Here is a 230,298-nt window from a genome sequence, read left to right as displayed (position 1 = left end):
TACATTTTGTGTGTGGTGTGTTTGTGTGCATGTGCATGTGTGTGTATGTGTGTGTGTGTGTGTGTGTGTGTGTGTGTGTGTGTGTGTGTGAGAGAGAGATTGAGAGAGAGAGAGAGAGAGGGAGAGAGAGAGAGAGACAGAGAGAGACAGAACGCGAGAAAAGATTGTGGGGGTGTTAAAGCCTCTCCCTCAGAATAAAGAGATGTTTGTCAGAGCCTAATCCTGTAAAGAGAGGCATTTCGGGAAGGATAGTGGGGGCTTTTATTCATTGAAGCAAGTCAACAGACATGGAGACTACAGACTGCAGGCTTTCAGAATCACCAATATCCCAAGTGTGACCTCTTGACCCTGAAGCAAGGAGGCTCAAACACAGCTGTCACCACAGTACACCTTGGCCTGAACAAGAAGGATGAGCCACTGTTGTCAAAATGGTTTGCTTTGATGGCGTAATCCTGTGTCATTCCACACTCTACACAGTTCTTTTTCTCTTAATAAACATTGAAATGTGTTGAGCCACTTTATCATTCATGTGAAAAGAGTTAGTGACAACAAAACATGTAAAGACAAAGGAAAAGAGAAAGTTACTTGGAGAACTGAAATTTTATTCAGGATAATCCTAAAAAGCCAATAGCCACAAACATGACCAGCAAGAGAAGATTTTTGACCAACAAAACCACTGGCATTTGGAGATTGAACACTTGTATTTTGTGTTTCGTGCTCCAATCTATTTTGAGACACAACATTCACCGTGGACTGCTTTAGAAAGGCTCATTAATTAGGACTTAATACACACAGTGAAAAATGTATCCTCTATCATTTCCACTATCAAACCTCCGTAGAACTGACCCATTCATTGTGTCATGAACAGAATAAACATAATGAGCAGTCGCCAATTGTACAGAGATCTTCCTCCATGTTGTCTTTTTTATCTCCAACCTATTTTCAGTTTGTTACCTTCCCTCATACCTAAACTTGACAGCTTGGGAACATAACAAATTGGGGGCTCGGCCAGGATCCGAAAGAGATCTGAAAGAGAGGACGTATTGGATACTGCCGGCCATCATCAATCACAATGAAAGCTTATGAAAGGACAGAGTTCGTTGTTGCTACATTACATTTATTATGACTTGTAAAATGAACAATCAACAACCATTGTCCTCAACAGCAATATAAGATTTTTAAACAACTTTTTACACCAAGGTTCCTTAACCATTTTGAAAAATGTGGACATTTGAAGAATGTGGTGCATCGATCTATTTCCAACAATATATCCATCCTGAAACACGAAATCTATTTGGACTTTGAACCCGAAGGTTACGTTCTTCCATAGGCCATCAGGATAACTATTTAACCTATTCCCTGAAGAATAACACTTGACTAAAGGATATCCAAATCACTTGCAGCAAGATTATTTAGAAAGAAGAAGAAGAAACATTTTATTTCGATCCCAGAAGGAAAATCCGTTCCATGAGAAGCAACTGCTATTTCATCATATTTTACAACCCACTGTTGGCCAATCACCTTTCAGTCTTGCGCAAAGGAGGTTAAATATAAGCAGCAGTGTATTGTGCAGTGCATTTTCCCGTTGCTGAGAGAGGTGTATAATGTAGCTGGAGAGAAGCTGCACCAGACAAATCAACCATATTTTACAGAGAGGATCTTTGAGACTTTTACATACTGCAGGTACAGTAGTTTGCTCTTTGCTCTTTGCTCTTTCATTTTTCTTTTATTAATTGGTGGGAGCTGAATATTATTTGCACAAGTCATGCTTATTGTTGTTATTGTATGAATTGTGGCGGAGCAAAATGAGCTTTCATGTTCTGGGAGTAACTCGTAGACTTCTAAATATTAGATTAGATTAGATTAGATTAGATTAGATTAGATTAGATTAGATTAGATTAGATTCAACTTTATTGTCAGTGAGCAAGTACAGGTACAAGCCAATGAAATGCAATAATATATATAATAATAAATATATATTATTGTTAGGAAAAACATTCTGAAAGTAGAGGGATGTAAATTCACTCATTTCTTTTGTTTTATTTTACTTTAGGACACACACAACCATGAGGGTTCTCTATGTGCTACAGCTGGTCTTCTTGGCTAGTTGCAGTGCATCCAGGGCACGAGAGTGGGCTCATCACGGTGCTCCCATGTTTGCTGACCTCACAGTCCGTGAGTTGAAAGCTGTCAGAGCTTACCTTCATGGTATACCGGAGCTGGGGCTCACTAGTGCAGAAAGCAAGATTCTAAAGAAGAATAGTATTCTGCTGATAGAACTCCATCTGCCAAGCAAAAATGAAGCCCTGAGGGCTCTGGACCGTGGTCACGCCAAACCCCCTCGTCGCGCACGTGTGGTGGTCCAGTTTGGGAACCAAACCCAACCCACCATTACTGAGTACATTGTCAGTCCTCTGCCATCCCCCACGACCCACATAATCAAGACCTTCAAAGGGAATAAACCTATCCAGTTTGAGTCAAGGCCTATTTCTCATGCAGAGTATGCCCATGTTATTGCAATCCTTGAGAAGATCACCACTAAGGCTTACAAGATCTTGTTTGAGACAACAGGCGGTTTTTCATTTACCAACTGCTCAGACCGCTGCCTGACTTTCTCAGATATAGCCCCCCGAGGGCTGGGTCCAGGTGAGAGGAGATCCTGGGTGATGTTGCAGAAATTTGTTGAGGGCTACTTCATACATCCAGTGGGATTTGAGGTACTGATCAACCACATGGACTTGGATCCAGAAAAGTGGACAGTTGAGAAGGTCTGGTACAACAGCCAATACTTTGACAGTGTGGAGGAGCTGGTTGAAAAATACAATGCAGGAGTTGTGGAGAAAGTCACTTTACCTGAGCATGATGACAGTGACCTTTTCTCTACCTACATTCCCCGGGGTCACAGCAACACTCCCTCAGATATCCATGGGCCAAAGCTCGTGGAGCCTCAGGGACCTCGCTATAACATTGACCGCAACTTTGTTGAATATTCTGGATGGTCTTTTGCATACCGTGTGCGTTCATCAGCTGGGCTTCAGATCTTCGACCTTCGTTTTAATGGAGAAAGAATTGCATACGAGGTCAGTCTCCAAGAGGCAATTGCCTTCTATGCTGGTGATACACCTGCTGCCATGCAAACCAAGTACATAGATGCTGGCTGGGCAATGGGCACCTCAACCTTCGAGCTAGCGTCTGGGATAGACTGTCCAGAAATTGCCACTTTTGTTGACCTTTACCACTATTATGACACAGACAAACCTGTGCATTTCAAAAATGCACTATGTATTTTTGAGATGACCACTGGGATGCCTCTCAGAAGGCATTTTAATTCAGACTTCAAAGGGGGATACAACTTTTTTGGAGGGCTGGACAACACTGTGCTGGTGCTGCGTACGACCTCAACTGTTTACAACTATGACTACATCTGGGACTTCCAATTCTACCAGAATGGGGTGATGGAGGTGAAAGTCAGTGCCACTGGATACATACACGCTACTTTCTTTACACCTAATGGACTTCACTATGGCACTAAGGTGTATAACTATGTGCTGGGAAACCTTCACACACACCTCATCCATTATAAAGTGGACCTGGATATTGCTGGTGAGTACGTCATATTGTATACCCAATACAATATTATTTGATTTGAAATATTAAATATTATTTCCAATTAAAGTGTGTTTTTCTGAAAGTATCTGAATAAAACCCTTTAGAAACCCTAACCCTAACCCTAAGTGGAAAAAACAAACACAAAGGACACATTAAGCAAAGTTGTGTCTGTCTTTTATCAGTGTCAGTGCAGATAAGATTGCTCTGTGCACTTTGCCCCACTATAACTGAGAGACCTCATCAAGCCATTAAGAGTGTTAAACTGAAATGTGTGTTCAAGGCAGTTGAACGTTATCATGCCTACCATGCATTTCAGACAGTCAGTCTTGAAAATCTCTCTGTCATTCTTGAGAAATGGCCTCCAGTGACACAATAAAGTGGATACCATTCAATTATTGAATTTTTCTTCTCAGTATTTTTTATTTCTCTTCTTCTGTATTTCTCCTCTGCATTTGTAAATGTTCAATATCTCATCAACCTTGCTTGTGCTATGTCATGTACTATAACTTCTCCTGAAAACTGTTTCTGTCATCCAGGTCGAGAGAACAGCTTTGAGTCCATAGATCTGAAATATGTCAACTTCACTAATCCTTGGAGCCCAAAGAATAACATCCTCCAGTCCAAACTCCACAGGACACAGCACAAGACGGAGCGTTCCGCTGCCTTTCGCTTTGGGAAAAAGTTCCCCCGCTATGTGCACTTCTACAACCCCAATGAGAAAAATAAGTGGGGGCATGAACGGGGTTACCGTATTCAGATGAACTCCCATGGCCACAGTGTGCTTCCAAGAGGCTTCATGGAGGAAAATGGCATCAGTTGGTCAAGGTAGTAAACCAATGTATCTCTTATTGCTGGACAAAACAAGTCACGTACATTGCTATGTGGAGTTACCAGTAACTGGTGGCTTGTTTTTCTGCAGGTACCCTCTCGCTGTGACCCTTCATAAAGAAAAGGAGGCCACCAGCAGCAGCCTTTACACCCAGAATAATCCCTGGGATCCTGTGGTGTCCTTTGAAGATTACATCCGCGACAATGAAGACATTGTCAACCAGGTACAGTACAGCAAAACCATTGCAGCAAACAAAAACTGAGGCATTAGTATTAATGCAGTGGTTCCCAAACTTTTTCTTTCGCGCCCCCCTTTTATAGATCAGAACTTTTTTGCTTACCTCTTCTACTCTTTGTTTTTTTAGTAGATCAAACCACTGCCTCCGTATCCAAATAAATAAAATCACTAATGGCATGTTTGCTTTTGTTTGTGCAGGACCTGGTTGCCTGGGTGACTGTGGGCTTTCTGCATGTGCCTCATTCAGAGGACATCCCAAACACTGCAACACCCGGCAATGCAGTGGGCTTCTTCCTTCGACCATTCAATTTCTTTGACGAAGATCCTTCACTGTCATCCAAAAGCACTGTCATCGTTCGACCAGGCCAGGACGGCAAGCCCCAGATTCAGAGATGGACCCCTGAAGTCGTAGGTCACTGTGTGACGGACAAGCCTTTCTTTTACAATGGCACTTATGCTGGGGTCTAGCATTGATCAGAGCTGGACTCCCCAAAAATCTGTAAAAATAAATCTCACCTTCTATTCATTTAAATAAAATGCAAAATGAGGATGTTTATGATGTATTCTGCCAAATTAAATTAAATTAAAGAATAGTTTGTGTTTGGTTTATTGAGTAAATTGTGTTTGCACAGCTCCAGTTACTATTCTTCTATGTTTGTTGTACGCGCGACTGATTAGTTTGAGACCAAATGCTAATTTGGGTTCAAATGCTAAATTGTGCTTGGTAATTGGGATTACCAGTTTTAAGAATTGGAAATTACACTGGAACAGCCAAGGAATGTACAAGTCAGAACCTCAGGAATCTTGATGCTTCCTGAATTTATAGCATCCATACCAATAAATGGTGTTACCATCTGTGTGTCTTTCTTAGATAAAGTCTTTAGTTGTCTTTACAGTAGAGTAATTTCTGAATTTCTGAATAATAAAAGCAGCACCACTGTACCTCCATGTTTGAGTTGTAGTCATTTCTTCCGAGAAGCATTAAAATAGTGGGTATATAATACATTCTGGTGAGCACCTGAACGCAGCCTTACTTAACTGCAGATGTGATATTTCAGAAGAAAATACTGGAGACGTGAGTGCGATTTAAATTTTCTTTGTACTGGTCATCAAAAGTATCGATCAAGATTTCAGTAACAGTAAAGGAAGAAGCCTTCATAAGAGATGAAACTTATCCCTAATCGCTTATGAGTGCCTCTTCCTTAACTGTTTCTTTTTAAGCATCTGGCCTTAATACATACTCAATACGTGTATCAGGTTTCTGTTTGTATTAAACAAAACATCTTTCCAAACTAATATAAGGGGGAATGGAGGGGTGTGGGACTCAAACATCACCAGTGTGTTGTAGTGGGAGCAGAGCTCTCATAATCCCCTGTAGAGTTACCATGGATAAGGTCTAACTGCTACAAGCATCCAGGATGCAGGATGCGCTGTATCCTCCCTGCGCGTGGTGAACTCCTGGCCCTCAGCACGCTATGCATGCTCTCTTATGTTTTTTGTTGCAAAAAACAACAGGCCTTACTAAGCAAACAGCCTGATCCCGGATTTTTCCCTGCAATCCAGGATACCACCTGCCTGTACCATCACCCATGGAAACCTAACTCTACATAACAAGGTGATGTGTAGAATGTACAGAATGTCATCAGGCCATGTAACTGCAATGCATTTAGGAATAATTACATAGTTGGTTTAATAGATTAAGTGCTTAATGCAACTTTTATGAACCATTAGTGCTGAATAAACACAGGTAGTGTGAAGCAGACTATGCAGACTGGGTATTTCTTGTGTGGAGTACAAATAATGAGTGTTATTTGAAGTGACCAAAAGGAATCTGCCCAACAACTGTTGTCAAGATCTTTCACAATCTGAAAGCTTTTTTAAAAGTGTGTGTCAAAGTTTTACAGTGTGAATGGTGAAAGAGCTGTAGTATGAGAGCTATACACGCAGCAGAGAATGGGCTGTGTGTGTTAGACCAGGGTAAAAACAATGTGAGTTCACTCTTAAGGGGTAACAAGAATTCCTATTGCTATTGCCATAGCAATGATGGTCTTGAGGTCACAACAGACTAGCCTCAACCAAAAAACATCCATGTAACAGTGTGAAGTGTGTATTACCTAACCATAATCTTACCATAAGGTTTCATGATGCAGCATTTGACATTGGCACCGGTACACAAGCACATGCACAATAGAGCTCTCGTGACCTTAGTCAATATCAATTATATATATATATGTGTGCACTTAGCAACCACATATAATTCTTTGGGCTTTAAGGTTTATTCTTGCAGCAGCTGGTGTCTGATATAGGGTCTAAATTTGCTACCATTGTTAAGATGCCGGTGAAAGAGAAATCCTTCAGCTGATAGAGGCAAAGTGGCAAAACTTCAACAACATATATTCAAATTCGTTGGGGGAAATGTGTAACATGTCAGGAGTGTGTTAAAGAAAAGCATGGGAGTTTAGAATGGCTAGATGTTGCCATCTAGTGGTAGCTTGAACATTTCTGCGCTTCAGTCAATGTGAACCACACAAGTGTAGGTTAGAATGCCACAACCCTCTTAACTTTGGGGTCTGGGTGCAAAACAGACAAGACATTATTAGAAAATTACTTCTGAGTTGTTTTCCTAATGCTTTTTTTCATTAGGATTATATGAAAAACTTTAATTTTGACTTTTTGTGTAGTTTTTTAATCTTTTTGCTTCTAAATACGTATGTGGGGAGCATTGCTCACTATGGAGGCACAACACTCTAAATTGATTAATTTTCTAAATGAACATTAATAGATTTTAAATAATAATAATAAATAAAAAAATAAAAAAATATTTAAAAAATAAACAAATGATAATAAGCACACTCAAAAGGAATTAGATGTATGTTATATCTGAAGATGATTTAATATGCATTTTCATTTTGGGCGCTCCTGCTTGGGCACCAATGTAGATGTCAACCTTGCCATGAAGTCAGTTGTTAAATTCCAACTCACATCATTGTTCCAACAGGAACTCTGAGGAATATCAAAACACTCATTCGCTCAGCAACACTCACTCTGGCAAAAAGGCAGTGTAGAGTGTGCATGTAAGTGTGCATAGGGACTGTGTTGATTACGACTTGTGAGTTTTACAGTCTAGAGAGCATTTTGTTGATACAGCATGAGACAGGAAAAGAGCACAATAACAGCTGTCATTTAAACGAGCCATTCCTTTCCAACAACCTGACACACAGCCTGACTTCTAATAGGATCATTCCTTTCTAGCATCCTTCCGTCCTTCCTGTCTTTATTCATCTTTCCTCTGCTATTTCCAGTTCTGTGACTGTGTTCTCATCACTCATCTGCTTTCGTCAATACAGCCCACCCTTCATTTAAGCCTTTGTGTGAATCCTGCAGGGTGACTTGTGAATGGAAGTGTCACATACATTTGAATGATCTGATATCTCAATACTAATAGTGCATCCTGTTTGAGATCCTATTTGAGCTGCTTTAAGCACTGTATATTAATGAGTCAGAGAAACAGCAACAGTATCTCTGCTGTTGTGTAATAAGCAGATGTGTCAGTAAACATTTGCGCTGAGGGAATTTATTATTGGATCAGATGAGCAGCAGCTGAGGCAAGCTTGAGCCTTTATTTCTTGGTTTCTGTACTGTGTTCTCATTTCCATTTATTACATTACAAAAGCAAATCAACTGTTCAGTGAAGTTTGACAGGAAGAGTATAAGTTTAGCATTCATGTGAATTTTGGATAAATGTGAAAAGCGCCATGGTACCAATGAGTACCACAGTGTAAAGTTACTGGATAGTTTCCTGTGGAAGAAAGCATATAAACATCCAACACCAGCACTAAACTACTAAGTCTGAGGCAACAAAGTCATCCAGCAGAGAGTGGCTAAGTGCTCAGCTGAGGGGCATCAAGGTTAAGCATCAAAACATAATGGAAACTATAGATGCACTTAGAGAGACGCTAAGCCACTCCTTTGATTGGAGAATTACTAATTACTAAAAACTAAATTACAAATTTGTTTGGTGATTTCCCTCATCATCACCTACAGATTCATTTGATACAGTATGTCAATGGTCAAATACATATGTCAAATATAATGTATACAAAAAGCTGAATTGTTACTTTAGTCCCTCTCTTAAAAGGTCTCTTGATTCTTAAAAAAAATCTCTGTCCCTCTTTCTATACCTCCTCCATGCTCGGCCTTTTGCCACCTACAGTATGTCCCGTAAGCTTCTTGGCACTTACTCTTGTTGTTCTCTCCAGACTGGATCTTTGCTTGTGCTGTATTCCAATCTCATATGTATGTTGCTTTTGAAAAAACGGCTAAATGTCAATGTATAGTTTTCCCCTCTTCTGGAATAAAAGTTGAAAGTTGAATGAGTCTCAAATGGCAAACTTTCTCAGGATTTCATACCCCATCGATCACAAACATATTAGAATAGGCAATAGACAAATTCACGTCATTCACGGTCCCTTCACTTTACTGTACTCGTATATCAAACAGGAGCAGGATAGGTTCCATCATAAAGTGGTTCATGAGACTGCTACTCATGCAAAAAGAATGCATGAAAGTGCGTGTCAGTGTGTCTGCATGAGCGTGTCTGGGTGGGTGTACGGTAGTGTGTGTCTTTGATGGTATGCCAACCATCCCACTCGTCTTTGTCAACTGCTCAAAATAACCCCCCAAACCGACAGCAGCTGAGACAAAGCTTCAGACGGCCAGATACCAACAGAGAGTTGACTGTGGCTGTGTTGACTGGGCCTGAAGGTCCGAGGGAAACACACAGTGAGTGACAGTTTGCTTCACTACACAGAAGTGTATTGGCCTAGCCGTCACATCAAAATTCATATCGAGTAGAGAATGGTCGAGCCAATCACTTCAGTCAGTTTCCACTCATTTCAGAGAAAATTGAGGGGTTTGTTTTTATTTTAAGGGCACCAACACTTAGCCATGTCTGAAGTATGTCATTATGATGACAGAAGGAGATACTCCCTACATGACCAAAACTCTCACCCACTCCCTCCCTAGTGTAACAGTCCACCTCTCAAGCACTTCACACAGGCCACTGACAGCAAATCATTACCAGTTTGTCTCGGTTTAGTTGGAGTAAGAATGCACTGTCACTGCCTAACCCTAACCCTTAGAATCTGGCAGTATATTGAATTTCTTCTTGTCAGAGTCATCAATCATTCTGCCAGTCAAAGCATGTATCCAGTCATTCCAGACTGGTGGATGATGATAGATAGCGGCAAAGGGTGGGGGCACAAGGCAATGCAAGAGGGCACGATGGGGTCAGGCACAGGATGAATTTGGAAGCACAGAGAGGGTTTGAGCTCTGTTGTGTAATTCAAAACCTCAAGCACCCCCATCACAGCTCTTTGGATGCATTTTTAGATTCAACTGCTCAGTATATGTCAGACTTTAAACTCAACACGTGTGAAAATAACACGCTCCAAAACTAAATAAAATATTATTAGAGGAAACTAAAATCAGTTCTTTCTATTTTTGAATATTCTTATTTTTAGAATATACTTTTTCTAACATAGCTGTCCATTATCCATATAAGACTACATCCACCAGCTGCCCTTTGTCTCTAAATAGGTTAATCGATGGAAAATTGTGACAAATGATACAAAGGGTCAACGGGGGGCCAGAGACAGAACTCAAGCTGCTCGGGCAGAAAACAGGTCATTTGGATTTGCTTTTCAATTTTCATGTCTCCTGCTCTGTGTGTGTGTGTCATGAAAAGTGAAATGGTTCTACATTTGGCTGAGGGCTACACAACTGACCTCCCGTGAAATTAAAGGTTTCACCAAAGTTTAGGAAAGTTGATTACATTTCTTCTGACTGAAACCTTAGAGAAATAGGAAGAACAAGACACTTTAGTCTGATTTCCCTTTAATTTATTTGTTTTGTACAGTTTAGCAAAAGAGAATATGTTTATTTGGGAAAAGGAAAACAACAAAGAGAAATTCAATATGAATAACAAGGTACAATGATAAGATGAATATTTTATGGCTGTATGTTTTCTGACATTTGAGTGCTTCCGCCTTTCTTTCTTCTCTTAAATGCTCAAATTAAAATGAAATAAGATGAATAAAATAGAATGAAACTAAAACTATAACTTCTCAGAAAACTAAAATGACCTTGGTTGTGACTAGGTAACAACAAAAACAAAGAGCCCTCCTGGACATGCACAAGGCTCAGCAGTACACCTTTAATTAATTCGAATGACTGAAGAAATCAAATCAAACAGTCTTTTAATGGTCTTGGTGTTTTTGACCACCTTTCCTTACCAAACTGTGACAGATGTGAACAAACACTTCTCACACACTTTGACGGAAGTAAGTCCAGATGTAAAGCATATTCCGTCCTCTACACACACACACACAGAAAGAGAGAGGGAGAGAGAGAGAGAGAGAGAGAGAGACAGAGAGAGAGAGAGAGAGAGAGAGCGACCTCCCCCTTATGAATAGTGCAGCCCAGGGGATCTCCTTACACTGTGCCATGAAAAACAAGTCTTGTTCATGTCCCCTGACTCCTCCTTTATAATTACCTCAGTCCATCTGCTACCCTCTATTGTCTGCTTTGAGTAGATTTCATCCACAAAACAACGATGATAAATTGCATCAAATGATAAAAAATTTACTTTATGTTTATTGTCTTCTTGTCCAAGTGTTTTGCAGTTTTGTGCAGGTCAAGTGAAAATTATTTTTTGGAATTTCAGCTCTTTCAGTGGTTCAAATGCAGGGCTGTGGTAGCTGACCCTCCTGTGCATTCTTCCATCCTGTTCATGTCTGAGATTTGTTCAGACTACCCAGTCAGGATGTGCCAGTGATGACCTAACACCAGTCTGTTGTGACAGTGAGAGCACAAGGACACCGCAGTGGGGGACCCGTTTCAGAATAAAAGCTGCTTTCATGCTATAGCGCTGGCCTATATACACACTGCATGCATGCATCGTTGGCTCTCGTTATTTCACCAATTGGCTGAGGCAGACCAGTCTGTTCTGCTTTTCACCATAGAGGCTTTACACCAATTGCCATCATAGAGAAAACTCTGATTTGTATGAGTAACTGCCTGAAGCCTGAGCCTCACAGGAAAAGGTTTACAGGAAGGAAGGAATCTCTATTTCTCCTTTGTCATTAACAAACAGAAAGCTAGGCCAATATGACTTTGACATGAGCACTCTGCCATCACCTCCCTTTTGGGAACCAGTTTGCTAAATACCTCTCAAAGGAGAATCCCTATGACAACACCATGTGAGTCAAGGAAGAGGATGAGGGATGAGAAGAAAGTGACTAAACCGCTGGCTCCCACAATATAAAGTCAACTACATGGTCGCTGAAATAATATTCAAATACTAGTTCAGGAAGCACAGCAAATCTAATTCTTTAACATTGTTGCAGCCAAACTTATTCAACCTGTTTAATTAGAATAGCACTAAACTGAACTGAACTACGTGTGTGAACCTGACCTAACCCTAACCCTAACCCCTCACTCCATCCCCACCCCTTGGTCGTTCCACTGGCTGTCTACTTCAGATATCCACATAACACTCTTCAAGCAATTAATGTCTGAGTGGTTTCCTGGAATTCATCCATAATATTTTTTCCTAAAGAGATTGGGGTGCTGGAAAAGTAAATAGAGTATTTGACATTGCTCCTGTACAATCAGAGATACGCCAAAAGTAATGGCTACCATAAAAGTCTAAAAGGCCACATATCCACATATAATTGCATGAGGAGGGTAGTGTCCCCTTGACAATAAACGTAGTGGACTATTGTTGAAGTGCCAGCAGCGTCAGTATATACAACTAAACATGTCTGTGAAGGTTTCTTCATGTGCCACACTATTTGACCAATGCAGCATTTTAAACACAAGGAATCTCACATAATTGTCCCATATGTAGTCTTTTTTCTCATACTCCGTTCTCAACTCTGTTCTCTCTAGCTCACAATGTTTGCTCTGCAGTCAGGAAGAAACATGTCACTATAGACTTCATGTGCTAAAAACAGAGTGGAAACATGAGAGGCAATTCTGTCCTGAGTGATTCACAACTGTGTGCTGTACAGTCAGCCGTAACATACTAAAGTTATTGTGATAAGGAGTTGTAAATTAGAAAGATATCACCGATTTTTGAAATTGCAGTGATTTATTCTGGTGCTGTGACTATTGATGGTGGAGGAAGTGCAGAGTGAGTGTAAATTACTGAATCATTTCAATATAATAATTTAGTAATGGCTACAGTGTGAGACATTTTTGCCTGATGGGCCAAGCGCTGTTACTCAATCATAGACATTGAAAGATTATTGATTTAATACGTATTTTCAGTGATTATTCAGTTTGACTGTGGTGTCTTACAAAAATAACAATTAAAAAACATTTCAGAGGAGGTGTAAACAACTGAACAAAGGCTGTTTTTGGGACTGTTTGAAGTCAGAGAAGGACTTATGACATAAGGTGTAGTGATGCAATTGTGTCCATTGTGAAAAGTGTGAAACTAAAGTACTGAAAGCCAATGAAACCACCTGAACAACCTGACAGGAATGAGAACAAAGAACGCTCTAGAGTTACTTCAGCGTTGTCATATTCAGCGCCAACTCTGTTGTCATAAGGGTCAGTTGCCCATGGGTGCAGGCCCAGTCACCAGGCGCTCGCCAGCAAGCTCCCCTCCCAGTCCTGGCTCCAGGAGGAGGCCCCTGTTTCCTTCCATTCGAGCAAAAGTACCTCTGTGCTGTTGATTCTGATTCATAAGCGCATACAAGTTCATTTAAGTACAGCTCCCAGGATCGTGCAGGTACGCAAACCCCTCCGCCATGTTAAGGTGACGACACATGATGTAATTTGAATAAGGTGAATTTACATACGACTCTATAATTTCTAGACTAAAGGGCTCCTCATAACCAATGACTTTAATCTTAGGTGTTTAATCATTGCAATGGAGTTTGGAGATATTCCAAGAAACATACAAAAGTAGAAATTGGATTTGCAAAGGTAGATGATATCAATTGAAAATACAGACTCACCCTATTGTTTCAATTTAGATTGCCTATTTTGCTTCAGGGTCTTAGTTCTCCTCTCTCTCTCACTCCATGGCTCTCTACATTGCTTCAAATAAATTAAAACAACAATAATAATAATAATAAACACACAACCTTCTTTCTTTTCTCTGCCTGTCTCCCTTTCTCCCCTTTTTCTGTGTCAAAGATGGTCTCTAATTATTAGAACAGGACATATTTTATCATGGCTCTTCTGTTTTATTGAGTAATATTTTTTAAAAACATTTGCAAACATATTCATAATACTAACACTGTATGGGACAGTTTTGGTAAATCATGAAATATACTGTATTTCTAGCCCTTAAGAGAAAACTAAAAGACAGTAATGGACGCAAGGTTATGTTATGTTAGCTTTATTGATGGTGACATTCTTCTGCAGTAGACTTCAAATGTATTTTAGTTTGAGTAGCTAAAGCAGGCTGGATCTATTTTATGGTACTATGATTCATAGCATCATAAGTTCCTGTAAATTCTGGAACCATCCCCAACAATTAATTTTAACTATCCTGATTTGCTGATTGACAGCGGTCCTTAATCCAGTCATCCAATCAGCGGAGTCGGAGGGCGGGCACGTGTGTGCTGTAATCAAGCCTTGGATCAGCGCGTGTGAGGCTGAGTGAGTGAGTGAGTGAGTGAGTCTCTTTATGTTGTCATGACTGCCCTGGCGGAGCTTACCGATTGAAAGCCGCGGCGTTAAACCGGACACAGTGTTTCTTTCATAAAAAGTTCTATAAGAGGGACGAATTTGGTGGGATATGGTTGAAAGATTTGTGGTTGTCCCGGTTGACGGAGGAGGAGTGGTCGGAGGGCAGGGGGAGCATTCGGAGGCGGTTGTCCATGACCCTGCAGCGGACAGCTGTCTCGAGGAGGAAGGGGAAGGGGCGGGAGACGAGTCGGTGAGCGAGCCCCAGAACGCTAACGCTGTCGTACCTATCCTGGTGTACAGCCGGGAGCCTAATAAGTACGGTAAGGCTTCTATCCGACTCACCCAGTGTCCCAATTCTTATCATCACCTATTTACCTACCAGGAGGATTAGCTGCTGTGTTTCACTTGGATTGTTTGTTGTCACGCAATTATGTTATGCAGCCAGAGCGTCAGTTCCCCAAAAACTTAAAAAAGAAACCACGAATGACGACTCAGTTTTGCCCAATATAGTGTTGTGTAAATGCACACATGACTTAGATACACATCCCCTTATTAGACATAATGAAATGCCACAAAGTATTTAATAGAAGCTAATTTGTATTGTTCTTTGTTGAGCACTGTGGAGACCCTGAAGGCACCACCGCGTTTTGTTTTTATTACTGAAGTGCAAAAAGCACAACATAATAACAAAATATGAAAGAACATGCAGTATATATACATACACATATCATTATTAAATTTAATAACAATTACATTCTGAAATTGTTGATTATTATGATCGTATTTTGCAGTAAATGTTCATCACCTCAACACACATTGCAGGTTCTTCATGTGTCATACTGAATGTGGCTTTGATAACACATCCTAATATCCCACGCTATTCTTATACTTATGTGTTCAGGTAGAGTGCTGGAGGTGGTAGAATAATAACCCTGCACAAGCAAACATACCAAATGACAGTGTACTGCCTATTGTGTACTGATTGCAGTTAGCTGCAGAAATGACTGAAATGAATCATTGGTTGACAGATCTCATGGGACCACATTTTTTGAGAACACCTGTTTTGGCTCTGGGTGGAGAGTGTTATTTTGATTCACAATTCCATATAATGGGAAAATTGATCGCAGAAAAAAGATTGGAAAACAGTTGAAATGAATGATTATGTAGTTTATTTATGTTTTTTATGATGTCACAACAGTGCTGTAACCACATTGTGTGTCTATGTTACTTGGTGAGCATGGACCAATCATAGCTGCTGCTGATAAACATGTAGAGTACTCAAATATATCATCAGATATGGAATGTCATCTGATATGGAATATCAGTCTATATTAGTCTACATTAGTCCATTAGAGTAGACTGAGAACATTAGATCAAATGCATTACACAATATAGTCATTTAAAGTGGAGAATAGTTGTTGCTGTGATTTATGACCTGCATGGCTTCTCATTGTGGATTTTAATACTAAGGAAATGCTACTTTATATGCACCATTTCAACTTCCCCTTTTACATAATTTCGAGTAAAAAGAATGGAATGTGGATGCCAATATTATTAGATAGTAGCATATATCATATTACAAGGATGTAATTAATGCTTAGATTGAATTATATTCTATTGTAAATCAGATAAAATCACTAAGAGCTAGATGATTGTGGTTGAGAGTGCACATAATGCACTTGGTATACCTTTGTCTCACCTAGCTACATGATACAGCTTATATTCTATAATTCCCTATCTCAGTCTTTGTTATGTCTGTAAGGCACTCTGTAAGTGAGCGCCCTAACAGACCAAGCCTTTTCTTATTACTTCAGCCATCTTTTAAAACTAGTTATTAGTGGACTTTACAGACTAATGTGATTGTTGCTATTCTAATCCATGAACAACCCCCAACCCTCAAGGCACAGGGTGATTTCCCCATAGGAAAGGGAACAAAAACCACATGATTATGCGTACATCCAGGTTGTTTGAGATAAAGACCATGGCCAGGCTGTCCACTGCGTTATGCTGTAGCCCTGAGCATGTCACCGCTACCTGTCCTTGGTTTGTTGGTTGAAGCATTTTGTAAGTCAACATGGCATTATTTCAGATTTAGGTTTTGGGGTGTGGGGGAAAGAATTCATTCTCATTCTTGTCTTTGGAAGGTTCAGAATTGATCCACAATTTCATATATCACTTCTTCAGTCTATTATTACTTTTTTTTCATAAACAACACTGGCCATTATGGAAATATGAGGGTACGAGCCAGGACAACACAGTGCCTTGTGAAAGATGGACCTTCCATGAACAGTGTGTATTTGCTAATGCTGCTCCGCTGGGCTGGCCTGAAGCTAGAGAGTGAGAGGGAGCTGGCATGTGGGTCACTATGGGCGCCAGGGAAAGAGAGCGTACTTAATTCTGCACCTTCCTCTCATTAAAACCCAAGGTGTTTGGGAACAGAGTCTGCATCCTGGACTTATTCGTTTTTTTTTTAAAATAACGATGTAAATATGATCAGTTTAAATGTAATATTGCGAGGTCTCAATTGGGGGTGTGGTTGTTGAAACCATTTTGAGAGATGTTACCTCCTGGTCATGTTTTTACCAGCATCTGTTTGTACTGTTTAGGCATATTTTCATTGAATGTATAGATTTGTACACAGAGGATGTCCTCCTCCCTTTGTCCGGATCTGTCTGTCTGTTGTGGGCCTAGTTACTATTGATACTTTAAAGTAGGTACAGTATGTTGTGTTACCATTTTTCTGCACTCACTCATGTCAGTGTTCATGTGTGTGCATTCACGCTCACAAAGGCATGCACCTTGGGTATCATGTGCTGCTTTATTTGGAGCTCCACCAGTCAGCACATGAACACCAACTGTGCCCCTGGCTTCCACTATATATGCTCTTGCTCCTCTGTGGCCTCCCAATCCACCGCCTCTCTTGCCAATCCCGCGTTGGGATGTTTGTCCCAGTTGCTCCCTGTTTACACGCAGCACTCACGAGAGGGGAGCGTCCCTCACCGCTTTAACAGAAGGTGAAGAAGGAGCTCTTGTCCTTTTTTTGGAACACAATTTAGCCCAGTCCTAAAATTGTCCCTCCATAAAGGTGTTTATTTCTTAATGGTAGGTTTGTGTTAAAATGTCTGCTCTGGTATATTTAACTACATTCAGGGCAGGTGGTAGGGAGGAGTCAGATTTAACATTAAACATGTCATGGTCATTTGTTAATAAACTTGGATAAGAGAGAGTGGGAGGCCTCAAGAAAAGCCTTTGACTATTTAGCTTACTTGCAATGTGATAGTCTCTATAGCACAACTTTCCCTGCCCTCCACACATCTGGTTCACATTAAGAGATTGTTGAAGATTTATAGAGTATTTCATCCTTCTCCTGTGCTCAGAACATTCCTACACTCAACATTGAAATGGTCCTACCATTGTTACTGTCTTGTTCTGTGTTATATACTGTAGATTCCTCCTTGTTCTAGCAGTAAAAACAGTAGTATGAGTAGTAATGCAGGCATATGATGCAAAATATATTGGAGCGATAACAGTAACAATTTGTCATCAGATCAGACTGCTGCAGCTAACTTCATGTTAAATGGATGTGGGTGGGGGGGTGGGAATGGGGGAGACGACGACGGCGGCAGATGTGGGGTTTTCCAGCCCTTGGTCAGCAGAATAAAGGCTAAGTGTGAGTCATTTTGGCCTTATTGCCTTAGTCATTACAGAAAATCCTGTTGTTGGAGTAAATGACGCCTAATCAGCCTTGTAGTTGAGAGTTAAATCCACTTTACATCATCAACTGACATCAATAAGGAGATTTGCAATAATGTGAATACCTGTGTAATCACACAAACACAACAACCCGGCAATAATCCCTATTTTTAAAATACTATGAAATCTTTTTGAGACTAAGTTGCGGTGTTACTGTAACACAAATGTTGCGTCCCAACCAAATGGGTTCCTTTTGCAGTGGCATCTGTGGCTATCGGATGTCAGAAATGCAGAGAAACATGGTGTGAGTATCATGTTCTGCTTGTCTCTGAATGAGGAGCCTAAGGATCACCTCCTTACCCCCGCGACCATCACTGCAAGCCTGAATAGATTAGCACCAAAATTTCAAGCCAGTAGAGGAGATTAATTTATTCGACTAATTTAAGATCCTAGTTTTACACTGAACCATCATCCGGAAAGGAAACGGAGCTGAGACACCTCAAGTCAACTTCTGTTTTTACAGAAGCCAGTGTTTTCAACCTAAAACTTAAACTACTTCTTCTTTCTTCGCGATCTTAGCTGTGTTAAGCAATTGTGAGAAATGGATATGTAAAAAGAATTCGATTGGTATTCAGCCCGGGTGTAAGTTGTACTTGGTAGCCAGCTGTACGATTGTCTTAATACATGTTGAACATACTGAACAACTCAGAAGAGAGATGATCTCCTCATGGTACCTTACAGTGTAACTTATGGGGACAGTAATTGTTTTGTTGTAGCGTATAATCAGCTACTCTTAAGTTGTCTGGGGAGGTTGTGCAGTAACCAAACCCCAATATTTGCCTTTTATTATGGGAAATACTTAATCAAAACATGTATTGGATGCAGTTTCATTCAAAAGTGAAGAAAGTGTCACCCGAGCCTCTTAAATGGGCGTCTGTCACCTGAGATGTTTCAGGTGTGGCTGTGCATGTATGCAGTAATACAGTCAGCACAGGCATCATGTTGGTAAGATGATGTTGTTTTCTAGCCGGATTTTTGGGGCTAGAGCTCTGTGATTGTTCCAGGAAACTGTAAGTTGTGGTTTCAATCAACAGATGAGTTGAGTACAGTTGTTTATGCTTTGGTATGAACCTGTGGTCTTAACTTTAGACAATACATTTTCCATTATCCTTATGGTTACTGTATTTTCTTATGATCGACGGCTGTTCATTACATAGATCTGATTTATACTGTATGTATTTTAGTTTTTGTATTTTTAACAATGTGTTGTGTTTAAAGGATTCTTGTTGCAGACCAATAAACAAATGTCATGGAAATGTGTCATAGGAAGCAGAAATGTTCAGCCAGCACTTCACAGTTAGGCTGTAGGAAAATCTTACATGGTGGCTGCTTCAAATGTTTTTTTCACAAGTTTCCCCTGAGTCGTGTTAATGATGCCTCTGTGTGTTAGTTTCTGCCTGATTGCAAGTGAGTGGTTGCTACTTGACTTTGTTTTTTTGCTTGTTTGAACCCTTTATTTTAATCTCCAAATCCAGAAATGTGAACATGAACTCAAATCCTGCGCTGGAGCTCCCATCTAGATTTCATTGATGTGCATTATGCTACCTGTCCAGCGTAAATGGTGTAGTAGTGTGACTTGAACAAAGGTAGTGTGTATTGATCCTTACAGAAGAACTGTCATTGCTCCTGCCTCCTCTAGAGGTCAGTGTCAGACAGTAGCTGTATCCTCTTTTCTCTCATGTTTATTCCATATCAACCCGGTGTGTAAACCCTGTAAGGAAATAAGCAATGAATAAAATTAATATAAACAAAATAAACAACTTTATTTGTTTAGCACATTCCATGCAAAGATGCAGCCCAAAGTGCATGACCAAAACAACATCAGATGAAAATAATAATCAACATTATTGATAAGAAGAAGAATGCAGCACACACTATAGGAAATTCTATAAGAAAAGCAGTTGAAGATCTCTGAGTTCTTGTTGGGAACTAGACTGAAAGGTATTCGCTGATATATGAAGGTGCTAGATTGTGTAAGACTGTTAGATTCCTTTTTTTTGGTGTTGGTCAAAATCCTCTCTGCAGGATTTTGTCTCCTGTCCTAAGTAAAGCAAACAAGCAAAGTGAGCCACATAAGTGAACACTATTGTGAATATCAGGCATTTACATTGCAAATGTTAGCTGTGCTTTATGTAATTATTTAATATCATTTGATTGTATTTTGAATTTCTTTTGCTATTGGTTATTTTGGTGGTCTGTCAGGAATGTGTGTAATGATTTGGGCAGGTGAAAGTTCTTAAAGGGGGCAGGGGCAAGAGAAGCTGTGTATGCACATAACTGAACGATCCCATCCAGTGAGTCCAGAGAGCAACTGAGTTACAAAGGTCAAATGATGAGTATAAGAGGTGATGGAAAGTCCTATTCACAAGTCATAAACATAGAATTCGGGATGCTGCATGAGGTTACCAGTTGGACCTTTCATCATTTTGGCTGGGATTAAATGGCGTCCACACAGTTAAATGGTAAATACACCTAGATCGGAAACCAACTTGTTTAATTTCTGTTCTCAGAAGAGACGATGCCTGAAATAGCTGTGTGTATTTATATACATTGTACTTGTGTGTCTTGATTGTTTTTTCCGAGAAGCACTCAAACGCACAGCAGCCATTTGCATCACATTACCATCTGTCTGTCTTGATTCCAGACAGTGCTTGTCTTTGTATGATGAGACCCAATGTACTGTTACTGCTGTTATCTTGCTAACATGCTTGCCAACAAGAAGCCACTTTGTTTTTGTTGTGTTGATCGCCATGAAACCGATTTGTCTTTAGTTCAGCAACATTTCCTGTATTGTCTTTGAGAAGGCCAGATGGTTTGAATTGATTTGGGTGCTAACCTTGTTACCTTGAGGCTTTGTGGCACCGTGGAGCCCAAAATGGAGTGGACTTGGCTCAGGAGCAACCTTTTCAACCCCTAAAATTACAAATGGATCTAAATTACATTAACCTTAATAATTGGACACCACGTCCTTTTAAAAGGATTTTTTAGGATTTTGTTTAAACCATCTCTATATCTAATAGTGATACGGGAGAACTGTACTCTTTTCTGTACCCTGCCTGTCGTCCTTGAGCTGTTTTTGGTGTATCTGTTACAAATTCGCACATCTCCCATCTTCCCCTGTGAGATCGATCAATAAGCCTATTCAGGGACTGGAAACCTGAGCCTATGGTAAAAACATCAGCTCAGCTCAGCTCAAGTCTTTTTCTACGAAGACAGATCTATCATGATCTCTTCTGTTTGTTAGAAAAGAAGGCGTCTGCATTTCTTTTAGACGTCCCAAAACAGTGTGGTGTTAAAAAAAAGTGTGCCATATCAGAGTGAATATATATTTTCAACCATAAGTTAAGTGGTCACATGATATGCGTGTCATTATGTTGATCCAATTGTAATCACAGTAGTTTCCAAAATAACCTCAGTAAAGTTTGTTTGTTTTTTAAATCAGGCAGCCCTACATTATACAGTTCCAAATGTATCTTAGGCAACTGAGAATTTAGCGTGTGTGTCAGTAGACAGGGGGACAGAAATGAAATCTTAGTCAGTATACTAAGACTACTAGTGCCATTAAGAGAGCACATGCCATTCAAAATGTTTCTGTAATTGCCAATGACATCTTGATAATGTGTAACCTTCAGGAACTCATTTAACCGTGGCAATGTCCTGGATGGACAATTTCTGATTTTCAGGAAACTAGCTCTATGTAATTTCCAGAAAGTATTACAGTTTTTCTGTAAACTGGTCACTCTTCCTTTCACTTCTGCGTGTTTGCTCTCCTGTCATGTTTGCTCTCCCTCCTCCCTTCCTCATTTCCTGCTTTCCCCCACCCTTGCGTTAACTGTATTGATCTCGTATGCATATGTCGTCATGCTGAGGAACTGAAGGGGGGAGTGGGTAACTTGCTGGGTGGGGCTCAGATGTTCAGTAGGCTGGGGCTGCAGCATTATGAAGGCACTGGCTGTTTGCCTCCATTGTTGCTTATGATGACACTGTAACTTTTCCATCAAGTAGAGTTTCTGTTAGTTTTCTCCATTACAAGAGGCTATTAGTTATTTGGCCTTAAACCTACAGTACAGTATTATTTGCACTTCATTCTTTGCCTTAAGGAAATGACTTAAGCTAAGAGTTTAGCCGATAAATCTGAGCACTGCAACATTATAATAAATTCAAACTTCCTCTTATAGTTACTTGAATGAATAGACCCCTCTGCACACCCTTGAGTCATGGGTGCTCCTCTTAGCATGAAGTAATCGAATTCTTTGAGCCTCTTAAAGAGCTGACAACAGTCGTATCATTCTTCGGCACAACATGGTGTCTGTGGTCAACAGTGCGCCTCATATTTTCTAGATTGTTTCTCGAGAGATCAGACCATGAAGTTAACATTTCTATTGATTACTTCCGCTGTCTACACTCCTTCTCAGTTTCCCTCTAGTACATTGTCTGAAATGGGGCTGTAGTGGGGGGTAAATGATGTGCTTTGTCGAGCATTTCCCCTCAGTCACATAAGGAACACGAATACACGCAGAACACGCATATATACATGTCATATTTTCTGCAAGTGGGTGTTCTTCCCCTTTAGGCGGAGCCCTCTTGCTTGTCCTTATTTGGAAGGGAGGGTGGGTGTCACATGGGTCTCCTAGCAGGAGGGACAAAAAAACTTAGAAATAAGACCAAACATCTGCATAGGAGCAGAAGTAAAGCAGGACAATAAGTCGGAACAAAACAAACTGGAAACGAGAGGAAAAAAAAGAAAAGGAAAGAGGGAGTACTCGTCGGTAGAGGAAGAGAGAGAGAGAGAGGCAAAGAGCGTGAGAGAGAGAGGGAGAGGGAGAGGGAGCGAGAGGAGCAGCAAAAGCAAGAGAGGGAGAAGAGATAAGAGCGTGACACACACACACGCACACACACACAAACACACGTACACACACAGGAGAGACACTGAGAGGAACCACATGGTGGTAAAATGCCTACCAACTTTACGGTGGTCCCCGTGAAGGACGGCACAAGAAAGCCCAGACAAGAAGGGAACGAGGAACAGGATGATGTGAATGATAACAGTGTGCTGAGAGAGGAAGAGGACGAGACAACAGGTAAAATGAGACATTGTTTTTCCTGGAAATTAGAAATGTGTTGCCCCTTGGGTGTTTTTATATTCTTAAGTGCTTTTAAGTTCGTCTGAGACTTGACCAAAGAAGTTATGCATCTTTACTTCTTTGTCAAGGTGGCAATTACAGAAGCAGTTGTATAAAGTTCTATACCTTTGCCTTCAAGCAGACAATTCTATACTGTCTTGCCATGGGCAGAGGTTGTGTGTTGGAAGATAATGTGTAGACTGAGAAGCTTCTTAATTGTCCATCATACATTAAGTACGCTCAGGGTTATCTCATGTACCTCTCTAGAGTCCCGTGGTGGATTAGTTCAGTCTATTACAACATCTCCCTTTCGGCCTTTGCATTTTTTCTATTTCTTCTGATTCTCCATTGCTCAGAAAGATTGAGGCGTCACCAAAACAATTGTTGCAGGATACAAACATCTAAGCAACACACTTGCTGTTGTTGGGAAAGCTGTGCCTTTAGAGCGTGTGTGTGTGTGTGTGTGTGTGTGTGTGTGTGTGTGTGTGTGTGTGTGTGTGTGTGTGTGTGTGTGTGTGTGTGTGTGTGTGTGTGTGTGTGTGTGTGTGTGTGTGTGTGTGTGTGTGTGTGTGTGTGTGTGTGTGTGTGTGTGTGTGTGTGTGTGTGTGTGTGAGAGAGAGAGACGTGCGCGTCCTTGTGGAAAGACTTGAGCCTGTGTAAAGACACACAGCCGGGATGACAACATTCATTTTATCTATTTAATTCAGGATATCGACATCTAGTTCATCATGACCTCTCCAACAGTCCACATCTTTCTAGACTGTTGTTAGTAGTTGCTGTTTTTACAACATTTCACATGGCAGCGAGCGAATCAGATCGCAGCATTTAATTTCTGCTGTGGAGCTGCAATTACAGCTACATGCTGTGTAAGACTTTACAGACTGAGCGAGAGAATGGCCTCTTGCTATTATGGGTATGTAAGAAATCACTAGGCAACTTGTTTTGGTTTACCTCTGTGCGGTTGTGCGACTCCTACCATTTTTCACTCACAACTCGGAGAGAGTATTATAAAGGTCCTTCATTCCATCTCCGGGGTCAGCAGGTCAGAGTTTTGGTTTGAATATGGCTGTGTGGCTTTTGTGTTCTTCCAGTGTCTGTGTGAGTTTCCTGTGAGTGCTGTAGTTTCCTCCCACAGTCCAATGACACGCTAGGTTCTGTGAAATGGTAATAACGCTAAAATACTTGCAGGTGTGAATGTGTCTGAATCCGTGTTCAGACCAGAGCGTGCTTATGTGGACCGGCTGGTCAGAGAGCCAGAAGGAGGTGGAAACCCCCTTTCCACTGGTCATTTCAGGGGAATCTGAGTCAAACAACATGTATCGTTCTCCGACTCCACCACCAGCCACATCCATTTTACTCAGGGACTGGCCTGCCATGTGTTAACACCCCTCCCCCCTTAGTAAAGTGGACGTTTGTGCTGTTTGTAATCATTGACGCGATTAATGATATAACGACATAAATACACACACACACACACATCACTCCCTCCCTTCTCCATAACAGAGCGTTATTTATCTTCCAGTGTGGGCATTTGGAAACATGTGTAGGTACAGGCCTGTCCCAAGCCTAGTGATGGACTGGTGACCTGTTCAGGGAATACTCTTGCTGTTGCAGGTTGGTTTCAGCAGCCGTAGATTGAGTTTTGGAACACACAAAACAAAATGCAACTAAATGCGTTGTTTGTACTTAGAAAGTAGTTTTTGTTCTGATAATCTCTCAGTTCCTAGAAAATCTGCAGAATAGTGGTAACTAATCAAAATATTATCGTAGTTAAGGTAAGGTAAGAGGAGATGGGCTGAGGTGATCTGGCTGTGTGATGGACTAACCAGCAGGAATATTGTTGGCTCATGAGAGTTAGTCTAATAGCAGTGACTGTTATTGATTATCTTGCTGGCTTGCTTCCTGTCGACAGAGTGGGAGGAGATGAGACCCATCCCCCAATGTTGTGTGTCAGTTGGCTGGACGCCAGTCCATAAGTCCCTGTTTCCTTCCCTCTTTGGCCTCATCTCTCTCTCTTTCTCTCTCTCTCTCTCTCTCTTTTTCTCTTGGTTCTGTCTTTATTACCATTGCTATGCCACTTCTGGCTTGTTACCTTATTTTATTGTTTGTGATTCTGCTGTGGTAAATCATTGTAAGAACTGTGAGAACTCTCTTTGCAACATTGGGCCTTATTTTAAGCTTTTAAATGCCCTAAACTAAGCAGGTGATAGTATTGAATGTATGAGGTGCCTTTCTTTCTTTCATTTTTTCCTTCTGCCCATATCAAGTGTTTCTTCTCTAGAGCCCAGGCAGGTCTGTTCTAGGTCTGTCTGTTCTGAAAGGATGTTTGCCTGTTTCGGTCTGTTTTTAGTTTTCTTCCTCTTTCCCTTTGTTTTTTAACCCTTTGAAGTGCTATTGGTTGTGCATGTTGCTGTGTTTACCTGCTGTACACTACATGAACAAGATGATATGTGTGAAGAGTGTATGGGAGGCCATATGAGACATCATTCATACCTGCTCACACACGCACCATCAAGCTCACACACATATACCTTCAAGGTCACACACTCGCACTCTCAAGATCACACAAGCTGTCTCATAAGCTGCTCTTTAAAATCTGACAAAACGGAGAAGCACTGTTGCTGGGTGACTCATTTGATCTTTTGTAGATTTGCAAACTTTTCTGTTGGTTTGATTAATTCTAGTTTTCTTGAATGAAACTCTGTGTTAGCAGTTTTAGACTGCACATTTTCCAACCTGGCCCAGTAATGTTGCTCAGTTCTTTGCAGTGTCTTTGTTTTGGCCACACTGATTAGCACCACATGTTTCAGTTCATCTGCAACACACACATACACACCATTCCATCTTGTTTCTATAGGCAGACACGCCTTCTTTTATATGGGGGGGCGCACGTCTCGAAATTAAGAAGGCCGGCATTAACAAATCCTGTTGATTAGTGGCTTTGTGATACTGACTAAGCCTAATTGTGGGGTTTCGATTTTGTCGAGCCAGCTTACGCTAACAAGGCCCGAGTCTGTTGAGCTTCCTTCGTAGTGCAGTCCCCCAGGTCGGCTGGAGGTTGGGCTGCTAGTGTTTATAATGGATCCTCCAAATTCAATTTATGTACTCCCACCAACAGATGGATAGACAAGCTAACAATTTACTCCCTTGTGCGTTTGTGCTGTTCTAGTGTTAGTGGTGTGAGGAAGAATGAAGATTTACGATAGACATCAACCAAAAGCAAAAACGAATCTAAATGTGCAGAAATGTAAGAGCAGTCGTTCACTTCTGAGAGGAGTGCGATTCTACCTGGTATCTTCCATTCAACACGGTGTGTATCACAGTTTCATTCTATATACTCTATTCTGAGGTTCATTCCATATTCAGTGGCTTTAGAAAGTATTTCAACCCCTTCACTTTTTCTACACTTTGTCTTGTAGATTTTAATATAAATGGATGAAAAAAATTTGCCCATCCAGCTACATTCTTGATTCTTGACTCTTTCTGAAGCCAATGTACATCAGTATTCCATATATTCAGAGTTGCCATCTATACTGTATATATTAATTTAGTGCATAGTTTCATTTAACAACGTAAGAGCGCAATTTTTGTATTAAATTACACTTTCGTACTTGCTTGTATCTCAACAATGATTATGGCCCCCAAGTGATCACAGGGTGCTTTGTCAACAAAGTCATCGTCCTCTCACCATAGACGTATGGACATTGGCCCTGTCTCTCCCGAACGACAAACAGCCAGCATTGCTCCCCCTGGTGAAGGACTTTCACCTCGCTGAGGTAGCCAGTGGCCAGCAGACTCCACCAGAGGTTAAGCTGTAGTTGCTACTCAATGCTGGAACCTAGATGTGGCTTCTGTGTTTTATAAAAAGGGCAGGATTAGCCTAATCTGGTTTAGTGATTACTGCCCACTTCAGATGCTCTTAGACTGACAGATTAATGGGCAGCCAAGACTTAGGTAGCATTGGACAGCACAGTATTACGTTCACTAAAGCTTCAGAGTAATGGCTGGGGCAGTGGCTTCATCTGTCCGTCTGTATTCCATTTGTGGGGCTGTGGCTACAGCTGGACCAGTTGTGACTATTGGTGTGTGTATTGATGTGATGATTTGAATCGCCACAGCCCTGCTAAAACTGGACCAATAGAAATTCCCTTTCAATCATTTTTCACTTGGACAATATATAGTGGACATTCTATTATACTGAAATTCACAGTATGATACTGTTGGAAATGATGACAGAATGATGGACGTTGGATTGGTCAAACATAATGATGTAGAGTTGGCTGCATTCCATTTTGCACGCTGGCTCCTTGACATGGCTTTCTGGCACACCAATGGAATGCTATCATCACACATCATTAAAGTTATTACTTAAACTCGTACTACCGTTTTAGAAACACATGGAGCGATGCAGTGAGGCCACAAATTGCACTGAAGCTCAAACGTTGACCTCTGTCTGCGCTGTGCTGATCTATTGACCATCTTCACCTATGGCAGCCAGGAGTTTAGTCTCACAAGGTCGGAGAGAAAATGAAACTGCCCACTCAGGCTAAACCTCCAGCTCTGTGTAGACAGTAAATGAATATTGAGTCAATGATATACTGTGCAGCTTTGAGGTTGCATGCATTGCACTGCATTTGCTCAGTAGACTGATATTCTTAAAGCAATAGCCAGCTGATGATGAAGGACCATAAGCTCCTGACTTTGTCTCTCAAAATGTATACACATTCTTCAGATCCATCTCTCTCTTTACCTTCCTCCCCTACAGCTGTTCATCTCGATTCTATAAATGCTCTCTGGTTTGCTCCTCCCCTTTTTGTGTGTGTGTTTGCATGTTCACTAAGGCACGTGGGTTTATGTGTGTAGCAGGGATCAGAAGCTCAGGGAGGCTGAAGGGAGTCGTGTGCGTGTGCGTGTGCGCGTGCGTGTGCGTGTGCGTGCTCTTGCCAGCACAGGTTTGTCGATGGGAGCGCGAGGGTGCTTTGCGATGCATGGCCGGTGACGCTGACATCATCATCACTGCACACTTTTTGTGCACTCATACTGTACACACTCACACACACACACATAAACACAAACATGCGCGCTGTCACAGGAATAGCTGATCTTCACTTTTAGCCGTGCAGTACAGGCAGCATTCCTGACTCCTGCACCTCACAGGCGGTATCTTTTATACTTTGGACCCCCTTAACTGGAGTTCTCTAGTGACCATTCCTCGGACCCCCTCCCGTCCACCCTCCTCAGGATGGAGCAAAGGGGAGGCTCTCGACGGAAGGGTATGTTGGTAATTTCTTAACTTGCATACTCCTTTAGTTTCCCTTTACAAGCGCAAGTGATGTTTATGTAAACTGTGAAGAAGTTGGGGAATTGGGTCAAGTATATATTTGTTGTATTTTCCGTGGTTCCTTCTTTCTTGAACTGGTTTGTGACCTGAAATTGAGATGGTCGTCTTAGTATTGTCCTCAAGAGTAATCTGAAATCTGGCTTTAACAGAGGAAGTGGCCTGTGCCTATGCCTGTGTGTCTATAAGGTTTATGTGAGTTGTGTAAGCACAGCAGTTGACAAAAGGACTCCAGTGATTCAGTTTTTGGGGAAATTGCCCCATCATAAATGAAGATATTAGTTTAAACATGGTAAATACTTGAAGTGAAACCAATCCAAGACACTTTAGACATTTAATGCATAACTAACCCCTAAAAATAATTTGACAGGACTTTTTTTCATTCTACTACTAATTCGTCTTAGGGATACAAATTGTGTCGTTATTGACAGAAATGTTTGACTTGTAACCGTCTTCGTGGTTTAGTGATAAGTGCACTAACTCTAGCAGTGTTAGGCAGCTTACAGCATAGTTACAGTGTGGAGCTTAGGGGTTATAAATAGGATACATTGTCATTTATTACCACAGAGACCAGAGAGGCTGAGTGTAACCATTAGCACGTCCTCACTGTATCTGCACCAGGTGCTAAATGAAGCCCCCAACCTTATGCAGTGTCGATGAATTATGGTTTTCCTACTTAAACATAAACAGGATCATGAACACAGTAACTGGTATGAAGGAATACATGGGAACTGTAGACGTTTGATACAGTCTCATCCCATTAGGTGTAGCTACCTTGATGTTTTGTTTGCACCTTGAATTGAAGGCCTGGGTACCACATATGGTATCTGTCCCCGAAAAGCTTTGTGGTCACAGCAACAGATATCAATTCCCAGGATTGGTTCCAAATCCCGTTTTGACCTTTCTTTGTGGAGATTGCAGGTTTGTGTCCGTGCCTCTCCGGTTTCATTCCACCTCCAAAGACATGCAGCTTTTTATATCTACAATATATTTCCCCGCCTCCAGCTGTGAGAGGGAATAGGACTGAGTTGACTGTGTGTTTGTGTGTTAGCTCCTGCGATAGACTAGCAACCTTTATAGCGTGCACCCTACCTCTTACCCCAACGACCTCTGGGATAGGCTCCAATGACCCTACTACTCTGAATAGGATAAGCAGGTATAGGGAATGGATGGATGCATCATGTGGCTATAATATTTATGCATGTTTTATGTTGGGACTGACCATTTTTCCGGACATTGCCTTTGTTTTAGGGGTTGTTGTTGTTTAGTTTTAAAATTTCAGTTAAATGACTCACTGACAAGTATGTAGCCAATCGAACACGTCATGTCTAGACACCACAAAATACAATTCATGTGATAATGAGACCTTCATTAACAGAGATAAGAGCTCAACACTGTCAGAAACACATTATGGTTACTTCCTGTTGAGTGGTAATTGTGTTTATACAGGATGTTGTGCGACTGTGAGGGCATTTGGATATCATTTTTAAATGGACAATATTGTTTACGGTAACTCCAACAATGGATTTCCTTAAAATAGTGGCCATAATTTCATTACATAATTAACATTCATTTGATTTCATAAGACATTGCCGAAGTACTTGATATTTAAATGGGATACAATTGTATGGAAGAGGTTTGCAAAGTGATTTGAACCTCTCTTGGCTGCATAATGTACATTGCATCCTTACCATCTTGTTCATCAGAAACAAAGTGATTGCAAAAGCATTCATTAGTAGCCATGGGATTAACATGAAACGAGTAAGAGTATTTTTATGCTTGTAAGGGCAGATCTGCCAAAATGGCCATTGTTATCTGCACCTCCAGCAATGTCACATTTTTTAGGGGTCACCTAACGCGCTGTAACCCAGGGAGACTCTCCTCTCCACCTGCAGAAGTGCAGCAAACACACACACACACACACACACACACACATACATATACGCTCTCACACGCTGTTTTCCCTCAGTTACACAAAAGGTTTTACTCTTCTCCTCTCCTTAATGTTTACTAGTGGGTGGCATTGAATGAGGTGCAAACCATTAGATTACATAACTGTCATAGTTGCATAGTTTAAATCGAAGCAATGGGTAACAGCTTCACTCCCAATGAAGTGCACTCTCTGCTTTAGAGTGCACTCCTCATCACGGGTGAGGGTATAAATACAAAACAAACTGTGGGGACGCCCTTGCAACTGTTCACCAGACGTACAAGGACCAGTTCCCATGGCTACAGACATGCATAGCTATGTAATTGGGCAGAGTCAGGGCATCCAGAAGAGGCAAGCGTATCCTAAACCTTGCAACATTTACTTGAGTAAGCAGAACCTTGACTTTTATGTTGTTTCTTCCATGCTGGAGCACTTGCTGCACATCACGGATTGGGATGGCACTTAATACGGTAGACCCTCCGTGAATATAAAAGGTAGTTGGGAGGGGAAGAGAGGAGGGCTTGGAATTAGAAAGCATGTCCCTCAACACCAGTGACCAGTAACTTCCAGAGAGCAAAGCGAATAACAGATTCTCTTTCTTACATTATTTACTACGGCCTTCACCTTCACCTTATTCTGGAGACCATAACATGCTTTAAGCTAGAAGACCATTTACAAACTCGGGTACTGGGTAAATGAATTTAACAGATCAATGCCTGGATGTGCCAGAATTTTTCTTCAATCAGACAAAGTCAAAACTGAGGCGGTTGTTTTTGGAGCCAGGGAGGAGCGATTTAAAGTGAGCACTCGGCTTCAATCAGCAGTGTTAAAAACCACAGACCAAGCCAGAAATCTTGGTGTAGTCATGGCCTTTTGACTCTAGACTTTTTGTGTGCAAAGATCAGAGGTACTGGATCTCAACATCAGATGAAGATCCCTTTCATGGAGACGCATGCTTGTGCACACACACACACTCACTTACATACACGCACAGACACAAACCAGGTGCAGATAGGCCATGATTTGCTCCACACCAGTTGGTTCTGTGTAGTGCACCTTCAGCATTCCTTAACTGATACGGGAACAGCTGATGTTAGGACTTTATGCAATGCAGAATGGGTAATGTTGACAAGAGCAGACTGCCATCTTTGCAGTATATACAGAGTCGTTCATCAAAACTTAGCTGGTTTTTCAGAGGTTCTCAAAGCTGGATCTGTTCTGTAAACAGTGATTAGACTTCAGTGTTTAAGGACAATCTTCAGGCTATTATTTAGCGATATTCTAGTAAATTCAGTATTAATTTCTCAAAGCTTCTTGTATGTTGTGTCTTGAGACATTTCAGGACAGGACCAAGTTTGCTACCCAGTGGTTTTAAACCCAGTTTAGTTTAAAGTTAGCCTTGCTGTTCCTTCCTGTTCCCCAGTTATGGTGATGAATCAACATATTGTTTTGTATCCCTGATGTCTTTTGAGCTCTGAGTAGTGAAACTATCAAAGAATGAGATTACACATACAAGCAGCAGAAATACATTTTCCCCTGCAGGATGTCTAGGCTCACCCTTAGAGATGAGGAGGTCAAAGATTAGAAGGAAGCTTGGAGTACAACCACTGCTCCAGCATATTGAGAGGAGCCATCTGAAGTAATCTGGATGTGTCCTAGACACCCCCCTGGGAGAGATCATACTAAGGGGAGAACAGGAAAGACCCCGAACACACTGGAAGGGTTGTATATCCCATTTGGCCCTGGGATGTTTTGGGATCCCTTGAGAAAAACTTGAGGAGAACTGTAAATTATTGGATATTTAGTGTGAAACCGCCGGTCCAAAGCGAGGTTCAGGTTTGGAATGTAATGGAAATAGAGTCCTGCATTAATGCAAGGTCAATGACAAAAACAAAAACATGAGCACAGAGGCTATTAGTCTGTTAAATAGGCCAGTGTCTTGTTACTGCTACGGAACATGAATCTAGACCACGTCCACTGAGACTGTGCTGTTTGCATGCACGATGGAAGCAAATGTTTGGAGACACGCATGCACGCCCGCTCACACAGACACACACACACACACACACACACACACACACACACACTTTAATTTTAGATAAAGGTGGATGACTCTTTGTCATCTCTTAATCACCCTTCCATGAGTTCATTGTTCTTGTGACCATTTCCTACCCAATTCGATTATCTCATGGGAATCAGACTGGAATTTGAACAAAGACTAAATGTCTAGTAAGAACTTCCTTTTGTAAAGGGTTTTTACGTTTTATACAATAGGTATTAACTCAAGATAACTTCTTCATTGATGCCTTAACTGTAATTCACGTGGAGCTGGAAGTGTAGAAGCAGAGACTTTGCCTGATCTGGAAACGGCACTGCCAGTTTTAGCCTGCTGCCGGGCCTCAAAGAGGATTTGAACGTGTGGATTTGGCAAGCGTCATTTAAGGCAGTGATTGTGTTTCATTCCGCTAAGCTAAGCTAAGCTACAGTATGAGAGCTTGATTTACCTCAATCCTCACAGCACAGTGCAGACAAGTCATCATTTTAACCTCATCCTCCATTATCCCAGCATATTGAAATGGTGCTATCTCACTCCAACGGCATTTTAAAAGTGCAGTACAAGGACAAAGTGACTTTCCCTGTGATTACCATAGGGCTAAGCCATGCTGCAAGCCTCTTACTCCACCCGCAGCTGGATCAAGCAGTAAAAGTTGACTCTCCAGTTGGGGATTTCATGGACAGAGTTCACCCTCGGCCAAACTGAACAAGCAGGGCAGAGGGAACTATTTGTTCCATAAAATGGAAGGGGCCTGTGGTTGTTTAGGTTTAATCAAAACAGCTGAAATCAAGGTTTGGAAACAAACTAAAATAAAATGTCTCTTGAGTGTGCTTCAGGAATTTCTAGCCTGTAATTGTAGGAAATAGGAGGATTAAATAGATGACCAAATGTGTTTCTATGAAACACAAGTGATATAATGTTTTTGCTTGGTTGTCAATGTTGACTATGAACATGATGACAGCATCCGAGGATGTGTTTAGATAAAATTAAGATCCCGTTTTGATGGAAAACAACATTGATCAAATGCGTGGATGCTGGATCAAGCTTGTAGCATGCTAACTGGCACTAGCACAGACCAGATGCCGCCATAGCGAATCAGTCTGGGGTTTCTGTTTGACCCTGACCCAGTTAATTGTTCCATTTACTGTCTGTGTAGGGCAATGATGGATACAGAAGTCAAACCTAGAGAGACATTTTCCTTACTTGCTTTAACTATTTTTGATAGTTTGATAGATCTAATCAGTGAATATCAGAGACTGAGATATTTACTTCAGTCAATTTCTATCTGCTGATTTTCTGGGCTGTGTGTGCTGATGTGGTTTTGATATACTGTAAGTAGGTGTTATGTTTGCTCTTCAGTTTCATTCTGTGTGATCATTCTAAGCATTTGCTCTGCACAGTGCTATGTAGAAGGCTTAACGACAAAGAACTCACATGTTTCACAATGTGGTGCTAGAATGTCTCTCTGCTTGTACATGGTGTAGCTGTGACCGGCTGTGCTGTGGTTGTGATAGTTGATGTACAATCTTTGGATGGATTTTTGGAGCTGGTAATGTGGGTGGTTATGTAGATTTCTCCTATGGACTTCAGAGGAACTCTCCTCTCTCATCTGTTCAACTGTACTCCACTATGCTGTTTGATGTGCGTGGCATAGGGTATATGTGGTCATGTGACCCTTTCATTTCTACTGTAAATACCCTATTTCCAGACAAAAAAGTGTTTCCATCACAGTGTTCATGACATTTGGAAGGAAAAACCCTATTCAGTTAGTAGATTGGTCGAACGGTGAACTCAGTCACTCAGCTCTGAGGGCAGTGACCTGTGCCTCAGGATTGTTTAACTCTCCAGCGTTTCTCTCTCATAGCCGTTGTGTTTATTCAGTGAATACATACGTCTATGTTCTCTTATTATGTATAAAATTGCTGAAATATATTGTTTTATCATTCATGGGTGGTTATTTTAGATACGTATTGAAATGTATTGATTAGTAGTTGGTATGCCTAGGAGGTGGGGGGGTTTTCAGCAAACAATACAGCCTCACTCCCAAACTAGAGACAATGGTGCGAAGGGTGTTTTGGGAAAATATCTGCACTCAGTTCTTATCCTTATTCATCATAAAATTGCTTACCAATATTGGATTTGTTCTGCTGGCAGACCTCAACTCTGCTGCAGATTGATGATGCATACACATAATACATTTGTCTATACGTCCCATCAACCTGTACTCGTCCTCGACCCATCCTGTGGCAATGCTCGTCACAGTGTTTCTGCACCTTTTAAGCAAGTAGGCACATCACTCTCCGTGCCCAGAACTTTATGGGGAGCATGGGGGCTTGGCAATGGCATGTAAACACAAGGAAGCAAATGCATGGAAGGAGGATGGAGGCACAACTGCCAAAGTATTTTCAAGTCAGACAATGGTTGGATCTGTTTCTCCTCCACATCAGTTTTTAGCCGACTTCTTACTCCTTTTGTACCCGATTATAATTATTCATTCACTCTTTTTGATGACACCCCTGGTCCCTATGCTCAAACCCAAATCTACACCGCTGTAATCTCCCCCTTTTGGTTTAGTAACTTAACATACAATAATCATGCCTTTGTTGTGTTTCCACAGGTGACGGTGCCCCAAAGGAAAACAGTCCCTTTATCAACAACATAGAGAATGACAAGGGCAACAACTACGATGGCAGGAACATGGCCCTATTTGAGGTAAATATCCTCCGTATAGAAAGCCATGATCTCACTTGAAGCTCACTTGAACCGCTGACTTAAGCTATTAAGTCAGAGGTGTGTGTCACTATGTGTTATTTAGAAGAACCTCAAGCTTTATCAAAACAACACCAGCTTTAGTCTCATACAGAGGCTACAATGTGGGCCATTGCAGACAAAACCCTTCAGCAATGGTGAGAGAATCAGGATGTGTTTGTTTTACCCATCCCACTCGTCTACATGCAGTGCTTATATAAGAAGGCTTCTGTGTTACACATAGTGGGGGGGTCAAACTAGTGATCTTGCCATAGTTCAACTGTGATCTAATCAAAGAACAGCTGGTTGGCTTTCCCTTGTGCCTTGCTGATCTTCAGTCACAGGCCCGGTCTCCAGTCATTAGAACAGTCAGTTCTGCTCTACCAAAAGGCAAAATTATAGCACAACCATATACAGTGTACCAATCATTTTGTTTAAACCATATCCTTGATTTCACGTTATGTTATTTAGTGGAACATACAGCTTAACATGAATGAGAGCTGATTCTGCTTTTGCACATCATATTGAAATCGATTTTCCTGTTGTGTTGCAGGAGGAAATGGACAGCAACCCCATGGTGTCATCTCTCCTCAACAAGGTGGCAAACTACACCAATCTCACACAGGGAGCCCAGGAGCATGAGGAGGCTGATGAGGATGAGGGGTCCAAGAAGAAAGCAGTTAAGGTACATCACATGGTGTTTTCATATCGAATGTCTACTAGTTTTTCAGTACAGCAGGTTTAAATTATAAAACTTGTAATACTTACTTTAAACCACGTGAACTATCATTTCATAACAGGGTCTTTGACCACTGAAGCCCCACCCATTTATTTGCATTCCCAAATAAGGAAGCTTACTGTGAGGTCATAAATCAAAGGTTTCTCTCTTAGTAAAAACCTGATGACTGTTGTGTGGCCCAGAGCAGAGGGGCAATGTCAGATTTATGAACATAAGCCTATTTTCCACTTTTTGCCTTTTTGCTGCTGTACTAGGTTTTTTAGGAAAGAAAAACTGAAAGTGCCCACAGTGCCACCATGCTGCAGAGACATGTTTGTGTAACCACAGTTATCACATTAGCAGCATAGTCAGTTCATCCATCCTTGTCCTTCGACAGCTCTCGTTTTTGTTAAAGGTACAGAAAAATAAATGTAGTTTGTTTATACTGTCTGATTCCCTCTTCACCTTGTCACCTCTCCATAGAGCCCTCAGATGGGGACTTTCATGGGCGTCTACCTCCCTTGCCTCCAGAACATTCTCGGTGTCATCCTCTTCCTCCGCCTTACCTGGATTGTTGGCACTGCTGGCATCCTGGAGTCCCTGGCTATCGTAGGCCTGTGCTGTTCCTGTGTGAGTCCCCAACTCCAAACTTAGATAAAGAAATTCAAAATAAATATTGAATTGTAGCTTCTGGAGACGACCTAATTGGGCGCCCCTCTCATTGGGAAATGATGTAACAGTCCTAACTGAAAGCATTTGGCTTTCATGTTCATTATATCAGACCTGTCAAGTGTTTTATTTATCGGTTTATGGAGGGATTTAGCTTATACATTCAGTTTCAGTGTGAGTGCATTATTATATAAGCAAGGATTTAATGTAGATATCCAGCTTGTAAATGCTTTATGCCTACATTGGTATGAATATGTGTGTGCATATGTTCTTGAGTGGTATCGGTAAGATTGAAGGTGGTACTGCTGCCTCATGAATTATGGGGAGGCTGATGAAAGCGGTAGATTGAAAGCAGTACTGAGTGACGGGCAAGTTGACTCAGTGGCCACTGATCCCTCCTATATTTAGCCGCTGTGACTGTCTGTCTCATACAGACGCAGATCCTAATGGTACCTGGCAGCTTGCTGGATAATCCTTCCATCTGCAAAGTGTCAAAAACACAGTGACATGCACATCCATGCCACAGCTATACAGTGTTTACCAGTCCCTCATCAGACAATGGATTATGGCACATTAATTTGGGAAAGTACAAACACCTACTCAGTACAAACACCTAGAGTACAATCTGAAGTACGCTTTATCTGCTTGATAATGGAGGAACTACATCATCCTGTGCCAACCACAATACATTGCATTGATAATGGCTAACAGAGGTTAACAGAGGTTAATGTACAAAAGGAAGCTTTTTCACAAGAGTTAATATTTACCATACATTTCTTTAAATAACTTAATAGGTGTACACATTCACAGACAAGCCAAACATAAAAAAACACATCCCTCACTGTAACTGTTAAATCTGAGACTTGGTCACAAAATGTAAGCAATTGGCCCAAATAGTTTATTGTTGTGAATGAAGGTGAATTTTCATATCAGGAAGAACTAAGTTAATTTATCACAGTATAATCTAGCTAAAGTATGGTGAAGAGGGTGAACTGCTTCTCGTCTGTTACACAATGAGGATAACTGAGTTTAGGCAAACTGATTAATGTGCATTTTCACTGCTTAGATCAATTCTACCGATCAATTCTACTGATACTGATATCAGCCATATCAGTCAGTCACGCATAGATTGTGTCTTATACGATTGCTATAGTACTTTCACCCCTTGACAGAGATTTCGCCCAATTATGTTGTTTACCTTTCAGTTCAATCCAACATATTTGACCTCTCCTCACCTAAGCCAAGGATCAGCAACCTTTACTATCAAAAGAGCCATTTTCAAGCATTTGGCCAAAACACATCTGTCTGGAGTCGCAAAAACTAATTGAGCTTGATGATGAAGGAAACGCAGCCTAAATCACAGTCTAAATTAGTCTTAACCTATTTAAATGGACATTCAATACAATGTTTTATCACCTGTGATGACTCTGCAGTGGGCTACATTTGATTATGTGGTACTTTAACTTTGCAATTCCATTACAATTGCATTTATGAAATTCTAGAACTACAGAGTTCATAAACCTGCACAGCACCTCTGTCTGCTTATTTGGATTGGATGATTGTCGGAGGTTAGCAGGGTACTGTAATTGCCTTTTCACTATTATTCACAAAGTTGTGTGTTGTATTTGTTGCAACCCAAAAACTTGTAGTTGGAAACAACGAGTCTCACTGAGCTGAAATGGCACTCATGAGATTAGGTCTCATGCTAACAAATTAAACACGATTCAGTGACTTCTTCCCTGTGACTCGCCTTCCTGCCATTAGTCCTGCACTGTTTATCACTAAGCAACACAGTAGATGTTTTTTGTTAAGAGGTCAACAAGATATTTGCTGCCTTTCTGAAACATTTAAATACATTACAACAGGAATAAGGAACAGGAAAACAAAACTATAATGTTTTGCGACTCATTCCAGTGGGTGTTATTTGTGCTAATGTGTACATAACACAACATACTACTCGGCTGTCATATCTACCATTCTGATTACGTATTTACAGAAATATCACCACCCTCACAAAGCATTAATGAAGCATTAGAGTCCTGAAGCAGAAAGAGCTTAATGGTCTAAGTGCACACCAGATATTATATTGTGTGCATCGGATGCTATTTGGTCAACATGCCCCTACGTTAAGCAATGAAAATCAAACGATAAAGGACAGAGCAGAGAGAGCAGATAGAGGTAGGAGAGATGAGGTTTACAAAGAGAAAAAGATATAAAAAGAAAGGGGTAACAGGGAGAGAGTAAGGTGAGAAATAGGTGGTGGAAGATGACGCATAACACTTGCCACAATGCCAGATACACATGAAAAGTTGCTAACCTATCAATCTTATTTAACACATCTTCAGGATCTGATCAATATGAGCTCCATTCTCAATATTTGGATCAAATGATGACCATGTTTAGTTGTACAGATAACATAGAACTTATTATCTTTGGCTTCATACAGACCAAACCAAATTTTGTCTTGTGACGCCCAGTAGTTTTCCTTGCAGCAGCTCCTTCTGTTCATTTGCCTTCAGGACCAGGCTACTGTATAGCTGCTTAGGAAGCGGAAGTGGGAGGTCAGCTAATTGGCTTTCCTCCAGCTTATCCGTCTGCCACTTTAAACCGGACAACCGGGAAAGGGCAGGTTTATCCTGGTCAGAACTTCTCAAGGTGCTCTTCCTCCCATCTCATCTTATTCATCTCCTCTTTCTCCCCTCCGTGTTTTGACTATACGCTTTATACGTCAAGTTAATGATTCAGTCTTTTTTCTGTTTGCGCCCGTTATCTTTTCTCCCTTTCTACCGATCTCTCCCCTCTCTCTGCTCTCTTAATGCTATCTGAAAGCACCGTTAGGTAACAGGGCTGATACAAATACCCTCAGCAACAACGTGTGATTTCAAGAAAACGCTTGTATCCATTTCCAATCCAAAGGATTTAGGGCTTAGGACTCCAAGAAGTCATTTTACAGACTAAAGGGGTGATTTAACCCTCCAATGCTACTACTGGTATAGAAAAACAGGAGTTCAAGCACCGAAACAATCCTTGAGTTATCACTGTTGAAGTACTATGTTATATTCAAAAGGGCTTGACATGTGGGGTCATCTTAAAGAATTTTGGGCATTTCAGGCATTGTGTGTTTCTATGTTTTTAGACATTATTACATTATCTTTGAGTCTATTTAGTCAAATGTTTTACTTGTAAGGTGTTTCAAATGGTATAACCTTGTGTAGATTGTACAGTACCTTTTAAACAAACATCACCAAAGCACATTTGGTAGAAGCTCATGATAGTAATTCTGTGTTAGTTAAACTCTGACATGTGTGTTTCGTTATGGCCTCTCTCAACAGACCATGCTGACGGCAATATCAATGAGTGCAATTGCTACCAACGGCGTTGTGCCAGGTAGGACAGCTGTGATCCTCATACATTACTGTCACAAAGTGAACCAAATATTAAACTGACTTAACATGTTTGAAGTTTAATTTAACTTATTCTTGCTATTTGTTTTGTTCTGCAGCTGGTGGTTCTTACTATATGATTTCCAGATCATTGGGTCCAGAGTTTGGTGGAGCTGTCGGTCTTTGTTTCTACCTGGGAACAACCTTTGCTGGCTCTATGTACATCTTGGGTACTATAGAGATTCTACTGGTGAGGGGTGGCTCTATTGTGGCTAACCTGTTCTGTTAGCTGTGCCTACCTATGTTGAACGCACTTATTGGAAGTCACTTTGGATAAAAGCGTCTGCTAAATGACCGTAATGTAATGTAATGTTAGCTTGTTCTTACTTGTAAAATGATTAGCTAAATGAAAGGATATGGAGTTGTTTATTTTTTTCCTTGTCTTTCCCCTCCCCCCGCCTATTCAGACATACATCGTGCCTAAGGCGGCTATCTTTGTGGCGGAAAGAAAGGAAGACGAGGCCGATGCTCTGCTGAATAACATGCGAGTGTACGGCACGTGCTGCCTTGCCCTGATGTCTGTGGTGGTGTTTGTAGGGGTGAAGTATGTCAACAAGTTAGCGCTGGTCTTCCTGGCCTGTGTCATTCTCTCCATCCTTGCCATCTACGCCGGGGTCATCAAGACCGCTTTTGATCCACCGGACTTCCCGTGAGTTCCTTTTCAGTACCAACTAGTTCCCTCCGCTGTATTTATTAAACCTTACTAAGCAGACTTGGTGGTTATGAAGATGGCTCATTCAGTATTGCATAGTAATTAGTGCGATAAATTTAATGTCTAATTACTAGACCGACAAAGTAAGAAAATATAAGCTGTCCTTAGCAGTATATCGCATTTCTGTTCACACTGTTATATGTGATCTAGCTTTGTGGGGAAGAACATGTCTAATTCATATTTTCTCCCTCTCTGCATTGTTTGCAGTGTTTGCCTGCTTGGCAATCGTACTCTGCAGAACAGAAACTTTGACAAATGTCTGAAGACGGAGGTTATAAACAATGAGACCGTCACTACCAAGCTGTGGATGTTGTTCTGCAACGGACCAGAACTCAATGCTACTTGCAACGAATATTTTGAGAACAACAACGTGACTCAGATCCAGGGCATCCCTGGACTGACCAGTGGAGTCATTTCAGGTCAGGCCCAGTTTGTTTACTACTCTTGATTGCAGTTTGCAGATATGGGGTGATTCAGTTCAGGAATTCGAAGTTTGCTTCCCAGTATTGGTACATTCAGTCAAACAAAAGAGTGACTGAATGACGACTGAGGATATGGAGGGGATAGCATGGATCCTTTTGAACCTTTCGTCCTTACTGGGGACCTTGGCAGGTGGCGGCATCCTCTGGACCTCTGGATAGACAGTGGGGGCCAAGCAACGACAAGAAAGACAGGAACATGGGGAATTAGGGGAGAGGAAAGACGGGAGGGAATGTGGCAAAAACAAAAACTGTCCGGTGGCCAAACCTGCGGCAATTACTTACCAACTGCTATAATTACTCACTCAACTGTTCTGTCTGTCTCCTTATAGAAAATATGTGGTCAGAATACGGTCCTAAGGGTGTGCTGGTGGAAAAGAAGAACCTGCTATCTGACGAGGGAAGTGACCCCTCTCAGGATATCAACTTGCCCTACGTAGTTAACGACATCGCCACTTTCTTCACACTCTTGGTCGGCATTTACTTCCCCTCTGTCACTGGTAAGACTTAAATACAAAGACACACCCTGTGAGGTCTTCTTTGTACATCCAACGTAGACATCAGCGGACATAGCTCTACATTCTATCTTCAGCTATTTGCACACATTCTGTAGAGACACTGCCATACTACGCAGGGGTCGCAATTTCCAATCTTCATAGGGTGATAACAAACCAATATTAACACACAGCAGTTTACTTCTAACAAAGTCATTTTTAAATTAGATATATCTGGCTTATCCACTGCCTCATTCATACATGCTATTAGGAGTGTATGGGTGACACCAGGACACCCACCGCCCCAACAGCACAGGTTCACACCCAGATGGCAGTCACTCTGGCTTGGTAATGTGTTTGCAGACGACGGAGGGACCTTGTCCTTGTTGTTTGGGTCTTGGGTCTTCTTGTTTAGTTTTTACACTGAACATATTTTGACATTTAACACATTGAAAAAGTATAACGATAAGTAAGTGGATTGCCATACAGATCTTTGCCTCAGAACATTTGTTTGATGTGATGGACCTCTGTGAATACTACAACATGATTGTATCTCTGTTATTGTTTCCTTTGCCATTTTCCACCAGAATTCATTTCTGTATTGTCTTGTGACTCCTTCCAGGTATCATGGCTGGGTCAAACCGGTCAGGTGACTTGCGGGATGCCCAGAAGTCGATCCCCATTGGGACCATCCTGGCCATCGCTACAACCTCCTTCATCTGTATCCTAAAACATTTCACTCTGCCACAACTATTGAATATTGAAATATTTATTGCAGCTAAATCACCAAGGCTTTACTTTCATTCTGTCTTCAAAAGGTCTTTGTAACTTTGAGGTATTACTAGAAAAAGTATTGGATTCACTATAACTTTCCTTCATGAGTGACTCTCAGACGTCACCTCTGTGGTGCTGTTCGGTGCCTGTATTGAGGGTGTGTTGCTGCGAGACAAGTAAGCTACTTCACACAGCGCACAATGCCTACGCATATATGTATCACATAGACAATTAAAAACAGAACCGGAAGAAAAGCAATTATGTTTTTTAGGTGTGGCTGTTTCTTTCTTCATTTTACATTTTTACATCTTATATTTTTGTTATTTTTTACATTCCAGATTTGGTGACTCGGTGAAAGGGAACCTTGTCATCGGCACACTCTCCTGGCCATCGCCGTGGGTGATTGTAATCGGGTCGTTCTTCTCCTGCTGTGGGGCCGGGCTGCAGAGTTTGACCGGAGCCCCACGCCTCTTGCAGGCCATTGCACGAGATGGCATTGTGCCTTTTTTACAGGTTAGGTCGAATTCTGATCTCACTCGTTTGGGGAACTTGCACTTGGGTCCACACAGAATCAACACTTCTGAGACCGCCGTCTAGAGAGGCTGGTCTGTATACAACATGTTCTTATGCTCACACACATGCCACTACTTGTGCATAGGTGTTTGGTCATGGAAAAGCTAATGGAGAACCTACGTGGGCTCTGCTGCTGACTGCAGCGATCTGCGAGATTGGCATCCTCATCGCCTCCCTGGACGCTGTGGCTCCTATTCTCTCCATGTCAGTATTTGTCTGTGGATATTCCATACTCATGAAATTGGATAGCCATATGAATTCTATGAAGAGATAATTTATCATATTTGCATAATGTCCAAGTTTTGTGGGGGTTTTGTAATTTGCCTTTCCCCTTCCAGGTTTTTCCTCATGTGCTACCTGTTTGTCAATGCGGCCTGTGCGCTTCAGACCCTCCTGCGCACACCCAACTGGAGACCACGCTTCAAATACTACCACTGGTGAGTGTAGATGTTCTCGTCCGTTTAATTTATATACATATATATAGTCGTATGTGACAGCTACTCCCTGTCAGTGTGCTTTGATTTGTGGTGTTTAAATACGTTTGCTTTCTCCTGCAGGACTCTGTCTTTTCTGGGAATGAGTTTATGTCTCTCGCTCATGTTTATCTGCTCCTGGTACTATGCGTTAGTGGCCATGGTCATCGCTGGCTGCATCTACAAATACATTGAATACAGAGGGTGAGAATGGCATTTTGTCTTATTATGCAGGTCCTCAGTGTGTTGCCATTAGGTTTTGAATTCATTGTCGTTTCCTTCATTTGTTTTCTCAGGGCAGAAAAGGAGTGGGGTGATGGCATCCGAGGCCTGTCTCTGAATGCTGCCCGCTATGCCCTAATTCGCCTAGAGGAGGCTCCCCCACACACCAAGAACTGGAGGTTGTGTGACAGAATTAAACAACGATATATATGGAATGATTTAATTGACTTGATATTCTAGTATCAAATCTGAATGGGACTTCTTCTTTCTCCTCAGGCCTCAGTTGTTGGTGCTGCTAAACCTGGACTCAGATCAAGCAGTCAAACACCCTCGCCTGCTGTCCTTCACCACTCAGCTGAAGGCCGGGAAAGGCTTGACTATAGTGGGAAATGTCATAGAAGGAACTTATCTCACTAAGGACACAGAGGCTAAGATTGCTGAGCAGGTATGCTGGGAATGTGAACCTATGAAACACAGGCACGTGCATGTTAATAGATGTAACATGAGAAACACATGATTATGTCATTAATATGGCCATACCAAGGCCATACCAAGGCCAAATTCTTGAATGTTGGGATTGCCATAAGCCACACACACATAATGTAGAGTGACACTGCCACCTACTGGCAAAATGAAACAAGCTTTACTGGTTACCTTTTCTTTTCACAATGCTTTTGCTATTGAGCATTTCTGAACACTGATTTGATTTGTTAGTGCTCAACCAACAAACAGCACTATCATAATTAAACATAGTGTTTATGTAAGTGAGCACCTGTGGTATTTTCTCCACGAAACTCAAATCAGGGCCAAGATTCTTCGTAAATTTCTTCTCTACTCATTTTTATTCCACCTGCTGCAATTTCTCTTGTTTCTCCATCCAGAACATCAAGTCATCCATGTCAGCAGAGCGCACCAAAGGCTTCTGCCATGTTGTGGTGTCTTCCAACCTCAGAGACGGTGTGTCTCATCTTATCCAGTCCGCGGGGCTCGGAGGCATGAAGCACAACACGGTTCTCATGGCCTGGCCCGGAACATGGAAGCAGTCCAGCGAGCCACAATCATGGAGGAACTTCACAGGTACAGAGGGGAAACACGGCCTCAGAATGAAAAGCAATACAGGAGAAAAATACACTCTCTTATTGTGGGCATGTGGAACATTTTACACATAATCCTTAACAGTTACATCTTGTCATTCCTCTCTATCCAGAGACAGTGCGGGAGAGCACAGCTGCCCATCAGGCGTTGCTTGTGGCTAAGAATGTGGACAGCTTCCCCACTAACCAGGACCGACTGGGAGAGGGCACTATTGACGTGTGGTGGGTGGTTCATGATGGAGGGATGCTGATGCTACTACCCTTCCTGCTGCGTCAGCACAAGGTTAGTCAAAGTGTGTGTCGGTGTGACACACATATACAGTATATCAACGTCCTACTTACTAATCCATTAACCCCCTGTTGCTGTCACTCCCTGACAGATGTACTGTTTTCTTGTCTACCCCAGGTGTGGAGGAAGTGCAAGATGCGCATCTTCACCGTGGCACAGCTGGATGACAACAGCATCCAAATGAAGAAGGATCTCCAGATGTTTCTTTACCACCTGCGGCTGAATGCAGAGGTGGAGGTGGTGGAGATGGTGAGACTTTTAGAAGAAGGCTGTAATTAAATCAATCAAGTTCCTTGTTGGTTGAACATTGGTTTGACATGTCTCCTTTGCAGCATGATAATGACATCTCAGCCTTCACCTATGAGAAGACGCTGGTGATGGAGCAGAGGTCTCAGATGCTGAAACAGATGCAGCTATCCAGGACCGAGAGGGAGAGAGAGGTATTTACAGCTCATTCATTTCAATACATCTGTTACATTTCAACATAACACTGCAACATATTTATTCTTTCATTAGTGATCTATACTTATTTATTAAGCAAATAGGTTTGAGTAATTGTCAAGTCACCAAATAATGGTAAATGCCCCATACTGTGTCACCGCAGTCCAACCTGTCATATTCATAATAGCTGAGTACAGTCAGAACCCTGCAAAAACAACTTACGATTGTTAATATTGCAGTTTTCTGTCAAGCTAATCAGTGAATTAATTGTTTTAGTGTGGATTTTGACACATGTAGAGGTGATTTTACATTTATAAATTCAGTCATACTAAACTGAATGGTTGTTGTTTACATTCTATGTGTGATTATATCATGATGAATCACTTGTATATCCTACTTGTGACGTCATACTATCACCGATTAATGAAGTAAAACTCGTTAGGTTCATTCCATAGATTGCTGTTTTCATACGTAGCTCAATGACAACATTGTCTTGGTAATGTCTGGCCTACCGTTGCATTCTGTGACGATTGGCTCCTTTCCATGCCCATCTGCCAATGCCATCTGCCGTGCCACTGTGCTCAGATTCAGAGTATCACTGACGAATCACGTAGCTCAATCCGGAGGAAGAACCAGTGCGGTGCTCAGGGCACGAATCTCACCCGGCAGTCCTCACCGACGGAGGACACACAGGAGGATGAGGTAGCCAAGTCATCGAGCCTCGTGCCCCATGTCCCTTACAAAACTGACAGGTCTGTCTTCACAAAGCGGGATCTTTGCCTACATCTAAGATATCTGACATTTAGAGAAATCAGTCAAAGTCCAGACCGGGTGCTACTTCCTGTGCAGTCCTATGGAGCTGCTTTGTGAACACAGCCGGTCAGATCCTAGCACTGAAGCTGTACCTCCTATTACCATCACCTCCACCTCCTCCATGCTCCCCAACAAACTCCTCAAAAGGAAAAGTGGACAGTATTGTCACCAAAAATACTTGAACTACCATATAATTCATACACAATGGCTACACCACTGTCCTGATGCTATCAAACGCACCTGCTCAGCAAAGAGTTTGGCCCCTTACCTGGCAAAATGGATGCCATTCAGACCTGAAAAAAGCAGCTGGTCTTGCAAGAAGGTATCAGTGATGTCCAGGGATGACAGGTCCACAGGAGAGAAACAAATATGATCCTCCATTGTTTCATTGTTGTTTTAGTTGTTGTTATCAGACATTTTTTGGAGATTGTTCCATCCAGGTTTCTAATACATTTTATGCTTTACCTTTATCATTTGCTAACATATTTACATCTTTCATAGGGCAGTATTATGTTGTCTCACACCTCTTTAGCTGTTTGTCCTCTCCAGTTTTGTGAATTCCTGTACTTCCTTGGTTCCTGTCATCCATTGTTGCATGATAGTAACATCACGTCTCTTCCTCATCCTCTCCGCTCTGCCGTTCTCCATTGAATTTCCCCACCTTTTGTTTCGCCTCGTCATTTCTTTCGTCTCACCTTTCTCTCTATTCTCTCCAGGCTCAGCTCATCCATGACAGGAATACGGCATCTCATGCCACAATAAACGACAAGGCCGACACTGGGCCAGAGCGGGTCCACATGACGTGGACCAAGGACAAGCTTTTCTCCGAGCGCTTCCGTAACCGCGACTGCAACGCCAGCGTGGCCGTACGTGACCTGTTTAACATGAAACCGTAAGTTCACGTTTCCTTCACTCTGAACACCAAACCAACAGAGCTGTTTCTTGTAAATGTTGTGTTTCCTTCAGGAGGCAAAGGCCGAAATGAACATGTTTCTTTTGGCTCAATGTCACTTCTATTGAAGGCCATAATAGAAAGAACATGAGTGTTGCATGTGCCTTGTGAGAGTGATTTGCATCCCGAGTGGATTTTCAGAAGTAGATTTAAGAACCAGAACGTCTCAAACCAGAGCACATGGTTCAGGGTGGTGCTAAGGTGTGGTGGAGGGTGGCAGTGTGGGTGGATAGCATGTGTATTTCTTGTTATTGTAGTAATTTGGACACCCAGAGGCTGACCAGCTGAAACGGGCCAAACGCCTGCATGGTGTGTGCATTCAGGCTCTATTTGCTGTGTGCGCATGTGTGTGCACTTTCAGCCATCTCAGTCTTAGTGCATGGTTGTATCACGCAGACTACGCTGTATAGACTAACAACCTCTCATCCCATACTGTCCATACTGAAAGTGTGTTCCACCAGCTTCAGATGGTTCAATTATGTTCCAGTTCACTTATATTGGCTCATAGAGGTAACGTCTGTAATTCAAATCATTAACATAATAGAAACAACACTGCTGTCCTGCAGTGCAGTAAAAAAAACAAAGGCCATTTTGTCATGAATCTCATCAACCAGCTTTGTGTCAAATGGCCATTGCTCCCTGAATTCGACTTTGATCACACTCTGGGTGTCCTCATGAGCCGTTTGGGACAGTTGGGAGCTTGAAGTGTGGTGTAGAGAGCTGGAGCTGAAGTAGAAGCATCTAAGCCTGTTTCTGTTGTTCTGTCCCATTTTTCTCCTTCTAGAGAGTGGGAGAGTCTGTAAGTCACTTTCTCTTTGCTAATGCATTGTGTGTGTGTGTGTGTGTGTGTGTGTGTGTGTGTGTGTGTGTATGTCTTTGCATCTTGTTTGTGTGCGTTTAAGTGCATGCCTGTCCTGTTTTTGCCACCATGTGTCACAATTATTAACAAATTAATTATGAGTAGAAAGCAGAATTTTTTATCTTAGTGTAATTCGCTGCCTTCTGTCATTTCCTGTTTCCTTACCAACCACTTGATAAAGAACATATCCTCTTCATCCTAAAATGCGGCCTCTTTATTTGGAATGTATCCGCAAATCTGCCTTTGTTCTCATCTCCTTAACGTTTTCCTTACTTACTTCCATATAATTGATGGCAGTGTTTGTATTTTATTTCTGTGGTGAAGTGCCTGAGGGCTGGCTCCTACTGTTTGAGTATTCACATATTCAGAGCAGTAGTAGTATCATACTGTATTGGAAGAAGAAAGTACCCAAGTAGATCTGAGAAGAATTGAGATCCTACAATGGGAAATCCAAAACTGCTGACTAATGTTATTGCAAACCATTTTGACAGCTGAATATTTGAATACTAGTTCAGAAAAAATCGATGAAATCCTTAAACCACGGGGGCCAGCCATAGTAACTAGTATATAAATAAAGCAAGTAGGAAAAAGCTCACTGTAAGCTTTGTATCCAACAGTAACCAGTCCAATGTCCGCCGGATGCACACAGCGGTAAAGCTCAATGAGATGGTGGTCAACAAGTCGCAGGGAGCTCACCTGGTTCTCCTCAACATGCCGGGACCACCAAAGAACAGAGGAGGAGATGAAAACTGTATCCATATCAAATTATGAAATGCCTCTCACATGTTTATTTTGATGACTTATCTCTGTGTATTACTCTGTTAATGACCCTGTGAACCCATTTAAGATTTAATGTCAGAAACTTTAAAGCTAAAAAATTACCACAGTTCAATATAAAGTATCAATTGAACAACCCAGTACAACACAGATTATCAATCAAGTCAATCAGATGTTGAGTTGTCCCTAGAACAACATTCGTATCATTCACTTTGGTTGTTGCTCCCTCACCTGTGCTGTTTGCCAATGGTGTGGTTTATGCTTTGACTGCTGTCCCTCTCAGATATGGAATTCCTGGAGGTCCTCCTGGAAGGTCTGAACCGGGTCCTCCTGGTCCGAGGTGGAGGCCGCGAGGTCATCACCATCTACTCTTAAAAAACATTCATGCCCCACCCTGCACACATGGGCTAATGCCATGAAGCCGGTCACTGGGCATTTTTGGGAAAGAAGCCTAATTTGGGTTTTTAAGGAAGGCGGGGGTTGTTGGATTGGCAGATGGTCTGCAGGACATTAGAAAGGAGGAGTAAGTGTCTCAGCATGGTGTATCCAAGCTAAAGCCACAGGACCCCTGCAGATGGAAGACAGAACATACAGACACTTTATATTTTTAATTTACCTTTCAAACTATTGTTTTGTTACATGTTCACATCTTTCCCTTTTGTGTTGATGTTGTCAGTCATTGGCGCTCATTGTGTACAAGCAAAGACGTGAATGTGTGTGCTGTTGATGATGTTGATGTCATCTGGTCTATCCTGCTCAGAGGGGTTGTACCTGAGAAGAATCTGCACTTGCGTTCAGTTGGCATTTTTTTGATTTGAACTCTGCTGAGGGGTTAAGTACGAAAATATACTTGAAAGATCGATCATACTGAATTTTCAAATAGTTTGGTGACATCAATGGTCTACATCACCATCTCTTTGAAACCACTTAGATCTTTCCAAGGTCCGACTGAACTGTAGAGCCACATAGCTACAGAACAGATGCAATCAAGCAGAGTTGGGGTTCAAGTTGAAAGGTATACAGATAGAGATGAAAGTCCTAGTTGATGTCTCTGTTCTGTAGTTATTTGCCTCGTGACTGATTGAATGACGGACTGGCCAAGGGGCTTTTGAATGTGCAATACCAGCTGTTCCTGCACTGGCAGAGACACAAAGATGAAGGATGGTGTTAGGCAGGTGCAGGCTTGTCAAGTAAGTTCTGTTAATCTTTGGTCAATGTTTCCTACCCCCAAGGGATGCTGTTACATTAGGGAAGACAGCCATGGTGGATATTGTAGGACATGTCCTTCATGAGGTCTTCAATATGATATTTAATCACTTATAGAAATGTAAAAACACAACAACAGTTCTGAACAAATGGAACCCAGTTTGGTTTGATATGGTTCGGTCCTGTGTTGGTGTGTTTCAGCACTGTCCGTCTACTCGCCCGTCGTTCGACCACATACTTCTGTCAGTACATTTACATGCATGTTAAAACGCCATAATCAGATTGAAATTGACATCAAATGCTGTTAGTGTACTCAGACCTTTACTGTTGATGCATTATTATCTCTTATCAGTGCGCTACCTGTATCCATATATCCAGTTTACTCTGTATTTTTGCCTTAATCTCAGTTCAGACAAAAATCTGAGTATAATGTGCATGTAAACCTACTGACCGATGCCGTTCCCTTTGTATTCTATGTTCTTATATAAGTGGAGCACACTATTGGTGCATCAGCCCGTCTCTGGGCTCTCAAGATAGACAGATGTAGAAAACAGAAGACAGACAGCAATCCAGTCCACACAATTGAACGTGTTTCAATATTGTTTTTTAATAATATTTTACCACATGTTATTCTTTGTTTTGAGTCACGGACTCAGTAGGCGAGTTGTTATGATCATGTTAAGGAGAAAAAAAAGTGCCAAACAGATGACAAAAGAAACTCTGCAGGTAGGCAGGTATCTCCATTTCTTCACATTTACTCCATTGAATCACTGCACAACAGAAGAAAGACAGTGGTGAGCACAAATCTAGAGATAGATTGTATCAAGATACAAATCTATGATACAAATCTTAGATCCTTACAAAAAAGAAATGTTATCCATGGACCATTTTATTTTCAAGGGATTTCAAAGATCTAATGTGGACTGTTTAGCAAAGTGGATTGAACGCTGATCCGTCTTACATCCAGTTTCTTTTGGCCCTTAGCTGTGCAGTATTTTGTAAAAGCAGAATATTTCCCACAGTTGTGTGTGGGGAACAGAGAACTGTTTCAGTCTGTTATGCAGCATTTGTGCTTCTTGTGTTTTATTCTCGTGGATGTATGCCTGTTAACTGTAGTTCTGGTCTTTGTGGTGTTGTTACATTGTTTGATTGTCTGTCTGTTACTTTATTGCTAATTTTCAGTGTGATTTTTATGGAAGGAGGGAGAGAGGCCGAATGTATGAAGAGGGCAGCAGTTGTCAACATGTTGGGAAATAGGTTTTATTTTTTTCCAACTCACCAGAAACATGACAAATGACGCACATCACACGCAATTGACCATCCTTCATAATACATAGACACCCTAGACTGAAAGTTAAGAACTTCCAGGCTACCATTGAATGGCTCATGTTACTCACTATCATGTATGAAGTCTCAGAAAAGTTTTCCCTGTTTCTTGTTCTATGTTGTATTTTAGGCACCAAAAATCTTTTAATCTTTATAGAGTGAAACATAAAATTCTATTTAGTTTTAAGAAGCTGTTACAATAATGATCTTTTTTCAGCTGAATAGGTCTAGCTATGCATAAAGACAATGTGAAATGCACAAAAAATGAAACAAAAGTTGTTCAAATTAATATAACAACATTTCTGAAAAAAAGCAAATAGCATAGTCGGTAATGTGTGTTACACGCTTTAAAGTTTGAAGTGACGGGACAATGTAATCTACCTCAACATGTCACTGAGGCTGTGCAGGAGGAAAAAAGACTCATCACTCTGGAAAAAAGTGTGTGTGTGTGTGTGTGTGTGTCTGTGTGTGTGTGTGTGTGTGTACCAAAATGAAGCCATTTGTGTTTCTGCTGGTGTCCTCGAGCTGGAGCAGAGAGTCACTTGTGGGCACACGTGTAGATGTGAAGGTAGCCCTGTAAATGATATTTGTGCCTCTGAGTAATTAATAAAAATGCTAAATAAATAAACTGCCTCCTGATTCAATGAATAACAAGTGATAATATTGTTGGTTGATGTGTGTAAATTCTGTTGTATTCAGTCTAACTGGGTCAGGTCAGGTTGGGCTAAGTCAGTGTTTCCCAAAGTGGGGGGTATTGCAGGGGGGCGCGACAAGAGAGATTTTCTTATCTACAAAAGGGGGGCCATGCAGAAAAAGTTTGGGAACTACTTGGCTAACTATTGTTTAGGATCTCAGCTCTATGTCAACATAGCAGTTTGTTTATATTCAGGTAAAACTGAGCATTAACTGAAGTCCAGGAGAAAAGGAAACAATTGCTAAATATTTTCTAAACTTTTAAAATAAGATGTTTTAATTTTAACATCTAGCAAATTTCCTGAAATTTTATTATACCACAAGTAATTTAGACAACATAGAAAAACCCCAACTGTAGTTAATGAACTTCCCCTATTGTCATTTTTAAAAATGTGTGTCAATATCTTAATGCAAAAATGTCCCTTCTGTCATTTCTCATTAATACTAAAAATCTTAATGTAATTTCATGGATGGATTTGTTTTCATTCACAGTTCAGATGGAAGCACACTATTCTTCCTCTAGGGGGCTCTATCGTATTGAAATCCTGGGTTGATGACTGATCCATGACTGACTCTGATAATTCATCAGTTATTCATTAAATCATCAGTCACTTGGTGTTCATATGTTTGATTTTAATAAAAAAAAAATGTTTTTTAATATTTTTAAAAGCATGTGCTACTTGAAATATGCTTCAATTCAATCCACTGAGCCTAAGCAGGACCAGGCCCGATGAAGATTTTTAGATTTTTGAGGCTTCTAAATTTAGGAACACGGACTGAGAAGGTCCTAGGAGACCTAAACAGCAGCTTGTTCATCATTCTTCACCCTTTTGTCTCACCTCATCTGTGGACTAACTGGACAATTAGCCATCAGACAGGCTTGACCCACTGCAGGTCATATGATCCCTGCCTGACACACACACAAACACACCAGCGCCACAGTCAGTTGGAGCGTGACCATGACACAGAGGGAAGGAAATACCACAGACTAAGATGTTTATCAAATCAATACTTCACAGCATACACAAGTCAACACGGAGGTTCTTCAGCACCACTATGAACATTTACATCCTATTTCTTAGCTACACACGATCAGTTTGCCAGTTTGCCTGTACTTCTCTAACATGGACGCCCTTGAGCTTTGGTCATGAGTGACCTTTGATCCCTTATGGCCTCAGTCTGTCTGTACTGTCCCAACTATCATTTACTCAATAAGACAAAGTTCATACAGACAAAGATACAGAGTCACTGCTGATGTTTACTTCAGTTATATGTTAAGTGTGTTTAGTCTGAACTCAGTCTCTCTGTTGCTCTCTCTCACGCGTTCTCTCTGTCTCTCTCTCTCTGTCTCTCTCTCTTTCTCCTTTTCTCTTTCTCTGTCTCTGTCTCTCTCTCCATTTGCTCTGTACATGTTGACCAAATCGATAGCAGAGGCATCATGTTTAGAGTGCAGTTGTGTTGAAATAGCTGTGTGTGTGTGTGTGTGTGTAAAGCTGTGACGTTCGTCTTTCTCTGTCCATTGAAATGTTGTTTACACTCTGAAAGCACCGTTAATAAAGGAAGTAACAGGAACATCTTGAAAGTGTGACCCAGTGTGAAGCATCATGTCATTTAGGTATGTGTGTGTGTGTGTGTGTGTGTGTGTGTGTGTGTGTGTGTGTGTGGTTCTATTGCTCTGGTTTGCCCACTTGTGGTCATTTCATGCTCCTGCCATTGGCACTGACCAAGGTGCTAGTGACTGACAAGTGCTTCCATCCCAAGGGTGTGTGTGCACCGTGTGGAATAACTGAGCTGCTTCCACTAGAAGGACAGAATGAGAGTTACAGAGCATTTTCCAAAATGAAAAGAAAATACAAAGTCATTTCCTAACCCTGTTTATGCTCAAACAGTGTGTGTGTGTGTGTGATGCAACTAGTTTCCCCCCCAGCCGTTTACAACTGTTTAAATAGGAAGTGAGCAAACACATATGAATGACTGAAACCCAGAAACAGATGACTATTCCCATCGGAAAAAACACACAATTACGTCAAAGAAAGCATCTGACACAGCTGACGCACAGCTGGGGTTCAAAATGTCACATTCTAACATCAAGAATAGGTGGATAACAATGAAATATAGGGTTGAAAGAACACAGTCATGCAGAGTCATGCACGAGGAGATGACTCTGCTATGACAAAACACACAACGGTTGTTGGTTGGTGGTTGGTTATCGTTTCGTTGACAAGCTTCAAATTCAGCTCCAGCAGTTCCTATGTCTGCTGTCTGAGTTGAGTTGGTTTCCCAGTGGGGTTGGTTATGTTTATTGGACTTATTGGAGTGGATTCTGACAGTTAGTTTGTGCAATGCAAACACCGTATGAATGTATGAGGCTATTCCTCCTTTTGTTTTTAAAGATATTGAATAAGCAAATCTATTTATATATATATATATTTCAATGATAGAAAACACAAAGAAGAAACACAAATTCTCCATCAATATTTGTTTTAGTGTCACAGTGACAGAGTGATCAGTAGGTCACTATAAACTCACCACCAACAGTGCTGCACACACTGAGTTCTGGGTGAATGTGACAGCTGACACTTCCAGCTGAGTGCTGAACCTTCATCCTGCTCATAGCTGCTCCATCCTGCCTAGCAAGGGTTAAACTGCAAAATCGAGGAAAGCTGTCAAGTTGACAAAGAGGCAGACAGAAGAAGACGAAAACGTAGATGAAAATAAATTGTATTTAATATAATCAAATGATCAATATCATATCAAATAATATATAAAAATAAAAGTGGTATTTAATTACGGTATGTATTTATTTATTTTCCTATTTTGTTTGAACATCCTGGGTGGACATCAACAGATAAAAATAAAGGAATGATCATATATAGCATAATACTCAAAAACAAACAAACGAATAAATAAATGTCCTACACCTGATTTTCTCTATATTGTTATAATGAAATAAAATGTATGTATGTGTTTGTTTGTCTTAACAAATTACTTAGGGAGCTGGGTTACGTATTCACGTTCACTGTCATGAATTTGATTTTGAAAACTGATACCGGAAGCGCTACTTGTCATCGTGTGTAGCTTGACTCTGTCCTGGCTGCTGGGGGAATGAGCCGCAACATCAACCCCAGCCGGAGAATAATAACAGCCCGTCTGTCTGCTGGTTTGGGATCCTGGAGAAGCGACCGGTTACCTGTCAGCCCTCAACTCCAGCACATCTCTGCCTTTATTCCGATCGGCTTCATCTAAAGGAGGAGCGCTCAGAGACGGTTTGGAAGGAGGTGACATGCCCTTCATTGCTCGACGCGGTCGGTGCGCTGCTCGCTGTCAGACGTGGCCGAGGTGCAGAGCGGTTATGGTGCGTTCACGTTTCTCCTTTGCACACTAGGAGGACTGGTTCTGTTCTCCGCACTGGTTTAAGAATCGAGGAATCGAAGAAAAGGATCAGGATTCTATGCGGAACGGCGGGAAAATGCAGCACCGCGTATATTTGTGTGCAGGTGGATGGTTAACCTGACGGTCACCGCCGCCGCCGCTTCCCTCTCGTTCAGCCGCTGCAGTAGGTTTCCCTACAGCCGGAGCTCGGAAGACTAACGAGGAAAAATAAACAAAACGACCAAAGAGGAGCCCGACCAGAATCAAGCCGAGCTATGCTTCCCGGGGTCGGTGTGTTCGGCACCAGCCTGACCGCGAGGGTGATCATCCCGCTGCTGAAGCATGAAGGCTTCGCCGTCAAAGCCCTGTGGGGCCGGACCCAGGAGGAGGCGGAGGAGCTGGCCAAGGAGATGGACGTCCCGTTCTACACCAACCGGATCGACGACGTGCTGCTGCATCAGGACGTGGACTTGGTCTGCATCAACCTGCCTCCGCCTCTGACGCGGCAGATCGCAGTGAAGACCCTGGGTGAGTGGGGGGGCCGGATGGAGGCTGCATGTGGCCTGGGAGGGTGTGTTGGTCATCCCTACTGCCGCGGGGAGATAAGGACCTGTGTGTGTGTGCGTGTGTGTGTGAGAGAGAGAGAGGGAGCGAGCGAGAGAGAGTGTAGCCCCATAGCTGTGGCTGAGGATTAAGCCCTCTGTTTTGGGTGATCAAGGTGGAATCAGGCACAGCCGAAGTGCTCTTGAGCAAGGTGCTGATCTCTGTTACAAAGTTCCTCATGTAAATAAGATCAGGGCTAATAAAATAGCTGTTATTGGGGATGAAGGTCTTGTTTATGGATGAGAGAAGAGAGTTTTAAACTGAAGTGAGCATATCAATCATAATCATTGCCTACCTGTGTGATGTCAGTTGATGAGGTGCTTTAGTTAATGCCTGTTAAATAACCTCAATGGAGGGAGCGGAGACTAGTGGCAACAGCCTGAGCTCCATTCCAAAGGTTTCATTTACCCCCACACACCGGCAGAGACTCTCAGCTCAGAGGAAACATGAATAAGTTAGACTGTGACCAAACAACTGCTGCAACATCTGAGATGAAAATAGAATAGCTGGCAATAATTAGATTTTAATAAGACTTTGGTTGTGTCAGTGCTGCTTTGGGTCTGTATGATGTCTGTGCTTGGTAGAGATGAGCACAGTCACACCCACACACAGCTCAATGACTTGTGTGTGTGTTAATGAGTGAGTGCTGCCGTGCCGATATGCTGCCTCAGCTGCCAATCAAGTCAGAGTCACTGGTCACATGTCAGCCAACACAGCCTGACAGCTACAACATGAGCATCAGCCAGACTTGTGTGTGTGTGTGTGACGGGGAAGGGGCTGTGTGAGTGTGACAGAGAGATGTGGAGATGTTGTGACTTTACAGACATGTTTCTCAGCAGCTTGCAACCCTTTTTTGTTTATGTGTATTTAATTGTAAACACAGAAAGAAATGGTGTTAATAAAAATGAGTTTCTGTCTCTCTAGGCCAGTTTTCCTATAAGATCAAGACACATGTTGTCCCAGGCTTGATGGGCCTTTATGGAGGTATGAGCTGTAATGACTGTGGTCCCTGGTGTCGGTTCTGTATTGAAGGCCTTCCCAGTGACATCGCCTGTGACCGCCAGTGTGAAGTTTGTGCTGTAACATCCTCCAGGGGAGATGAGTTCACCGCGTGTTCCCTCAGGCTCACACCGCCGCCGTTGTTTGCTTCTTGTCAATTTCAATGGGGGTGTGATTGAACAAAAGAGAGATCAAAAGAGAGATCAATGAGTTACCTGTTTGCTTTGTTGATGACGCGCTCGCACAACGGAAAGGTATGTGTCATGAATCCTTTTCCTCTGACGCGTGTGTCAGTGCGACGGCTACACAAACCTGCCGAGCCCGGGAACACAATCAGCAGTCACGTCCCGCTGAACTTGACTCACCTCTCTCCAGCTAGCTTGTCTGCGCCTGGCTCCTTCTCCGCCCTCAGCCCGTTTCCTCATAGCTCCATTGTTTCCAGCGCTGCCTGTTCCTTTCCACCCTTCTCTCTTCCTCCGCCCTCCATCACTTCCCTGCCCCAGTCTGTCCTCGATCACATTTGCATCTTGTTGGGTAACGAGAGAGAAAAGACTTCTGACTTCCTGCTCATGAATGCAATCCTAACATATTCAGAGTGACACAGTAGGTGCGATGTTAATAAGGGTATGAATCACATACTGGTATAATAATTATACACTGGCAAACATTGTATTGTCATGTGTGTGTCACCTCCAAGAAGGTAAAGGAACTCAAAAGACTGGCTGTGTGTGTGTGTGTGTGTCTCACTCTCTCTCTCTTTCTCTGTCTCTGTCTCTCTCTGTCTATCCCTCTCTCTGTCTTTCTCTCACACTCTCTCTCTCTCTCTCTCTCTCTCTCTCACTCTCTCTGTACATGTTGACCAAATCGATAGCATCGTGTGTGTGTGTATAGCTTTAAAAAACTCAGAATGGGCTTTAGATTCATTAGCGATGAAGTCAATGAATCTGTATGATTTGGCTTGAGTCTACACAGCAGGATCAGGAATGTAAAGTGGTTGATCAGGACTGGATACTAACCTGTGATGGTAAAGGATTCCAACTGGCCCACCTGCTGATCAGGTTTGACACGTGTGTGTGCTGGAGGTTTATTTCCTCAATCCAGCGAAGGAGGTGTCATTACAACAAACCGGTTCTTCCTGTAGAGCCTCATCTCTTCCTCCAGAGGGATTCAGTTGTTCTCTTTTCTTACTACGACATTCCTGAGGCGTCTCATGTCACATCACATGGCTGTGTGTGTGTGTGTGTGTGTGTGTGTGTGTGTGTGTGTGTGTGTGTGTGTGTGTGTGTGTGTGTGTGTGTGTGTGTTCTGGCAAGACTTAGGTAACCTCACACTGTCTGCTCCACACACACACACACACACGCACAGATACACATACCATGCTTCAGATGAGTATGAAGCATTGCTTGGCATCACCGTCTTAATCCAGAGACATTGGAATTCAAATTTGGAACTTGGAATCATGATGACTCCATTTCAGACTTCTCTGAATCAATAGCTCTCATATCTGCAGTATGATTGCTTTGTTTGCTCTGCGTCTCTGATTGAACTGTGCCTGTCTCAGTTCCCATGAAGGAGCGGGAGGCATGCTGTCAGCACTCACACACACACACACACACACACACACACAGGTGACATGAGACACGGCAGAAGTTTTCCGAACATTTATAGCTCACCAAAACGTCCATATGGAAATATGTCAGGCAGCAATGAAGTAAACAGGAAGCAGAGGAACTCTCTCTATTAATCCATTTCACTTGTTTATTATTATCATATCCCTGTTGTATCGTGTCAGTTTAAGTGCATTGGATTGTTGATAATACAGGAGTTTCAGATCATATTGACACACACACACACACACACACACACACCTGATGCCAAAACTTCAGCATTTCACTTTGAGGAATTCAGACTGTCTGCTATTTGATATGCTGAGTTATAAAAAAAAAAAGCTGCCAGTTTGTTTCTCAGTCATAAAGTGCTGCTGTTGCATCGCTATCAATTAAGAGTTTACCCATAATAGCTGAATCACCTGAAGCCAAGGCCTGACAGAGCGGCTGCTTCCTTTCAGATTACAATCACAGCTGAGACAGTGTGCTGATCTGCCGAATGAGTAAATGTACTATAAAATAACTTCATAAACCCTGATATGAGCATCTCTTGGGTCATAGCTTGTGTTGTGTGTTGCAGTGTGTGTGTGGGCCAGATAAGAAGGAATTGAGAGCTCGACTGAAATGAAACACGAGCGAGAGTTTCACATGCTCTTCTGTCTCGGCCATGGGGAGAGGAAGTGTATCAGAGAAGACGTTCAACACACCCACACACACACACACCCCACTCCCCACTTCATCTTCTGACCTCAGTGTGAAATCCCCTTTATCACTTAGTTCCATATTTCATTTGATGCTGAAATAAGAAAATTATTTGTGCTGACATACATGAGAGAGAGAATGAAATCAGAGTGTGAGCCAAACAGCAGATAATGACTCATGGAGTTGATGGTGAGGACTCTACCCACTGTCTGACTACTAATAAGCAGCCAGTTTCCTCACCATTCAGTCGGGGTCCAGTCATAAATCAAACAGAGAGAGAGAGTTGCTGACAGGATTCCTCACAGTGAATCTCAAATGAATCTTCTCTCTCTGTCATGTTACAGTGAGGAGCGATCAGGTATCAGGTCAGCCGACCGGTTCCTCCAGGCAGTCGTGGTCTAAGAATAGCATTCATCACACTCATTTTATTTAGAAACAAAGTGGAGGAGCAAGCCAGCGGCTTCACACTGCACAACTGTGGCTTGTACACACACACACACACACACACACACACACACATGCTGAGATTTGTTTTCAACACTGAACCTGACCTTTTGTCCAGATGGAGAAATAAACTAAATGTTATTTTATCCAAGTTACTTGTCAGTCCCCTGGTCAGTCATGTTCATTTCCTGTTTAATTTTGTAAATCATTACTGTGTTTCCTTTTACTTTACTTCCTGCCCTTGTGTCCCTTAATTGTTTCTCATTGGTTTCACCTGTGTGTGTTTAGTTTCCCTTTGATCCACGTTCCCCTCACCTGATCCTCGTTTCCTCGTTAGTGTATTGACACTTGGCACTTTGTCCCTTCCACAGCAGTTTATAGTCATTTTTGTTGCCGTTCACCTTAATGTACCTTGTGTAAAGTGAAAGTAAAGTGACACCATACACTTTGTAACACCCTGCAGCGAAGATAAGATAATTCCATGTGTCTCATCATCAACTTGACAGGTTAACTGTGGTGATGTAAACAGCAAATAACATTTTTATGACTTTTTTGTTGGCATGCATTATGTTTGTCGGCAGCTAGACTGTTGCTCACCTCGTGGCAAAGTTCAAGAAAGGTCTTGCGCAACTGTGGCAACCAGTACGGATATATATAAAGTATACGGATACACAAATGTACGTATTTATAACGTGTCAATAAGCAAAACGTGTTAGTAGAATCGGATATTCTTAGAAAAGCTCACTGAGGTCCTCCTACTTAATGTTTTGTAAGAGCTATGGGTAAAAGTTCACTCTTTGCCACATCATAAAATTGTGAGATTTTGTTCCTAAATGTGTGAGACTGTCTGCGTTGGCTCAATGCTAATGGGATCTGATTATCAAGTCAAATAGACATCAACTGGGCTCACTATACTATTATTACAGAGCTTCATGTACTTATTAAGACTTTTGTGGGTCTGATGGATTCAAGCTTTTGGGATTTTCATATTTTGAATTCCACAGATTCCCAGACTTCTTTCTCTTGTGTTAATGCCGGTCCCAGTAGTTGTCCTTCATCTTCTGCTTTGACATCCTATTGACATGCTAATGGAAGACTGGGCCTCTGTGTGTGTGTGTGTGTGGGTGGGAGGGGGGGGCAGAACTATAGTGGGATCCATATTAACGGGTGGGGGAAAGGTTTGTGGAAGAGGGGAGAGCTGAGCTGAGCTGTGGGGAGGAAGAATAGGGGAGAAAAAGCTTGTCTGCCTGTGAAATTGCCTTTGTGTGTCAGATGAATGGCTCCAGCTCTTTGGAGCTCGACACTGGAAGGAGAAGATTTCCTTACTCCCGCCTTTCCTCTATGTGGATGGATGAGGAAGTGTTTGCATGGAACTGAACTTGGAGGTGGAGTCAGTGGGAGGCTTCTGTTGATGAAATGTAAATGAAGCGGGAAACACAACACTGCAGCCTAAAGTTCTGTTGTCGTAGTGTGTGTGTGTGTGTGTGTTGGTCAGCTTGGTTCATCAGTAGTTCATCAAGAAGGTTTCTAAGCTTACGTGGACATGGAAAAGATGTGTAGCTGCACAATCTCTTGGGATATTTGGAAACCATTTATGACGAATCATCTCTCATGAAGACAATGGATACTATGAAGCTCATACTTGCTACTCTTTGAAACTGAGTCAAAACCTCAAACTTAAGAGATCCATCCATCCACCGTTTCCAAGCAGAGGACCAGACCTGCTGAACACCAATCCAGTGCTGCTTCATGGAGGCCAACAGTCTGAGAGGAGTCCATGTCCTGTCCGCGTGTTCTTTCTTTTTCTGCTGGTGATCTGACCTGCATCTCACTCACACAGTGTGACGTCACTTATTATGTGTATTCCCAAGGTGAGGCTGGTTCATAATGGACTTGCTTCACGTGCCAGCGTTCAGGAATATGCCTGTCTTTGTTTCTTAATTGGCCATTAGGGATGGAGGACGAGAGGCAGCTGCAGACATGAGAGCATGGAGGAGACCCTGTCACTCAGGGCTCCTCTGGGACGCTGGTCTTTACTGGAATACATTTTTAGTATACGACTGTATGTGCACAAGAGGAGGCTGTCAGAGAGAAGTCAGAGCTGCAACAGGAAGTGGTATTTGACTATACCGCCGTGAAGTGTGTCTTGCTTCCTGTTGTGTGTGTATGGCAGGTGGAAATGGTGTGTGTGTGTGTGTATAATCAATCATATTACTCTTATAATCTCATCTTGCATCTGTGCTGTCTGCAAATACAGACAGCAAGCAGACCACGTCAAGCAAAATGACTGAATTAAATATATAATACGATGTATATGTGTGAGGAGTGTTCACTGGAGTAGTTGTGGTTATCCTAGAGCCCCTTGTTTGGGTCTCCACTCGCCGTGTTTGGGGGTTGGTGAAGCACCTAGCGATGTAGTAATGTAGTTCTGTACGCTGACATGTCAGGCTGTATTTCGTTACGTTTGTTTGTGTTTCACAAAGTGCAGCAGCTGTGTCACAAAGGGACCGAGTGCTCTTGGGGAATGACCTGTGCAGATGCGTAAGGCAAACGTGACTTTGTTTTATTGTGGAGGGGGTAGTCACACACACACACACACACACACACACACACACACACAGAACCACAGAGAGCTGAGGTCCTCTGTCACAGTAATGATGATGAGGTAAGATCAGTAGGAACATGCAAACAGCTGCTAGGTTTATCTGTTGAGTTATTCAAATCCACACGGGCCATAAATGTAAATGAGAAATGTCTAGTTCGCCCTGCAAACAGTGTTTCATGTGTTCACATTTCTATGATTACTTGGCACATGAACAACAACATCATCATCATCAAGATTGACCTCATCTTAAATCAATGTACTCTTATTTCCTACTAACAACATAGATCATGCATCTTAATGTAATAATTGCAGTGAACCACCTCCATTTCCTCCTCCTGGTGACTGCTCTTCAAACTCGGCTCAAGGAACGCATTGTGACTGTCACATGCTAATCATTCCATTCCATATATATATACGTCTTTACTCACCTTACTTCCCCTAAGCGTAGTATAGGCAAAAGTTGAAATGTTCATGTAAAAACATTGAGGACAACGGATTCATCTCAAAGATTGAACTTCTCTAATAGAGACTAAAACAAATTGAAGAATCATCAGTGCTTATTAGTGTCGGCTCACTCTCTTTTGTCTAGCTCTTTAGGATGTTCCTTAAAAAAGGCGGAGAAAAATGCTTCTCCAGCCTGCGTTATGGTTTTGGATGTAATAATCTTTGGAATCAACTGAACAATTATCTGTGGCGAGTCATGCGCCCCTTTCTCATCAGTGTGTCTGTGGGTGGGGTGAAAAGATGGATAAGTGAGTTAACAAATAGGAAGCGGCTTAGTAATCAGTTTAGATTGAGTGGAAACGGTTGGCTCTCTGTTGTACATTCAGCATTCATAAACAGAGCTTCTTCCAGTCTCAAAGTAAAATGCTAGGGGAAACGCTGTATGTAAATCCGCTTACAGTCTTCTAATCTGTAATGTTGCTAGTTCCAGGAACTGTCACAGAGAATCATTTGCTCAATATAGTGGGTGACAGCTGGAGGCCTCATTCAGTATTTTTCAGTTTGACTTTCCTCAGACTTTACTAAGCATTGTTATGACATTAAAAACAGCTTATTCTGCAACACTGATTAATGAATATTGGCAATTGCACAAAATGTATCTTTTCTTCTTGACCCACAGTAAAGCTGTATAGTATCACAAGTGATCTTCTGACAGTAGAATGCTAATGAGTACAAAACACGAGATGACTTCTTTGTATCGTGGCAGGCAGCCCTTTGTTTGGCAATAGTGTGCGTGTGTGTGTGTCTGTGTCACAGTGATAAGAAAGGAGGGGGTGGTGATTCAGCTCAGCACTTAATTGGACCCTGGAGGACCATTGGGGGGAGGCGGCAGGTGGAGGCCTGGTCTCACACACAAATTCAGTGGCCTTTGCATACACTGTGTATGTAAACCACAGGATGGCAAAGCTGATAGGCCACAGCATCTCATCAATCCACTATTCAGCATGACCCCAAAGCTACATGTGCTGCTCAGTGTCCCAGAATAGCAGAGCAGGTGTTGGGTCATGCTGCTCCAGTAAACCTTTCACAATCATTTTGTTTCTCCATGGACAAAAAAAAGGGGGTTGTTGTTGTCCTGGGGGAGATCACGTCTGACCAATCAGTATTGATCATTTTGCAAGCTTCACCCAGCAGTCCCTAAACAACCAGAGAGTAGCATCCCAATTTTATTTCTAAAGCCCAATATCACATTAAATGTCTCAAAGGGCTTTACAGGCCCACAACACCAGGAAAAGGGGGGTAAGCAGATGGCAGAGGGATCCACAGAGCCCTGTAAGTGGACACACCTTTGGGCGAAAAGCCGTCAACGGTTGAGACAGGTCAGGAGCCACCGAGCTGGAAAATAGCTGACCTGTGGACCCATAGACCAGAGAAGTGTTCAGTTGAGTCACAGGGTGTTACATTAAGCAGTTACCGAAGGAGAGAGAGAGAAATAGCTGATGTGCCCCATCCTCTCTCTGCACTCACACTATCACTGATTATTATAGTTAATAATAAACACAGTTTATAGTTGTATTATTATATTATTTATTATAGGTTCTTTCTCTTTTGGCACTTCTTATCATTTGATAAGAAATGGTTAAGTATGATGACGGGATTTGTGTTGTTACCACCATTTATGAGGTCATGTGAATTGTTTCACTGTTGCCACAACACTTGTTGGGCACATTGACAGTACATCATTTCAATTCTGTAGAGACAAAGTGTACAATAAAAACAATGAGCCCCCTATTCTGACCTGCCTGCATATTGTAACATTCTGCCTACCCTAACCCTCAGCATTGCAGCTCCTTTTCTCAATGACTGAAGAGCTGAAGGCTTAACATATGATGCATATGTAAGTGTGCATCTCGGTCAACACACCCACTTACAAACCTTAGCTTTGTCCATTCATGGCCCTGCATAGGCTTCAGTGAATATTGCTTGTTCAGTAGAATATAGTGGAGCAACGCAGCCCCGTTAAGGTGATAGCTGGAATGGAGAGAGTTTGCTTTCAGTGAGACTCATGCAGCTACTCTCACTTGGTCTTGTCACAGTTCCTCTTCATTTCTGCCTGGCTCAGTTTTCTTATAAATTAGCCTTTCTGCTCTCATGTTAGGCAGAAAATCCACTGCATCCGCTCATCTGACTAGTGTCATATCTAACTTCCAACAGCATGTATCAAGCACACCATTAGCTCTCACACAACAACCTGAAACTAGGTGTACACAATATGTAAAACAACATCAGGCAAAGCAAATGTGAACATGTCAAAGTAGATAAGCATAGCATTACCTCAGAAACCAGAACCAAATACATGGTGGCATACTGTGGGGGATTTGGTTGATTGGTCCTTTATTCCATATGGTAGTGTTGCAATCAGCGTGCAGCATTACCAGCTTAAACACCCTGTCAGACACACAGCACACCAAGTACCAGACTTAAACTTGTGTGGTACATTCCTATAGGGATCTTGAATCTATGCAAGCTGCTTTACCGCTGCATCTATAGTGTGAACCTGATGTTATCATTGTATGGCATCACTGTAATATTCCCTGAGCAAGTTCTAGTTCGGCTGTGATATACTGTAGTATCCATCTAAAATATCTGCTGGGGTTCTCTTTTTCCTTTCTGCCTCTCTTTGAAGTGTCTTGGTTAGGTCTGTATGAATTATTGATGCAGAGGGATTGAGCTGTAGTGCTGAACGCTTTTTCTGCTCCATTACTACTCTCCCACTGGGCAGGAAACATTACCTGTGAACTGTGCACCACTTCACTCCAAACTGTCCCAGAGTTACTTCAACACCAGCTGTAAGAATCAGAGCAATGTGAAATTGTGAAAAATCTGGAATTTAATTGGTTTTCTAATTCACAAGCACCTTTTATAAGATGGGGGAAATGTTGCTCCATTTAAATTCCGCAACACAAATGTTATGCCAAACTGTGAATCCAGGGCATCATAAATTCCACTGCTAAACCACTCAAATTAGTCAACAATCCTTTCTCTAATATGTCTTGATGGTGAACTAAGTGCTGTCAGCTTGCACATATTACAAGATATCTGACCTGGGAGGGTTAATTTTGCCTAACCAGCATCTGAAGTTGATAACTCTACCACTATAAAATGTCTTTAGAATATTAGTAGCCAGCCAACCTATTGCTCTCTATTGGTTTTCTTCGTCTGCAGGGTTTGGGCGATGGGCGGAGGGGTGTCCCATGTCACCCTTTAGAACTGGGTCAGAGGGATTCATTTCTTGGTCTGGTCTGGCCAAGCCACCCGATGCTATGTCAGAGTACCTTTTTGCTGTTTTCAATAATTGTTTGTACTTTTCCATGCTGATTGTGCATGACAATAGTAAATAGTGATCTTTGTGAGGTTACAGGTCTAAACTGTCCAGACCAGTGTCATTTTCAGGGTGTGTGTTTGTGTTTGTGTTTGTGTGTTTGGATAGGTGGATAGGGGGTAATTTTCTGTTATTTCATGTAAATTTATTGTTAACTTGAGTATAGCCCTGTGTAGTCTTTGTCTTCATCCCAACAACATCTGGATGTCATAATAAATACTTTTGATGTAGTGATAGCAGGACACAGCCCGGTTAGTTACTTGTTTTCTTCTTTTCAAATTACAATCCAGTAAAATGACATAGGTGACTTGTGACCTGGGCAGAGTGTCGGCTGCCTTTTTTCCAGTGAATGTTCGGATACGTAGGTCATCCCATGACCCTGCATGGAACTAGATTGTAAAGAGAGTGGATGGATGATGGATGGATTTCCTCAATTAGGATAATGGCTGTATGTTGCTTTCTAATCCTGATGTAAGGCGTAAATTGGGCCTTAGATTCTTACCCAAATCTTAACCCCAGCAAACCATTAAGTATGCCTAACCATCTCTACACTTACTGGACTAGACTAGACAGAGTCAATTAAAACTGTTTAAAACTAATTAATTTCAAGATTTCAACACCGCCAATACAAAACCTTTTTTGGGGACAGCCCTGAAGCAGTAATTAGGTTGTAAACACTGCTGTCCGTGTCCTTGTTTAGAATGGTGTCATGGCCTATTAGTAACTCTGGGACAGTCTCATGACATAGTCAGGAGTGACTCTCTGTTTTCATTCTCGACTGCGATCAGCAGCAGTGGCCCTTCTGATGTGTTTGAAATGAATGAAGTGTTTTTAGTTAGGATTCATGTTGTACCTGTAGACTCTGTCCTCTACTTTGTATTGCATCTAAATATACAGTACATCACATATATTTATACTCGCTCTGCTTTAAAATAGGTCATAGCTCATATGGTCTCTATATTACAGTAAGACAAACCCTCCCAAAACAGCTTGAGGCCATTCTTTTTTCCTGTGTGTTTGTGCAGAATGCCCTATGGATGAATATCTGTCTGTTTTACTCTTGTTTTGATCACGTGTGAGTCTCATCAAATCAATGAAGCTTACCTGACTCCTCAACTCTCCTCTTTCTTCAATAGGTATTGGCAAGAATGTCATCTGTGACCGGACCGCCACTCCCCTGGATGCCTTCCGAATGATGTCAGCAGCCCAGTACTACCCCAAGTTACTGAGTATTATGGGTAATGTGCTGCGTTTCTTGCCAGCCTTTGTCCGGATGAAGGAGCTGTTAGAGGAAGGCTACATTGGGGAGCTTCTGGTCTGTGAGGCCCAGGTATACTAGAAATAAGGAATGCTTTTAAATTGGTTCTAAGCTACTGATACTTTGAGGACTGTATGTTTTTCACAGTTTCCCTTTCTCTTTCTTATAGGTACACAGTGGGAGTCTGCTGGGAAAGAAATACAACTGGAGCTGTGACGACCTGATGGGAGGAGGTGGCTTGCACTCTGTGGGCAGTTATATCATCGACCTGCTAACATTTTTGACAGGCCAGCGCGCGGCCAAAGTCCATGGCTTCCTAAAAACCTTTGTCAAACAGACAGATCACATTCAGGGCATCCGTCAGATTACCAGCGATGACTTTTGCACGTTTCAAATGGTCTTGGAAGGAGGGGCCTGCTGCACTGTTACGCTCAACTTCAATGTACCAGGAGAGTTTCGGCAGGAGGTGATTGTTGTGGGGACAGTTGGGAGGTTAACTGTGACGGGTACAGACCTTTATGGACAGAAAAACAGTGGTGGTGGAGGAAGTGGCGGCGGTCCTGAGCTCTTGCTCAAGGACACCACGCCTCTTGAGAAGGCTTCTTTACCAGAGAAGGCCTTCAGTGACATTCCCTCTCCGTACCTTACTGGGACAATCCGCATGATTCAGGCTGTGCGACTAGCCTTTCAGGACCAAGAGGACAGGCGAACATGGGATGGAAGGCCTTTGACAATGGCTGCTACTTTTGAGGACTGTCTTTATGCTCTTTGTGTGGTGGATACCATCAAGAAATCAAACCAGTGTGGCGAGTGGCAGAACATTGTGGTGATGACAGAAGAACCAGAGGTCAGCCCAGCTTACCTGATCAGCGAGGCCATGCGGCGGAGTAGGATGTCACTTTACTGTTAGCATTCAACTCAACCACCAACTTCACCAAGATGGATAAACCCGTGTGTGTTACCATAACGATGGGGCATTGCAAGTTACTGGCTCCAGTGCTTAAATGTAGGACTGTAGATTCATTCTTCTACCATCCTTAATTTCTGTATTGTCACTGTTACAGACAGAGGTTATTGCACTATGATGCACAGCGTTAGACTTTCCTAATGCCCTGTCTTAACAGCTGAGAAAAAGCAATGTGAATAACAATCAAATCTTTATTTATGGAAAGCCTTTGCTCATTGGATTCAGCCCTTCCTAGGGAGATCTTGTATATTAACTATTTCATGCATCAGAAAATGGCGATTGTCGTAGGCATGGAGAGCATCCCTTTATTCCTGGTTGCCTCAATTGAAATCGTTAATGAGTTTGTATGAACAATGCTGACATTTGCTCCCTCAGAATTTGCCTCTGGGTCTGCTTTGGTCACTTAACACTGTGGGTTTAATTGAAGACAGCCAAGGACGAACAATATTCTTCAATTATAACCATGCCACAATGTTCTCACTATAACCTGGACTACTTGCTGTTTTACCAATTGAATGTTGAAGATCTGTGTACTCGATCACTTCAGTGTCCATTCAGTATGCTCCTGTATGTGTGAAACAAGAGAAAGAAATCTATAGTTTTGCTGGGAATTTTCCAGATGAGTTTACACTCTAGTATGCAATGGATCCAGGTAGGAAAGGCTTTTATCATCCAGCCTGGGGTACGTTGGGCAGTTTCTTGCTCATCGTGGAATGCCTTTATGCAATATCTGGAGGTTATGCAACAGTTCCGAGTCCTGCGGTATGACGTAACACTGTAGACCAGTGGTTCCCAGTCCTAGTCCTTGTGTATCTTGATTGGCTAAACACAGCGCAGTTGCTTCAGGTAGAGAGAGAGATGAAGAATACACAGTAGGAGGGTACCTTTGGACAGGGAATTGGCAAGCACCGCTGTCCAATTTGAGTAGCCAGTGCTAGTATATTCAAGCTGACTTATGTTGTGTGCTTGTATATATTGTTTAGCCTTAAGTGTGGATATGACGATTTGCACCATGTTGTGAGTAAATGCTTAACCATGTGAGGTTTTTATCCTCGTATTTATATGTGATGGGTCATTCCCTCCAACAAGCTGATATCATTTTGTAATTGGAGGACTTTAGATATCCTCTGGAGAACACACTGGAAGAGACCTGATACTGGAAACCAATGGCATATAATGATAGTGAATTAACTATGTAGCACAGCGGGATATAGAAGATCATGAAAAAGATTGTATTTCCATTTCTTATGTTTCTGTCAAAGAGTTAGCAAGGCAATAGAAACAATTTGCTTCACAGCTTCAGCTGCATTTTATTCCAACAGGATGGGATCATAACAGTGTATTTGTCAGGAAAAACATTTTTACGTTTTAACAGTCAAAAGGGAAAAAGATAAACATAGACAGTGAAAACCTGATATAAAGATATTTTCTTCATTTCATGAAAACATTAGTACCTGCGTTTTATGGAGCAGAAAAAAAGCAATGCGCTAAAAATGATAAATGCGATAAATCTAGCTCATCAAATCACTGAAATAAAAGCAAACACCAATGTCAAAGTGCAATCTGCACCCAGAACACAGAATCAGGGGGCAGTCATCTGTTAATGTGTCTTTGATCGCACTAACCAATCTTCACATAAACTCCACCTGGAATAATCCTCTTCACAGTGGTGTGTAGAAGTAGATTATCCGCAAACTGTGTTTTAATCCAAAGGTCTGGCTGATGAATTGAAATGCCGGACATATGTAGGGCTTTGCTATCCTGCTTAACCAAAGATGAGTCATGAAAACACAGAATCATCATTTTGTCTTTTCTTGTCATAGAACATTCCCTCTTGTTTTTAAATGGCCACATCTTCACGACATGCTTTGCACTGTACTGAGATTTGCAAATTCCCCCCCCCCCCCCCCACACACACACACACATTTTAAGCTGAAGTAGTGTCACATGATAGATGTGCTGCCCCATTTAGCAATCAAATCTGCTTCCCCAGACTGGTCAAGCTTGCACATATCAGCACAGTGTTTGCAGCTACGCTACTGATTCTTTTCCAAGCTGCTAACAGTGAGGAGAGAAAATATGCTTCTGCTCAACCGTTTAACTTCAGAGACGTTATTGCAGTTGTGGCAATACTTTTATTCTCTAAATTATGATATAGCAATGAACGTTCAATACATTTTTTCAGCAACAGCAGCCACCGCATTGTACTATGGAGCAAACTTCAACTATCCAGCAAAATCAAAGGACATCCGAATAATGTGATATCAGTGCAGGTCTGATATCCGTTGAGGTGATAGAAGGAAACACTCTCACACTGACCTACAAGCCAAAACATTGAGGGTTTTTTGTTACTTGAATGCATCGCTATTCTTCTGTGCTATCTGATGTTCTAAAATTGTGCTGACAAACTATCTATGTAATAACTACTGAATATGTACATATGGAAATATGAAGCAAGAAATGTGTTTGTCTAAAGAAATAAACAAGTACTGTATGTATTTTATTTGTAAAACAAACAAACAAGGAAGTGGACCGTATTTAGATGAAGACACTGTTGCAAGTTGCTGTATTTATTTGTTTTATTGCTGGTGCTGTTTTGTGAACTGACTGTACTGTATCTGGGGATGAGATAGACTTGGGCCTTTGAGTATTTAGCCTTTAAGTGTATCTTACTCATTTTAACAACATTGATATGAAAAACCTTGTCAAATCTCTCTGAGAAAATTACCATGCACACACATTAAAGAAAAGCTATTACTCTTTTTGTGATGTCAGTCAAAACATAAATCTAAAAATCTACATGTTCACTATGGTTTTAAGATACCAGTTCATTATCAGTTGTACTCGTTCACAGCTCATATATCTCAGTCATTTATATAACCCTCTCATTTCTTTGTTGTTTAAACGTGGTAGATCATGCTTCAAAGAGAGATCAATATTTGTTTCCTGTTACACTTTGCCCCCTTTTTACACTTTGCAGTAAAATGTGATCTCATTACCAAGCTACATAATCTGCATAATGGCCGCTGATGACGGGACAGTATTTACAATTTGCCTCAACATGGGTCCTTGTGATCTGGATGCTCAACAGGTGGGCTGTAACATGATAAGATCCCAGTCTTACTCCTGTCTCAATGGGTGACCTTGATCCATTTATAAAATAATGGGCTGTCGCTTTTGTGATGAGTCTCAACTCCCATTCAAAACAACTTTAATATTGTGAGTGAGCAGAGTTGGGGTGATGTTTTCAACTCATGGTCCAATTTTTTTTTTCATGAATGTGTTCTCACCATTGCATTTACACCAGGATAACTGTTATAAAGATAGTATATAAGTAGTAGTAGTAGTAATATAAGTTGGCAGTTATTGCTTGGTGACCTTTTAGCCTGGACTGTGACAACAGTGTGACCACGTCCGTATTGGATAGACTTCCAGTTACAGTCCTTTCTGTGAATGTGAATTCTAGTGACAGTAGAAACTACACCCTTGCTAAGCAGGCTGTGAGAGAAAACACTCCAACTCTGATAAGCTATCATCAGTTACAAATGATAACTGAAGTAGTGTCTGTTGTGAAAGTACCTTATCAAATCAGCATATAGACTTTGCCCTTTTTGTTTGATAAGAATTCGTAAGCCCTGTTGCAACCACAAAAAATGTGTTCCAGAATTCCTATTTCTGGGTTGACTTCAGGGATGTCTTCATTAATCAGTGCACTTGGCTGTGAGTGTTCCTGTGGAAGCTGTGGAAGTCTGGGCCTGTTCAGTAACGGGTGTTTAGCCTCTAATGTTCCAGATAGGGTGGCCAGACGTCCGGCTTTAGGCCGGACAGTCCGGCTGTTCAATGCCCTGTCCGGCGTCCGGCGCAGCATCAAGCCGGACGCGTATTCGTCCTCCTTTTTTAGGCACTACCCACACAGCAAAAAGACTCCACGGATTCGCCGCGGAGGTATCGCTGGCTGATTGGCTAAGAGCGGTGTCAGATAAATATCCGCTATATCATTGGTTAAAAACGTAAACAAGGCTCCGCAAGTGTGTGTCATTTTCACTTATTACTGCACAGAGGTGTACAAGAAGTTCATTGAAAACAAAAAAAACTCTTGGATGCAGCCAGGAAAGAACAGAAGTATTGCAGATAGACAATCAACTATTTTGGTAAGTACACTAGTCTTATGATTTCACTGAGGGGCTACATGGAATATTCATATTTATTGGGTTGAAAACAATACAGATTTTTGAAGGTTGATAACAGTATTCTTGCTATGTTGTTATTTGTACCAGTCCCTGCAGGATATAAACAGGCCGAGGGGCAGTGAGGGCTTGGATGCCATGATGACAGAGGTGCTGTTGTCTCCTGAGCTGCTACATGTGAAGAGACCCAAATACTGACACACACACACACACACACACACACACACACACACAGATGAAGACACTGAAGACAAGTCCCCAAATGACTGAAGCACTTTAGAAATGCTATACTTTTTGTGCAGTTGAATGTAAATGTGGTTTTCTTTACAATCTCCTTTGTTGTTAACATAAAAGGTTATTTATGCTTTTAAAAAAAGCATTTTTTTACATTTGAGTCCACACATGTTATGCTTTGTGGCACAAAAGATTCATCTCAGTGCTCAGTTTTTGAACACCACAATGTATTGAATAAATTCAAATACTGTGAACAAACACTTTTTGATTTTTCATAATATTTTTTCCTACTCAACTACACAAACATCTTCAAACCACACAAAATTGTATTGTAAATGAGAGTATACCAGAGTCCTATGTACACTATGGTAATTTATTGATATGCCGCATAATGTCCTCCTTTTTGGTGTTATGGAAATGGTCACCACTTCCAGAACACACTACAGCTCTTTATCTGCTCCCACACACTGACACCTGTCTGTGTAGCATGTTAGCTACTTAGCAACTATGTTAATTATGTTCTCTTGCACAAACTGCTGGTGATTCTTGAGGCCCAGCTGGCTGAAACTCAATGAACACAACAGACACGTCACAACTAAAGGCAAATCTACTCAAAAAGGCTTTAACCATGAGGAACAACCCTGTAACCTGAAGCTAGCTTGTTACAGGTCTACCTTCATTGTTCAACCCTATCTCATTAAAACTTGTTAGTATTCCATCTCAGCAGTGTGTTCAGCCCCGGAGCTAAACTGATACAGAAACCACACAGGAGCATTGGCTAAATATGAGCTAACTGCTCAGTGTCCCAGGGGTGAAACCATGTTTAAGCAGCCACACTGACAAATAATAGAGCTGTTTTATTTTAGTTCTGCCATAATGGGTTCAGCCATTTGCACAGAGAACCATTTACCCCCACAGAGATGCATTGAAACCAGCTGACAGCATTTGATTATGGGCCCTTCATACTATTTATTTTATTATTATTGACAAATTGGTACATGTGATAGATAAACAATGTCTGGAATGAATGTTTTGAGCTTAGTGCTTAGTTTGCTGCGTGTGTCTGCCTTGCAGTCCCTGCAATTCAGAGCATATCAGCAGGTGCTTCAGTTTCACTGTCTGTCTGCAGCTCCATGCTTTGTCTGCTGGTGATCTGCCTCTCTCTTTGCCAACATTTTCAAACTATTGAGGAAAGGCCTTTGCTTAGTAAGGCAGGGAGAATGGAGGGAAGGTGGAGGTGGGATCGGGGGGGGGTGACCTCAAAGAGGCACTTCTTCTGTGCTCGGAGACCGTAACTTAGCAACCAGGAGCCACATTGCCAAAACTAGGTCCTGTGTTTCATTTTCCCTCACACAGTAACACACTACCCTCACTCTCTACACGTCGGCACATTTTCTCTCTCTCTCTCTCTCTCTCTCTCTCTCTCTCTCTCTCTCTCTCTCTCTCTCTCTCTCTCTCTCTCTCTCTCTCTCTCTCGCTCTCTGTCTGTCTGACATTCACACTGTGTCTCTATTTCTCGTCTTTAACGGACCAGTAAAAGGATGAAGTCAAACCACGGGTGTTGTTGGAATCCACTCACAAATGTGCAGACTTGAGACTTGAATGGAAGACTTACAATTCTTTTTTGAATTCTCCCTTGCTAACACTGAACAGAATCCAAAGTATCGGATAATAAGGAATTCTTGTTCTGTTAACGTATCCAATGAGGCCTCATTAGGATTTAGAGAATTTAGAGCTTGCAGTAGTTCCTCAGCAAGCTGACTAATCATGCTAGGGATTTATACTAGGGCTGAGAAAACATTCCACTAGCTTTTGTTGCAAATCTGTGCATCGACGGGAAAGATGTTGAGGGACTGATCTGATAACTTAGGCAGAATATTTTCACACTGGTCACGCCTAGACAAAGTTCACAGCTAGCCAGTCAATTCAGTGCACAATCCATGTTTTTTGATAGCAAGTAGACTGAGGAAGCATTAGGGTGGAGGCCATCATTCTTCAGCAGGCCAGGTTTGCCCCAGATGGGGGACCAATTGTCTATGAAAACAAAGTTCTTCGCCTTGTAGACCTTTGCCAGCCACCTGTTCAAAAACATCAGCAATGTGTCTCTCTCCACCTGATCTCTCTATTACTTCCATGTGACTTTCTCATCAATGACTAGTTCCTTTAGCCTGCCACACACACACTCACACAGATAGAGGATGGTTCTGCTGACCTCTGCTGGCTTTGTAGCGCAGTTGATTATTTAGTTTTAACAACAACTAATTTCAAACATTTCTTCCATCCTCCTAGAAAATCTGTAGAATTCCCATTAAAAGTTTTGTGCGAACCGTAACCCAGCAGCAATGGTAAGTGGAAAAAGAAGACTATGAAGAGTAGACAATGAATAGTAGATTCTTGAGATACATATGATGAATATTCAGTCAGGTTACAGTGACATAATGCTATGCTGACACCCTTAAAGATTGCATAAGAACCTGGTGACGGCTCAGTGTTACATGGTTAGGAGATACAGATATCAAATGCTCAGAAAACAGTCACAGCAAAGTCAGATGCCTTGCATTTTCAGCAAATGCAAATTCAGGAAAACTGATCCTTGTGACATCACTTCCTATTGGTACAAGTTTGAAAGGTAAAACCACTCCTAGATGTTGGAGAGTTGAATTTGCATAAAGGTTTGAGGCGTGGCTTAGGTTGTGGCTTTTTTGTACTTTAGTTTTGCATTCAAAACAAGACACAATAACCCCTGTGGTGTCACATGGAAGGTGTGTTGTTGAGTTTGAATCTGACTGGAGCCTTCCCCTTCATGTTCTTCCTGTGCCTGGGTTGGTTTCCTCCCGTCTCCTAAGACATACAGGTTAGAAAACTCTTAATTTCCCAGTAGCCGTGTATGACATTATCCACCTGCGTGTTTTGTTGCTATGACTCTGCCTCTCACACAGTGACTGCTGCCATAGGTTCCATAGGAACATGTGGTTGATGACTCAACTTTGACTATGTAATGTTTTAATGACTCCCAGAGTCCTGAAGTGGCCGGTTAGCTCAGTTGGTTAGAGCGTGGTGCTAATAACGCCAAGGTCACGGATTCAACCCCCGTACGGGCCATCTACTGTTTTGGACAGTGGCCCAAAACCGGCTACTGGTGGCTAGCCGGTTCGAGTCCCGTGTGGAGTCCTTAGGAGACTCAACTTGGGAACCAGAGGGTAGCCAGTCGGAGTCTTAGTTTGTGTGTTTTTTCCTGGCTGGGCGTGGCTACCTGATCCCTCTTCCCGCCAACTGATTCCACATCACCATTTCAGTGCTCATCAGTGGTAGTATTTAGGTTTCAGGTCAGCCATCCATGCGTTTTCGGAGAGTACTCTCTAAACTACTTACATACTATGCAGTACTTCAGTCTAGTTATCTGCTTTCATGCTTCATGGGACTTTTAGTTGGACTTTGTATCTGCGCTGTTTTTTGTTTAAGTGAGTAACTTTACACCACTAGATGTGTGTGTATCTGGACCTGACCACCGGCTCAGAGAGGCGATATGATTTGTTTTTATTGGAGTAACATTAACTGGAGTCTAAAGTCACTTTGCTATTTCATCTTTCATCGAATTTGTCTTTTATTTGCCACCAATAGGCTGCACTGGACTTTTCTTACAATCTATTGTAAGGTCAACAGTTTTGTCACATGGCATTATGCATCTGGTGTGTGACACTGATGAAGTGGCATAATGCAGACAGTGGTGGAGAGGGTGACTTTAGAAGATTGAGGATGAGCCTTTCCTATATCTTTTCCTATAATGTGCTCACTATGTGCTCTATGTGCAACACACCCAGTAGAATGTACTAGAAAAGCAGCTGGAGTGTATCATTGGATTTTAAACAGCTCTCAGCTCTTCAGAACTATGTTATACTGGAACACACACACACACACACGGATCATGAGATATTACACACATCTCCACCACCTCCGGGCTTATTGGGTGGACTGTTCTGGAACTGACTCTGACACCCTGGATGACAAACTCAACAATAAACTTCACATTATTCATGCTCGGAGTCTCACGTGACGGTTTGAAACGTGCGTCTGTTTGTGACGAATGACAGTCATACAGTATTCCCAAGTTGTCTCAGCAGCTGATGAGCAGCGGTGATGAAGTCCCCACAGCTGGAGCAATATATGTTCGTTTCAAAGAATTCAGTATTGTGCATATAACTTCCTGTGAAGTTCAAAATAAACGGTATAGGCTACTTTCAGAAGCAATGAACTATGCGTTAATGTACAGTTCGTGTGTTCACAAAGACATATTTGGGATACAAACTAATCATTATAGTGTTCGTGTGAATATAAATGTAGATATTATGGCGCGACTACTTCAGATTATTGTACAGGCCAAGGTATGTTTACTTTGTTTTGAAGGCTGAGTCGCTTTATGTTCTTTTTAATGCTGCGTAACTTTACGCAGCTGGTCCCTTGGATTTCGGCTGAGCTGAAACCTGAACTTCAGCCTTAGTCGGTGTAGCAGCTCCATCGGATCTGACAGATGGGAGAAATGATTAATTATTCCACCAATTCAAAGTCTTTATAGGATTATTCCCAACAACACTTTCCTAAATCAGATGAACCATCAGCCGTGGACCCACTCCCTCCCCTCTGCTTCACTCTCTCCCATCCTTGTTGATTGAGTTGTTGGGTATCAGGGTCTGTTCGGGCAGACGCGCTCCTCTCTCCACAGAGCGGTGAAGATGGCGGACCCTGCTCAGTGCTGCATCAAAGTGACCTGCCGTTTCAGGCCGCTGAACAGCTCGGAAGTGGCACGGGGAGACAAGTACATCCCCAAGTTTCAAGGAGACGACTGTGTGCATATGGCGGTGAGTTTTTTGCAGAGATTTGACAGACGGTTGCGCCATTTTCAGACCCTTGATCTTCTCCTGGAATAGGTCAGACGAGAGTAGTCCATCTCAAACCTTAACTACATCATTTAAACAAAAAAGATTGCATTGATTTTGTCGCCGGGGCTAATAAAGTCGTGCGTAACGACGCGCGTATGGATACGTTTTGTGCTTTTACGCACAGAAAAATCATTCTAAACTGAGTCTGAAAGTTGGTAGAATCAAATCAGAGTCACCAGATTGAAAGAAAGGAAGAAAGGAAATAGTTGTATTTAGTCTCTACTGTGTACATATTGATGTGTGGCTGCAGAGTTGGGCTGCTAGTTTATTGAGTTTATTTCTAAACCCGGGACTGGTGCTTCCTGATCAGTTCAGCTCTGTTTGGTAATGCAACCCATCTAAACAGATTATTTATTAATACTTGGTCGTAGATTCATAAGATGATCACACATTGTTTGTAATGCCACAAAATATTGGCCCCATGTCAATCTGTAAAGCTCAAAAGTATCAATGAGTTTGTTCTCTGACTGAAATACAAGCATCCACTGATAACAGCTTCAATTCAAATGGGGGAATGTAGCTGTGGCTTTGTTCAATTAGGCGTGAGACTTCATGTGCTGTTTTTAATCAACTTAACACAGTAGGAAATTGATGATTGGTGTATCGTGTTGTAGTTGTTCCTGAATGCAGAGTCTCTAAGAAATGTTAAATGCTGTTTAAAGGATACCAGGATATTATTGGGACAAAGATATTTGAAATTTCTAATACTGTACAAAACTGTAAAAAGCTTTGTGGGGAAGGAAAAGTAGCTGGTGCAGCATTGCATTGGCACCAACTACATATAGTTGGGCCCTCTACGCATAGCAATGGTTCTGGAACCAAACTCTTGGAGAAGGGATGGACTCTTTTCCTGAGTTTCCCATGGTTAGAGGCTCCGAGCAGGTGTGGGAATACGGACAGTGCTGCTGTGCTGGGGTGCTCTAAGTGCGAGTTACCTATGTGCGTCTTCAAGTCGCTGGGGGGAAGGCTCTGACTTATTGGAGTCCCTGGGTGACATCCTGGATAGTGTTCCATTTCTACTGGGAGACAAAACTGAAAGTGGGTGATTGGGAGGAACGTCCTCTTTGTTACAATGCCCCTTTAAACTCAAACTCTTTAAATTCATGTTGGTGTTTGTTGCAACATCTCCCCCCTGTCGCAGGGTAAACCCTACCACTTTGACCGTGTGTTCCAGTCCAACACCACACAGGTGGAGTTCTACAATGCTGTTGCACAGAAGATTGTCAGAGGTAAACTGTGGATTACAGACATGCTCCTACAAACAGGACACATAATATTTCGAACTCAACCTTGTGGCCTGTGGAACTCATACTGGCCTCTGGTGAACCATGTCTAATCTGCCTTCTTCTGGATCCAGATGTTCTCGACGGCTATAATGGGACAATATTTGCGTATGGGCAGACATCATCTGGTAAAACACACACAATGGAGGTGAAGGACAAAGTTATAATTTGCACTGTACAAACTAAATGGTGAATGAAAAACTATTGTAAAATCTTTTTTTGAATCACTTTCGTAAAGGGGAAACTCCACGACCCAGACATGATGGGAATCATTCCGAGAATCGTTCATGACATCTTCAACTATATCTATTCCATGGATGAGAACCTGGAGTTTCATATCAAAGTATGTTTGTATGTTTCAGACGCAATTAACTGTCAGTAACTATGGTGGTAATGTGGGTCTAATTCGAGGGCTTCTGCTTTGCAGGTTTCATATTATGAAATCTATTTGGACAAAATCAAGGACCTATTAGATGGTACGTGTTGGTTTTTGTTGTGGCATTGTTTTCGTTTTCCTATTATGAATACAAATGTCTCTGTTGTTGGTTTAAAGAGAATGAATGATTCTGAAAACCTTCCTATAGATCTTGTGTGTGGATGTTATCTGCGTTTTCTCTTTTTCTCCAAAGTATCAAAGGTCAACCTCTCTGTACATGAAGACAAAAACAGGGTGCCCTATGTGAAGGTAAGGCAGAGGGGGAATTAAGCCTCACACAGTCACATGTTTGTGATGAAACATTTCCAAATGCCATCAGAGAATATAGGCTGAGCAAATCACACAATCTGTTTGTAAAATTGTGGAATGTGCTCCTGTTCTGTGTCATGATTTCATATTGGAATTTCTTTCTATAGTTAAAGAGGAAAAAGATGAAAACATATCACGCCTTTCATAGCTTGGTTTCTTATCATTAGAAATAAATGTCCCTCTGTAAAGCCAGGCTAAAGCCGAGCTGTTCCAACACTGCTTCTTTGTGGTGTGTGTGCGTGTGTGTGTCCTCAGGGGTGTTCTGAGCGTTTCGTGTGCAGTCCTGAGGAGGTCATGGACACCATCGATGAAGGGAAAAACAACAGACATGTGGCTGTCACAAGTGAGTTCATACACTGATCCCTATTAAGGGCAAAACCTCAGTGAGTCTCCTGACTGCTCCAGACTTGCTTACAGCAAAGCAGAACATTCTCTGCGTCTGAAAGATGAAGTGAAAACACACTTTATTCTCCATACTTGCTGTTACATAGGCTGCAAAATTGACTGAGATTGTTTATTATTCCTGAAAATTTAGCGAAAATTGGCAATGTCATTGTTTTTGTTGGCACTCTAGTTTGTGGCAGACTAGGGTTAACATAAGATAAGATAGATAAGATACTTTTATTTGTTAATTCCATGCAGTCCCATACAATCACACAGATTTGAAATGCATCTTGCATATATAACACAACACACACATGCATTTATACAGCGTTACAGGGACCTGTAGGCAGCTGGCAATTCTCCAGCTGCCAGTTCACTTTGTTGGGACTCGAACCGGCGACCCTATGGTTACCGAGCTCACCTATGGACTGAGCCTCCAAAAGACTACTGGTTCCACTGGGGCTTGCTCACTGAATCCAGGAGCTCTATCACAGAGCAATCAAGTCAATATGAATTCCTTAACCATTTACAGTGCCAATAGGGTTTAAGGCAGTAAGCGTGTCACAATGGACTCGTACTGGTTTTAGCTGTGGTGTCAGACAAAGATGCAGAGCACCAAGTGCTTGTCTATGTATGTGTTTGTTTCTGTGTGTGTGTGTGTGTGTGTGTCTGCGCGTGTGCTTGACCTCACCCTAGACATGAACGAACACAGCTCGAGAAGTCACAGCATCTTCCTCATCAACATCAAGCAGGAAAACAGTCAGACTGAACAGAAGCTCACCGGCAAGCTCTACCTTGTCGATCTGGCCGGGAGTGAAAAGGTGTGCAACCCCCCTTCACTCTCTCTCCATCCCTCTGTCTCCCTTCCTTTCGTTTCTTGTCGTTTTTTAGTTTCTCAATGAAACAAAGCTCTCAGTACAGTTCTTCTTTCCTTGGTTGAACATGTTCATCCAATCTGCATTCACAAGTTTCCTCTTATATTGAAGCAGTGCTATTGAAATAAATATAGATTGAGGTTACAGTAGGGGTGGGAAGAAGACATTAAAATAACTTTTAAATCTTTGATTGGTTGATTGATTGATTGATGTTGGCATTTATTCATTATTCGCTGCTTCTGCTGCAGGCTAAGTAAGTAACTTGTGTGCTTTGGTGCTTGTTGTTATGTTGAAAGGTGGGCAAAACTGGAGCTGAGGGCACTGTGCTAGACGAAGCCAAAATGATCAACAAGTCCCTGTCGTCACTGGGAAATGTCATTTCAGCTCTGGCAGAAGGCTCGGTGAGATACAAGACAAGACAAAGTACAGATTGATGTCTGTACATTGTCTCACTAGAAGAACACTAGTATCCATATGGGCAGGTATTATATTGAGCATTAATGCCTGTTAATGAAGTGTCACATCATAATTATTGGCCCTGTTGATTCTAATGGTCTTTTCCTCCATCAGACCTACGTCCCGTACAGAGACAGCAAGATGACCAGGATCCTACAGGACTCGCTGGGCGGGAACTGTCGGACCACCATGGTCATCTGCTGCTCACCTTCCTCTTACAATGACTCTGAGACCAGGTCCACACTCCTATTTGGACAGAGGTACACACACACACGGCATGCACACAATCAAAGACATGACAGAATCCCATAACAATAATGAAAAAAATTGTTGGTAGTGGTTACATTCTGTGCCTCAGCCTGGCATCCCTCCATAACCTTATTTAGTATAACATTTGTTCTTAGTATAACATTAAAAAGTTCTTAATACTCGTTTGATTTATCTGTTGGTCAATTTTTTTTCTGGATAGGGCAAAGACCATCAAGAACACAGTGACTCTGAATGTGGAGCTCACAGCAGAGCAGTGGAAGACCAAGTGGGAGAAAGAGAAAGAGAAGAACAAGACCCTGAAGACCTCCGTCACCTGGCTGGAGAACGAACTGACCCGCTGGAGGAAGGGTGAGGTTCAACATCTGACACTCACTCTGTCCTCATTTACAGAAGAGATCGACTAACCATCAACGAAAATAGAAAGGAAGAATTTGGCAAGCGGGTCTAGCATTTTGCACTATCGTCCTCTTGTTCTATTATTTATTATTCATTAATTTCTCCAGCTTTTTAACCTGAATGTGTCATTTTTCACCGGTTCACTGAAATCCTTTCATGCTAATTCTTTGACGGAACATTTCAAATGTGTGTGTGTGTGTGTGTGTGTTTCTGTGCATTCGTTCCAGTTGTTCCTTCATGCAGTCATGAGCTCATATTTCCAGAGGGCACTTAATGTCTCCCTCATTCCCACTCTTCATGGTTTGCTAGACTGCTGTATAGTTCCCTCCCTCCAATACTCATAATCCATAGAGTATTTAATTTGATTGGTCCAGGCATCAAATTAGTCCAAATCATGGACTGTGTTCTCAACTGCAGTGAACTGAACCAGGGATACAAACCAAATTACTGAAAAAGTTAGAGTAGACAACAACAAGGTAGAGTTGAAAGCGTTTGGACTGTCCTTCCTGCTGAGATCAAATTCACAAGATTCACTTCCAGTCCCTTTGTCTCTGCCGCCCCCTACAGGAGAGAGCGTGCCAACGAACGAACAGTTTGACAAAGAAAAGGCCAAAGCAGAGGTCCAGGCCCTGGACAGTGCACTCAACAACGGCAAGATGGCCCCTTCACCTGCCCTGGGTGCACTGCCAGGGGCTAAACTCAAAGATGCTGAGAGAGCGAAGTATGAGGCAGAACTGGCAAAGCTCTACAAACAGTTGGATGACAAGGTAAAAAGGATTCACTGTTACACAATACCGGTCTTTGCAGCCTTTTAGATGGCATGCAGAACAAGTATGGTAGGAGCAGAGCCATGTGACTTCCTGTATGTTCTGTTGTATTTCTTTTTATTGAAACAAACGTTTGACATGACAGTGCGCAAACAGTTATAGGACATTTTGGAGATAATTTTCTATACAGAAGAGGGGGAAAAGGAGAGAGAGAAAGAGAGAAAGAAAGAGGGTTGTAATTATTATTGTGTAGCTGTGGTAAAGAGAAGAAGAGAAGAGAAAAACCAAAAACAAAGTATGTCTGAGTTACTTGCAGTGTGTCTCGTGTCCAGCAGATGTCATGGTTGGACATGGACATAGTTGTGATTCAATAGTACCTCTGTGCTCGGTGCTCTGTTCTTTCTTCTCTATGACTCTCTGATCTCTGCCTCTCCCCTATCAAACTCTTCTCCTCCAGGATGATGAGATCAACCAGCAGTCTCAGTTGGTGGAGGAACTGAAGCAGCAGATGTTGGACCAGGAGGAGGTGAGCACCCATTCTCAGCCATTTAGAAGAATCACATAAAATGCCTCTTTGCCATACATGGAGGGTGGAACAGTTCAGATTATCCTGAGAGGACCTGAAGGGCTTTGGTACCTTGAGGGCATTTCTGCTGAAACAAGGACATTCAGTCCTTTAAAAAGCAGAATTATAACTAAGAAGTAAATGTGGTAAGGACTTAAAGATAGACTTCTTGTAATATTCATGAATGGGAGTTGTGTCATCAGTAGACACAGTTACAAAGAGCTGAAACCTTTCACTTCCATGGAGTTACATAAGCGATGGTGCAAACTGCTTTGTTGCCTCAAACTAGTTGTGATATGGTTTAACTGACCACCACTTTCTCTCCTTGGTCTTAGCTCTTAGCCTCTTCACGCTGCGACCACGACAACCTGCAGACGGAGCTAAGCCGGCTGCTGGGAGAGAATGAAGCCTCAAAGGATGAGGTAAAGGAGGTGCTGCAGGCCTTGGAGGAGCTGGCTATGAACTATGACCAGAAAAGCCAAGAAGTTGAGGACAAAGCGAAAGAGTTTGAGGCCCTCAGTGAGGAGCTTAATCAGAAATCAGTAAGATGCTTTATTCTTCCAGTAGGTGTGAATTCCCTGGAAAGTCATGAAACAGGTGTCCATGGTAACTGTGAGTTATGCACTCTGTGCTGTGCTCCCAACAGAGTTCCTTGGCTTCCATTGACTCTGAACTCCAGAAGCTGAAGGAGATGACAAACCATCAGAAGAAGCGTGTCACTGAGATGATGTCATCGCTGCTCAAAGACCTGGCTGAGATAGGCATCGCTGTTGGCAGCAATGACATTAAGGTTAGAACACTCTTCTGTGCCATATTGTGAGGGTACGAGCTGAATGGTGAGGTTGAAATTTTGTTTCCTTTTTTTTCCGTTTCCTTTGTATGCTTTCAACATTTAAGTCAGATATAAAATACCTTTAAAATATAAAATAAAGGTCAAATATTATATATAGCCTAACTTAAAAAAAATGTCTTACTTGTCAGCAACAAGAAAGCAGCGGCCTCATTGATGAAGAGTTCACAGTGGCTCGCCTTTACATCAGCAAGATGAAGTCAGAGGTGAAGTGCATGGTGAAGCGCAGCAAACAGCTGGAGAGTGCACACACAGAGAGCAACCAGAAGATGGAGGAGAATGAGAAGGAGCTGGCTGGCTGCCAGCTGACCATCTCCCAGGTAACGTCTCTTTGCGGACAGTAGTGACAAATGTGGAGGTAAATTAAAATGCCAGCTCATATTGGTATTTGTCACTAGGCAGCTTTATCATCTGTTGTTTCTCTGTCGGGTTGAAGTTTGTTCTTAAATGTATAACTCTATTTCCCTTTCCTGTCTTTCTTTTCCTTGTTGGCATACAGCATGGGGCTAAGATCAAGTCCTTGACAGAATATCTCCAAAATGTAGAACAGAAGAAAAGACAGTTGGAAGAAAATATTGACTCGCTGAATGAGGAGATGGTCAGAATCAGGGCACAAGGTGAACAAAACTAATTTTCAGCTTTGACTACAGGTCCTTGTAACAAGAAAAGCATTCACACAAGTAAAGTTTGTCTCCTTCCAGGGAAGGTTAATGCCATGGAGAAGGACAATGAAGTTCAGTCTGCCAATGAAGTCAAGGTATCATAAAGCTCTCTCTATTACATCTCTTCAATTCCAATACATACCACAAAACCAATTCTAGTCAGTCCTGGGTACTAACTTGACATTGTGGTACCTTGAATGCTTGTGTTTCTTCAGGAAGCTGTGGAGAAGCAGATCCAGTCTCACAGAGAGACCCATCAGAGGCAGCTCGGCAGCCTGAGAGATGAACTAGACAACAAGGAAAAAGTCATCACAGAAGTGCAGGAGTAAGATCCCAAACACTTGTTTCTTTAGATGTGACCAATGGCCCAGTATTAAGTTGGACCAATATCTGTTTAGCCTGAACCAGAAGATCAGCCTGGAGCAAGAGAGGTTGAGAGTGGAGCACGAGAAGCTCAAGACCGCAGACCAGGAGAAGAGCCGCAAGCTGCAAGAGCTCACGTATGTTTCACTGCAACCTAACATTAGCTACAGCTGATACCACAGTCAACATATACGCTTATGGGAATCAATAGGAAAATGCTCTTGGAAACCACACACGTTTTCCCATTTCACGTTTTGCACTCTGCAGGGTGATGCAGGACAGACGAGAGCAGGCCAAACAGGACCTGAAGGGACTGGAAGAGACTGTGGTCAGTTACTGGATTGTAGCATTTTCATCTGTAATAGGTTCAATCTTAAATCTGTATTAGGTGTGTGTGTGTGTGTGTGTGTGTGTGTGTGTGTGTGTGTGTGTGTGCTGTAAAGGTTTCTCTTGAATTTCTCTGGATCTCGTTGTATTCATACAGACCAGGGAGCTACAGACGCTGCACAACCTGAGGAGACTTTTTGTGCAAGACTTGAGTACAAGAGTCAAAAAGGTAAAATGTACTGTGGTGTACCCTTCACATATATACAGTGTGGACATTATCTACTGTTGTCTGCTAATGGTATATTGCCATTGGAAACTCTGTCCGTACAGTATTTGTGCGATGATGTTTGATTTGTATACATGTTGTGACCAAGCAGAAGGCTGAGATGGACTCAGACAACACACAAAGTACTGCCCAGAAACAGAAGATCCGCTTCCTGGAAAACAACCTTGAGCAACTTACCCAAGTTCACAAACAGGTAAAGACATGTGCAAATCAATAATCATCTGTATAAAATCATTTAAAATGCGGGCCCAGTGGCTTGCACTCTCGCTTCACAGCAAGAGGGTCCTTTTTGTGTGGAGTTCGCATGTTCTCCTCCTGTTAACATGGGTTTCCTCCGGGCGCTCTGGTTTTCTCCCACCTCTGAAGAGATGCAGTTTAGGTGACACAGAAAATGCCCTTATGTGAGTGGGAGCGTGACTGAGTTGTCTCTGTGTGTGTCACCTTGCGATAGGCTGGAGATCTATCCACCAAGAGGATAAACGGCTTTGGAGAATGAACGAGTGAATGATTGAGTGAATTTAGAATGCACATGCATACTTTCCTACATATGAGACGTTTAGGAGCTACATTCTTTTTTTCTCCCCCATAGTCTCTACTTTCTGTTTCCCTTCAGCTGGTGCGGGACAACGCTGACCTTCGCTGTGAGATTCCTAAATTAGAGAAGCGCCTGCGGGCCACAGCAGAGCGGGTCAAACCCCTGGAGGCTGCCCTGAAGGAGGCCAGAGAGAATGCAGCTCGCGACCATAAGCGCTACCAGGAGGAGGTGGACCGCATCATGGCTGTTAAAGCCAAGAACATGGGCAGGAGGGGATCTTCAGCTCAGATAGGTCAGTGCCCACGCATATAGCACATGTTTATGCATTAGTAACCCTTTGTGAGGGTGGTCTTAATAAGAAACAGAGGATAGATGTGTGAGCTGGAGCCACATGACTTGGACTCGAGCAACTTGGACTCAACAAAATCAGAGCAGAGATTGACTTTGACTTTGACACCAATCACTCATGACTTCATTTTGACTTGAAATGACCTGTTCTCCTCCACATGCCCAAAGATAAATATATGTAATTGTGTGCGTTACAAAGTGTGCAATGATTCAACTACCAACAGCAGTCAACCATGTGGCACTAGCAGAGCAGATGCTTGAGACTGTAACCCACAGTTACAGTCTACAGACTCCACTGTGCTCAACAAAACACCAATCGAAACATGTGGGTCAAAGGTCACACAGGGATATGAAACAACTTCCACCCTCTCTCACCTTAACAGGCTGCATGGACAACAACAGGTCCATAGTGATATTAGCTGGCCAAATAGCGAAAGCTTGCTAACTAGTTTAGCTAGCACTGAGACAAACTCCACACTAAATGTGTCAAGTGCTCATTAAAACTAATAAACTGAGTAGAGCCATAGTTAGCCATATGACAGTGATGGATGGCAAGCAGTAATATTAAATTAGCCTAAATGTTGGTGTCTGTTAAATGTGGATATCTGTTTTGTGCAAGTAGGGACACTTCTAATTCAATTCAATAGCGCCAAATCACAACAAACACTTCACATACACAGCACATTAACTTCACCAGCAGATGTCACCCACAATTGCTGTGAATGAAGCACTTGTTAGTGAACCTCTTTTCAATACAGTGCTGCAATAAAGGTACAAAGCTTCAGAAAAAGACTGAAAATGTTATTGTGTATTCAAAGAGCTGACTGACGTGTCAACCTTCTCTCTGTGTTTGACCCAGCCAAGCCCATCAGACCAGGCCAGCAGCCTGCCACCTCCGCCATGCACCCCAGCAACAACAAGGCCAACCTGAGCCAGAATAACCAGCCTGCTGCCATCAGGGGAGGCAGCAACAAGCCAGAGAAGACTTTGTACTCATGACAGTCTGTGTCATGTAGCTGAGGAGCTACACCTCAATTCTCAGCTCTGATTGTACAAGGAGGAAATTGTTGTTTGGTGGTTTTGTGTGACTTCTTGTTTATTTCTTTAGTCACCCTGTTACCATGACTGCCTCGCTTTGTACATTAATGACCCGGCCCTCCAGGATTTCACATATTTTTGTGTTTTGTTTTGTGTTAGATATTTTCGCATAGATCACAACTTTGACACTTCTGTGTGCACCCATGTTGCCTTAGGAGACGAGTGCGCACCCTTTATATACCCAGCTGCTCTGCCCCCTCATGCTCCCAGTATCCATCCATCCATTATCTATCCCCGCTTATCCACCAGTGGGTCACAGGGTTGCTGGAGCCAATGCCATGTGAAAATAAAGAAACATCTTTGAACTTAATGTTAACATCCGTTTTCATTGTGTCTACAAATACTTTTACATGATGTGGAATGAAACACACACACACACACACCTACACAAACTGTCTGTTTCAGTGGTCTCCAAGTTAGGTTTGCAAGTCTTTTTGTCTGTGTCTTCACTCTTCTCTCCTATTATCAGTCTCATCTCAGATCAGCAAAAGTATGACTTGAGGTCAAGTCTTAGTCATGTGACTTGAGTTCACACGATAGCTTAAACCCTTTGGTGAACCCAAGTGAACCCATTGCTTTTCAAATACCTGCTGTGCTTTTAACTCATGGACACGTCACTGCTCATTTACACGTGCTCTTTAGCTCCACTTCTTGTGTTTTTAGCACAGTTATAATATATCCTACAAATTGAACAAAAAAAAAGCGATAGCAGGCGATAACGGAACTGTTTAGTGTTCAGGTCTTCAGCAAAATCAAGCTAGATGCCTCACAAATGTTCAAATAGAACACACAGTAAGAGGCATCAACAACATGTAATATAGACGGTTTCCTGGAGAAGGTAAAGTCTACTTTTCAGCTGACTCAGTTCTGGAAGACAATCACAAAGGATGAATGAAGGAGTTGGACACTGAGTTGGCGTCTTCCTTCCTCAGGTTGCGTTGGCTCGTGGCAGCTCTGCACAGCCTTCTGCAGGGGGAAAGCTTTCATTGAAGGTGATTGGAGGGCATAACAAACAACATGTTGATAAGGAGCTGCTAAGATTCTGTTTGTATGTGTGTAAAGAGGGAAGGCTCCAAGGTTTCCTGACCTGTATTTTCTATTTTGTTCTATTCAAAATGTAACCTTATACAAATTTATATTATTTTAAGATATTCGTATTTTCACAGAAGTCTATAAGACCATTTTTCATGTTCACAGTTGAGTCCTTGATTTTCTCCAAACAAGACTCACACAGACACTACATCCTCTCTCTTCCCCCTTTTTACACCAACTGAAAATATGCAAACAAACACACACAATGACTTAATCAAAAGAATATGTACAAGTTCACATTTTTACTGAACTACAATACCGCCTGAGCCCCGTCCGTCGCTTATGATCTACATCACGGCCTGCATCTTACTCAGTGGAGCACAGGCTCCTCTATCGTCTGAGCACTAAATCATTCATGACCCGGTCTGCATGGCTAGACCCCCTATTGGGAATAGAGTAAAAACATCCTAACATGTTTTCCCTCCCGCATCTGGTCCAGTTTATTGTCTGAAGAATATCTTTTTAAAAAATTGAGCCAAAAATCAAACACAAAAAATGAGAATTTAGAATTAGGATAAAATATGTGACTGAAAAAGTAGTTTACTCTTGCAGGTACTTTAAATGGAATTAACATGATGGGAAATTTAACAAAACTAATTGGACGTTTTCAATATTTCTTGAAGCCAGAATTTACAGACGGGTGGGTTGAGCGACAGACCAAAGCTGTCAGGTTCAAGAGAAACATACTGGCTAGTAGCGGATGCTGGTCATTTTTGCCTTCACAAAAAAACACCTTTCGATAAGAAGATACGCAGAAAAATAGCAGCGCAAATATCCATAAGACCTATATATGGTGAAAATATGTTCAAAACAGCCGAAAATTTCAATGAGCCTTAGAAATATCCAACGTAAAACTAAATCTATCTATCATATTTAGCATATCTAGCATATACTGCATATACATGTGCGCGTGCCTGCGCCTCTTACACTGAAAGGTATGATCGGAAATTACGCCTGTTATCATTTCTACTCTTGACGATACGCAGACGAGGCGGGGGATTGAACACACAGTGGGTCTGGAGCTTTGATGCAGACTGCAGCAGACACTCTAATCGGTAGCCGAGGCTGGTCTTCAGTGCAGCACCTCACCGAACGAGCCGGAACACTACCAGGCACCTTTTAGAGGCGTTAAAGGTCAGTATAGATCATCGTACGTACGGCTTTTCTCCTGTCTGGTCACCAGGAGGGTATTGGTTTGTTTCGGAGTTACTTTGTTGCTATGCACGCTGTTGCAGATCGGAGGCTTGTTGTATCCGAGTGAACCTGCAGTGCTTTTTGTCCACGCGTGAAGCCCTCAGGAATATGAGACAGAAATGTCCACAATTACCACCAAAACATTCGGGATTGAAATATTTTCCCACGCGTTAGTCTATGTGGAAATAACGTGTTGGTCTTATTTTCCCTGTGCTGTGCGCGTCAGTGTGTCCCCGTGTTTAGGAGGCTGTTTTCCCCCGCAGGCACGTCTCTGCCCTCGCGTCGCTCCCGGGGATTCCTCGACGTCTCCCAGCTCTTTGTCAAAACCGGATTAAACTCTTTTGTGTTGTTTTCGTGCGGTCTGCTAAGGGGTGGTAGCCGAGGGTCCCTGCCCCCACCTATGCTCCCCACCTCCACCCACCACCCCAGGCATGCTCTGGCCGCTCAGCCCCCGCGATCTATGGAAGCAGCAGCCTGTCTGTGGGTAGAGCCTTTACTGTGTACGGTTTAGAAGAATGGAAAGAGCGGGTCTCCTTATATGCACATCTGCAGCATATAACCTGCAGAGATGGATCGTAATGCAGCAGCAGCAGCACACGTTGGAGTCGATGCTGCTCGGCCACATCTGTTTTGAATGAAGCCCAGGGACAAAGGCAGTCCGTCTCTCAGTGCTCTGCTGCTGGTCTGCAGATGTATGCAGACAAAGGCACAGGTCAAGCTCCCTTGATGCCAGCTAGACCCCACAGTGAGGATTGTTTTTGAGTGTTATGTTTGAAGATGATCCATAATGCCTCCATTCACTGCAGTGTACTTGAAGGACTTGGGGTTGTGTCACATACCGGTGTAGGTATACTGCAGAAGCCATCAAACATGGACTTCATAGCTGTCAACTAAGGGAATGACATCAAATTCTCTTTACAATCATGGTTGAAAACAGTGAAGGTCCATTGTGAAGAAGTAGAATTTATGTCGGAACAAGTGACATAGACAGCTGCTTAACAAACAAATACACTTACATTTGATGACCCCTCCTTGTCTTGGGGTGTCATGCCATTGACTAATGTCGCCAACAAAGAAATACCACATTCTCCTACCCACAATACTGAAGTTTAACTTATGTTGCCCAGCAAGGCACGTTTTGTCGTATCAGCTTATTTCTGGGAATACTTTCTAATACTGCTTCTGTTTGTATACATTTAGCAAACTACAGTGTGTGTATTTTAGAAATCACAGAGTTTCAGCAGTCCCTGTATCATTCAAAGTAGCTTCTCTTGCACTGTAGCTAAAGGAAGGAAAGGACTTTTGGTCTGGAAGCTTCTCAATTTCTGAAAAGGTTCCTCCAAAAGTCACTATTCAGACTGAGGGACTTCACTTTAGTACAGAAGAACAACATAGTCTGGGTTCTAAGGAGTAGTCCAGGTAGTAGTTTGGTTGCTGCCATGTCAGCCTGTTTCAACACAGCTTCTTAGATTCTCCACAAAGCTACAAATCACTCTCCTCAAAGAATTCACTCTATTCTGAATTCTCCATGTAGTGACAGACACTCTCTTGGTCTTGGGGCCCAATTACAAAACAAGAAACAGTAGACAGATGTAGGAAAAATACGAAAAAGAGATCCTCAGGGGAGTTGTAAGTCTTGGCTTATTGTATTCGAGCATTCATTGTTAATTTATGGTTAACAGTAGTTTTTGTTACAGAGGCTTGACTCAGTTTTGGACCCCTGCCAAGCTGTGTGATGTCATGCTGGATCTGAAGCCACATTGCCACTGCTGTATAGAAAACATGTTATTGCAATTCAGTCCACTGCAAAACAGAGAATGGCAGAAGAACATTCATTTCACTTGTTGATCAAAATAAGAATGTGAATCAATTCTGTCATTAATAGTGTGTACTTTTCACACCGCTGTATTCAGACCTGGTTTGTTTGGAGCCATTATTCCAAAACCTGGAGCGATTACTCACCTTAATCGTTTTGTTTGGGCATCTTTAAACACCACAATCACACTCAGGTCCTGACCAAATCAACTGGCCCAAGGCCGCATAGAGAGTGTGTTTTCATCACGCTTGCTTTCTGTGAGAGTGCAGCTGACTCAAAAACAGATGTAACTCACTTGCGGTACTGTATACGCTATGAATACCAGTTTGTTGATAAGCTTATGATTATTATAAATGTCTAACCAGGCTTCTAGTGGTCTCAGTCCTGTTGTTAACATGATAAAAACGTTTTAGCCCACCCAAATGAGTGGCAATGCCTATGATGTCATCAGTTAGCCAAGTGTCAGAAAGGTGCTTGTGTCACGATAGCCCGTTCTCCTTATTGTCCAAGGAGCACATGTTGAGAGCAGGATGTTGTTGGTCTGTGGGGGTCTTTGGCCTAACCTAAGGTCATAGTCACAACGCCCAGCAGGCTATGTGCACAAAACTGGGGCTCTATTCTTCTATTGTTGTGTTGTTGATAAGAGTCTAGACCTGTAGTAGTGGCATGCAACTGACAAACCCCTTACACATGGATATAGCTTTATATTTGTGACTCTTTTTATTACTTCCTGCTTGTTTTGCTGTGTTTTATGGTTGTTTCCATTTAAAATGAATATCCAGAGGCATCTCTTATGATGGTTCCCTGTCGTAAAGTTGTATAGCTGAAAAACTGTGTGTGTCTGTGTGTGAGAGAGGAAGTTGTTGCTATTATCCTCCTCATTATGCAGTTTGCTGTGGTCTAAAACTGACAACCATTCATAAAAATGTGTGTGTTGACCTCATGACGTAGACAGTAGTCTGCTCCAGGCTACTGTCAGACACACACGCTAGAGGCAAGTTACCCAACACAGTGTTTGCACTTGGTCGTTTGTGAGCAGATACAACTATTTAGCTTTATGAATAAACTGCTACTACTCTCCTGGACTTTGTCTCTCTCTCTCTCTGGCCCAGATGGCTCTCACGACCATAAATGTATTCTTGGTGCATTGCTGTCAGTCTGCCTGTGAGGTGAAGAGTATGTGCTCATACTGTATAGCTTTACATTAGGACAGGGCCTCCTATAGATGCAGCCTCATGGTTTCACGCATCAACTAAAAGCGCCTGCTCTTACCACCCGTACTTCAATTCATGCCGGCTGCTATTTTAGGGAGGAAGAGGTAGAATTTGATACGTGCAAGTCAAGTGTGGCAGCTCCTCTTTAGAGGAAGAGTCCCAGACCTGGGCGGAATCATTATTTTTAGGTTCAGACATACATAGATCATACAGATCAATGACTGTCCATCTCCGAGTTGGAATATAAATCCAGTAGGAATCGTGAGAGCCCAGCTGTCTTCTGACTCATACACTGATGTTACTCACTGCATTTATCATGAACATAACTTCTATCCAAAGCGCTTCCTTTTTAAAGGTTTATCACTTTGTCTTAATGTGTCACAATACCAACATGCACTGCAGGGCTGAAAGGAAGTTAACACTATTTTTGGATAGAGTCACTCCAGCATTTTAAGTGACAGGGAATCCACGGTCTTTGTTGGTGTCACTGGATAGCATGAAGGATCAGAGTGGGGTCATGTTGTCATCACCTTTGGTGAGCAAGGGGTGGTTCAGGTAACCAAGCTGGATATTGCATCTGATTGAATTGGTTACCACAGCAATCTGTGTTGGCTGTCTGTTGTGGTTCTTGATGTTGTGGTTTTTGAGTGGGGAGGTGGCCTGTGGCGTTTCTCTCTCAACTTATCAGTGGAGTCTGTCAGGAAGTAAATCATGTCATGTTGTGTGTGTGGTAGTGATGGTTAGGTGAGTAATACGATGCCATTTGAAAAGCCTACATGCTTGTACCACAGAATAGGAGTGTGTTTGTGTGGTTTTGTATGCGTCTGAGGTCACTAAAGTTCATGTTCCTTGAAAGTATAGCGTGTCACAGCTGTCTAAACCAACTCACAATGTGTCTCATTTCCTGCAGGTGGGCAGTTAACCAATCAGAAATGAAGATCCCTCCAGGTTGGGGTTGCTGAGCAGCTGAGGTCGGAGTTCGAACACTTGTTTTGGCAGCCATGGCTGACAGAGAGGGGCTACCCATCGCCCCCGGCCAGGTCTACATTGAGGTGGAGTATGACTATGAGTACAAGGCCAAAGACAAGATGGTGACCATCCGCCAGGGAGAGAACTACATGCTTGTGAAGAAAACGAATGAGGATTGGTGGCAGGTGAGGAAGGAGGAGGGCACCAAGGCTTTTTATGTACCTGCCCAGTATGTCAGGGAGGTGCGTCGGGCTCTAATGCCCCCCCAGAAGCCGTCCTTGAGGGCTAAGCCCACTGTGCTGGATATCTGCCGGGTATCCGATGAGAACCTCAACAGGCCGCACCCGGAAATGTCCAGCTTTGGACGTCCGTCACCTTCCTCCACCCCATCGCCGTCGTCGGACCATGTCACACCGCCGGTTTTGCTGAAGGACGCTAACCAGAATTTAGGGAGTCCCCTTCACTGTAAGGTTGTCGCCGAGCTGGTGCTCCTCCATAACAATAACAATCATCACCTCACCAACAATTCCACACTGCCACGGACAAGGCCAGAGTCGCCGCCCCCAAAAGTGGTAGAAGACCATAACAAAAGTCCAGACAATGACAAGAGCGCCCAACCAAGCGACTTGCCAGGAGACGGACCAAACAAGCTTCGTAGTGACTCGGACTCAGGGGACGACTTGAGCAGTAGCTCGACAGAACACATGCAGGTAGGACAGGAACCATTTTATTCCTTTGTGAACACTCTTTCGCCAGTCTGTTGACCTCATTTGTCACATTCACATTTCAAATTCTACTCCGACCTCTCTAAAAACTCAGTCAGTGCTTTGTACAAAACAGCAAAAGTGGGTGACAGTTGACGCTTGTTCCAGGTTATAAGCCCGTTAATACTCATCCCCACTGCTGTCACCCCGTCATGTTAGCGAGCATGACGATAGAGAAATGCCTGTAATGTAATCTGTCTTTATCAGTCCCATCCCACGTCCTCTCTAAATGTCTGCGTTTGTGCGCACTCCGATGAGAGGTTGTGTCCTGCCAAGTAGAGAAAAACAGCCAATCCTAACTGCTGCTGCCAACCAGATGACTATTGAGCAAGTTTTAAACTTCAACACAACTTTGAACCGGTGAACGCATCACAAATCACAAACATCACAACTTTTAGTGCCAAGGATTTGTGTCAGTATTCCATCGTTTAAAACTAGAACTTTGTTGCTATTGATGCACGCTGTGTGGAGCTGAGATCTACCATCTGATCCCCACACTCTACAACCAAACCTTCTGGACTAAATCAGACGCTGTTCCCTGTTCTGTGGACGCTATAACTCTGCACTAGCCACCTTGGACCATTTGTGATTGGTTAGCGTGACATGAACATGAGGGGCATTGCAAGTGTGACTATGACAAGAGGAGCAGCATTGATTTGGAAACTAATAAGACGCAGCAGTTCAAAGCCTGGCTCAGAGACGCTGCATGGTGTGTATGGTAAATCACAGCCTTTGTGACCGGCCAATAACACTGTTTCAGATCATGATTTTGGATTGTTCAGCCCTAATATTGCGTAATATAAAATACATAGGTCATTTGTGATGGGTTACCAATCTGTAGCTATAGCAGTTCAATCTGCTTTCTTGTGAAAATAACGTCGATGGTGAAAATATTGCTTTAACCAGGTCAGAAGAGATGAAACGAAAACAATCCAATAGTGATTAAAAAGATCTGATGACAGTCTAGTGAAAAAAATTGGGATTTTGTTTTAATATTTTATGTGCAACCCTAATCTTTGTGTGTTGGGATTTATTATTTTAAACATTGTTGCAAACCAAAGCTTTCAGACTGATCACTGCTTGTTGTTGCTGTGTTTTTGTGTAGACTGCCTAAGCCCTGTGTAGTTCACGATTCTAGCATCCCACCACAAAAGGTCTGACGCAAATGAAAGCTCTCCCTCCCTCTGTCCCTCCCTCTGTCCCTCCAGTGCACGCTGACAAACTCCACAATGAATCACTTATTACCCTGAACTAGGAGAATAGACGGACTGATCCTGGGACTGTTGCTTATCCACCCATGTCTGCAGTGGAGGTGGATCAAAGTAGAAAATGGGGCGAAATAGATGAAGACAGCGGGGGAGCAAGCAGCAGTCCTTCCTGAGCCATTTTTGGTGGCTGTTTCCAGGCAGGGTCAGCTTGTTTGAAGGCTCCAAAATACTGCTTGTGTCCTTTGTTGCACGGCAGCCGCCTCCTCCACCATGGAGTCCAACAAAGAGAGACCAACTTGAATAGAAAGTAGGTCATATCTGCAATGGATCAGTCTGTAACACCCCCCCACCCCCAGTTGCCCCGCCGTGGCGACCACTGTGCGAGTGTGAAAGCAGTGTGAATTGAAAGAAAGTGAGAATGGAAGCACGCTCACGCACTAGCTCATTTCAGATCCCCTTTATTTGTAAGACAGTAGCTAATTGGTGTGTGGGTTGGAATTGAAATATTTCTTTATCGAGGGGAGAAAAAAAATTGCTCTTTGGCGCTCTTTTCTCTCTGCCTGCATTCAAATCTGTCAGATCACATGAGCCGGAATAAACAGGTTTCACAGACATTCACATTTACATGGGTTTTTGTCAGCCAAAAGTGTTTTGGCAGATTCAGAGCAGAGGGTCAAACACAGGGGCAGGTGGAGCTCACTCCCTCTCTCTCTCTCTCTCTCTCGCTCTCTCTCTCCCTCTCTCTGTCTTTGTGGTCATGTGTTAGTTTTTCCTGTTTGGCCCGTTGCCAGGCACATGAATGACCCTGCAGAAAGCCCGATTCTTTGAACTGGAATGCTTCCACTCCTTCCTGTCATTGCTTGGGTGCAGACAAATTGTGTTTGAAAGTCAGGGACAGACTCGGACGGAGATAGAGGATCGGCTCTACTTTTTGGTAGAAATGGGTTTTGAAAAGCTGTTAAGGCAGCACACTTGCCTCTTTCGTTTTTATTTCTCCTCCCAGAAAGTCTCAATGTTTCTCCTCCTCTTCAAAGGGAAGGATGGATGATGGCTGGACCGACCGCTCAGGGGGGTCGCAGGTCGCAGCTTGTGTACCAGCTGGTCGCATCTAATTGATTTGATTACTGGGTGACATTTAACACCTCTCTGTTCAAGATGTCATTTGCTGATCTCTCTGGGTCTCTGAGGCTTATGATCCCCCACCTGCCTCTTCAACACCACAACAGGTTGCTGGTTTTGTGGATCCCTGTTTCTCTAAAAAGCCACATTCTTCATCACTCAAGAAACGGGCTAAATAAACCTTTTACCTTATTTTGCCAGAGCCGAGCATGAGTTTGTTTTTGAAGAACATGGCAGACAGATCGCAGATCTGAACAATTTATCCCAGATTCAGATTATCTCTAAAACAGTGGAGATTGTGGTATCATTTGCTCATATCATCATACATCATAAATTATAATCCCTTAGTTCTTCCTTTCTGGTTCAGGCATTCTGCTGCTGTTTCCCATCTAAATTGACGCTAATTTCTTGACTGACTTTGGGAGTGTTTGAGGGGCCAGGTTATTGTTTTCGCTGTAAGATGTGTGATGTAGGGGAAGATGCAGTGGCCATGGATCTGTTTCTGTCAGCCAGCAGGCTACCCTGCCTGATTCTGACTCCATGTACACTTCGACACAGTCACATCTGAAGAGGAAGAAGAAGTAAATCTGTGTCCGCTCAGTGTTTTTGGAAAGTATACATGATTTTAACTGCTACCTACACCTTCAACTTCCAATTCTCTTTGTGGAGTGCAGACTGGTAGCGGTGGAAAGAACTTGAGAGAGAAATATGGCTCTAATTTTCTCCCCTCACCACATGATGCCGTTGACTGTGCGAAGTGGGCACCTTCATGTAGGAGTGAGTCAAATGCAGTGCCCAGCATTGAGGGGGTCTCCACTAGATTTCAGCCCTCAGACAGGCATATGGGATGAAGCATACTGTGGCCTTTAGCTGGCTAACAATAAAAGCAGCTGGGCCCTCTTTCTTTTTTGCTGCTTCCTGACTGCTTATAGTCTAATAAAACTACTAAGTCACTGAGATCTCAAGCTGAATCAGTCAGTGGTATCACATGTCTTGTCTGACAGAGATACCTGGTTTCCAGAGATGCTTGTAGCTGCAGTGAATGTGATCTGGAGTGATCAGCAAGCAGGAAAAAGCAAGCAGCTGAGTTGATCCCACAGCTTGTTTCTCTGTTTCTGGGAGCCTCTTCTGTGTGGTCTCTCTATCTTAGCAGCACCAAGAGGAGGGAGTGGTGCCTGGGTGCAGTGAGACAGGGGGCACCGATGGGCCCCCTGAAGCTGCTGCTCCAGGGGGCATTAAAACTGAATGTCATGAATTTCTGAGCATCTGTTGTTGCACCGTCACATGCGTTCTAACAGGATTCACTGTATTTATAGACCCAGATGACAAAAATGCTTAGAACCTAGTTTTTGTAATTAGCTCTGCTATAAGTCAAGCCTGTCACCAACAGTATGAGTTTGAATAAAAGGCAGAAGTATTGAGAGGAGCCTCCTCAATGGAGAAGCTCGGGGAGTCTACAAGACTCCTGGGAGAATCAATGTGCTCAACACAAAGTTAAAGCTGGAAATAGCAGGAAGCCAGTCACACCACCATGTTGGATACCCACAACTAACCCAGCAAACCACTGAGATCTTTGCTTTTCCTTTTTTCTTGGAGCTATTTTGAGTCTGGGTTACCTTTCTGCTCTTTGTGTTGGACTCTTTTCTGTGGATTTTATGTTTCCCCTTTTTTGAGGAGATTTTTGTTGGATTGTTTTCTGAGTTTGGAGTAACGGCGCTTCTATGCATGCAAATGACTTGCAAACGCGAGTAGAGTCTGGCCTGTAATCCACAGCTGTGTCTGCTGGGATATGAACTCTGAACTGTGGGTGGGGACTTGTGTGTGTGTGTTTGTGTATATTCTGCAAATACACTTTACAACGTTATCCTTTTTTGTTTGTGCTTGTGTTGTTTCTTATTTCCCAAGGCTGAATTTAATACAATTAGGTGAAATGGGATTATCATTGATTTGTTCTGTTTTTATTTTAGAAATTGTAATATTGCATACATACAACATCGCTGATTGTTACACACTGTTGTTTCTGCTATAAAAAGGGCACATGCCTGAGCTTGGTTCTGTCAGCTGGCTTGGAGCCAAAGCTGTGAGTGTGTGGCATGGAGTGTTGTGTATTAAAATGCAATGTACTGAAAATGCATTCGCTCCGAGAAACTTTGGGGCAATTTTCCTGGTTTAGTACCTGATGCTTTGGTGCAGTGAATTGAAGGATCAATGGGGAATAATGAGAGTTGTTCTCCCACACCAAGCACAATGTGTGTATTGTTCATTTGAAGCACAGTGTTATAGAGACCTCGTGGCTGGTGAGAGAGACTTTCTGTTTTACCAAGTTGCTTGTGGGTCGTGGGAAGCATTTCAGTTTACTGTACAATAAACCGACCTGTTCCCAAACTTCACAACACTACAATAACCTGCTAATTACATGTGCAATGGATTCTAAAATCTAAAAAGCAAGCAGCACAGCAATCTTTACAACAGCCAGGTTACAAATGAGATGAAATCTTTGAAGTAGGCTATGCAAATCTGTGTGCTAGCGGTGCTAAAGTAAAGTGCAACCGTGTCCCCGTGTCTGCTGTGCCCTGTAATCTGGAGCTGTGCCGAGTCTTTACTCCCAGACCAGCTGAAAAGGAGGCCCCTGCTTGTTTTCCAGTGCATATTTGACATTCTTGCCTTAGTGCCCACACGCACACATACACGCACGCGCAGAGCGAGTGAGGCAAATGCTAAGCTAAGTCAATGAGGGTTTGCGCTCACATCAAAAATCACGCAAGGGACCATAGTTATCTAATATAAAACTAGAATAAGAAGCTCAGTACATATGATGCTTTCATGTGAGTTTCTGCCTGTGTTTCTGTCTGGGCTTTTCTTTTACTGAGCTCTTCCTTTCCTCACTCACTCTCTCTCTGTTGCCTCTTCTTCTATCAGCCTTATATTGCCTTCTGCCAACCTCCCTCTCTCCTCACCCATCCAGTTGAACGATGGTGTGAGAAAAGGCCCCATTCACATCATGCATGAAGACGCATTATTGTCATCTAGATACATTATACTGATAAGCATCTTAATGCAGGGCGTACGTATTCACAGAGTGTGTTAAAAAGCTATCTGTGAGAGTCTGCTCTTGTAAGGTTGGCAGGTGTGATGTCCCTGTGCCAAGTTGAAGCTTCATCGTTGGGTGAGTAATGAGCCTATTTGCTTCCCAATGGGGAGATTTTGGTGCGGAAACTAAACGGAGCTGGCAACACGGCTCCTTAGCTCAGTATGTTAATACAGAGCAGTCCACCTGTGCACGGCAGAGTTAAACTGGAGTGTTTCTTCATTACGCAAAAAAGTGGCAAATCAGTGGCAAAATCACGGTGATGCCAGATCTGAAGAAATTTAAAGAACTGAGCAAAATGCAACCAAAGAATCATAAAGAAGATAATCTGAGCATATGATCAAGTTTAGGGTCTGGCAACGTGCACTTTTCTATCTGAGGCAGAGATGGAAGATCCAGAATGGATTTATACAAGTGGCCCTTCTAACTGTCATGTCATGTCACCTGAACTGAAGGGAGAGATAAGCTTCCCGGTAAAACGTCATTCCAAAATAAGAGCACATTATATATCCGACAAAGTGAGAGGGGACACAGATAAGATTCAGTGATGTGATGAAGTGTGTAGACGTGGTAATGTCAGTGACAGCTTGTTTATGTGGATGTGTCCTCTCCTCCAAGTTTGATGTTGTTAGCAGGACACATTAGGAGGTATATCTGATCTATGGAGAGATCTTTGGCCTATTGTGGTAAAACATATTCCTGCCCGTGTCGTGCCAGCGTAGCTTCCTTTGAACAAATGGTGTGGAACACTTATCTAGACCCTTTCTGCCCGCCGTCCCGTTTACATACAAGTGATGCTGTTCAGGGCATTGAGCTCTGCGTTACATAAGCGATTCTGTTTGTCCTGAACTATTTCAACAGCTGCTATTCATTTCCCCCCCAGTGGCCTCCTGCTTTGGATGAGTGGACAGGTCGGCTCATGCCTACAGTCAAGCCTATGAAGACGGCTATCGGACTGTACTACTCTCTCCTCCAGTGTCTCTTAACAAAGACTGTTGGTGTTTTGACTGAGAATATCTTTAGATATCATGTTCGGGCCATAACAGTGTTTTTGGTCCCATCTTTGTTAAGTTTTTCTCCTCAGTTTCCAATGTCTCTCTTGCGGGGCATAGAGACGACTCATGCTTGATAACTACATATGAAGCAAGATTGAGTGGTAAAGATGTGTCTTAAATGGTCTTCTCTATTGTTCTTGTCATGTCATGAAGTAACGTTTAACTTTGGACACTGGGTGAAGGAGAAGCCGGCGCTTTCAGACCAAGGTCCGGACAGCCCAGGGCCTAGATATACCTGACTGTCGCCCGGTTGCTCGCATGGTTGAAGATTGTTTTCCCTCTTCAAAGTATCTGGAATAGGAGTAGATGTGGAAGGTTATGATCTCACAAGACTATACAGAGTGACTCTGAGATCTCTGGCAATACAGTAATGAGTTGAGAATAGCTGAGAAGAAGGTAAAGACGAGGAAGGCAAGTAATCAAGCTTGCACGCTCTTCTTTCATCCTAAGTTTTTGCGTCTTAGTTCTACAGTACTTTGTGGATTAACACGTGTGGCTCATTTAAGCAGAGGAATACAGCCACATACCTGCGTAGATCAAAGGAAATGTTTCATGCGGCATTTCTCTGCTTATCTCATTGCTTTCCTGTGGAGAATTACATCTATTATTGTGTGGGAGGATTGGTGAATGCTTAGGTGTCTCGCAGCATGGAGGGGTGTATATTGTCTTTGTCATATGTGATTGCTGGTGTTAATTAGTAGTCTGGCTACCAAAGAGACAAATTGTTCTGTTTGCTGCTGCTTTGAGGTCTTTTACTGTAAAAAGTTTCTACTACCGTCTATCACACTGGAATAGCTGAATAGAATAGAAGTTAGTGAAGAACAGGCTTGTGTGTTTAACCTTTAATTGTCTTTTCTGTCAGGACTGATGGACTTTTGCTTTACCAACGGATGTGTCAAGATGTTGAATCATGAGCAACAGATCACCAATTAATAGTACCATCAGAACAGCCTTTTGATGGCCCCATTGTTTTGTTTTTTTACAGCTGAACTGGCCTTCCAGAGACTCTGTGCTTTTGTCCTGAGAGCGCTCCACCGCTCATTGTCACTGAAGAGAGATGCTACTATGACAAACAAGGATGAATACAGATAGAGGGAGTGGTGCAAACAGTGACTGGTCTGGAGCCTTCAGCCCAGCTTTACAGTTCTCTATACCCAAACAGCAAACCACAGCAATCCAGACCTAACCCTAACCCTAACCCTAGCACCAAAACACACCACAGGGGGACTTTCAGACGCATTTCCCTCAAGCAAGTGTAGAGATCGCCCGTGTATGAACTCCAGACTCGAGTAAGCAAAAGGAGATGTGTCCTATCTAGCTCACTGGTTCGAAGGAAGAGGTTGCCATGGCTAGAAGAAAAGCACAAAGCTTCAGTGGCCCAGCAACATAATTGGCTGCTTTGATCATCTCCCTGTGTGGCTGATTGCGGAGCTTGTTGATTATTCTGCCAGGAAGCATTTCAGTCCACGTGTCATTCACATGGAGATATTTGCAAATCACAGCCAGCGATGTGTCATTTTGTATCGCAGCATCGGTTCAATACAGTGCGGCTGTACTGTAGATGAGCTCAGCTGCAGTTCAATTCATTTAGATGAATTGTTACTATCAAGATCAGCATTTCCGTCACTATATTTTACTCGGCTGTGCTCTTACTTTTCTGTGTGAATCTTGGTCAGGTCAGTTTAACCTAATGGAAGCAGAAGTAGAAGCAAAACAAAAATGTTTGTGTCGGGTTTTCCATCTTTCCCTCAAGCTGCTTGTGTGTGTTACTGCTACTGCAACAACAAACTAGTTTTACTATAGGTGTACTATTGGAAAAGACTGAAAATGATGGAGGAATTTGACATCCCAGACCTTTTGTAACCACAATCCCAGGAAGAAAAAGACTACTTTAGGAGTCCATTCTTGCAGTCAGCTGTTTATATAATACATCCCATGTTTCAGGTGAACCACAGTAATGATTCTGGAACAGATAAAGTGTAGATAGATAGTGATTTAGCACACCTAAGTTGTAGAATGGCCAAACCCTGTGTGTGTTTTCTTGGTAAAGGTACTTCTTGCTTTGCATAGACTGAAACTACTTGGGTGAAGGCCGATAATCATCTAAAAAATGTTTATGGGCTTTTCTGGTTAAGCTTCACCAGCAGCTGTGTTGAAGAGGAGTTTACAGGTCAGATCAGCCCAAGCCTCACACACACACACATACAATCTTCTTACTATTTGGATTAAGGGGTTGTGAACAGTACATTCCTAGGTTAACCCCCCACCTCGCCTCCAAACAACAAATATTGTATAGCAGTGTGGCGATCTGTTTCAGTCTAAATTGTTTCAGAATTCACAAATTCATCCTTGTTACTTTTATCTCATCCATGATACTTTGGTTAAAGGCAGGTTATCTTAGCATCTGAGGGAGTTTGGCTGAGGCCAGGAACCCCTGCTGGTGGCCAATAGTGAGAGATACTCAACCTGCCAGCCAATCCCAATGCATTGGAGTCTCCCTTGATTTGCAGTGTGAGAGTGGGTGTTTGAAACCATGGTGACAAAATCAGACAGCAGCCTTTCCAGTGCCTGCCGGGTTGCCTGGTTGTGATGCTTTGGATATGGTTACTATGTATGTAGCAATTATGCACAGAGAGAAAAAAACACAAAAAAGCCTCATTATTTAAAGCGGGGGCGGGGTAAACTATGCATTACCACATTTGTGAAATAACACGACTTTGATTAAACCCACTGTCTGTTCTTTAGCAACAGGTTTGTAATTGATCTGACTTTATTAATTCATTCCAGTTTCACAAAGTAAGGATTTGGACACCAGGAGCTGAAAACCTGGCTGTATCTCCCGATCAGGAAATGGAAATAAGTCTTATCCCAGCTCCTCTGAATCATTCTGTCCCCGTTTTGGCCCGCACGTACTGTGTCCCTTTGTTCCTCCAAACAAACCCGTCGACCTTGTTCGCCACCCTTGTCTAACACAGTGGCACCAATGCTCCAGATCTCTGTCAACACCAGACAGGAGAGGACCACTGTGTGCTTCAAGGTTCCGAGGCCATCCTGATTCCTTTCCGGCTTGGTACGGATTCCATCAATCGACTGTGGGCACTTCGACAGACGCGGTTTTCTTTACAGGACAAAACAATAGCACCATTGTCACTGATGTGCCATTAGAAAGTGAATCGCTTTGTACAGAGGCAGCTCTGTGGTGAACCATTACCCATTCACGAGGCTTTATGGACCACATAGAGGATGAAAGAGGAAGAAGTCTTTCTGCTTTGAGATATTGGAGTCGGGTAAAGAGTGACCGTGTGCCGTAGTCAATACGTCCACATGTCCTTTGAAACCTTCATTATGATGCGATTAAGGCAATTAAATCCTTAGTTTATCCTTGAAAACGAAATATTTATGTCGATGACCTTGTCAGTGCCATCAGAGTGACAACTCCCTGTGTCATTGATTACAGATAAGATAGTTTAAATGCTGAGCCATGTTGTCAATAGACAGTCTACTCTTTCTGGTGTAAACTATGGCTAAAGATTTGATGGCAATGATTGAAAGAGATTGGGCAGCGTTCACATTTACAAATTCAGTAAAAGTAAAGATTGATTAAGAGGCTGGATGATGTGGAGGTTGAACAAGAAGAGAATTTCGGACTGAATACTGAAGTTCTTGTTCTGTGGTGATACTGTGATACTTTTTTTAAAACCTACATTCTCGATACATTTTGTGCAACTGAGCAAATCCTCGATCAATATGTGATCAATGTGTTGAATGCGAGCAGATCCTCTATAATGTCTTGCCATAAAACAGCAGGTGGGAGGCAGTAACTGTAAAAGTATGCGCTCATGTTTTCAGTTGCCAGCTGATGATGTGGTTTGATTTTTCTAAAGGAGCCTGTCATGTGACTGTGCAGTGTCGATGACAAGGCAGGCCCTCTCTCTGACTGGGACTGTATATAACAATGGCCTCACAGTGGCTCGCCTGGTACTGAAACGTTTCTGTGGGTAGAGAAAGAGAGAGAGAGAGAGAGACAGAAAGGGGGGAGGGGAGTTAAAGGGAGGCTAGGCTAGCTTGGCAGTCTCTGGGTAGTGGGCCGATTGACCCCTGACCTTCATGAATGGGACACAATGCATCTTTCTGTCACGGCACCTTCACCCCCCAAAAGTCCTGCCACACACACACGCACACGCATGCATGCATCCTGAGTCATCGTATGTGGGCCAGTGATAGATTGGATAGGAATTCAAAAATGCCTTTATAATTATTTGCAGCATATTCCCTGGCACCGTTACCACCATGTCACATTCTGAGTTACTGACAGTGTGATTATACTCTGACAAATTAAAACATAATGGAATTATAATTGAACAAACATTATAAACAAACCCTGTACACATTTTATTACGAAGTATTTCTTTGATTGTATTTTTGCCTGTAAACAAAGGGTGTGTGTGTGTGTGTGTGTGTGTGTGTGTGTGTGTGTGTGTGTGTGTGTGTGTGTGTGTGTGTGTGTGTGTGTGTGTGTGTGTGTGTGTGTGTGTGTGTGTGTGTGTGTGTGTGTGTGTGTGTGTGTGTGTGTGTGTGTGTGTGTGTGTGTGTGTGTGTGTGTGTGTGTGTGTCAATCAGGAGAGTGTAATACTGACTGATGGTCTGAATAATTTAGCGTGTTGGTCACATGTTCACACTGTGCACACTCACACAGCTACAGTGAGGGATGGTATTGCACTCCGCAGCAGGTTAAAGGCCTCAGCTGGAGTGTGCCAGCAGAGGATAGATGTGTGGAATTCTGCTATTTGAAGCTTTTGGGCTGCAGGCTGCTGCTGATCTGGGTCACATTCTGGAGAGCAGATCATTCAGTTTTGGGTTTTAGAATGTAGTGTGTGATGCTTGCAAGCATGCACACACAGGCGCACACACACATGCACACAAACGCATACATACCAGTGCCAAGGTTGTAAGCACAGGAACTTTAAAACATTACCATACTGTGATATTGTGCTGTGTGTGATTGTGTATCTTTGCTACATTTATAAAGAAATGCTTTCATTCATCTATACATACTGATAACGTTGTAACTATCAGATATTGCTTTTGGTTTGATTCCCAAATAGGACAAAACTATTTTGTAATAATTACAACGACTTAAATAAGCATGTTTAACTTGTTGCTTTCATTAATCTCTCATTCCTTATCTACTGATGGAGAACTAAAACAGACTGCAAAAATCAAACAATTCAGGATGCACATTTCATCAATCCACATTAGATGTTAAACTCATCAGAAGGAATGCTTTGTGTTCTTCTGATTATATATTTTTGGCTGCATGGCCTGCTTTAATTCCATTCCGTTCCAATTCCTGATAAACTAGAAAAAATAAAATAACTTGTGTGGAACACTGATATGTAATGTCATAGTTTTTGTTGTCAAAGATATCAATTTGGAACAACACTATCTAGATTATGGATGACAGGACACACTGACGCTTGCCTGTGTCGCAATAAATCAATCTGAAATGGCTTTTATGAGATAAAAGCGCTCCTTACTGTGTGTGATTTTTAATTAACCTTACTCACTGCGGTTGACACCCTCATGTGCTGTAAACTGCAGCTCCAGGCCGCTCCCCTCTCTGTTCTTACCATTAATGAGTCATAGTCTGTGCTGCAGACACGCTCGTCTGTGTCTCTGCCACAGAAACTCGCCCAGACCCAGCTCTTCCTGATGCCTTCCAGCTTAAACTAAGTGTAACTTTGTTGTGAGTGTTGTTGTTGTGGTACTGAGAGAAACCTGGACCTGGACTACCATGTGGCTTGAGGCTGTCTTGAAAAAGATTCACAGCTTAAGGGCTGAGAAACAACCATGAAGTCAGATCCATCAAGAGTGTGATGAGTGTGACTGCTCTTTGAATGGCAGAAACTACACTCAGGTCATTGCAGTATGGATCTTTCTTTGAAACCATGCACATTGTAAGCAGATGGTGTGTGTGTCTGCGTGTGTGTGTGCTTCAACATGTTCTCGTCCTCAGCGTAGGGGTCCAAGTATCCGGTTTCTTACCTCTTCGGAATTTTTGCCACATTATATGACATGTACACACACATTCTCTCCCCCATCTGTCGCACGGCTCATCACTGCAGAGTAACAACAAAGGTGTGTTCACGTCCCCTAACTCCACTTCAATCTGCTACACAACCAGCAAGGACGTTTATTCTAACATCATCGTCTCTTTGTGCTGACTCACTGGGAAGAATCAGCTTTTATCCGTTATCTAAATTCCTGAATCTAATCTAGCTCATCTTCTAGAGCTGGAAATAAAACATATTTTGTACATGCAGTGTTTGCTGATTGCTCCTTGTGAGATGTTGTGCGATGTGTGAGCGTTTGTGTTTTGTACGACACTGTGTTGTTGACTACAGATTTCTGTGTAACTGGAGCGTGTGAACCAGCGGCTTTATGACCGCAGGGATCGTAAACTCTGACCTTTTCACAGGCTGGAAGGTGAACTTTGTGCATGGCCACCCGTTTGGCAATCCGTTCTGCTTCTCGCCTTTGCTCCCCTTCATCTGGCCATGTATTCTCTTCCCCCCCTTCATCTCTCCGTCTGTCTCTCCCTCTGACTCTCTCTCTCTCTCTCTATCTTTGAGAGGCTCAGGTCATCCAGCTAATGAGCACTCCTATTTAAGACTAGTGCTAGGACCCTAAATAGATCTCATAAGATGCTTTAATCAGCTGCTGAGGCCTCCTCTGCTCTTCGGGTCGGTACAGGCTGTAAGCAGGCGAGGCTGAACATAAACTTTCGCCACCACCTGCTACGTTCGCATCCCTGTTTGGGATCCCGTACCCCGACCGGACCTGGACCTTTTGGTACCATGTTTTCCTACATGAGGACGCCTGCCTACGTTGTAAGTAGCTTTCTGTCGTCTGTTGTGTAGCTGTGTGAAGGCTGAGGCTGCTTGGCTGGGGAGAGAATTAGAGCAGGGGTTAGTGGGTCTTGGTCCTGTTTACCGTGATCACAGAGCCATATTAACCATACACTCCTTTTATTGTAATGGTTTGATTGAGTGAATTATGATAGTGTGTTTACTATGTTCAATCTGCTTATTGACAATGAACAGTGCTTGACATGTTAGCTAAAGGCTTGTAAACACAGCTTACATAACACTCTCTTACCTGTAATGAGAGTGACATTAAGAGAGATCACCTTTAATACTTATTATTGTTGCGGTGTGCAGTGTTTCCTTATCAAAAAACACCTGTGTTGCCAAGTTGTCACTCATTTCCTTGATCTAAAAGTAGTAGGGTTTAGCAGCTTTATAAATATATTATGAAGAGTTATTACATAAGACACTGGAAAAAAAACTCATAAAGCAAATCAAATACTGGAGAACAGTGAGAGAAATACTAAAAATACGTGGAGAAACATCAGGTGTCCTTACGTAACACTGCAGAGACATGCATGTTAAAGTTCTGATTGTATTCCTGTTTATTTGTTTTGGTGAAAGCTCTTGTAAACACAATAGAATCAGTGTGGAATCAACACAAATGTTCTGATTTTGACAGTGTAAGTTGCTTCCTGCAGGCATGTAAACACTCCACTTGTTGGCAGTCGGTGTGAACATTCTGCACATGCATTCCCCTCACCTACTTCATACTTCATCTCAGAAGCCGATTAAGCAACGGGTACTAGTCGGTACTCAATGAAATCCTATTAATTGCATCTATGGAACCTGCATACTCCGCATTTTTGCCTAAGTTGCAACACCCATAAAAACTGTCGCAGTGTAGTAGAAGAGAGAGAGTTGGTGTGATGTTATGCAGAAAACGGCTCACTAAGCTCTTTGGTCACTGATTCTGGTCGATAGTTTTGTCCCAGGTGTGTGTGGCTGTGTTTTTGGGTGCTGTGCTTCTCATCAGCATCGATATAGAGTCAACTGAGAGCTCACAGGGAGGGCGAAGAAAAGGGGGAGATATGACAGCATGACCTGCAACTGAAGGTCGCCCTCAATAGTCTGCTGATGAGGATATGATGTGTGTCAGTGAACAGAGCTGATATGGTGGAGACGTGACGATAAGCTGAGGTTGTGTGTGTGTGTGTTTACTGGTGTCTGTGCATCCAGCGCTCATTTGTTCATTTATGCCTGTTTGATTAAAGCTTTTGTTTAACACAGAATAGGTTTAAGATTGTCTGTTCGTAGGTAGGAGAGAAAGAGAGAGGCGTGAACATGGCAGTGTCGTTGTTCACGTAGCGATTGCATCCTGTTGCCGTAACCCCGTCCACCCCCGTCTCCTCACCACAGCTGTCAAATCTACCTACTGTGGCTTCATTATTCTCTATTGTTCCTTTCTGTCTTTTTTTCTGTGTCAGTCTTTGTGCCTGTGTCCCTCCCTCCAGGAGGAGGCAGAAGACCACGTGACACTTCACACCTCTTTGAGCTCCCCCTCATCCTATCTTTCTTTCTGTTCTCCCCCCCCCACCTCTACTCTCCTCCTGTCATTGTCAGCTGCTCAGCTGTCGTGACTGAAAGGCTTGACTGGCCATTGTTTTCTTCTGTACCAAGAACCCTTGTGTCCCTACGCCGTCTCTGCACTTCATGTGGCACAGCATCATCACGCCTCAGACCCACCGCCACCAGCCCCTCTTCGACTGCCTCGTCACCCCCATCTGTCCCACCAACCACTTCCCCCATGCCCAGTCCAAGGAGAACTAGTTTTTCAAGTCAATTAGGTGTGCAGACTAGACAATGTAAAGAAATGTCATTTGGAGATTCACCAACTAATCAATACAAACGTTTATTGTGGTAATGCGTTTTTTAGGTACGCAGCAATTCTGTAGTCTGGCTTTTGAAGTTTTGAGCAACGGCCACACTGCAAATCAAACGCCCTGTCTGTACATATCATTTTGATAAATACAAGCCCCACAGATGAATGCAAATAGGCAACAACACACACATATAATTCAGGGTCACGGGTCACTGTGGAACTCGTACTCTGGCGGTTGGTTGAGCCGCTTCTAAACAAAACATGCTTATCTCGCTCTCCGTCTCAATGTATAGATTGAAGCCTGGCTGTTATGGAGAATTATCTTCAAACTCTATGTGTCATAAGAGCCATATGACACAAAGAAGCATTTTCAGGCCTTTTAAACATCCTGAGGTCTCCGTTATAGCCATGCTTCGAGTCGGAGGACAAAGCTGTCACGCCAGCAACAATCCACTCTGCCACTGTGTCCTTGATGTAAACAGTGGCTCTTGAGCAGCCCCGGGGCAGCTGCACTGTAGCTCCAGCCTGACCTCTGTGGTCCTTATGCTGCGTGGAGCCGTTCTTCTCCTCTGCCTCCAGACATTTTATATATCTGTGCTGTTCTGTGACAGGAATATGCTGCTAAATTCCTCAAATGTGGTGAATTGGTGTGATAAACTGGGGCGTTCCTGTTATCTAACATGTTAGTTCAGCTCCAGAAGAGTGGAGTTGATATGATTGGTGCCTCTGTGGAGATTAACTGGATTATATTTGCATCATAGGTCACAGCTCATTGTGGTGATTTGTATTTGTTGGAAGAGAGGGAGGGCATACACACACAAATTGTTTGGGCTTGATTCAGAGTTGCTTAAGTCAAAAGGTCAGTGGGGAAAGTTCATGGTGTTCAGAGTTGAGATGTGCGGCCCCTTCACTCCTTTTCTCGGCAGCCTCGTCTTCAGTGTTGAGTGGCAAATTGTTGGGGCGTTAATCTACAACCAGCATGGGCCTCTGCTTCTTTCCTGACTTGTGTGTGATGAGCTTACTCCACATAAACCACTGACCAGTCATGCAAACTGATGTCTTCAAACCTTCCACTTCTAATGAGTGTTAATTATTAATTAGTTCAGATCCATCAGGAATAGGTGGGGTTTTAAATATTAAAAGCTATTTACAGACTCTGTGGGGCTAAAAGGCACAAGAAGCCTAATTCTCCTTGACTATAATTCACTGCATGTTTACAATTGGGTGGGCAAACTCATTAAAATACAGAATAATTCAGATCTAGAATGTGCCAGATTTGATTCTATTTGACCTATAAGTAATACTAGATTATTTTCAAGTCGAATATTTCAGATTGATGTGGTTGTATTGCCATGATACACTGATGTAGAACAAAGGATCTCCTTTTAATGAAATGCTGAATTATTATGTAGATTAGTCTGGTGAACACTGCTTGTCCTGACGCTGGTTCACTCCCGCCTCGCCACGGCTTTTCCTTCTCGTCAGCCGTTCATTGGCAGAGGGGAGGGAACTACTGTAATTAGCTAGAACCAATCATGTCGGCGGTATTAGGGCAGGATTAGTCATTAACTGAAGGCTTAACAGTCAGCTGGCAGTGATGGAGAAACACGTCTAAGTCTGTGCTTCAGCCTTTAGCTTCCCGCTACCCAACCAATAGAGAAAGAGACTCTGAGGTGGAGGAAGTTTGTTCTTAAAATACTCGGGCATCATCTGGCACTCTGTTCTGTTAATAGGAGTGGGGCATACATACATACACACACACACACACACCATCTATAAATACTGTATCTGTCGCCTATGCAACCTTTGTGTCGGGCTTATTGTGGGGTTGTTGCTATTGCCATCAGCTGGTCTTGCATAATGTGTATAGGTCATTTATAAATGTACTGGACTGAAATAGAATCTCGATGGTAGCGATAAACAAACTTTAGTGGATCTTATATGCCCAGTTGGCACCGTCTCAACTGCCAGTATGTAAGGTGGAATGGTAATGTGGATCAGAGCAGACTGGCCTGGCTGTGAGAGAAAGGCTGGCGGCAGTGAGATTGAACACACAGATGTTGTAGAGAGATCACTCAGTAGCACTGCTGGTTCCATTAAAGAAATTGAATTTTCCTTCACGGCTAAATGGAACAAACGACCGCTATCAGTGTGTCGGCAGTTCAGAATTCATTTATTGGAGCCATTCATGTTGTGTCTGCTCGCTCTGGCGCGGCGTCACTTCCTGTTCTTCCATTTTTATTGAATGGTAACAGATTGCTGTTTGCTATTCTGTCATCATGCCCATAAGTCTGCCTGTCTCTCTGCCAGCCCATAAACCTTCTCACAGTGCACTCTAAAACCAGCTTTACTGCAATTACAACTTTGGTTTTTAAAGCAGCATGCACAAATCTTAATGTGATTGAAACAGGTACAAGTTAAAGTATGCTTATTTTAAATAATGGATCTAGATTATGAGGTCGTAAATTGATTCTTTCAGCCCTGTAAATGTCTTAATCTCAGGATTTGTCCTTGTCCAGCGCTGTGAACAGATCTGATCCGTCATCGAGAGAGAGTTCTCTTGGAAGCATGGATCTCCTCACACACCAGCAGCTGCATGCTCCTCTGCTGCACACAACATTAGGACTTACACACACACATTCTTAAACAGTGCGGGAATGTCTCCATATGTTTTAAAGAGAAGAACGGGACTAACATGTCTTGTCAGTGTTTACTTTAATGTTCACACCGGAGTGTAGGCCCAAACAGAACGCTACCATTTAGTGTCTATAAAATAAACACCCTTAATTAATTATACAGCTTTATTGGACAATTGGGCAATCCTGTAGTCTGTTATTAAGTTAATAATGAGCCCTGAGCTTGATTACAGCCTGTGTGCTGCTTCACTCTTCTGCGGCGCTCACCAAAAAGGTTCATCTTTCACTCCCGAGCCCTGGTGATCGTTGGCTGGTGTGTGTGTGTGTGTGTGTGTGTGTGTGTGTGTGTGTGTGTGTGTGTGTGTGTGTGTGTGTGTGTGTGTGTGTGTGTGTGTGTGTGTGTGTGTGTGTGTGTGTGTGTGTGTGTGTGTGTGTGTGTGTGTGTGTGTGTGTGTGTGTGTGTGTGTGTGTGTGTGTGTGTGTGTGTGTGTGTGTGTGTGTGTGAGTATGGGGGGAAGGTTGACATGTGAAATGCCACAGATGTGATTATGGGGGAGTGGGCAGACGTGGGGCTGACTGGCGCCCATCCAAGTGGAAATGTAGGTTAATCTGGTCATATGGGCACAACCATCTTCATCTTCATCATCACCGTGAGTGACAGGCGGGCAGTGGAGCATTGGCTTACTCGCAGTGCATGATTATTAGAAGGTGCGGCGTCTGTGTGTGTGTGTGGCTACAGGCCCGGCTGCGGTGTTCACTTCCCTACCTTCCAATCCATCTTCAAACTCTGCTACGTGATTGGCTCAGTGTCACAGCGGAGATTGATGCGGCTCCCTCATCAACAATCGCTTGCTACCCTGTCACCCTTCCTTTTAACCGTGTTCCAGCTAATTTAATTACACAATCACATTATGTAACACGGTTATAGGGAAACACACACGCGCACACACGCACACGCACACACACACACACACACACACACAAGTAGCCGTGAGTGACTGCACATAGATTGGAATTAGAACACATGTGAGTAGGTTGCAGTCACAGCAGGTTCTGCATGTGAGGAATGATGCATGTGTGTGTCGGTGTGAATGTTAGGGCAAGGTGATCTCAAGACCAGGGAAACATGAGGAGGTGTGCAGGTATTTTGTTTGAGCCTTACTGTATAAATGGCTTCATTGAAACCAGTACTAGAAGTGTACATAAGTGGTACAGAAATCATTTTGCCATCTGTACACAGAGGAAAACATCCTTTGGCTTCTTCTTCCATGACCTAATATCATTGAGCGAGGTCCCGCCCCCCTCACCAGCACCCATGACCCCATCTGTCTTCCCAATACAAGGGAGACACCTACGGACCTAAAGCGCACCTACACTCTCCCACGCACCTCATGCCCTCAACCTGACCTGCACTGCTTGACACATTATTTATCGTTTCATTTACAGTGCACCCTTGACCAGAGGCATGTAGGAGAAAAGGACAGAGAAAGACAGAGGAGGGGCAAAGAGTCCTTAAATACGTATGATGGTGATATATACATTGACTGCAGTAAAAGGTGCTCCAAGCAGAAGTGCACCTCATTGGGTTCCTTTCCTCATTGGGCAAGACAATACCCAATAAGCTCTTGCTTTTAGCTCTGCTTTACCTTCACTCCTGTACCACTTTGCCTTGGTATACTACATTAGACCTCTCTGAGCTGAATGAATCACTCTCACCAGGTATGCCTACACACTCTCCAGGCTTGCTGGATGCATTGTAATGCTGCTCAGAGGATGCTATACTGTACTGACCTGCTGTCTGGCAACACATTTATCAAGCTGGGACAGACAAACTGCTGCTCTTTCTGTGACGACTGTTCTGCATGCAACAGCAAATCTCTCTCTCTCTCTCTGCCCTGGCTCCTCATTCTTTCTTTCTAATGCTCAATCACTCTTTCCACTGCTTATTTACACCCCCCCACCCCCCCAGCTATGAGTTGCACCCCAGCCCCTCAGGTCCTTTCTATTGTTAATTACCCATCAAGAGCCCCTGTTCTCAATCTGGTGCTTCCTAGGCCCCTGCCACAAATCATTCACTTCAAACTAGCCAGGAGTCTTGGCTATGAAAGGAGACATTAAATAGACCATGGAGACTATAGACACCGATGGAATTCCAGGGGCATTCTGAAGTCAATTCTGAATGGTGCAAAACCCTGATATACAGGCTTTCGTCCACAGTAGGGATGTAAATAAACCTCTACTGGACCAGATGTACAGACATGAAATATGCCATGTCATTGTATGTTTTGCAAAAGCCTGAAATGACTACTTTACTACGGTTGCAGCTAATTATGCAAACGGATAACGTGGGCTGGCCTATGAAGAGCATTAACGTGTGGATGAGAGTTGAACAGGTGCAGTTGAATGGTGGAATCTGTCCATCATGGGAACCCTCAACAAACTTAGAAAATAAATAACAATCTAAATTCAGCCATAATGGAATCAAAATATGCATCAATGACGTAACAAAATATCAAAAATATTCTGATCTTATAAAGGAGGGCCCTGCAGAAAAAGTTTGGGAACCATTGCAGTAGATGTTGCTGCTCCTGAAGATGAAGATGTCGTGACTGAGCCGGAACCCTTTGCCACAACATTTTTTTATTCTGTGCATTGCATCACATACTACTTGCATAAATGTGTGTCAACGGAAGGGAGGACAAGCGAGGACATGTATGTTACCTCTATGGCAGTGGTTCCCAAACTTTTTCTTTCGCGCCCCCCTTTTTATAGATCAGAAGTTTTTCACACACCTGCTGGTAAAATAGTCAGTTTGCCTGTCAACATTTCAGTCAGTTGCCAGTCTGCCAGAAACATGAGGAAGCTTCTCAATGCCGTTTCCTGTTGTGCCAGATGACTTTGTGTATTTTGCGTGTGTAAGTGTGTGGTACAAAGATGCTGTTCCCCTTTTTTCTGTCACATTTGTTCCTCTCTTCAACTGGAGCGTTATAGTGACCGAGGCTCAAAGCAGGAGAGTGCGCGTGTGTGTGTGCATAGTGTGTGTTGGAGGTAGCTGGACGCCGTTAAGGACGTGAAGGCTCAGGGGCGGTGAGGCCATTGTAACTCGCTATGCGTCGTCTATTTAGTCCAATCAGAGGTTACAGGAGATCCGAGGAGGATGATGATGAAGTGTTTGTGTGCAGCCCGGGATACAAGGTGACACTCAGCATGACCCAGAGAGACATTTGTGAAATTTGGCGGGCTTTAACATGCAGTCATGGTTCAGTTTCTCCATTCTAAAGAATGATTTCTATCCAGCTGTCAACCATGAGCACCCTCAGATTTGCATGAATTGATTGTTTTGTTTGCAGCTAAAAAAACTGAAATGAGTGTCTTATCTTTAGAGTTTGTAAGGACCCCTGTAATATTCTAGTTTGTAATATACTCAGAATATCCTGTCCAGTAAATTAAACTGTTCATCAAGGCTCAGAGAAGCTTAAGTGGAGTCTTCACAGTTTGGTCTAAAATCAAAAGGAAAGAGGCCGTTTTGTGATCCTCAACCGCCTCCATTGAACTCTTTCTCTCTTCCTGGAACACTTCCTCCTTAATCTATTTCATTTGCTCGATTGGAAGATTAGATCTATTTGGTCTAATTTGTCTTTGCACCAGTTAAACATGTCCTCATCGTTATCCTCTACATTTTGGCTAAATCTTCTCCAAGCTCCTTCCTGTCATGCAGAGTGTCAGACTGTCTGGTTGACCTCCATCCTCTTTCTCTGTTCCTGTGCTGTACTTAGGTGTGAGATTTTGCAGCTCTGTGTATTAGTTTGTCTCGTTAGCTGTAAGTAAATGCTGCCAGTCTCAACACTGCACAACAACCCACTCATCATAATCACATCCCACTATCCGGTCCCCAGTGTAGCACCAACTGTGCTAGGCTTGAAATTTCTTATCCTTCTCTTCCAGACCACATCACCCACTGGTCAGGGGCGCTCCGACTCCCCAGTCTACACCAACCTCCAGGAGCTGAAGATCTCCCAGTCCAGCCTGCCACCCGTTCCCTCCAGCTCCCCCCTCCACATCCTTGGAGACTGGGAGACCCACAAAGACCTGAGCGGCAGGCATTTCTACTACAACCGGGCCACTGGAGAGCGAACCTGGAAGCCACCCCGTACCAGGGACACCCTCAGCAGCACCAGCAGCAGCCGGGGAGACACCCAAGGGAGCACCGAGTCTGGGGTAAGGGGAAGTAGGGAAACTGAGAAACTGGGGTGGATATGACTGATTTGAGGATGTAGTCTAGCCAAAACAAAGCATGGATGTCGTCTTCAAGTGTCCTTTGCTGCTCTCAAGTGGTGGACAGAAGGAACAATCATCCTATAATCATTTTCCAATCCAATTGAAGACAAATTTAGCAACATTGCCCGAGGATCTCCTGCACATCCACGTCTTTCCCTTCTCCGGTTTGTCCTTTTAGCCGCTGTCCTCAGAGGAGAACTGCCACAGTACCCACTCCAGCCAGTCTGACAGTCAGTACGGGTCGCCCCCTAGAGGCTGGTCTGAGGAACTGGACGAACATGGCCACACCCTCTACGTCTCTGAATACACACAAGAGAAGGTGGAATGAGTCATTTGAAGGATTTGGAAGTCTAAATTAAATATATACAATTTGTGAGACTATCAGATGTTGAGTAATGTTTATGTTTGTAGTGGATAAAACATGTGGATGAGCAAGGGCGGCCCTACTACTACAGTGCAGATGGATCCAGGTCAGAATGGGAGTTGCCCAAGGTGAGGATGACTAATGAGCTTTCTACATTCTGCGTAGCTGATGTGGTACATTTGTCTCAAGCCCTTAGGCATTCAATGATCTGAATAGATTCAAGTGCCTTTGTCTCTGCTCCTGTTTGTCTCCAGTACACCATCTCTCCTCAGCCCGGGGAGGTTCCAAAGAGCCGCAGTCTGGAGAGGAAGCATCATGAGCCCATCGTCCTCACCAAGTGGAGACACAGCACTTATGTCTTAGACCTTAACGACAAGGTAGTCCACCTCTTTTAAAAAAAAAAAAAAAAAAAAAAAAAAAAAAAAGGTTTTCCCATTTCCAGGTCATACCATCTCTTTGTCAGACACAGAGAGAGTGAGAGATCTGATGTGATATGTGCTTTCTTGATAAGTGGCAAAACAAATACATAAAGCCCTTTCCTAATGTTTTCTAAACTCTTCTGCATAAATAAGGTCCCTAAGTTCTTACTATGACATCACTTTAATAATTGGCTTGCTGTTAGCTAGTTGGGTTTTGGGCTGTGAGCCAAATCAAAGCAGGCTTAATCATTATTTATAAGGGTGTAGTGCGTGTTGCCCTGTCAGCATATTTCCAGCTGACATTCACAGGGAGACCTATACAGTTATTCCCATTGGATAAAAGTGTTGGAGGCTAATGCTGTGGTGATTCCGTTGCAGCTCTCGTTCAAACTCCGGCGGTTTGCTCCTGACCCTCACAAGAGGAGATTTTGTCTCTCGCTGTACCGTGATAAAGTTGGTACCACTCGTAGCGTCCGTCTCCTCTGGTCTCTGCTCCTCCAATCCAGCATCAAAATGATCTATTACGATGCTGTGTCTCTGATTATGTCCAATACTAGCTCCTTTGCTGGGTTATAAATATAGGAAAGGCTTTAAACAAACCGGTGATATCTGCATTTTCCCTTTTAACATTATTGTTTGTACTTGTTTGGTGCTGAAAGAGGATGATACCTCACCTTGGAATCAAAATCTCTGCCTGCATTAACACTCTTTGTCCAGAGAAACAAACCCAAACTCCTTTCTTTCTCTTAACCCTTCTCCTTTGAATTAACTGCATTGACATTCACCACAATCTACTGATTCCACACCATCATGATTAATCTTCTTCTTCTTACTAACCACAGACTGGCTTGTCAAGTGTGCCGTTGTGTAGTTGGCCATCATCATGTTGACCTTGTTCCTCTTGTTGGTAGGAGTGTGCTCCAGTACCTAACCAGAGCTCTCCAGACTCTGACTCCTGCCCTTCATCTCCTAAGCACCCTTCAACCGTTAGTATTCCATCATGTACCGCAACACATCCATTCATTTCCTCCTGTCTGTCTGTTCAGCTCACCCCTTTAGACTCTTTGCACGCTGCATCTGCATGTCTACAGTTTGTCATGTTCCGTATTTAACACAGGTGTCATTCTTAACATGGTTATGCAAAATCCTTCAGCTATTCCTGTTCATGTTGCAACTTTCACACACTGCAGCTGTGCTATGATGGCCTCTACTTGAAGAGGACCATTAGCCAAGATTAGCCACCAAGTGTCTCCAGTGAGAGGTATTCACAGGTCCAACAGTTTCTGGAGCTTCTAACCCCAAACAAAGTAGTGGAGAACCTGCAGATCAGCATTATCTGTGATCCAAATGGAGAGAGCAGCTTCAGCTTTCTGGGATATCAGACAATTTAGAAGTTAGTCTAGTAGAAAGTTACATAATTGGAGTAACTGGATGCGTTTGGTCCCGACCCACTTAGACTGAATGTTATTTGGACCCTGGACTGTGCTGGGCCTCAGTTCCAAGCAGGTGATTGGAGCTGTGAAGACCTCTATCTCCAACATGATTCCATTTGCTTCTTCAGCTTTAAGCTCCTGTGTGGATGTGTGTGCTTCCATTTCCATGCATGTCTTCTAACAGGTTCTCCTTCTCTGGTCTTCCTCCTCAGCCTTCAGAGAAGTGTGGAGTCCTCAATGTCACCAAAATTACAGAGAATGGAAAAAAAGTCAGGTAAGCCAATCATCATCATTAATATTGATTCTATAACCCTGAAAGTGTTTCTTTGACTTTGCTTTGCCTTGACTTTTTATTGTAATAACGTGTTGTTTTAGGTATTTATTAACAGATCTTTTGGGTTCATTTTATCCGCAATGTGTTTGAGTCAATGGATCAATATTATGCACTTTACAGGAAGAATTGGGCGTCGTCGTGGACGGTGCTGCAGGGTTACTCTCTACTCTTTGCAAAGAGTCAGGGCAGCAGCACCAGCTGGGTACGTATCCCATCAGCCCCGAGAGGCTCAGGCCTGCTTTTCACCATTCACCATTCATCTGTGTGTCAATTCTCTGGTCCTTACTTCTGAGCAGTTATGCGTCTTCATCACTATCTCTTGTTCCTGATTTATTTTGAATTGGTCATTCTTTCTTTATCCTCCCTCCTCTCCTCTCCTCTCCTCTCCTCTCCACACTGAAGTCTTACTACCGTAGCGGCTCCATCCCAGAGCTGCTGCTCACGCTACTTAGCAACTGGAAACGCTCAGTCAAGCCCCGTCCTGCTGTCTCCTATGTCAGCTCTAGGCCTGTGCAGGCTGCCACTGTATGTCCTCTCTCTCTGCATGTGTTTGTTCGCCCCAACTATCTTTAATGCACTACTGCCCCCTGACTGTGTGTGTGTGTGTGTTTGTGTGTATTCACCTATTCAGCTCCAGTTCAGTACAAAGAGAAACATGTACAAGGACTTTGCTTCACATGGGCCGTGAAGGACTGCGCATGTGTTTGAATTAGTGTTATGTCCCCAGAGCTTTAAGGGTTTCTACCGTCACACAAATCCAGGACAAATCCAAGTCATGAGAATGTGTTTGCATGTCCAGATGAAATACCACGAAAGATTTGGAAAAGTCATGCAACATTTTTGGTAATGATTTGAAGTCCAGCAAGAACCTGGGAAGGGAAAAGAAGTGAACATGTTTTTTTTTTAATCACCATTGTTAATGGTAGCATTTTGGTATTTAGCCATGGAAAAATAATGCAAAAGTTTGGGAAATGAATTGGCAGTAATACAATGGCAAACAAATGAATTTTTACAGTTTGTAGGTGGAATTCTGAGGACGTTTTTTTCTAAACACATGTCATTGAACGCCTCCTCCAGACTCTTGAGGTTTGGCTGTGGCAGATGAGAACTAATTATTGTTAGAGAATCACGATGACACAGATTCACCACAAAGAAGTCACACAGTGTGACATTATATCACTTTGACAGTTTGCAGGAGGCATGAAAACCCTCTTCTTCTTTATAAAGCAAATTTCCAAACCTGATATCCAAGCGAGTGAGAAACAAGCAGATTGTCTTGTTACACATCTGAACATTACATAAATAACAATAAGAACTAACTGTTTTAATTTCTAATAACACAATTACTAAATGTGCGTGATTATTAAGAATTTTAAAATGAAACTAATCATATCTGAGTTTGAACCCTGCTTCAGCATTTTATATCATTTTGCATTGAATAGAACTGAAGTTGTAGGTTTATTTACTGAATGTAGAAGAAGTAACAACACATTTTATAGAACAGTCATAGAACAATGAATAACGCATTACGAATAGAAACAATTTTCATGGCTGCAACTGACGATGTCTACACACACGTCCCTGCATTAATGCATTTGCACTGCCAATGAAGTGACACATATATTTGAGACAATCTACATATGAGCCATCTTTATCTTTATGATGAATATGTCACCACTCCTCTTTTGATTTCAGAAGTTTGGCAGCAATCAGTCCAAACCTGAGTTCACTATTGATCTGCGGGGGGGCTCGGTGGAATGGGCCTCCAAGGACAAGTCCAGCAAGAAACACGTCATAGAGGTACAAAACACACTCTGAACCTACACAAATGACACAGGACATGCTTCTGGTCAGGGCATTTCATGTCACCCTGACCGTTGACCTCTTCCTCTCCCAGCTAAAGACCCGTCAAGGGATAGAGCTGTTGATCCAGTCAGAGATTGACAGTGTCATCAATGACTGGTACCGGGCCCTCACAGAGACCATCAACACACACGTGAGTGAAACACTGGGCTGTTCTGTTCTAGTCATGTCATGTCCAACCTTCACCTCCAAGGGGAGGAAGTGGGACGAAACCCACACAGACACTGGGAGAACGTGAGAACTCCCGACAGAAAGGACCCAGTTGGCCCCATTTTAGATTTGTACTTGAGGCCTTCTTGCTACGACTTAGCCCTCCTCTCTTAACCTATGAATGAACACACCAGCACCCCCGTTGCTTTATTAAATCCTGCTCGAGCAAACCAAATTAAACAACCCCAGTCTTACTAAATCACCCTCAAACATGCTTAGCGTGTTGTCCAAGCTAAACGATTCCTCCAATCTCTTTCTCCCATCAAGGCCTGGGAATCAGATGAGGCCATTGAGGAGGACATGCCCGAGTCTCCTGGAGCTGAGAAACAAGACAAGGAGAAGGACCACCGAGACTCCAAGAAGAGCAGAAGTAATACAGGATTGCACATACGACACACCTATAAGACTTACTGTTTTCATTTCATCCTAAAGGTTTAATGCATAATACCCTGTTATTTTAAAAGGAGCCAATCAGGAGTAATGCTGCTGAATTCAGCCATAGATTCAAACAAGAAAAATGAACAAATCACTTTTTTACATTCCAAGGCAGTGAAAGGCACAAGGAGGTTCATTGTATTCTTCTTTTTTCTCATACTCAAACTGTTAAAGAGATATGGTATGATCAGCACAGCTTGTAAACAGGAACTGACGAGGACACACAAGGGTTAAATCAAATCACTCACATCTGCTTCTTTTCCTCAGTGATGAAGACCTCTGTAAGTATGGACACATCAGACCAGAAGAAAACCAGGTTGAAGCTGAAGAAGTTCCTCACGCGTCGACCCACATATCAGGCGGTCCGAGACAAAGGCTACATCAAAGGTATTTAGCCGAGGCCGCCTTGATTACGATGCGTGTAACATCCCACAAATGAGGAATGGAATCCAAAATGTCGTGTCAATATTTGTGGAGAGGAGGAAGATGTTCCACTTAAAAGTCCTGAACTTGTCCCTTAGCAAAGCAAACAGGCTGTGTGCTTTGGTCTCCTATGAGGTCAATCATGCTTAGTCAACAATGTATTTTGCCACATTTCAGATCAGGTTCTTGGCTGCAGTCTGTCCAGTCTGTGCCAGCGAGAGAACACATCGGTACCCAACTTCGTCAAAATGTGTATTGACCATGTAGAGAACACAGGTACAGCACAGCACCATGTGAACCTTTCACAGCTCCGTCTCAATTGTCCTGTTTACATACAGTACCTGAGCATGTATCCCAGCATTCCTGTTACCAACCTCTCTGCTCTCCTACAGTGAAACTTTGACACATTTGAAATAATCAAGCCCATTGAATTGACAAAAAGGTGTAAACACAGTTCCCTCTCTCCTGTAGGCCTCAGTGTTGATGGTTTATACAGAGTGAGTGGGAACCTGGCCGTGATACAGAAGCTTCGCTTTGCTGTCAATCACGGTATGGCTCCACCCCTTTTTGATACCATCGACTGCACTCTGAACGCTTACACGTCTGTACACAGAGAAACAACCATGTTGCTTCATAGTCCTGTCATTGTAAACACTTGTAACATCTCTTCTCCTCCCTCTGTTCTGCTCTTTTACCTGCTTCTCTCTTCCAACTCCTCCCTCTGTCAGATGAGAAGGTGGATCTGAGTGACAGTAAATGGGAGGACATTCACGTCACCACAGGAGCACTCAAAATGTTCTTCAGGGAGCTTCCTGAGCCTCTGTTCACCTACACTTACTTCAATGACTTCGTTAATGCTATTAGTGAGTATCTCGACGTGTGGTGAAAGGATTAGCAGATTGAGTCTTTAACAATAAGGAATTTAGTCAAAGACTGTTTTTATAATCAGATAATTGTTTCAATTATTGTTCAATTTAATATTTATGGGGGTTTTCACTGTTGTTCCGACAAAATAAGCAATTCTGTGATGCAAGGCTCATGTACATTTGCATGTTAGTAATATTTTTACATTTTTAATTTTTTCTTTTTTAGATTAAAGCAGTATTTCAAACAATCCAAAGATTAATTAATTCTTGATTGAAAATTCTTCTCATATTAATATAATTATTACTTTCAGCCCCCAAAGTGTGTCAAGTATAATCAAATGAAAATTCATTCTCTCATTGCTTAAGTGTCTCTGGATAGTTTTGTCATTAGAGCAATTGGCCACAAGATGGCGATCCTTGCATTTCGTTGATCAGCTTTGCGTTCCTCTGCCTCAGAATGCTCCGATTACAAGCAGCGGGTGAATTCTATCAAAGACCATATCAAGAAGTTGCCGAAACCAAACCACGACACAATGCAAGTCCTCTTCAAACACCTGCGCAGGTAAGAACACAGCGCAGGTTCAATGTCAATATTATTTACATATTTCATTTGAAGTCTGTCACCTCCTTCACTTAGACCCCATTAGATCCAACCCAACACACCCAAACACGGTGGGAATTTTTCCTTGGTTCTGGTTTTGGTTCCTAGGAACTAAGTTGACCCGGGTAGACCACCACAATGAGACCCTCCTGCATGCAAAGTGTGGACAAAACATTAGAGCTTAGTCCTTTCCTCTGTAAAACTGAACAAATAGCACTCTATAAAAGCAGCATTTATTCTATATAATTCTTTATTTATTGTAATACATTAGATTATATAGATGTACCTATGTAAATGCTAAGTCAGTATGTGTTGGATAATGACTTTACATTTATGAGGCCCCTTTGTCGTGTCATAAATATACTGGGACACAAAAATGCAGCTAAACCCTGGATGTTTGGGCAGTGTGTTATTTACACTCAGTCCAATCTTATACACTACAAACCGTGCTTTAATCATGTTTGTGTACTGTTTCAATAGATGAGCAGTATCTTTCTTGTTTAAACAAAAGCGCTCGTCTTCTTGTAATATTTGCTTTTCTTCCGACTGATCCGCTCTGTGGTAAATGGAAGCTGCAGCCAGGTTTAAGGTGTATTCTCAGCTGACTGGAGCCAGAGGCAATATCATAAGTTCACAATGACATTTGCCTAGGTTTTCCAATTTGCATTTATATGGCATTGTGTTTGCTGTAATTCAATACCTTTTGAAGCGGTGTTTCTTAAGGAAATTTATAGTGTGACATTCAGTGTATGGAGGTCTTCATATATCAGCGGGCGGAATATGTTTTTGTTTTGTGCATCTGTATGCAAGGATGTAGATTCTATTTAAAAATACTATTACACTTTAGCCTGGGGCATTGAGTCGTGTTGCAGTTTGTACGCTGTGAGGTGTTTCTCAGTTTTCCGCCTTGAACCCTCAAGATGTGTGTTGAGACTGTAGGAATCTTAATGAATGTTATTCTAGATGAAAGCCTGAAGCTTTATGGAACACAAACAAAGCCACTCAAAGCTGTTTATGATGCTTTATATCTTTACATCTGCTGATCCACTACTGCTTCCTCCTCCTCCTCCTCCTCCTCCTCCCTCCAGGGTGATTGACCACGGGGAGGCCAACCGTATGACCACCCAGAGTGTGGCCATTGTATTCGGGCCCACTTTGCTCCGGCCAGAGACCGAGACGGGCAACATTGCCATCCATATGGTCTACCAGAACCAGATTGTGGAGCTCATACTGCTGGAGTATGAAAGCATATTTGGCAGGTAGAGACGCCTGCTGAGAAGAGGACAGCCATCTTTGCATACAGACTGCTTTGCCCTTTTCTGTGACTGGCCTGAACGTTGCTGTGGACCAAGCAGTTGAGAGAAAAACATTTAGTTGACAAGGAGATCAAATTTACAAAAAAAAACTATGAAGCTACTAAACTTTGCACTTAGAAGATTGTGGAGTTGAATTCTCCATCCACATTCTCTGCTGTGAAAAAGCAGGCTTGGCATTTCACTTTGTGAGCTTGATGTTTGAGTTTGCAAAACTAGAAGACGGACAGTGTTCAGGGTGCTCCGAGTGGTTGCCGTGACAATGTGTTGAAAACCATACGTATTCAGGTGTTTTTGCATACAATGGATCCCTGTGGCCAGTATATTTAAGCTTCAAAGGACAACTAGTGCCCCCTTGTGGAAAGAGGAGTCAGGCGGGACATTAGCAGGTCATAGCGGTGTGCTGCTTCTATGGTGTTAGAGGCCAAAGCGGCCAATGATGAAATGAAAATATATGTTTACCGCGTTGTGAAGCTTTGTCTGTGGCGTTGAAGACCCTCTGTGGCTCGAGTCGAGTGGGGGGAAATGAATCAGTGTTAACAAGTCGCCGCTCATTCTATGAATAAAGAGCAAAGAGGTACTTGGATAAACTGGAGAGCATACCTGTAGTTTGTGTCCCGACATCTCAAAAACCATCGGCCAGTACGTTTACATGCACCTTCAAACCTCAGTTCTGATCTGATTCAAGCAATATTTGTTTAAAACATTGTGTAAACACATAATCAGACTTGACTTTGACACTATACTGATACTGTAACAAACCTAGATTATGTTGCTATAAATTGATCTAGTAAAAAGAAGTAAGAACAGGCTGTTGTTTTTGCGTGTGAGCTTTCTGCACATGCATTTCTATACCTACTTACTTGTTTTCCTAGCCTGATTAACAAGAAAGTCCTGTATATTCAGCAAAACAATGAACAGTCCTATTCATTCACTCCATATAAAAGCTTACTTAGATTGTTGATCATTTGCTAATTGCCATACGGACAAGAATCTGAGTGTTTTATGCGTGTAAATGTACTAACGGTCTCCCTTCCTTCTGCACCAAAACAAAACATTCAGCCCCTGCTTCCCCCTCCCCCCACCTACCTTTCAAACAGTGTGAACCATTAACTCTGTCCCATGACCTGACTTATGGAGGACAAATCTGTGTTTGTTTAAGCGAATGAACCCTCACTGGATTAAAAAGACGAGCATACAAAAGGTTTGTCTGGCCGCTGTGTTGTGTGGTTAAACGTGCTCCGGTTAAACCGGGGGTCAGTGTGGGATGAAGTGTCACCCAGCTCTTTGTGTTACATCACAGCAAGAAATTGAGAGAAAGTGGAGTCTAACATTTCACATGAATCGTTGATGACCATTTAACCCTAATATTAAAGTATTGACAGAAGGGGAAATGGTACTGAGCAACCTTTATCATTTCATAGATGATGTTGACGTGTTGATGTGTGGGTGTGTGTACTGTAGAATGCTAAGAAGAGCCTTTGAACACTTTCAGAGCATCACTATGTACAGACAAAGAAAACAGGTGTTCAGGTGTGTAAAGGTGACTGAGGTATGAATGCTGTGTTGGTGAGTCTGTAAAAAGATGACTGATGATTTTGTAAATCTGAATTCTCTGAAAATGACAATACACTTTGTGGAAAAAGACATGATGAACTGTTGGTTTTGTCTGAAGGTGGATCTGTAGTTTTCCTGCATGGTCAGCTGCACATTTTGAATGTAATTTTCAGAATAACTGCTGTTTGTGAAATTGATATGTCTAATAAAAAAGACAAACTAAATGTGCAAACTTTGTATCGGGTTTATTTTCTGTCACGTAAACCTGATTTCACAGGAAGTAGGGCTGCGAGAAAGGCTGCAACGCTCCTGCTGAATCGACATTTACCCCTGTAACACTGTCGGACATCGACTCCATCTACAAGCAACAGTACGTGCTCAATGACAATCCAGTATTTTTCCTTCCAGCAGTAAGTGGTGAAGATGAGTTTGTAAAGATCTGAGCTTGTTCATTTCTGAGCTCCACACTGATCCGACCCATCTTTTCCACGATTATCATATCTGCTGACTGCTTAAGTTTCAGAGCTGCAGGCTTAAACATTTATTGGTGGTTGGTTCATGGTTCATGTGAAGCCTCGAAATCATAAATCGATCCTGTGAAACTCTCATACCTCTCTGTACTTTGAACCAGAACCTGGGACACATTGCAGGGGGGGTTAGGTATTGGAAGGTTCCTGGTTCGATTCTGGGTTATAGAGAGCTTGTCAAAGTTTTGAGCAAGACACTGAATCCCTAACTGCTCCTAATGCGTGTTTGTCTGTTTTTACCGCACCTCGTCGGCCTGGTTGTTTTTTCCAAATCAGAGTCTTTATCAGTAATATTAGTTGTGTGTAAGTGTAGTCATGGTGACGTCCCTGCAGGGCCAGCTCAGCTTTCTTAGATTTGTCTGAAATGTGCAGTTAAATGTGGATGGGAGGTTATGCAGGTCTGCAGTTTAACCTTCAGTCAGCTTTAAAGCTTCACCTCTCCCTCAGCTTTAATCACATAATTGAATTAATCTACTAAACACTGATATCCCTCTCATTGAATAAAGTGATTAAGTTTTGGTGTCTTTAATCAATTATATTCCCAGCTTGTTAATTATGAAATGAATTGCGGTATATTTCCTCAGATTTCTTGAGCACAGCCTCTGCTGCTTTGCTTCCATTAATCAGATTTCTTTGTTCTTGTAAAGCTTTTTGTCATTGCTCCTCAGGTCGAGTGGGGCTTCAGACCTGAAGGCTGTGGATTAATTGATGTCTAATTAGGTAATTGCCCTGGTTGCCAGTTTCGATGAAGAAGCTTGAGGGGCTGGTGAATGCTGAGCGGAACTGTTTACACTCAGCGTGTGAGCCCAATGGCCACAGGGCTCGAGGCCGCCCCCCCTCCAGGTACAGGTCATGTGGTGTACTGCACATGGGGGTCACATGTATGCATTTTGGGCAGAAGTAAATGGTGTTATGTATTATCAGTCACAATTAGTCAGTTATCACAATGCTAATTAAGAAGTTAATGGTGTTGTCTTGTATTATCAGTCACAATAAGTCAGTTATCACAATGCTAATTAGTCTGTAAATAAGTAATGTGCATTTGCTGATTTGGCTAACTAGCTTAGCCACTATGCTAACTCAGTCTCCTGGCCTGTGCTGAGTCTGAGCATCAGTACGAAATACTTTTTGATACTCCAGTAAAATTGACAACAGCAGCTAAATGACTTTTATTATATTCACACATTTATCCACTACTGCCCATGACCTTTCACCTAAACAAACTGACTCCTTAGCGTTGTTTGCCTTTTGTTACATTTTAAATTATTGAGGGTTTTTGTAAGTTATGGCATTCTGGAAATATACAGTGTTAGCATAGCAGGTGTGTTGATCTTTGAATGGATCCATATGAAGCCCTGTGCTGTTTCAAAGTCTAACTGACCAGCTGAATGAACGCCAACATCCTAGCCACCTGGTTCAGACCTAAAAGAACTGAAACTGGTGATTTGTTTTAAATCAAAGGACTTGAGTACTTCTCCCTCCACACGTGTGACTGTGTGTGGTGGATCGGATTTGTCCTCTTTTGTTCCAGCATTTAGTTTGATGTGATTCCCTCTCCTAAGTGTCCCGCCTACGTGTTAATGCACTGTTCTAGCTCACCTCAGGCTCTGTTTTGACAGGATGGACCACCTCGGATTATTTCAGAATGTGTCGGTAGGTAGGCAGAGCTGAATCATGTGTCCCGCTGGAAACTGCAGGCTGTCAAAAGCTGAGGTGCAGAGAGAGCAGAGAATTTTCCAAATGAGAAAACAATTAGATCATTTCTATAATTCATGGGTGTGACCACAAGCTCAGGTCCAGGGGAGGCTGTGAGTGTTTGAAGTGCTCCATATGCTTGGCTGTGGTTTCCAGGCTGATCTGCTGAGTCCTGGCGTGGTCTTGCTCCATGGAGGCTGAGGTGTGGGCAGGTAATGTGAACAAGCCATTATGGTGCATGAAAGATTTACAGATTTACCCCCCTCCCCCCTCCCCACCTCCCCTTCATTTGCAGGTGGGCTGTCAGCAGAAAGGAGTTGGGAAACAAAACACGGCTCTGTGGTAAAAACCTACGTGCTTAACCCACCCTGTTTTACTCAGAGAACAAATGGCTGAGTGCCCAGAGCATGAAGAAGGATCTGACTGACAAAAACATATCAACAACCAAAATGGAAAAATACTCCATAAAAGTCCTGCAACTAAAACAAGCAATAGCAGCTCAAGTATTAAGAGTATGAGAGTAAAGAAGAGATAAATGCTTTTATGCCGTCAGTTATAAACCATCATCCTCTAGTCATGGAGATTTTCAGGTTTTCTAGAAAAATAATTCAAAATCAAGGTGAAGGAAGGAATTTTACAAAGAAATGAAAGAAGTAAAGAAATATGGAAGGTAAGATTTTTGATTTGGGCTGACTTTTAGTTTTCGAAACCAACAATATGTTCAGATAGGAAAAGGCTGAGAGGAGAATCCAGGACCACTGCAGCTCACTGAGTGACGACACTGCTGATTGAACACACTGATACCCTGCACCCCCCGTTTCTCTCACCCCCTCTTCTCTTTTTCAGAGGGTGATAAAACTATTTGTATATGTGTGAGGCTGCATGGGATGTTTCATGTGACCTGTTAACTGTTTTTACTACATAATAAATAAGCCTGTGGTCATATATCTGCCCCCCCCCCCCCCCCCCCCGCCTGCCGGCATGTTACTCACCTCCTGTTGGTCTCTCATGGTATCACACCTTGGGCCCCACTGCTGGCCCTCACTCACTTAAGAGAGCCAGACTAATGTGCTATCAACTTACAGGCAACAGATGCAGGGGCCACTTTAACAAAGGGCCACATGGCATCGTGACCCCTTTTATGATCCAGTTATCCATGTGCTGCTCAGCAAAGTCCATCAGATCATCCCTCCTCTACACACACTTATCATATGAAGGGATACAGGGGGGCTAAAGCCACTGGGTGAGAGAAGAAGAGGCAGGTACACTCCTCCCTGAACCGTCAGTTCATTGGTTCAAATGAAAGGTGAACTAACGGTAAACCTGGACCAACTCCTGGTCTGGACCAACTCCAGGTCTACAGCCGAGTGCGTTGGTCAAGGGTAATGGCAGGAGCATTATAAACATTATCCAACGAATCGGAACAAAGCAAACGGACCACAGGTCTGAGTTACAACCTAAAACATGCAAAATCGCTGGTGTGGTGATTTAGTAACGGTGAAATTGTTCACTTCCACATGAAGCCTCACACTCCCCTGCACTTGTCTATGTGCATGAGGCGGCGCACTTACAAACTTAATGTCTTGTGCAGCAGAAGAAGCAGTTCCTGCTCCAGTAATAACTCATTTGCTGGTGTGTTGAATTCAAAGCCATCCTTTTTGTAAATGTGCTGTCACAGTTGCACTGCATGGCAAACTAGGATGTGTTCTTGCATGCATGGCAATGCTAAGTAAGCGTGTAAGTATTCAAAATGTCAGACGGCTTGTCGTTTTTATTAATGAGCTTCAGGCAGCAGGAGTGGATCATTTTCCATGGAAATTCAATGCATTTTAAATAGCAGTGGATCAACATTCCAGGCCAGGATTTACATAAGGTAATTGCAGGATGCTGAAAGTACCCCAAGCTGGCAATGGATTTTTTTCCCCGTCTTACCTTCAGTAATACAATCAAGTCCATTAAGAAGGCAATAAATAAAAGGTAAGACTGTATCAGTGTGCCCTGACAGATAATGGCCTCTCTCCAGAATATCTATTTATTTACCCTTGGACAGTTACAGCTGCTGTTGTAGCAGAGCTCAGAGGCAAACACACACACACAACAGTACATCTCTGTAGGCCGTCGGAGCTTCCTTTATCTCATCACCAGCTACTATTAAAGGGGGATGTGGAGCAATAGTCTAGTCTCACGTTGTCATTTTGCATCCTCCCAGTAGTGGAAATGAGTTGTGGAAGATGTTAGGAAATGAAGGAAGTAGGACTGATTGAGATGAGGTCTTCCTGGAAGCCATCAAGTGTCCCAACCCCCACCCCCATTACACATCTCCAGGGTCTACCTGCAGCCTCCGCTATGGGGGTCTGGGGAAATTAGCTGCAAAGGAAGCGTGAGAGCACAAAGTCAGCAGTGCTTCTCTGTGAGCATGCAGAGGTGGAGGGAGATTCCAATGCAATCAACTGCCTGAATAAAAGAAACGTTTGTTTCTCTTTGTCAACTTGTAGGAACAGCATCTTCTTCGTGGCTCAGACTGGATACACACCTTACCTGGTACCTCACACACACACTCGTCATCTGTGTTGTACGTTTCTATGCCTTATTGAGTGAAGTAAAGCCTTTAGGTGGCAGATAGCCTCTGCAGCTCCGTGACACCAGCTATTCAGCAGCTCATTAGAGAAATGGGCTGAGCTGGCGGACTGCCCCCTTCCCTTCTTTACACACTCTAATACACAACAACCACACATACACACACACACACGCACACGCACACACACACACTTCCCCCAGAGACGCTGTGATTATGTGTTAGTAGAGTGTATGGGTTTTGGGGCCGTTAAGTGATGATTACGTTCAGAACAGGCTGTGTGTGTTTCTTTTAATTAAGATTGACACAGAAACAAGGTGAAGTTGTGTGTTGAGCCTGTAGCAGTGTGCGTCTCCTCCAGCCTGGATGGAGATGTGAAGCTGAGGTCGGTTGGCAGCGTATTGAGCCTTGATAGATGGAGCCATGATAGAGACAGAAAGAACTGGGTGCTCTGATTAATCTGAAGTGGGGAAGCTTCTTTCTCTCTGTCTCATTAACACTGGCTCCAGAATCTGTTAGCTAACAGCACATTTATTCCCTGGTGGAGCCTTACAGCAGAGGCTGTAATTAGGACATCTCATCCAGCGGCTTTTCAACACAGCTGTCTGATTGGAGGAAAGGCCCTGTGTAATTACAGAGGCCCTGGGCCCTGACGCTGCCAGGGGGACCCTAAACAAATCATAAACAAGGTTTTAATTAAAGGATCAAAGGCCTCACATGTGGTCATTTACATTCGGTGCTTGATTTAAATTGGGATTGTGTTTATTGAGATCTTGCATCATGGATTTTCTTGGATCTGCTTCTGAAATCAAGCACATAGTGATTTCAAATCCAGCATGAGTGCAGGTCTAAGTTTTCTCTCTGTCTCAGCACAGGTTCAACTGCCTGAGCCAACTCATAAGCTCATTGCATCTGCCCCTGTGCCAGAGTCTCACTTAATTAGCCTGTACATTTTTACGGGCATAAATCGCTTTTACATCACTGCCAGCGGAGTGCACCGCAAAGTGGGTCGATCATATATTATGTTGATCTTCCTTGGCACAGTTAAAACTGTACATTACATTTGAATTTGTTGAAGAGCCGAGGGCCTCGTGGCATCATTCTTCTTTGTTGTGCTGTCAGCACTAATCTCTCCCCCGGGGGGTATCGGCTCTCTCTCTCTCTCTCTCTCTCTCTCTCTCTCTCTCTCTCTCTCTCGCTCTCTCACCGCTGCCCCCAGATCGAATGAGTAAAAGTGATGCAGGGATTCAGACAGCAGAGCCAGGAGGGCACCCACACACACACACACACACACACAGCCTGCCGCCCACCTTCCCCACGCTCCATCATCCAGCTGAAGGCCTCAACTTGGACTGTTTTCAAATGTAAAATGATTTCTGAGCACTGCCACAATTCAAATCTGTTAATTTATAACCTTCTACCCCATTGATTCACTCGTTCCCTTCAATATCACTCACATAGGATTGAAAATGTTGAGTGAACATGCGCTACAAACTGTTACTACTGCTGCTCGCATAAAAACAAAATCTCCAAATGATTTAAGCTGGAGTTGCTGATTGTACATGAAATCTGCTCCGTCAAAGAGAAGATTTATTGAGTTGATGGCACCAAACTGCTTCATCATCAGTATTTCTGCTGGCAGGATGAGAGACTTTGGCTCAAGTTGTATTTGTATAAATCTTTGACTGGATCCTTTTTTAGATGAAGCTCCTGGTCTTCCCACTGGCCGCACATTAAGAAGATGACACACTCTGGTTTGCCAAACAGCCTGGTCCATGCTCCTAACCTCCCTCCTGCACTGTCTTCCCTCTCCCACTAGGGGGTAGTGAAGAACATTTATTGTGCTCTTGTCCTGGAGCAACATGTTCAGTGTGTGTTGTACCTGCTCCAGTTGTAAACCCCCCACCTCACAAACTGTCCTCCTTCCTCCTCTGCCACCTCCACAGAGAGGGAAGAGGCTCTTGTGGCAAATCTGCTCCGACTGAGCTCGTTAACACACATTCACAGAATCAGCCTTCCTGTCTTCGTCGTCCTCCATTTGCATGGAAGTCGTCCATATTGATGCTTGATCAGAATCATGTCTTGCCAAGCGCTTTTGTTTCTTTTTGTCTCCTCGTTGCACTCTTCACCCCAGCAAAGCGTTTTGGGATCAGGCAGTGATTAAAGGCACGGGGAGAGGGACGGACCGATGGCCAGCCGAGGACCCCGGGGTGTTGGTGTGTGTGTGTATGTGTGGGTGTGTGTGTGGGTGTGGGGGCCCCCTTAGGGTCACCCTAATTGATTTGTCAACATCGAGCCATCTGGCATCAGGGGAGAGATGGAGAGAGAGGCGGGCACGCACACACACACACACACACACACACACACACACACACGCACAGATGCACAGACAGGCGGACAGACAGACAGGCAGACAGACAGACACACAGACACACAGACACACAGACACACAGACAGACACACAGACCCTCCATCCACCCTGTTAATGATTCCACACACAGACAGTGTGACGGGCCGGCGGGCTGGAGAAGGATCAGAAGGTCAGAGGTGCTGATGGCCTCTGGTGTCTTAATGAAAAGAGCTTGTGAGGAAATGGGGACAGACAGAGACAGACGGGGAGAGGAGATGCTGCCTGGGCCCATTTTGACCCCGCCCCCTTTTTCCTGTATGGCTCTTACTCGATGTGTTCGAAAGTATTGTGTGTGTGTGTGTGTGTATTATGTGTGTGTGTGTGTGTGTGTGTGTGTGTGTGTCTGTGTGTCTGCTATCAGCCAAGGGGAGGATGATCGAAACTGTTAGTAATCGCGAAATGAAAACAACATGTTCCTTTTAAGTATCTTGGTCTCCTTACCTGTAAATGAAGCGGAAACACGTCTCTTGCATGTGTGTGTGTGTGTGTGTGCGTGTGTGTGTGTGTGTGTGTGTGTGTGTGTGTGTGTGTGTGTGTGTGTGTGTCAGGCAAAGACATAAGGAAAGACACAAGTGGTTAAAAAATGAGGGAGTGGTGTGTAATGAATGACGCATAGAGGCTTTGGCGTTCATAGACTACACTCACACACATACTGTAACACTGACATCTCCCAATGGGCTTTGACAACACAACAAGGTTAAAGGTCACCTCTACAGCACATCTGGGGGAGATTCTTTCACTTTGGACCCTTGATTGCTCTTGTTCTGATAAGTGCAGTGCAATAAGTCCACTGTATCCACACACACACACACACACACACACACACACACACACACACACACACACACACACACACACACACACACACAAAGAACCAAAACGGACTTCGAGAGGGAACACAATTGGCGAACACAAGGGCGCCCTCTACTGACAGTGGTAACATTTCAAGTTGAACTGTTTTTGCTCATTGATAAATATTAATCGCACAAACAATTAGTTAGAGCACAGAGGGCATTTGGGTCTCTTGCTTCAAGTGAAATCAATAGGTGGGAATGAGACACAGTGCTTCTACCACACAGGTCTATAAGGACAAAAAGGACAAATTATACTGTATAAACCAGTGTAAAGAGACGTCACACCGCTTTGTGGGCTTATCCACCGACCTCCAGCGTCCAATAAGGGCAAAGCTTTTGGCGACAACACTCAAAGGTCCAGACGAGGATGAGACAATGAGATTAGGACAGGATACAGTCGAAAACAAGCCAAGGAAAGGTCTGTGTGTGTGTGTGTGCTTTAAATGGTTATTACACTGTATGTATGGGGGGACCAACGCATGCAAGAGTGGATAGCTGGGTGGAGGTGTGTTACAGTATCGTGTGTGTGTGTGTGTGTGTGTGTGTGTGTGTGTGTGTGTGTGTGTGTGTGTGTGTGTGTAGAGGCAGGTGGGTGGTAGCTTTTTCAAAGAGCAAACCATTTAATTGAATTGTGTGCAGCTCCTTGTTATTCTAGTCATGACTGAGAGCAGCTCAGTGTTCTCCCAACAGTGTGGGACGGCCGGCCATACCTGGAACCACCAACCGGGCAGAACTCTGTGTGTGAGCTGTGTGTGTGCGTGCGTGCGTGCGCGTGTGTGTGTGTGTGTGTGTGTGTGTGTATGTGCAGTGGTTCCAAGGTGATTGTGGTTGCGCTGGTGTTTTTCTTGTGCAACTCTAGTCTCTACGCGGTTTACAGGCAGGAAGTGGTGAAAGTTGCCTGAAAACTCAAGAGCAAAAAGAAAGCATGAGACTGCCATTACTTTAGTGGTGTGTGTATATATAGTGTTATAGTGTGTGTGTGTGTGTGTGTTTGTGTGTGTGTCCAAAAATCAAACTATTCTTTTTGAAATGTTTAATTATTAATCCATGCACTCTGCCCCAAAATCAAAATGTGGCATAATGACAACAACCTTTGAAGTTGTAGAGGAATGTGTGTGTCCTTCAGCTTTTTGGAGGCTTTTTTCCCCCCTCTTTCAACCACTTCTGAGCAAACCAAAAATATCTCAGTACCTCCTCACCGCTTTCAGGGCGTAGCTCAGGGCCTGGACTCTTCATTTACTCTCTGGTCTGCTAATGAAATTGTTCCAGCGTTGCATTTGCACCTCTGCTTCTTTCACACGGAGAAACCAAACACACAAGCAAACCAAGATCTTGTGTATGAAAGGAAAACGCTGAACTCTGCTAATGGATTTTGTAATGTCTGCAGGCTCGAGGGGCCAAAATCCAAACAGGAAGAAGTTAACTACAATTACACAATACGGAACAAACACAGAACGGTCGCTCTTTCCCTTGTGGTCATCATGATTCAGAAGCACACGCACACACACACACACACACACACACACACACACACACACACACACACACACACGCTGCTTTTCCTGATAAGAACTAGACCTGCTGACTTCATGAGGCTGAAAAGCAGAAGGTAGGCTGTAATTAGCTCATCCATATACTGTATCTAACCTTAAATATGTTCATGTGAGCCACCAGGGGCTCATTACGGCACCGGGAGGGGTGCGGTGACATCACAGGTGGTTGCCTCTTCCATACTGACTTAACTTCAAAGAGAGGAAAACCACTGGAACAGGAATGGAGCCTGAAGCGACTCTAAAGAGAGCAATGAAACAGCAGTGTGACAGCCTTTTGCTTCCCTCTGCTCATCCAGTGGAGTAAGAAGAGACCTGTGCACCTCACACACCAGCTGGGCCTTTTACACTCAAGAATGCTTTTAAAGATATGTTGATATGAGGGGATTTCCTCTTATCATTCTGCATAACAAAGCTTAGAAATCCAGTTTGATCACACACAGATCATGTTTGAAAGACATTCAGATCGGGTTCTTAGGTTCGATCCTGGGCTCCTCCTAGAGAGCCTGTCCAAGTGCTGTTGAGCAAGGCACTGAACCCCTAACTGCTCGTGTTGTGCTCTCTAATTTGTTTAGGAATGGAAAACTTGTCTTGATTTGCACGTTTAAGTATTAGACTCTGTCCCACCCTTGTCCCACCTAAGGAAGACTCTGGACTGTACGTGAGTGTGTGTGTGTGAGAGAGAAAGTGAGTAAAGGAGGGAGAGAAGCATTTTGAGACTGACTGCATGTAAAGTTGAACAAATAAATCCAAAACGCTAAAACAGGAGAGATAACAGAGAGCGAATTGCTGTCTAATAAATTGAATAGAGTCTGAGAGCAATTACAAGCTTAAACGATGATGCATAAATGTAATTTATAGATAGATTTCACCCGGGCTTATCTCTCTGAAACACTGTAATAGGATTCAAGCACATGGCAGGAAAATAAAACGTGCGGACAGCTGTGTGTGTGTGAGAGAGAGAGAGAGAGAGAGAGAGAGAGAGAGAGAGAGAAAAAGAGAGAGACAAAGAGAGAGAGGCAAAGAGACAGAGAGGCCGAAAGACAGTGAGAGAGACGCGCACACACACACACACACACACACAGGCATGACCTCCTGCCTCCTCTGACATCTGTACATGGATAAACCTGATCACATGCTCTGTAGTGTGTGTGTTCTGTCGTGTTTCTTGGACATTAAATCTTAAATGTAGGATCACAGACATTTCTGGTTGTTTTATGACCTGCAGACTCTTTTGTTTTTTTTCTTTCTCCTCTCTCTATACGTTTGGGTCAGCCTGCATCTCCCTGTTTAGGCCATTTGGCTCCTCGAGACTTTTAATGGTAAAAACATCAAAAAGACACGTTTGTTTTGTTGACTTAAATATGCCATTGGTTGGTTGATAGTCACAAGGATGTCTGCTGGCCTATTAAGATCAGCCATATTTTGTTTTGAACGCTCTATGTCCCCACAGATTATATAAACAGATACATAGATTTTTAGTTTAGTTTTGCATGAGCTTTTGCTGAATGGGTGTGTTAAAAAAAAATGGAGCTCTGAGACTGCAATTTGTCACATGAAGTGGCATATTAATCTGCCCCTTCACACACACACACACACACACACACACACACACACACACACACACACAGACCACACACACACACACACACACACCACACAGACCAGACACACACACACACACACACACGCACACGGGTCTTTGTGTACCTTCTGGACCGGTATTTATTGGTTGAGTAAATGAACATGATATTTAAGTGACTGTTATTTCCTGAGTGCAAGCTTTTCTCCCTCCTCCTCCTCCTGGCTTTTCTCTAAATTTCCCCAGGGACTTTGGCCCCTGGGTTTGGCTCACAGCGCCACAGCCTCGGCAGCCATGATACTTCATCAGACTTTTGCACCATTATTGGCAAGAGCACTCCATATCGTCTTCGCAGTTATAGCTTTTCAATTTTCCTTTGAAATGCTGAGCCCAGCAGAACATAGAGTGATATCTGGGCTGTAAAGGCCCGGGTTGAACTGAAAACCTGTACAATGGCACTTTAAACATGCAGTCAGGCTACAGTCAGAGACGCTCAAAGCACTCTGTCTACTGGTGTGAATGGCAATGAAACTGTTACAACAGGAACAATTACTAGGTACTATGGGACGTGGGTTAGTGTGAGCTGTGATGTAAAGGGTTACCCTACACCCCACACACACAGGGTCCCATGGGAACAGAGGGGCAGAATCAACAGCTCAAACCTGTGACGGATGATTCTCTCTCTCTCTCTCTCTGTCTCCCTCCCACTCTGCCTGACACACACAAACGCACACACACACACACACACACACTCTCTGTGCACAAAAAACTGATTCATTCCCTCTTCCACTCTATCCCGTCCAGGGTGATGGGGGAACTTAAGCATATCCCAGCATCAACTCAGGTCAGAATCAGGGCACACAGTGGAATTAGGCCACATCAGGGATAGGCCACTTGTCTAAGGCTAACAAACAAACCCACACACACAATGACACACAATCAATGTAATATCTTAATGCTTTAATTTGAATGTAATCAAAGTTTTAGGCACATGGAAATGAGAGCTAATCACTAATCCACTGCATCCTCAAGGACTTTCCTAAGAATGCTCCAGAAGCATTTATCAGAAGCAGAGAGAGTCACTGCTGTGCTGCTCAAAGCCCTCGGGAGGATACAGACGCAGAAAGAAGGAGGGGACTATCAAATATGTTCACCAGCTATTGTATCATTTTCAACTTCTCAACAGACTATGGATTTTTGGTCCATTCCATTATTAATTCATGGTAGTGGAAGGAGCAGCGGGGGTGGGGTGTGTGTGGAGGTGGGCCCTGTTGGAAACCTAATCTGGATCAATAGGGTTGACCTTGAGCTGGGCTGCTACCAGGCAGTCTGGGCTGACAAGAGGGAGTCCGTACTCAGATCACTGAGGCATGCAGGTATGTCCTTCATTCACATTTACAAAATCTGTTTTTGAACTATTTTGGTTCCCAATTTCAAATTCAATGGAATCCAAAGCAAAACAGAAAAATGATTGAGAGTTTGCTAAATGACATGCAGAAGCTGGTGAGAGAGGAAGAGCAGTGCACAGAGCTGGAAGTGTGTTCGACTCTGGATGACACTGGCAGGAAGAACCATAACTTCACCTAAACAGGTTGGGTTTGAACATAAAAGCACAGAACGCCTAACACAAAACTGGGTACGGTTTTGTGGTGACAGATTTAAAGTGCCTCATATTGAGTGTGAATACATATGATTTTTTAAACGTTTTATTGCGGTCTTCTTCTTTGTGAATGTTTCAGATTTAACACAGACTCAGCTCCGTACAAAAACAACAACAAAAAAATGGGGGCAATGTAAATGTCGTATCATTCTGGGTTCAAATGGTTAAACTGACATATTAATTAGGAATTTTGGGCATAATTGTGTATCCAGTGGCAGATCTGAATGGACAGTTTAAATGAAAGCTGTGTGTTGGTATTTGTTTCTTGTTTTGTTTGAACCCTTGAAGACAAGATCAACACAAATCCAGCAGCTCATAACTGATGCATTTTATTGTGAGATGGGAAGTCGTAAAAATAAAACACAACAAAAAGAAAACAAACCAAAAACAATCACTATAAAAAAAAAGAGCAATGAGGTGTTTTCGGGGGGGGGGGGGGGGGGGGGGGGGGGGGGCATATAAAAGAGGGCGTAGTCTTGACACTGACATATAAAGTAACAAATTGGCACAAATAAAAACATAGGAACATATGTTAATATTATTTTGGCTTGGCAAAAAGGACAGGTTTTCATGGTTAAGGATCATCCTTCAATACAACTCATGCTATTAGACATACAATTAGTTTTCAAAAGTTCAGTAGCTTCTTATAAGAGAGGGTAACGCAAACTAAAATGAGAATGGATGCAGAAAGGTCACATGTTTGAATTTTTAGGCTTGTAGGATGCATTTTCATTTTTCCCAAACAAAAACATCATTTCATTTGTTTTGAAACACAGACTATAGTAAGCCAGAGTCTCATTTTTCCAGGCGGGTCGTCATTTGAATTTGACATGAATCTTTTTTTCCCATACTAAAATATATTATTGTATTAATACAAACTACAGTATTGTACACTACATAGTGTAATAAATAAGCATAAAGAAATATAAAAAATAAGACACATAAATATAAAAGTTCTCTATAACTACATAGACATACCCAAATCAGGGGGGGGGGGGGGGTAATACTGCCATTGCTGAAAACATACAGTACACACAATAAAACACAACATAACACCAAATAATACTGACAGATGCATGACAAAGCATTTGTTTGAATGAAACTCCTGGGATTCATATTGGCCTGCGCTTGTTACCTGAAGAGATATCTGAGCATTTCACAAAGGCCTTTTTAACAAGTGCAGGGTTAGACAGGGAACATGGTGTAAAGGCAACACACACATAACACTTACACGTCGTACTTCCTCTCCATTTGAAAACATGTGCATGGTAAGGATTTGAGTCACAGACTGCCTGAATTAGAAACATTCAACAGAAAAGCATTTTCTCTCAAAACCTATGATACATGATTATGTGGTAGGCTAAACTCTACTACTCTACTAGGCCTGGAGCTTAGCCTAAATCAACAGTATACCGGCTTTAGAGTTGAAAAGTTGAGCTGCGATCAAATGTTGGACCTGGCAAAGCTGACGGCAGCAGCTAAGATTCAATGGCACTTTTGATATGCATGTTTGTCTTGTATTTGTTGTGTATTTTTGCATAAGGCTCAGAGGGCACAGAGGGTCAAAGTGTTACCTCACCTTTCTGATTGCTCTGAAAATTTCAAACACTGATTTGTAAATCAACTTCATGTCGAGAACAAAGAGGGTAATTAGTAAAATACAGAGCCAGACGCTGTTCAAGAGGACAGACGGGCATCATGCAACCACCTTCTGACATCCATAAACCAACACACACACATGGGGGGACATGGGGTCTAACCCAGGAACGTCCTCCATCTTGAGGCGGTCGTGCTAATTGCTGCTCTACCACCACCTTACAACAGTGCATCAGTAATGGCAATGCTAATGCAGCGTGTACGTATACTTTGATGAATGACCCTGACTGAGTCGAAAAGGAATAACTGAGGAAAGACCCGTCCGCTTTCCTTTTGTTTTTTTCTTCTTAAGGCTCACAATCCAATCCAATCCAAACAAAACAAAATGTGATGCTAACATGTGCTAGCATGATGGCGTGGTTAGTGCGGTAATACTGAAGGGCAGACGATCAACTCAAAGGTAAACCAAGCCACTGGTAGTGCACAGGATTCTTCTTATTTTCCTTCCAACTTAATAAAATACTGACTTTTGTTCATTGGCAATAAAAAGGTATAGAAATATCTCCCAACTGTACAACTTTTTAAAGGTTAAAATATGAGTGATAAAATTAGTAACACTGATAAAAAGAAATGACCCAATGTGTTTTAGTAATAAAACATGTCGGCTCTAGCTTCCAAAAAGTCTGTATAATGCATTTCCTTCGTTGTTAAAATTCATGTTCGTCTTCGTCTTTTCTTTACAAATGGATTCTTCTAATAGAAAGACATTGTTCTCCGGTGGAAAAGTCATTAGTATTTTTCAGGCACACCTGGATTTCTACACAGTAGTGAACTGAAAGAAACTGTCAGAGGAACCAAACGTCGTCTCTCCTCCTCAGCGCCTCCCAAAGGCAGAAGAAAGATCTGATTGCATCACATGGAAGAGAGGGTGGAGACTAAGAGATCTGGCTCCTCCTTTACTCAGTATCCCTGCTCTCCTGCAGCTCCTGCTCATCCTCTTCAGGGGCTGTGTTCCCATTTGTTTCCTCTTTGACCACTGCTTCCTCGCTCGCGCTCTCATCTTCTTGCCTCTCTGTCGGAGCAGGTGGCACCCCATCTTCTGTATCCATCTCATCCTCTGCCTCCGCCTTGCCTTGCTCCTCTCCTGCTTCCTCCTCTCCTTGCCTCGTGTCAGCCTCCTCCCTTTGCTCCTCCGTCTCTTGCTTTATCTCTATCCCTCTATTCTCCTCCATTCCTTCCCCTTCCAGTACTTCTGTGTCCACCTCTTTCTCTTTCTCTTCATTCCTTTCACCGTCCTCTTCATCCTCCTCCTCTTCTCCTCCTTCATCCCCTATCTGTACTACTTGGATGTCATCCATGTCAATTGCAGCGTCCACTTCCTCATCTTCTTCCTCATCTTCCTCACTCTCATCTTCCCTTGTGCTGCTCCCTCGCTCGTCTGAGTCAAGCTGGGAGGGAGGCAGGTGCCGCCTCTGTGCCCGACTGAGGGCGGCGATCTCGGGCTGGGCCTCTCCATCTTCCTCGGGGCTCTCTCTCCCTCCTCCTTGGCTCTGCGCCTCCTTCTTGCAATAGGAGTAGCGGTGGTTCATGTGTTGCGAGTAGGAGCCCGAGTGGGAGAAGCGCTTGCCACACTTGTCACACTGGTACGGCTTCTCCCCTGAATGGAGCCGCATGTGTTCAATCAAGTGGTGTTTGTGTTTAAAGGCCTTGGCGCAGATGCCACACTCATGAGGTCGCTTCCCTGCAGGGAAACACAGAATAAAATAAATATGCAGGGGAGGAAAACAATAAACACTCACAGTGGAATCACAGTGAATCCCCAACATTGTTTGGAAGGTGCCAAAGGTTGAGAAGCCTGTGGTAATATTTATCATAAATGTATCCAAGGAGAATATATTGAAACAATACAACATAACCAAAACAATTGTCTCAAAACCTTCAAGGAAACTTTATCCAGGCAGGGGGAAAGCTAGTTTCACCTTGGATGAGGTCACTTGGAGCTGAAAACTATGGTTTCTCGCCAGGTATCACAGTAATAAAGAAAAAAAGCTCAAATGCCTCAGAGAGTATTGACCCATGTTTGACCACTGCAATCGTCTCAGTACAGAAACCCAAATCACTGCCAGAGCTCGCCTGTTGCAACACACAGTGCGTCACATAGGAAGGTAAAGTAGCTGGCAGTGCAGAGGAGGGGAGTTAGCAGGAATCCTCGGACCTCTTCTGTGGATGTTGAGTAATACCTGCTGGAATTGAGGTGTCCACCCTGTATGCACCACTGAATGCTTCAATGCTCAAAATCCCCCTTCACTTGCACTCTGACTCATATTTCCCAGGCCCCAAGAAGGAATGATGGTAAGAGAAGGTCTGCTTATGTGTACATCTGTGATTGTTGGCTGTGTCTGTGTGTGTGTAGGTCTGGGAAACACATGAGAATGCGGTTTGCCTTTACCTGTGTGTTCATATTTGTGTCTCAGCAGCGAGCTGCTCTTTTGGAAGATCTTGTCACACAGGTCGCAGGCATACATGCCACTATCGGTCTTCTTCATCTTTTTCCGTGGAGGTCCTGAGTCTGAGTCATTCTGGTCTTCAATGGCAGACACACCCTCTGAGCCAGTGTCCTGCTTCTCCTCCTGGACAATATGACAAATCAGGGATACATTCATACATGGGAAGGAATTCAGAACTATTTAGCAAAAAGCCTCAAAGCATGACTAAGATAATTAGAACACCAGTGAATAGTGTGCATGTGTGTGTGCATAGCAGGAAATGACACCGTGCAATAGTCTACTCATAGTTCTTCCTGACACGTGAACTTGAAATCACTCAGAATTCAGTTTCAAAATCCTTCCCACTGCCTGAACGATATTGAAATGATTCATCACCAAGCAAAGCACTTAGCACACTCATACTCTCCACCTCTGAACATGCCTACACTTTTCTGATTTCACTGGTAGAAACTGTGTGTGAAAAAGGAATGTGATGTAATTATATACACAGAACTTTACAAAGCAAGTCTATGGCAATCCACTTAACTCAAAATCATAATACAACAACAATAAATCAATCAGACAGGCAAAGATGGAGCATTTAAAGAGAATCCAGTGGATCGATAAGGGCTGTGCAGTAAAGTGCAGCCTCATGTCCTCTGGGTGACAGCTGGGGAAGATCACTTACACACACATAGATCCACATCCATCATTACGGCCCCATTAGGTGTCGGCACAATGAAGAACTATTAAGGACTATCATTTTTACAAGGAGCTTCATTCTGACATTTTTATATTTGACTTATTGATTAGATTTTGGATGATTTCATGAGATCTATTATGTGGTTGTAAGTTTGAACAGTGAAACGTGATGCTGATTCCTTTCTCATCTTTAAATTATTTGATTTATTTAAAAAGCAACTGAGCTTTATTCATGCACACACTCAATAGATTTCCACTATTCTCCAAGAGTACATGACGTGTTGCGTAATCTCAGTGTGAGGCGAGTCTATGTGAGTCTGTGTGAGGCCGTTTAAGGTAACGAATGAAATGTTAAAGTCAATGTAAATGTGAGTGTGAATGAACAAAGACTTGTAATCTAAACTGTTGCTAAATGAAGACAAAACAACTCCACACCTTGATTCCATTGAGGTGGATGGTCTTTTCCTGTGTTTCAGTACCAGCGGGGCTGCTTGCTGTAGTGGTGTAGGTGTAGGCCAGCTGGGGGATCAGGATAGTCTGTTTGTTGGCGGTGGTTATTGCCCTCAGGCATGGCATGCGGCTCTGCTCAGTGATTGCCACCAGAGTGGGGAGCTGAGTGGTCATAATGTTGATCAAGTTGGCACTTGGCTGGCTTGCATACAGTGCTCCTGGGCTGGTGTGGCCTCCACCTAGAGCACGGAGTGGTGATGCCTCTTTCTTTGTGCAAGTCAAGTTCAGAGGTTCATCCTGATTGGAAGAACCAGAGGAAGGGGAGAAGCAAATCCAGGCTTTGGCCGTCTCCGCTTCATCTCTGGTGGACTTTGGCAGTGACAGGTCTAGGGGTCCCTCAGTGCTCTGGGGGGGCTGGGCTTGGACAGGACCCCCAGCTGCCAGGTTTAGTGGTGAGGGGGAGGCCGGTGAGCTGTGAGAGCCCTGGACCTCTGCAGGGGTGGCTTCTGTAGGGCTGCCCTGGGTCACAGAAGGGTTTATAGTGGCAATGTCCTCCCCTGCTACAAGAGAGACCACACCGTTAGCTTCACACATATCCTCTTCCTTGGAAGTAGGTGTTGGGGCACACAGGGATATTTGCCCTTCCTGCATTTTGTCAAACCACTTCTTCACCACATGGGTTGGTAAGCTGACTGAGTCAGAGATCTTAGCGAGCTCATCTTTTGTGGGCTCTGCATTTAAGGCAAAGTAGGCCTTGAGCAGAGATAAGAGATTTTTAGGATGGTTACAAAGCCCTCCCTCTGAAAGCAGGGCAGCAACAGCACACTCAGACTTATCAAGGCCTGCTCCATTCAACCTGAGACCATCCTTATTGCAGTGCTTGAGGGCATGGAGTGCTTCTATCCCCCCAGGACAGTTATCACACAGGAGACATGTTTTAGTGGTCTTTCCCTTGTCTGCAACCTCTTTAGCATCATTGCCCTTGGTGCTAAGATCTTCTGGGAGCTTCTGGGACTTGAAAGTCTCAGTTGGAGTCTGAGCTGCTGTGATTGGGTCACGCTCTCTCTTCAGGCTCTGGGCTGTGAGCTGGGCTTGTGCCTGGTTGGGGTCCAGACTGTAGTTGATAATGATCTTTGCATTGCCATCCTGGCCTACAATAGGCAAACTGATGGCTGAGATGAGTTGCTGCTGTGGGTGGTGGAGTGTTCCAGTGGTTAAACCTGAGTTCACCTGCCCCTGGCCTTTGGCATTGTTTTCCAACACCTGGCGAATTACGTTACCATCCACAGCCACTTTGAGAGCATTCTGCAGGTCTGCCAGGTTGATGCTTATTGGGGACACAAGCCCTACAGTGGGAAGGACCACCGCCTGCAATGTGCCCTGCATGGGAGCAACAACACCCCCATTGAAAACTCCACCGTTCATGCCAGTTGACGACGTCATGACTGTGGGCTTGTACTCGTAGTCCACAGGTTCGCTCTTGATGTGGTTGAGGGGAAGCTGCTCCTGCAGGGGTTTGCCGTGCTCCAGCTTGTCTCTGATCTGGGTGTGGAGAGCAGAGGGTGACGAGGGAAGGACCGATGATGGGCACTGGGTCTGTGTTTTGGTGTTTCCAAAGCGTGGTCTGTTGTTGACTGATATGACGCTGATGCACTTTTTACTGCTGATGTGGGAGCTGTAGGAACCCGAGTGGGAGAAACGCTTTTTGCAGTTTGAGCACTCATAGGGTTTCTCCCCTGTAAGAAAACCACAGAGTGTATGACAGAGAGAGAGAGAGAAAGAAAGAGGTGGACATAGAAAGAGAGGGGGGGGGGGAGGAGGGGGAGAGAGAGAGAGAGACATTTCCATTAGTGACTGAAGCTAAATGATGGGGCTAGGCTACGAGCTATAAGGCAGGAAGAAGCTCTAATGCATTTCAATGATGCTTAAATGCTGATGTAATGGGGCCACTGGGAAATGCCCCCTGTAATTGCTGTCCCATGATGCCACAAGAAACACAATTATTGCACATTAAGGAAGAGCACACAATGGAACCAAAATATAATCAAGGATATCTAAATACAAGGAATTGGCTAAAAACATAAATAAAACATAAATATATGTTCAGTGGAGATTGAAACATCTCTGGCTCACGATAAGGATTTACTAGCATGTACACAATCGCATGCACACAACCATGTACACACGCACACACAATGGAATTGCTGCCATGGTGACAGGACTTGTCCACTCACCACTGTGGATGCGGAGGTGCTCCTTCAGATGGTGCTTGTATTTAAATGCTTTGCCACATTCAGTGCACTTGAATTTACGGTTGCCTCCCGACTGTGTGATGTGTCTCTGTCAGATTATAGCAGAAGGGGTCATTCAGTGAGATACACAATGAAAACATAACCTTTGAACCGCTGCTAATTCATGTCACAGTGTCATTAATCAATCAAGGGCAAGGGTTGATGTTTATTTATCATGTGTGGAAGCTTCCATGCAGCAAGCTTCCATGTGGCGTCGGGGATTTAAAATCCCTTTGTCGGTACATAATTATCCCTGTAATCCAGATGTATTCCATTTCTACAATACTAGGTCAGCTGTAGGATTTAAATGATCAACATAAATCCAGCCACATTAAGTATTAAGTCTAACAGTCTAAAAATGAATTTCCATAAACTGGAATTAGAACATTAGCAGTCAAGAATCCTTTGGGGTTTTTTTGCTTAAAGAAATCAACCTCTCTGCTATGTTGGGTCATGATTAGTGTCTAAGCTGCTCTGTACCTGGTCACGGCCGGCCTTGTGGGCTGTCATATGTCTCTCCAGTTGAGTCCGGTACGCAAAGGTGTAGCTGCACTGCGAGCAACTGAAGTTGTCTTCGCTCTTCTCGTGCCTGTACTTTATGTGCTCCTTCAGGGAACTGTAACGCTTGTAGCCGCGGGAGCAATACGGGCAGGTGAGCAGCTGAGAGAAGGCATCAGGGGTTCCTGGGTGAGGACACACGGGGGGGAGAGAGTTGTAATGACATATGTATGAGTGGTGGGGGAAAGAAGAAAAGGGGGTTAAAGCACTGACTCAGTGGGGGGGGATCTTTGATGTTACACATGACCGGCCAAGCTGATAGGTGAGAAAGCCACTCTGCTATTTCACCTATGAGTGAGACATCCTCCCCCACAGGTCAACAAAAAAGGATAAAAGCTAATTAATGAACCATAGTAACACCGACATGTCATTACAAAATAACACTTTAGAGATGTCAGTACAATCAAGCACAACCACTTCAATTTACATGTTTTGATTTTGTACACAAACCACATTAACAACAGCTTTCAAACATCTGACAATTCATCATTGCCTTACCTGTTATGAGCTAAAAGTGTAACAAAAACAACGCCCACATGTCTACAGAAAAAGAAGCCTGCCGTGTCCAAACTGCTGCACAGCTGAGGCTCAGCTCCCACACAGGTAAAGCATTACTTTGTTAACAGGTGATGTATTAAGTTCCCCTGTGGCCAGGTGAGGGCCTCTGGATGGGAATGCACACACATTATCACCCGAGCAGCCGTGAGTCAGTGCTCGCACAGACGTGACAAATTTATTCAGGTGTTGCTATTTCTCTCCCGCCCCCCCACGTCTCAAATCCAAAAGCCTGGGAGCCATAAAGGTCGCGGTGTGTTACATTTAACAAATAGCTGTGTGTGTAATGATGTTACATGAACAGCGTTGATGGGGTGGAGTTAACACCTGAGATGAGAGAGGGAGCAGGTAGAGCCATCACCGGGGGGCAAGTAATTACTGGGTGGGTGCAGTAATGGTGTGGGAGCTCGGTGACTGAGAGCTCTCAGGTGTAAATGATGGACTGGTTTTAGTGCTGCCGTGCTGAAGTGAGACAACTGCAGCATGCTTGTGCACACAGACATTTAAGCAGTAACTGCACCTTGTGGTATTTCTGCAAGGGGATTTACACACAAAGCCATTTTCATAAGCATGTTTGTATTGTCTGTCTGTGTATCTATTATACTAGGGCTGCGACTGCTGATTCCTAATAACAGCAGCTGATGGCAGGCTCATAAATTGATGGTTTTGTTTTTGTTTGACGTGAGATTCATTTCTTGTGATGGACATATTTCAAGACTACAATGTACCATTCTCATCCTGACATGTGGCGTCAGGAGTCCCGTGTCGTTGCGACTCGTCCTCGGGAGCTTCGGGGTAGATGACGGCCGTGTCTCCTTGCTGGAGCATCTCCTCTACCAGAGCATCTGTGCTGACGTCATCCTCACCATCTGACATACACGCCTCCCTCCCTGGGATGGAGCACAAACACACAAACATGCACACAAAAAGAGAATACATTGAGTCATTTGAGTTACATTATTATGACAAAACCATAGAATTTGGGACAATAATGGCACAATCAGTGTAATAATAGATTCACCAGAACTGACTGCCATGTTTACCAGCATGGACAGCACCCTAGAGTGTACAGTGCCAAGGAAAGACAAACATCCTGAATGCTGAGCTTCACAATAGGATAAGAAAACTAATTAGCTTCATAGGCCACAGGTTAGTTAGGCTGCTGTATGAGCATCGAGCTCTTTGTAACAACTGAATGGCAAGAGTGCTATTCACAGTGTTAGGGTTTAGGAGACTGGGACTGATAAAAGGGATAACTCTTGTCATCTCACTCACACACACAAACACACATACACACACACACACACACACAAAACAAAACTTCTCTCAGGAGAGGTGGGGAGGCCTTCAAGCTGTGTTTAATATCGCAGAAACCTGCATCAGTGAGCCAAGTGTGTGTTTGCTCCACATCACATGAGCCCAGTGAGCTAGTCTAACAAGCACTAATTACCAAGCTCATAGGAAATGTAACCTAAGGATGCGCAAAAGCTTCCTTCCCTCTTTCCCTGTCTGCTTCCTGAAGTGGATACCGGAAGGAGTATAACGTGTCAGCGATTAAACTAAAGATTATTCCTCGATGGATATGGTATTGTGCCGATGTGTATCATTACAGACAATAATTACAAGAGGGAAGGAGGGGGGGAGTGTTAGGCTAAAAGCAAAGCTGGGCTGCTGAGGATACTGGGGGTTTGTGTTTATTGGGCAGATGTTTTAAGGATGTGTTTTAGCACTCCCAGCTGTGCGAAGAGTGGAGAATTGTGGTTTGAGGATTGTGTGTGTGTTGAAAGATTAGGGCTGTGTTCTCCCTCAGAGATGGGAACAGGTGTAGTACTTCATGACTCACTCACAGTGATTTTACATGCAGCAGCCCAACCCTGGCTTCCTCTGGTGCACCTCAACAAAACCATGAAACAATGTGAGCACACAGTCATTTGTTGCTATGGTTAAACCTCTCCCACACAGAGGTTGTCTATTAGTGAATCCGTCTCTCTCTCTCTCCCTCTCTCCGCCTCCTCCCTCCCTCCCTCTCTCTCTCGCTCTCTCTCTTTCTCGCTCTCTCTCTCTGTGTGCGTGTAATGCAGCAGGTGTTGAGAATGTTGGACTATGAAAGTTATTCCACAGCACAGAGTTCACAGTTCTATTGGTCATTGACAACAGGCGTGTTGTTGCATGTGCAGGACAGCAGTTATCTGAGATTCATTGTGTTATCATGCACACTTTTGTCTGTACTGCCATTAAGAGAAAATTTGTAATAGCACACGTGTTTTTATGGAAGACAAACAACATTTAGATTAGATTGTATAACTGTTTATTCATTGGGAAAAAAAGAATACAGTACTGCGACACTGTCAACTCTATTTTACAGTAAAAACAAAAAAAACAATAAAAGCAAAAACAATTACAGTAACATAAACTTTACAGTAAAAACAGAACTACATTTTAGTGCTTGGGCAGCGTCTTTCTACTTTTCTGCTACATTTGGCCGCAGAATTTCGTCAATATCCTATCTAATGTCTTTGTTGGCAAGACGGCGCTGATAAAACCTTTTAGAGTGCCTCGTCCACCGTGACACTGCTGGGCCGTAATGTAATTGCAAGAGAAAATGGAGCTCTTTCAGCTGTGAAGTAACGAAAGTAATATATTTGCTGTTGTAAATATTATGTATGTATAAGTATATGGTTATTTAGATATTCTTATAATCCAGTGGTTCCCAAACTTTTTCTGCAGGGCCCCTCTTTTGTAGATAAGAAAATCTACGCGCGCACACACACACACACACACACACACACACACACCTTTAGCTTCCAATCTCCTCTGGATTTTATTTTAAACATTGCAATTCATAAAACTGCAACTTATTATTTAACAAAACAAAATAAATAATAAAGTGACAAATCACCTTTACAGTGGAATTATTAAAAGTCTAACGGTGTAATACTGTGTAACTTTTACTATGTTCTCTCTTGTCGCGCCCTCCCACTGCAATACCTCTGCGCCCCTAATCTCTCTTACAGTTAAAATGCTTATTCTGGATGACACAGTTGACCTTTAAAGGTTAGGCTGAACAGCTCCTCCATCTTGAGCGAGTGTTAGACCTTTGCTCTTCTGTCTCTGTCCACGACCCCGTCCTTTGTTACCAATCACAACCTCTCAGGCCGGCTACATGTTGTCAGAAGCTGCCATTCAAGGTTTCTACGCTGCTTTATATGTAGTGGTAAGGAGATTATCATTTGTGTTGCAGTGCTACTCGCTACTGAGGCTACTACAGAGACCTGCTGAATTGATTGATTGATCTGCATTTGTTGTAATAAGCAGTGTTGTGTAATCAAAGAATAGGGAATGTTTGCTGCTTCGTCTGGGTAAATATACCTGGGTAAATCAATTCACAATCACGTTACGAGGTGTAAGCGTATGCCGATTTGAATGTTTATGTAAATGTCCCGAGTGTCTCACCCCTCTCGCCTCAAAGGCATCCAAACAAACAGACACACCTCTAGGCTACTAAATGTCGAGCATGTGTGCAAAGTACTTTCCCAGATGGGGGTCTGTGGTGCAAAGGTATGACAAATTGTTGTTTTCTCTTCCTTTGTGTGTGTGTGAGAGTGTATGTATGTGTGCACACCCGCGTGTGTGTGTGTGTGTGTGTGTTTGTCTCTCTCAGCTCTTTGTTAAATACAGACTGAGGCCAGAAGGGTTCAAGACCTAGCTGAGGTGGCTCCGTGTTATCAGGCTGCTCCCCTGAGGCGAAACATCACACAGGCCATTTATGTGACACGGGGATGTGAATGCAGCACTGCTCAAAGGCGTGGCTGTCATGGGACTTTGGATTTCAGTTTTACAATTTAATAGAGTCCTATTATGGTATTGTTTGAAAAAGAAAATCAGCAAACCCCTATTTCTCTTTCCCTCCACTCCCTCCATCGTCTGGTTTGGATGACTTTGGCCCCCATAATTTTAGCCGGTCTAAATGTAATTTCCATCTCTAGAATCATTTGTTTGTCCTTGGATTGATGTGTGTATTCACTGAACTAAAGTAAGTATGATTGTATGAGATACAATTTTATTGAGAGAACAAGATCCAATAAATAAACCAGCCAGTTCCTACTTACTGCACCAACTCTGAGCTGCTCCCGTACTACATAATCAAAGGAGTAAATGAGTAATGACAGCAAGCAGGGGGCCATGATACCATATAATCAAGTGGAATGGCTGAGAACAAGAGAAACAGAGTCTCAGGCACTTCAAAAAGGGAAAGGAACGGAGTAGAAACGAGATAGCAAAGTGCTGCAAAACCACCTTTTGGATTTGGAGAGAAGCAGGCGCAGGAGGTGGGGTGCTGAGGCTTTAATTTGAAGCACTGAGTAGAAGATTAGTGGGTGGTGGTTGCTTTTCAAGGCTACACTAGACTTCTCTGTTCCAGGGAGTTAACCAAGCAACAGAGAGGGGGATGTAGGGAGAGAGTGCTAAAGAGAGAGGGAAGAGGGGATGAGAGATAAGAGAAGTGTGCTTGTTTAGAGAGAGGCAGGACTGCAGCTTGGTCCGTGTTTCACCAGTCCTGTCTGGTGCCTGAGAGTGACAGAAGAGGTGGTGCCTGATATATGAGATGGTGTGTGTCTGTGTGTACATGTGTGTGCATGAGCATGAGTGAAAGCTAAAGAGAGCCCTCTGAGCTGTTTCAGTATAACTCATGCTTTTGAAGTGTTTAATGCGCTCGAGCTCTGGCCCAAACCAATGACATTATTCTTCCTCCAACCTTCCCTTTCTGTGAGGCGGTGCACATGGAGAGAGCAACAGGGTGGGATAATGGTGGAAATGACAGCACAGCCTAGGGGAATAGGTGGTGAATCTGTGTGTAGGTCTCTTTCTGTGTGTACTGTATGTCTGTTAGTTCAACTCTGAAAGTGTCCAAACTGAAACTGAGTCATCTCACCCAAGAGGAATTTCTAAAATACCCACACTGTACCGAAAGTGATGGCTGCTGCACATTTTCACATTGTATTAACTTGGCCTCTTGCTTAATCAAAGCACCCTCCCTCCCCCACAGTCTTCCACGTCTCCAACCGATGAAGACATTAAGCCAAAATCTACTAGCAGTGACATTACAAAACAAACAAAGTTGCGGCTAAAGTCTCAAGTCAAAGCATCAGGTTACATTACATGTGGGCCTGTCCCACTTTATTCCACATACTGTACTTGGACCTACAACAACACACATAAACCCACACACAACTTAACGATATATACACAGGCACACGAGGCCTTGGCCCCAGGTTGAAACACCGACATCTTTCAACACCCCCAATTGTTGTGTTTGGGAGCAGTGCGGGGACAACTCCCCCTTCCTGTGTGGGGGGAGTTGTCTCTGATGTCACTTCCATGGGGCTTGGGGTAAAAAGAAGTTCACAGCAGCCCCACCAATGCCCACCAGTGCCATAAAGCTCACAGTGGGCTCTTTGGTCAAAGGGCTATTTTCTCTACTTGAAGGTCTCTCTGTGTTGTCATTGTCTTTGTTTAATATCACGTTTCCTGCCTTAGTTAAAAACCCACTGTGTGTAGTACCTGTTTCCTTACACTCTGCGTTTCACAATGAGACAAAGCCTGGTGCTTAACTGCATACAGATGTCAGTGAAACATTTCTTAACTTAGCCCACGTCACATCAGCTGAGGTCAAAATGAGACGACTCCACAGCAGCGGCCAAACAATTGACGTCGCAAAAACAAAGAAACACGTTAGTTACCATTAGAAACAGCCTAACAATGGCACATCTAACGGTGAGAGTAGACACACACTGCAAACATATACCCATCATAACTGTTGTATTGTAAAAATTGAGTCTACAAATCTCTTAATTCTTGAAATAAGTGGAAAATCTGCCATTAGGGGTGAATTTCCCCAGTTCCATTTGTTTATGTAGCAGATGATACTGCTGTATTCATGTGATTCAGTACGGATATGATATAATACACAATGTTCCCTGTGTACTTGATCTCACCTTCGTCCCAACAAGGTTCCTCGGGGTGCTTGTCCTCTAGCAGGGTGCTGTTGCAGTCGGCCCCCTGAGCCAGGGTGCCTTCCTCCTCCACGATGTGCAGCTTGTCCTCATCATCTGAGTCTGATCCGGCCTCCACCACATTACTGTAGTTGGTCACTACACAAGGACAAGAGGGGGGGGGAAAGGTTCAAATGTAAACGCAGACTAAATTATGAGAGCAGCATTTTCTTCTCTATGTAGACAGTAGGTCGTGGGCTGCACTGCTGAAACTCCCTCACCTCACACCACCTGCATACACACGCTGAAAATGCATTGCTAGCACCAAAATGTATTTCCTCTATTTACGCGCAGCCATCTTTGTGGCTGCAAAAGTGTTTTGGAGAGAGACGCCGTAGCTGTGAGAATCCTGGCCATTAATTTCAATCAATGAGAATTGTTTTGGTGAGGAACTTTTCATTCTGTCTTCATTGTGCAGGCCGATACATCTGGTTGGTATTTATACTGAACATGCAGGGTTCAGGTGACAGTGGGAGGACAAGCAGGAGGATGAAGGGTGTGGAGGTTGAGAGAGAAGCAGTGTTGAGTTGTTCATAGGGTCAACACTGTCATGCCACAGCTGGAAAACCCTTCCAGGGTTTATCAAAGAGGGTTTTTCAAGCTCATTCAGTTTATCCCATTCTTTTGTGTTACTAATACGTGCCACCACGTTCTGGTTTTCGAGAGATACATTCAGCTCAGCCAGCCATGAAACTAATATTCTGTGCCTGTGAACTGTGAAGAAAACCAATCTAGTCAAAGAAATTAAATGTGTATTTTTTTCAAAGAAAACATTTGTACAATATTGAAAATTAAAGCCTATTTTTGGTTCATACTAATCATTAACTTCCAAGCTTAGTTAGTAGTTAAAAACTACTGAAACAGGGCTGTGTTCCTTTTCCTATCTTCATTCTCCCTGTCCTGTCTTACACCACCTCTCTCCCCTTTCCTGCCCCTCTTTTATGTCAAAGCTTCTCTGCCTTGTGATGTATTGTGTTTTCTCCAGCCTAAGATGAGTGCGTCACTTCACTGTGAAACAGGAGGTACTCTGGGATGAGTCTGAGAGGCTGTTTAGAGCTACAGTCACTCAGGTGGGGAGCTGAGGTCAGCCATTACAAAGGTACAGGCTCCGTGGGGAGGGCCCCGAGAAAATTATCCACTATAAAGGTGTAGAGTGAAAATCAATGCACTGGTGTGCAAAGAGGTGGCAACTGCAAGCAGGACAATAAAAAAGGGAGATGTAGAGACAACGGAGTACGGAGGTGAGACAATGGGTAAATGACAAGAAGTAAACGACGGGTGAGGAGAATATTTCTTCCTGTGCCAAATGGGTGTCTGTTGAAAAAGTGTGTGTTCCAACAGGAGATGTAACACCTTGCATCAAGAAAGTGGAGCCTTCTGGCTGACCGACTGAGCGTTTGGGCAGCTGGCCTCATTAGCACTAGCATGCTAGTATATAACAGGAGGACAACTCCTACGCCTCTGACGGGGCATTGGCTGGTTGGAGGACGTAAAGAGCTCACTTGTGAAAGCTTTCTTTTCAGCACAGGATGCAGTGTGTTGGGCACCTTTGACATTATACCATGTAAACATGGCTTTTGGCACAGCATGAACCTTTACAATACCCTCCCAAATGCAAACATTCCATGGAAATGTGTAATAGAAGACAATGTAAGTTAGAAATAGCATTCATTACAGCTATTACAGCTATTACGAAGGCTATTTCCCACTCCTTTGCCTTTAACATGTCTCATATTTATTGTTTCTACAAATACTACCAACTTTTAAATTAAGTGAATGTTAACAACATCACAATTTCTTCACTTCTGTTTTCCATTGCAATTGACAATATCCTGATAGTCCACGAACTTTTGATCCTGAGTGTATGCTGAGTGCTCAGTATAACAACATTTATACAGGTTGAGTCCAAGCATGGCAGACTATAACAGGTGAACGCATTCTGCTTCCAAGTGACCTATTCTTGACAAAATAATCAATGCATAAATACTTGGGTTAGATGAAGCCTATTTATATGTTATTTACTCTTCACCTACAAGTCTGTACAACATTCAACTTGATCCCTCCGAGGTGACCGGGGTTCCAAAATAAACCCTTGGTAAGCACCTTGGAACGTACTAGGATTTCTCCACCCTTCACCCACTGTTACCCTCTTTATACCTTCAAAATTCCCAAATTATATTGAAAGACAGGCAGTAGCAAGCAGCCCATGTCAGTCACATCAATATATATATATTTTATATTTTGTAATTTTACTGAATGCATGGTCTTTATTGGTTGTGCTTGTTGTTCTTGTTTTAACTTGCACTGTTGTCAGTAGCAGCACTTCTAATCTCGTAATACTTGTACAATGACAATAAAGGTTTTCTATTGTATTCTACTCTACCTAAACATGGCTGTTATTGGAGAGGACTGTGTTGTTATGACACCTGTCAGGCTGCATGAGTAACTGGCAGAGGAATGGGAAACTGGGTGGGACACTCGGGGGATCAGTTCATTCTTACACCCCAAACTGGGGCCCTAGAAGGATCACTTCGGTGTCTTCACTGATCCGAGAGTTACAACATGAGGAATCTCATTTCTTGCAGTACAGTTTCTGTCTTGACAATGCAGTTGAATGTAGACAACAACATAACAAGTACAACATGAGATCAGATCCCTTGTCAATAATAGAAAGGTAAACAAAATTAACTAGTTTTCTTTTATTGTCTAAACTCACAGGCACATATATCTAAATCAAAAGTTGACTGATGAAAAAGAGATACTTCAGTGGTTTAATGTCAGGAGTGTTTTTGTAACAGCAGATTGCTTGATTTGTGCGCTCATACAACGAGGCATGCCAGATAGGATAACAGTATCACAACCTCTGTGGGAGGAAGCTATCTTTGTGCTGTGAGGCCCTAAAGGTGTCACTGACTGGCTTAATAACTCAGCTTTAGAAAGAGGACACAGAGAAACATATAGAGCCTGTGAACAAACATATTACAGTCTGAAGTGAGCTTTTATCTTGATTTATTACCTATAAGAACATCTGTTTGGAACCCCAACCCTATACATCTTAGGTGCCGGCCGACAGCACCATACTAGAAAGTGTAGGAGGTATGTCTGGAATGTCCAACCCAAACACTTTCTCTGAGTTTGGGATTTAAAGAAACAGATCAAAGAGTGCTCTCTCTCTCTGTTGCTAATTTCAGTTAAGTGACATACATTCAGGGGCCTTCAGTTGTTCTGTTTGTCATTAGATAGAAGTCTGACTCAACATGAGCAGCAACAACTATTTGTTTGCCGTTCTCCCTGTCTTCTATCTCTATATTTAGCCTTGGTATGGACTCCCTCATTGAGGTACACCACTTATCTCATTCAGAGCTCAGGGCAGGGCAAGTAGTGGTAAAAATACCACAGGAATCCTCAAAGAGTACAGACCCTGCCCTCAAACAGTCTACCACTGCGTCTCTACGTTGCCATTTTCTCAGGGAAGCCAACCACTATGAAAATCCCCAAAGTGAATCAAAGCTGTCCCTTTCCAAAACCTAAAGTATGCCGTTTCAAGGTGAGGTACTTCATTCAGTGCTGAGGTAAACGCTGCTGATTTGTTTAAAACAACAGCCTTCCCAACACAGGAAGGTCAGGAAGGTTAACTCACATGCTGATAAGAAAACAAAAGAATGGGGGATTTTTATATTTAACTCGTACACAGGTTGTCTGAAACATGCTCGGCCATTTAAGTCAGGCTGCTTGGTTGTAGTACTTGAGAGACATAAATGCAACTCAGTGGCCGGTACATACAGACCAATCAGCTAGCTGTAGAGTTAGCTGTAGGGTACTAGGGGGTCCCAGGAGACTTTACGAGTGAGCTTATCTCAGTGCCAAGACTCTCCACAAGTCTCTGCCAACCATACCAGAGAAGGCCAGTCACAGCTAGGATCAGTTATATCCTGGACAACTTTTTTCACAGCTACATAGCACAGCACTCAGTTCTATGTCTATTAAAACATCATATTTGTCTTACTCATTGTTCTAATTTAGGCTGGAAAGACAATCAACTAGCATTGACATCAAGTAAAAGTAGCACCCAGCACCGTGTTGTAGTAACCTGTGCCTCAATGTTCAGTTATTTACATTATGATTGATTGTCTAGGCAGTTCATTCAATCAGTAGCAATAGCAATTCAATACTAACAAAGACAATTGGTTAAGATTATTCCGTCAAAATCATGACCTTCAACAACCTGTGGAACAGAGCTTTTCATAGGTATCATTTGGAGGGGAGCTCAAAGACAAAGGGCTCTTGTCTTCCTAATGACGCAGATCGAGGTTTTACCACTAGAGCTAATGGGCCTCTGTGGGTCACTCATGTCCCATCTGATGAGCACTTTCTATGATAACACTAAGGCTAATGGGGGATATTGTTCTCTTAATCTGCATGATGGTACTTCATAGTGTAAAAGAAGTCAGTGGGTGTTAATGAGTCTTAGGAAAAAAACGTAAAACTTAACTGCGCCTCGGAGTGTGGATGTTTTTTCAAAAATAAAGGAGAAAAGAAATTAGTTAGTCTGTATAGAGGCTATGACCTCATTTGCTTATTAGGCTGTGCACTTTCAATTCTCTGGGTTAGACCTAATGCCACTCCTATGCCTTATTGATACGCAAATAATGCTGTGCAATTTTTACTGAGGGAAAGTCTCTCATACAAAGTGTAGTGGCAGCAGTGGATGGGATTTCTCTCCAGGCCTAATGAGCATGCTGATGAGCCACACGCATTCTGTTAAAACTGGCTGTCCTCAGAGACTTACTGCTCCTGGCTCCTCTCAGCTCTTCTAAATAAGGCCAGGTGGGCTGGTATGGATTGAACGTGTGATCACAGCACACACACACACAAACACACACACACACACACACACACACACACACACACACACACACACACACACACACACACACACACACACACACACATACTGTACGTTCCAACAGCAATGCCCTGGTTGAGTTTACACTAGGCTCCAAAGCCCTGTTTATGTTGGAGGTGAGACAGCCCCATCCAAGGTAATAACAACGGTACACCTAAGTGAGAATGAAAATTGCGTGCATGTTAGTGTGCATTGTATATTAAGCCGTTAAAAGATATGCCTGGGATGTAAAAAGCTTTCCTTCATTATTAGTTGTCACATGGCATTGCCTTGTCTTTCTGTTCAATTCCAATTCAAGTCAGTTCAAATTTATTTATACTGTGCCAAATCACAACAAAGTGATAATTTCAAAGCCCAACATTCCCCCATGAGAAGCACTTGACCAGAGCGGCAAGGAAAAATTCCCCTTACACTGGAAGAAACCTCAGGCAGAACCGGGCCCTGGGTGGGCGTTCATCTGCCTTGACCAGTTGGGTTTAAGAGAAACAGAGAGGAGAGAGAAAGATAGAGAAACCCGCCATAACTCGGCGGGTATGTGGTGCGAGAATGCCTACCCAGCCCACCTCACTGGCTATATACCGTACAGACAGGTGTCAGTAACGTGAGAGGTAGGCTCAAAGGAGAAGAAAAAAGACTTTAGAAGAGGAAACATCTGCTGCCAATTTTGGTAATCCCAGAAAACCTGCAGCCATGCTTCTGGAAACCACTTCCCCTTCTGTTCCCAGTAATACAGTTGATCTGTCACATATTCTACACCTCAGTCAAAAGGATTATTACTTTGCTTTTAAAATGGCCCAACAGAGCTTTTAAGTTGCTAAATGTCAACTGGGGCCTCTTGGTAAGTAAGTCGAGGCAAAGTTGATTGAGTCTCCTCTGACAGGCCCAGCTGATCTGATTCATTTAATCTAACAATGCTATAATAAAAATCCATACACTGATTTTGGTTCATTCAGTCACTGAACTGCTGAATTTTGCATTATTAGCCAAATAACTGGGATTTACATATGAATGATTATTATTGGTGTACCAGCCACAGTAACAATAAAGATTACCCTTGATATTGTTTAATATTATTCAGTCAGTGACATACAAGTGATGACTCCAATGGAAATGACCTCAAAAACAGAAACACAACCAAAAATCCAGGCAAACATCAGCACACACCTGGGTAAACAGATATTTCCCTTCTGTGAGCACAGTATGTGAAAGCTTGCAACCATGTAGATGCTCTGTTTGACCAAAAATTAAATTTGCCCCAAACTTACAGAAAATGATCCTTGTGTCATGTAGATGCTGTTTTTGAAATTTTGGAACTCTAGCTATTAATTTCACCAAGATATAAGCCAACCTGCTTGTGTTGAACAGGTCTATATTAGGTTAGTATAGCAGAGGGCTGTTGCATTCTAGGAGCAGGTGACTGGACATTCCTGTCTGCATTAGGCTTGACAGTTTACTGAGCAGGGAGAAATACTCTATCCCAGGAGGAGGCAGGGCCACTTACTGCTCTGGAAAATCTCACTAAATCTTGCTTACCTTTGGGTCCACCTTAATGCACAGGTCTGTGGCTGCGCAAGGGATTCAACACTGTAGTTCATGAAAGAGTCTGAACAACATCACTGTCACATACAATTCATCACCCCACAGTAATCAAGGGCCGTGATGTATGTAGAATATACACTACTTTCTAATGTAGATGAATACAAAGCTTAACAGGATACAGCCCAAGATGTGCGCACACAAACACATAAAGGGATCGGAAAAGGTAAAACAGAGGGGAACGGTAGTAAGGTGGGAGGAGAGAACTGCTAAATGGCTTCAAAAGATGAAGCTGGCCTGTCACATGCAATGATCATCTGAGCTGAAAACTCGCCCCAGGGAGGGAGTGTCACAAACTGTCAGAGAGACTGAGAGTCACAGAGACGGAAAGGAGAGATAAAAGATTGACAGAGGGGAAGTTAGTGCTTTTGAAAGACAAAAATGAAGTGAATAACAATAAAACAGCAGGGAAGGAGGGAAGGTAAAAAGGTTTAAAAGAAAGACAACAATGATGTGACAGATAAGGAGAATAAGAAAGGGAGAGAATGAGAGCAGAGTGAAGGAGTGGAGAGAGAGAGAAAGGAAGCAATAAACAGAAACAGACAGAGCACATGAGTGGAGATGATGGACAATAATAACACTGAGGCTACATGGTGTGTGTGTGAGTGGAAGGGGAGGGGGGGGGGGCAATCTCTGGTTGCTGGCTCCTCAGTAAAGGTCAGGTGTTGACATTGTGGCCTGACAGATGAATCACTGAGGGTAGAAGGCCGTAGGGCGACAAGCAGCACCCTAATACACACACACACACACACACACACACACACACACACATATTCAGTTGGTTGGACAGGTGGAAGTGCAAAAATAACCCAGAAGTGAGTTTTTGTTTGTTGGCTGGATCTAATTTTACAACCATTGCAAGTTTGCCATTTATAGCAATCAGCAGGTCAGCACACCTCAATGAAGCTCTGGCCAAGGATCCACCTTGACAGCCCACTGCAGCTTCACTCAATCTGACACTAACATGCTGAGGTGCAGAGAGAGCTGTTTCTTTAGAGTGAAAATCGTGTGCTTTGTGGCATTTTGACAACAACTGACAAATCCCTCATTTCTCCAGAATGTCAGCTCTGTCACAAGACTCCTGAGGCCAAACACACTGGACAAGCCCTGACACACATACACACACTCAGCACAAACAAATTACACACACACACACACACCCACACACACACACACACACACACACGCTCAAACACTTCCTCTGGAGTAGAGAAAGAGGTTAATGCCGTAAACTTTCATCTACAAAAGCTGTTTTGTCACCTCAGTCCTTCAACAACAGCCGTCCTTAGCCCCCTCCTGAGGCAGAGCCAGTAGCCTTTCACCCTGTGATCAAGCATGGTCACCCCCCAACCCCCTGCCTTATGACACCAGTCTCCAGGGTGAATACAGCTTAGGGGCATTCAACCAGTTTAGCTCACACCATTCCCACTCTGCTATATGTAGCTAAACGACACATGGCCTGTTGGATGGACAGGTGAGAAGCATACATGTTGCACCAAGAGACGAAAAGAAAATGATGGGTCTGTGTGTGTATGAGTGTGTTCATCTGGTCTATCATCCCTCTTTCTTTGACCACAACAGTCAGCGAACAGCTCTACACTTGGCTGTGGCTTACACACAAACTATGATTTGTGGAACAGGGGGCGGACAGATGAAGAATCACAGAGTGAGTGAGCGGCGCCGTAGTTGCAGTGCTGATGGGCATGCAGCGAAAATGGCTGAGGCAGCAGGTAAATGCACGTCGCTGCATATTGATGTATTGATGCTTCTCTTTTGTCCATTACACCCAGAGCTGCTAGGATGGTGCGTGGGTGTGTGTCTGGTTGCCACCGGTCTCCGCGAGACCATTAGTTCACTGTGTCAGAAATCGAAGACTGGTATCGACAATCCAGCTGAGGTCGTCAATAGGCACAGATCTCTCACTCCCCTCCACCATCAATGGTAATGGCTCGACAGTGAATCAAACATTGCTGCTGTGGGGACTTTACTCTGTGATGAAGTTAACCTCCTCTTTCTGTTTTAGTGTCATTTCATATCATAAACACAGAGAAAATTGGTTTTGACTTCAAATGAGCAAGAAATCTCCACAGATTGATTGTTAAATTGATTATAGATACAAATCTGATACTGATGTCCGTTTCTGACTGAACGCTATACTATTTGTCTGTATACACTGATGGGATTAATAGGATTCGCTTCCAAAAGGAATATTGTAGGAGCACAGGGCGTTCCAATGACATAACCTATGTCTGTTACTGAAACTAGAGTTTTAGCTGTAACTGCAAAGACATGCTGTTCTTCACTAAACTTGCATTGGGTAAGACGTCAGTTTTGTCCTCCGTGAGGCTCAAAGACGGCCCAGCTACAGACCAGCTGGGCCTGTGTCTCTACATTACAACAAACAGGGCGGGGGGACAACCATTAGCCAAGCAATCATTGGACTGGACTCCTGGGACTATCCCATGTGACATCACCCAGAATGTGAAGTCATTCAGCAAGGAACAGACAGATGTTTTCGGTATAGATACGCCCTTCTTCTTCTTTCTTAAGACCCCCAAGTAGAAACACTTCAAACCCTCATCTGGCCATCCTAATAACTCTGAAAAGATTCAGACAAGCTCTGCTAGTTCGTTTGCCCTAGTACGCAAATAGCAAATCCATCCAATCCAATCTATAAGTAAACTCTAAGGTTATATGAGATACTGGCAGAAAGTTAGGGGTGAAGATCCTGGTTTGGTTTTGATCACATTTACTAGTGAATGCCTATATCAGATATATTGATATAGGCATTCACTAACTTCCCATAATGCTATGCCAGTGTTACGTCGCATTGAAAAGACAGATTTACTTTTCTTGTTTGATTCACGGACGTAATGGCTGTATCCAAATGTGCTGACTCCAAACTTGGGCAAGCTGGGGGAGCACATTATGGACTCTGACTTATCACAGCCACACCCCATTCATGCACTCTCCCTATAAAGTTAGTCAGCGAGTCAGCACATTGGGATACGGCTAATACAGTCCCAATCAAATCTTTAGGAGAGTAACCAATTGTGTCCTCACATTACTACTGTTTTCAGTTCTACATATTTTGTGACCTAGGGTTCAAAAATCAAGTCACGTATGGTTTGGTTGTGCTTTTTAGGGGGAGCCAGTCTGGATGGAAGGGAGGGTTTCTCTTGTCTTCTCTTCTGTCTTGTGTGACAGTAAGGTGGCTGAAGTGGGGCGAGCGGCGCTGTGTTTTGGCTGTGTGAGCTCCCTGTGGTTCAGGGGGAATTCCACTGGGCAATGCGTGACCCTGAACATTGGCCTTTCCTGTTTGGCAATGGTGATGGGCTATGGAGCTAAGAGGAAGAGGAAAGAAAGAGTCTGTTCAAGGACTGGTGCCTCTTGTTACACCATCCACACATGAGTGTGCAGCAAACAAGTACGCTTCTTCTGACAAAGCACATCAGGTGAAGCACACCTTCACACCTGATGGTGAGCAAAAAGCATTCTCTCAATGTGAGGTTTGTGGGTCTTTGTCTCAATTTGATTAATCATTTCAACGTGCAAAAAGACAGAGGAGGGGTTGTGTGTTTGTTTGGTTTACTCAAACATTCTGAGCTTGGGATTGATGGGAGATTAAGTACAGTTAACACACACACACACACACACACACAATCACAGAGAGAAGAACAGCAAAGCAATATATTCAGTTTGGGCGACTTCTCGTGATCTTATACTTATGTCAGAGTAGAGGGAGCGACCTTATCTCCAGAGTATCAACATAGATCTCTAAGCAGTAGAGTTGAAAATAACCTAACTCAAAGTGAAGTCAGTAGCTATTCTTAAGCAAGCCACAATCCACTTTTTGAGCCGATATAGTTCGCCTAATACAATGGACTTCATACACTTTAAAGAGACTTGAGTAACATACTGACATGCTGTACCTTTCAGTGCTTTAGGGGGAACAAAGATTTGAAAGGATTGCTTTTTCTCCTGCTGTACCGTTGAAGGCAAGAGGAAGTTTTATCTCAGCAGTAGGAGGAAGTTGAGAGGGCTATCAGAGAGCTGACACCACACTTCCACTACCTGTGAGAGGAGACAGGATGGTGACTATGTTCAGAGAGAAGTCAGTGTGACTGTGAATCTTGCCAGACAGCTTGTGACTTGCATAAAAACAACTGATGAGCAACAGGAAAGGCTGGCCAAGAGTTCCTTAAAGTGACACTCCGGCTTTTTCTTTACAAAATGTAGCTTGATGGTTTTCTGAACTGAGCTGAATTACAATGAAAGAGGGAATATGAGTTGAGCTATTATTTCACAAGTCCTATGTAATTATATGCTTTGTGGTAATGCTGTGAATGTGTGTGTCGTAGGTTACTAATAGTATTAACTAAATACTTCCTTACTGCTTCCCAAACTGGCAGATGAACTGATGAGGCCTGACTTCTGAACGGCTGCATTAATGTCCACTGAAGCGGGTTAACCAGACGGGACTCTCCAGCATTAAGACCTGCGCCATAGCAGACGACCAGCGTCACAGCCAGCATGTCATATCATGAGGTCTGCTTCTCCATCCAGCTGTATAATTCAATTTTCACCGGTGGCTGTATGACACTCACAAGTTGCATGAGAACTGGGATACTGGGAATATTACAAAATTAACAGCGGATGGCTCTGTTTGACATAAATAAATAAATGCAAATAGATGATTAGTTTGCTTCAAAACAATGAGAGATTTCGGATGGACAAACTCGTGTATAAACACACTAAGTAGGTGTGTTTGTGTAAAAACTATGGTGGGTAATGGACAAATAGATATTACATGTTTGATAGTACTTCATCTATGAGGTCTGATGTTTTCAGATCTTCACCACGAGGAGCAAACATACACAATCATCTTGGGTGCAGTCCAGAATGCCTTTGCTGGGTTTTTAGAGCAAAACCATCCTCTGTGAAGCAATAACAGAGGCACAGACCATGCAAGTCATGTTCAAATAAAACCCCCTCCGTATGGAAGGTTATGGGCGCGTCACAGTAAGTCATCCATGGCCAGCCTCCCATTATTGTCCCATAAAAAGCCAGTGGCGCCCTGTAAGCCATACATGTCACCACCAACAGCTCCACTGTCTGCTGCGTTTCCAGTCGGCACCCAGTAACATGATGGAGACAACAGGAAATATAAATTCATGAAACCACAAATACAAGACTGAGATTGAGCACAGACTATCAAGAAAGAGAAAGAGACGTGGCGAATGGAAATAAACATAAGGGTGAAGGATTGACATTTATAAAGTATAGCAGTGTAACAAATGATGTTAGCAATTATGAAAGCAATTAATACTGCATGAGATAAATGAGCCAAACCAGATTGTGGCAAAATATGAATTCCACTCTACAATATACATATATTCAAAGCAAATAATCTTCTACTTTCTACTCTTGTTAGAGTATCCAAAAGATGTCTATCATGATGTTGGTGCAATGATCATAATCCTGATTTTCAGCCTCAACACCAGACTAAATATTGCCACACCACATTCACCTGCCATCTAAATATGCACATGCACTCATACACACTGACATGCCTGTGGACAGACACGTGTCCTATACAAGCATCAACCTTAAAAGCAGGCGAGATGATAAAAGAGCAGCATTGATTAACTACCAAAGGTTAATCATGCAATGTTGTCATTCTGTTTAGACCGACGCTCTGAGGCCTGGCCAAACAGACCTGGCTGATAAGCATGGCAGGGGACTCAAAGCCTTTACACGTTACAGATTACCATCACATCAGCCCATGTACCGCTGTGATGCAAAGGCGCCTGACAACCTTACTGTAGTGCCCAGTATCCATGGGGCTGGGAGCAGGAGGAGGAGGAGGAGCAGGAGAAGGAGGGTGTCTGATCTAAAACTCCATTTACAAAGCTGTGCGGCTTCTCAGCCTCTTATGCTTGTACATTTAACCAATCTCCATTTTAACATCCAGCACATTACGACATATCCACCTATTCTGTTACATGGTTCAGCTTTTCAAAAGAACAACAAAACCCATCACACTGCTCTCTGTTTAATAAAGGAGAGAGGGGAATTGATTGACAGTGAATCAATCTATTTATTTAATAAATCAACAATGCAAATAATTGTAGTTGCTGCCCCACATCTGCTCATGTGTGTGCCTCCCCTAAACACACTGTCAAGCACAGTTTGTTGCCTCCGTGCACGATCACACGTACACACACACACACAGATACACACAGCAGTTAGTTATCAATATGCACACACACGTACCCCACCCTAACACAAACATGTGCGCACGGATAAAGGTACAAAGATGCACAAAATGTATACACAGACGACACACACGAGGATCTCTCCAGGTCGCTGTAATATCCCTGATCTTTGTTCCCACAGGGCTCCAAAGCATTTTTATCATTTCAACTAATTGATTGAGATGCAGCCTGTACAGTCCAGCGACTGTTAAGAGAGAGAAAGAAGGAGACAGACTGAGGGTGATGGTCCACAGGATATGCTGATTCAATTTACCTGCCGTTCTTCACTCCCCTCCCCCCCTCCTCGCCCAATCCCACTGAATTCCACCAGCAGGGCAGAAATGCTCACTCCTGACCGTTTCGCAGCCATAGTCGCTGGCTTAGCACTTTTCTCCATTTTCATTGCCATTCTTCACCTTTATCTGGCGTCCCTCCTCCCATCGTCTGCTGTCCTCCACTCTTTATCTGCTCTTTTTTTTCAGACAGGCTCCACACAGGGAAACAACGTTGTAAAGGTGGGAGAGGCAGATATTGTTTGGCCTATGTGTGTGTGTGTACTGTACATGTAGAGAGAGAGGCACTAATATGCTAAGGGAGATTTGGAACACGGCCAGATGCTGGGGGCATGTGTGTGTGTGTGTTTCTTCATTTTACAGAATAAGTATTTTAAGATGTCTCAAGGTTTCTGCATTTCCTCTGCTGAATATTATTGTAATAGGAGGACAACTTGGCCTTGGTGGAGGTATGCACTCACTCAATGCCTTCTAGTTATGAGTTATGAATTATGAAGTTAGTAAGGTTGATTTATCAAATAATAAATAATCAGCAACAGTTCTATTATTCTTATTATAACAATGCCACACTGCCTGTGTAAGTGTGTGTCTTGGTTCAGCATAATGCAGCAAATGGTTTCCTCTCATTAGGCCTTACAAGCCATTTCTCCGCCCTTGTGTCAACAGTGAGACTAGGTGAAACCATATGGTCTGTCTTGTCAAAAGCTGGATTGGAGGAATTGGGAGAGAACCAGCATGCATATTTCATTCACAGCCCGCCATTAGTTATGTAGGGTACACTAGGTAAGTAGGCTCACACGGTGGCCGTTTGTCTTTCTAATGGAGAGGGAAACTCCCATGCTCCTTTAATGGGAATGAATAAAGGATGAGTCCAGGCTCAGACACCAGGTTAAGACGCTGTTTAGCACCTCTGGCCCAGTGCCCAGTGTTAGAAGAAGGGAGAAGAGAGATTGAGTTTACAAGCTAGAGGGACAGAATGAGGGATCAGAGGACATCAGAACAAGCTGATGTAACATCGGGATGCATTTTTAAACTGGAATAAAGAACCAATATAGTTTTAAAATGCAAGAAAGGAGAAAATCATGAAGACATGTACACGTTTTCATTGAACTCCTATTTATTCTGCTAATTGCTTTTCCACGGCAAACCCTAACATAGCACAAAGCTATGGTTCTGGTCTTTGTTGTCTCAAGTCTGGTCCTATATACCACAGCAGACCCTTTGATCCACCTAAGCAGAAAATTAAACGGTAGAAACGAGAAAAACAAAACATAGAGGAACAGAAACCAGAGAGAGTAACTAAAGCAGTGTTTTACTGCAAAAGTCCTGGTGATTTTGCAGAGAAGGCACAGTTGGAGCTACAGCAGCTCAGCTTAGTCAGCAGAGTCAGCTATGTCAACAGTGGTCTATTGGGTAGCGACTGTGGACTGAGACAGTACAATAGGCTGTGGCATGCTGATTATTAAACTTGCCTGTCTGCTACCTCAGAGAGAGCCATAATGGCTGCCATCTGCCCGGGGTTATGGTAACTAGAAAGACCTCATGGCAACAGCCACCAGCACCTGTGCTCAACAGTCGGAACACCACATGAAAACAAGCCCACAGGATTAGCCTACTACTGGGGAGGAGTCAAAGGGTGCCTGAAAAGCCTCAGACAGAAAGAGGCTGGACATATCCAGCGGGACACTTCTGTCCTTGATCTGGCGGCCAGCGGAAAGCAGACGTTGTGTACTGTACATGAGCAATATGTCAGTTAGTATGCAAATGCTGCAAGCTGGATCTGTAGTCCTGATCATGATGGCAGCAAGAAATCTAATAGGTTTCATACACAATCAGAAGACAGACATGTAATACAAGATACATACAAAATCATAATGACTGACTACTTTTAATGACTGAGGTGTCAAATGAACTTCCATGCTTTCGGAACACGGAAGAACAAAGCAGCAACTCCAGCCGAGCAGCATGCATTGTGCTCTGAGAGTCCAGAGAGTATTTGATGAGCTGTGGCTGATTGCTGGTGCAATGTGACATGGTGTGAGTGCATCTTATTTTAGAGTGAGAGGTTGAGATAAGGTGTTAAAAAGAGGTGAGGGGAAAGGAATGCTGAGGTGTCCTTGTGAGGCTCGATATTTTGGCAAACACATACACACACACACACACACACACACACACACACACACACACACACTGGATTTCATCCTCCCTCACAGGCAAGTTATAAAATTACAACCAGAAGTGGTCAAACCATTTTTATTGCAATTGGCAAAATCCGGACCACTGACTTGGGGGTCTAGTCCTATTAAAACTTGAATTATTATACATTGGCTTTCCCTTTAGAACAGTCTGTACATTTGTATGCTCTGAATCCTGCTTCTTTCCAAAATTGCAGCTGTGTTGAGGGACGGAATCAACAGGATAACACCATTGTCCTAATGTACATAATGTGTTGTGTAATGGCAGTAGTTGTGAGTCCTCCCTCTGAGGGAATTCACCCAGAGGCACCACACTTAAATTCTGATTACATGCCGTGATAGGTTTGAATCAAATACTTAGAGAAAAAGGAATATTCATCTCTGTTAAGGCGTGTACATGGCGTGACACACATGACTCACACACACTAGCTCTCTCACTTCCCCTCTGTTATCCTCCCTCCCTCTCTCTCTCTCTCTCTCTCTCTCTCTCTCTCTCGCTCTCTCTCTCTCTCTCTCGCTCTATGACAGTAATGTATTTAGCTGCCGTGTTTATGTTTCTGCTGGGTCAGCCTCTTGTAAGGGAGGATGACTGGATGTGAGCACTCAGTCCCAGTCAGCTACATGGTGGTTACAACAGATACACAAGCAGACGCTCAGATCTAACAGTACAAAGTCATGGCTGAGACTGTGAAATGCATGTAAGAAGAGGAATGCACACGTACACACTCCAACATTCATGCTGCAGAATCCAGCACATTTTTATGAAGAGGGTTAGAGTAGCTGTGTGTAATATATAAGAATGCCATCTCTCTCTGATACAGCAAAGACAAGCTTTCTGGGGAAACAGGTGTCCATCACTTGCCCCAAACTGCTTGGTCCAACAAACAGTGACTATGGGCTTGCCTGTGGCAGGCTAATTGGAAGCAGCTATAGGACATCCTGAGCGCTCAGGTCTCCTGCACTTGACTGGCCTCACCATTAGACTGACTGGCTCCTGTAGCCTCGGGCAGAGTGCTGTCTGCACACCCTAATGACCACTGACTCACTCAGCACGCAGCACTGCCACCACATTAGTCCAGCCCGGAATAGCCCCAAATCAAGAGAGATGAGAAGGGAGTTAGGCAGATAGGCGCCCCTACAGTCATAGAAGATGCTGCTGAAGGCCACATTTAGCTATGTTGTCTTGTATATCAGCTCTACTGTATTCTAAAGTATTTAATCAGACTCTGAATGAATCGCATCAGATTTTTTATACAGAAAACACAACATCCCATAAATAGTCAAATCAATAACCACACGAGTACATTTCTGTTGAGCACTTGTTGAGATTCACTATTGGGTGGTTTAAACGTGTATTTCTTGCTTTGCTCCCAAAGAAATGTCAAGCACTGTCAGTCCAAATGTAGCAGCATGAATCAGTGTTAATGTTTCAGAGACAATTATTCAGAGTTAAGGTATTGATCTCCTCACAGAGGAGCCGTCTCAGAGGGTTTTTGCATATCTCATGGGGCAGCATGGCTCAGCAAGGTAGAGCAATTGTCTAGGGATTGGAAGGTTCCTGGTTCCGGCTCCGCTTTGCGAACATGTTGAAGTGTTCCTGAGGGAGACACTGAAAACCCTGAACTTGCAACTACAGGTTTGCACAGCCAAACATCTCATGATAGAGCAAAACTGAAACAATAAGCTGGCTTAAAAGGCTGTGGAAAACAGAGAGCGATGGGTTAACCGGGCTGTGAAGTCCACATGATGGCAGGACAGAGGAGTGCTCTGTGCTCAGCTGACCATGGGGGGTAGGAGGGAGTGAGAGAGTGAGAGAAAGGGAGGGTGTGATAGAGACAGGGAGAGTACTGTGATCGTCCTAAAGGAAAGGAACAAATGTCTTCTGGCAGCACAGCATAGGACAATACAAGGAGAAATACTGTTTTAATTTTTCAAAATGCTCACTTGTGTGTGTGGTTGAGTTCACATTCTTTGAGGAGAGTGTAAATGAAAGTAAAGCGGGGAAGTGAGTGTGAAACAGACATGGCCTGTCTAAAATACACCAAGTGCTATGTCAGCCAAAAACACACCTCCGAAAAAGTCAATACTGGGTATTGATTACTTCTATGCAGGTCTTATGCAACATCACTGCCTCAGTGTACAATCATGGTGAGAGCACTGTGTGCAAGCAGGAGTCTGGAGAGCCCATGAGAGACCGAAAAGTAAATTCTTCATGTGTACAACAGTGGGGTTCTTAAAACAAACCACACAATGTGAAGTAAAGCCTGGAAACACTGGGAGAATGATGTTGGAATACATACTTTACAAAGAGACAAACACAGAGAGGGAACCTACAAAGGAAGCAGGAGGGGATGATGGGACAGATGTGTCATTTAAACATCCCTATGTATACTACACTTTGATGTCTGCTTGTTTACTATACTTGCTAAGTACAGTCTAAGGTTTGATTGCCCTGGACAGACATCAGCAGATTAGGAAAGATACGTCACACAGACCCTAGCAGACATTGGCTGTCAAGCGGAAATGGAAAGTAAAGTCTGCCCTAAAGGCTGAGCTTTCACAGCCATGTAGGTGAGACTTCACCAACCCTCCTCTCCTCACCTGCTACTTCCTTTTCCTCATGCTCTTTGTCCATCAACCCCTCCCTTCCATCGTCCTACTCTTCCCTCTTCTCCTCACCTGAAAACCTCCAAATCAGCAGCAGTCCCATCAGGGCCCTGACGTGAGCATGGAGATGGCCACGCTTAATCAATCGCGCCAGGTTGCCAAGACAACCTTGATTTCCTGTCGGCCGTTTTGCAGACCACTGGTGATTGCGCCGGGTGTCCATTGCACCTGCAGCCCTTTTCTCCTCCTCCCCCTCTTCCCTGTCTCATTAAGCACTCCTTATCCCTCATCTCCCTCCATCTCCCCTCACGCTGTACAGCCACCATGGACAAAAGAGGGACACAGAAATATTTTCAAAGGTAAAAGAGATTACACTCTAGAGCGATAGAGAGACTTGGTTTTGCACAATCAAAACAGTGCGGATGCACACTGACACACGCACACAAACACACTTAAAACCAAACATACACAACCTTTCATTCCCAACAAAAGCAACAATGACACCTATCACATCTCCCTCAGACGGTGATGTCATTGCACCTGGGGAGCGTTTACACTCATTCCACCTCTCACACACACACATCCTTCCCCCTACAGTCTCTCTCTCTCTTCCTGGAAGGAATGGCACCTCCTGTTTTTTTCATTAATGGAGAGCTCATTAATCGTGGCTGATAACGAGGACGTGGGACAGGGACATGATTAAGGGGCTCTCTCTCCTTTAGCTGGGCGCCCTTGGGGATAAACAGCCAGGATGTGTGTGTGTGTGTGTGTGTGTGTGTGTGTGTGTGTGTGTGTGTGTACGCATGTTAAAACCAGTTAAGGACACACAAACTGTGCTTTATCTAGGACATCGCTTGGACAGGGTACTACAGGTTTTTTGGTAGAATGATATACAGCAGCATTTATGGGTATGATTACTGCTATAATCACTAAGTGGCTCTTATTCCTGCCTTAGCTTTTCCCTGTGCCTTATATGAACCTACCCACTTTAACTGTCCCGTCCCCGGCACTTGGACTTCAGCGAATCTGTGGCGCTTTCTCTGCTTTTGTACGATGTGGCTGTGACTCCTGAGCCTCTCCCACAGCTGAGGAGAAACTCTCATGAGAGAAATGCTTACTTCCACATGAGTCAAAATACACCCAATAACTGTGATTACTGCTTGTTATGAATTTCTCAGCTTTCGGCTGAACTAATTTTGAATAATTTGTCAATTCAGTAGTGTGTCATAATGGAATGGAGTCGCATTAGTCGCTAGAGGGAAAACTATGTATGCCACAGTGGGCCTAATTTCTCAGTGTCAAGCAGGCTGTAGACTATGAAATTGTTGACTGGAAGTTAAGATGATTTCCTGTCTGATGACCTACAGACAGTAGAAGTCTCTGCTTTGTGTTTGTGTGTACGTTCAGCTAAAAATTTATTTTTGTTATATAACAAATGATTGTGACACCATAATAATTTCTCACATATTATTTCTCTCTTATACTCTCACTATTTATTACTTTAAAAAATTAAATAAATGAAATAAATAGAATAAATAAAATATGAATTAATGAATTACATAGAATTAAAAAATAAAATAAAATAAATAAAGTATGTGCAGTTTCAATTAGGAAATATTCTATTAAAAATAAAAATGGAGGTCATGATAACAGCCACAAACACAATGGTTAAGATGTGTGAGCCAGAGAGCAGAGATCAGTGTGTACATACATAAGACCTTTGCTTTACAGCAATCATTTAGACTTCCACACGTTAAATCCAATCTGTCTGGACAAGGACCCTAATCCCCTCTCCATGGCCACAGACAAGCAGACAGTAATCCTCCATATTTGTATATTAATAGCCAGGGTCTCGGGGGTGGGGTGAACTTTCTATATTGTGTTGTGTTCTTTATTGGTTGGTTAATCTGCTTGTAGATCAGAGGAGCCAGTACATTTAAACCTGGGTTTTAATCAGAACATATAGCCCGCTCTCCCTGGAGGATAAGCTCCCCACGACCAAGGGAAGAGCCTGGCTGGGCTCAATAGACTCATCAACAATGAAAAGCTTGACATCAATGTTATCTGTCATGAGGCAATACAATATTTAAGTGGAATTCGGATCCAGGCTGCTCTTCCCTTTTCTAAAATGAGGGGCATATAAAGCCTTATTCAAACACTGGTCGGCTACCTTTGCAGCATAATGCAAGCTTCAGTCTGCTCTAATATGCTGACAGGGGAGTTCTGAATCAATGGATAGACACATATGTCCCATTAAGGAGTAACAATCAGCCACTCCAACAGATTCAGTTAAAATGCTGTTCCACACCAGCAGGTATAACAAGTAAAGTGAAGAGGTGAAGAGAGGTGAGATTCCTTTAGATCTGAATCACGTAGCAGTTTCTGCCCTACTCTCAACCCGTCTAGACGTTGTGTCACTGCCACACCCCACCGGACATCCATCCTGATTCAATAGATTTATCAGACAGCCATTCGATTAGAAGGGCACTGCTTTAAATTAGCTGGTGAGTCAGGGAATGATGTAGGTTGGCTGAACAGGAGGGCCATTACTGTCTTAGGGGACATTGTCCTCGTTACCAATGGTCTTATATTACTAGCGATCACTGTAAACGTAAGGCAATGAGATAGGATAACTGCTGATGTTATCGATTTGGCCAATTTGTACACAAGCCTTAGACAAAATTATTCAGACATCGGTGCAAGGGGTTGCAGTACATATGGGGTTAAGAGAGAGTAACGAGGGGGGGAGAGGGGGGCACCCAGAGGAGATGTGTGGCTCTCCCTTGTGATTTGCTGGGAGAAGGGATGGAGGGAAAAGGGGAAAACCAAATGAAACAGGCCCCTTGGGAAGTGACATAGAAGTTCACACCAAGGTAAAGTCAGGTGGAGGCCAGGAATGCATTCATTCAACCACTGCTAACCTGCTCTACATACACACACACACACACACACACAAATAAACCAAAACTACACAGCTTTCTGATGCAGCACTGAAAGACCACGTAACTCTCATGGGGAAAATCTCATGGGAGCAACCCCCACCCCTGATTGCCCTGATGGACTATAACAACAGGAAGCCAGCTTGGTTTGCAACACACCACACCTACAGATAACTGTGCCCTCCTCCCCTCCCTCCCCTCCCTCACTCAGGCATGCATGTATAAACACAGAGAAACATTCACACCCACACAGAGAGACACACATGTACACGTAGCCCTTCCTCGCTTCAGTCCGGCCTATTCCTCATTATTCATGCATTACATCAGTGGCTGTCATTTATAAGTCATCACAGTGCGTCTAAGTTAATCCCTCTAAACATGTGCAGTGTGGGGCAGAAGAATCGATGGCACAATGCCTACTGCTGCTGGCATGGGTGGCGAGTGAGACGTGCTGCAGCCTGGCACTACAACAACGAGAGGCTGAAGCTGGCAGGGGGTGGGTTTTTCAGTTGCTGAATAGACCTTGTTTATCTAGGTCCCTCTGGGAAGTCAGAACACTGCTGTGAATAGAAGCCAGTTAGCACCGATGGCATAATAAGACCAGGGGGAGGATGGGGTCATTGAAATTCATGGCAGGCTACTGTCAAGACAAAACACACTTGCCATCTGTGGCAGCAACTCAAAGGAACAAGGAAGTATTTTCTAAGGCTGGGGATTTGGGTTAACAACACAGCATTAGATAACCAGCAAGTTTTGATCAACTGTTGCTTACTCATTAGAAAATACCGCAATGGGAAGAGGAAACGGGCATCAGCTTTTGTAAAGGAGAATAACAACTTTTCTCTAAAGCTGAACAACTCGGGCTAAGTTGTGAATTCCCTTAGATGACTGACACTAACCTATAACAAGCAAAAAAGGAAACAGGCAATTTTCTCTGAGCCTTCTGTGTCATACTGTGTCTGAACACTCTTTTTCACTTAACCACTCAAAGGTGAATGGAAGCACTAGGAGTCAAGGCAGACACAGTCACGGTGCTCTTCAGCCCTGTCTCAGCTGGAAAGCAAGGTGCTCTGCACAAGAGAAAAAAAAGACCTTTCTTTCCTGAGCTCCCCCTTCAATTTATACAGCCAAATCTTTTTAGCACATCTGAAAAGAGACACTATTTTTTTCCCTCTCAATGCAGTGTGAAACAGCCAGGCCTACATCTCAGCAATAGCTTGAACGCTTTCTTCCAAGCTTTCATGTTTTCTGCCCAGTTTGTGGTCTCCACAGCCCCCGACGAGGAACCTTAAATAGGCTGCCACAGGTGCTGGGGGCAGGAGGGGAGGTGAAGGAGGGCGGGCTGGATGGGAGCAGGGCCGCAGGAAGCCTCTTGTTTTCACAGAGATGAAGGGCTTTCAGGTTGCATCCTGGGCCGCAATCTCTCACACACTTCCTGGTTTTGTTCACACTGAGGTAAGAGAAAATGACAGCCTAACCTTCGCCCCGAGGAGCTGATCGATAGCTTCTGATGAGACAGGATGTGTGTCTGCTGTTTGCGGAGTTGAATGGCCTAAAATGAGAATGAACCATTCTGGATTTGATTTTAAACCATGTTCATTAATGGTCCTCAATCAGGGCTGATTTAAGGGTTCATTTATTCGGAGTGCTGGTTCATTACTGATGATTATAAAAGTTTGCATATAATTTCTGTCCTGACCTCTTCATTTGCTTTTAGAGCACAATTAACATTGTTCCAAGCTCTTACATCCTAATTACTGAAAAGATAACGCTGCCTTCCTTCAAATTTAAGTTCCTCCTTAACCAGTCACTTAGTTCTGTCCTTGTATTTAAAAAGATCTATTTAGCAGACATTTGCATAAAAGGGCTGGCAGAGAGGTTGGCGGTGAGGAGGGGTGCAGATGAACAGACATTTCATACATGCACTCAGTGAGAAGCTTCCCCCTTTTCTCTGTTGCACTCTCATATTCTCTTTCTGTTCTGAATGTGTCCTTCTTGAGAAGGCCAGCATTTGACTGTGAGCCACACCCTGTTCTCTTGCCAAAGGAAACTTTCAATCTCTGCCTCCCTCTCTCACTCCAGCTCTCGCTCTCTCATACTTTTGTCAGGTGTTATTTATGAGCACTGTATAGCCGAGTTGCTGCGTGCCTACAGCACCTGCTGGTGTTGGAGACTAAGAGCCAAGGCAGCTGCCAGGGAGGGAGGGTGGGTGAGAGAAAAGAGGGAGAATAAAAAACAATATGTAGAAAAAGAGTGATACAATTCGAGAGGAATATAGAAATAGGGTCATTACAGTTTTGCTGATGTTTTGAGCAGCGTGGCATGCAGCTAACCAGTTGTTAACTCATGATGAGGCAATGATACTGCACAGTACACACCCGCAGTATTGGTGACAATAATAGGAGGCCGAATTAGGAGGCCAAAGTAAGCACACAAGTAATGAGCAGGCACTAATTAATAATGTTGTACAACTGCGAACATGATCAATTTAAGGCTATGCTTCATTGACTTACAGGCAAAAGCAGCGGCGTCAGTGTAACAAGAGAGGGGAGGCTGCTGTCAGTGCGAGTAGGAAGACAGATGTAAGATGGCCAGGACATGTGGATCGGAGGGTATCTACTCTCTTCCCCTTCATTACCCACTACACACACATCACACCCACACACGTATTTAAGGAACGTGCTTATGAGGCCACAGTGTGTATTGTCTGCAAACATCTGAATGATGGCAGCCGTAAGCCAAGCCAGGACAGGTGGGCTGAGAGAGGTCAAAGGGCATTTGAATTCCAGCACCCAGAGTTAAGGGGACATAAAAAAAATACTCAGTGCTTTGCTGTAGGAGGCCATCATTACCATTTCCACTTGTGCTTTGCTTGGTAACATATATTTATGGACTGGTCAGCAAGAGGGGCATCGACTTTATATTTCCACTCCATTCCAATACTTCATCATAATCATTCCTTCCCAAAGGAATGCTCCAAAAGTGAATCTAATTACAACTGGTAAATATAGGATTTATTAAGTGCTTAGGAAATATGACCAAAAGCATCTCAACAAGAAAAACAACGACACTGAGGGAAGTTTCCTTTGAAACCTCTGGGTTGGGTCAGGAACCGTGCGCTGTTGTGGGGCTGCACAAATAAATATGAACTGATTTGATTTGCTTTAGTACAGTAATATAGTAAAATCTAATAAATACCGATAGATGATTGTCTTCTTTATGTAATATGACCTGCATTATTACCTATAAGACAAACTGTAGTTTGTCTCTGCATCAGTGTGACCAGGATTGGCTGCCTCCTTGAGTCCCACAGACCTCATGGGGAGCTAAACAAAACCCTCATACGTTAAATGGGGCAATGTGGATGCTCCATGCCTCCTGCTGTTCTCTCTCCCTGCTTCCCTCCCTCTGTTCTCAGGCTAGCTATTCTCCTCTCATTAATCCTGTGTGGATGTTTATGCATGTTGACATTTGGTGTAGTAGCCAGCGTTCTCTCTGACTAACAAACAGGATGACTAAGGTCTTTTGCCTGAGCTGCCTAACCTGGGCTAGCTCAGTGCGAGGGCTTTAGGGACAGAGAATCACTCCATTTGTTAGTCACTATGGTCCTCGGGACATCACAGCCAGGCTGTGCTATTAGAATGAGTGTGTGAATATGAATGCATGCCCCCTCAGGAGGGCCATTATCAGTTCTGTGTGCTATGGAGAGGAAAATCAATATGGTCATCATAACAGGCTGGCAAAAAGCCAACCTCTACACTGTGTTCAAAGCACAACGTGTGGAGGCGTATTACTCCTTATCTAATGTCATCTAATTTTATCCATGCAGACAGAAACACTGTGGGACTATAATAAGGTCAAGTACATTTAAAGAGATGAGACATCCAACACAAACACCTCTGAAAAATGCATCTACACCCAGCGGCCACTTTATTTCATATACCTGGACAGTCCAGTGTAACAGTGTTTTAACTACAAGCTTCACCAGTGACAATACTTGCTATCCAATATTGGATTGGATTGTACAGGTGTATCTAATAAAGGGACCACTGAGTGTACTTTATTTGAAGGTGTCAAAACACATCAAACAGTCATATAAAATGGCCACTGAGGTTTGGCCTGATGAGTGTTTTGTCACAATCCCCTGCTGGGTCCCGTCTTCTGCCTGTTGTGTTGGTCCAGTGTTTTTCATTTACTGCTCAACCAAGGATCACGGGAGGAGGGGTTGAGAAAGAGGGAGGTGGCAGAAGGTAAGGATAGATGTAAAGGGATACACTGTGGGTCTGACAAGCGAAAACACACATCAAGGGGCAGCACTGGGCCCACTGTACACTGTATTTAACTCCACAAGGATGCCAATTTAGAGGTAATCTATCCCTCTAGTATACACACTACTAGAGAATATGACATCTCTCCCCCCACACCTGGGCCCCGGGGCCACGGAGGAGCCAAGAAATAATGGAAAAAATCTGTTAAAATATGTGTAATATCTATTTGTTGCCTGTTTGTACACCTGCCTGTCTGTTTGAGGATTCATGAGGTTGAAGTCAGCTTGTGAGCACACCTGTCTGACCATGGCTCAGTGTCAAGAGTCAGGAGAGGAGGGCAAAGGAGCATATCTGCTCAGTTAGCTTACACGATACACTCAAGTGACCTCGCCGCCTTAAACTGCAAAGCAAAAACTACCGAACCATATCCTTTTCTGTCTCTGCATCAGTGCATAGATCAAGGCTTTGTAAGCTGTTGCAGACACACAACACTTACTTAACAAACATGTAGCATGTTAGTATGGATCGTAATCCTCATGTCATGTCACTCCACTACTTAAATGATCTTCCACAATGGTGAACAGCAGTCAAGGCAACCGTTGTATTTTGTTCAGTTCAGTGAACTGACACATTATAACATGATCCCGCCGCCTCACCCGTCCACATTATCCCCCCACCCCCCACTCAGAAACTCCAGGACATGTCTGTCCTTTCAGACACATGTTAGTGTACACTGGATGGTTGCGTCATCACCATTTATGGAATCACACAGTCCCCCATCACATGAGCCCTTATTGACCATGCAGGGAATTTGGCAGAAACTCCTATTGTGTCAAAAACTGCACATTATAGAACACATTTTTTGTTCGAAAAATGCCATGGGAATGTGTCAACCCTTAAAATATAAGCAGCAAAAGTGATGCAGATGCAAGCTACATTTCCGAGACAAAAATGTCAACCTGAGTGCCACAACACAGGCCCTTGAAGGCCTGAGGACTGCAAGATGGAAGGATTTGATGAATTCTGTGAGCGTTCCACAGATTCCTCCCTCGCAGGGACCTTTGGGAAGAGAATGGGTCATATGCAAATGGCATGCACAGTATGGAGGAGAAGTTTCCCACAAGCCGAGTGTGAAAAGGGCTCTCCCTCCCCATGCCGGGCCCACTGAATGGGCCTTTTCTTCTGCCACTGAAAGTGTATGAGGTAGAGCAGGCAAACTGCAAAGGTAACTAGGCTCTTTCTCCTCAGGCTGTCTCACCATAGCCTGAACACACAATGGTTCATTTAAGCATTCAGCCACACAAACCCTAATAAAGCACATCCAAGCACAGTTAAGGGGGTTGCTGAAACTGACTCGGGGTTTAAAACTCCTTCTTTATGGAGGAAGAGCACCTTTTTATAGGGTAATGCTCTCTGCCTCCTTGGGAGCAGCTAATCATTAAGCTGTGCTAACAGAGGTGGGAGTGTGGTTGGTACATCACATAATTTTCATTCGACTGAGTGGTCGGATGAGGACAGACACTGATGAACATCCTGAAGGAGAAGAATACACTTGAAAGAAACTATTTTCGGCAAAAGGTTTAATACAAATGTAAAATGAATCCTAAAAGGCAAACTATAGTGACAGAGTTCTAGAAAAGTACACTAATTAAAACAAATGAAGGGCTGAACTGAAAGAGGTTGTTTTCTAGCCCAACTTTGACCTGGTTTGGGAGGACTGCTGCCACACATCATGCTTTATATCTGTCAGCACTGCTCCTTCAGTTGTCACCTGCTGCAGAATCCATTGCACACCTCAGCCGCTTCTCACCAAATCTCTCCATCCCCCTTCCCATTCTACGGGGGAACATGGGGTTCACGGTTTAAGAGTTTAAGGGGACATGGAGGAATTGACAGCAGGAGGAGAGCAGAGGGAGGGAGGGAGGGGCAACAAAACTGCGGCCCAAACTCCACCCTCTATTGAACAGACTTATGCACAAACACAATTGGACATGCTGGAGGCCTCACAATGGCACATGGGGGGGGAGTAAAGTCATACTCTAGGCACGCATGGGTGCCTAGGTCAGGGGGCAATCAACAGCACCCCTGGTTACTGTGTCTTAACCCCCAAATAAAAAAGGAGCTCTGGAGGGAGGACTTAGAGGGAAACGGGGAGGGGAGAGAGAGAGAGAGCGAGAGAGAGGAGTGGAAGTGGGGAGATTTTATTCTTACTTGGCACTTTCAAATGAAGCTACTGAGGAAGTTGGTGTAAAGCAGGCAGATAAATGAAAAATTTCCTCCTTTGTCAACTCCTCGCACAAAAGGCCGGACCTTTTAAATGTAAACACGTGTCTTTTTAAAACACTGGAGTGACATGTGGAGTTACAGATTGGCCCCCACCTCCTCCTCCCGAGCGTTTACTCTGGCTCAACCCAAACATTGGATGTTCTACCAAACTGCAGCTGTTGCCAAACCACATTGTTTGTTCTCAAAAGAAATGTGACAGTGTACGGATGATTTAAACTTTTAAAATAGTGTTTTACCAGGCCAATATCCATGATCTTCAAACCTACAACCTCATATTTGATGGATGATTCATCAAGGTGAAAGTGTGGTGTGAAGAGAAGAGAAGAGGAAAGGATGAGACAAACAAGCCTTACGATAATGTCCAATATAACAGATTCCTGTCCTGCTATAGGCACACACTCCTGATTCCCTTAGAACAACTCTCTCTTATGGGAGATATATATTTCTTTGCCCCGTAAAGCTTTATTTATTTGACTGGGTGGAATTCCTCTATTCCCAAATCACTGAGTTAAGTTATTTTAGTGGGGATTCCTCTATTCCTGAGGGGAGCTGAGTGGGGAGAAAAGACAGAGGAAGCTGTAGTATCCCACAGATTGCAAACACCTGTCGTCCTGCAGGCTGTTAACACCTCCTGTTTTTCGGTAGGGACTGGAGCTCACCTTGATCTCAGCTCCCTGTGCTAGTTAGGGGATCTGGCACAGACACTGATTTAGTTCATAATAAGTGGACACCACTTGAGGTCTCACTTGATAATAAAAAACCCTATATGTTTCCCAGGAGATGGCTACTGAAGGCTTATTCTCACAGCCTGGAGATGATGGGAGGAACCTCAGGCTGGAATATGTTTCTACAAAGGAAGGTTATCCACATCAAAGCGGTTCTATGAAAACTGGAAGTAAAACTGAAGAAAAAAAAGTGATGTGCTGACAACCATTCTCATTTGACTTCCAGCGGAGGAATTCCATCAAACAGCAGAGATCTTGATTTACATGACAGAGCACCAGCTTTGTTAAAAAGGGGGTGGGAAGTGGATTCAACGGTAGAACTCTTTGATGCAAATGAGACGACACATTTCCCCTCATCAGAGACGCAACAAATGACACGCACATATTGAAATCTCTCCAGAACAAAATCTCATAGATGCCCTGTGAAATACCTAGGAATGACAGGCTCCAGAAAACACAATTCACCAACGGGTTAAACGCAACATAAACCAACCGAGATGACAAGGACAGTTAAAGCCGAGGACATCTAAAGCGTCCAACATGAAATAAACCGCATCACAACCCGCATGTCCAAAGAAAATTCACACGACCAAACAAAAACAGGAAAGCTCACTCAGTTTACAGAGTTGATCGCTTTTTACAAATCAAAATCCCCTGATTTCCTGCATGATAACCACGCTCTCTGCTCCTATTAGCTACACTGGGTGCCTCAACTCGTGGCTGACAGACAACACACTGCATGTCCCGAGACAGCCGCTTTACCTCTGACTCAATACTTAAATAGTAACAATCCTAAGTACCACTCCAATACACACCACATAGCCAACAGACGAAAACCAGGTAGGTTCAGTGCCGATGTGATCTTAAAGCACTGCGAAAAGATCCGTAAAGTTTACTTCAAATTTAGCAAAGTGATCGTTTACTATCATCTCCCTGACAAACAGGACAGAAAATCTACAACAAAGACAACAAAGTCTCGGACACTGACCATATAGCTTACTTCATAGCCATAACCTAAGTTAAGTGACACCATAACGTAAGTGAAAAGCGGTTAAACCTGCAATATACCTAAACGGAAAAAAGTGGCGATAGTGTGATCTCTAACTGGACTATTGATATTAATGTCGAAAATAAGAAATGATGGAATAACGGGAGAAGGCTCAGCAGGCTCGCGCGCACCGTCCTGTAGGGAGAAGAAGAGAATAAGAGCAGGATTCCCAGCGCGCGCCTGGCTGGAGAGGATCCGCTGTCCTTATATGGGCTGTACGGGCTCACGCGCTCTGCTCACACAAACAGCGCGTGAGAGATCCCCGATCTATCACCGAGCTCACTCACATCCATGTTACAGCACATTTACTCCACTAAACACCAAGCGAAAACACCAAACACTGCTCATGTACGCAGCTCCCGCACTACCAAAGCAGATATAAAGTGGAGGATTAAGAATAAAGAATGTTCACAGCGACATACAACTCAACAACACGCGCTCCTCCGCGATTCCACACCAACGTAACGAAATAGTATTTCCGTTACAAAACAATAAAGCAAGCCATGTGTAATTTAAAAACAGCAACGATCAGGATGAAATCATGCAAACATGTATTTGAACAGCGCCTGTAGTGCAGCAACAGTGTCCGACCTGCTACGAGTGCGTCAAAGAAAGAGAACACAACAAACAGTTGTGTCTCGACCATTACAGAGCTGCTGACCATTACGTTTACGGCAGAAAGAAAGATGTTTTGTAAAATTAACAAAGACAATCCATCTGTCGAAGACCGTAATAACAATCAGGTTGTCTTTTTCCCACTGAAACAGGTCTGACTTTAGCGGTGGGGCTAAAAACAGGACAGAGTATAAATAAATCAATGAATGTTGGATCTATAATGACAGACAAAGTACACCAAATTTTACCTGAAAGATGGATAAAGTGGAGACAAAAGCTGTAAAGTCATAAACGGGTTGAGGCGCTTCTAACGGTCTCCGGTGCAGCGGACCGCTAGGCGGAGGGAGAGACGCAGCCCAGGTATAACGGTACACCACATAGGGCTTGAATACTGCGCTCATTGCTACTTTACAACACTTTCTGCTGTTAACAACCGGACTTCCAGGCTGTCAAAGTTTTCATCGAAATTGCCGGTACCCCGAACAGCTTCACCACTCTCCACTCAGACGGAAAGATCAGCGTAAGGAGTAGTTTTACTCACCGTTGTTCCTCCTCGGGTTCGCCTGCTTTCTGCGCTTACACCTGGGGCCATCCGCCATGATCCTTTCGTTGTGTCTAAATGCTGCCGGAGAGTCACCTCCTCTCTCACCCCCTCTACCCCTCCTCCTCCCTCCCTCTCCTTCACCTCCCCTTCTCCGCACCTGGTTTTACGACACTAAAGCTTTACGACATCACCTTCCCGCAACTCCTCGGCCCACGCTGCCAGGACAACAGCAAAAGTACTGAGAGTGGGAACCATGACTCTATCATCGCCACCTGTTCACAAATGTGCTGTATATTATGTTACTGTAATAAATAACAGGTGACATTGGGCAGGGCTTACTGTTGTTATTATTGTTATTAATGTTATTATTATTATTATTATTACTATTATTATTACTATTATTATTATTATTATTATTATTATTATTATATTACTGTTATTGTTGTTATTGTTATTGTTATTATTGTTATTATTGTTGTTATTGTTGTTGTTATTATGATGATGATGATGATGACTACTGCTACTAATAATCATCATCATCATCATCATCATCATAATCGTTTATCCGGGTGCAATGCTGAATGTACCTGTTCATTTTGTCAGAAAAATATAATAATACTAATTGATAATACCATAAAATATTATATAAAAAACCTGCACACCTATATCATGTAATTGTCATCGTAAGCATCATCATAATAATAACCTGAATAATTTCTACCTGTCAGTAGAAACTGTGACCTTTTTACGTATATAAGTGTGTGTGTGTGTGTGTGTGTGTGTGTGTGTGTGTGTGTGTGTGTGTGTGTGTGTGTGTTTGTGTGTGAGTGTGTGTGTGTGTGTGTGTGTGTGTGTGTGTGTGTGTGTGTGTGTGTGCGCGCATGTATACACAGAGGAAGAGGTCATGAGACTGTCATCACCGATTCAATCCTCCACCTAAAGAAAGACCCTGCTGTTCTCTTGAGGAGAGTTTACCGCCTCAGTGAGGACGCAGGCATGCCAGCACAATCAGCAAGTTCAGACTGTGTCCAATCAGATCCCACCTTACACACACACACACACACACACACACACACACACACACACACACACACTGCTTATTACACTGGCCCTGTATTAAGCAGGGAAAAAGCTACCATCACATGTTTTGAGGGAAATTCTTCTGGAAATATGTAGAGACAGGAAAGATGAAGTTTACAAACATTTCAGAATGAAATGATGCTTGTGGTCCCATGGTATGCAATTAGAGGTCACAGGAGCAGCAGTTGCTGCGAGTCATGTGGCTATTCTTGATGCAGATGACTATAAGGTTTCTGGTGGCTGGACCTTTGGTATGTGAGATGTCATCATTCAGTCTATTGTGGCAGCAGGACTGCATAACCCACTTTTCTCCATGTTGGTTGTCCTACAGCTTAAACTCACCTTTTTTTTCAGAGGGACAATGGCATCTTTAAGGTGATCTATAGCATTACATTACATTACGATCATTTGGCAGACGCTTTTATCCAAAGCGACTTACATTACATTATATTACCACCCTTCGCAGAGGGGGGAGCAATTGAGGGTTCGGTGCCTTGCACAGGGGCACCTCGGCAGGGACTCGAATCGGCAACCCTCCGGTTCTTAAGCGGAAGCTCTACCCACTCGACTACTGCCTCCCTAGCACAAGCTCTTTTTCATATTTTGTCCTACTTCAAATAACTAAGGTACCTGCAGTTTATAGTTGGATACCACTTCCAAGGTTACAAAACATAACCAGCTAAGCTATGTTTGAAATATTATATAAGTTTTAGTATAAGTATATAGTATACTATATGAAGTATTTCATACAGTAACTTTTGCCGCTAGCCTTGAACAGTGTACTGGTTGAAATGTACTAAAAGGTAATTCCTTAAAATGAAAGTGAGACAAAGATACACTGATGTGTATATGTACAGTATTTACTTTCTCTTTACCTGTCAATGTGGTGCTGAAGCTGAACACAGCAATCGAAGGGCAAAGAAGGTCATTGGTACAGATCAAGCTGGGCCCAACCTTTGTTGTGTGGGAATGTACTATAGGTTGATTGATTCTGTGTTAATTTCCTGTTTTATTTTGTAATTGTCTCCTGTTATGTTTTCTGTTACTTAACTTCCTGCTTGTCTGTCTTGATTATTGGTTTATTGGCTTCACCTGTTCATGTTTCCCTCACTTCCTGTCACATATCGCTTGTCTTCCAATCACGTGTCTCTTCTCCCAGCCCCCACACTCCTGATCCTAATTCCCTCGTTTGTCCAGATATATATACTATATCTATTTAGTTTTATGTCCAACGTCATGGTGCACCATCACGTTTCATGGTCACGTCGCCAGGTCCCTCGTGGGCCAGTGGGTTTATTTCCTGTGTGGATTACCTGTTTTTTTATTCCTCATGTGAAGGTCTTGAACTGATGCTCCTTTTCCTTTGTGAGTTTATTCCTGTTTTCTGCCATGTATTTTTGTTCTTTTTTTGATTATTATTTGCTTGGTCAATTTTAAGTTCTTTTAAACTTCTTGCAGTTTGATTTAGTATTGTTTAGCGTTCTTAGTGTTCTTAGTTTTACCACTTTTTTTGGTGGACCATTGGCTTTATTAAAGGACAGCTCTCTTTAGTTCATGTGTGTTTGTTCTGTGTTTGAGTCCTCACCCCTGCTCTCCTACTGATTCCTGACATAGGTGTGAATGGGGAGTAGGACCAAGTAGTCTGTGTCTTAGACCTGCAATAGACATGTGAGCTATCCAGGGTGAATCTTTCTTGTCACTCAATGACAGTTATCTATAGAGAAAGTACGTAAACAATATACTTGCCACATTTCAACCATTATATTTCAGTGGGTAACATTTCACTTTTAAAAATGCAGAATGGGGCAGCACAGGGGCTTGGTGGTTCGGACTTTAGCCTCATAGTGAGAAGGTCCAGTGTATAGAGACTGGCTCAAAGCACATCACTGTCTTCTCTCTCTCTCTCTCTCTCTCCCCCCTCCCCTCAACTGGTCAAGGCAGATGGGCGCCCACCTAGAGCCCGGTTCTGCCTGAGGTTTCCTTCCCATGAAAGGGGAGTTTTTCCTTGTTGCTGTTGCCAAGTGCTTGCTCATGGGGGAATGTTGGGCTTCTTTAAATGCTCTGTGTGTAAAGAGCCTCGAGATTAACTTTGTTGTGATTTGGTACTATATAAATAAAGTTGAATTGAACTTTTACTTTTTACCTTTCAGCAATGACATCTATTTTTTAAATGAACCATCTTTTCTTCTGAAATATCTTCTCTTCCTCCCTTTTCTTTCAGCCTGACCAATTAGTCCATATCACGGTACTGTTGAAATGTTAAACATGGCTTTTACCACAATACCTTTCAGATATTTACTGACACAAGATGACAAGCTCTCTATTACAGTGATAGACAGTCAGCTCTGTATTCTGGTCTATATGACAGTGTATACATAGCCAGGTCTCTGTCTTTAATAATTCAGTAGCAGTAGAGCAGTCCTGAGCTCAGCTCTGGCTGCCCAGACAAAGAGTAATAGCTTTAGCATAAACAACACCTCCAAACTTGCTTACCCTGTCCCACCACCTGAGATGAGCATGGTGAGGAGGGAGGCGAAGGTTGAGGAGAAGAGGATGTTATGACCCCCCCCCCCCACCCCCCTTCTTCCCTGACAAAGAATACCCCAGAAACAGTCTGCATCAGCAAAGATCAAGGATGAGATGCTCAACTAACTGCTGTCATAGCAGTGTTCCTTGCACAAAGTGCCTGGAAAAATAGGATGTCTGTTATCCAATTGGAAAGTCCAATCTTTCCCATTTTCCTTAGCATTGTCATTTTTCAAAGTCTGTTGAAAACAAGGAATAATTATACAGCCTCTACTAATACAAAAGACACATAGCTGCTCATAATAAGATACATGCAAGCTTCAAGATGACCCCTTGAAGAATTTGTAAGACAGAAGGTCAATTGCAACATATTGATCTAATTTCAGAAAAATTACCACTTCACACTCAAATTAATACTTCTGTTAATAAAGGCTCAGACAGTGTTTGATCACAGGGGTCCTTAGAATTCCCCAAATAGCACATGTAGGTGCTATTCACCTGAAAAATGATATCAGCAATAAAGTATATACTGTAAGATATTGTCTTAACTAAAGTGGGCCATGAAATGAAATGAAATCAAAGGCTGACTCTTGCTCTTCTTGTAGGGAGATGAAATTGAAGAGAGGCGGGCGAGCAAGGGAATAGGGATAAGCAGCCATCCTCCACTACATTAAGGGATCATGCTGCACCCTGAAAATGAGTATTGATCCTCTTAGGTCTAGGATCGTTTAGGAGATTAATGTGAGTAGTGGTTGAGCTCCGCGGCGCTCCATGCAGGGGATGCAGGGAACTATGGGGATGAGCTCAGTGGGACGGCAAGCCAAGACTGAGTACTCTGAAGGGAGAGGGGCCGATGTGGGGTTGCACTTAAAGAGGTAGGCTACTGTTCTGTCTCTTGATGGTGTGCCATCTGGACTGGCGGCTTAGGGCATCACCTGGATCAAGAGGTTGGGAGTTGAGAGCGGAGTGAGGCAAAAATAGGAAAGGGCAGAGGCTGTAAAACAAAAATAACTTAGATAGAGGCAACTAAAAGAGTTGAGTGTTTCAGAGAGAAGCAGGATAGAGGGAACAAAGGAACAAGAGGAAATGAGCGTAAAAGAGAAGAACCGAAAGTACAGAATGAGGAGGATAGGAAGGGTGCACCCTGCCCTGCTCCAGATAGAGAGGAGATGCAGGAGGTAGCAGGAGTGAGAGAGATTGTGAGACACAGCTATGACCAAATGGCTTAATCTGTCCCAAGAGACAGCAGCTAAATGCCTCCTTCTTTTTCCTATCCACATACTGCCAACCCCCACAACACTGTTTGGAATCATATTCGTTCCTTCCATTTATATGACTTAATCGCAAATAATCATAGTATTGAGTGCATGTAAACGTAGTGAGTGCTTGGAGGAAAAGTCCTTTTTTCATTTATACTTTCTCCTCCTTCACTTCACTTCGCTTCTGTCAAATAAATAATAAATGCATTTTATTGCAGTCAAATCGTGTTTGTGTGTTTTTCAGGTCTCTCTGCTGAGGTGGAGTCGGCCTTTGGGACATTTCTAAGAAAAATATTGGCTGAAGTAGTGAATGCTGCTTTCACATGCGTTCAACCCAGCAATACACTGTTGTCAGGACTAGATTTTAATCTCACAGTTTTTTTTTCTGGACAGGAAGAGGCGGACAGAGCTGTCAGAGGTAGCCGCACCCCAAATATCTCAGTTTGGGGTCAAAGGTGAGCTGGGCAGTATTGAGTATTTTAAGCTCTTCTTTTTAATTTGGCACTGTAACTGACAATGCACTGTCGAATATTTTACAGCTTAACAATAAACTGTTAATACAATGCTTTGCACTCCCAAATGATGGTGTAAATCATCTTCCATCTTAACTCAGTTTGTATTTTAAACAGAAAAGAGCTGCAAAGGATCTGGATGAAAATTATTTATTACTTATTACATTATTTACAACTGCAGACATGATGATGGATTATTCCAGTGGAAGAACCCTGTATTAATGATAGTTATAACTGCAGACCTGATGGCTTATCATTTAGTGAGGAATCAATTATCCTTTATTACTACCATTTGGCTTAGTTTGCAAACACTGTGTAAATGTTTGAGTCATTAATAATGGGTATTTCATAATAAGACATCAGGTCAATAATCCATCATGTTAATACATTTTCATCAAATGGATTCTGGTTTGGATGCTCTGTGGCCTTTTTCCAGGAGGGAAGTGGTTGAACTGTCCATTAGAGATGCTTCCTGATGAATGAATGTGCTAAAGAGGCTACACAGAGGCTGAGGGCTACCCAGAAGTTATTATTCATGGATTATGTGTGATCTGTAATTAATGACATTATTAATGGTATATTAACCTCTAATAAAGCTAATCAATGAAATATATAAACCATTTGTAAAGTATGTTTTATTAGAAAGTTAAAATGTGTATTATACTGTTAGAACTACTCTATAAACATACTTGCAGGATGTGCAATAGCTACACTTTCCATTTCATTTCCGTTCTCCCTTCCATTTATGAGACAGACTTTGCACAACGCTGTTGATAGTTAGAAAGGACAGGTGCTCTGCATTGTTTTCTTGAAGCTGCTTCTTAAACTTAAACAAAACCCCCAACTCTCATGATTCCACAGGGGTTGGTGGTCACAGGCCTGAGAGCCCCTGACCTGTGGGTGATCGTAATGATGCCTGTCTACACGGCAGGCCAAGACATATACTTGTTTTGGCAAGCCAGACACACACAGCCTCAGACAGGCTTGCCCCTCTTGTGACTGTTTCAGGAGACAGCAATCCTGTGGAAACCACAGAGTATAAATTTGTACTGTATTTATTGGAGAGCTTGTTGCATTTTACTGTTCATTTGTCGCTGTGGCTGGAACAATGTCTCTGCTTTGAGAAAACATCAAACTCACTCCAGTTGGTTTCTTGTCTCACAGTTGAAAATACTGTGTGGTGAATATAATACCAATGAAATGTACTAATGTACTGTAGTGATGAAATGATGTTATTCATCTGCACAGTTTTTCTGATTCTTGGTGGCTTCTTCAATATCTGGTGGCAGTTGAAGAGTTAATTTGCTAAATCAGATGATTTTTTTCTGTGCATTCCTAGTGACACCAAACAAGCATTGACATTGACACTGACAATGGGATATTGAAAAAAATCTGTGGGGTGCACAAACAAAATATGACATTTAAAACAAATTGTTTAAATGTTTTTTGCAAATGAACTCTTCAGTTGCAGCATTCCACCTCCTCTCTTAAAAGGCAGAGCCTGAAAAGAGACCTTCACACCAGAGGAAGCAGTTTAAAGTGTGCCTATTAAATATGTAGCAGCATTTATGACAGTAATGGACAGGAGTGCATTAATTAATAAGCGGAGATTTATGAATGAAATCCAGTTATTGCAGTACTTTGTAGTAATCTTAATTTTTGGATGATTTTATTGTGTATTACCCCATTTGTTTTTCAGCTCATAACTCTCACACTAAAGGGTGCATGTCATTTCCCCCCATTTTCATTTTCATTCTTCATTCAGGTTCCAGACTTGTTTAAGATAATAAAAAAATAGACAGATAGAAACCTGGAGACTGCAGTTACCTACACGGAACTGCAATTGAAAAAAAAAACGGACAAAAAAAAACAATTGTTCTTTTTGTCAATGTAGAGTTGTTGTTTGTATTAGGCCTTTTCTACTCCTCTTTATCTCACATTTACTCACATGTGTATGACTTGATTGATGCATGATTTATGGCCTGTAATTCATATTACATATGAGTGTTACAGTTACAAGGACAAGGACATTAAATTAACATAGGGATTATCCGATGCGTGTTCAAGTAAATGGTGGTGAGGTTCTAGAGTTCAATGTGTGGGTGTTATATGTTTGTGTGTCTGTGTGTGTGTGTGTGTGTGTGTGTGCATGCTTCCATCTGTGATAGGCTAATATTGTTTTTACTGAACTAAAATACCCACACTTTCCTACACACTCATTCGTACATATTTCTTTGCAGATAAAAAGTGGTAGTGCTCTACAATTGATCATACTAAATACTAGCCAATTACTATGCTGTCCTTTAACTCAACCTCTCCATATAAAGCCTGGTTGTTAAACAGATTGTCTCCGGTAACAATTTTCATCAAGGGAGGATTGCCATGGGCTTAAGAGTAGCGTCTTAATGTAATTTCACAGCTCAGTGTCCGTGTGGCCACTTTAGGTTTCAACCAAAGCTACCCAAACCTTTGCAATTTTTAATTATCCTGCTGTTGTAGGCTCCCTTCAAGATGACTGTGTCTCTACATCACGGTTTGGAAGAGAGGATTCTCATGCTTTCAGATCAGATCAAGAAAAAGACTGCAAGAAGGAAAGAAACTGAAGGACGGAAAGGAAGTGTGGAAGGAAGGGTAGAAAGACAGAGGGGAAAAAAGAAAAGAACATCAAATTTAAAATAAACTGTTCCAGAGAGTCAAAAATCTTCACATGTACAGTTCTTACGTGAATGTTTCTACTTTCCACCAGTGGTAGACAGAAAAAACTAAATCTTATAGGAAAGTTGTGTGTAGTTTGCAGATTATCATGCGCTCTCTCTCCCTCTCTCTCTTTCTCTCTCTCTCTCTCTCTCTCTCTCTCTCTCTCTCTCTCTCTCTCTCTCTCTCTCTCTCTCTCTCCCTCCCTCTCAGCCCCCCCCTCTCCATCTCTCTCCCTGCTGTGTGCTTTAACACATGTGCCATGATGTTATGAGCGAATGTGCTTACGAGTCTATAGTTACAATAAAAGAAAAGAGTCCAGGTATAATCTGGCTTCATATGACAGTAACAAAATCTAGAATATTGGATAACACAGTAAATGAACCTACTGGGTCAAATAAAAGTAAAATCAGACCCAACCTTCACATTATGAGTCATGAAGAAGAGATGCTCATGCTTATTCAATGTGCCCACTGAGGTGTGCAGCCTCTTCATTTAATATTTCCATATGGTTGCATATGAGTGTGTATTAGACATCACTGTAATAAGAAAGTAATGTATTCCACGCCGATGGCAAAAAGTTAAGCATGAAACATCGCTCATAGAACTGGGAGGTTTCAACTTGACAGTGGACACAAACATAATTAAGCCAATGAAATGTGAACATCTCATCTCAAAGCATTTCCTCTCCAAACATCAAAACACCTCAGTGTCTTTTATTTACGGAGGGAACTAGCAACTCTAACACATAGTACCTTACTTATAACATCCAATATAGTAAAGAATAGAGCATAAGGGTAAGAGTGGGTGGTTATTTCTTCCTTATCATAATCGTAACTGCGTGTTTTGTTATATTATGGTGTCAGTCTTAATGCATTGTAGGCAGATCTGACTTTAACTCATACTGATCGGTAATTCATGACATGTCATCCATGAGTCGCCTGAAGACAGATATGATTTGCAGTTATGTAGGTACGTGTCAGGGGATAAGATAAATTATTTCATGGTTTCAGGTTTTCTAGTGTGGTCACTGTAAGAGGAGCTCTGCCAAAGTTCTCCATTTCTGTGAGGATGAGTAGCTTTCCAAAGAATGCCCCACCTACTGAGATTTGACCACAATGCAAGGACAAGTCAGATAGCGAGAACCATTTTTAATGCAAGGTATTATTTCAAGTCACAACATTGGATATCATTATCCCAACAATTGGAATAATGAATTAGGGAAATTTGAGATTTCTAATGAAATCTCATAGATAGGTGAATTGCATTTCTCAATTCAATTCAGATTTACATTGATAGGGCCAAATAAATCACAACAAATTGTATATTGAGGCACTTCACATACAGTATTTAAAGAAGCCACACATTCCCCCATGAGCAAGCACTTGGCATCGGCAGCGGCAAGGAAAAACTCCCCTCTAACAGGAAAAAACCTCCAGGCTCTAGAGAGAGAGAGAGAGAGAGAGAGAGAGAGAGAGAGAGAGAGAGAGGAACAGCAACAATGATAATAGCAATGTAAATGATAATAATAAGAGTAGATGTATACGTCTCTCTCTTCAGAAGCAGAAATACAAAATAAATAAGCACAAGAAACAATAAACACACAAGAAACAATTAACACAATTACACCATATACACAATAAACACAGTATGTTGTTAGCCGAAAGATAAATGGTCTGAATAGTTTTGAATTGATCTTGTATTTCTGTAATATGTGTTGTACATGGTTTGCAAACTGTAACCGTGTGAGCCTGTTGTTCTGCTTTAATAAGATGTTACTGTAGTGTAGAGGAATTAATCCTGTGTCCTTACTGAACTAGAAATGAGGTGTCGAGGTGTTGAAGTATGGCAGGGCAACCACTTTTTTTCTTTTTATCTATACCTTCATTTGCAAGCTTCATTTTCCCATAATACCATGCAAAGATGTTTATATATAAGGTTTATACAAAAGTATCAACCCAGCCTTCTGAAAATGACTTGAACGATCAGACTTGTCTCAAATTCAGTATACTGACTCCCTGTATACCTTTAAAGAGGGGAATTAACCTGCCACAGCTTGAAACGCTTTAACGATTACTGGTCGATACTGTCATTATCTTAAAGCAATTCTTAATTCTATTTGGCCCTGAGCTAAAGATCCTAGTATTGATCTCAAAGCAGGGATGCCACAACTACTTGTTTCTATAAATATGACCTGAATGGATTGTTAAAAAAAACAATCTCCACTTGGACTATACTATCAGGGGGCAGACATTGGAATCATACAACATTTACTAAAGGCATAGTATTTAATTGCAAATGGTTTGACATACATGTGCTTCAGGAAGAAGTACCTGAGATTTGCATCAAGTTTCAGTCACAAGATACCAAACACTGGTGCTGGTACTGCAATATTTCATTAAGGCTGAAAGAAACAGCCAGCTTTCTTCATATCCTGTTTTGGTTGATGAAAGATTGTGATATTACTTCCCTATCGCAACATGAAAAAGAACCTTTGAGCAAATCAGTTGTCAGTTGTAACACCTGTACTGGAGTTCCTGACTACATACCTTCATTCTGAAAAATTCTGTAAAAAGCGTAATTTTGTTTATATGTGTGTAAAGGCGCACACACACACACACATACACACACACACACACACACACACACATATATATACATATATATATATAACAACATGGTGCATTATTTGTATAGATATATATATTATTGTATAGCTTTTTATGTTTATTATATAATGGAATGTATGCTTCACCATCAATTTCTAAAAAGACCCATGAGATATTCATAATGCTGTGTGAATGCATCCAAATGTACTGTAAAGTACTTTGACAACTTAGAACCACTAGGACCGCTTAAAACACGGATGAATAATCAACAAATAATTTAAAAGTCCAAAACCTATATTTGTTTTTCATAATAAGTGCTTTTACTTTTTACCCCTTTTACTTTTGCTATTTATAATGTACAGTACTCCTGCTGTAATGTGGTTATTATTTTATATTCATTGTTGCTGTTTATTATTTCTTCCTCAAGCAAGTCTGTCAGTGAAGAAGGCAGCATTTTATGTAAATCCTTTCTGTGGATGTGCAAACCTCTTACAGTCTGAGGCAATCTGAGGCTAAATGGGTTTTGGGCTAAAGTTTTGTCCATGTTTGGGAAGATGTGAAAGTCTGAATAGGCCAAATCAGGTGAGTAAGGTGGATAATGTACTAGACTGGAGACTGCCAAGTACACAATCACTGCACTTTCATCCAGTTTGTGTATGTTGTACCTCTGAAAATTTTATTTTCCTACCTCAAACTGATCTGAAATACTGCTCCTTAGCGTGTAGCTGGTTCAAAAAAAAAAAAACACGTTATCCATATTCTTCCCTGTGTTCACTGGCTGCCTATGAGCTTTGGGATGTACTTTAATTTGTATTATTAGTATTATGAAGCATATACAACCTTTGCGTTGTGTGACCGGTTCAGAGCTCATCCCTTGTGTGTGCTCCTGCTACAGTGAGTGTAATAGTGCTGTGATTAAGTCTTAAAATGAACACTGATCCATTTGTTTATGATATTCCCGTGGACCGACCTGCAGCTGTTCTTGTGAGCTTTGCCTTCATAGACGCTCATTGGTTGGTTTACCAAGCAGAACCAAGTAGGTCCAGGAATATGCCGAGCCGTACCATTTGTGTTTGACTTTGGGGAGACGGGAAAATGATGACAACATTATTTAAATTATTCGCCCGAGTGAAACACACATTGTCAAAGAGGAAATAAACTATTTCACAAAATCATTGTTTGGAGTGTATTCGGTTTATATAGCAAGTGTAATGTGATCTATAATGAGCGTCGTCGTATTTATCCACCCCGTGAGCTCACGCAAATGGTTTGGTCCAAAATGGCCGGAGAGAAACAGTTATGAAGATCGACGAGTTACCCAGATATTTGGGAAAAAACAGGTCCTCCGTAGTTTGAAGGCGCATCCCCACCAGACAGGGAGTCAAGGTGAGACCTGTTTCAAATTAATTGAAAATTTCAACGCCGTCCGCTGCTTCTACACTACGAATACGAGGCCAAACAAGACTCGTCTCAATGTTATCATCGTAGCTTTTTCCTTCTGGAGGAAAGCTATCTGGCTTTATTCAATGTACAGTTTGTAAATAAACTTCTAACTCAAATAACAGCCTTCCTGAAGTGCAGATATAATATGCAAGTCCACGCACAGCAAAAAGCGGACTCTAAAATATGACTTAACTCTTGTAAATAAATGCAGAGTTATCGCAGTGCAGGCCTGTGGCTAAACCTGCAGCTGTACATTACAGAAATACGTCATCAGACAGCAGGATTCCCTGCAGTGAGCTCATTACACACACACACACGCACACACCCACACACACACACGCACACGGTTAGATATGTGTGGCACTTGTTGTATTGGCAACGGCGCTGTAGACACACTTCCTCGTCTTCTAACCGTGAATGAATGTTAATATTGCTTGATACTGTGTGTACCTGTGCAACTGTATGGATCTGATCAGTGGATCAATCACCTCATGATCCAACAGTTGTCAATAATAACCTTAATACACATGTTTTGTGTGTGGCAGTGTTACATTTAAAGATAACGTGTTTATTAACATAGCTGCAACTTCTCCTGAATCATTGCGAGGCCGATTGGAGTTTTTGTGTCATTTGTCAACTTCTTGTAAACATGTAGCTCTTGAGGCATAATCACACTTTCCCCATCTCCCTTTGCCACCTTCCTGCACAAAATGAGTCACCTCAGCAGTACCGATGAGCACTCCATGATGCTATTGTTACCTAGGAGAGCCACCTGGTCAGCTGTTTTCAGATGGCTTGGAGTATTAGGAGTATTGCTGTGGTCAGTGAACCCACCACATTACATTACGATCATTTGGCAGACGCTTTTATCCAAAGCGACTTACATTACAGTTACCACCCTTCGCAGAGGGGGGAGCAATTGAGGGTTCGGCACCTCGGCAGGGGCTAGAACCGGCAACCCTCCGGTTCCCAAGCGGAAGCACTACCCACTGAGCCACTGCCTCCCACATGACTGGCACTATTGGTCGTCATGCCTGAAATGTTTGAGGATTTACAAGACTATGACCTAGTCTGAAATGTAGTGTGTATACAGTCCCCAGTGGACTTTTTTTCTGCAAAAATAGAAAATGGAGGTTGTTGTGTTTACGTTTTAAATACACTTTATATTCACTTGTGTTTTAGTAGTCACATGGGATATTGATATCCAGGGAACATTGACCAGAACCTGTACCGTTAACTTAAGGAACTAATTCACATTAAAAGGATATATAGCAACTCTGCTTTAAATCTATTTTCTGAGCAGATCTTCTGGAGCAGTTGAGGTTGTCTTGCATTTAAGTCACATTGCAAGTCCTGTTTGAAGGAGGTTGATAATTCTTTGGCTTTGATGCCCCCACGTTGAGTCAAGGTATAGGTAGCTGTGGACCAGTTGTTGGACCCTGGAACTAGTTTGAATATATTCCTCCTAGCTCCTAATAACTAGCCAGCACACTGATGACCTTTAAAATTAAGATATTAACATTATTAGGCCTTGTAAGGACAGAATCTCTAGAGCTGATGATAAATAGCATTCACAGAAACACTCAAAACACACCAACTTTTCTACCATCCCTCACATTGTCACAGTGTTTCTGATCGTCACACTGCAACTCTGTTCTGTTCTTCATCATGCTTACTACACAAAAACATCTGTCGGCTTCATAATATTCCGCTTGTCTTAAAAAGTCTGGCTACAGTACAGATGGTAAATTGGACTTATGACTAATTAAATTTTCTCTCTTAAATGACCTGTTTACTTTGCAGCTCACAGTTGGAAATGTCTTACACGTTTGGCTTCACAGAATACACAATTATGAAAAGCGTGATATCACATTTACCATCAGAATATGAATAATGCTCTGGCATGTAAAGCTGGCATGTCGTGTAAACACTTGCAATTTGAAAGACGGGAGCGTTTACTTTGGCCGGTGAGCAGTTCCAGTGTGGTTTCACATGTGGGTGAACGAGGAGGGTGGGAGCAGGCAGGGGAAACTTAGATGCTTGTCTAACATTTCCTTTCAATCATAACTAAGATCATGTTACCATAACACACGCACGCCAGATTTATTCTACTCTGCAGCCACTTATGACCAAGGCTTTGATGTAAGAAAATAGTAGGTAATTGCGAAGATTTGAGTGGTTTAGCTCTTACTGACATGGGATATGATAATGCTGGAAATGACGCATTAACTGTTTGGTTTTTTTTTTGCTTGACACGCTGTCTTCCATAGGGTACCCATTGTGTTTTTCTGAATGTAATGTAGGCCATAGCACAAGTATTTCAATACTGAATGAAATTGGACACAAAAAATGTTATTAGGTGTCCTAAGAGATACTTGGAGAGACTGAATGTTAAGCAGCATATATCCTCTTTGTTAAGTGCTACTGAAAGATGTCAAGAATGGACCTACGAAGAACAAGGAAAGTGCATCTCTAGTCTGAATTATGGATGGCGATGGTATTGTGGATGGAAAAGGATGTGGTTCAGTAATAGTCTGGTAACAACTCCTCTGGTAAATTGTTGGTCTGACTAGACCCTTGTTTCCAAGAAAATGTAATGAATATTACATCTGAAGCGCAATGACTTTTTTTTTTCTTTCGCAAGATTTGTAGGCTGCAGGGTGCGATGGCATCTATTCGGCTTTTCCTTTGAGCGTTTAGCATAGTTCCTGGCTATCCTCCATTTTTTTAGCAGAGCATTATGTTCACCACACGCCTGGTAAAAATGTGTCATTGTGTCAAATCATCATTGGGACGATGATGATTATACAGGGTGTAGCCCCATATGGTCTTTGCAAGGGACTGCTTTAGTCATTGTGCTCCAGAGTTAAATAAGAAGTTCTCCTTTTTTTTGTCTTCTCAAACTCCTCATTTCCTCTTTTCATTTATATGTAGAGGAAAGCTTTCGTTGTTACAAATCACTTCTTCACATGGATGATAAGGATGTTGAAATGGTGTTCCTCAAGTAAAGACATGTATACTTCAGGTAAAGACATGTATACTTCAAGTAAAGACATTAGTATACTTTCAAGGATTGTATTGCATGTTCGTTCAGGTTCTGTTCATATCATCTTTGAGTTGTACGAAGTCGGATTAATTTATTCATGTCTACCACCCTTAATCTGAGTTTAGCTCATGTGGGAAAATATCACACATTTTGGACCTTCACATGTTTATTCAGTCTGAGGCAGGCTTGTACATTTGAAACCCAAGCTCTCAACTCATCATTCTTCTGAGGCACCACCCACCTCGAGGGTTTTCCCCACCGTTCTACGAGTTAGGTGCCGTGCCTAAGTGCTTTTGCTTATTGTGTAGCCAAACAAATGAGGAAAAATAGGTGTTTTTTGACACGCACAAGCCGAAATGACAACAAAATGCGCAGCAGGGAAAAGACAGTTTGGGCTGTGATGGAGAGCACTTGTAAATCCAATTTCTAATCATTCTTGATATGGAAAGTTCTGAGCAGTTAGGAATAGGCATGGTTTTAAATATTAGTCGCTGTTGTAGACTGTGTGGGCTCGAAACACAAGAAGCCTAATTCTCTTTTCCAATAATTCACTGCATGTTTACAGTTGAGTAGGTGAACCTCATTTAAATATGCAAGGTCAGTGTATATGATGGAATGGTGGCATGAGGATATGCCAGAGACCACCAAATTTGAGCTTTTACAGCCAAAATCTTTTTCCGGGGGAGTTGTCATGCCCTCAGATCCTTCTAGCTGGCTCCCATTACCCACTGGCTGGCTTCTCCATATCCTCGTGGAAAACCCGATGTTTATTTGTTCTTTTCAAAATTATGTTTAAATGCGTAGTTTTCAGTTGTTTTAGTTAGTCGTCTCCCCACACACACACACACACACACACACACACACACACACACACACACACACACATACGCTCCCCACTACCCCAGCATGACTGCACCTAAAAAAAAGTGAGGGATTACCCTAACCTCTGTGGTGGGAGGTGGTACGAACATGAAAGACAGGAGAGAGGTGTTTACTTTCACCCTGGCATTTGGCTGCCTCCCAAATAAACTGTGCAACCCCCACCTGCTGCTCATTCCGCTCCTTGGTCCCACCCACTGTCTCGTGGTCTTGTCCCTCTGCGTATCGTTGTTACGAACACACCTTATCTGAATGTATCTTTCTTCCCTCCTTCTTCCTCTCTCTTTCAGTTCATCATCAGGGTAGCTCCCTCACCCTCCCAGCTTTTGGATCATGTGACCCTTTCATTACTCAGTAGTTCCCCCCTCTTATGTCAGGCGTAGTGGTGGAGCTGGCTTGCCTGCCTGTCTATCTGGACCTGTGGGCTTGTGCAGTTCAACCACAGACGCCCCTGGTCAATGGAGCTGCTCCAGTTATGGCCCAGGGTCTCTGGAAAATAATGCAAATGATTGCGCAACAGGAAGCTAGCTCAGCTGTAGTGCTGTGACTGCAGTTTCATTTTCTTTCTGAAGGATGACATGTCCTGCTGCCTGCTTTCATCTGGTTGTAGGAAAGCAACTCATCTATGCAGTATTTATAACACCCAACATTCCCTAGATGAAAAAAAAAATAGTGTTCTTCCACAAGCTTTGGGTCACCTTGTGATTTATGGACCTTGTTCTTATTGTGATGTAATATTTGTTATCTTGATGAGTAAAATGTCTTGCTAAACCCAAGTCACTCTTCCCAGAAAAGTGACTGATGCAGAAAGAAGGCCTTGCCACCCTATGGTTGGTGTCCCTCCCTGATATACTGTAAATGCGATGTACCAGTCTGATTCTGATACATACTGTGTCGAACTCCTAAACCTACTCAGGACTTGTGGGATCCTGGAGTTCTATCCTATCATCATTCCTTACTCCTCACTAATTTATTTAGATTTGACATATTGTTGTCCTGTGCATATCCTAGCACTAGAAAGGCCCACTCCATCTCAGCTCCTCCCTTCTAATTGAAAGCGAGGCAGTGTTGTGGGCTTGTATGTTGCTCCTGTCTGTGTTCGTTTTACAGTAATGAGACATATGTGGTTGGAAATCAGAGTTGTTTGTTGAGGGAGAACGATCTCCTTAGCCTTGATGGCTTCTAGGTCTGTCACAGACAAAGCAGTAGCGCTAACTGCTTGTTTACTTATGTTTGTAGGCGTTTGTTTTGGTGCCGATTTTAAATTACATTTATTTCATTTCAAAGCACAATGATTTGAAGCTACGCAAGACAAGTGTAAGGCTTTGTAAGGACAAGGCAGGACATTTGTGTACTGAGATGCTTGAGGCTACATTCCCTACACCTCATAGTTTATTTTTCTGCATATATAGACGGGACACATGCATCTGCATCCCAAAGCACTTAAATAGTTCCCATGTTTGGCTCACATACATCTTTTCCTTGCCTTAGCCTGTAATCAAATGTGTGGTTCGTTTGCTTTGTTCCCACTCAGGAATAATATTTACCAGCGGTTCGAATCTGTTTTGTGATTGGTCAGAATTAACTGGGACATTAACCCCTTACCTGAGTAAAGTTCAGAGAATATCACAACAAAAATCGAAAATGGAGCTTTTGTAGCATGTGCCCAATTGCCTCGCTCGCTATCGCCACGTCACCTTTTTTCCAACGTGTGAATATTTTCTCGCCAACTGTGTTGCTTCAATGCAAACTAAATAAATAAACAAAACAATACGTTGAAACTGACAAATGTAATTGGCATCCACCATTCATTATTTCACAGAACTGTCACTTTGCTTTTGGCTTTTAATTTCAGATGTTATTTTGAGTAATAAAACTCAAAATATTTAAATGGTCTGGACACAATTATTGATAGCCCCTAAAAGGGATGATACTGCTGTTGGAGTGATATTTCGACCATGAGCATCCAGAATACACACTAATAAATGTATTATTATTTTCTTTAATTTGTATCACAGGTATCTTCAATCTTTTAATCAGTCATTCAGTCAACAGAAATGGACAAAAGTTATTTCTATGCTGTTTGTTATCATTTTGTGTACTACTCTAAAGGTGGACAAGCAAGCAACCTAGTTTTGTTCATGTTTTGCGCTGTTTGTGCTCGACTGTTGCTGGTTGTATTTAGGTTTAAATATGTAGTCTGCCGTAATCTGATTCGTGATAAAGTCTAGTGAGGTGATTTTGCAGGAACAGTTATGAGCAGATGAAAAGCATTATTCTTTGTCTTCCCAGATAGAATTCACTCTATCTACAGCTACGGACGGGCCATTTTTACCAACAGTTGCTTTCTTTGATTAGCTAAATGCTCCATCGATCCACCAGGTTGAGGCGCTGTGAGCAGGGGAGCCATATTTATCACAAAGTGAGAGGAGCATACAGGATGTTGTACTGACTGTCCCTCTTCTATTGGAAAACGATAAACATAAATCTGTGTTATGCGTTGCTGTGATATAAGTCTGCAGGGGTTGGGGAATTAGAATTAGAGAGCCAGAGCTCTGCAGGGTTTGCTGACATTTGAGGAAAAAAGCACCACCTTCAGCAAAGGCAGACTTGCAGATCAGTTTCACAAGTGCAGAATCGGCGCTGTAAAATGAGAGAGATGTTGTGAGAGGTTTTGGTGGCCCCCCCCTCTCTCAGTCTGGATAGGACGAGGCTTCTCCCCTGTGAATCACAACTAATCAACAAAAATATTGAGATCAGTATCTCCGCTTAGAAAATGAGTCTAGATTGTCTATAGTTGAAATTCGCTACCAAAATGAAAACCCTTCCATTCATGAAAAGATGAAGGGCTAAAACGAAACCCCTTCCTCTCTATCGTCCAAATATGTTGAAAAGAGAAAGCCATGCGTTGAAGTCCTCTTGGCTCCTTTAGAGGCACTGTTTACGATGTATTCACTATAGATCTTTCAGCTTGAGTGAATTTATTTTAATAAATAATGTTACTCCAAGGACACGCTGCTGCTGCTAAGCCATGCTGACTGTAAGCTACACCATACTGTTATCTCATTCCTCTTGTGGCGAATGATACATTAACAAACCGTTTCCAAACAGTGCACAGAGCATATCTACAGTTTTATCATCACTGCACACTGTCAAAATAACTTCTCTTTATGATGAATGTATTTTACAGTTTTATTGTAGTGCTGCAACCTCGGGAATACAGGCTGTTGTGTGTGTAACCTTAACATTGGGTCTCAACAGGGTATGTTGTATGTTTGGCACACAGCTGATGAGATTTATGGATCTAGTGGTCTCTTTCAAGTATGCAATTGTTTTAGGTTATGCTCTCATCTACTTAAACTCCTTAATCGTTCTTTCCCTTCCCTGAACTGCTTCTTGACGTAAGATTTTTCATGCGACCCATGCATTTGACCCGGTAATGTATGGGTGTTACATTCGTTTGAACGTTTTGCGCATTAGAGCTTGTTTGCTGCTTGAGTAGAGAACGGATCGTCGTAAGTGTTTGTATACTTTTTTCGGGCTGGTGTGTGATGAGAGCAAGCATTCATGGCCTTAGTGAATAAAGAAATGAATGAGTTATCTTTATTTACATTCCACTTTTTACAGGCAACGTGACATGTCTTAATAAACCTTGCAGTAATGGTGTTAATACATAATAAAAGTTGCATATAAGATGCTAAGTATTTTGTGGTAAGCGGTTATTAGGCCTGAAGAATTTTACTTGAGGCAGTAGCTCAGTGGGTAGAGCTTCCGCTTGGGAACTGGAGGGTCGCCGGTTCGAGTCCGGTTCGAGTCCCTGCCAAGGTGCCCCTGAGCAAGGCACCGAACCCTCAATTGCTCCCCCCTCTGCGTAGGGTGGTAATGTAATGTAAGTCGCTTTGGATAAAAGCGTCTGCCAAATGCTCGTAATGTAATGTAATGTAATGTACTGTTGGAGCAAAAAGATGCCAATTCCTTAGCAGCTGTGTCTCACTATCAGACGGTGCTGTGTTATTAAGTGTATAATGTAGCAGCTCAGCTATCCGACAGATGTTAGTACTGTTGCTGCGTCACCATCAGGTGGTTACAATGCCAAAAATTTAGCAAAAATATAACAACACAATGAACTTGAGGAAACGCTTTGGGAAATGAATGAATGGAAAAATGACTGTGTGAAAAGGAACCCAACCAAATCAAATAGATTCAGTGTAACAAAGGTGTGAAAACAGCCTTAGACAAGGGAAGTAGGACAATTCTGTTGTTCCATGTAGACTACTCTAAACTTTACACTATCCTATACACTGTAAACTACTATACTATACTGTAAACTTCTTCCTGTTTGGTATTGCTGCTCCTGCGACCGACACATTTCTGACCTATTAAGGTAACGGCTCTCCAACAGCTTTTCTTCTGAGGTGTTCCAAGTGTATTTTAAACTTTTTTTATTTATTCTCAGGCTATAATATCTAAAACTGACATCCCTGCTCAAAGGTTAGGTATGTCAAAGTTTATTTCAGATTATTATTATGCCCAGTTTAGTCAGATGACCTGGGCCTATTGCACTGGAGCTTACTGGTGATAAGTTTCCTTAGCTGTCTTGTGCAATTTGTGCTGAGCTCATTGCAATGCCAGAACATTTCCACTTAGTGTATGTTGCAGACACCCTGGTTCCTGTCAATGATGGGGGAATCTCCCCTCTGAAGCAGTTATAGAGGTGTTCACTCTATGTTTGGGAGAGGTGAAGCTGGTTATCCACAGTTCCTTTTAAAGGTTCTGATCTAAATGGTGTTTTGTTGTTTTGTTAACCTAGAATTACCACAGATTCTTTTACATTTAAGTAGGTATAAGTCATACAACCCAAATCACTTCCTCTTCTCTTTCCTCTTAGGCAGGAAGGGGTTACTCTCCATGTTTCCTGTCTAATTCCCAGAGCTCTGTCTATGTTCTCATTGCGTTCTTGATGTTAAACATTCCCAGGCTCCCCTAACCTTCTAGCTTGCCTTCGCTGTCCAAAAGCTGTCCCAGGTGAATGAGTGGGCGAAAAACTCACGTTTTGTAAGGATAAAATCTCCACTTCTTTTTTTCTCACAGGGTTGGAAGTTTAGGGGGATGAAGGGTGGGGAATGTGTTGGGAAAGCATTTTTTCCTGTGCATTCCGTTTAGCTAGTGTAAGGCTATGGGAAAGAACGTTTTTCCCAGCCAAGTTGAATTTGAAGCAGTCAGGTATGAAATCAGGCTGTACACAGGGGTGATGGTCTAAGAGGAAACGGGGTGCAGCAGTACCCCTAAGTCATGTCAGCGTCATTTCTTTCTGGCGTCGTTCAGTTTGGCGTCATTTCTTGCCATGGGTTCGTTCCTCCTCTCCTGAGACACCTGATGGACAGCTGACTTCTGTTGCTATCTGTGGCTCGTTCACATCATCACACATCAAACAAACCTGATCTAGTTGAAGCTAACTTGCCTGTGCGGAAGCTGTGGTATGGATATAACCCAGGGACGGAGCAGGGGGCAATGTGGCCTATATTTAGCTCAGTGATGCTCAGGCTAATTGCCCTCCTAGGCCTAATCATTTCCAGGCTCGGCTGCTCACAAACGACTGGAGGGAAGGCCAAACACCCACTAGCCTCGTGTTAAAGAGATGTCCATGTCAATGGGGCTCTCAAAGAACCTTAAGACAAGACCAATTGTATGTTATTAGACAATGTTAAAATTGTGGCATTCAATAGTGCTCTCTGTTTTTGTCCAGTATATTAAATTGAATGCTGATTTCCTGCAACTGTATTAGTAACAAGAAAGTGTTTACTACATGTCATCCTCTCATGGCAACATTGCCCAGTTCTCCTCAGGTCATCCTTATTATTGCTTGAGCGATCCCCATATGAATGATGAAGGTTTAACGTGCCAGCAGCTTATCTCAGGACTGTTCACATAAAGAACTATGGCCTCATTTATAAAACTTTGCATAGAAACCAGACTAAAACAATACAGACGCGGGACATGGAGAAATTGCATATGCTGATAAGAGCTAAAAAAACTACTTATTACGCTGCAGAAATACATTAATGGGAGTTTGGTAGGTAGTTATTGAAATGTCATGGTAAAGTTTTGGAATGAGCAAGTAAATGCAGTCTTTATTTGAACCTAATCCAAGTTATTATGGGATGTTCTTTCAAAAGGTGAGGGTTGAGTTGGAGAAGGAGTGAGAAAAATTTCGAAAAAATAACAATATACTGTTTGGATTTGTTTAAATATTTATGTATGTTTATATCCTCTTATTTCCCAGCTCCGCTCCGTGCTGCTTCTGAAAATTAGCACAACCGATGAGTTTGCGCTCTCAGTAATCAATTTGTCACACTAAAGCTGGGTTTATAGACATGCAAAGGCACTCGTAAAACTTAAAACTTGTCATGGACGTTCACAGCGAATGATGTTATTGGGAAAACAGAGGTTGCCGAGGATACGGATATCCACTGCCATGAACACTTCCCCAAATCTCAATGTGTGGTATCGTCCAGCATGCCAAAACTAATCTAATTGGTTTGTTGAAACCAGAAAAGAAAGCGCACACAAGACAAAGAAAAACGAGCAGAAGCAGATAGTGTCTCAGATGAAAATACAAATATTTTCTGTGGCAAAAAATGTCTCTATTACAGCGGTAAAATGTGTACAGGAAAAACACGAGGAGTAGGAGTGTACCCATACATTAAATGATCGTAATGTAATGTACCCTGAACGAGTGGGATCTTAAATGTCTGCACCTTTATAACCCACACAAATGTTAATCAAGTTGTGTTACCAAATAGGTAGATGTTCTTCTACCTTACTTGGACTTTCTTTGCCTAAACTTATTGCATAATCGGTGACTATCACTCCCACTTCATACACAAGTGTGTGATGAGATGTGTAGACCTTCCTTTGTTTCTTTGCGAATGGATTCGTTAGTATACAGACAAGTGTTAATTATGAATTCACTGCTTTGACAATTTGGTATTGTAGCAGATCTTCGGGGGTATAGAAACTCCTCTTCCTCGAACTCTGTATTGTTTCCAGTCACGTTTCCAGAATGTACAAAAAGTGTTTCACACCTATTTTCGAGAACAACTTCTATGGTTTCTTTACATTGTGGTTTACTAGATGTGACACCCCCACTCCATTGCCCGCACAAATGTTTGCACGAGTATAAAAGAGACCACACAATGAAATCATCTCAGCATGACACCTGTACACATTTGCCATATGTGCAAACAGAAGTGCAACAGTACGTTAATTTCCTCCAAACAAGATTTCCTGTGGCAGTTGAGCCCCGGCCATGTCATTTTTTTTAATCAGCTAATTAAATAAATGGCTTTGTGTGGAGAGTCAGCGGAATTTAATGTCAAAATATTGATGTTGAATAGTTACTGGATTTCTGGGCATTTGTCATTGGGGGGAAAAGATGGTGGGTGATGGAAGTTGTGCTCTGGGATAAGGAGGTGTGCTGGTCCTAGGGCTCCTTTAATGATATTAGTAGAGATCTGCTTATGTATGAGGCTGTAAGTTATTCATGCTCAGCACTGGCTATCCATCACAGCTGAAGCAAATAGGCCAAGTTCGCTTTAGCTTGTTCTAGTCAAATAGCAAGTAATGCTGCCACCAGAATATCTGAAAACCAACTGCTATGCTCATCCACTACTTCAATCAATTTAATATCAAGTAATTTGGTCATATGCACGTGTAAAATGTTTGATCATCCACTTCTCTTTAAGATTCTCATTTTTACTTCTGTTCCTTCCTGTACCTCTGTTCAAGTGGCTTTGATATTGATATTAAGGTAATGGAATCATTGTTGTTTTTGATGCTTAATGTTACCCTTAATACCAAAATGGCATGAAGAACTGAATTTGAAACCATGAAATACAGCCATGGATTTGGAAAGGACACACACACAATATCCTAGCTCCTGCCGGTGATTGGGCAGGCCCGTGGCATGTCTGGCAGTGTGTGGGCTCTCTGGGTTGCTCTGATAGCATTTGTTCCTTTGAGCCCTGAACGTGCTGCGGATGATGACACCTTCATTGTCCAGAGTGTGATCGCAGGCCAACATGAAACAAGCCAAGTTTCAGTTGCCAAGACCTGGACAGAATAAAGATACAGCTGTGGCCGATTGGTTGTAACATGGATTTGATAACTGATGGCCCAGTAAGATAAGATCAAATAGAACTTGATTTATCCAGAGGGAGATTGCTGCTCTGTACTTGCTTCTCTTATATTTGTTGTCATTCACTGATGCTTGGCTGCACCCTCGAAGATTGAATCAACCGTTTTTGTCTCCATTGATCTGCGTCAACATGCTTCTCTCCTGTTCTTTTTGCATTCCAATCCCAAAAAAAGTCTTTCTTGCACACCCGCCCCCTTGTTCTTCACCACATCCACAGGGCCAGATATTTATCGCTTTTCAGCCAGTCCTTGAGGGTCTCAGTGGGATCAATTTAAAAGGGAAACACTTGTCTCTCCTCCTCTCCTTGGCCCTTTTGCCTGATTTGGTCTGTTTGCCAGGAACTTACAGGTTTTTGATCCCTCCCCACCCCCTCCTCTTTCTCCTCATCTGCTGCAAGTTGTAAGTTTTTGTGGAAGCTTGGCTCTAAAAAAACAATGTTTCTGTTCCACTTTCTCTGTACCTATGAGAACGAATTAGTGAAGGATTAGTCAACCCATCGGGTGATAGTACATTATACAGTGATTGACTTCTCTTTGAAGATGAAGAGCGATGCCTCTCTTAAGGTGGAGGTACAGCCAAAGTGGGCTGTTGGTTCTTGGGCAGCTCGCTTGAACAACTAGTGAGAAGATGCTGGGAGCTGCGATGCTTAATTCACACATACTCACTGTTACAAAGAAGAGAGTTATGAGGCAGTGCCGAGAGAATTCTTATGCATCCGTTGTTATGCTGGGCTGTGTTAAAGTCATGTTTTTGTCTGACTGTTTTAGTGAGGAGTTTTCATTTTAGTTTCAGATACAGCACTCTTATAGACAATGGCTGTACCTGAGTCAAATGTGCTGATGAAGGTTTGATGTAAAGTAAACAGTGTGTTTGGAAGGGAGCCAGCAACATTAACCCATGCTCCTCCCGTGTCTCCATTCAGGTCACTGAAGGTCAAACAAGGGTTGTTCTTGCCCTGGTTCACTGACCCCTCTACCCTCCCTTGGGAAACATTTCTCATCATCTTAGGTCACACCAGGCCAGAGGATCTGGTGTATTTTCACAACTTGTGAAAGAACATTAGAGAAGAACTTTACTTAGCACTGAAATTGCATTGCACATCACACACACCATCTCAATGTTAAAATATGGAGCAGCAGTCTGTTTCTTTTGAGTAGTGTGAAGGGCTTTAGATGTTTGGGATCTACTCTAGAAATGGTTATCGTTAGTCACCAAACCATTGAGTCAGATATTTCCCAGTGCTTGCTGCAAAAGTAAAGTCTGTCTTACAGCCTTGAAGGAACAAACTAATTCTCTCTGCCAACTGTGCCTTAGAGCTGTTGTAATTTCTGTGTATAAAACCACAAACAGTATGTCACCACTACCCTGAAGCAACCAAGAGAATGAGGCTTACACAGTCCCAGCAGGACGTGGAAGCAGGCATGGCAGCTGTAATATTCAGATTGGCATTTGGTATGTCATTATGAATGCATTATATGTCCATCAGGCCAGGGCGCACATTCGTCCTCCAGTACAGACAAACACACACACACACACACACACACTTGCGTACAAACACAAACAGAGCTCTGAGCACCTGCTCTTTATCACATCCGCTCTTTCAGGCCTGTATAAACATTTCTCTTGTTTGAAGTGGAAAGCCTTAATCACAAGCGTAATCATTGACATTGCTAGATTTGTCCCTGGCCTTAGAACGGAGAGGCGGAGGTGTAGCAGTTTGGCCAATAGAGATTTTGCGGGTAATTCATGAAAAATCAAACACAACACTGTAGTAAACAGGGCTCGATATTGAGACTGATCTCCCAACTGGATTCACTCAGATCAGTCAATGAATCAGAATCAGCCAATTTATCAGAATCATCCAATTGAGAATCAGGAATTATTGAAGGGCGGTGTTTCTTGGACACATAAGCTGTAGTGGCTGCTGCTTCCTCTCCTTTACCCCTCCCCCACTGCCACGCTCACACCCTTCCCACTCCTGAGGTCCTCTAACAAGGTTGTGGGAAGAGGATAAGGCGTGTTAAATGAATAATTTACACAGAAGGGTGCTCCTTATTTATTTAATACGGCTGGATGTGAGTGAGTGGGCAGCCGTGTCCCCAACTACCTAGACACTGTTGGCTAAGCGAGCGCTCGCTCAGGTTTAATGGAGGGCTAAGTGACAAGCATTTAGAGAGAGCAAGGAGGAGTGTGCGAGAGCGAAGAGTGGAGTTAGTGCGTTATGTGTGTGTCGCTGTCTGCACTTGTATAACAGGACATGCATTAGTGTGAATCGTCTGAATGTAGCGCTGACTGTACTTTGTCATCCCATGTAACCCTTCATACTTTCACAAATACAGATCAAACCCATCAGAATGTTAATAGAAATGTATGAAAGAAATTCATTTGTATTCTTTTTGAACTCCTCATCCCCACCAAAGGTCTCTGTTTACCTAGTATTAGTAGCATTAGCTGTTTTTTCAGCATTTATACGGTCAAAGCCTTGAGATAAACCAACCAGGAACACACATCTGAGCATTGCTTTGATACCACAAGTTCATAACTGTCATAACCGTCTCTGGCAGCAGTTTTGACACACTAATATTGCAAACAAAGCTATCTTCCATACACACACACACATACACACAAACATTCAGCAATTTCAATTTTCCAGGTCACCTAATCTGTATGTGTTTGGACTGTGGGAGCCTTCTGTGTTCCGGTGTCCTCTCCCCCACCCTGGAAGACAGTTTCACCATTTAGGAAGCAAAATGTGTCCAGCTGAAATTGCTAGACGAATATCATGTCCCACAACTAAGGGCTAGTGTAGATGTTGTCTAAGTCTACAGCTCTAGATGCCAAATGTAAAAAAGAACATGTTTTCTTTGGTATCTTTCTTTTGAGCCTGCCTTTGACAGCACATTCTCTGATTTCCTTACAGACAGGTTGTGGAGAGCGGAGGACAGGACCACACCACACAGAAAAAGGAGGAGCCACCACCCAGACAGGAGTTACAGAACCATCCAATCGGTAAATGCTTGAATTTGGCTTGAGCCTCAGTTGTCATCATGTATTATATTTGGTGTGATGGTGGAAGAATCTGTCTGGGGGTTGTCCCTATATCAAATAATTCTTAAGAGGTCTGCTACGAGTGTCTCCACAATGGCTCTCAATACTCTAGTTCTCCAATACTAGCACCCGTCTCTCTGCCCTGTGTGTGCCGAGTGAATGTAAACGTACTAAGGGACTACCAGCAAAATGACTGATTGCTTAGAGAGAAACTGATCAAGCACAATGGAAGTGCTGCTTGTTCCTTTCATCTTCGTATCATGAGCATTAAATGCTGATCTTCATCATTGTCACCATCGTATTAACCTTGCCCTACTCTTCTTCCTCATGTTGTCAGCCCTACTACAGGAGCAATACACAGCCCACCGTTCCTCTCTGTGCGTGTGTGTGTCCCAGGAGAACGAAATCCCACCGCTCACATTGACCTCATTATAAAAATAGCTCATCTATCCAGCCATCACATTCTCTCCTTTTCCCCTTCTTCCCCTTCTGTCATTCTCTCGCTCTCTCTCTTTGTCTCTCCATCTCTCTGTCTCTGTCCCTTTGTGTGTTTGCACTGGACTCGATGTGAGATTAAAAGCTTATGCAAGTCCTTCTAATAGCAGTGGTTTCACAGCACCTGTCATTACCAGTCTAACCCTAATCTCCCATCTCATGTGTTTTTGAAGCATTTACCGATAAACGTCACACTGACACTTGTTTACCTATTGTTTTAACGTTATCTCTCGGGATGAATCGGTAAGTGTACAAGCCACGTTGCTTTGCGCCTCGTGCCGTCGGAGTAAAGTCTTCCCCATTAGCAGGGACAGAGCTTACATCTGGTTAATTTAACAGCAGCATGTGCGAGGGTAACCACAGCCAATCACAGTGCATGACAGCCTTTCATCCTGCATACAATTTCTTATGCGTTTAACGCCCAACAAATGCAAGTTAGCATCTTCCTTACTTCTGGAGCACCCATTCAAGATCTCTCATTGCCTGGATCATTAGCGTTGGACTGGAAACACAAGGGTTTGCTTAGTTTCATACGACAGAACCGTTTCCACAACTAAACCGGCCTTTGTGCCTTTGTCCAGAGGCTTTAGCCATTCATTGCTTTTGCCAATTTCTATGTAATTGTGTCTATTACTCCACACATCACTGTCATCTCTCTGCAGTGACATCTAATAGTGCTCATTCCACACAAACACACATCCCCCCACTTTTTCGCTCGTGTTTGACCTATCCAGAAAGGTCCAAATGTCACAGCAGAGGGAAAAGGTCAGGTAAAGGTTCAGTGTAAAGCAACGTCTGGATGGCTAATGCAGGGCTGGCTGCTCAAGGGGCCGTATGTTAATGCTCAAGGCTCCGAACACACTCTGACACACTGCTGTCACCTCCATTTCAGTTTGACGCCTTTCAGCTCCGCACGTTCATATGCTCTTTTGACTCATCTACGAGCAAAGATGAAGACATTCCAATTTCGAATGATGCAGGCTTTTGTGGACATCAGGTCAAAGGTCACTGGCTGTCAGTAGTTTACAGCATTCTGCCTTCAACTAGGCAGGCTTTTATTGATGGTCCAGGCTCTACACTGACCACTACCATGAAATTCTTATGCCATAAAACGGGCTGGTAAAATAGTCAATACTAGGATCACCAGCACCAATTTGTTTCGTATTTGTTTAGGGTTCTTTTAAAAGTCTTGAGCTTTACATCACATCCTTCTTCTATATGTGTTCTATTTTTTTATCTTCAATGTAAGAGCTATTTTGAGAGCTGTATAGAAAGCATTTTCAGTCGATCAATTTGGGTGATATCATAAAACTACTCAGCCCCACGTTTTGATACCTGCAGACATACGATACAAATTATGATTTTTCTCCAATTTCTAAGCTGTTTAAGAAAAAAATCGAAATTACACACACACACACACACACACACACACACACACAATGCCAGAAACACAGGTTTTCCTGTCATTAGCAGTTGGATATTGATTAATCTACATTCCCATGCAGGGCAGAATAGCAGGGTTCTAATTGGAATGGATTTCTCCCTGACATTGATTTGCTTTAGGTGACAGTGGATGACAAAGACAGTGTGTGTGCGTGTGTTCCATGAATATCATACGGTCTCTTAAAAAACAATGTTTGTTGTAGAAGGATGACCGTATCCATTTGAATCCTATTTTTTTATGTATGTGTGTGCGTATCTCACTCAGTGTCTAGATGAAATGAGGACTTGATTGACAAACGCTGATCAGAGTGCTCAGGTTAGCGATAGAGGAAAGATGAGACTCCTAGCTTTATTAAGGATTGGAAAGGTGTAATGATTTAATTTCCTCTTGCACTCCAAATTCATGAAATTAGTTTTCGTTGTGTTTTCATAATGGATTTTGATTTTATTGTAGGTTTTTTTTTTTGAGGAGGGAGAGATTTTTCACTCTCTTTATCTCTCAGATTGGGAGGGAGGAGTTTGGGGGAATAATGGCCGCTGGACATCATTTCTCACAGCCAGCTGGCCCCGACCCCCTGTGATCTGCCCTCCTATCTAGCCCAGATCCTGGCCTTTCATCTGGGCTAAAACCTGGGGGTGCTGGGCCTCTGCTGGGGTTTTAGCCCTTTCACACACACACACACACACACACACACACACTCACAGACGAGCACATCGCATGCCAGACCCCCTCCATCTTTAGACTCTATCTTTGAGTCCCAGATGAGAATTACTCTCACCTACAAGAGAGATAACAAACCCCACCCTGCTCTGCTGCCCTGCCTCCAAACCCTTCTCCTTCTTTCTGAATTAATCTGTGCTATTTTGTTACAAAGAAATGCTTTACTCTAAACAAACACTGTCCAGAGACTGTTTTTCCATAAACACAAACATTGCCTTGACATCAGGTGAAGGCCACAGTCTGCATAGACGGAGAACAAAGCACTGGGGTCTGCCATTTTAAAGTGATACTCACACACTCTGGACTCTCTATTTTACGTTCACTTTCTACGTTTGAAGCTAGCTGGCTTGCCTGTTGGATATTGGCCTGATGACCTCTACAAGTCAGCTGGGTTTTGAAATTGTGTGCGGATGTTTTATGTGTATGTGTGGCTTGTGCACTTCATTTGATACCAATTCATTCCATTCCAGGTGGATGCCTGGCCTGTCATTGCACTGGCCTCTTACTCAACTCTGACCTTTTTCTAGCATAAACAGCAGATGCTCACCTTTCACCCCTGGCTTTACCTGATAATCTGTCTCTGTGGATCCCTCCACCCTTTTTTTTCTCTTTCTCTCTCTCCATTCCTGTATTGCAGCCAACCAGTTTTCCATGAGCCCCAGCCCTGACCTTTAACCCCAGTCAGATTACAGTGGTTGAGTAGCATTTGTGACCTCCCCATGCATTTCTTCATAGTCCTATGACGTTATGGAGTTGAGACAAGCTGATTTAGATCACTTAGATTTAGAATTAGATTTAACCTATATATTAGAGTTAAGGGTCTGGTAGATTGGACCAGATGTTGATGTTTGAATTTCGTGTGTCATAAAAACGGATTAGATGCAAACTGCACCATGGCTACTATAGTTTGCATTTCTTTAGTGAAATGAGAAGAGGAAGCCCACAGTGATGGCGCTAGCACTACACACACAAACGCACGTACACTGACTCATACGGTGACATGCAACTTCCTAAATTTCCATGGATTGTTTTGCATACACCATCCTGGGTCTCTCAATGACAACTAAACTACAAACTGCACCTGTATTTCGTAGAGTTACTCAGGCAGGGATCTGGCTTCTTGTTGCAGTGACTAGGTTCTCAATTGTAGCCAACAAGTAAGAGGGTAAAATCAGATGTCTGGAAATACTATGATTTCCAAACCGAAGACAGACAAAGGGATGATTTACTAACTACAGAACCTTCCTGCAGAGAGTGTTTGCCCTGGCAGCCACTGTAGTGCGGTGCCCTCTCTCCTGTTCCTATACAGGGGCAAAAGTAGGGTCCGGTACTCTGTACCACGAAAAAATTTAGTGCCAGTACTCAGTACAAGGAAGAGGGGAGAGCCCGGCAGAGAGCTGCGTCAGCTCTGCCAACCCAGACCTGCAGCTCTTTAGAATCCATCACACAGAAACAGACAGCAGAGTAAAGCAGAAGACTGGGACGGAGACAACGCTGTAACCTCACTATGCTACGAGTCCTGCCGTTTTTTTTAATTCTGAAAACAAATTCGTAAAAATATTTGTACAACATAAATATTGCTAAAAACAAAATTTAAATACTGTATAAAATCTTTACTTTGTAATGACGTGCAGATAACTCTGCATGAAAGGGTTAATTTAATTTATTGTTCCCGTATTTTTTTTCACCACCAAATCACACACTTAAATGATGACATTTGCACTGGCAAGGACGAATACATAAATGAATAAATAAATGCCTCCACCAAAATTCCAAACATGTTTGTGGTTGGCTGACACATTAACAGCATATTTGTGATTGGTTTCATACCCTGTTTTATCGTCGACCATTAGAGCAAACTGACAACAAGAAATGTCGCAAGTCTCCTCGAAAGAAAAAAGAGGGGTTTAGAGAGAGATAAATTGTCAGGACAGGGTGAGATGTTTCCTGGTGGTTTTGTTCGAATTAAATGTGAAATCACTATGGATTCATGTATTATAGATGCTCCTTGCTTCATCACCAAGACAATGTCAAAGCAGGACATTTGTCTCTTTGTATATCAATTGTCTTCTCTTTGTATACAGCCTAAATGGGACATCCCGCAATACTGCTCATGCTATTCCTTACTGTAGTTTTCCAGGTGGGATGAGAGAACAGGATATGGCAAAGTGTGAAGTGAGTTGGTGTCAGTTGACATACAGTGCTGAATCGTCTGTGACTAAAGGATTATGACCAGCTGCTTCTACAGCTGTCGATATACTGATTTTCGCTTTATGTACTTTATATACTATAGAACTAATGCACAATGAAGCGAATCACCAAACGTGCATGTGTCCCATGTTTTTAATTCACTCTGTGTTCAGCCAAAGAACTGTCACAGTCGAACTGGTATCAACTGTCCACACAGAGAGGGAATTTCTCCAGCTTTATGGAGTAGTAATGCGGTCAGGGTACTGAATAAATAATCTCTTGTTACAGAAATACTTCCATTTTGTCTTTTGCCATTTCTCTTCTCTTCTCTCTTTCTTTGTCACTTTACAGTCTTACAATCATTTAGAACCTGAAAGTGTGCTCAAAATGAATCAGAGACTGGATTTAGTTTTCCTTTGAAAGATATTCCCTGGAAACCGGCCAATCACTACAAGTGAATGTACCTCTCCCCCGCGTAAACTGACTTGATCGACGTGTGTTTCATCCAATAGAAAAGCTTCTAAGCTTTCAAATGCAGGCCCCAACCGGCTGTTGTTTGGCAGCGTGAGGGGCCTGAGAAGAGATGATGTCACCACCGCAGCACTCTCACACACGGAGCAGACAGGTCTGAGACAGAGGCCTGCCTGAGAAGAAAATGCTGTGAATACTGAAAAATAAGTTACAAATGCAGGTCTTGTGATGTGCCTCTGTGCAAATGTGAATTAAAAGGCACATTTGTAGAGGTATGGCACACTTAAGGGTGCATAGGGATACTTAAAGAGAGAGAAAGAGTTCTATTCGTCATTTGAAAGGTTATTGATTTCAAAATGTCATGGTCTTTATTGAAATTTTCATTTGAATGAATACATTTTGTGATTCAAGATGTTAAATGTAATGGTACACCTGTATACTTAAATTCCGTAGCGTTTCTGTGATGAGTATATATAGAGTAATAAGCATAAAATCAAGCAAAAGACAGGTGAGATTGGCCAATTGCTTGCTTGAGGGTTTCCACCTCATCCTACCACTGCGATCTGTGTGTCGCTTCAAGCATACTGAGGCTATACACACACCGACTCAGAATGAAGAGTTGGACTGTTGCAAAGCATTTTCCTCTCATGGGCAACTGTTGTGAAAAGTGGTTGGCATAGTAAATCCAGGACTTTGTCAGGGACATCCTCAGTGCCTTCGGCCAGGCTGCAGTGCTGGTCAGTAAAGAGGGAGATGAAAGGGAAGTCCTCCATCTGGTAAAGATCCTGCCCTTGGGCAGGTTTCACGCTGGACTAGTTGATTCCTCCAGGAAGTGGGGGTGGTGGTGGTGGTGGGGTGGTGGTACAAGGAGCCTAGGGCCCTAGCATGAACCATGACTACACGCTGAGCCTATCAAAGGAGGCGCTCTGTCCTGAGCCTGGGGGAAATACACTCTTGTGTCTGTGTGTGTGGCCACATAGAGAGGAATAATGGGACAGCTTGTCACACACCACCACATACCTTTTATTTTTTTCCAGTGTACCTTTTATTCTGACATCTTTTCAAAAACACCTTTTGAAGTGAGTTTCTGTTGCATGTGTAGTAATGATCTTTCAGATTCCATCAGAAACAGAACGTTGTACATTTTCATAGACTGTTCAGATCATTACCAATCACATTATAACCATGCAACCACCCACAATTGTAACCCTATGTCTCTGTGTCTTCAGTAGATAGCCAGTGATTCCAGCCCTTCATGCCAGATGAAGAGCCTTCAGTTCCGGAGCATTGCACCCAAAGCCCCGGCCATGGTGCCTTCCCCTTCCCCTGCGGTCCTGTCCTGCCAGCCTCCCTCTGCCCTCCCTGATGCTACTACCGCTACAAGCCCCAAGTCTATCATTGTGCCCACCCAGAATTATGCACTTATGCAAATAGCAGGTCAGGATGGAACTTTCTCCTTGGTGGCACTGCCCCCTTCGCTCTCCTCTCAGACACCACAGCAACAACAGCAGCAAACCCAGCCAATTCAAAACAACCTCAAGTTGCCCATTCCCAGATACCAGCCAGTGCGGAGCAAGGGGGCCACAGACAAGGTTAAATCACTTCCACTGACCACTAGGATGAAAACACCCCCCAAGGTTGCTATGACCAGGTCAGTACTGGGTGCTGCCTCATCAGTGACAAAGAAGAAGCATCTGGACACCAAAGACATAAAGGAAAACCCGGTCCCCAAAGTTAAACATTCAGAACAGGTAGTTGTGATTGACCCAGCCTCTTCTGACATCTCTGTTACTGCTCTGCTCCCAGACAATGCCGTCCTTTATCCGGGCCCTCAGTTGGACCGAGCACCAGACGAACGACCTGCTACAGCAAGTCTTGTACAGAACCTTCACTACCCCCCTGCTATGACCAAAAGCTCCCCAGGCAAAGCGTCTGAGGAAGGTGGGAATACTACAATGAACCTGTGCCAGTCGAAGCCTGCAGCAGTTGGGTCACCAAGCAGCATCACTGTCTTGTCCCCAGCCATCTTCAGCAAAGCAGTCCAGATTATCCCCTCTCCACCAAAGGGTAAACTCCCCATCCTACCCTACTCAAAAGTAAAGAGCACTCTCATCCCAGCAGCCAAGCTCAGCACCCAGTCCCCAGAGAAAAAGGCTTTCTCTAGCCAGACAGGCCTCATCAGTCCCTTAGATCCCACATCCAAGACCCTTGAGACAACTGAAGCCAAGGGTCACAACCAGGTGCCAAACTCCCCTCTACATGCCCAGGCCAAGACCACACACTTGCCTGTGTTGGGAGTCCAGAAACCACCCGGCAAGAAGAGAGGGAGGAAGAGAAAAACAATGGAAGACATCTTAACATTTGAAGCAAGGAAGAAAAGGTCATTGTCTTTCTTCCGCAGAAGAGTCCCAGAGAAGCCACCAGCAGTTGTTCCAGGTTCCAAACAAAAGGAAGTTGATATTTCAAAGAAGTATCGCAGTATCCGGCCCAAGCCCATCTTGGTTATGGAGACAGTTCCCCAACTGGTTGGCTTGCCTGCTATTACTTCAGATGGCCAAGAACAGGACCTCCTTCTGGGACATCAGATCTCCAACACCACACCAAGTAAGAACCTGGACTGTCCTCAACCAGCTCCACTAACCATCCACCTTAGAGGTGCTCCCCATCAGAGAATGTTCGTGGGTAGCCGTCCTCTCCATCGTTGCCCAACCTGCAGCCGCTGCTTCCAGTTCAAGCACCACCTCCAGAGTCACATGAACAGCCACAACAACAATCGTCCCTACGTCTGTCCAGTCTGTCGCAAAGCGTACGCTCACTCAGGCAGCCTCAGCACCCACATGAAGCTCCACCACTCAGAGGTCCGCCCACGCAGGACGTTGTGCTGTGAGTTCTGTGAGAAGGCCTTTGGATATGTTGGAGTGTACTTTAGTCATCTGAGAGAGGTTCATAAGGTGGTCCTGACCGTGGAGCCCTCCATCAGTCATCACGAGGAAGACTTGCCTGTTGATGGGTGAGATTATTAGTCAAAATGATACTCTGGGTGATTTGTACAATATTTGCAGTTCATAAAGCATGTCTGTAATCCTTTGAACGGAATCTTGTGGATCCTTGTACTCTAAAAGCTAGTCTTCTCTACACTCTACAAGTTATAAATGTAGTTGAGTAATGTTTCCCTGTAACGGTTACTGATCTGTGTTTTTAATGTGAAGTAGCTCAGAGAATATAGGAAGGAGGATAGTTCCTAAAGAAAAACATTTGTATAGATTAACACATTTGGGGATCCATAAGATAATGTCAGTGAACTAGTTTGGATTTAAATGGTAATTGGACTGTACTTATAGAGAGCTTTTATCCAAAGCGCTTTACAATGACCTTACATACACTTCACATACACTGATGGCAGGGATATACCATGGTTCCAACCTTCACATCAGGAACAGTTAGGTTTTCAGTGTCTTCCTCAACAGTACTTCATCAGCAGTGGCCTGGAACAGAACCAGGAACCTTCCATGGTGATGGTGATGTGAAGTTGTACAATTGCAAACACAATTTCAATTTCATAAGATGAACCCCGCAGAAGAATTTTTTTTTTGATCGGCAATTGATTGGCAAACTTTGTTAATACTGTGCAGGTTAAAAGGTGTTTGCTGTGTTCTTCCTTTTCTTATATTGCCCCTGTTGTGTTTCTCATTACCAGTGCGAAATCACCAGAGCCATCAGATGAGCAGGATTGTGAAGACCCGGTGGAACTGCAGATTAAATGCGGCCGTTGTCAAGCTGTTACCCCCACTTTTGTTGACATGAAGATGCACTTGCTGTATGTTCACGGGGAAGAGGTCCAGGTTCGACTTGACAGTCATGTCCTGCGGGGGAGCCGGGAGGCTGAGAATGAGCTTGTCAAGCACGCAGCTCACTATTGGCGGCAGCTCAATGAGATGCGCAACTTGGTCAAGTGTGGTAGCTGCGATGAGGAGTTCTTCTCTTTTTCCAAGCTCAAGAGGCACATGGTGTCCAATCATCATAGAGATGGAGGGGAGAGGGAAGACAGTGGGACCCTCTCATCACCAGATGATGGTGGGGGCCTTGGGGCCCTTGCAGCAGGCTCAGCTTTTAATTGTGTGCTCTGCAGTGAGGTGTTGAACAGTAAGAAGGATGTGATGAAACACTGGCAGAGTCACCACCACTGTGAGCAGCCCACCCTGCTGTGGGACGCCCTGAGCTCCTACTCTGGCCACGGAAAGAGTGATGCAGACAGGGACCTGGACACTCCTGCTCCAAGCCCACACTAGCCAGCCTTGCCCTTAGATGGGCACTGAGCCTTTGCTGTGGCTCTTCCTCATACACAGTCAGTCCTAGCAATTAGCAGCACAGGGATGGAGACTTTCTCTTGTGTGTTTTAACACTCGATTCATTTTCCATCTTTATTCCTAAAGAGGAGAAAGAGCATAAATCATAAAAATGAATCTTTGTGTTACTATTCACAAGAAATATTCTCTCTAGGCCAGAGAACCCAATGTTATAAGATGTTATAAGATTATGTTGATCTTTTGATTGCACTGCTTAGTTTTTGAAATTCATTTTGTTTAAAGGTGTGTATTTAATTTCTTCTTCATATTAGATGATTTTCTACTGTTTATTTAAATGTCATTTAAGGATAATTTATAACCATGCAGATGCAGTAAATTTGTTTAAAGCACTGCTATATGTAAATCTCCTAACAAGGGCAAACTAGGTATGTCACACTGGAGGACCATTTCTATGGAGCTTCGAACCTTACAGGTTAAAGAGAAATTAATGACTGTACAATCCTTCTATGTAACATCACACAGAAATATAACAATCTTTGTCAGTTAACTCAACATGTTATGACAGTCATAGGGTCCTCTGTTATTTTGGGCCCTTGAAGGAACACTTTCAATAACCAGCACCTAAGTTACATCTTTGTGGCCTTCGGTAAAAAAGGTGTTCACGTGTTGCTTACCATCAGTGTGGTTCTCCAGAGGCCATTATCTATTACCACAACTTGTTGAATTCCAAAATGTATATTTAGTGATATGCCAAGGGTCTGTTCACAGAAGTGATTGTAGAAGTGAGTTTTGCGTTACAACTTTAACCACTGACAGAATACTGTGTGTTGATTTAGTAAGTACACAAAGGAAACGTTGAATTGCCTACCTATTGTTGCCAGCTCATGTACGCACCTGTGGTATTGTGTGCACCCACCTAAATTGTTGTCCAGAAAAATATGCTATTTTATATTCTAGAATTATACAGAGGTCTTTTATTATATGTTTATGCGTGTGGTCGGTCCTTAAAGAACCAGAACAGAGATATTTTTTATGTTTGCCTCTCGTAATTGGGGGGCGGGTCATGTTTCTTGGTCCTGAAGCCATTACTGTGTGGCAGGTAGCTCGGTTAACAATTGTCTGTGTATACATTTCATATGAAGATATAAAAAAAAACGTACAGGGTCAAGTGAATGTACCTGAATGTTTTGAGAAAAAAAATTACCAAAATACATATATATATATATATACGTGCATATACAGTACATACATATGCTAAATACATGATTCTATAGATATATAGAGTATATAGATATATCAAGAAAAAGGTTTATATATATTTACATAGAGTAACTAGTGAATCAGCTGCTTTGTTGTGTCACAGTGGAGGAGAAACATTAGATGAATATATCATTGCCAAAAACTGGCAACAAAAGCCATGCAGAGCTGTCCTTTGGTGTCTGACACAAAACGTAGGACTGTGAACCAAGGAGAAATCACTGATGCACACATGTCGCACTTCATGGGTAAAGTACAGGGCACCACAATTTACTGAAGACTATTTCTGAGCCTGTGTTCATCAGTGAGGCACTCCTAGGTTCGCAGCCCTATAACACAAACCAGGAATGACAGGAATAAGGGTCAGGCTCTTCTTTCTTCAGATTAAAAAATACATGACTGTCAGCACAAGTTGGAAAGTGAAAAACCCCACATTAGTTTACATAATGTGTTTGGCCCACTTAATATGTTGATTGTGTTTGAAAAAAAAACAACTGAAAGTGTTTGTCCTTGTGACTGTCCGTGTACCTGAAAAAGCAAATGATTTTGAGAATAAAGATATGCTTTGTTGAGGACACAAATCCTGAAGTGTTCCTTAATAGATGAGATGGGATTAGCTTAGCGGAAATGTTGATCTTTATTGAAAGAAACAGTTTTCTCTTCTACCTCTTGCACAGGTTGCTGAACCAACCACATACAGACTTACAACCCTTCTTTATTTCTTTCACAGTTTTCAAGCTTCCAGCACACACCCCTCTCCAGTGGGAGACTGAGGGCAGGAAACATGTAATCAAGGGGACTTCCAGGTTTCTGAAATGAAGATCATGACCCAAACTGTCACACTGAATGGCTCTGGAGCACAGGACAAATGAAAGAGATAGGAAGGAGATATAGCTGCTCTCCTTACAAAGGTAAGATTCTGTTTGTGGGTATAGTACACTTGGATGTACGTCAGTAAGCCTTCAGCGGGGTAGCACGTAGCCGTTACTTAAAAATAGCACATTCAAGCTTGCAACAGAGCCGTAAACTGGTCTGGTATACTCTGGACAGGGCAGCTAGAAATTACTATAACTTCAGCTTCCCACCCAGAGGGATGCCGGGTGTGTCCACTTCCAGGGCTCTGGATCCCTCTGCAATCTGGCAAGCTGCCAGTGTGCTTTTTAATGAATGGACATTTTCTTTATAAGGTTCTGGTACACAGTAGAGTTATAGTAAGTTGTACATTCAAGAAAGATTCGAGATTCCATTAGTTTCTATGCCTTTGTAACCAAACATGCTCTCTGCTCTGGGGTTGACCCGTTCCTGTGGAATGCAGGTCATCAACTATTATTGTTTTTGAGATATATGACCCTTCTTCAAGTGTTAAAGGGCACTTCTGGGGGGACTCCTTGTGTTTGTCATCAAGCAACAGCCCAGCTTTTTGACAGAAAAACAAGCTTACCTGGACCTACACCAACTCTGAACTTCTTCAAACTACTTAACAAGCCTGCAGAGGTTTCAAAAAAAGATTGTGACTCAACTTCAGGTGGCTTTCAGCTCTTGTGGAATGCAGATAAAGCTTTGACATCAGAACATATCGGGCCCAATCTACTGTCGCCATTGCACCACATCCCAGACACACATAAAAAGGAAAGCACTATACAGCGATGCATATTTCCCTTTAATCAGAGCTAACGTGCACCACCGCCATCACACCAACTCCCACCTCACTGTAGTTCTCAGGGGACGGGGGAGATCAAAGCCACCCCACCAGCATGTACATGATCAATTGGAAAGAAAGAGAACTGGGGGCTGCTCTCTGTCTTACTTTCTTCCATTTTCTGGGTCTGTTTTTCTTTCTGCAAAACTGCCTCAAACACAGAACAATACAAAAGCAGGAAGCGTGGACCCCCAGATTCTCAGATCTGAGGGGTTTATATAGAAATGTTGCTGTTTGATGTGTAAAGTTAGCAGGCTGGAGAAAGCGCTGAAGAACATGCAGAGACTTAAAATAACAGAACTGGTGTCAGTGGGAGAAAGCTGGGGGAGATTTATAGGACAGTGAAAATGTGACCCTCAATGACCACAGATGTTCTCATGAATAACTTTGGAAAGGCGTAATGTGAGTGAAACACGGAACCCTTCGGCTAACTTTGGCTTACTTCATTATTGGTGCATGTTCTTTTGCCTGTCTGTCTTAATATCTGTGAAGCTGGAGTCAACATGTGTGATATGTTGGTGATACACGTGCACATTCATCAAAGTGATTCTATGGTTTCATCAAAGATTTATAAACCCTCCTGAATGTCAGGACTTAGATGTACAAATCGGTAGTCCCACATCTATGAACTCTCTCTCCGTCTCGAGATCTGATTCCCTTAACCCTGCCCCTTCCCTTCCCTGCTGCCTCTTGGTCTCAGGTTTCAAAGAGTCCCGTCTCTCCTCACCCTTCCAGATTAGTCATCTAATGAGCAGCAGGACCGATCAGGTGAATAATTAATGACGGGTGGCTAGAGAAAGGCATCGATCCAAGCCAGGCTGTGGCTCTAAATGGAGCAGGGAAGGAGACACCTCAAGAGGATACTCAGGCACAGGTACATCACTCAAAGGGGTGCTGCGTTTCAGATTCACTTCTTCAGCTCAATTTAATGAAGAAAAAAGGAATAAAGAGCTACATCTGGAGGCTGTGTGCTACTCAAAAGTGACTGTGCCACAGATTTACAACGTTTCACTCCATGCTGTTTGTCCATATACCATGCATGGGACAATGGCAGGGATAAGAGAACCATGTTTGACATGTACTGTGGAGTGTTCTGTATGTAGAATCAAACACTCAACAAATCAAATTATATCAATTCAGATGATCTCATTTCACATTTTTCTCTTCTCTTCAACTTAGTGTTTTCCAGAAAGTGCTGGATGAGGAATAGTAGTAGTCTCAATATGGTTCCGTAGTCTCATATGGTGCCGGTGGAAGGTTTTGAATGGTATGCTGACCAAAGTGGGTGTCTCCTTTTCTCCATGTTGCCTTGATGGGGAATCCACTCTGGGAGGCTGTCCATTGCCTTTTGGTCCAGATGGTCAAGAGTTCCCAGTGTTGAGTGAGAAGCACTGTTAGCCCAAAGGTCCTCCTGCCATCTGCTATAAATCCCCTTCTCTCTAATACATCAAAGTTTGCCCGCCATCCCACATTTTTAATTTTCCAGTGCTTCTCCTGACTGATGGGTAAATAAAATCAAGTGACATACAGTGACATAAAGCCTTTGTTCTGCATGATGGCCTATTTTACACACATGCTACCTTGATTCCTCTCTATTGCTCCTACTTGTGTGTGTGTGTGTATACTGTAGTATGTGGTGTCCAGCAGAATTCAAAGAAAAGAGAAAGCATCTTTCTGGAGTCATCTTTGCTCCAGGGAATGTGGGGAGATAGCAGGATGCTAATATCGTTTGGTCCCTTTCGGGAAATACACTGGGCTGAGCAGTAACCTACATTTACTGAGTGATCTTGCACATAGGGTTAATGAAACAAGCCGACTGGAGGATAAATTAACCTTCATGCATGCGTGCATACATGCACATAGGTGCACACCTAGGTTTTGATTTGGTTTATTGCATTTAGTTATTCCATGCTTTTATTATCATGATCAAAAATATCCTATGATATTTCATTGCTTCAATATTCCATTCCAGAGTTCCATTCAACAATAACAGTACATTCTTTTTGTGAAGTTTCTTCTCGGAGCACGCCCCTCCTTTCACTCTTCCTCCTCATTTGATGCCAACTGAACTGTCAAAGCGCCACTGCACAGCACTGAGATATTTAGTTGGAAAAGCCTCAGTGTGTTCCCATCACGCTCTCTTCATTCCCTTTTGCTCCCACGTAAGGCAAGAACAAAAGAAAACATGAACAAATGTGCCTCATTGATACGATACGTTTAATAAACTCATGCAAAGGTTATGTCTGTTCACTAACGATGGAATAGATTGAAAAGGTGGTATGTGGCTGTATCCTGTTCTGTGTCCCTTCCCCCACAACAGTAACTGTGACCATCTACCCCTGTGGGAAGAACTGGCATGAGACTTGGGTCTTCAGAATCAATTATACTCACCCTCCTTTCCTCCTAGGCTACGTTTACTTGAGTCACATCTTTCAGACCCTATCTCAGGCATCCAGTGTCTTTCCCTCTCTCCTTCCCTGGGCCTTCCAGGACCCCTCCCTTTTTTTGGTCTCTTCAGTGCAGTAATGTACTGTTGAAAAAGAAAAACAAGGACATGAAGGAGAGAAGCAGCAAAGGTAGAACGCTCAGTGTTCTTGCTTGCCTGGAACAGGAAAATGATAGGTCAAAGTCTACCCCTGAAAGATGGAGATATGAAGGGTAGCAGGGTAAAATTGGACAGTGAATGAGTAACAAAGCAGAACCACCTTTGACCCGAGATATTAGAACATCCTGGATCTGACTGAGCTGTAGGCAGCACGTATAGGACACAGGGATGATATGCGCGAGGGCTCCTATCCATCAGGATAATCAATACCATGTAATTCACCAGAGCAGAGGCAACAAGAGCCACTGGAACTCCCAACACTCATATTTAATGGCTGACTGCTTTTAAACTGCTTTTGCACTCCCATCGACATGGGAGTGGGTGAGGGTTTGGGGGGTGGAACCAAATGAACCAGGCTAACACGAGCACCTGTAGCTTAGAAGCATGTCCTGATTGTTTACCTGAACCCAACAAGAAGAAGAAAATAGAAACAGTCAAAGGCAGAACGGACACTGATGTAGTCTAAAGGTCCTCCCCCCTGCGCCGCCTCCTCTCCTGCCAACACCTGCAGCCCATGAAGCTACTGAGGGCCCCCTGGGAAATCACACATTAGCATCTAGCGGTTTCATGGGCCACACTAATCAGATCCAAACATTACAATCAAAACATATTTTAACTGGTTGATGAAGGGGACTTCTAGCTTCCCCAATAGAAAGATTGTAACCCAGACTGTCTATTAGCGCTGTAGCTCTGAGAAAATAGTTGTTACTGTAGTAGTAGTAGTAGTAGTATTAGTTATTGCCCTTACCCAGAGGAATACCCTCCCTGCATGGAGGTCGCTCTGTAAAGCCTTTAGCAGAGTTACCCAGAAATGGTATTTGGCAGCTAACATAAACAAAGCAGGAGGTCTGCTCTGAATGAGGCTGCAAGAAACAAATCTAACTTCTGTATCAGGATGCCCTAAACGATCCTCACTATGAATGTTACAGGTTTATTATCGTAGGTCTCTGGAAAAAAAGATGATATATGATGCTGCTTGCCAGAATAAGTCAACACGAAATACACAGGCAGTGTCAAAGTAAGATTTTGCTTCTGGGCTTTGGTGGCCTCCAATTTATTCAGGGTAAAGATTCTAAGTCTACCCGGTGGAAGTAGCTGGGCACAGAGCTACAACACACTCATCAAACCTCTAGTGAAGTACCTTTGAATCTGCACTGACTGTGGAACCACCAACCTATCAATTCATCAGCCTCATGAAAACCCCATATAGCCTTCAATCTCTCCTGCAGTCTGTTCTCCCTTCCTGGAGCTTGGCAGCCTCACCTCAGCTTTTCTGGCCCGCAGCATGCAGGAAATGACCTATTGTTCTGAGATAATGTGAAATATAATGTTCCCCTGCACTCTTGAAAGGCACGCTGCCCTGACTGCCTCATCGCTGTGGGCAACAGTAGGCGCCAAGTATATTAGCACCTGCCAAACAGAGACGTCCATCAGCGATGCAGCAATGCTGGTTTACAGCGAGAGACGAGAGGGGAATCCCCCAAAGACCCGTAGGAAAACCAGAACAACTCACAGTAAACTCACCTCCACCCACTCAACTCAATCTCAGAGTTTTTCTTGTATCTTCCCATCTGAAAAAAAACACCTCTGAGTCTCTGAGTGCATCTGAAGCATTAAGAAACGTTCGTTCTAAAATATGGTTTTGATGGAGAGCTGTTTCATTGTTCAAGTCATTCACTTACATCACTGAAACACCTCAGCTCACAGCTTCATTCCCTTAATATCAGTTCATCAATCCACATGATAAAATCTAGTGACAAGCCAACAAGGACCACATTTTCTGTATTCACACCCTCACAAACACATGTAAGAAATTACCGCCCAGTCCAAAAGCTATGACACGTGCCTGTGTTAGAGCTCAGTTCTGCGTGATGAGGCCCGCCTCATTGATCATTACAGCACACTGCAGTCACACCCTGCCTCTTATGAAAACACAGAGGGAGATTGTTTACGTGAATGCATCACCAGTCCAATACTCATAAATACCTTTGGCAAAAGGCGCAGAATGATAAGGAGTGGGACTGTGTTTTGCAATGGACAACACGCTACAACAAACCAAACTTTGCCTCTCCTTAATGCAGCTTTCTGTGAGTGTATAGTCAGTGAGGCTCATGCATTAGCAGGTTATTACTGTCATCTTCTCCAAACTCAAAATGCTGGTTCCACTGCAGGATAATTATGGGATTCGAAATTCCGTGACCTGATGGAATAAAAGCTGTATCCAAGAAACACAGACTTTATTTAGGATTTCACTTTTGTGGTTTATAGGACATAAAAGCGGAGAGGCCTTTACTGTAACTTGAGGTTTCACTTCACAGTCTTTTTTGTCTCTGTAACCATGAAGAAATGCTCCAACCTCTCCTCCAGGAGTAATCTATGGAGGGTGGAATATTCAGCTAATAAAAGAGTGTAAATCTGTCAGATTAGTGACACAAATGAGAGTGTGTGGGATTAAGGTACTGCATGGATGGCTCATTTTTCTTTATTACTCATCCTACATTCAGGGATCCTTTTGGAGGAGGTACACACTTTAAATGGATTAAACACAGCAATTCACTCATCATACAAAACAGACATGTAGGCATTTATTCGCCTGTGACTGCATGTGTTTGATGTTGGACCAGACGCCCACTGTGACTTTCCACAAGATTCTGAATTGTGTGTGTTCAGCTGAATTTAGGCTTCAACATGTGGAGGTGCCCAACACTGCCA

At 42.9% G+C, this 230,298-nt stretch overlaps 7 protein-coding genes and 1 non-coding gene across 19 annotated transcripts; 7 read left to right on the top strand and 1 right to left on the bottom strand.

The window, feature by feature from the left end:
• The first annotated feature begins 2,066 nt into the window (after positions 1-2,066).
• On the top strand, positions 2,067-5,143 carry aoc1 (amine oxidase copper containing 1). The gene is made up of 4 exons (XM_076158298.1): positions 2,067-3,603; positions 4,146-4,434; positions 4,529-4,661; positions 4,874-5,143. The coding sequence occupies exons 1-4, from the start codon at positions 2,067-2,069 to the stop codon at positions 5,141-5,143; spliced, it is 2,229 nt and encodes a 742-aa protein (XP_076014413.1).
• A 9,219-nt stretch (positions 5,144-14,362) lies between these two features.
• slc12a7b (solute carrier family 12 member 7b) lies at positions 14,363-52,061 on the top strand. 7 transcript variants are annotated; one of them, XM_076158025.1, is made up of 26 exons: positions 14,364-14,700; positions 35,198-35,292; positions 35,882-36,013; positions 36,530-36,676; positions 40,048-40,102; positions 40,218-40,348; positions 40,566-40,807; positions 41,078-41,289; positions 41,682-41,849; positions 42,466-42,564; positions 42,736-42,793; positions 42,956-43,130; positions 43,276-43,394; positions 43,529-43,627; positions 43,748-43,867; positions 43,960-44,064; positions 44,162-44,330; positions 44,767-44,962; positions 45,093-45,262; positions 45,386-45,517; positions 45,601-45,708; positions 46,295-46,411; positions 47,239-47,414; positions 48,259-48,273; positions 48,951-49,084; positions 49,394-52,061. In XM_076158025.1, the coding sequence occupies exons 1-26, from the start codon at positions 14,490-14,492 to the stop codon at positions 49,483-49,485; spliced, it is 3,477 nt and encodes a 1,158-aa protein (XP_076014140.1). In that variant the 5' UTR covers positions 14,364-14,489; the 3' UTR covers positions 49,486-52,061. The 7 variants fall into 7 exon arrangements, with proteins under 7 accessions (XP_076014142.1, XP_076014141.1, XP_076014140.1 ...); XM_076158028.1 differs by lacking the exon at positions 14,364-14,700 and adding an exon at positions 22,773-23,214; XM_076158027.1 differs by lacking the exon at positions 48,259-48,273 and having other exon boundaries at positions 14,363-14,700.
• A 3,369-nt stretch (positions 52,062-55,430) lies between these two features.
• gfod1 (glucose-fructose oxidoreductase domain containing 1) lies at positions 55,431-71,480 on the top strand. Its single transcript, XM_076158074.1, has 3 exons — positions 55,431-56,235; positions 67,630-67,823; positions 67,921-71,480. The coding sequence occupies exons 1-3, from the start codon at positions 55,983-55,985 to the stop codon at positions 68,659-68,661; spliced, it is 1,188 nt and encodes a 395-aa protein (XP_076014189.1). The 5' UTR covers positions 55,431-55,982; the 3' UTR covers positions 68,662-71,480.
• A 4,687-nt stretch (positions 71,481-76,167) lies between these two features.
• trnai-aau (transfer RNA isoleucine (anticodon AAU)) lies at positions 76,168-76,241 on the top strand. Its single transcript has one exon. It is a non-coding gene; the product is annotated as a tRNA-Ile (tRNA).
• Positions 76,242-77,869: 1,628 nt separating this feature from the next.
• On the top strand, positions 77,870-88,566 carry LOC143006861 (kinesin-1 heavy chain-like). Its single transcript, XM_076158193.1, has 25 exons — positions 77,870-77,995; positions 79,218-79,305; positions 79,434-79,507; positions 79,598-79,702; positions 79,787-79,835; positions 79,989-80,044; positions 80,360-80,447; positions 81,185-81,309; positions 81,660-81,764; positions 81,934-82,079; positions 82,289-82,437; positions 83,053-83,252; positions 83,710-83,778; positions 84,153-84,359; positions 84,464-84,607; positions 84,799-84,987; positions 85,167-85,284; positions 85,369-85,424; positions 85,545-85,654; positions 85,728-85,829; positions 85,960-86,020; positions 86,177-86,248; positions 86,397-86,498; positions 86,919-87,132; positions 88,048-88,566. Exons 1-25 carry the CDS (start codon positions 77,870-77,872, stop codon positions 88,185-88,187), a joined length of 2,895 nt encoding a protein of 964 aa, XP_076014308.1. The 3' UTR covers positions 88,188-88,566.
• Positions 88,567-90,380: 1,814 nt separating this feature from the next.
• arhgap12b (Rho GTPase activating protein 12b) lies at positions 90,381-127,509 on the top strand. Of its 6 annotated transcripts, none has more exons than XM_076158147.1 (19): positions 90,381-90,512; positions 94,513-95,281; positions 117,135-117,407; positions 117,646-117,786; positions 117,879-117,959; positions 118,086-118,208; positions 118,629-118,703; positions 119,162-119,236; positions 119,896-119,957; positions 120,138-120,219; positions 121,716-121,817; positions 121,915-122,013; positions 122,358-122,460; positions 122,793-122,912; positions 123,126-123,224; positions 123,420-123,497; positions 123,677-123,811; positions 124,271-124,376; positions 125,504-127,509. In XM_076158147.1, exons 2-19 carry the CDS (start codon positions 94,604-94,606, stop codon positions 125,676-125,678), a joined length of 2,607 nt encoding a protein of 868 aa, XP_076014262.1. In that variant the 5' UTR covers positions 90,381-90,512; positions 94,513-94,603; the 3' UTR covers positions 125,679-127,509. The 6 variants fall into 6 exon arrangements, with proteins under 6 accessions (XP_076014262.1, XP_076014261.1, XP_076014264.1 ...); XM_076158146.1 differs by having other exon boundaries at positions 121,713-121,817; XM_076158149.1 differs by lacking the exon at positions 118,629-118,703.
• A 13,083-nt stretch (positions 127,510-140,592) lies between these two features.
• zeb1b (zinc finger E-box binding homeobox 1b) lies at positions 140,593-185,213 on the bottom strand. Its single transcript, XM_076158113.1, has 8 exons — positions 185,103-185,213; positions 154,770-154,925; positions 149,505-149,666; positions 148,144-148,346; positions 147,607-147,712; positions 145,358-147,108; positions 144,184-144,364; positions 140,593-143,475 (listed from the first exon to the last, which is right to left on the bottom strand). Exons 1-8 carry the CDS (start codon positions 185,158-185,160, stop codon positions 142,691-142,693), a joined length of 3,402 nt encoding a protein of 1,133 aa, XP_076014228.1. The 5' UTR covers positions 185,161-185,213; the 3' UTR covers positions 140,593-142,690.
• Positions 185,214-197,064: 11,851 nt separating this feature from the next.
• On the top strand, positions 197,065-223,658 carry znf438 (zinc finger protein 438). Its single transcript, XM_076158209.1, has 4 exons — positions 197,065-197,171; positions 212,271-212,359; positions 218,948-220,728; positions 221,416-223,658. The coding sequence occupies exons 3-4, from the start codon at positions 218,981-218,983 to the stop codon at positions 222,005-222,007; spliced, it is 2,340 nt and encodes a 779-aa protein (XP_076014324.1). The 5' UTR covers positions 197,065-197,171; positions 212,271-212,359; positions 218,948-218,980; the 3' UTR covers positions 222,008-223,658.
• The last annotated feature ends 6,640 nt before the right edge of the window (positions 223,659-230,298 follow it).

Source organism: Genypterus blacodes, unplaced genomic scaffold (assembly GCF_046128005.1).
Source record: "Genypterus blacodes isolate CSIRO-AG114 ecotype Tasmania unplaced genomic scaffold, CSIRO-AGI_Gbla_v1 ptg000076l_1, whole genome shotgun sequence".
Classification (NCBI taxonomy): domain Eukaryota; kingdom Metazoa; phylum Chordata; class Actinopteri; order Ophidiiformes; family Ophidiidae; genus Genypterus; species Genypterus blacodes.
This window is presented reverse-complemented; position numbering and strand designations above follow the sequence as displayed.

Excerpts from the sequence above, each read along its gene's own strand:
- slc12a7b (XM_076158026.1), top strand. The coding sequence starts at position 14,490 with ATGGTTGAAAGATTTGTGGTTGTCCCGGTTGACGGAGGAGGAGTGGTC. Across the intron at positions 42,794-42,955 it reads GGTGTGTTGCTGCGAGACAA|ATTTGGTGACTCGGTGAAAG; the intron begins GTAAGCTACTTC and ends TTTACATTCCAG. Across the intron at positions 44,065-44,161 it reads CCACACACCAAGAACTGGAG|GCCTCAGTTGTTGGTGCTGC; the intron begins GTTGTGTGACAG and ends CTTTCTCCTCAG.
- znf438 (XM_076158209.1), top strand. The coding sequence starts at position 218,981 with ATGAAGAGCCTTCAGTTCCGGAGCATTGCACCCAAAGCCCCGGCCATG. Across the intron at positions 220,729-221,415 it reads GAAGACTTGCCTGTTGATGG|TGCGAAATCACCAGAGCCAT; the intron begins GTGAGATTATTA and ends TCTCATTACCAG.
- gfod1 (XM_076158074.1), top strand. The coding sequence starts at position 55,983 with ATGCTTCCCGGGGTCGGTGTGTTCGGCACCAGCCTGACCGCGAGGGTG. Across the intron at positions 56,236-67,629 it reads GATCGCAGTGAAGACCCTGG|GTATTGGCAAGAATGTCATC; the intron begins GTGAGTGGGGGG and ends TTTCTTCAATAG. Across the intron at positions 67,824-67,920 it reads TTCTGGTCTGTGAGGCCCAG|GTACACAGTGGGAGTCTGCT; the intron begins GTATACTAGAAA and ends TCTTTCTTATAG.
- arhgap12b (XM_076158146.1), top strand. The coding sequence starts at position 94,604 with ATGGCTGACAGAGAGGGGCTACCCATCGCCCCCGGCCAGGTCTACATT. Across the intron at positions 121,818-121,914 it reads GCAAGAAACACGTCATAGAG|CTAAAGACCCGTCAAGGGAT; the intron begins GTACAAAACACA and ends TTCCTCTCCCAG. Across the intron at positions 124,377-125,503 it reads CTCTTCAAACACCTGCGCAG|GGTGATTGACCACGGGGAGG; the intron begins GTAAGAACACAG and ends TCCTCCCTCCAG.
- aoc1 (XM_076158298.1), top strand. The coding sequence starts at position 2,067 with ATGAGGGTTCTCTATGTGCTACAGCTGGTCTTCTTGGCTAGTTGCAGT. Across the intron at positions 4,435-4,528 it reads AATGGCATCAGTTGGTCAAG|GTACCCTCTCGCTGTGACCC; the intron begins GTAGTAAACCAA and ends GTTTTTCTGCAG. Across the intron at positions 4,662-4,873 it reads ATGAAGACATTGTCAACCAG|GACCTGGTTGCCTGGGTGAC; the intron begins GTACAGTACAGC and ends TTGTTTGTGCAG.
- zeb1b (XM_076158113.1), bottom strand. The coding sequence starts at position 185,160 with ATGGCGGATGGCCCCAGGTGTAAGCGCAGAAAGCAGGCGAACCCGAGG. Across the intron at positions 147,109-147,606 it reads GCACCTCCGCATCCACAGTG|GGGAGAAACCCTATGAGTGC; the intron begins GTGAGTGGACAA and ends GTTTTCTTACAG. Across the intron at positions 143,476-144,183 it reads ACACAAATATGAACACACAG|GGAAGCGACCTCATGAGTGT; the intron begins GTAAAGGCAAAC and ends GTTTCCCTGCAG.
- LOC143006861 (XM_076158193.1), top strand. The coding sequence starts at position 77,870 with ATGGCGGACCCTGCTCAGTGCTGCATCAAAGTGACCTGCCGTTTCAGG. Across the intron at positions 84,608-84,798 it reads TTGGCAGCAATGACATTAAG|CAACAAGAAAGCAGCGGCCT; the intron begins GTTAGAACACTC and ends CTTACTTGTCAG. Across the intron at positions 86,021-86,176 it reads AGGGACTGGAAGAGACTGTG|ACCAGGGAGCTACAGACGCT; the intron begins GTCAGTTACTGG and ends GTATTCATACAG.